This window comes from Balaenoptera acutorostrata, chromosome 14 (assembly GCF_949987535.1).
Source record: "Balaenoptera acutorostrata chromosome 14, mBalAcu1.1, whole genome shotgun sequence".
Taxonomy (NCBI): domain Eukaryota; kingdom Metazoa; phylum Chordata; class Mammalia; order Artiodactyla; family Balaenopteridae; genus Balaenoptera; species Balaenoptera acutorostrata.
This window is the reverse complement of record NC_080077.1, coordinates 48,127,408-48,415,765: the sequence shown is the minus strand read 5'-3', so window position 1 is coordinate 48,415,765 and position 288,358 is coordinate 48,127,408. Positions and strand designations below refer to the sequence as shown.

The window sequence follows — 288,358 nt, the reverse complement described above, 5'->3', positions numbered from 1 at the left end:
GATGCTAGCATGTCATTAAAACTAAAATGCTCACATTCTGAGATTCATGGCTCTACTTATAGCTAGATCATCTCTTACTGGATTATTCTGACTTTTCTTAAACCTATTACTTTACAAATGGCTCCCGTGCTTGTCCAATTTGCTAGGCTACTGCACATTGCCTTGACAACTCAAGGGAAGACTCTTTCATCACTATGGAAACAAGTCAATATAAACATCTTCACATTTTATTTATAGACTAGGTAATGTAATTGGCATCATGAACACTTGATATGATCTGAAATGAAATATGGTAGATGCTTCTTGTTTTTAATTAATAGGATTAATGGTTGACACTGACAGCACCTTCTTGCAACTAGTGGGGTAAAACTTCAATTGTCACTTTATTTTATGTGTTACTTTAATTTACAGGTTTTGTTTTTTCATTGTTCAAGGTTCACATCTAAACCTGTGATACAAAACGTAACAGATGGCACTAACACGAAAAGGGCACTTATGGACACTTCCACCAGAGAGAGAAGTACTCAAAATACCTGTAAACTGTCACAGCAATTTCTATCTTCTAAATTGGAAGAAGGAAGGAGTAATTCACCCCTTTATAGATTTTATTGTGTAGTAGGAAGAACACAGGATTTGAGCTGGATGCTAGCTAATCAGTGAAAAGATTTGGGGAAGTCACTTCATTTTGTTTTAGCTTTCCTGTCTATAAAATGGGTATAATAACATTTCTCTGCTGGATTGTAAGGAGTACAAGTAATCTGAAAAGAATGTGTGGCCCAGTGACCAAAAAATAGGTTTATTGTTATTATGTGTGACTTTTAAAATACTTAAATGATTATCAATCTTCCCTAAATATGCAGCTCTCATTGGCCATATTGATAGATTTTGCAGCCATCTTTCTAAATTCACTGATTTGGTGGAGATGGAACGTACAATGTTCTATTTCTCATTTAAAAAATCTCAAATAAAAATTCAAATGGTATCCTATAAATAGAAGGACAAATAATACATTTGAACAATTACTAGTTACTTATTTATGTGCTTGTTTTTAATTACAGAATCTATCGTATAATCTTGCCACTCCAAGTAAGGAGAGCTTAAGTGCTTAACTTCATTGATTTCTGGAAAATAATATTCATCATAATTGTTACTATTTAAGAATTTTGTTCTCTGTGAGTTTGGCAAAATCTGGAGGACCTAAATATCTTTCCAGTGTATGTGTGTATGTGTTCTTAAATATGACATCAATATTTCTTGCAGCTAAATTAATTTTGAATAAAAGGTCTCTTCTTTAACAAGTAAGAGATCAAAAACATAAGCTCTTTGATATCAGAAGATGTGTATACTAAGGTACACCACTTATTGTGGGAAGTTTGATGATAACCATTCCACAGAGCCAATTCCTGGTTTAATTTTCACCCTGCATGAAAAGTTTCCCTTGGTTTTAATTCAGTTTCAAAGGTTTGGTATTATATCCTGAAATCGTAAGTTTATGTATCTTTGGATAAATAAATATATTCTCCTTGTTCATCAGATGTTTTCCTGGAATAACTGTTTTCAAAGTACTCTGATGGTAAACGTGAAAATACCTGAGTTTATACAAATATACTTAAGTCTTTGTCCTTTGCTTTCAAAAAAGATCCTCATCTAACAGCTAGATTACATAAAGGCAAAAAAGCCTGCTAGCTACATAGACACGTATCTTTGCTTAAAATAAGCATTTCCTTTTATGTTTCTGTTTTATTTTATTTACTAAAATAAGAATTAAATATTGGCAGATTGGAGGATGTCTTAACTAACATGAAGGATGTAAACTCTATCTCAGGGAAAAAGAAATTAGCTGTGGGGAGGGGACCTTGATGTCATTTTGGTAAGCTCTTAAGGTTCTTTTGGGTTCTACTTCTATAAATTTACATGAAATTGTTCATTAATAAACAATTTCTCCCTAACTTTCCCTAGCATATAAAAAGAATTAAAAGCCAAAAAAATGCAAAGGGGCTTCACCTTGGTGCAAATCGCTAAAAGGTTGGTTTCCTAGAATTAAGCTTAGTTTTTAACAAAGGAATTTAATTAAAAATAAATGAGTGGGAGAGGAAGTGACATGTTATTAATAAAAAATAAAATCATAAAATAACCCAGTAATATTTACCTTTCTACATTTACCCTTTTATATTAAAGGAATGCATATTGAACTGAGAAACACTGATACAAGTGGTTAAATAACAGGTAATGAAGTAGACGGAGGAGGAACTCTAATAATACTAAAATATACACACACACATACACACACACACGCACACAAATAAGCAGCTGCATTACTGTTTCATTAATACGGCCTACAATTTCAGACTTGTATTCCTATTCAACAAATTCCTGTGGAAAGATCCATCGTGGAAAATGGAATGGTATGTCTTCCATTTAAGCTTATATGCAAATTATTTGAAAAAGCAAGGATTGTTTGACCATGTGCAAAGCAAAGCATTGAGAATTACGGCTTATTCTTTTTTTTTTTTTTTTAATTTTTATTTATTTATTTATTCTTGGTTGTGTTGGGTCTTCGTTTCTGTGGGAGGGCTTTCTCTAGTTGTGGCAAGCGGGGGCCGCTCTTCATCGTGGTGCGCTGGCCTCTCACTATCGCGGCCTCTCTTGTTGCGGAGCACAAGCTCCAGACGCGCAGGCTCAGTAGTTGTGGCTCACGGGCCTAGTTGCTCCGCGGCACGTGGGATCTTCCCAGACCAGGGCTCGAACCCGTGTCCCCTGCATTGGCAGGCAGATTCTCAACCACTGCGCCACCAGGGAAGCCCGTCGGCTTATTCTAATGTTACATTAACAGGTCACCCTCCTGTTGTAGAGAACTCAGCTAGCTTACATGCGTGGTGGTGGATTGTGCTACTTGTTCACAATTCCCCTTTCTTCTCTGCCCTTGGTAGGGTTTGCCGTGCACAGTGTACCTCCTCATCCCACTGGCTTTTGGCTTGATATTAGGACTTGCTCTGACAAATGGAGGGTGTAGAATTGATAATGTGCTTCCTAAACATGGACTCACGAGGCAGCGTGGGCTTCTGCTCCCCTTTCTTGTATTTCTGCTATGACGTCATCACATCACAGATAGGAGATACTCTTTCCCCTAGGACATGGAATGAAAGGACATGTGGAACACTCCTGTACCCAACCCACAGCCTGGGACAGACACACTGCCGCTGACCCCCAGACACCTGAATGAGAAGTAAATGATCCTTGTTTTAAGCCTGAAAGTTGGGGTTTTTTTGTTGTAAGCATAACAGGAAAAGCTGACTAATACAAGTGACCATGAATAAATTCAGAGTAAAAGTTCCATAGAGATGACATTGTAGAACGTGATTGAGTTTACCCAGAAGTGGGGCTAAGACCTTAGCATCAAGGTCTTAGCACTAAGAAGACCTGACAGCAGATGGTGGAGCTCCCACCATCGGGCAAGTACAGGGACTGGGTACTCATCCTTGGAAGGGCCAGAGCATGGCGTTTGGAGGCCTAGTTAGAAGAATTATGATCTTGAGCAGATTATCAGGACTAGAGTTTTAACAGAACAAAGAATATAAGGAAGCAGTGACTACAAATGAAGTGGAAGATCAGGAGAAAACCAGCAGCAAGACAAATGGTTTGCTGAGTCCCTGAGTGGTTGAGCCTCTTTCTTCCTTTTAAATTCTTCTTGTAGTGAGGCTTGATTATAGTAACAGGCCAAGTGGTCCCAGATATTGAAATAGGATGAGTCAGAGGAACAAGGCAGGGCCTGGTATCAGAGACCTGGATCACTTCAACATGAGTCATCCTCATGATAAGCTGACAGAATCTGAAAGGATCTTTTCAGGATGGGGCTTGAGGGAGTGAGAAACACACCCATGGGACCTGTAAGAAAAAACCAAATAGCTAATTTAAAGTGAAGTGAGTGTGCTGCCAGCTTTCCAAGACAGATAGTAGAATAGTAGGGTGGTCCCTTCCTTGTGTTAAGTAATCATTGTATTGGCACAACTTTAATAAGCAAGAATTTTTCTTAAAGAATTGTGAAAATGCATTTTCCTTTCATAAAGGCTACGTTTGGGTTTCAGGATTTTCAAAGACAGGACTGTGCTCTCTCCTGCAGTTGCTGCTTCAGGTCTGTTTCCCCATCTCTTTATAAGGGTTTCCCCATCTCTTTATAAGAGACATGCCACTCTCATGCTCCAGAATAGTTAGTTGTCTCCCCATCCCTCTAGTATAAACTTGAGATTTCTATAATCTGACCCAAACCTTATTACCTTTCCAAATCCATTTCACATTACTCCTCGCTTTGAAACCACTCTTTCAACAGAACTGGTCTTATTTAGTATAATGAACATTACGATTAGCGGCGCTGGGCTTAAAGCATCCTTCCTCACTTAATAGCTGTGTGGCCTGGGCCAATCTTTATTCTATCTGTGCACCAGTTTCTCTGTGAATGTAAGTATTGCTTGAAATGTTAAATGAGATGTTTAAAAGAAAGGGATACTCAGAAGAAAGACCAATGTTTTTTCGTTTTACTTATTCTTGATAAATAATGTGTGTATTTTTGCTTCTCTGCTATTCCTATTGCCTGAATCTTCTACTCTTTTGTTTTCTCTGTGTTAAGTCTTATGGTTCTTTAAAACTTACATCAAATTCTGCCTCTGCTGAGAATTTCTTTCAGACTTTCAGCTTACGATGATCTATTCCTTCTCTTGCAATATACCTGTCATTTAGCGTGGTTGCTCTGTATTACTGTTTATTTTTAAAATGTGTATTTTGTGTTTCAAACCAGATGCAAAGCTTTGCAGGGCACAGACAACAGATTATAAAATTTTATATATTCCTTACTTTGGGCAGAGCCTTATTTGTTGAAGGCATCCACAAATAGTAGAATCTTAGAGGGTTACAAGGGACTTTAAAAGTCATAGAGTCTAACTTCTTGTGTGATGGTATGGTGATGATGACAGTGATGATGAAAATGATAAATTATGATTGAACTAAAAACCAAATATGAAAAATATATATGTATTTACTTATATATTTACTTATGAACCTTAAGTTGGTCTTATTATTTTTAATATTTTTCATTTTCTGCAGGTGTATTACTTAATGCATGTAAGTATATAATAGGAAAATGCAGAAATATAAAAGATCATGCTCTTGATATAAAGATTCATACATACTTTTAATTTCACATTATTTTTATTTTATATTTTTTTCATAAGCAATATTGATCAGTATATTCTCTCATGATATATAATGAGAAGATAGTTTCTGTAGCATTATCAATATATAGCATTAAAGATGAAATAGCAAAAGAATTTAAAACTGAATCTAGACCAAGTTCAGGAAATGTTTTCTCTAAAGGGCCAGATAATAAATACCCTAATCTTTACAGTCTCTCTGGCAACCAGTCAATTCTGCATTGTTACACAAAAGTAGCCATAGACTAGGTAAATGAATGAGCATGGAATGTTCCAATAAAACTTTATTCACAAAAATAGGCATGGCTTGTGATCCATAGTGTGTCCAGCTCTGATAGATTATATCATCTAAATCAGTACATTAGTTTTCTATTTGTAGTGAGCCACCGATTTTCCAGTTTTTCAGTGGACATGTTTTATTCTATAAATCAACTCTCAAAATAAAATCCCTAGTGTGTATTTGAGAGATCTTCCCTAAGCCGTCTAATAAAAATTTGGTTCTTTTTTTTTTTTAATGATTAAAGTCTGTTATAGAGAGAATCCTGAGATATTTTGCCAGCTTTCCATTTATATTTTGCTTAAATTTGATAAAATTTTAAAAACTTGTGGACTTTATAAAGGTTATTTTTATGTATATAAAATAGTACATTTTCAGTTCAACCCCAAGCATCTGTTTGAGCCATTATATGACTAATTTTATGCCAATATCTCAATAAAGTATTTATTTCTTTCCTATTCCTTAAGATTAGATTTCTTTATAAATACTGTCAAAATACAGTCAAGCTGTGAAGTTCCAATTTTCTGTTTGTGTAATGTAACTTGAGGCAGTTTCCTAGGGAAGTGGCCTCTTTTCAAAAGTCATTTTTTTCTAATGCTTTCACAGTATTATATTTCATCTCTGAAATAAGGGTGTATTTTATAATCAATGTGATAAAAAAATCATCTTATTTTAATACAAAGTTTTATTTTTCTTAATGGTAGGAAAATAATGGGCTGCCTTACAAAAAAGCAGTGATTCAATGCAATACAGTAGTAGTGCATGAACTTTATACCTGGGAGCACAATGGAGCTACTCAGGTGGCAGATTGGGTAGCCGATGTTAAGGAACAAAGCCTGCAATGAGATCAGCGTGGCCCGTGGTCCAGCTGAGATGGCTAGACAGATTAACAGTCTTGATAGGACCACTAACATAGCAACTCTTTGTTCCCCTCTCTTAAAATCCCTTTTTTTCACACATTGGTTATTGGTATTGGTGTCCTCTTTGCCATCCTGTCCATCTAAGAGCGTCAGAGTCATCCTTTTCTACTTCCTCTTTCTTACTCACCATGTTGTGTCAGCCGTGAGACTCCATGATGATATTTATGAAATGTTTCTCATTATGGCCCTTCCCTCCTTTCCTGGTTAGATCTTCAGCATCCTAGGTTAGCTCTTTGTTATTGTTCAGCTGACTGATAATTGTCAACTTATTATCTTAATATCTCCAGTATCTCTTTCCTAAAATTCATATACTTAAAAAATACCAGGAATATCCTTTTAAAAAATAAATCTGTTCATCCCCCTTTTTCTAAATCTTTTGGGGGAGCCCTCACTATCTACAGGGTAAATCTTAATTTCTGAACTTGTTGGCTAAGGCCTTTTGCAATTGGACCCTAATATAATGAGCTTAGAATATGAGGGTCACGTGGCAATAGCTCAGTAAGTTTTAGTGATCATTATGATTAGTATCGCACTTAAATATTGTTTTCTAATTGTATGTTTATACAATGAATCAATCAAGATCCAGCTAGGAGACAGGAACTAAATTAGTTATTTGAAGAAAACACTGTAGTTTATAACTAGTCATACATTTGTAAACTGGGTAAATAAAAGGGTAAAAAGAAAACTCTGAGGAATCATAGAGATAGCACTGCAGGAAGCATCTGCTACTTAGGGCTAAGGGAAAGAATGGAACAAGTTGAAGTTATTAAAACTTAGACACTTGGAGGAGATCCTCTTTTGAGCTGAAACTTGGACATCTGGGAAGGGGGTGCTGCTTGACTGGTGTAAGGCTGGTTTCTGGGAGTGTTAAAACTGCACCCTGGATTAAAATGCTACTATGGGAATGACCTGCTGTTGCTGGGGTCAAGAGGGATTGCTGTGGTGACATGCACCTGAACCTGAGACTGAGAGCCCATTGTTTACAAATGGGAGAAGCAAGCTCCTTCTTCCTCTTCCAGCCTTGTTGTACCTCTGTAGCTCCCCCTGTTGGCAGAGCCTAACATTGGTGCCACCCGGCAAGGTAGAAAGGTGGTTTGCAGAGCTCCAGATCCAGTATGACAAAGGCAGTACAGAAAGGTGGGTGAAGCTAGGAGGTAAATACTCACCAATTGGCACAGTCTGCCTCTTCAACTACATGTCATCTATCCTCACCCTTCTCACAGACTGAACTTTCATACAACAACAAAAAACAACTCCGTGTTTCTACCTAATAATATGCAAATATCCTTTATGCAAGTGAAGATGTTTTCAGCCTTTTCCAAACCAAGTGAGCGGAGGCATGGTCCTCACATCTCTGGTTCATCTCTGTGCCATGTTAATTACTACTCAAATTCAGTCATAGGCCGGTCTGAATATTCTGTAATCTCAATACTAAATTGCAAAGTTAACCTCCAACAAAATTTGTATAAAATAATAAGAATTTGCATTAAAGAATTTTCCATTTATGCCAGTTCCTATTTAAAAATTTTTTTTTCGAAAACGGACACTGATTTTAAAACACTGATCAGACAACGACTCTTTCCCTTGAGCAAATAAGTGGTAAATATTAATAGATTTTGTAATATTGGACTATTTTTGGCCATTTCTGGTTAAGAATCCACTTAGTCATTGTGTAGTAGTCTTTCAATATCCTGCTAGGTTCTATTTGTTAACATTTCATTTAGGACTTTTGCATCTGTATTCAATAAGTAAGACTACTCTGTAGTTTTCTTTTTTATCTTTTTTGAGGGGGCTTTGATATAAGTATAAACTGGGCCCCTTAAAAATGTAGGTTACCTTTTTTTTCTGTGATATGTAACAGATTAAATAATACGGTGGTTGCTACTTCATAATTGGTCCATTTTAACCATGAAACTAGTCCTGGCGTCTGTTTAAATTTGGGAGTTTATATTAATAGGAACTCATCTGTTACATCCAGTTTTTCACATTTATTTAAGAGTTGAGAAAAGTAGTTTAATATATTCTTTTAATTTCTTTAGTGTTTGTAGCTATTTTCTCCTCTTTTCTTATTTTGTATATTTGAAATGCTTGCTTTAATTTTATTAGGCTGGCTAACATCTTATTTATTTTTTTCCCTCAAAGATTTAGTTCATTGATTATTTTTACATTTGTCTGTTTTCTAGTTGATTAATTTATATTTTAACTTATTTAGTTTCTTCTTATTCTTCTTCCAGATTGTTATTTTTATATTTCCACCTTCTTGAGTTAAATGATGAATTCATGATTTTCATTCTTTATTTTATTAATAATAAAAATCAATTAATTACTAAGAAAATAATTATTATAAGCTGGATTTTAATTTTTTTGACCACTACTTTGGCTATATGGTATAAATTCCTTTATATTAGATTTTCATGATCATATTTTTCCAGATATACTATAAATTTAGTTTTGATTTTCTTTTTGGATGCAAGAGTAGATTAATAGAACATATTAAAATTTGAAGATGACTGAGTTGTCTTCTTGTTTTTTAAAAATTTTAGTTTAATTAAATTTAGTCTGATTTATTTAAATTTAATTATACCTAGTGTTTTTATTTCTAGTTTAATCATTTTCCTGTATTAGATCTAGGTTTTCTTTGGCTATAAGTGTGTGTGTGTGTTTGTGTGTGTGTATGTATGTATATATATATAATGTGTGTGGATAGATAGGTAATATATAACACTTAAAAGAACATATAGGCTGTAATTAGGATATATAGATCTGATATACTAGCGACATTATTAATTATTTTATTAATATCTTTATTTTAGCTTTTAACCTTAACTTTGTAGTTAATTTTGATGTGTCTTGGGCTGAAAGACTTTAATTTTGTCTTTGATGAAAAATCAAATTTCAAAGGTTGTATCAGATTCATAAGGTGTTTGGTGATAGCTTTTTGCAGATGTGCAATATTAAGATCATCACCTACTTCACTGATAATTGTTAAATTAGGTAACACATCATCACATTCTGTATAAATTGTGCTCTTCCAAAGTTCTAAATTTTGCAGTTGACTTTTTATCTGCCACTGAAAAATATTTTGATTTCTTCTTGTATGGAAATATTAAGATCATTAAAATACCAGATAGACATGTAAGTCAGTCTGGCTGAGCACTTCACATATTTAAAACATTGAGAGTAAACTGTTTTTCATCCTATAGAAACCTTAAGAGTTTATTTTGTAATTTCCAAAATACCTTTTTCCCTTGATAATCATTATATATCAGGATATAATATAAGTTGTTTATGATTAGTAGACTGATAGTTTTATAGAGAGAAAAACCTTGAACTTAATACACTAACTCTTATCTACTTCATAAATTTTATTATACTACTGGGCACATTGTTGAGTTCTACTGACATCATTTTTATACAACAATTTCTCAAAATGAAGGAAGCAGTGTAGTAATTTATATTCAAACCTTAATCTTGTTGCTACTCCAGAATATTTTCCTGTCATTGCAACTGTGTCATCAGAATGTGCTACTACTCAAAATTAAGATAACATTTGTTGACAGTGCAATCTTTTATAGTTTATAAAGTTCAGATCTAGCTGTATTTATCAACAATGAACTGAAAAAAATAATTTTTCCTTCATAGCACCAACATGTTCAGGTTACCCATGTACTAAAAATAATTGCCATGTTAGCAATTATGTCAGTGTATTTGTCAAAGGGCTATGAAAAAAAAACTTTGATAGTTTATTAGTTTTATGACTTGGTTTGACACGTAATTCATTAGATCCTGGAGCTGTGTTGTCACTGGAAAGTGGTGCTTAATTCTTTGCCCAGATTTACCCAATATTTGGAACAAACAGTCTCTTACTAATGTAATCTTTAACCAATTGTGTCAGCCATTTCACATGGCTATTTAATCTTAGCAAATCTTAGTGCTACTTTAAAAGAAGCTTAGAAAGGACTAATATTTATATGTGGAATATTAAGCATCTGCTTTTGTAAAATTGTTAATCAGTATCCCTCCTTTTGAAGTATTCTTTGTTTTCAACTTACTTCCTTATGTTTTATATGTAAGTCTCCTTAAATTTTGAGGATTGCATTGTTTTATTAGCCAGTGCACTGCCATAAAGAACATACTGTTGTTTTAGTATTTCATCATCAAATAAAGCTACAAAGCTGAATGAAATATATGAGGAATCATATATCTGAGTAAAAATAACATTTAGTTTTTACTTGTTTGAAGTAATTTTCATCACTATCATTTGATTTATGACTCCTGCCAGATCCAGAAAATGTGCTTTTCTTAATAAAAAAGTAAGTGAAAATTTGTCACAGCCATGAGAGTTAAAACTTAAATTAGGGAAATTCTATTTATATTATTATCTGATAGTTTTGAATCATAAATTTAAAAATAGGTTTGATTTAAAATAAAATGATTGTAAAGGATATGTTTTAGTATATAAATGCTGACATTTTAAATATTTTTATTCATTTCTGGGTCATAGTTGGGAAACTAATCTTAAAATATCACTTGTCAAAAACATTAAAAATACAACTACTGTATGATCAAGCAATCCCAGTCCTGTGTATATATCGGAAGGAAATAAAATCACTATCTCAAAGAGATATCTGCACCCAGCATGTTCATTGCTGCATTATGTACAATAGCAAAGACATAGAAACAACCTAAGTGCCCATCAACAGATGATTGGATAAAGAAAATGTGATATATATAATATATATACTACTCATCCATATATATTATCCAGCCATAAAAAAGGAAGGAAATCCTGCCTTTTGAGACAACATGGATAGAACTTGAGGACATTTTGCTAAGTGACATAAGCCAGACAGAGAAAGGTAAATAATGTATGTTCTCACTTATATGTGGAATCTAAAAAAAAGTCAAATCAAATTCTAGAGGGTAGAATAGTGGTTGGCAGGGGGATAGGGGATGGAGGAAATGGAGAGATGTTGAACAAAGGGTACAAATTTCCAGCTATAAGAGGAATTAGTTCTGGAGAGCGAATGTATAGCTGGGTAACTACAATGAATAACACTGTGTTATATACTTGAAAGTTGTTAAGAGAGTAGAACTTAAAAGTTATCACCTCACACACACGCAAAAATGGTAATTATGTGAGGGGATATAGGTGTTAACTAACCTTATTTTGGTAATGATTTTGCAATACATACATGTATCAAATCATCACATTGTACACCTTAAACTTATATGTCAGTAATTATCTCAATAAAGTTGGAAAAAATAGCACTTATTGAAACATGATCTTATTTTTCATGATTAGTATGCAACTCAGGAGGCATGAGACTCATCACATGACCTTGAGCAGCTGAACCAGGCTCTACCCTTCCCAAATAGACGAGTCTACCAGTCACTCATTTGGATGTCATAGCAAGTTTGATTTGCTATAAAAATTTCAGAACACTTTAACTTTCAATTTTTTGTACCTTTCCACATCCCACACCATTCCCAGTGAATTCATTTCCTAGGGCTGCTGGATAACAACACATGTACTACAAACCAGGTGCCTTAAAACAACAGAAATTTGTTCTCTCACAGTTCTGCAAGCTAGAAGTCTGAAATCAAGGTGCAGGCAGGGGCACGCTCTCTCTGTGAATGCTCTAGAGGAAGCTCCATTCATGCCTCTACTGGCTTGCGGTGGTTGCTGGCAATCCCTGGCATTCCTCTCTTGTAGATGTCTCACTCCAATCTCTGCCTCTGTCTTCACTTGGCCATCTTCCTTCTCTGTGTGTCTGTTTCTGTGTCTCTTCTCTTTTTACAAGGACAACAGTCTTATTGGATTTAGGGCCCACCCTAATCCAGTATGACCTCATCTTAATTATAACTGCAAAGATCTAATTTCCAAATAAGGCCACATTCTGAGGTTCCAGGAGTGACATGAAGTTTGGGGGAGGGAGACACTATTCAACACAGTAGACCCACTATGTACAGCATCCAACTGTGTATCTCCTCCTTTGCTTACAAAGATGTTTTGCTCTTTTCATCAAGCATCCTAAGACCTATTGTATTTATATTTGTGCCCTTTTACTTTCAGTCCCATGGCACACTTGGATTTCCCTTCTGGATAGATGATGGAAGAGAAGAGCTCAAAGGTGCAGGAAGGGCTACAGGGAAGTAAGGTGTGCTCTAGAGGATTTAAGAAAAATTCCCTTTAAGTTAGCAAGTCATTTTCCTGTTGTTGTGTTTCATTTCTTTTTTTTTTTAAGAGAATCCTATTGTGATTTCTTTTTTTTTTTTTTTAATGAGGATCTTGAATCAGATGCGTATGATTGATTGATTGATTGATTGATTGATTCTGGCTGTGTTGGGTCTTCGTTTCTGTGCGAGGGCTTTCTCCAGTTGTGGCAAGCGGGGGCCACTCTTCATCGCGATGCGCGGGCCTCTCACCGCCGCGGCCTCTCTCGCCGCGGAGCACAGGCTCCAGACGCGCAGGCTCAGCAGTTGTGGCTCACGGGCCCAGCCGCTTCGCGGCATGTGGGATCCTCCCAGGCCAGGGCTCGAACCCGCGTCCCCTGCACTAGCAGGCAGACTCTCAACCACTGCGCCACCAGGGAAGCCCCCTGTGTTTCATTTCTTTTGGTCAGTGTATACCCTGCTCTGAAGCTAGGTCCAGAGAGGGAGAAGAGGTAAAGACCGATGATAGGTGCCTGGGAACCATCTGTCCTATGCTATGTACTGTACCACACTGAGATTCAAAAATACATCTTGACATTCATCTCCATCAATGAAGATGTTAGTGAAAAGTCATTCTATTCTTCAAAATGGTCACATTGATTCTTTTTATTTATTTATTTATTTATTTATTTATTTATGGCTGTGTTGGGTCTTCGTTTCTGTGCGAGGGCTTTCTCTAGTTGCAGCAAGTGGGGGCCACTCTTCATCACGGTGCGCAGGCCTCACTATCGCGGCCTCTCTTGTTGCAGAGCACAGGCTCAGTAGTTGTGGCTCACGGGCCTAGTTGCTCCGCGGCATGTGGGATCTTCCCAGACCAGGGCTCGAACCTGTGTCCCCTGCATTGGCAGGCAGATTCTCCACCACTGCGCCACCAGGGAAGCCCCTCACATTGATTCTTCTTTCATCTTTGCCTCTGTACTGTTGTCATGTAATTTTAGTGTCCTCAACCCCTTCAGCATCCAAGGCTCACGTTTGCCATTAATATTTTCCTAATATTTAGAAAACCCACCCTTGCTGACTGATGATTCTGTTCTCTAGGTTGATAATTATCAGCCCTTTCTATAAACTCCAGTTCTCAGCTCTTCTTGGTCTTTCTTCCTACTAGCTATTGTCCTATGTTCATGCAAGTTCACCCCAACCGTGGTTATAACTGGGGTATGATTAGAGCAGAGGCAAAAGCAAAGGCAGGACAGGGAAGAGCCAGGGAATTTAGGCAAAACCAAAATCTTAAAAATGTTCTAAAAAGTTGGGAATATTCTATTTTCAGTGAACTTGCCTACGTCTGTGTGTGGACAATATACTTAACCTTCCAGAGGCTTTGTTTCTTTATTGTAGGGTGAGAGGACTGAGTAATTTGAGTTCTAATGTTCTGTTAAATAATAACATTCTATCATCCTAGGAGAGTTAAACTGGTGAAAAATCAGATAAATTTTGTTAGTAATTTTCTGACATCAAGGATTAAAGGCTAGAATCGGTTACTTGAGGAGACTGAAGAGCCCACATTGAAAGTCTGAAAACATAACTATCTTGTATGATTTAAGAAAAGGTCTACTTGAAGATGTCAGATTTTAAAAATAAAATCTCTGTGTTAAATTTTGCTATTTCATTCATTGCTTTAACCTCCTGTTCACTTTCAGTGTGATTATAGCTGGTCATATCTAGTCATAGTATTTATTATTAATATTAACATTACTGGGATGACAGTATACTTACTTTAATTCTGGAAGAGCATCAGCATTTGTGATTGGCCTCTTCTGATTATGGTGGTGAGAAAACACTCTTTGGATAACTTCAAGGGTCTCCTCTCAGCCCTGGTCAATTAATGCCTAACTGGCGAATGTAACTGAGTGCCAAAGCTCCTGGTACTAACAGGCCTGCTCCGAGAACACTACACGGAGTGTGGTTAGCTCAGACAATTCAAAAGGCAAACGTTTTCTTCTGTTTTCTTTTCCCCACTTGTACTGTGTCCTCTGCCAGTCGACTCCCTGCTCACTTGCAAGCACATCAGATTTCATAAAAACGTCAGTCTTTATCTCCACTTTCTCCTTGTTTTCTTGTTATCCCAGAGAGGTAAAATCAAGCAAACGGATAATAAGCTTGAAAAAAATGATCAGAAAATGAACCTTCCAAATTAAGAGCTGCTCCATGAGATTGGGTTCACTGTGTGTTTAAAGAAAGTCATGATTCATTAACTATGGCCTGTAACAATCAAATAAACAAAACCATGCTGTACAAGGCATCCATCAGCATGTTGAAGTGCATAAATCACTAACCATGTGACTCAGGGCTTAACCATTTGCCAAAACAGCTGTTTTCTCAGCTCAAATAATGAAGAGAAAAAACAGCTGAAGCCAATTAGTGGATAAGCATTCATTCCCAAATATCTGCAACAGTTGAGTGGTTTATATTGCAGGACAGATATGTTGTTATTCAGATCCAAGGAAGAAAGCTCCTCTTACAAAAAAAAAAAATTGAAGGTTTTACATTAACCCTTGTTTGTACTGGGCTCTCCTCCAAAGAGCAAGCAGAGAAATAAACAAACAAGCAAACAAACAAACAGCTAATTAAAATCTGGTGTACTTGAAAGCAATGCAGTGAATTATTTATTTAGGATTGTTTGTTTCTTGGCTCATAGAATATTTTAAGCATTCATGAGGACTAGGAATATGAACGTAGGATTCTAATGCAAAGCAAAATATCTGATTTCAAACAAATTATGTTTACCAAAGAGAAATGATCTATCAAACAGATATAGACTCTAGAAAAGACTGAGCATATTTTCCACACTCAGATTCTAAAAGGTCTATTCTCAACCAAGGAAAAACTTTAAACACTTTGTATTTTAGCTTGGAATCAACAGTATTGTTAGCAAAATCATTGAGTTTTCAGCAGGAATCCTCCAATAGAGGGTCTAGAGCTTCTCCTGCTACAATAAAGGCATACTCTGGAACTTCCCTTTCTTTGACAGTCCTGTTAACTGCTAATACAAATTTACAAAACATGACACATTTCCCTCAAAGGAATCATCACCAGGCCAGGTACCAAGAAATAATCTTCCCTGCAAAGATGGCCTTGATGCAGGCTGAAAGGAGTAAGGGCTTTGCAATCAGGTGGGCTGGGTTCTGACCCGGCCACTTGCTAGATATGTAATGTGTGGTAACTTTTGAAATCCTCCTGAAACTTCACTTTCTTCATCTATATAGCATGGATAATTCCATCTTCCTCATAGACTCATGAGTTTGTGTTATGAAATTTAAGTAAGCCATTTATTTTTTTGGTGAAGTAGAAATATAACATAATGAGCTTATCCAAAACTCAGTTCTTGCCAAGTGAAATGTGAAAATATATTTAAAAATTGGTTAACACTCATTTATGAAATGAGCATTCAAGATAAACAGCTATATTTTTATTTTTTAATTTTATTTTTTATTTAAAAAATTTTTATTTTATATTGGAGTAGAGTTAATTTACAATGTTGTGTTAGTTTCAGGTATACAGCAAAGTGATTCAGTTATACATATGTCTATTCTCTTTCAGATTCTTTTCCCATATGGGTTATTACAGAGTATTGAGTAGAGTTCCCTGTGCTATATAGTAGGTCCTTGCTGATAATCTATTTTATATATAGTAGTGTGTATATGTTAATCCCAACTTGTTAATTTATCCCTCCCCCCAACTTTCCCCTTTGGTAACTATAAGTTTCTTTTCTAAGTCTGTGACTATGTTTCTGTTTTGTAAATAAGGTCATTTGTATAAGATAAATGGTAGCTATTTTCAATATTTATGGAATTATTACATCATGGGGCATCTAGGAGAGACTGGGCCTTTGTAATTGAAGAAGAATGGATTGATCATTTAAAAAGTTACAAGAAGTTTGATTTTGTAGGATAAAGACATGATTGCACCTTTTTGGAGGAAACTCTCTGGAAGGATCTCATTAATTATGCTGATTTAAGACAATTACCTATGTGCTGACCTTGGGAGGAACTAAGCATGGTGAATTAACCAAAATGCAGTTGCTTCAGAGAAGATGTGAAGTATTATATTGGGGTAGCTTGTCCTAGTGGAGGCTTGGGGAAAGTCAAACCACAAAATACTAGGGACATGGTGTTTCCACCAAGAGAATGGACAGTTTCATTGTCAGTGTTTCTAAGAGAGCAGAAAAAATAAGAACTTACAGGGGAAACAGGAGAGTTTATTCCTTTTGGAGTCACGAGGGGTTAGGGACTGGACTTCAAGTAGGAGAGAGATGTTCGTGGGCAAGCCTGCTGGGGGAAGATAGGCTGGCTGTCATGAGACAATGGCAAACCTGGGAGAAGAAGAAAAACTAACCTTACTCCAGGGAGGAAGAGGAAGTCAGGAGCCCAGAGGGGAACCTGGGGAACTTGTAGCCCTGTGGCAGCCCTCTTCATTCTCTTCAACAGTGTGTGTGAGTCCCGCTTTCATGAGTCCGTGGCAGTACTGATTATTCACAATGAAAAATAAAATCTTGGCTAATTTTATGTAAATAGAGGGTATAACCTGACAGTTACCACTTAGATATGAGTGGTGTGACCGACTTTATTTTGCTAACTGCTTACATTTCTTGATAAGTCTTTATTCCTTCTCAGGCATGGGAAAACCATACTTAATTTAATCTTGAGACTCAGCACAGTTGAGCAGTTTTTAATCCAGTTCAGTTATGAAACTTACACCCTCTATCTAATATGAAATTTCCGTCTCGGAGCTTACTTACTTTTTCTGCCAGATTTCTCTCTCCTTGTCCTCTAGTTGTTATTTGCATTTCACGGGGTTTATTGTATGTTGGTTTCCACATGTCAGGAGTGAAAGGTTACAATACCTAGTCTGTTTGTCTTGCCTCCTGGCTCTGACCACTGGTGTCCTCTGATGTCCTCTGGTCCCTGGAATTGTAGAGCTGAAGGCAGTAGGGAGAGGACAGAGGAATGTGCAAGTGGAAGGCTCAGCTGCTATGTCATATCCAGCTTGTAGGCAGGCAACAGATATCTAACTCTGCTCTCAATTGGCAATTTTTCATGAATCTTGATTTATTAGAAACACACATGTGTTTATGAATTTGTCCCAATGTAAAATATAGTTCTTACTATCAGTTACATTTTTAAAAGCTTGAAAATTTCTATTGTGAAACAGGGATCGGATGCTTTCTTCCTTTGGAAGCATTTACAAGGTTGTGTCCACAGAAGTTGACTCTGTACAGACTACAATATACCTATGCCTTCTAAGATTGAAAGAGTCATCGTTCTTTAGGACAATTTGCATTTTTGATTACTGTCACACATAAAGATAGCCCCACTTGCTGGCTTGCATTCATTTCTCTTTTTGAGATTTTTTTTCATTTGCCCTTTTATCTACTGTGGTTTTCAGTTTCAATTTGTGTCAGAATTTGGTATAGAAAGGATGTTAATACTTTATTAAGGAATTTCTTGTGAATGGCCTTCTACTTTTTTGTTTGCCTTTGAATTTTATGTTTTGACATGCAGAAGAATGTAATACACTCTTATCATTAAGTTTAAAAGGCATTCTTTATGAAATATCTTAACAGATTATTTAGAAAATCTAAAGTTTATGTACACCGAAGGAAATTAACAAAACTAAATTTACAATGCAACAAAACCTAAGAGAAAACAGATTAGGAAAAATACTCTCATTTAATATGGTAGTTAGTAGATAAATACCACAATATAATAGTAATTCATTTGGATTGTAAATAAAATTAAATATTCATTATAAAATAAACTGACAATATGAACAAGCAACTCATAAAAAGGAAATATATGTGATCCCATACATATAATACTCATAATTCCAATAATACCTTTATTTCATTCACTGTTATTTGTATAAATAAATAATTTTTAAAGTGTGTGAAAAAACGTTTAGTCTATGTAGAACATTTAAAAATTAATCTAAGCTAAAGAAAATAGAGTTTATATATTCAAGCAGTCAAATTTTTAGGAAAGTCATAATTATTAAAAAGATTCTTGTGAGGGTGCTACCCTTATTAATTTTTGGTAGAAGTGTAATTGGGAAAAACTTCTGGAAAAGCAAAGTAGGCATTTGTAAAAGGAACCATAAATAAATATCTTGATGTGGAAACTTGAGATTGAGGCATGCATACTAAGGAAATAATTCTGAAGAAGCAAAAAAGCTATGAGCTATACATATGATTGTATTATTCATGATATCTATAAAAGAAAAACTTATAGAAATGGTCTACTTGTCTTATATTTGGGATATTATTTAGTACACCATATTCCAACAACAAAATAGAGTATTATGTGCCTGTTAATAATTGTAAACATTGAGAGAAGTAGAAATTATGCTAGAAAGTTAAATGAAACTATCAAATACAAAATGCCATTTGCATTTTGTGTCAAACTGTGAAAATATGTGCACATGTAAAAGAACATCACTATCAAAACAGTTATATTTGAATCGTTGAAAAATTCATTTAATGTACTTGCTTTGATTTTTTTTCTTCAATGTTATTGTATCTTCCAAATAATATGTAAGATATAGGCATACTAGCAGCATAAGTAATAGTAGTAGCATGTGTATGTTTGTCTATGACCATGGCATTGCCTGACAGCTTGTCTTGGTATTTCCTTTGGTGATTAACATCTCTCACCAAACAATTCCCTTGTCTCCATCAGGAAGTCCCAGTAACCAAAATATTAGGATTTAGAATTCACTACACCATTTAGTTAACTTTTCTAAGAATTTCTGATTCATTCCCTTATCCTTCATTAGGGCAGACAGACCCATTATCCCATTATGTGCATTTGAATGTGCCTTTGAAGGATGGGGGAAAGTTGTCTGGGATTCTTGTTTTGTTGTTGGCATTAGAAATAAAAGCTTCAAAACAAAGCTCTTTATTTGAAAATTTTCTTTTGGATTCTTCTTAAAAGCGAGATAAATGATCAAAATAGCATCCCACAAGCATCCTTGGCAGGGTTGTGATGTGTTGAAGTTTTCTTCATTCTCGGAATTGGCATTCGTTGAAGAGTTTTTCAAAGATAGTAGATACACCTAAGGAGGTGCTTGCAGCTTCAGCTAGTACATGATTAAATTAACAAGCCTGATTTTCCTGACGTCTGGATTGCTATTGGGGTGACGTTAATTATATCTATAAAACCTCTTCACATCCTGTACCCTCTACACCAGCCAGAAAAAATCTTCCAGTGGAGTACCAGTGAGTTTTTTTTGTGGCTCTTTGTGGACTTGTACCTGTAGCATAGATAAAATTTCATAAGGCATTTAAAAATTATTGTTACTTTAAAACAAGATATTAGTCTTTTTTTTTTTTTTGTGAAAGGGAGGGATGAAGAAAAGAAAATGCGAACCATTTTGGCGGATCTTCTGTTGGCTTTCCTCACTGGCTTTGCTTTAAAGGCATTTCTCCAGCCTGAGCTGCTTTGATTTATGGTCACTTGAAGTGATCCCTACTGCCCTTCTTTTGTTCCTATTTCCTATTTAGTTGCCAACCTTTCCAACACAGTCTACTATTCTGGAATTGGTTTAGTTCCTTCCTTCTTGAAAGGAAGTTTGGTTTATTTGGTTTCAGAGCTCCTCGAATCTGCTTTTGTGTGTGTAATAAATGTAGGAAGGGCTGGAGTTCTCCATTTCACTGTAATAGTTTTCACAATCCTCTGGTTCCCTTACTTTCTGTGTGATATTATTTCTTTTTCTTAACCATACGGTACAGCAGCACCCTTAATGGAAAATTTTTAAGCCCTAGTAAATGTATTTAAAACTTTAATGACTTTTTAATGAGGTTTTAGAGCACTGTAATTGTTTTTTTTAATGTAGAAAAATAGTGGTTTTGTAGGAAATTAATCCAAATTAATTTTTCTATCAAAACCCATAGGTGCAGCTGCTTTATTTCTTTATATTTATTTTAATAGGTTGCCGTCCAACAATGTATTCTAGAGGAACAGAATTTTAATATGAGTTTTAAGAAGAAAAAAAGCCTCTTCTACTTCTTGTTAGAAGCACACATGACATTTAGTCCCAGACTAAAGTGTCAGGCTTTCATTCTTCATTGGCTCAAGGCCCCTTCTAGGATAAACAGGAGAAATCATTCATTAGAATTGCTTCCCACTTTGGGAGCATGCATACTTATATATCCTCAAGATATCATTTATCAAGAAGCAAAAATATATTAGTAACTAAAAATTCAGGAATCTAAGTCTCACCATGTCCTTATGGTGTTTACAGAAGATTCACCAATCACCCCACAGCATTTCCTTTCCTGCTGAAAAACCTATGCAAGACAGAGTTGCTCCCTTAATATCACTGCTCTGCTGATTTAGTGTTAAACTTGGGATCTTTGATGGGTCAATGCCTCATCTCTGTCTCTGCCTCCATGTCTGATCCCAGCCAGCCTGGTCTCTCCACCAATGCTTTGTAAACTTTACTGTGCATACAAATCACCCCTTACAATAAAAATCTTGTAAAAATGCAGATTTCAATTCAGGAGTTTGGGTGTGGGCCTGAGATTCGGTATTTCTACCAGCTCCCGGGTGTTGCTAATGCTTTTGGACCACATTTTGATTAAGAGCAAGTCTCTAGGCTATCAGGAATCGTTGACGGTGCTCCTTGGATGCTACATAGTGCTATAAGCGACCGTAAGTGGTTTGAGACCTTGAGAGCTCCCAGTCTTTCATTCTTCCAGTCTACCTCAGTAGAGCATCTGCTCTAATACTCAGTTTCCAGAACTCTTCTAGCTGGCTAATAATCCCTGGGTATCTTCCATAGCCAAAGTGTGCTGGGGACAGAATCTTTTGGTGGGAAAAGTAGCTCAGTAGCAGGATCAGTCAGGAAACAAGGTGGGAGGCTACTTTGAGGTTACAAGCAAGGACAATAGGCACAGGAGTGACAAGTGAGATGGTAGGTTGAAGGATATACCAATTAGTGCTAAAAATTACAAAACAAGAATGAATGAAATGAGTAATATATATGCATAGCCAAGGAACAGAAAAAAATACCATAGATCAAGCTTGGTTTGGTATTCCCAATAGACACATTAGGATAGACAACATGGTGTGATTGTAGCTGCCATTTGAAAGGTCTGACAGAGCTAGGCCTCTGTATATGTCTATAAACAGTGAACAACTCCAGGGGGCATCATTCACCTAGACAAGATGTGAATGGTGCTTCCTGAAATTGTACAATGTCCTGTTTGGTCTCATATATCTGACACTCAAAGCAGTATACTGTAAACACTTGGGTTGTTAAAACTGCAGACATGTTCTCCAAAAGAACCCCCCCCCCCATCTCCATCCATTTAGCCTTGAGTCAGTTGCTCCTAATCAAAGAGAAACGATCTATGTAACTTCTTGCCCTGCGTGAGATGGGGTTCAAGGCTAGGATGCCTAATAAAGAGACCCAACCAATATTGTGGTTTAAGAACCTAGAAATTTACTTCTCTCTCATGTAGTAGTTCTCAAGTGAACTTTTCAGGTGGGTGGGCACTCTGCTCCACATGGTAATTCAGAGATTCAGTCTGATGATGGATTTGCTACCTTCAACAGATGGCTTCCAGGATTGTTCTAGCCATTGCCTTTTCATCCACTGAAGAGGAAGCTCAATTTCAAGTCAATCAGAAATCACACACTTGTATCTGCTCACATTTTATTTATCAGAGCTAGTCACCTGTCCATGAAACAGCTGCAGAGAAGCTGGGGATCACTGCTCTAGATGGGGCTAAGGGGTTGGGCATGTCTCAGCAGCAATCACTATTATGGAAATAGGGAAGAAAGCATTTTTCTGGATGGCTAGCAGATATCTTCTAAACCCGAGACTCCTCTAGTGCCCTAAAATGAATTATTTTTACTTTAACTGAAAGTTATTGATTACCTGCTATGTGGGTAGGCATATCTCTTCTTTAAGCTACTGCAGTCTAATTGTCCAGAAAAGGACAAGCTGTCCTGATGATTCTCTGATTTATTCCAATCAATAGGGTCTGCACCATCCCAGGGTGCCTGAGTCAGCCTAAGCTTTAATAATTACACTCTTAGCCCAACTCTAACAGTATAATTATTATTGTGCCACATTTTACACCGGTTTGGACAATAAATTAAATCATTACCCTACCCATCAAGCATCATGCAAACTACTTAGAATTACCACAAGAGATTTTACTGAGAAAGCTTTGAGCCCAGTGTGGAGAGCTAGAATTCTAAACCCCATTCCAAATTTCCAAGATTTCTGTCAGACTAAAATGATGCTATATATGTGTATTTCTGTGGTATCCAATATAGACCAGGAAACGGCAGTTTTTAAACATTTCCTGTATATACACATTGCCCCTTTCCATATATACTAATGATTTTTCTTAAAATATTGATTTCAATATTGATTTGACTATTGATTTATTTGTATACTGATGTATTTATCATTCAATAAGTGATGTATAAGAGTACATGTTTCAGCATCCTTTCCCATTATTGCTTTCTCCTCATAGTTAAGTCTGGGGTCTCTCTGTGAAACGTAGCTAATAGGTAAAACTTAGTAAAAGCTTAGCTTCAGAAGATGGATACATGGAAAAGATCTCTGGATAATGATTGCACTTGCATCAGGCACTACTTAAAAATGGGGAAGGGAGAGGGTAGAAAAGTCTGAACTTTATCCGTAAAGTGCTTATCATTTGCATTATATATATTGATGACATTATTTATTACTATAAAAATCTTTGAGCAAGACCACCATTTTGCTTTTTAAGATACTTGGTATCTTAAACATTGAGTTAGTTTTTGCCTCTCATTGTTCAGTGAGTGGTTTTTATAAAAAGTGCTGAAATATTGGTTGATGAACATATGTCAATTTAGTATAAAAAAGAGCCACACTTTTCTAAGCATGTAACAAAAATATTTAGCTCATAATTCCAAGTATATAAAACTAAAGGAGATTTAAATTAAAAATAGATCTCTTTCTGCTAACAGTCTTAATAATCGAATTTAAATCAAAATTTGCCGTGTTTTTTTTAATGTGATAGGATTTATACAGGACAGAACTCTTTCCATGTAAGAACTCTGGAGAAAAACAATATCCTGTCACTGTTAGAAAAACTAATAGCCAAGGAAGCGTTAGCATAAAGCCAAAGTAAAAATGCTCATGTTTTCTCCCCAGTTCCAGTATGATTAACATTCACACTTCAGAAACATATGCCGAGAGAGAATTTATTTTCCATCAGAAGGTGCCTTCCTTTCAGGAAGATGCTTCTGTTGCAAAGTAAATTAGTCATCTTGAAGGATGTTAGTGTATTGAGGTTGGGATGATTTATTCAGCCTTTTGCAACTCAAACTTGGAGTAACATAAGTAAAATATCCATCACTAAGCTGTTTGTGCTCAGCACTGACAGCACAGAATTGCTTTGAATATTATTTCTGGTTTCCTGCCAGAGCTAGGTGTTGGTATGCACAAAAATGGGAGCAGGAGATTAAAGAACACGTGGACACAAATGAGTCCCAGGAATTTCAAAGCGCATTTGCCTATTAGGTTCCTGATAGCAAAATACAGCTGTATTCATCTGACAGGTAGGTAGGTATTTGCTGTTTGGTAAAGGCCCCAGGAAGGTACTAAGATCCACATTTTGTAGAATTTATGGGCAGGCTCTACTTTTCACTTAAATCTGAGTGTCTCATAGTGATTGCTCTGATTCGTCAAAAGAGTAATTTCCGTACGTGAATTCACATGTGAATGTTTGGTGCCCCTTGGCTACGTTATTCTACAGTATGCTTCCATGCCCTCTGCCTCCCCAGAGTTATCACATTCTCTCATGGTAAGAGGTCATGCTTGTCTGCCACTTTCTTACATAATCTGTTCATCTTAGAGAAGTGGGTAAGGACACCTAGATTCTACTTATTGAAGGACATTCTTTTCCGTAAATCGCACAACCAAGAGAAATAATGTCTTATAATTTAAAATGATTGTGGGATCTTTGAAAAAGTCCAGTAGCTCCAAAAGAAAGCTAAATACATTAAGTAAAGTTTAATGAGTAGAATTAAATTTTTACCACCTAAAATAGTATCACATTCAAAGCGTGGGACTTCAAACCATAGACTGATATTGAAATGGGGTGTGTGTGTGTGTGTGTGTGTGTGTGTGTGTGTTGAGAGGGGTATGGATATTAAGTGTTACTGACTCTGCTCTCATACCACTTATGAAGCTTGAAACTGGAAACAGTCCTCTTAAGAAGTCATAAAAATAAAATTTATTCCTGAGGCTTTCTTGAGTTTTCCATTCATTTAATAGATATTTACTATCACTATTATGTGGTAACTACCCTCTAGGCACAGTGGATACAATGGTGAACCAAACAGGCATGGTCCCTGCTTTCCTGGAGCTTCTAGTCAAGAGGAAGGAGACAGTCAAGATTATTTCAAAGTTATAAGTATAATGAAGGAAAAAAGGAACAGAGTGTGACTTGGGAAGGAGAAGAGTTAGAGTTAAGAACTTTGAAGAGCTGATGCCTGAAAAGCAAGAAATATCCAGCTGAATAAAGAGGCAGGAGAGTGCTCCAGCAGAGGACAATGAAAATGCAGAGGTCTTCAAGGAGTAGTGCAGTTAAGGGGTCAGAAGAAGTTACTGTGTCAGTAGCAAGTGAAGGGTAGTGAAGTGAGGTGAATTGGAAAGGTCGGCAGAGCTTAGATTATGCAGATCCCTGCAGGCAGTGGTCAGTGTCCCAGGTTGAATTCCCGGAAAGCAGTTTTGAAGATGGAAATTAGCATGGGGGACATTTATGAAGAGTGGTCTTAGGACCAACTTTGGAAGACAGGGATGACCGAGGGTGGGGCAAAGGGAGATAATGAGCTGCACTGTAGTTCTGACAAAGCTGTCAGCCAAGCCCATGGGGGCACTGGAGCTGGCATGGCCCTTCAGAGTTGTCCCAAGTCATATTGTGACATTGATTCAGACACTGAATATGGGCTGCTCCTGAAAGAAGGAAGAAGAAGCAGCAGTATTCTTCAGCCAAGGTAGTCCACAAGGAAGGCTGATACCTGAGGGTTGACTTGGCCTTATTCCCAGCAGCTAGTGAAATAAGTCCTTTGTTCCTGAAGGGAGATCCAGGCATATGGATTTTATTTCGAACACAATGGGGAGCCACTGAAGAGTTTTCAAAATGGGGTGTTGTAGTCTGATTTACATGTTCATATGATTACTATGGCTATTTTTTGAAGAATACAAAATGCAGAAGTAGAATCAGGGAAACAAAGTATAATATTTGTGTAAAAGCAAAGGGCTCGGTCTGATTTGCCCAGTCTTATTTCCTCTTGATGGCTGAAAGTCATAAGATTGGGACAAGTCAAGAGAAACATTTTAAATTCAGATTTAGTGTTATCAGGCCTAATAAGAGAGCTAATATGATTTAATTGCATGTTCTTTCACTCAGCCTCTTCTGAGAATTGTTGAAATGAGAAACTATTCATAACTGTGGTTTGAGTGAATGCATGAGTGTGTGTGTGTGAGTGTGAGAGTCAATTTATTTCTTCCTTATAATGTTAACCTGAATTTTTGGCTTTAAATTTCTTCCCCTTCAAGTTTTTGGATTTGTATTCCCACTTAGGAGGTCTGTGATGGATCATACATGATAGATCCTCACAATGGACCATTAGTTTCATCTCTTGGAAAGAAATCTCAACATTAATCGAACTGGCAAGTTTGCAGAGTTTGTGCTAGGCTCACCTCCATTCCTTGAGATATAAATGCTCGTTGGTTGATTAATCTACTGATGAAGGAGAGGATAGTGTGTCTATCAAGTGCAAGCATGAAGCAGATCTTCATGGTGATGGGATAGTTTTGTATCTTGATTCTGGAAGTGGTTACACTAATGTACACATGTGATAATTGACATAGAACTATATACATTCATTGTACCAATGTCAATTACCTGGTTTTGATATTTTACCATAGTTATTTAAAATATAACCATTGGGAGAAACTAGGTAATGGCTACATAGGACCTCTCTGTACTATCTTTTCTTTGAAATCTGTGATTATTTCAAAATAAAAAGTTTAAAACCTGCTCTCTGTGACAAATGCCGGGCATGCCACTGCACACTCCTTTTGCATCTTTGCACCTACTCTGATGATGTAAATGATAAATAACTGCAGCTACACTGAGGACCTGAGAACCTCTCTTTTGCTCAGATTTCCCCCCAGCTCCAGACCCCAGAGCCATCTGGCTGGCTCATGGCACCCAAATTCAACATGTCCAGTGTTCATTCTCTTCCCCAAGCCAACTACACTTTCAGTATTCCGTCTGTGTCCCAAATGCACTGAAATCCTTCAAGGTCTCCAAAAGTTTCTTCACTCTTAGCTTTCACTCTTAGCTCATATCGTTTCTGTACTTGAAGTGGGTTCTGACTTTTCTGTGTGGCGGATTCCTACTCATCTTTCCAGATCTTCTTAAATCCTCCTCTTTGATGAAGGCACATAATGGATCCTGTATCCATATTCTCATAGAAGTCTGAGGCTTAACATAGAATATTATTGACCATAACATAGTTACTTGTATGTATGCCTGTCTTCCTCACTAGATTGTAAGAACCTCTAGATTATTACTTTAAATTATGTATTGTACTTGAAACAGCAAGGGTAAATAAATTTTACCCTTTAAAATAAATAAATTTATTTTATTTTTATTTATTTAATAATAAATTTAATAATTTATTTTTATTTATTTATTTAAAAGGTAAATTTATTTACCTTTTAAATAAATAAATAAATGAACAAATGAATAAGTTAAATGATCAATCTACTCTATATAATTGCTGTTGGTGGCCACAAAATGGATTTTATATTAGAAATTTTTGTTACAGATATTTTACTTTCTCAAAACACTTTTAAATATTTACCTTGTTTGAGTCTCACAACATCCATCCTGATTAGCTGGCTGAGGTATATTATCCTAATTTAAATGCTAAAGAAGTGGAAGAGAGGTTTTATGTGACTTGTCTGAGGACCATGGTTAATACAGTAGAATAGTAAAGATTAGAACCCACATCTCCTGATTAACACTCTAGTGCTTTGTTCAACACACTATGATTGCTATTGGACCTTTGATCAATGTAACATATGTAGCTAATTTAGAAGAAGTGTGTTTAAAAGTAGTGTGTTTAAAGCACTCATTTAAGTCATTCCCAAAAGAAACCCACATGAAGTTGGTCCATATTCTTAGCATCTTATACAAATGAGGCACTGAAATGTAATGTTTCTGATCACTTATTCAGACTATATCATTGTCATTTGTCATTTTAGCTCTTCTTCTTTGTGCTTTAATGCTGGGTGATGGGGTACTTAATATGACAAGGTATGGCAGGCAGTTTTTTGCTTTCTTAGGGCTTTGTGACCAAGGGGAGAAATTAACATTCTTACAGAGGAAAAAGTGAAATGCAAAGTCTCTGACATCTGTTTCCCTCATTTAGTTGGATCTTTTGAGACCAGCTTATCTCTCTTGGCTCTTGGAGTCTGAAATGGAAAACATTGCTTTGATTTATATATGTTGCCATGATTTATGCACTGTTAAAATGAATATCAGATGGTTTTACATCTTTGCAAAGGCAATAGCCAAACAGGTAGATTTTATCTTATCATCTGAAAACCAAGATGCTGAGACATGGCTGTCAAATAACATTGCTTAATTGCTTTAACTACCTCAATATGTTAAAGACTTGGCCTTAATGAAAATTAATTTAAGTTGAGTTGTAAGACATACATCCAGCACACAGTTACTCAGTACCCTAACATAGACATGGGGAACTTGGAGAGCTCTTTCACCAAGGCAGTTAGGCAAAGATCCAGATAAAGTCCATTTTAAAGGGAAGCAGATGACTGGAGGAAAACGTACTACCAAAGGGTAGAATATACTTGGATCTTACAAACTATGAAATGACCCATGTGACAGCAAGAATCCCTTCAGAGAGAAACAATAATCAAGTGAATACTAAACGTTAAGTAAAGGCCTCCAGCAACTCTTGTAAGATACCCTCCCAGGAAATTCAAACCTGATGAATCACAATGAAACTTACAGAGGTTGCTGATAAATCTTGATTTCCAAGCTTGTTCCTGTTTCTTTTAGAGGAATGACTTGATGACATAAAGTCAGAAGACATCAGACACACACACACGTCCCTTAATCCACTGTTCCAATAGTAAATATGCTCCTCCTTCATTCGACTAGTGAATGATGAAGTAGCCAACTGATATTACTTTTATTTAATGGATATCTGAGGTCAGGATGGCATGTGTGTATGTGTGTGTTGGAGGGTAACCGTAAAATAATGTAAGTGTATGTTTTGTTGTTGCACCCCTAGGTGGCAAATACCCAAATTCTTATGAAATCATATTAGGATTTTATATTTGCTTGAATTCTGCTGCATGTAAACCCAGATTAGTAAACAGGAAATACTGCTGGAGGAGCTTTCCAAGCGAAACCCGTGGCCCCACTAACTCTTCAGCTCAAGAATGTGCACCTCCTGAACTAAACATTCCATACTTTTTATGAATGTTTCTAGAAGCCCACTAGAGATAGGAGGCTTGTTGACACGGCATGTATCTTTCCCACCCAGATTGTAGGGTCTTGAGACTACATCACAGCAAGACCTGATTTAATCTTTGTGGGACCCTAATAAGTAACCCTTCTCCTCCCTCAGAGCTAGTCCAGGAGAATTTTTATATTGTATCAGGAGCATGGGATTGGGGAGGGGCGGGGCAGGATAGGGGTGGGGTGATAAGGGTAGAAAAAGGCGAGAGGGAAGGATGCGGGGCCCAGAGAAGAAGGAGTCACATTCTCAGCCTTGCGCATCTACTCAGAAACTTATAAAAGTGAAAGACGGTGAGGGGATACTACTCTGTGAATGGGACTGAAAGGAAAGGAGGGCCCAAGTGGCTCTAGCAAGTCACCTGGTGCAGTGTCTGCCCCTCATGCCTCCCCTCTGTTACCTCCTCAGTCTGCGTGTGACCTGAGTGTAACTTGACTCAGCTGTAAATTGGGGGTACGGTTTGGAGAGAATTTCCTAAGAGACTAAAATGCTAACATTCCTCACCTCTAAGTAATGTTGGTCCTGAACACTAGACTTCATTTGGGAACTTCACTTAGAACTTCCTGATTTATGACAAATATATTTTTTCTTATGGTACAGAAAGTAAAAGAATAGAAAGATAAATCAGGGCCAAAAAGGAAAACAAAAAACTGCGAAGTAGCTAACATATTTGTAAGTATGTCTTCCATAATTACCTGTGGGCAGGTAATTATTTAGGGAAGTTCCCCGTGAATATCTATATTGATTTTGCAGTAAAAATGGAAACAAAACTATGATTCAGCTTCTAATTGAAACTAGTTAATATGCACATATGAGTTAACCTGATAATAAAATACTGATATGAACATTTCAGACTACAGAAGGATGACATTTTTTTGTTCTATTATCTGTATTTTATTTTTCATGTTTGGTTAATAATAATAAACTTAAAACAGTGACACAGTTTGTAGTAACATTACATTTATTTATTTATTAGCTTATTTTCTAGTGATGAGTTATTGATTAATGTATGTACACAGGAGAAAAACTGAAACAATCTTATAGGGTATTGACCTATAGCAGTATTAATTCAAAGCTATCACCACATGATATTAGTAGCCAGATGAAAACAAAAACTTAAAAAAAATCAAATTTGAACAGAACAAATAAGGCTATTTTGACTTTTTTGTTTCAATTTTCCTGCACATGTTTCTTATCATGTCTTTTAACCTAAAAGCAAAATTTAGTTGTATTCCTTTTTTCTGCTTCCAAAAGGGATGGTAATTTTGAATTCTCCACTTTCCAAATTAGTATGATTCTAAATTTGAGCTAGTATTTTTACCCCCAAAGTTTTTAACATTGTGCTGCCAAATATCTAAATATAATCTCAAAAATCTACTCAATTTAGAATGGTTAATCTGAATCATTCCAAATATTTGTATTGAAAAATGCATTAAACTGTGGACATTTTTGATACCCAAATATTTGCTTTGAATCTTTGCTTTATGTATTTCCAGTTATCTAATACTTCACTTGTATTGTCAATACTTTCTTACATTTACTTCATTTAGACCTCTTGGTGCAGTGTTTTTATTGCTTTTATTAAAATGTGTTTTTTGGTAGAATTATAATAAATTATTTTTTAAATGAGACGTCAAACTAATTTCTTAAAGAGATGGTTTCATACTATGAATTCTGCATGCTTTATTTCCCACCATCAGTATCAGCAAGTACTAATGGAAAGCATAGAAAATAAGTTGTCTGAATATTATTTCAGGTTATCTGAAATAAACCCTACTCTTATTTTTGACATATGGCAATATAACCAAAATATTATAATTTTTTACTTTAAAAAGTATTGCACAAAATACTAAGATACATTATATAATAGATCAGTCTTCATTTTAAGGAAATAATAGACTTTTCTGAAATTTGATTTCGATTTGATTTGGATTTGAGCAATGCACAATGAGGAAGTAATGAATACTTAAAGTGCAGCAGTGATTTAAAAAGTATGGGGGCAGGACATATATATGAACAGGTATATTATCTTATGATATCTGTTTTACTGTAACCCACTATCCATGGTATTAGGAAAAGTGTAACAGAAAAGGAAGAATAATTGGAAGGTCTGATCAAATCCTCCCTGAATTACTCCGTCAAACATGCAGAAAGCCTATTATTGTACAGATCTTAAGGCAGGCCTGAACTGAATTACTGCTTTAATACTCAATCTCTTTGAATATCATTATTTTCCAAAATAGGTAGAGGTGGATATAGATGAAAGTTAATTTACTCTGAGCATCCACACCATTTAATCATCTAGACTGCATCGTGATAAATAATGTCCTTGGGGGTTGGGAGATCAAAGAAATTGTTCAACTTCTTTTTCCACCCATGATTATTTAGAAACAACTATTAGGGAGAGATGTTTTACATGAGAATCTCAGATTCTGGGAGGATTAAGTGACAAGCTACAATTCAATAAATATTTCCTAGACAAATGTTAATCTGGAGTAGTCAAACCAGCCTAATACTAATTCAGCCCTTGTCCATACCTTAAACTGTGACCCAGATTGATAAATCTGAATCTCATTTTCTACAGAATGGCCACCTTTTAAAAAGTGTAATGCTCATGGCAGAAAGTGGATTAAGAGAGGCCCCACTGTTGTTGCCCTGCCTGCACCAGACAGGAGCGTCTGTGTCTTGTGTTACAAATATCTTGGAAATAATAAAGTGATGAAATGCACACGTATATTCATCAGTCTTGAGTCTGAAAATACTTCTATTTTTCTTTTTAAAAGGTAATAAAACCTAACTACATGAATATAATAATAACAGCATGTGTACCATAGATAGTGGTTTACTAACTACTATTCTGTACCTTATTTCATTCTTACAGTTGGAATTCATGCATACTTTTTCTTCCATCACTAATGTCAGGGGTTACTGATAAAATTAGTTCTCTAAATAGTATCTCTGAATGATGAAACAAACTTTACAGTAGAAGTGATTATTGCTAATTCATGGGTGAAGAAACTGGGACTGTAAAAATGAGGCAGCTTGCCAAGGCCATTTTTGTATCAAGTGCTGCAGTGACATTAGGCTGGGCCTTCTTAGGTCAAGGGTCATATTCTTGCCTCCAGTCAAGCTATAGTTTACAGAGACTTCCAGATGTTGATGGGTAACACATATTTTGCTTGTACGTAGATCCTAAAGACTTTCTACAAAACAATCTCAAAAGGGATTCTTATGAAAACACAATTTGTTTGGGGAAGTTAGCATGGGAACACAAATTAAAATAAATGACTAAAACTATGTTTATTTTATTTCATATATAAGCAAACATTTTGTTGTTAAACTTCAACATTAGAAGGATGTACAAATTTGTGGAAGTAAAGCATTCTAGTAGCATAAATTTTTCTTAATTTTCTGATAATGAAGACCTGCCTGTAATTGCCTGTATGAGGAATGCGAATATTCTGTGATGCATTTAACCAGTAAATCTACAGTTGAATAAAACAGTAACTAGTTTCTTTTCTTATTTTCTTTTTTTATTGAAGGATAGTTTATTTACAATGTTGTGTTAGCTTTAGGTGTACAGCAAAGTGATTCAGTTATATACATGTATATATATATTCTTTTTCAGATTCTTTTCCATTATAGGTTATTGCAAGACATTGAATATGCTATACAGTAGGTCCTTGTTTAACTATTTTGCACTTAGTAGTGTGTATATATTAATCCCAAACTCCTAATTTATCTCCCACTCCCCCACTATCCCCTCTGGTAACCATAAGTTTGTTTCTTATGTCTGTGAGTCTATTTCTGTTTTGTAAATAAGTTCATTTATATCAATTTTTTTTGATTCACATATAAGTGATATCGTATGATATTTGGCTTTCTCTGTCTGGCTTACGTCACTTAATATGATAATCTCTAGGTCCATCCATGTTGCTGCAAATGGCATTATTTCATTCTTTTTTAATGGCTGAGTAGTATTCCATTGTGTATATATACCACGTCTTCTTTATCCATTCATCTGTCAATGGAGACTTAGTTTGCTTCCAGTCTTGGCTATTATAAATAATGCTGCTATGAACACTGGGGTGCATGTAACTTTTCAAATTAGTTTTCTCCAGTTTCTTTTCAATTAAAGAGGTTAATTTCACTTTTATTTTTTAGTTAATCTGTCTATAATGCAGCAACCTAAGGTAAAATCATGTCCTCGCTGAAAATAAGATTTAATGACTAATTCACATAGGCAATTACATGTTTTTGTATCATGAGCTAAATCATCAGTTTTAACCAACTATGCAAGAATTTGCCATTGAAATAAAAGCCATGAAGGCTTGAGTGACCATCCCTAGTTAGCATTTACTATTGATTAACATAATCTAAGAGCCTCTGGAATGTATATTCACCTAATAACTAGTAAAATAATACAATCATTTTAAAAAGTCTTAGGTCAGTTATTTTTAAAACTTTTATCCAGTTTCCAATTATATTCTGATTCACTTTACCAAAATCCTAAAAAAGAGTCAATTTTTATTCTAGAAAGATGACTGAAAATCTAGTAGAGTACTCAACAAGGATTTGTTGGATATTTGGATGAATGCATGAATAAATGAATGAATTAAGGGATCCATGATCAATCCCCATAAAACTTTTAAATTATATCCTGCACGGAGGGACTGAGGTAAACATATGTTGCATGAAACATTTAGTATGATATCAACACAACTTTTCTTTCAACAGAAAGAACAGGTTTTAGTGTAGGAGAAAATAATTCCAGAAAAATGGGTAAACATAACAAAAGCTCATTTGCCTTTTATTTGATCCAAGTGCAACTGGGAATCTATAGCATGACCACTACACCTTGGTGTCTTGTAGATTTTGTTGATAGTATCACCGCCTCACCTCCCGAATGATGATACTCAGCACGCTGCAGTCACAGAGTCCGTGGACCTGAGCCTTTCACGCTGTGAAGTAGAGAAATGTATGCATATCATTTTTTTTCATTTATTTATTTTTATTTATTTATTTTTGGCTGTGTTGGGTCTTCGTTGCTGCACAGGCTTTCTCTAGTTGCAGCGAGCAGGGTCTACTCTTTGTTGCGGTGCGTGGGCTTCTCATTGAGGTGGCTTCTCTTGTTGCAGAGTGCAGGCTCTAGGCGCACGGTCTTCAGTAGCTGTGGCGCGTGGGCTCAGTAGTTGTGGTGCATGGGCTTAGTTGCTCCGCGGCATGTGGGATCTTCCAAGACCAGGGCTCGAACCCGTATCCCCTGCATTGGCAAGTGGATTCTTAACCACTGCACCACCAGGGAAGCCCTGCATACATATCATTTTAAAGCTACATCTCTTGCTTTGCTCTAGCTCCCTTTCTGCTAGCTTCTCCTGGACTCTTTCTTGGACTTCTTCACTCCGGTAGATAACTATGTTCTTGCAGCAGCCAGCGCACCATAACCTGGAGCATTCATAGTTGTACACAGACATTCAGGAGCAGCTATTGAATACATACTCTGTGGGTCCCAGGTTGCATGCTTATGAAGCCAGCTCTGTGGGAGACCATTATCCAAGAGACACGCCCCCCCCCCCTTTTAAGCTTGAGAGACCTGACTTGGGCATTTGTAACCACTAGAGCCCATTTCACACTGGGGAAACTGTGCTTGTGCCTAAGGAAGAGAGGAGAAAATTCACTCGACCCACAGAGTCACTATGTCTGCTTGACCCAGATCTATGCTTGTTTAGATTTCAAAAAGTTGCTACCATTTTTCAAATGCAAACAGCAGAATTGTATTTCCCTCCACTATCTAAAGAATTGTGCATGTATTCATCTTTAGATCTGATTTTATTGTCATTTTACGGTCCTGAAATTTTGAATGAAGAACAAAATCAACATAACAAAGTGATACTCATTTTAGCATATTTTATGTTGATCTCGGACCATATGCATATATATATATACATATATATATATATGTATATATATATATGTATCTTATATATGTAACATGTAATTTTCAGGTCTAAACAATGGGGAGAAAAAGCATATTGCATTTACTGAGATACCACACAAAAATCTAACAGTCCACTCACTTGGTTAACAAAAACCCAGTCTTTCCTTGGTTTTCCATTCTCCGGTTATTCCTTCTAGAAATTACTGTGATAGTGTGTCTCTGTGTGTGTGCCTGTGTGTGTGCATGTGGTGGAATTGGCAGGGGTGGGATTCAAATGTATACTTGGAGTTTCTGCCTGAAGCTCTGCCAACAGTGGTTATTGGTGACTGGTCTTTCCTACTGTTAATTATAGTAGCTCTGTTGCTTCATCACTGTATCTGCTGCCACCAGCCTCTAGACTGTGATGTCCAGTGCTCTTCTTACACTCTGGTCCCAAAACACTATTTCTGCACTTTAGAACCAGGGGTCTTAGTTTGGGCTTTCTAGAAGCAGGCCCTGAGGAAAAGATTTGAATGAAAAACATTTATTTGAAAGGTGAAGGAAACATTGTAAAGAGAAGACAAAATGAGACTAGAAAAGGCAGGCAGCCCATCGAGGGTGCTTTATCAAGTGACCTGCCACCATGGCAACTTGAAGTAGAAGCCACTGGGGAACATCCTAGCACGGCAATATCAACTTCAATTAAGGTCACTTAGGTCGCTGGGCTGGAATGGGGTTGAAATGGACTACTTAGACCAGCAGTTCTCACATCTGGCTGGTTACTGATATCAGCTGTAGAGCTCTGTAAAATTACCAGCTCCTTGATCCCATCACAAACTATTGAATCAGATTCGGCGATGCAATACTGGGGAAAAGCTAAGGTAGGAATTAGCATTACTAAAAGCATGTCCAGGTGATGGCCATGGACAGCCAGCTTTGGGAATCACTGGCATAGACACAAACTGGTCATTCACATACTAGACAGTTTTCCTTTGTATTTAAAAAATAAATAATACCAGAAGTGTTTTTTATTCTTCCCTTTCTTTCCAGTCCTACAGTCATCATGCCAGACCAGCTCTTCACCGGCACTTGCTTGGATTATTAAACAGCCTCTTAAGTGGTTTCCTTCGATCCTCATTCCACTTGGGCACTACCTGTCGTGGCCCCCAAGACTCAGTCCTGCTCTTCCCACTCTAAACCACCTCCCTCGGGCATCACATCCAATTACACAGAGATGATGCCTGCTTTTCTTTCTCCTGTGCAAATTTTTTCCTTGAGTTTCAAATCCAGTATTACAATTGCCATTTGCTATCTCCTTGTTAGATGTCTTGAAATTCAGTCTAACCAAAAGTGCTATCACCATCTTCTCCCCAACACCCTCCAAAATTTCTTAAAGTAAAATTCTGTCTTCTTGGCCTAGAATCTACATAACTCTACCATCTGACAGTAAGCAGCATTTCAAATTTTGTCTTTCCTTACAAGCTTGCAGCCTGCCACTGGGCACACCCAACTGAGTGTTCTTTCCTCCCATCCACTCAGTGTCTGCTCATCCTCTACCTTCACCGGTGCTCCTAGTATGAGAAGTCTTTCTTCCAAGCCTTTGCTGGCCTTAGAAAAGTCCCTTCTGAACTTTTCTGTGCTCAAATTTAAATATTTTACGTATTTGTGTTTATTCTGTATAAATACCTTTATATCTCATTTAATTTTCTGTTGTTGTCTAGATACTTTGTTAATTGCTAAAGCAATCTAGCATCATATTGGTTATAAACACCTGTACTATGAGGAATGTTTCAAAGATTTTTTCAAATAACTATTCCCAAAAAAGGGAAATATGTATGAAGGTGTTTACTCCTATGATTCAATATGTGAATAATCTTTGCCACCAATTGAAGGGATTGGGAAAAACTGTGCAAAGATTTTCAAGAACATCAGAAGAAAGGCCTCTTATAACTAAGCAGCTGATTCTAATAAGACATTCATTCATTCATCATTTATTCATTCATCCACTGAGAAAACTGTCCTAAGCTGTAGAAATACAGCAATGAACCAGATTCACGGGTTGTATGCTGTCAAAGAGCTCATATTCCAGTTAAGGAGATGCACAATTCAAAGACACAAAAGATGGGATGGAGTAATTTCACATCCTTTTACTGAGCTCCTAGTATACTAGGGACTAAGAAATAATTTGAATTAAAAAAAAAATGGGGGTATGAATCCAGGGCCATCACTTAGCAGTAAGGTCATCTTGGGCTCATGATGATCCCACTGATCTTAGTTTCTCCATCTGTAAAGTGGGTTTGTTAGGAGGAACAAAGCTTCTAATATTCTTAGCAAAGAGTGGACACGGGAAATCACACAAATTGTGGTAATAATAATAAGAGTAACAATAGTTGTTGTTCTGATAATCTTTTGGTTTGAAGAGGATGAGCAGTTTCATTGGTGAGTGGCTTTCATTCTCGTGCATCCAGAACTTTTAACTAAATTTCCTAATGAATTCTCTGGAAATGAAATAATGCATTGCTAATAATTCCTTACATGTACAGTGACAGATGTTGTTTTATTTGACGTTCATAGCCTCTTTCTGGTATATTTGTAAAGACCTTGTTAATAGATGATACAAGCACAGTTCAGAAAGATTTAATATCTTGCTCAAGGTCACATGACAAGTGCCTCAAGCTTTGTTCTGTATTATTCTTAGCATGTTAGATGGTTCTGACCTCAGTCTTTTTTCTAGAGGCAGGATAATCCTGAGTGGAAAAGAGGAGTAAGTCATTTTAAAAATGTGACTACAAATATCCTTATGAGGATGACTTGCTGGCTTTGCTACTTAACAGGTCTCTGTATTGTTAAACACATATACAACAGGCAAGCTGAGAGTGTGAAAAATGCAGCAGAAGTAGTTCCTTAATATAGCCCATATCAAGGATCTCTTGGATATTCCTTTATAAGAGCTTTTATTTTGCTTTTTAGGATAGCTTGTATGGCTCTTTTATTAATTCTTTCAGTGTCTGTGGATGCCTATTTTGTGAAAAAATTCAATTTATGACTCTGGGAATCAGAGAGTTTGTACAGGCATTACTTAAGAAGAACTAATTTAGGAAAGCTTTCTAGGTTATATTCCCAAAGTATCTCCCTGATTTTCTCTCTGAATCAGTGTCTGTCTGTTTAATTTGACCAGGCAAGATAGAGTTAGGAAGAGGCAGAGGAGCGACTGTGGAGCAGGAACTGTGGGTTTGCTCATTTCATACTTCTTCCACCCTCCTTTTCCTTTGCCTGCCTCTCACGTAAAAGCAATGCATCAAATTCCCAGTCTCTCTTATAGCTGCAAGTAGCCAGGTTCTGCCCACTGTCTGCTGTTGCCTTCTTTCCCTTCTTTTTTCTTTTTCCATAGTAAACAGATGATTTGTGGAAGCAGGCATTGCAAACATGGTACAGCAAGAAAGTAAGAAGCAGCCAAAGCACTGTCTACCCCTCGACCTCTTGTATGAAGTGAATACACTGCAAAGTGTTGGAGTTCTGATAAGCAGCTTTCTGTTATTTGCAGCTATCTGAAAGAGTCAGATAAGAGACTACCTGACTCTCAAAACTCTGATCTACAGATGCCATGTTTGATACTTTGGTTTAGTGGGTGAAGCACCTGATGGGTATTTTGGGGACGTATTTGAAGACAATGTATTAAAAACATGAAAAGAAGACTGATCTTTCATAATATGTGCTCAATAAGTAATGAAATTTCTCCTCTTCTGGAGGGGAGTGATAGTCAAGGGCAAAATGCTAGTTACTTCTTATTCAAGAATAGGATATCCCTTCAGTTCATTTAATAGAAGACAAATTTTAAAAAATAAAAAAAAAGATATGTGAAGCCAGATTTCATTGTCTTCAATGGCAGTTCCAGCAAAAGGAAGGGTGATTTTTGGGAAAAAGACTTTCCAGAGATGGCTGGGAACCTGGGAAACTGGGCTCTCTTTTGAGTTCCACCAATTGCTTTTCATTCATCTTTGGATAAATCAAGTAAGTTTTTATGCTTAAACTTCTTTATATTTTGAATATTATCAATAGTGCTTACTCTCTCTCATCTCTTGCTCTTTAGAGGATAAATGTGTGTTTTGCACTTTGAGTATCTTTGAAGGGGAGTGGTGTTCAAGTTTCATGGATGGGTGTATCATTAATATCATGTTCACACATATCTAAGAAAAAAATAACTCTGCCTGGTCACTGTCAAAACAGATCACAACATTGACCAATCATCACATTGATATTTAGTGAAAATGAAATATGTTCTTTTCCAATCTAAGTTGTGGCTGAAGATCCACATCTGCTTTGAGTGGTAAAAGCAAAGATCAGGGATTTTGCTGCAACTGTTGTCAATGCACCTGTCAAAATAGTCTTTGATATTTTGTCATTTAGCTAAATAAATTTTAGAGATGAAAAATCACTAAATGTTAGGAATAGAACTGTAATATCATTGTAGAATTTACTCAGGGTTTAAGATTTCCTACCTCCTCTCCCAAACTCAGTCTTATTCAGTACTCCTTTGTCCTAGTAAAAGGCCCAATCATCCATTAAATCTGCAAACCAGCAAAGGTAATAATGATAATAAAGCCATCACTAACATGTGTGAAGAAAATTTCAGTTTATAAATTCTTTTACAGATGTATCCGCCCATTTGATCATTGATCATCAGACAATCAATTAAACTTAGGGCTGAGAATATATGCCAAATGATAAAAACTCCCTGATTTTCTAATACATCAACCTAGCAGCCTAGTGAAAGTAAAGCTGTGTGGAAGGAGTCAGGTGGGGTGAGTCTGAAATAATGTCATGGAAAGTCAGGTGCATTGTTGAGGATCTACTTCATTGTTGTTCGTAAATTTTAAAGAAATCATTTCCCCTGCTTCCTGTGATTTTCTCCAGCAAAGAAACGAGGGTTGTTGGGTTGATATAGGACTATGGTGTTTAGAGCCAGATGACAAAAGCACAGATGGTCAAGGGAATTTAGGGTAAAAGTCAGAAGGTTTGTGAAACAATGTACCCTGTAATCTAAGTCTGATATACTATGGAAGTGAAGAGAGGAGAGGACTGATAGCTTGATAAGAAGTTTAGGCATCACTGTATAGGAGTTCCCCATGTGATCAGAAAACAGAGCAAGAACAATGAACAAAAAAGTTGGATGGAGGCTTCTGTCAAAGAAAATGTTTGAATCAATGCTTTTGGAGAATGAATCTGTATGTTAGTGACATGACCAAAGATACGGCAATGGGAGAAGAGTGTGGTAGGCTATGATTCTGGAGTGCTTGGTCATGTGACTGAAGTCAGCTGGCATGATGAGTGATGATGGTTCAGATGACAAGGTGTCCAGTGAATCAGGAAATTTGTTGAGTTTGTTGGTGAATAGCAATATGGAAGATAATGGTATAGCTAATTAATAATAATAATACCACCTAACACATTGGGTATAACTTAAAATATGTGAAACACTGTTTTAAGTGCTTTTCATACATTATTTCATTAATATTCTCAGTAATCCCATGAGTTAAGTAAAATTATTTTTCCATTATAAAATGAAGACATCGAGGCACAGAGAGGTTCAGTAACTTGACAAAGGTCTCAGGGCTAATGAGGGCAGAGAGTTTGGATCTGAATCCAGAGAATAAAATTTCGGAGTCCATGTGCTTATCCACTATGGTATAATACACAAAATCTTCAAGGAATTAGGAGTTAGGCTTTTTATTTAAAGAGCAGGAAAGAGCAATGATATGACCATGGTAATGGGAGTCCTGGCTCTCTAGTATGTGGATAAGAGAAAATAACTGGACCAACTTGAAAGGTCTACATGAAAATGGTGAACTACATTTTATTTTATTTATTTATTTTTTTAAAATTTATTTATTTATTTATTTATGTATGGCTGTGTTGGGTCTTCGTTTCTGTGCAAGGGCTTTCTCTAGTTGTGGCGAGCGGGGGCCACTCCTCATTGCAGTGCGTGGGCCTCTCACTATCGCGGCCTCTCTTGTTGCGGAGCACAGGCTCCAGACGCGCAGGCTCAGTAGTTGTGGCTCACGGGCCCAGTCGCTCCGTGGCATGTGGGATCCTCCCAGACCAGGGCTCAAACCCGTGTGCCCTGCATTGGCAGGCAGATTCTCAACCACTGCGCCACCAGGGAAGCCCTACATTTTAAATTAAAATCAAAGATGTAGAGGAAAATATCCCCCCAAATAGAGAGTATAAGGATGTTTGTCAGTTCTTGGGGACATGTGGGAAGGGTGTGGAATGTGGAGGAAGGGTAGGTCCTAGGTAAGGTTTGGAGAGGGCACTGCGCTGTGGTTGAGTGGTTGTGGATTGTGTACAGTGCACAGGCAAGGTAGTGAGGGGTGAAACCCACCCCCCCCATGGGACTGCATCCACCCACAGGGTCACCCTTTTCTCATTTATACAAAGGTGTTGTAGACTTGGGGGGGCTTGGGGGGACTTACACTCTGTGCATTTAATGATGAAAACAAGGCATGTGATTTAGTGGGTTTAATCTCAAGTGCCTCTTTGAGGAGGGCAGGCACTGGCTCAGTGGACAAAGGGACTTGTCACCTTGGAGTGAGGGGCTAATGGGCTCAGATATTGCACACTCCCTGTACTGTGCTATTAAGCAGATGGTAGACCAATTACTGAGAATTTGCCTGAGCTGCACAAGTCAGAAACCTAGAACTCATCCTTGACAGTTCCATCTCCCTCCCTGCTCTTTATCTCATCTACTATGAACTTACGATATTTCTCATTTGCGTTGCCTTATTTCTGTCTCCTCCTACTGCATGATTCCAGGCTTTCATATTAGTCCCTCTTCAATCTGTCTTCATATTGCAGCCAAAGTTAACAACCAAATTATAATACTTCCTCCTTCTTATAATACATATACTACAGATTCTGAACAATTTGACCCTTTGATTTCTGTTACCCTCATTTTCCACCAAGTAGTCCCTTCATTCTTCCTATTCTAGCCACGAAACCAGAGGTTGATGATGCTTGAAATTTCACCTTGATGCCAACCAATCCAAGAATGGTGCACGAGCTGATCACACACCCTGCAGGCCCCTCCCTCACACTGCCTTTGAAATCCCAATTGGGGAGTCTGGGTCTTTTGAGCATGAGCTGCCCATTCTCCTTGCTTGGTGCCCTGCAATAAAAGCTCTACCTTCCTGCACCACAACCTGGTGTCAGTAGCTTGGCTTTACTGTATGTGGGCAAGCAGACCCAAATTTGGTTCAGTAACATGTACAAGATGCTGTACATGAGAGAAAGCTGTCATGGCTTGACCTCTGAAACATAGGAAGCTGGTTGCATTTTACCTATTTTCCCATTTGTGTTTCTTGGTGGTATATTGGCCTTTTTTGGATACACATGCTCTTGTAAATACCAAGCATGCACTCAAGGTGTTATATCTAGACCTTGTTTATCTGCACAACCAGGGGGAGATGCACAATTTTAACAATGATGGATGTTGAGCTTCTGAAGGCCAGTATTTGACAGTTTCAGTATCCCACATATCCCACTGAGAATTAGATTCCAGTGGAATGAAGTAAGTTTTGAATATTTTCTCACAAGTATGTTCTATAAGCATGCCCACTGTTTGGCAGCCACTGTACTAGACACTGCTGACACAGTGGGCAACAATAAGACATGGTCTTGCCCTAGAAAATCTAGCAGTGTTAGTGGAGAAGACAAAAAGCAAATATCCACTGCAACAAATAATATGAGGGTGACATACAGAGAGGATATGAGAGCCTACAATAGGGTATTTGGTTGGATCAGAAAGGTCAAAAGAGGCCTCCAGGATGGATTGAAGCTTGAATTGATATCTGAAGAATAAGTAGGAATAACCTAGTTGAAAAGAGGAAGGAAGCACATTCTAATATACTAAACAGATATGCAAAGGAACAGTGGCAGGAGGAACACGGTAAGTACAAGGGATGGAAGAAGTTACCGGTTAACCGGTCTAGGGTCTATGTGCTTGTGGTCAGCAGTTTTCATCTGCTGGAGGTCTGTTTCCTGTAAAAACAACTTAGGAATGTGTGCCAGGCCTTTATCTGTATCTTTCAGGGAACTGGGAGTTCGGTGATTCTGTGATGGCGTGGATTTATAGTCTAAATTGTTACTAGTTTCCAGGCCCAACAGCTATTCTTTGTTTCTACATCTTCACATTTCCTAATCATTAACTCTTGAACCAGCCCTTTGAGACTCAGGGAAGCCTGCGAGACTAAAGCAAAGCCCTTTTACTTCAAAGGACAGGGACACAGCTTGTATACAATTTCACACACATAAACTCTAATCATACAAATGTATGGCAAATCACTGCTACCCTGTCCTTGACCTGATAAGCTCTGATTGAACATAGCATGCATTTGGATTTAGCTAAATATGTGAATGGAGGCTGGGTCACCCATGTGGAAAATAGTACTTGGTCTTGGAGTCAGGAAATCTGGGTTTGAGTCATGATCTGGTATTTATTATTTGTGCTACCTTGGGTAAGGAATAGGAAATTCATTTTCTTGGGCATCTATCATGGGATAGATACTTTCACAGGCCTATCATTAACTCACATGGTCTTCACTTGCTGTGTAAGTTAATACTGATTTACTGTATGTTAGAAATTATCATTACCTTATTTTGCTGATGAGGAAAGAAAAAGAAAAGTGAACTGTAAAAGTCACACAGTTCAGAAAATGTGACCCAAAATCCAGGCGCTATTTCTTACCTTCTTTCTCCTTGGATGCTTGAGATCTTAGAATCTACATGTCACTGTGTACAAAATGGTCATGATAATAATGGCTTTATGAGAGGATTGTTGTGATGTTAAATTCGAAAATGAGGTGAGGCAATTAGCAATGACCGAAGTTTATTGTTGTTCAGTAACTTTTAGGATTAAATTAGCAAGCACAGTGAAATAAGTATGTATGGAATTGGCAAAATTCAACTGCAAAGTACCATTTACCAAAAATTATTTAAAATTTGGTGCTATTTGTTTCATTACCAAAATACTATAAGTATTTCAATTATATATATAATGTATATATGTGTATATATATTTTAAACTATACAAATAAAACAACCACTACAAAAAATAGCTGACAGTTCTTGACAATTATAATTTTTAGAGTTTCTATTTAATGATGGTCATAAAATAAAAATCTTAACTTAAAAAATAAAAGAGAAAATTTAAGTTATTTTTAAGGTTTTGGAAATTTTTTCACATTTTTTCTCAACCTAATCCTAAATTGTGAGATAATTCATCTGTCAAGTGAAGAAATATTATTATCTTATTTGTTGAACAAATGGACAGTCTAGTATTTCTAAAATTGTTTGGAGTTAACAGGCAAAAAAGATCTTAGATGGGGAGAAAGTAATGGTTTCTTAACTATGGGAATACCAACGATCTGAGATATTAATAATTAATATAAATTACTATAATTTCTCATTCATATTAAAGATTATTTTCCTTTTACCTATATTGGAGGTGAATGCTTACATTCTGGAACCAGGTTAATTGTCCTTGTCTAATATTAGCAGTATGAAAATGTTGTTAATAACAATATAACTGATAATTGCAAAAATCACATATCTATATGTTATAACACTTTTAAGAGCTAGAATACTTCTGATAATTGCAAAATTGAATCCCATAATTAAGACCATTGGCAAAGAAACTGAAAGTGAAAGTCTGAGCTATTAAATGTTTCAAAAAAAATCTAATTAGAATATTTTCAAATTCGCATTTTGTAAATCAACCTGGGGCCCTGGGAAACAAAAGAGGGCTGATACCTTGGTTTTCCAATGGTCCTGGAGGGGTTTTTATATTGCTCAAGAATATAATACAGTCGTACGTCAAAATGAAATATGTGTAGCACAGGCCCCTCTAGGTATTGTTTGAGGACCAGCATTTGTACTCAGTAAAACCCAAGTACATTTTCGGAGTGGCTAATCTACATTCTGGTGGCCACATATTTCCTATACCAGCTGAGGTTTGGGGTTCCAGCCTTAATCCAAGCAAAGATGCAAAATTAAAACAAAATAAATAAATGAAATGACATGTCACGTTGTAAAGGAATACAAGATATGGGATAGAACTGTATCTTTTCATGGTTAAAATCCAAGTTAGTAATTTTTAAAACATGTTGACACAAAATTACTCATAACAAGCAAACTTACTTGTAAACCTTCTCAAACTTCTCTAAGTTTTTATGGCTCTTGGTTATAAATGTTAAGTTCATCAATTGATGGAATGTTATTTACCTTTTAATACAGCAACTATTCCTAGGAAATAGATGGTAGGTGATGAGATCTCTATCAATTTTTTCTATTTCTTTTTTTTTTTTTTTTCAGTTTTCCAATTGAAAATAGTCTTTTTTGGATATAATTTAATAAACTCTTATTGAGCTATACTTTTTCAAAATATACCTAGTAATATACAGATTATCTACAGATGTTTATGTTATATAAACATACTGAATTGGGTGTACTATGCTAGTAATTCAAGTTTCCAGAAATTCTTGCTCCTATTTAGACTGTCTTAACTGAAGGCATGTCTTCATCAATATCTCTTTTATAATACAATTCCAGCATGGGAAAATGTATTTTGAAAACAAGATTAATAGGTTATTACAAGAATAACAGCTCAATTCCCATTTTTTAAAATTAATTAATTAAATTTATTTTTGGCTGCGTTGGGTCTTCGTTGCTGTGCACGGGCTTTTCTCTAGTTGCAGTGAGCGAGGGCTACTCTTTGTTGCGGTGTGTGGGCTTCTCATTGCAGTGGCTTCTCTTGTTGCAGAGCATGGGCTCTAGTCGTGCAGGTGCCAGTAGTTGTGGTGCGTGGGCTCAGTAGTTATGGCTCACGGGCTCTAGAGTACAGGCTCAGTAGTTGTGGCGCAGGGGCTTAGTTGCTCTGTGGCATGTGGAATCTTCCCAGAACAGGGCTCAAACCCGTGTCCCCTGCATTGGCAGGCGGATGCTTAACCACTGCGCCACCAGGGAAGCCCTCAATTCCCATTTTCAAATTCCCTTCATGTGATACTTAAAGTTACAATCTCTTTTAATAGCTGCTACTACCTATATATTTATTTTGTTGACTTTGCCACATCCCATATTGTTGTTTTCTGATTCATTATCAGTGTTCCTGCTTTGTAATATAGTCACATCATATCACATGAAACATAAAAATGAGAAGTATGAGAAAAATATTGTCATCATCTAGATTATTGCAAAGCACTAGATTTTGTTCAGGCATTATCTTACTTATAAGCTATATATGGAGTCACATAATACTACCAGCTTGCTGACTGGCCAGACCCACAGGGCTCCCTTCATTTGTTACCACCCAGAACTAAAGTAAGGGTGTGGGCAGCAGTGAAGAGCACTGGGACAAGGTCCAAATTTGTCTGGTGCGTCCGTCTACACTGTTGCTTCCTGAACTATAGAAAACACAATGTGAAAGCTTGCCCTATAAGCATTTAACAGTGAAGAAAACTCCAGGGGAGAGTCAGTGGGGAAAAAGTGTATCACCAAGAAGACAAGCCCTGTCCTCCTCCCCAAATGCCTCTCTATTGCCCTCTACTGACAAATCTTAACATCATACCAGCCCGAAAAGCAAAGACTGTAAAGGGCCCAGATTCATTTTTCCAGGCTAGGCAACAAAGGATGATTTGTTGTGGAGAGGCATTAAATTGATAACTGCCACATACCCCAATTATTTTTAGTATACATAATGATCCATTTAAGTATTTTCTAGTCATAGAATATGTTTGTCCTGAAGATCACATCAGTTCTTCCCAGTAACCAGAGAAAGATGATAATTTATTGATAGCATGAGAGAGAGGCACTGGTCTTGAGGTTGGGCAAGAGGTTTACCCTTTCTCAACCTCAGTCTCCTCATCTATGACATAAGAAAGTTTAATAAGATTGGTTTTCTCAAATTTCAGTGCAAAAACTCCTAGGACTCCATAGAATCTCTTAAAGGTCAAAGATGGTTGAGAAGGCAAGATTGTTGGAGTTTTCAATTCCTCACCCATTCTTCAACCAGAGCTACTCCAATATTATTTGTCATAACAGGGTTCCTATGAGGAAGAGGGAGCTTAGTGGCCAGGTTGTGACTTTGGGTGGGGTCTGGATCTGTGGGGACAGACAATTAACAAGACACCATCTTTGTCTTCCTTTCACACTGCTTCAGGAGCTATGTTGCTGTTCCTAGTAAGGCTTTGTTTGAAGGAAGAGTTTTTCCACTTAGTGATAAATGACTAAAAAACTATGAATTAAAGGCTATCTAAGGTTCCTTGCAACTCTGAATTTCAATGGCTACTTGAAATTCTTACCATTTGTTTTTATTTTTAGTACCCTAGTTGTTGTGTTTGAGTGTTTGACTAGGCCTTAGCCCAGGTGTTGTGGTTTTCCGGACTCTTCTATAATACTTGCACCTCAGCTACCTGCATAGGTCATGGCTTTGCTCCCTGACCGTTGGATGTGACTCCCTGATCTGGGGCTCCATGGATATTTGGTTAGTTCTGGTCAGTGCCCTGCTGCACCAGCCCCAGACTCTATAAAATGATGGATTCCAGCTTTTGCTTTGCTTCTATACATTCCCAATTGATTCTTTATTATTCCTGAAGATTAGCAGAGCTATGAGGATAGAATAGAAAGGTTTGGGAATTAGATTAGATTAACACCCAGAAGATTGACAGAAGGAGATGATTGTGAATCATCAGATCAGACAGAAGGGAGATGGGTTTAGAAGCAAGTAAAACAATAGACACATATGATCTGTGAATACTCACTGATCACTGTGGATGCGCCGAGAGTCAATCTCGTCTAATCTTATCGCTTCTTACTTACCCTTCAGTGGTCATAAACATACCCTCAACCCTTCCTATAGAGAAAGAACTGCTCAAGGAGCTCATTTAAGTCAATGGCAGCCTGTTGAGTTCACCTGCATCCCTTCCTCACGTGCTGCCCCTAAGTCTCCTCCATGAGGACACTCCATACCTTGCACACGTGTTTTTGATGTCTACTGTGGGACTGCAGTGGTTAAGAATTTGACTACAAAAGGGGCTCGTTCCTTATCACAGCAAGGACGGTATTTACTAGTAGTTGGTGGTAGGGCCTACCCTTTATCTCTCACCTAGAATAGACATACTTGAGAAAAACATCTATGTAATACTCCATGCTAGATTATACAAATATACTAGGTTTGGGAGAACATTTGTTTTCTAGGCTGTATTTATTAGAGTATCTCCTAAACTGTTTTTCAAAAGAGACCCCCAAAATCTATCAATAAAATAGAACGTTTTTCTCGCTTAACTAACAGTTCAAAATGAGTAGACAGGCTTTTCTCCACAAGGTCATTCACGGACTCAGGTGGGTAGTGCATTTGTACCCCATCTACTATAAATGCTATGGGACTTCCATTTGTGGGTCTAAGGCAATTATTCCAGTTACCTTTGTCTTTAGGGTCAGGGGTATCTCACCAGCCTTTGGGAGGGGGAAGGAGAACATGAAGGTCAAGCACCTTCACTTAAAAATTCACTGACAAAAATAAAATATATGAGCACTATATGGCAAATTATATGTGAAATACCATTTGAAGTACATGTGAAAATAAAATTGTGAATTAAAAGTTGAACATTATCTATTGTTTTACAGTTGACCCTTGAACAACATGGGTTTGAACTGTGTGGGACCACTTATAAGTGGATTTTTTTCTATAGCAGATACTACAGTACTACACAAAATGGGGTTGGTTGAATCTTAATATGGAACTGGGGATCCTGAGGAACCCTGGATAAGGAGAGTCGACTAGTGGATTTTCCACTGTCTGGAGGTTGGGTGCCCCTAACCCCCAGCGTTGTTCAAGGGTCAGCTGTACTTGTAGTTTAAAAGACAGGCAAAAGACTAAGTGGTATTAGTGGCACATTTTGAAATCTGGAATGCACAGTCATGCAGTCAACATTAAGCCAAGAATCTGAATGAGTCAAAGTAGCCTTGGATAGTTGAGCTGGTTGTTTGCCTACTCATGTATGCTCCTTCTTTCACCATTCTTTTTTTCCACCTTATTTTACCTCAAAGGTATGTCTTTAAAAAGAAAATTAATGTCAAAGGCTTTCAGTAGATTGCAGCGAGGGAACTGCTCTGCTACAAAATCTGGACCCAGAAGTAGGTTGTCTGGGAACAGCTTAGCATCAGGTCCCCATGAATGTGCAGTTGTGTGACATGCGAGGGAGCGGCCCTCTTTCCAGCCACACCCCATTAAGCTTCTTTTGGTTATTAGTTTAATGAAACAGAGTTCCGTTTTTAATTTTCACTGTATGCATATACCTGAAATTAATAATGGGAATAGAAATGTCCCACTCAATAAAGATCTAGTTTCAGCTATTTATTTATTTAAATTGAAGTATAGTTGCTGTACAACATTATGTAAGTTACAGGTGTACAATATAGTGATTCACAATTTTTAAAGGTTATACTCCATTAATAGTTATTATAAAATATTGGCTGTTTTCCCCGTGTTGTACAATATGTGCTTGTAGCTTATTTTATAGCTAATAGTTTGGGCCTCTTACTCACCTACTCCTATATTACCCTCCCCCTTCCCTCTTCCCACTGGTAACCACTAGTTTGTTCTCTGTATTTGTGAGTATGCTTCCTTTTTGTTTTATTCACTAGTTTGTCATATTTTTCAGATTCCACATATAAGTGATATCCTACAGTATTTGTCTTTCTCTGTCTGACTTACTTGACTTAGCATAAAGCCCTCCAAGTCTATCCATGTTACTACAAATGGCAAAATTTCTTTTTTTTTTGTGGCCGAACAGTATTCCATTGTATATATATACTGTATCTTTATCTATTGATGGACACTTAGGTTGCTTCCATATCTTGGTAATTGTAAATAATGCTGCTATGAACATTGGAGTGCATGTATCTTTTTGAATTAGTGTTTTTGGTTCTTTTGGATATCTACCCTGGAGTGGCATTGCTGCGTCATATGGTAGTTCTATTTTTAGTTTTTTGAGAAACCTCCATCCTGTTTTCCACAGTGGCTGTACCAATTTACATCCCAGCAACAGTGTACAAGGTTCCCAGACCCCAAATACCCAAAATTTATTTTTAAAAATTAGCAGGTATAAATCTATTTTATGTTAGTTCATTGAGTAGCCTTTCCAAAAAACAACTGATTCATTGCACACATAAAACATGATAATTTTTGTACAGCACACGGGAGTAAGCTGGAGGTAATCTAGGGGTATTTATTTAGGGCTTGATGAGAAAAAAACATAGTTTTTTTTTTTAATATAAAATAAGTTCGATAAGCAAGTTAATATCCAAAGAATTAGAAAGATACTACATACTACATTCTTATACCGATTTCAAATAAAAGCTTTTCATGAGTTTTTATTCATAATCACAAACTTTTATAATACATGTTGTTTGAAATGACTACATACAATTTCTAATCAGTAATTCTCATTTGGATATCTTAAAATTCTAAGTAGCCACCCTTGATGGTTCAGGCCAGGAGGTGATTAAAAATGTGACATCATTTATTAAAAGCATAACAATTTACAACAACTGGAAATAATTTTAAAAATACAAAACTCTCTATTTTTTATTGATAAAGGTAATGTTGAAATTTGTCACTACACAAATGGATTTCAAATTCAATAATACTTTTTAAAACTTAAGTAAAATACTTTATATCCAGTTTTATTGACATACAACTAATATACAGTAAACTACACATATATGAAATGAACAGTTTGATGTGTTATATATATGTATATACCAATGAAGCCATCACCCCATCAAGAAAATGAACATATCAATCACATACAAACCCTGTTCATATGCCTTTATACTCCATCCCCGTCTTTCCTTCCACTATGTCCTCAGATTACCACTGATTTGTTTTCTGTCACTATAGATTAGTTTGCATTTTCTAGAATTTTCTATGTGAAATCATACTCTTTCACTGAGCATAATTATGGAGAAATGGCTAAATCATATGGTAGGTGTATGCTTAAACTGACAATTGGTTGTACCGTTTTACACTTCTACCAGCAGTGTATGAGAGTTCAAGTTCCTTCACACATCCTACCTAATATTTGGTATGGTAAGTCTTTTTAATTGTAATTATTCTAATAGGTATGTAATATTTTTTCTTTGTAGTTTTAATTTGCATTTCCTCAATGGTATTGAGAATATTTTCTTGTATTTATTTGGCATTCATATATCTTCTTTGCTGAAGTTTCAGTTCAAATGCTGTGCTCATTTTTATTGGACTCTTGGTTTGCTTATTATCGAGGTATACGAGATCTATATATATTCTGGATATAAGTCATTTGCTGGGTATGTGTTTTGACAATATTGTCTCCCAGTTTGTGACTTGCCTTTTCATTTTCTTTATAGTACTCATTGAATTTTTAGTTAAAAATCTTTTCATAAGGAAAGTGCCAGACCCAGACGTCTTCACTACAAAATAGAGTTAATAATGTATATAGAAGTAAAATATATGGAAACAAAGAAACAAAGACTGAGGGAGGGGAAGAGGAAGAATTCTGTTGTAAAGGCCTTATGATATACATGAAATAGAATGATATTACTTGAAGGTATCCTGTCATAACTGTTCTAACAACACCAATTAAAAGGCAAATATTGTCCTATTCGATTTTTTCAAAAGCTGACATTATGCTATATATAAAATATTCATTTTAAATAAAATATACAATTATGTTAAAAGTAAACGTTTGGAAAAAAATTCCAAGCTCACACAAATCAGTAGAAAGCTGGAATGGCTATATTCTTATGAAAAATATAGATTTCAGAGCAAAGAGTATTACATGGGATAAAGACAGTCATTTCTTGATAATAAAGGGGTTAATTCATAAAAAATTCATAACAAATCTAAGTATTTGTGCACATAATAACAGAGTTTTAAAATATATGAAGCGGGCTTCCCTGGTGGAGCAGCGGTTGAGAGTCTGCCTGCCAATGCAGGGGACACGGGTTCGAGCCCCGGTCTGGGAAGATCCCACATGCCGCAGAGCAACTAGGCCCGTGAGCCACAACTACTGAGCCTGCGCGTCTGGAGCCTGTGCTCCGCAACAAGAGAGGCCACGACAGTGAGAGGCCCGCGCACCGCGATGAAGAGTGGCCCCCACTTGCCACAACTAGAGAAAGCCCTCGCACAGAAACGAAGACCCAACACAGCCAAAAATAAAAAATAAATAAAAATTAAAATATATGAAGCAAAACCTGATATAACTGAAAAGTAAAATGGACAAATTCACAATTGCAATCAGATATTTCAACACTCGTCTTTCAGTAATTGATGGAACAAGTAGACAGAACATCACTAGGGATACAGAAGATATGAACAACAATGTAAACAACTTGACATAATTGACATTTATAGGACCCCCCACCCCCATAAAACAGCAAGAAATCTTTTCAAGTGAAAATGGAATATTTATGAAGATAGATAATTTTCTGGGCCATAATACAGGTCTCAATAAATTTTAAATAATTTAAATATGTTCTTTGAACAAAATGAAATTAAATTAGTAATCAACAACAGAGTGATATCTGGAAAATCCGTAAATATTCAAAAACTAAATAACTTACCTCTAAATAACACATGGGTCAATGACGAAATCACAAAAGAAATTAGAAAGTATGTCAAATTAGTTATACAGCAGAAACTAACACACCATTGTAAAGCAATTATACTCCAATAAAGATGTTAAAAAAAAAAAAGTATGTCAAATTGAATGAAAATGAAAGCACAGCATATCAAAATTTGTGGAGTAAAGCTTAAGCAGTGCTTAGAAAATTGTAAATATTTTATATTAATTATACACATATTAGAAAAGGTAAAAGGCTTCAAATCAGTGACCTTAACTTTCACTTAAAAAAAATCTAAAAAAATGGAGGACCCAGGACCCAGCCCTGCACATCAGTACACCAGTCCTATCCGTGGGACCCCCAGGACCCTACAGCCAGAGACTCTGGGACCTGGTTCCACCTACCAGTGGGCCGCACTAACCCTGGGACCAGCCTTACCCACTAGTGGGTAGGCACCAGCCCAGGATCCCCTGGCAGTCAAAGGTACAAACTTCCAGTTATAAGAAAAATAAGTACTAGGTATGTAATATAAAACATGATAAATATAATTAACACTGCTCTGTGTTATATATGGAAAGTGTTAAGAGAGTAAATCCTAAGAGTTCTCATCACTAGAAAAGATTTTTTTTTCTATTTCATTAATTTTATATCTATATGAGATGATGGATTATTGTGATAATCATTTTATGATGTATGTAAGTCAAATTATTATCTGTACACCTTAAAATTATACAGTGCTATATGTCAATTAAATATCAATAAAACTGAAAAAAACCCAAAAGAGCAAATTAGATGCAACAAAAATAGGAGAAATGACAAGTAGTAATGATAGAAATATAAATAATAATAAAGATAAGATATAAAATTAAACAATATAGATAATTTTAAAGATAAGAGCAGATATAAAGCAAAACAAAGTCAATAAAACCAAAATATCAATCCTTAAGACAGTCAATTGAATTGATAAACCTCTAGTCAAATTGATCAGGAAAATAAAAAGTAGACTCAAATCACCAATATCAGGAAAAAGAGGAGATTCTACAGACTTTGAGAGGAAAATAAGAAATATTTATGGACAACTTTATGCTAATAAATATTAAAACTTATATGAAATTGTCAAATTCCTTAAAGACACAAACTACCGACTACCAAAATTTACCCAAGAAAAAAAAATAACCTCAGTAGCCCTAATTGAACTGTAGTTTAAAATCTTCTCACAAAGAAAATGCCAGGCCCAGAGGTCTTCACTGCAGAATTCTACCAAACATTTAAAGAAGAAATAACATAAATTGTACTCTAATTCTTTTAGAAAATTGAAGAAGAGTGGATACTTTCAACTCATTTTTTTGGGACCACATTACCCTGATACCAAAAACAGATAAAGATATTTCAAGACATAAAAGCTGTACATCAATATCCCTCACGAATATAGAAGCAGAAATTCTAAACCAAATTTTAGCAGAGAGTCAAACAATGTATAAAAAGAATAATATACATCATGACCAAGTGGGGTTTATCCAGAAAATGCAAGTTCAACATTTGAAAATCAACAGCATGTTAATATTAATATATTAACAGAATAAGGAAAATTTTATGATTTTCTAAATAGATGCAGAAAAAGCATTTGACAAAGTTAAATGTTCATTTATGATGAAACCCCTTGAAATGCTAGGAAAAGAATAAAACTCCTTCTGTCTAATAACGGGCATTTATGAAAAACCTGGAGAATAAAATCTTCTAGCAGCAGCCTACAAACCTTTGCTGGCTTCAGAGCCAGATGTCTGGTTGGTAGAGAACTTCTTCAGTATTATACAGTAGGTGGCTGGACCATCGGAAGTGCCACCCAGCTTATGATGATCTCCAAGGAAATCAAAGTAAGACTGCTTACAGCTGGAGGTTATTGGCCATAGGTCTTGTCTTCTGCAGGGCTTACTTGGCTGCCCCAGTGCAGACAGACTCAGCATCTCCAAGCCCCTGTGTAACCCTGTCAAGTCACACCAGTGGGTGTGGTCCATTACTGGGAAGCTTGACTCCTAGAATGCAGGCTCCTTGTAACTGAGGACATGCCTAAACCCTTATCCTTGCTCTCTCATGATGTCAAGCATGGCACCTTGACATAGCCTTTAACCTGTATTTACTTATTACATAATTATATTTGGTGCATTAGAAGTGAGAAGTTACTGTTAAAATTGTTTTCTTTCCCACCAACACGACAGTCCCTCCTGACATCTCTTCTTCTGTTTACTAGGGCAATAGCCTTCTGGGAGGTTAGGGAGGAGTAAATAAGGAATATCTTGGAAAGAGGTTGAAATCACCAATTCCTCACTGAAAATAAATTATGCTGTTGAAAGAAAACCCATAGTTCCATCTCCCCTCTAATCATTGTTCTTTGGTTACTACTAAATTGTTTGTTTGATTCTTACAATAAAATGTGTGTATTTTTTCCTCTAAACCGTTTAGAAACCTAGATGATCATGAAAATTTTTGTATGCTTGAGAAGCGCCTCTTCCTATGATGTGTGTGTGTGAACTTTGGATAAACAACACTATGACTGTAAAACATTGTCAGATGGCTTTGCAGATTGACTTGATTTTCACTTTTCATCTGGCTGTTTTTAGTACCACGAAGACTCTGCTTTTATTTTAGAATGAATTCCACTTAGTGACCCTTCAGCAAGCATGCTCTGACCTTTCATAATCACAGCCAAATATGTTTTTAGCTCATTATCTGCTACATTTTATTGTGCCACAGGCTACGTGAAGAGCCCGTGCACTCTCAGTGACCTTCACATAGAACTGAGTTTAGAAAGGTGCACAGGTGGCATACAGTCAATGTAAAAAATATATATATATTTATACATTATATAAATGTTATATATAAATATAACATTTATATAACATAAATATGTATATATGTATTATATAACACAACATAAATATGTATGTAATATTTATATATTTACATATGTTAATATTTATATGTAAATATATATATAAAATAGGTATTCACATACACACAAATATATGTAAAATGTATTTTTAATATGTTGAACTAATTAAAAATGGAAACTGGATTTTGTTTAAGAAACTTTCAATAAATAAATAATCTTCCTTTTTCTACCCCCAAACCTATTCTCGGGAGATCCGATTGTATGATTTTAGGAGAAAAGTATCTCCTAGAAATTTGAGCTTACATTTCACACACCACACACACAGACACACACACATCCCTTTATGTGGGATTAAAAATACAACCTCAGAAGTTTCCTATTTAAAAAAAAAATAACGATTCCCTAACTGACTACTATTGTTCATCCCCTCCAAGACTGACCTCCCAGGTTGAGAAAACAAAGCCTGGAAAGAAGTCCAAATAATCTACATTAAATTAAATCCTTACATACTTGAGGAAGCAGCTTGAGATGAGGGAACAAATTAACATATAACTTCATCTCCAGATGTGCCCTCTCTTGCATTTTTAAATCTACACAGGACCAGTTACCTAATTTTAAAAAGGCTGTTTCTATTAAGAGCTACTAAATTATATTTCTTGCAGCTTTTCTTAAATTTAAAGTTTGCTTTTTAAAATAAGTAAGTTCAGTGATATTTAACACGGATCAGGCAATATTATAATTGGAGTCCTAATTAATGTTTTAAAAGTTGAGACCAAATATTCAACAGCAGCAGCAGTCACCAATAATTCTTGAGTCCGCAAATATGTCCCGAGCAATCTCCATGTTGCATTTCTCTTGGTCTGTGGAAACAAGTGGCAAAAGTAGTTGAAAGTAAATGAGCTGTTCTTTCAATTTAATTCAAGATGTTTTCAGTAGTCTAAATAAAGGACTTTAGAAACTGTTATTTTTTCTTCTGATCTTTATAATGCCCCTTGAATTGAAAGCTAAGCTGGCACTTTAATTGTGGGCAGGCCAAAGCTGTGTATTCATAGACTGGAATGAATGCTAATTTGTCAGCCAGGCGAAATTATGCATGTCCTTCTATCTTCCAATTTCCCATGACTGTTCACAGTTGGAGGTTGCTTTTCTATCCCTGGTTTCATTGCCTTCTCTAGAAATCTTTGCAACTGAATCACTGAGGTGCTTCCTGTTAGCAAGAACTCAACCTCTCTTCCCCCCCCCCCCACCCTGAAGCTTCTGCCTTCTATGGAAATATCTGTGAATACTGTACATGAAGGACACTGTGGATACTTCCAAAGTTAACTTTTGAAATTAAAATTTATTTCCAAAGGCAAATAAAAGAGGAAATAAACCATTTAGTAATCTACAATGAGCAATACTGCAGATCCTTATTTGTTCTGGGAAAGGGTGAAGGGATCTTATTTGAAATTTATCATAACTTTATAACAAACGTGTTGAATTTTATTCTGAAAGAGAAGATTTTTAATAGGTTGCCATTTCTGTATATGGTTGGAGAAAAACTTTACCTTTGCAAAGCAAGAGTAAATAGTAAGTAAAATAGTAAAGACCAGTAATTGTTGAATGATATTCCAAGGAGCCTCAAGAGCCAGTGAATTAGATGAGAGAACCCCAAGCAATGGACTCACCCACAGTCAATCAGAGGAGCCCCACCTTGGACTGATTTATATCTTGAGATTTTTCTGTTGGATTCTTAAAGTAATCTAACTGCTGCTCTAAAAACAAAGTTTTGAAAACCGCTGAATTCAACATAAAGATTATACAAAAAGAATGGTTGATGGAAATAAATTAATGTGCAGGCAGTTCTGAGCCTTCCAGAAGGATATCCAGTGTTTCTTGAAGATGAGGGTCCTGCTTTGTTTATTTTGTTGTTGCTGACTCTGCAGTGCAGTGACACCTCCAGAAATGCTTTTACCCTATGTATCAACTACGTGTATTGACCTTAGCCAATGTCTTTCTAGTAAAAAAGCTGTCAAGATTTCTAGCAAGGCCCCTTCACTGTTTGATCCTTCAGCAGCCCCCCATTACTGGATGGATTCAGAACATAGAAAGCAGCATGAAGCCCCAGGACTCAGGTCCCCAGGTTATGCCTGATTGGATAGGAATCACCTCTGGAAACAAAGACCTCCTTCTCTAGTACTGTGATTTCTAGAAGCAATAATTGTTTAGAGATAGAAAACAAGGAAATCCAGAGTGAATAAATTTATGGGGATTTGTAGGGATCCACTATCGTGAGGACTTGAAGATTCTTTTGACCGAGGATGTGGTTATATATCAAATCAAAATGTAACTGCAATGACCATCTCTCTCTCTCTCTCTCTCTCTCTCTCTCTCTCTCTCACTCACTCACTCACTCACTCACTCACTCCTCCTCCCCCTCCCTCTCTCCCTCCCTCACTTGCTCCCGCTCTCGCTCTGTCTCTCATGCACATTTTGCCAGAGCCTTGAAGATTTTACCTCTGTTACCCAGATTTTCAATTTTGGCTCTCAAGGAGTTAATTAGTTAGGTACTGCTCTTGCATTTTGGATTTAATATCATCGGGGATGAAAGATTTTGGATGTACAAAACACACAGACCTGACCAAAATAAGAAATATAACTTTATTTTCCTACTCACACATTTTTTAACTGTGTATTAAGTATCATGTACATTATTAATTTAAAAATAAAACATTCAGACTTTAGTAATATAAAAAGAAAATTTCATACAGCCCTTGATCTTGTATGTTCCTTGGATGGTACAGGGGTTGGCAAACTATGGGCCAGATTTGGTCCACAGCACATTATATAGCTTGTCAGCTAAGAATGGTTTCTGCATTTCTAAATGTTTGAAAAAAAATTAAAGAAAAATCGTATTTCATTACACATGAAAATTATATGAAATTCAAATTTAGCACTTATAAATAAAGTTTTATTGGAACATTTGGGTATTGCCTATATGTCTGCCCTCAAACTATAATGAAAGTTGGTTAGTTGCAACTGAGACCATATGGCTTGCAAAGCCTAAAATATTTACCACTAGTCCTTTACAGAAAACAGCTGCCAAACCCTGGGATAACGGACGCCTTTATTTATAGCTGACTCTCCATCTTAATTTGGCATCATTCACTCTTTTCTCTGTTGGCTCTTCCTCTAACTTCTTGATACGATTATCAATTATCTTTCTCCTTAGACGTGATTTCCCTGAGTTCGCTCATGTTAACTCTTTTGGTTCTGTCATTTAAAGACAAGTGTGAAGAAAAAGAGGGAAAGAATACCAGGTTCCCTGTACTTTTGGGGGACATAGAATCAGAGCTGAGATTTCAAGGTATACCCAGATTTAGACACTCTCCATCAGATTTGGGCTATCCTAACATTTTCTGTTTTTCCCTTCTTTGGAAAGAGTGAAACATTTTCTCTCCTGTTTTGTAACCCATGCCTAGTAGCTTGTCAGTTGGCCTATAGTTTTGTTTGTTTCAGAGAAGTCCAAAGTTACACCTTGCAGGATATTTAGAGAAGACAGTAACAATCTAGCAGTCATTTAGGAGGTCCCTTAGGGTGCGTAGTGATCCATTATTTTTGTTTCTTTGTGGTTTAAGATACAGTTTTGCCAACAACAAGAATTTACTGTATAGCACAGGGAACTATATTCAGTATCTTATAATAAACTATAATGGAAAAGAATTGGAAAAAGAAGAAATATATATACACACACACCTATATGTAAAATCGAATCACTTTGCTATACACCTGAAACGAACACAATATTGTAAATCAACTATACTTCAATTTTAAAAAAATTAAAAAGATACAGTGTTGCCATTTGATATAGGACTGCTTACTAACCTACCATTTTCTAGCAGGTATTTTAGTGTATGATAAAAGTAATGCTTGATTAAAATGAATCTTGTTTCCTAGAGAAATCAGCATGGCACAGTATTTTTGCTATTTGTAAGCTCCCTTTGAAACTATCTATAGCACAGTAAAACTAGGAATAAGAAGCACTATGGACACACTGTACAGCATCTTCCTGAGGTGTTTCATCCACAGGAACAGCTTTGGAGCTGTGAAAGCACTTCTTTAAGTGCTTTGAATTTAAATTTGTGCAATGTGTTAATTATTACTCTATTTATAGAATGTTTCTTGGCTCACATACATTTTGAAGAAAAAGATAAACTCATTGTATGGTATTTGTAAATGTATTGCATCCTGAATAAATGTTAGATAGTGGATCAATTTTTATAGCACAACCAGCTATTTTAAAGCACAACTAATAGCTATTGTTTTTCTTAAATGTGTTAATATTCCTAAACTTTATAAATGTATCTTTCACTACTATTTAAAGGATTGTAGTAAAAAAAAGAAACAAAAACCCAAAGTCCAATGCAAATAAGATATTTGTGATGGCGCAGGATTAATTACCAAAGTGCTTTATAGCAGCCTCCAGTACTGACATTACATTCCATGTTTATTTGTTTCTTGTCTGTCTTCCTCATTTAATATGTCTCATTAGTGGGAGCTTCAGCCTGTTCACCGTGTTCCCATCACCTAGAGTCATGCTTGATACATAGTAGGTGCCCAATAAATATTTATTGAATGAGGGAACTGTGAGGCATTAGTCTGCAAAATTAACATACAATGGATGATATGAATTCTCTGCAGAAATTACTTTAAATGTCTTCATAATTCCAAGTTGAAAAAAAGACAAGAAAATCAAAGCCCATTTGACAATAAGAGGAAGCTGTAGCTTTATTGGTGATAGTAACAATCGAACAAAGGACATGTTTACACAGAAGTCAGGAAAAGGGAGTATACAGGTAAGAATTTGTCAACGTTTTATTTGCCTTCAGGGAAGAGATGCTCTGAACACAGGACTTGAGTAAATAGACCACACCCCCCTTACCAGTAGACTTGGACTTGATTGACCAGTCTCCATGATGTCTCTACAAATACATAAATCATATTCTATTTAACTATATATGAGTTTGGTAAGAGTTTCCTGAAACTGACCACTTTTGAGCATGGTGCTTTGATTGTTGCCATTTTGCTAAACTGTGACATCTTGCCAGAGGCTAATCAGCTTTCTCAGGTTAGAGTTCTATTTTGCTACCGTCTAATCTTCCAGAGGACAGAGATCCGTACAGTATCAGAGTTTAGTATGTTATTGATATTATCTTAGTAAGATTAAGGTAGGTTATGCTGGGGTAACTAAAAAACAAAAACTACAAAACTATGCCAAACACTCTCCTTTCATTATTGCATTATCTCAGACTTGGGTTTTTCTCTGTAGGAAGGCTTTTAGATAAGAATTCAATTTTTTATACATATAGTGATCTATACTACTATTTCTTCTTCAGTGAACTTCTAATTTTTATCTTTTAAGGTCTGTCCACTTCTTATATTTTCAAATTTATAGGCGTAAAGATATTCATAATATTCCTTTACTAGTAGCCTTCAATGTAGGAAGTATAGCTAATACTCCCCATTCTTTCCATGTACTGCTAATTTGTCCTTTTTTTCTTAACCAGTGGCTAGATATTTATCAATTTTATTGATATTTTTAAAGAACCAACTTCTGTTTTCATAAATTTTTCTCTTTCTGCTTTATATTTTATTGACTTAACATTATCCTTATTACTTATTTTCTTCTACTTGGTTTGTGTTTAATTTTCTCTACATTTTTTAGTTTAAGTGGAAGCTAAGATCATTTATTTGACACATTTTTTCTTTTCTAGTATAAACACTTAATATTATGAATTTCCCTCGAAGTACTGTTCTTGATGTGAGCAAAAAATGTTGGTGTTTTCATTTTGATACCATTCAAAATATTTTCTAATTTTCATTGTGATACCCTTTTTGACTTGAGGATTATTTAGTAGTATATTTTAAAATTCCTAAATGTACTGCTATATTGTGTGTGTGTGTGTGTGTGTGTGTGTGTGTGTATATATATAAACATATAATAATGAAAATATATCCTTTTATTAATCTTAACATACTCATTAATTTCTAGTTTAACTTTATTGTGGCCAGATAGCATCATATGTATGATTTTGATCCCTTTAAATTTATTCGGATTTTCTTTATGGAGCAAAATATATTCTACCTTGGTCAGCATTCTCTGTGAACTTGAAAAACGTGACATGTAGGTTTTATTGTTCTTGTTAGAAAGTTCTATATGTCAATTAGACCAAGTTAGTTGAGAGTGTATTTAAGTCTTCTACATCCTTACTGAATTTTTTATCTATTTTCTATATCATTTTATCCATTACTGAAAGAAAAAAGTTGAAATCAGCATGCTCTCCAGCTCTAACTGTACTTTTGTCTATTTCTCTTTCGGTTTTTGTTTCATGCATTTTTAACATCTGTTATTAGGTGCAGACATATTTAGGGTTGTTACGTCTTCTCGATTTATTCCTCTATCATTATGAGATGACACCCTTTTCTTTGGTAATATTGCTTATCTCTGGTAATATTTCTTATTCCTAAGCTTTTTTGAATTAACTTTTGCATGGTGTGTATTTCTGCATCCTTTTACTTTTAACGTATTTGTATCTGTATACTTATATGGGTTTCATGCAGACTACATATAGTATCCAATCTGACAATATCTTTTTTTATTAATTTTTATTGAGTATAGTTGATTTGCAATGTTGGGTTAGTTTCTGCTGTATAGCAAAGTTAATCAGTTATACATATACATATAACCACTCTTTTTAGATTTTTTTCCCATATAGGTCATTACAGAGTATTAAGTTCCCTGTGCTATACGTACGTTCTGTTAGTTATCTATTTCATCTATAACAGTGTGTATATGTCAATCCAAATCTCCCAATTTATCCCTCCCCCTTTTTCCCCTTGATAACCATAAGTTTATTTTCTACACCTGTAACTCTATTTCTGTTTTGTAAATAAGTTCATTTGTACCCTTTTTTTAGATTCCACATATAAGCGATATCATATGATATTGTCTTTCTCTGACTTACTTCACTCAGTACGACAATCTCTAGGTCCATCCACGTTGCTGCGAATGGCATTATTTCATTCTTTTTTTATGGCTGAGTAATATTCGATTGTGTATATGTACCACATCTTCTTTATCCACTCATCCGTCAAGTTCTCTGAACTTTTGCAGTGGTTCATATGCTGTTAATCCTATTCAACTAAGTATTTTCATTTTATATATTATATTTTTCATTGCTAGTAGTTCTGTTGCTTCCATGTCCTGGCTATTGTAAACAGTGCTTCAGTGAACACTGGGGTGCATGTATCTTTTTGAATTATGGTTTTCTCCGGATATATGCCCAGGAGTGGGATTGCTGGGTCATATTGTACCTCTAATTTTAGTTTTTTAAGGAACCTCCATACTGTTCTCCATAGTGCTTGTATCAATTTACATTCCCACCAACAGTGCAAGAATATAGTTGACTTACAACTATAAATTTGCCCTTTTCTCCACTCCCTCTCCAGCATTTATCGTTTGTAGATTTTTTGATGATGGCCATGCTGGCCGGTGTAAGGTGGTACCTCATTGTAGTTTTGATTTGCATTTCTCTAACAATTAAGTGATGTTGAGCATCTTTTCATATGCTTTTGGCCATCTGTATGTCTTCTTTGGAGAAATGTCTATTTAGATCTTCTACCCATTTTTTGATTGGGTCATTTGTTTTTCTGATATTGAGCTGCACGAGCTGTTTGTATATTTTGGAGATTAATCGCTTGTCGGCTGCTTCATTTGCAAATATTTTCTCCCATTTTGTGGGTTGTCTTTTTGTTTTTTTATGGCTTCCTTTGCTGTGCAAAAGGGTTTAAGTGTAATTAGGTCCTATTTATTGATTTTTGTTTTTATTTTCATTACTCTAGGAGGTGGATCAAAAAAGATACTGCTGCAGTTTATGTCAGAGAGTGTTCTGCCTATATTTTCCTCTAAGAGTTTTATAGTATCTGGTCTTACATTTAGGTCTTTAATCCATTTTGAGTTTATTTTTGTGTATGGTATTAGAGAATGTTCTAATTTCATTCTTTTATGTGTGGCTGCCCAGTTTTCCCAGCACCACTTATTGAAGAGACCGTATTTTCTCCATTGTATATTCTTGCCTCCTTTGACAGTATCCATCTTTTAATTGAAGGATTTAGATCACTCAAATCTAATGTGATTATTCATATGTTTAATTTTAAATCTACCATATTACTAAATATTTCATTTGTTCTTTGGTTACTTTTTTCTCCACTTCTTTTGCATCAATCATTATTTTATGATTACATTTTCTTCCACTATTGGCTTATTAGCATATGTTGTTTTATGTTTTAGTTTTCTCTATTAGGTTTGCAATATACAAACTTATCACTGTCATTATCACTTTAACTTATCACTTCAACTAGCAAGCATTGTATCACTTCCATCTAGTATAAAAAACTTCTATTTCTATTCTCCCTGCCTTGATGCTAACATAGTCATACATTTTAGTTCTACATATGATAGAAACCCCACAACACACTATTATTATTTTTGCCTTAAACAGCTAGTCATCTGGCACTACTCACTCCTTTGAAAAGATTCAAGTTCCCACCTAGTATCTCCTTCCTTCTGCCTGTGGAGAGTCTGATGACAACAAAGTTACTCAGCAATTTTTTTTTTTCTTTCCTAAAAGTCTATTTTGCCTTCATTTGTGAATTAATATTTTCATTGGGTATACAATTGAGGGTTGACAGATTTTTTTTTTTTCTTTCAGTAATATGAAGATGCCATTTCTTGTATTCTGGTTTGCATAGTTTCTGAAAATAAGTCTCTTATCATCATCTCTTTGGTCTTCTGTATGTAATGCTTCTTTCTCTGGCTGTTTTTAAGATTTTCTTTTTGTCACCATTTTTAGAATGTCTTTATTGTTTTATATAGTACTTTATGTTTTCTTCTTGGAGTTTTTTGAACTTCTTGGATCTTAGGGTTTATACATTTCATCACTTTTGATTATTTTTTCAGTCCTTTTATTCTGTCTCCTCATAACTTTCCCCACCCTCTCTCTTTCTACATATTCTGGGGTTCCAATTATATATGTTAGATAGTTTGATATTGTTCAACCAGTTGCTGATAGTTTATGTTTTTCAGTATATCTCTCTCTCTGAACTTTATTTTGAATAGCTTCTGTTGCTATGTGTTCAAGTTCTCTGAACTTTTGCAGTGGTTCATATGCTGTTAATCCTATTCAACTAAGTATTTTCATTTTATATATTTTTCATTGCTAGTAGTTCTGTTGTTTTCTTTTTTACATCTTCTGTTTCTGTCATCATCATTTTTAAGCTTTCCTTTACACTCCTGAGCATATTTATAACATTTGTAATTTCTGTTTTATAGTCGCTGGCTTGCAAGTCCATAATCTGTCCTTTTTAGGTCTATTTCTATTAATTGATACTTATATCTCTTATGGGTCACATTTTCCTGCTTCTTTGTATGCCTTGGAATCTTGTTTGCATGTCCTACCTAACGAATTTTATGCTGTTGGTTAGTAGATTTTGTTGTATGCCTTTAAAGGGTGTTGAATTTTTTCTAGCATTCAGTTGAGCTGTTTGAGACCAAGTTTATCCTTTCAAAATTTTCTTCAAAACTTTGTTAGGACTGATCCAAAGAAGTTTTTGGTCTTAGGCTCTCTTAGTTCATTCCTAAAGTGATACCTTTTTCTGATTCTACTCAATATTCTATGAGTATATTATGAGATTTTTCTATTCTAACTGTGGGAATGTAAAATATTTTCAACCCTCAGTGAGCAAGAGGAATTATTCAGCCTTATTCCTGGTATTTTTTTCCCCAGTCTTGGCGAGTTTTAGCCTACATGTGTTCAGATACTCAGCCAAAGACTAGAGGGAACGGCTCTACATATATCCATCTCTCTGTCTCTCTCCAACCCCCTTCCCAGCTCCCCATCCTCTTGCAGTCTGTTCCACAATTTCTAGCCATCCCTGGTCTCCCAAATTCCAATTTCTGTGTTCTCAACTCTGTGTGGCTTAAGTTGCCCTCACCTGCTCTGAGTTCTGAGAACTACTTCCATGAAGTAATCTGGAGCAATCATAGGGGTCATATTATTTGTTTCCCTTTTCTGAAGAATCACAGCCCTCTACTGCCTGTTTGAAACATCTAATAATTATAGTTTTATATATTTTTTCCAGTTTTTTTGGTTTTTTTTTTAGTTTTTTAAATTTTTTTATGATGGGAGAACAAGTTCCTTAGCAAGTAAGTATTTATGGACAGAAATGAAAGTCCTGTAGTCTGGTTCTGATTTGCTAATAATAAACACAGTCCATTTGTTATTTAAGGCAATGTTTCTCAAAGTGTAAGCCATGGAGCAACTGAATCAGATTAGATTGGTTGATAATGTGTACATTTAACCTACTGAATCATAATATCTGGGAGGTTGTCCTAGGATATAATTTTTTAACAAAAATCCAAATAACTGTTTTTAATAAAATTAATACATTTGTCTAAGAACATTTAACGATCATTTTAGCAACTCTAGGGTTTGCACTGAACTGTGTGTTTATGTACTTGTGTATGTGTGTATGTATATGCTCATTTTCTAGAATTGGTTCAATTGAGTACCTTTTTTGAGTTAGCAACCTGGCTCTCTAAAAATAAGGTGACATTTGTAATAAAATTATTGCTTAGACTTCTTTCAATATACTGGTATTAAAGAGAGTCCCTTTTAAGTTAGTGATTCACCCAAAGGAAAAAGTTGTGCTTATATATTGAGTTTTTCATGATCAATCCACTAATACTCACTAAGATTTACTCACTAGATTTTAAATTCTGGGAGCTCAAGGACCCATTCCATCTTCTTCAGCCCTTTTATAGATTTTTATAGATTTTTGTGGATTGTGGCTGGAACATATGGGCCTTTAGTAAATATTTGTTGAACAAATGAATAATAAGAACATATATGTTAGTTCTTTAAAAAAAAAGTATGTGGAGATTTAGGCATACTACCTAAGAGCTAACAACTTCATAGAGTATAAATGATCTTAAGTTCATAAATCATTAGTTATTATATATTTTCAAATTTTACCTGAAAATTAGGATTTGTTTCCTAAAGAAGCTGATGTTACCAACATCTGATCATCTTTTTCTTTTTTTAAAATGAAATTATTTTATTATGATGTACTGAAGTACACATCTCTAAATTCTTATTTGTTTTATTTATGGTTTCTTTTGCTATGCAGAAGCTTTTAAGTTTAATTAGGTCCCATTTGTTTATTTTTGTTTTTATTTCCATTACTCTAGGAGACAGATTTTAAAAAGATATTGCTGTGATTTATGTCAGAGTGTTCTGCCTATGTTTTCCTCTAGGAGTTTTATAGTATCCGGTCTTACATTTAGGTCCTTAATCCATTTGGAGTTTATTTTTGTGTATGGTATTAAAGAATGTTCTAATTTCATTTTTCTACATAGAGATGTCCATTTTTCCCAAGACACTTATTGAGGACACTGTCTTTTCTCCATTGTATATCTTTGCTTCCTTTATCATAGATTAATTGACCATAGGTGTGTAGATTTATCTCTGGGCTTTCTGTCCTGTTCCATTGATCTATATGTCTGTTTTTGTGTCAGTACCATGCTGTTGTGATTACTGTAGCTTTGTAGTCAGGGAGCCTGATTCCTCCAGTTTGTTTTTCTTTCTCAAGATTGCTTTTGTTATTTGGAGTCTTTTGTGTTTCCATACAAATTTTAAATTTTTGGTTCTAGTTCTGTGAAAAATGCCATTGGTAATTTGATAGGTTTTTGTGTTGAATCTGTAGATTGTCTCGTGTAGTATAGTCATTTTGACAATATTGATTCTTTCAGTCCAAGAACACTGTATATCTTTCCATCTGTTTGTGTCATCTTTGATTTCTTTCATCAGTGTCTTACAGTTTTCAGAGTACAGGTCTTTTGCCTCCTTAGGTAGATTTATTCCTAGGCATTTTATTCTTTTTGATGTGATGGTAAATGGGATTGCTTCCTTAATTTTTCTTTCTGATCTTTTATTGTTAGTGTATAGAAATGCATATCAATATAAAATCCAAAGAAATGAAATTGTGCCTAATTTCTTACTAAATTTTATCAAGAATAATGTCTGGATGGAATTAAGTATGCTTTAACTAATATGACCTAGGCTCAATGATAAACAAGAATACAATAAATGAGGAGAAGGCTTGAATAGACATAATAACAGAGGGATAAAAAGTTTATGAATGATCAATAAGATGTAAATTAATAAGCAGGTAAATAATCATCATGGAAATGCAGATTATTTATTTGGACTTTTTTTTAAATAGTTTTTACCGAATGTACCTTTCCTGTCCCAGGATTTCATCTAGTATTTCACATTTTATTTAGTTATCATATCACCACAGCCTCCTCTAGGTTATGACAGCTTCTCAGACATTTCTGTTTTTGATGACCTTGAAAGTTTTGAGAACTACTGGTCAGGTATGTTGTAAAATGTCTCTTAATATTGAATTGTCTGAAGTTATTGTCATGATTAGACAGTGCTTATGGGTTTTGAGAGGAATATCAAAGAGATAAAGTGTCATTCTCATCACATCATATGGAGGGTACATACTATCAACACATAGAAAAATAAAAATGCTATTTGTTATTAAATTCCATTTACTTCCAGATCAGTTAACACTTGGGTTTTCTTGCACATAATACTTATTCACTCTCTACTTGATTTACCTGTATAACATGGGTTATTTAAAGACTAGTAAACAATTCCTTAGCAAGCATAAATTAACCTCTTATTTTCAGTTTTATTGTTGTTTCATGATTTGTTTAGTTTTTATTTTATTTTTATATTCTATAGAAATTCTCTAGGACAATGCTTAATAAAGCAGTGTCTTAGCGTGTGGCAGAAATATTGGTCTCAAATAAGCTTTTAGTTGCAAGGCTCAGAAACATCAACAGAAGCATCTGGTCAGAGGTTGGTTTTCTGGCATTGTGCTGAGACTGATAGATTGGCATTTTCTAACCTTCATTATACAAGTACCACTGGATCTTTGGTATGGGGTTTGACAATGTTAAATACTATTTTGGAAAAATAAATTTGCCTGGAGTTAAGTACATTGTATGCTAAAGAATGACACTAAGAAAATAAATTTAGTTGCTGAGGGACTTACCTTCTAAAAATTACATTTGTTCTTTTAACTCTTTGAGATTTTTAAGAGCGGGGAATTATAAAAATTCGTTTTAATCTGATCATCTCTTTTGAAGGATGCTACAAATATCTGATCACACATGCACACCATGCATGTATGTGCATACTTTCTCATCCCCATATGAAATATGAAATATTTGGCCATACAAAGCAAGATTAAAATAAAGGTGGAATTACTCTTTCATAGATCATACTTTGCAATCTTAATTGTGATTTTACGTTTTAAAATAAAGCACATTAACACATATGAGATAACATATCAAAATAGCTCAGTTGTGGAAAGGGCATTAACGTACTTTTCCGATCTATAACTTTAATGACCACAAGAGAATACACAGGGTAGAGTAAATGCAGAGATGGGTGTAGTGTGTGGTTGAATAGCAGGCTTTCCAACATCAATCTGCCACCTCCTTCAATAACGTTTCGCCTGACAAAGCTTTAGTTTAACTGGCCTTAAATCTCAGTTCTCTGCAGGAGGCAGGGATCATTGCCAGGAGCGTCTCCTCTTATTAATACAGTCAGCTGATACACTTTGACAGGCGCTTATGCATATTTCAAAATATTGAAAGGGGTCAATCTCGGCTAAACCAGAATTTGCCTAATTGCTCTTGCTAGCTTCCCATGGGATATTAGACAGCAACAATGTGGGACGGAGCAGTATCAAGCTTTCCTAACAAGTTCTGCAGCTTAGTGACCCTGCTGACAAATGACCTTTCAACGCTCTACTGTCAAATACCTAAATAGCAACTCTTCCCTCAGCATAAAAAGTTAGGATCATTAGGAGTGTGAAACTTTATGGAAATCTCTAATGGGGTTTTGAGTTTTCAGCAAGATGAATTATCACTTAGTTAAATATCACCTCCCCTCATACCCCATCTCCACTGCTTCAATTATAATTTTTCTAAAACCATAACACTCAAGGCAACACCTGCTTACCTAAAGCTTTTCCTCTAAAGATTCACTACATATGAAATTGCTTGTCACCTCAGAGCTATAAGGTGAAGGTAGCAGAAATAAGCACATGGATCCTTTTAAAAGCAAAGAGGTATATTTAAAGTTACTGAAAGTTGCTCCCTAAAAAACATAAACAGTCAACTTCATTGTTTTAACCATTAAAAGATTACTAATACACAAGTCCCTTTGTCAAACGTACAAACAGGACTCCGGTCACCATTATAATTTGTAGACGTGAAAGGGTCAAAATTTAGTCAAAATTAGTCAAAATTTCACTAATTCCTTCTAGCTGTGGTTTGAGTTCATGAAGTTAGGTTGAACTTATGAAGTTAGGATTACAGAATATTCTCATAATATAATTGGATTTATTAACTTAGTTCCATAACAAAAATGCAAATTAGCTTACCAGTGTTTTATAATAGACCTCTTTAGACTCAAAAGAATAGCTCTGTTGTTCTTGTTGTTTTCAAATGGTTGCTGCTAAGGCTATGTATCTTTTTATTTAGGTTAATGCTTTTCTTACACTATTATTAATACTATCAATTTGTTTAATGTATCTTCTTTTTAATAAACCTATTCTGATAGTGTGAAAGCCTTTTGCTTAAATGAGTTCTCTTAACTATTTCCACAGTAACACATGCTCTTTAAAAAAAATCCTTTCTGCTGCTTTTCATTAAAATGTGATTTATTTTCTCTAAGAAATGGGCATATTTGGTAAAAGAGAAAAATAATATACTGTAAAGTAGTTATGAAAAAGAAAGGAAGGAAAAAGAAGCATATCAACTTCGTATTTTGAAGTTTATCTTGTTGTTTCTATTGCATTTATCAACAGTAAATGTAGGTCCATATGCAAAATTTATGGCAAAATGCTGCCAATTCTTGCTCTGGGAGGTGATCTGGTGATATAAGTATCCATAGATATATATCCATCTACATATGTATACCTGCACATTTGTATGTATCCACATACATATACACACACTCACATACATTTAATATTGGGTTGGCCAAAAAGTTAGTTCGGGTTTTTCTGTAACATCTTACGGAAAAGCCTGAATGAACGTTTTGGCCAACGCAGTATATAAAACATATACGGTAGCCTACTATTGGTTTAGTTAATCTTTTAACATAATGAGCAAAAAGTGTATTTTAATGTGAAGTATTATAGATACTGGAGTTGTGGTTTAGGGTTAGTCTCTCTTTAATATTAGGTGACAATAGTGAAATGGTAAATAAATGCCCAATCTGATTTTCTAATCATTGACCTGTATTTAAAAAGTGCCCAACAACCCATCGATCCTTTCAATTCTCTATCACCTGCCATATTTTCTAAGCATCCTTCTGTTAATTTAGAATAAACAATGATTTCAATAAAACTGAGAAATTTTCTTGTGAGGAGTCATTTCTTGCTAATTTACTGCTTCATCTCTTGAGAGAGTTAGGCAATTCTCAAGCCACTGAGCTGCCTTTTGCATTCCAACCAACCCTATACTTACTGAATGAGGGAAGAAAGGATAATCAGATAAATATGATGTTTAACTATTTCAATGTATTTATAAGGATTTCTGTTGCATGGCAACTTTCATCTTCATTTTAAAAAGTTTTCTCCATTTGGATATTTTTCTCCTATTTGATGAAATGAGATTTCTAAGTTTAATTGTAGCAATGCAACACATAGCCAAAGACATATACAACTAGGGTTCAGATAAAAGAATAGAATGTCCCATTAAATTTACATTTCTGATAAACAAGGAATTTTTTTTAGTATAAGTATGTCAAGTATTGTATGGTACATACTTATAATAAAAAAATTATTACTTATTTATCAGAAATTCAAATTTAATTGGGCCTTCTCCCCTATCCTTTTTTAAAAAGTCACTGAATCTAGCATGGCCCCTCTATAAAAGTGATCTCTGACATCACTGACAGATCATGATTCTTCTTTGTAAATTTCAGCCCACAGAACAAAATACATGAGGAATGATATTACCCCTAAAATGTTAGGACACATTTCTCATTTTATTGTCTCAGAGGCTGGTTGATTTCATTGAAAATGACCAGAGTCTTCATTAACTGGATTATTAAATCCCAGTCAGGAGAAAGATGTATGGGTATGAGTGATTTTTTAGAATATAAAAATCTAAACTAAACATCAAGTAAAAAGGCTTCTTTTTTTTTTTCCCTTTTCTATTTCTTCTTTCCTTTTCCTTTTCTTCAGCTTTACATAAAGACCTTGCTGAAGGCTGGAGGCTGTCAGGTGGACATGAGAGGGGTCACCTTATCACAGTAACAGGTGCCGCAGGCAGCCATAGCAACTTGACTCCAGGCACAGGGCTCTGGGCTCAGACCTGAACGTGATGGGCAGAGGCCCTGGGGATGGACCCACCAGGCAGTTGTGGCCCCTTAGTCCTGAGATAGCTCTGGAGCAAGGAGGTGCAAATAAAGTTTTTATGGTACTATTTTCTGGGTCCAGGGAGGATGAAGTCAGATCAACAACTATTGATCTATTTTAGACTTTATAATGAATATTCATACAAAGGTGAAATATCTGCCAAGCAGCCTGCCTGGTGATTAGGAGTCTAACAGAAGGACATTTTCTGCAGCAGCTGTTAAAATTAAGCTTGGAAATGAAAAATCCCATTACAGATAGCATTACTTTTTCACGTAGGACAGTGCATAAAGCTCCTAAAATAAAACTCAAGGTTCAAATCCATCTGTCTTAGTGTTGGCTGAGAGTTGAAAATGCAATGGCTTAAGTCAGAGCCACCTTGACAGGTCTGTGCTTTATGAGCACAGTCACTGTCTCCATTTTCCAGTTATATTCCAAAAGGCAGAGAGAAGAAATAATCCCTCTTAAGACGGCAAATGACATTCCTCCCCTACTGTAAATTTTCTGATAAACTCTGTGAAGTATATTTGCATTGAGAAACAGAGCCCATTAATAATTACTATGATTCAGGAATTATTAATAATAATTATTAAAGTGGTACCTATGTAAAGCAAATTAGGATGATGTTTAAAACTCAAATGCCTTACTTGGCAATGTTATTTTTGTATAATATAGCCTGCTTATAGACAAACTTCTCATTTTCAAATGATATTCAAAGAGAAAACTTTTATTTTGCTTTGATGTTTGTAAACAGAAGTACTTTCTAGCTGCACACTAGTTCTCATTGTATCCTGTCAATGATTCAACAGGAGACATACACACACACACACACACACACACACACGCGTGTGCGCAGAGGGGAGGGAAGAGTATATAAATTTATAATTATTAGGAAGACGAAAATTGTGACTTTTAATATGTAAAAAGTATCTAATGAAGGTTTGCAAGTGAACATGCATGGTATCCCAGTCCTAAAACAGAAATCCAGGCAACCTCTTATGACCGTGTGCTTGTACATATTCACTTATTATGACTATTGAACATGATTGCACTTTTTGAATCACATTAAACACCTTTATCAAATATTTTTGTCATTGTTATTCCTCTTATGGGAATTATGTTTTGTTCTGTCCTACCATATAACTTTATAATAAACTCTAGATTGTAGGCTCTACTGGTAAAAATATAATCCCCATTCCATTGAGAGAACAGATCCAGCTCCATTTTACTTCATTGTTTATATGTCAGATACATTCATTATTATCATTCATATGTAGATCCAAGAAGAGTTCTTGTAGGACCTTTGATTTTAATAATAAATATCAGTGCTTTATAAGTGTGAAGTAAAAACTAATTAAGGCAGTCTAGCAGCTCTTAAGTGTGCTAGAGTGTATCCTTCTTTTGAAAAACAGTGCCTACCTTGTTTGTTTGTTTTAATTGTATTGATAGTTGGTTTACAATATATATTAGTTTCAGGAGTACAACATAGTGATTTGATATCTTTATAGGTTATATTCCATTTAAAGTTATTATGAAATATTGGCTATATTCCCTGTGCTGTACAATATGTCCTTTGTGCTTATTTATTTTATACAGAGTAGTTTGTACCTCTGAATCCCCTTCCCTTATCTTGCTCCTCCCCCTTCCCCACTGGTAACCACTAGTTTGTTCTCTGCATCTGAGTCTGTTTCTGTTTTGTAATATTCATTCTTCTGTTTGTTTAGATTCCACATGTAAGTGAAAGCATACAGTATTTGTATTTCTCTGTTTGACTTACTTCACTAAGCATAACACCTTCCAGATCCATCCATGTTTTTGCAAAGGGTAAGATTTCATTTTTTTTTTTACGGTTAATATTACATTGTATATATCTTGGCTATTATAAATAAGTGCCTGCCTTTTAATAAATGGAATGAGAATGAATATAGGGCTCCACCACTAAGTTGTGGGGTCTTTTGTTATGCAGCAACAGGTAATTGGAACAGACTTCTCCTCTACTAGAAACCAGACTTGGTTCTAGAGCAGGGCAGGTCTCTGTGTGAATGACACCTCAACTACACGGATTTTGACCTTCCATCCTCTGGGTGTGACTGGCCTTACTCCCAACAATTGGAAATATTCGTATCTAGGTATAAGGTAGGAGCTGGAACAGACAATTAATTCCCCTTCTGTAAAAAAAAAAAAAAAAAAGTTACTATTTGATTTTCTATTTGTTTTGAGTTCTGGCCCTCTCATACCCTTACTACTTCTCCTTAAACTAGAGCTGTGCCTTTGGCTCTCAGATCAGCATTTGGAACAGGTTAGCTACTGCCAGACACACTGATGATCTGGCTGAAACTCCACGTAATACCCATTCATAATTACCTTTCTCCTTGCTCAGCCTCTCTGATGTGTATGCACTGAAGCCAGAATACTGCTAAAATACATTAAGACAGAAAAGAAGGTAATTAACTTTGGATGCTGTCTTAGTTTGCTGGAGCTGCTATGACAAAATACCATAGACTGGGTCTCTTAAACGACAAACATTTATTTCTCACAGTTCTGGAGTCTGGAAGTCTGAGATCAGGGTGTGAGCATAGTTGGGTTCTGATGAGGGTTCTCTTCTGGTTGGCAGACAGCCACCTTCTGGCTGTGTGCTTAGAGGCCCTTTCCTAGGTGCACATGCAGAGAGAGAGAGAGCGCATCTTATAAATGGACTTACTCTCTCAAGAGGGTCAGACCCTCATGACCTAATCTAAATCTAATTACGTGCTGAAGCCCTTTCCTCCAAGTACTTATCACACTGGAGATTAACACTTCAAGATATGAATTTGGGGGGATATAAATATTTAGTCTGTAACAGATGGTATGCAAAAAAGGCGTTAACATAGCAGTCTTGAGACTGCTGTCCTTAGAAAGGCCTGCTTGCAAGGTTGGCCCTTGGGTGATGTTGAAGAACTTAGATTTTGGGATTGCTCCAACCAATCCCTTACTCATAAGAGGGGCTCCCTGTGCTTGAACTTTTTGAGCAAACAATGTGGTTGATGCTGAACAACTGCTTTCCTTCTGAAAGTGTGGAACTTTGGTATGTGCTCAGCCGAGGGTGCCCATGTGACCAGCCCCCAGTGGAAACCTTGGGTAATGAGTCTCTCATGAGCTTCCCGAGTAGACATTTCACACCTGTTGGCACAATTTGATGCTGGAGGAGTTAAGCATTTCCTGTGTGGTTCCACTGGAAGATGACTAATGGAAACATGCACCTGGTTTCCTCCAGACTTCACCCCATGTGCCTTTTCCCTTTGCTGATATTGCTGTGCATCTTTTCACTGTAATAAATCATTGATGTGACTGTGACTATATGCTGAGTCCTCCTGGTGAATCACCAGACCCGTAGTGGTTTTGGGGACATCTGATGGCAAGCAGAGAACCAAAGAGAATCCCTCCCCCTCACCAGCCCTTCAACAGACACACCAATATTCCAATTAAGACTCTGTTGCTAGAAAATTTTAAGATCTTTAATGAAAGGAGATTTGGATTTTTTAATTAATTAATACCAGTAACATGCAAGTTTTAATGATTTATAGGCTTGCTTAACTTAACTGTCTTCATTTCTTGTCTGCTTTTCCTAACCTTGAATCGCTCCTCAATCTACTTCAGTGAGGTTTTTTCTCAATCACTGCTGAAACAGCTCTGGTCCAGCTCACCCTCAGCCTCCATCCTGCCAGTTGTCACTCCTCATCCTTCATCTTGCTCCCTCAGCATCATTCCCCTCTCTCTCCTTGAAATACTTTCTTCCTTTGGGTATTGGAATACTTCCATTTCCTGATTTTCCTCTAACCCCGCGATCTACTCCTTTTCTGTCTCCCTCACTAATTTTGCCTCCTATTTCAAAGCTTCAAATGTTGGAAAGGCTTGGCTCTGAGCCGCCTTCTGTTCTTTATTTAGACACTCTTCCTAGTCTCATGGCTTCTAGTCTCATGGCTTTAAATATCACCCATAAACCGATACCACTAAAATTTACGTCTCCGCATTGAATTCTCCCTTGAGCTCCAGACTCTTATATGAAAGCACATAGTCTGGCTCTCTGCTTAGAAGCATAAAGGCTTTCAAACTTGGAATGCTCAAAGCAGGATTCCTGATTCTTCGTCCCAGTATTCCTATCTCTGTCCAAATCTCCTATCTTCCTTTCTTGATAAATGCCATTTATCAATGACATTTAGCATCTGCTCTGCTTCAGGAGCTGCCCATCATTTTTATTCTCAGTAATCAGGGTTCCACTCAAGAACACACCAGGTAGTTCTTTGGCTCCAGTGGGGTTCAGGTGTCAGTACTGTACCCCAGAAACTCATGATCGGGACTCTTTAAACCCATGCTCTTAAACTTTTGTGAGGATACAAGCCTCTTTGAGAATTTATAACTATAAACCCTCTTGGTAAAATAAATGTACCCACATAAACAAAGCTGTATATATATATATGTTTTATCTATTATCTATTTATATAATTATAATGTATATACATCTAATGGATATATAAAATTTCAAATGCATTAAAACATGATGTGGAAAAAGAATCAAAATCATAAGAAAGGATAGTTTAGGTATGCTAGAGTAACAAGTTAATTCCAAAAATCTGTGTGTTTTTTTTTTTTTTTTTCCTTTGCTTTGCTTTCACAGGATACATGTCCACTGCTGTGTTTGGCACTTGTCTCTTATACCACACCTTCAATATGTAGTTACAATCTGCTCTAAGCCTAGTCTTAGCCACTGTCATCTCTTGCCTGATTGGCAAGAGCCTTATACTGGTCTCCCTGCTTCCATCATTGTCCCTAACCATAATCATTTTTTGTTACTGTGGAGTATAGAGTAGGGGGTAGGGGAGTGAGTGCAGAAAGTAGACTGTATGAATGAGAATCTTGGACCTGACCTGACCTCTAACTAGTTCTGTCAATTACCTTATCCTTAAAATGATGACCATTATAGTATCTATTATAGAGTCATTGTGAAGATTACATAGATTGATATATGTAAACATAAAACATTTGGATAGCATCTAGTACAAGAAACACTTAATGTTAGTAATTATTATTACTGTATTATTCAGGGTTCTCCTGAAAAACAGAACCAACAGAATACATAGACACATATTTAGAAAGAGATATATTATAAGGAATTGACTCACATGATTATGGAGTCTGAAAAGTTCCTAAGATCTGCCGTCAGCAACCTGGAGACCCAGGGGAGCCAATGGGTAGCACCTAGTACAAGAAACAGTCAATGTTAGTAATTATTATGGTATCGTTCCAGTCCAAGTTCAAAGGCCCGAGGACTAGGTGAGCTAATATTAATAGTTTAAACTTCAGTCCAACTTCAAAGACCTGAGAACCAGGAGAGCCAATAGTGTAAGTTCCAGTCTGAAATCTGACAGGCTCAAGACCTAAGAGGAGCTGATTTTTCAGTTCCAGTCTTAAAGCAGGAAAAGACTGATGTCCCAGCTCAAACATTCAGGCAGGAGTTCTCTCTTACTCAGCCTTTTTAATTTTATTCAGGTGTTTAATTGATTAGATAATTGCCACCCATATCAGGGAAGGGAATCTTCTTTATTCAGTCTACCAATTCAAATGTTAATCTCATCCAAAAACACTCCACAGAACTCCCAACACTGAATTCTCCCTTGACTAGATCATTAGGTGCCCAGAATAATGTTTGACCAAATGTCTGGGCACCTAATGGTCTAGTTAAATTGACACATAAAATTAAGCATCACAACTACGATTATTATTAATCCACTCCTCAGCCTGAGTCAGCTTTTAAAAGTGTAAATCCAATCACATCACTTCACTTCCTAATCTAAGTCCTCCAACAATCTCCCATCACATTCCCTACACACAGACACAGACACATGCACACACCTCTGACTCTGTCAAAGAGTCCCATCTACACTGATGTCACAGGCTCCTTCAGCCAGGTTCTTTATGGCTAGATATCTCAGGTTTATCAGATGCTCCTCTACAAGGCCACCCCTTCAACGCCCATTGACCACCAACTTCGAGAAATCACACCAAGCTTTCCGAGTTGCCTCTTTAAATCATTTCTCACTACTCTTGAGGCAAAAAAAGACTCGCACCACCCCCATGGGACCACAGCACCTCCATGTTTCTCCAAATAAATCCTCTCTTAAGCCTTCAACTTCCATAATTAAATTATTGGTCTTTGTTTATATAGCCAGGAGGTGGAAGATGTGTTGAGTTCTTGTACACTTGGACACTTTCTTTGCAAGTTCTGCAGATGGTCTAGCACTTTACTATAGAATAAGGGGTCAGTTATCATCTGTTCTCTTGAGACCCCAACCAAAACTGATAAAGGGTCCCATTTTATATCTTATTATGTAAGCATTGCCACATTCTTTCCAAAGTGGATATTTTTCACTGTCACCAACAGTGTTTGAAGATGTCCATGCTCACCAATATTGGATGTTTTTATTTGTAAACTCTATACTTCATTAATAGCTAAAAAACTGCTAATAGAAATATCCCACTTCTTTTATTATTTATGTATGCATATGATCTCTTTGTCTAAAGTATGTACAGTGTTTACATATCTATATATAATTTAAAAGGATAGTACCAATGAGCTTAGACAATTTTTCATTTCTTTTATCACTAGATAACTTAAACATATGATTTTTAACCAAAGACAAAATAATTTAAGTCCTATATCCAGTTACTTATGCTAGTCTTGGTGTTTCTTTTGTATGCTTGTATGAAATACATACATTTCCTTTGTAAAACTTCCTGAAATTTATTTTCAATATTTTCTTTTTTTAACTTATTATTTTTTTCTTATATCACCATAGTTTATTTATAAAAACTGAGAAATTAACAGTAGTAAAAAACTACTAAAGGAAGTCTGGAGTTTCTTGATATTTTATCAGTAGGTTTGCCAACTAAGATCATTTTTCTTTTCCAATATTCCAGGACACAACATTACATTTATTTGCCATATGTATCACATAATTTTTTTTGCTAATAATAAATTACCACATAATTTAGCATCTTAAAATTACACACATATTGTCTCAAAGTTTGTGTGGGTGAAGAATCCAGATGTAGATAATGTCCAAGGATAAAGTTTCAACAGAAGGCTCAGCCAAGGAAGAATCCCCTTCCAAACTCACATGATTGTTAGAATTCAATTACCTGCAGTCTGTTGGACCAAGGGCCTCCGTTCCTTACTGGCCATTGTCTAGAGGTTGCATTCAGTTCCTTGCCATGTGGGCAAGTCACAGTTCCTGCCCACACACATGAGCAGGGATTAGAACACAAAGTGGTACACCAAGAGGTGGGACTCATCAGATACCATCTTAGGGTCTACCCGCCACATCAGGTATTCTCCCAATCTGCAACACTTTCTCAGTCTTCACTTATTTTTCATGAACTTTACCCTTTTGAAAAGTGCTGGTCAAATATTTTGTAGAATGTTCCAAAATGTGGATTTGTCCCATGTTTTCTCATGATTATGCTAGTGATATGGATTAATTTATACACTTATATGTATCTAAGTTTGAAGATGAGCAAAGCTGAACAGTATGTTATTTGGAAATAGAAATGTAGAGAGAAAAATAATAAGGAAAAATAAGGGAATGATGAATAGAGACTTTAAAATAATAATAAATAACACCTTCAGTGGGTAGGGAAGAGGATGAAGTTGGGGATATGCATGCAGGGAATATTACAATATTGCTAATGTTCTTTATATTAAGCTCAGAAATGACTTTTCAAAAATAAACTTTTAAAATTTAGAACAGTTTTAGATTTACAAAACAGTTGTGAAGACAGTACAGAGATATATTTCAGAAATATACATACATCCGACACACATTTTCACTTCACCTATTTAACCATCCTCTTTCTCAAGCCCCTGGTAAACACTAATCTGCTTACTATCTCTATAGTTTCCCCTTTTCCAAAGTGTCATATGAATGGAATCACACAATATATGGTCTTTTCAAACTTCTTCTTTCCTTTAGCTGAATGCCTTTAAGATTTGTGAAGTTTACCTCACTGTGCATAAGTTTGCATTTCCCTAATGGTCAAAGGTTTTGAGCATCTTTTTATGTGCTTACTATATGTATATATCTTCTTTAGAGAAATATCTATTCAAATTATTTAACTATTTTTAATTGAAATATTTGATTTTTTAATTTTTGAGTTGTAAGAGTCCTTTATTCTGGATAAGACACTCTTATCAGCTTTATAATTTACAAATATTTTATCCCATTCTTTGGGTTGTCTATTCACTTTCTTGATAGTATGCTTTGAATCACAAAAGTTTTAAATGCTGAAGAAGTTCAATTTATTTCTTCTGTCAATTGTCCTTTTGGTGTCATAAACTAGAAACCATTGTTTAACTGAAGGTCATGAAGATTTACTCCTATGTTTTATTCTAAAGTTTTAGCTTTTATATTTAAGTCTATGTTCCACTCTGAGTCAATTGGTATATGGTGTGAGGTTGGAGTCCAACTTGCGTGTGGATATCCACTTGTCCTAGCAACATTTGTGAGAAAAAAAATCCACATTGAATTGTCTTGGCAAACCTGTAAAATCAACTGGCCAAAATGTAAGGATTCATATTTGGTAACTAAATTCTATTCCATCGACCTATATGTTTAGCCTTATGCCAGTGCCACAATGCCTTGATTATCATAGCTGTATGTGAGTTTTGAACTGAAGAACGGTAAGTTGAGTACTCCAAATTTTGTTCTTTTCAAGGTTATTTTGATTATCCTGGATTCCTTGCATTTTCAATTAATTTTAGTATCAGCTTGTCAATTACTGAAAAAAAAGAGGCAACTGGAATTTCGACACAGATTCATTGAATCTGTTGCTCCATTTGGAAAGTATAGTTACCTTAACAGTATTAGACCTCTGATCAATGAACCTGGGATTTTTTTTTCCATTTATTATGTCTTCTTTATTTTCTTTCAACAATATTTTGTAGTTTTCCATGTACATGTCTCACACTTATTTTGTTAAGGTCATGCCTAAATATTTTATCCTTTATGATGTTATTTTATTTTATTTTTTAGTTTACTCAGATTTTATTCTGTTGTGAGGATGGAAGTGACAACTCCTGAGCTTTTTTTTTTTCCACAACTCACACACACACACTGTATTTTATTTTTACAAGAGATAAATAAACTGACACCAAGCATTGTAAATGGATGACCACAACAAAAGCAACAATGATTGCAATTACCAAACATGAAACACACTCATACTATGTCATAATATTGACATTCAGTCCAGTAATCCTCCACTGTAACAGCTCCTTTAATTTCCAGAGAAAATTGATTTGTATATTTTTTGCCTCTGAGTCCTTGTGGGATTTTTTTTTTTAATTCAAACAGAAAGTCACAAAAATTATAATCATCCTCATCAGTTCACTCAGTCCCATGTAATTAATTTTTTTTTCATCTTGATCTTTTGTTAGCATTTTTATGAATTCATCAGTTTTCCATTAGAGTTCTGAAAATGCTTATTCATTCAGTTCAGCAGTACAGTCAGTTACCAGAAACCTGTACTTGTCAGAGTCTTTTCCCTGAATTTCTTGAAGATGAAAGCCTTTTATAGGAACATATTTGCAAAAGCATCAGAGTACACCCAGAACTGTCTGTAAATGACAAAAGACTTTAAAATGACCATGGTTAAAGATTTTATGAAAGTTCATAATAATGCAATTGACAAGGAAATTTAGTTATTTCTGAGATATACATTTTAAAGTAATAACTAGAATTATGACTTGTAACATTATACCAGACCACATAAGATTTTTAGAAATGTCATGTAACGCCTGGAACATTTATATTAACATATTTCCATACAAATAACCCAAAGAAAGTTTAGTATTAGTTTTTTTTTTATACTGCAGGTTCTTATTAGTCATCAATTTTATACACATCAGTGTATACATGTCAATCCCAATCGCCCAATTCAGCATACCACCATCCCCACCCCACCGCGGTTTTCCCCCCTTGGTGTCCATACGTTTGTTCTGTACATCTGTGTCTCAACTTCTGCCCTGCAAACCAGTTCATCCGTACCACTTTTCTAGGTTCCACATACATGCATTAATATACGATATTTGTTTTTCTCTTTCTGACTTACTTCACTCTGTATGATAGTCTCTAGATCCATCCACGTCTCAACAAATGACTCAATTTCGTTCTTTTTTATGGCTGAGTAATATTCCTTTGTATATATGTACCACATCTTCTTCATCCATTCGTCTGTCGATGGGCATTTAGGTTGCTTCCATGACCTGGCTATTGTAAATAGTGCTGCAATGAACATTGGGGTGCATGTGTCGTTTTGAATTATGGTTTTCTCTGGGTATATTCCCAGTAGTGGGATTGCTGGATCATATGGTAATTCTATTTTTAGTTTTTTAAGGAACCTCCATACTGTGCTCCATAGTGGCTGTATCAATTTACGTTCCCACCAACAGTGCAAGAGGGTTCCCTTTTCTCCACACCCTCTCCAGCATTTTTTGTTTGTAGATTTCCTGATGATGCCCATTCTAACTGGTGTGAGGTGATACCTCATTGTATTTTTTTTTTTAAACTGGTTAGTAGGTCCTTGTTGTTTATTTATATATATACATATAATAGTGTATGTCTGTTCATCCCAAACTCCTAAATTATCCCCCTCCCTCCCTTTTCCTTTTTTTTTTTTTTTTAACATCTTTATCGGAGTATAATTGCTTTACAATGGTGTGTTAGTTTCGCTCTATAACAAAGTGAGTCAGTTATACATATACATATGTTCCCATCTCTCTTCCCTCTTGCATCTCCCTCCCTCCCTATCCCACCCCTCTAGGTGGTCACAAAGCACAGAGCTGATCTCCCTGTGCTATGCGGTTGCTTCCCACTGGCTATCTATTTTACGTTTGGTAGTGTATATATGTCCATGCCACTCTCTCACTTTGTCACATCTTACCCTTCCCCCTCCCCATATCCTCAAGTCCATTCTCTAGTAGGTCTGTGTCTTTATTCCCGTCTTGCCACTAGGTTCTTCATGACCTTTTTTATTTTTCCCTTAGATTCCATATATATGTGTTAGCATACTGTATTTGTTTTTCTTGTTCTGACTTACTTCACTCTGTATGACAGACTCTAACTCCATCCACCTCACTACAAATAACTCAATGAAATAAGAACACTCCCTAACACCATACACAAAAATAAACTCAAAATGGATTAAAGACCTAAGTGTAAGGCCAGACACTATCAAACTCTTAGAGGAAAACATAGGCAGAACACTCTATGACATAAATCACAGCAAGATCCTTTTTGACCCAGCTTCTAGAGAAATGGAAATAAAAACAAAAATAAACAAATTGAAGACCTAATGTTACAATGAAACCTAATGAAACTTAAAAGCTTTTGCACAGCAAAGGAAACCATAAACAAGACCAAAAGACAACCCTCAGAATGGGAGAAAATATTTGCAAATGAAGCAACTGACAAAGGATTAATCTACAAAATTTACAAGCAGCTCATGCAGCTCAATAACAAAAGTACAAACAACCCAATCCAAAAATGGGCAGAAGACCTAAATAGACATTTCTCCAAAGAAGATATACAGATTGCCAACAGACACATGAAAGAATGCTCAACATCATTAATCATTAGAGAAATGCAAATCAAAACTACAATGAGATATCATCTCACACCGGTCAGAATGGCCATCATCAAAAAATCTACAAACAATAAGTGCTGGAGAGGGTGTGGAGAAAAGGGAACCCTCTTGCACTGTTGGTGGGAATGTAAATTGATACAGCCACTATGGAGAACAGTATGGAGATTCCTTAAAAAACTGGAAATAGAACTACCATACGACCCAGCAATCCCACTACTGGGCATATACCCTGAGAAAACCATAATTCAAAAAGAGTCATGTACCAAAATGTTCATTGCAGCTCTATTTACGATAGCCAGGACATGGAAGCAACCTAAGTGTCCATCATCGGATGAATGGATAAAGAAGATGTGGCACATATATACAATGGAATATTACTCACTCATTGTAGTTTTCATTTGCATTTCTCTAATAATCAGTGATGTTGAGCAGCTTTTCATGTGGTTCTTGGCCATCTTTATGTCTTCTTTGGAGAAATGTCTATTTAGGTCTTCTGCCCATTTTTGGATTGGGTTGTTTCTTTAATATTGAGCTGCATGAGCCGTTTATATATTTTGGAGGTTAATCCTTTGTCCATTGATTCGTTTGCAAATATTTTCTCCCATTCTGAGGGTTGTCTTTTCGTCTTGTTTATGGTTTCCTTTACTGTGCAAAAGCTTTGAAGTTTCATTAGGTCCCATTTGTCTATTTTTGTTTTTATTTCCATTACTCTAGGAGGTGGATCAAAAAGATCTTGCTGTGATATATGTCAAAGAGTGTTCTTCCTATGTTTTCCTCTAAGAATTTTATAGTGTCCGGTCTTACATTTAGGTCTCGAATCCATTTTGAGTTTATTTTTGTGTGTGGTGTTTGGGAGTGTTCTAATTTCATTCTTTTACATGTAGCTGTCCAGTTTTCCCAGCACCACTTATTGAAGAGACTGTCTTTTCTCCATTGTATATCTTTGCCACCTTTGTCATAGATCAGTTGACCATAGGTGTGTGGGTTTATCTCTGGGCTTTCTGTCTTGTTCCATTGATCTATGTTTCTGTTTTTGTGCCAGTACCATATTGTCTTGATTACTGTAGCTTTATAGTATAGTCTGAAGTCAGGGAGTCTGATTCCTCCAGCTCCGTTTTTTTCCCTCAAGACAGCTTTGGCTATTCGGGGTCTTTTGTGTCTCCATACAAATTTTAAGATGATTAGTTCTAGATCTGTAAAAAATGCCATTGGTAATTTCATAGGGATTGCATTGAATCTGTAGATTGCTTTGGGTAGTGTAGTCATTTTCACAATATTGATTCTTCCAATCCAAGAACATGGTATATCTCTCCATCTGTTTGTGTCATCTTTAATTTCTTTCATCAGTGTCTTATAGTTTTCTGCATACAGGTCTTTTGTTTCCCTAGGTAGGTCTATTCCTAGGTATTTTATTCTTTTTGTTGCAATGGTAAATGGGAGTGTTTCCATAATTTCTCTTTCAGATTTTTCATCATTAGTGTATAGGAATGCAAGAGATTTCTGTGCATTAATTCTGCATCTTGCAACTTTACTAAATTCATTGATTAGCTCTAGTAGTTTTCTGGTGGCATTTTTAGAATTCTTTATGTATAGTATCATGTCATCTGCAAACAGTGACAGTTTTACTTCTTCTTTTCCAATTTGTATTCCTTTTATTTCTTTTTCTTCTCTGATTGCCGTGGCTAGGACTTCCAAAACTATGTTGAATAATAGTGGTGAGAGTGGACATCCTTGTCTTGTTCCTGATCTTAAGAGGAAATGCTTTCAGTTTTTCTCCTTTGAGAATGATGTTTGCTGTGGGTTTGTCATATATGGCCTTTATTATATTGAGGTAGGTTCCCTCTATGCCCACTTTCTGGAGAGTTTTTATCATAAATGGGTGTTGAATTTTGTCAAAAGCTTTTTCTGCATCTATTGAGATGATCATATGGTTCTTATTCTTCAATTTGTTAATATGGTGTATCACATTGATTGATTTGCATATATTGAAGAATCCTTGCATCCCTGGGATAAATCCCACTTGATCATGGTGTATGATTCTTTTAATGTTTTGTTGGATTCTGTTTGCTAGTATTTTGTTGAGGATTTTTGCATCTATATTCATCAGTGATATTGGTCTGTAATTTTCTTTTTTTGTAGTATCTTTGTCTGGTTTTGGTATCAGGGTGATGGCGGCCTCATAGAATGAGTTTGGGAGTGTTCCTTCCTCTGCAGTTTTTTGGAAGAGTTTGAGAAGGATGGGTGTTAGCTCTTCTCTAAATGTTTGATAGAATTCACCTGTGAAGCCATCTGGTCCTGGACTTTTGCTTGTTGGAAGATTTTTAATCACAGTTTCAATTTCATTACTTGTGATTGGTCTGTTCATATTTTCTGTTTCTTCCTGGTTCAGTCTTGGAAGGTTATACCTTTCTAAGAATTTGTCCATTTCTTCCAGGTTGTCCATTTTATTGGCATAGAGTTGCTTGTAGTAGTCTCTTAGGATGCTTTGTATTTCTGTGGTGTCTGTTGTAACTTCTCCTTTTTCATTTCTAATTTTATTGATTTGAGTCCTCTCCCTCTTTTTCTTGATGAGTATGGCTAATGGTTTATCAATTTTGTTTATCTTCTCAAAGAACCAGCTTTTAGTTTTATTGATCTTTGCTATTGTTTTCTTTGTTTCTATTTCATTTATTTCTGCTCTGATCTTTATGATTTCTTTCCTTCTGCAAATTTTGGGTTTTGTTTGTTCTTCTTTCTCTAGTTCCTTCAGGTGTAAGGTTAGATTGTTTACTTGAGATTTTTCTTGTTTCTTGAGGTAGGCTTGTATAGCTATAAAGTTCCCTCTTAGAACTGCTTTTGCTGCATCCCATAGGTTTTGGGTCATCTTGTTTTCATTGTCATTTGTCTCTAGGTATTTTTTTTATTTCCTCTTTGATTTCTTCAGTGATCTCTTGGTTATTTAGTAACATATTGTTTAGCCTCCATGTGTTTGTGTTTTTTACGTTTTTTTCCCTGTAATTCATTTCTAATCTCATAATGTGGTCAGAAGAGATGCTTGATATGATTTCAATTTTCTTAAATTTACTGAGGCTTGATTTGTGACCCTAGATGTGGTCTATCCTGGAGAATGTTCCGCACGCACTTGAGAAGAAAGTGTAATCTGCTGTTTTTGGATGGAATGTCCTATAAATATTAATTAAATCTATCTGGTCTATTGTGTCATTTAAAGCTTCTGTTTCCTTATTTATTTTCATTTTGGATGATCTGTCCATTGGTGTAAGTGAGGTGTTAAAGTCCCCCAATATTATTTTGTTACTGTCGATTTCCTCTTTTATAGCTGTTAGCAGTTGCCTTATGTATTGAGGTGCTCCTATGTTGGGTGCATATATATTTATAATTGTTATATCTTCTTCTTGGATTGACCCCTTGATCATTATGTAGTGTCCTTCCTTGTCTCTTGTAACATTCTTTATTTTAAAGTCTATTTTATCTGATATGAGTATAGCTACTCCAGCTTTCTTTTGATCTCCTTTGCATGGAATATCTTTTTCCATCCCCTCACTTTCAGTCTGTATGTGTCCCTAGGTCTGAAGTGGGTCTCTTGTAGACAGCATATAGATGGGTCTTGTTTTTGTGTCCATTCAGCAAGCCTGTTTCTTTTGGTTGGAGCATTTAATCCATTCACGTTTAAGGTAATTATTGATATGTATGTTCCTATGACCATTTTCTTAATTGTTTTGGGTTTGTTTTTGTAGATCCTTTTCTTCTCTTGTGTTTCCCACTTAGAGAAGTTCCTTTAGCATTTGTTGTAGAGCTCGTTTGTTGGTGCTGAATTCTCTTAGCTTTTGCTTGTCTGTAAAGCTTTTGATTTCTCCATCAAATCTGAATGATATCCTTGCTGGGTAGAGTAATCTTGGTTGTAGGTTCTTCCCTTTCATCACTTTAAGTATATCATGGCACTCCCTTCTGGCTTCTAGAGTTTCTGTTGAGAAATCAGCTGTTAACCTTATGGGATTTTCCTTGTATGTTATTTGTCGTTTTTCTCTTGCTGCTTTCAATAATTTTTCTTTGTCTTTAATTTCTGCCAATTCGATTATTATGTGTCTTGGCATGTTTCTCCTTGGGTTTATCCTGTATGGGACTCGCTGCGCTTCCTGGACTTGGGTGGCTGTTTTCTTTCCCATGTTAGGGAAGTTTTTGACTATAATCTCTTCAAATATTTTCTCGGGTCCTTTCTCTCTCTCTTCTCCTTCTGGGACCCCTATAATGCGAATGTTGTTGTGTTTAATGTTGTCCCAGAGGTCTCTTAGGCTGTCTTCATTTCTTTGCATTCTTTTTTCTTTATTCTGTTCCGCAGCGGTGAATTCCACCATTGTGTCTTCCAGGTCACTTATCCGTTCTTCTGCCTCAGTTATTCTGCTATTCATTCCTTCTAGTGTAGTTTTCATTTCAGTTATTGTATTGTTCATCTCTGTTTTTTCTTTAATTCTTCTAGGTCTTTGTTAAACATTTCTTGCATCTTTCTGATCTTTGCCTCCACTCTTATTCCTAGGTCCTGGTCTTCACTATCATTATTCTGAATTCTTTTTCTGGAAGGTTGCCTATCTCCACTTCATTTAATTGTTTTTCTGGGGTTTTATCTTGTTCCTTCATCTGGTATATAGCCCTCTGCCTTTTCATCTTGTCTGTCTTTCTGTGAATGTGGTTTTTGTTCCACAGGCTGCAGGATTATAGTTCTTCTTGCTTCTGCTGTCTGCCCTCTGGTGGATGAGGCTATCTAAGAGGCTTGATGAGAGGGACCCTTTGGTAGGTAGAGCTGACTGTTGCTGTGGTGGTCAGAGCTCAGTAAAACTTTAATCCACTTGACTGTTGATGGGTGGGGCTGGGTTCCCTCCCTGTTGGTTGTTTGGCCTGAGGTCACTGAACACTTGAGCCTACCTGGGCTCTTTGGTGGGGCTAATGACAGACTCTGGGAGGGCTCACACCAAGGAGTACTTCCCAGAACTTCTGCTGTCAGTGTCCTTGTCCCCACAGTGAGCCACAGCACCACCCCCCCCGCCTCTGCAGGAGACCCTCCAACACTAGCAGGTTGGTCTGGTTCAGTCTGCCCCGGGGTCACTGCTCCTTCTCCTGGGTCCCAATGCGCACACTACTTTGTGTGTGCCCTTCACGAGTGGAGTCTCTGTTTCTCCCAGTCCTGTCAAAGTCCTGTGATCAACTCCCACTAGGCTTCAAAGTCTGATTCTCTAGGAATTCCTCCTCTTGTTGCCGGACCCCCAGGTTGGGAAGCCTGACGTGGGGCTCAGAACCTTCACTCCAGTGGGTGGACTTCTGTGGTATGTGTTCTCTAGTGTGTGAGTCACCCACCCAGCAGTTATGGGATTTCATTTTACTGTGATTGCGCCCCTCCTACCATCTCATTGTGGCTTCTCCTTTGTCTTTGGATGTGGGGTATCTTTTTTGTTGAGTTCCAGTGTCTTCCTATCGATGATTGTCCAGCAGCTAGTTGTTATTCTGGTGTTCTGGCCAGAGGGAGTGAGAGCACATCCTTCTACTCCACCATCTTGGTTCCTCTCTTATTTTTTTATTTTTATTTTTTAATAAAGTCTATTCTTTTTTTTTTTAATTAATTAATTAATTAATTTATGGTTGTGTTGGGTCTTCGTTTCTGTGCGAGGGCTTCCTCTAGTTGTGGCAAGTGGGGTCCACTCTTCATCGCGGTGCGCGGGCCTCTCACTATCGCGGCCTCTCTTGTTGGGGAGCACAGGCTCCAGACGCGCAGGCTCAGCAATTGTGGCTCACGGGCCTAGTCGGTCCACGGCATGTGGGATCTTCCCAGACCAGGGCTCGAACCCGTGTCCCCTGCATTGGCAGGCAGATTCTCAACCACTGCGCCACCAGGGAAGCCCCCTCTCTTATTTTTTAATGATCAAAAATTATTGTGTGTGTGTAAAATTGTTTATCTTTTATTTGGATTTTATCCCATTATCTCTAATGTTAGATATTATGCCATTCCTAACATTTATTTTTAATTTCTATTTTCTTCTAATTTCTCTGTAATTTTTATATTTACCTTTTTTGATTAATCTATATTTATTTGAAAACACTGAGGTAAAGATCTTAAAAAGATAAGCAGTTTTTTCCAACATCATTTATTGAATAATCCTGTCCTTCCACACTTGTCAAGTCATTAATAATATGTGACTTTCCTATAAGTGAAGCTATTTTGAGACTATTATTTTATTTTATTTTATTTTAGAAAGTACCAAAATTTTATTTTGTTTTGTTTTATTTTTTAAAATTTTTATAGGGGTATAGTAGATTTACAATGTTGTGTTAGTTTCAGGTGTGCAGCAAAGTGAATTTGTTATACATATACATATATACACTCTTTTTTAGCTTCTTTCCCATATAGGCCATTATAGAGTATAGCATTCCCTGTGCCATACAGTATGTCCTTATTAGTTATCTATTTTATGTATAATAGTGTGTATGTTTCAATCCCAATCTTCCAATTTATCCCTCCTCGCCTTTTACCCCCCAGTAACCATAGGTTTATTTTCTACATCTGCAACTCTATTTGTGTTTTGTAGATAAGTTCATTTGTAGCCTTTTCTTAGATTCTACATATAAGTGTTATCATATGATATTTGTCTTTCTCTGACTTCACTCAGTCTGACAATCTCTAGGTCTATCCATATTGTTGCAAATGGCATTATTTTGTTCTTTTTTATGGCTGAGTAATATTCCCTTGTATATATGGACCACATCTTCTTTATCCATTCCTTTGTTGATGGACATTTAGGTTGCTTCCATGTCCTGGCTATTGTAAATAATGCTGCCATGAACATTAGGGTGCTTGTATCTTTTTGAATTATGGTTTTCTCTGGATACATGCCCAGGAGTGGGATTGCTGGATCATATGGTAGCACTATTTCTAGTTTTTTTTTTTTGTTTTTGTTTTTTTAATATTTATCCCAATTATTGAACAAGAATTTATCAGGCAATATCATTATTTTTTATTTATTTATTTATTTATTTATTTATTTATTTATTTATGACTGTATTGGGTCTTCGTTTCTGTGCGAGGGCTTTCTCTAGTTGTGGCAAGTGGGGACCACTCTTCATCGCGGTGCGCGGGCCTCTCACCATCGCGGCCTCTCTTGTTGCGGAGCACAGGCTCCAGACACGCAGGCTCAGTAATTGTGGCTCACGGGCCCAGTTGCTCCGTGGCATGTGGGATCTTCCCAGACCAGGGCTCGAACCCATGTGCCCTGCATTGGCAGGCAGATTCTCAACCACTGCGCCACCAGGGAAGCCCCTATTTCTAGTTTTTTAAGGGACCTCCATACTGTTCTCCATTGTGGCTGTACCAGTTGACATTCCCACCAACAATGTAGGCAGGTTCCCTTTTCTCCACACCCTCTCCAGCATTTATTGTTTGTAGATTTTTTGATGATGGCCATTCTGGTGTGAGGTGATACCTCGTTGTAGTTTTGATTTGCATTTCTCTAATAATTAGTGATGTTGAGCATCTTTTCATGTGTTTTTTAACCATCTGTATGTTTTCTTTGGAGAAATGTCTATTTAGATCTGCCCATTTCTGATTAGGTGGGTTGTTTTTTTGATATTGAGCTGCATAAGCTGTTTGTATATTTTGGAGATTAAACCCTTGTCAGTTGCTTCATTTGCAAATATTTTTGCCCATTCTGAGGATTGTCTTTTTGTTTCATTTATGATTTCCTTTGCTGTGCAAAAAGGTTTGAGTTTAATTAAGTCCCATTTGTTTATTTTTGTTTTTATTTTCATTACTCTAGGAGGTGGATCGAAAAACCATTATCAGTATTTTAAAACTATTATTGCCTTATAAAATTTGAAAACCTTTGCCATTGACTGTTGGTAGTACAGTTAACCCTTGAACAACACAGGTTTGAACCACGCAAGTCCACTTCCATGCAGATTCTTTTCAATAAACACATATATATACTGTAAATGTATTTTCTCTTCCTTATGATTTTCTTAATAACATTTTTTTCTAGCTTACTTTACTGTAAGAATAGAGTGTATAATACATATAACTTATAAAACATGTTAATCAAGTGTTTAGGTTATTGGCAAGGCTTCTGATCAACAGAAGTAGGCTATTAGTAGTTAAGTCCTTGGTGAGCCAAAAGCTATATGCGTATTTTCAACTGTGTGGGATGGTTGGCACCCCAAACCCCTGTGTTGTTAGAGGGTCAACTGTATAGAAAAATTAAGAACTAAAGGATTGTGTGTGGGTTTAGAAATGGGATCAGAATAATGGGCAATGCAAAGAAATCCAGTTGATAGAGTCAGAGTCAGTGTATGGACTTGCCATAATCCAGTGTTTTAAAAACTTATTAGAACTTTGGAGTTGGTTTATCTTCAACTGATTAGAACTCCCAACAGACAAATTTATTCTGTACGTTGTTGATTATCTGTGAACCTCTGAATGGAAATTCAGTAGATGAATGCACTCAGAGATAGTCTTTATTCAATTTGTGTTCTTCTCCCCACCTCCCACCCCAACTACAGTTAAAGAACTTAAAGAGTTAGCTCCATACCAGTAAGATCCTCTATGCTATGGATAAAAGCTAAAAATGAAAGCCATGCTCTCTGTCAATACCCCTGGAATAATTTATAGAATAATTTACTGAAGGCTTTCAAGGAGGACTTGGGAAGTAGATTTAGCATGCTGATTCTGACTTCGAAGTAAAAATGGCAGGCTTGCTTTCTCGTTCCTTTTATCTCCTGATAGGTAAGAGTTATGAGTATATTCAGACACCCAAATAAGAGTAATTAAAATGGAGACCAGAAAACAGGAGCAGAAATGAGCAAATTGTTTAATTTGGATTTGGGGTAGAATTCTTTTTGAAAAATAATCACTTCTCCTTTTAAATGAATACTTGCTAGATTTTAGTGTTGGTACAGGAAATATTGGCTTAGTCTCAATTTCTCTATTAAGAAAAATGTGTAAAATTCAAAGTTTTGGCAATTTAAACACATTTTCACTGAGTAATCACTTGGCATCTTAGGAAGACTGAACTATAAAACTGATGAAAAAATGAAAAGTATTAGTATTAACTGCCAGATATTTTGGGCCAATAGCTCTTGGGTCCCAGAAGTGATTTGATTCCAAGGCCTGAAACCTTTGGTAATTAGTGGGAAGAGGGGGATATGTGAGAGAATTTTCTTTCTCTTTCACCCTGTTTCTCATGGTCATTTCATTTAAAAGACCTGGAAGTGTTCAAGTGGCTTTTTAGGTCCTCTTCAAAATAAGGATAGCTTTTGATGTATTAATGCATCAGAGTAAGGCTTATAACACAGAAGAATAATGCATATTAGTGAAACCAAAGGCCAATCTTATATTTACTCCACTCTAAAGCATAAGATGTACCAGGGAAAGTGCATCATTGCTTAATATCATTGCTAGCATCTCAAAGACAATGATGCCCGGAGGAAGCCAATAATCCAGGCAGGTGTGTGCTTGTGGGTAATTGGACAGGAAGAGGAAGGAAGAAAAGGTGTCATAAAAGAAGGAGAAAAAGATAGGAAGAAGAGGGCATTTTGGATGCTTATGAGCAGGGACCTTGACATAACCAAAGGTCAGTCAAGTGGGAAAAATGAGAAATGTCTGTACAATATACTGGTTCTAACTGTATTCCTAATCATCTCTGCAGTAAGATGGAGTCCTTGCTGGTAAGGGACTAAGCCCTTGTACTTTACTTACCCTTATAGAGAAAGTCAAAATTACATTTAGTGCACGTACTACTTTCTTAGGGGGTAACCATGAACTTGCATATAGAGGCACTAGTGGATTTGGCTTTGAGATGCTTATAACACAGCACATGATGGTAACTGATAAATTGAGCTTAAAACAACTGTCCCGTCAATAAAAAAGTTAAGCTAAATAGGATGGATATTTTTCAATGAAAATAATGTTGGTTGACTAAAGTTTTCCCATTTTAAAGTTCTCCTCTGACAAGCTAGAGGCAGAGTCCCTAGTGCCAGAGAAAATCACACACATGAAGAAGTAGCTTCAAGCTTTTACCAAGAGAAGTGTCTTCCCAATTAAGGACGTAATACTAGCATGATGGCAGACATGACTCTAGGTTTTTAGAATCTATCTTAAAGAAGAGATCCAGAAAAATGATTGAAACATACTTACCTTTATTAAGATGCACTTTTTAGGCTAAAATGTTTTATGATACTAAAGCATTCCCATTTGTAGCATCAAAAATTTAACATTAGCATTTTCTTTTTCCTTTCAACAGTGTTCCAGAATTTGTTATAACTTCAATATATTCCAAGCCATGTATCAACTTGGCATCTTAGTCTCTGTGAATTTTGTTTAAATTATGTGAAAAATGTAGTTTGATCCCAAGCAAAGATTGAATACATACTTCTTTCATGTGGCTTTTCCTCTTGATTTATATTTCCTTTTTACAACAGATTTTGCTTTTTCAAATCACAGAATCTTTTGGACTGTTCATTTATTTCTCAGGATCTCTCAGGCTCATGTAAGAAATATTTATAGATATATACAACTTCAGACCAAATCTAAAGAAATTAATGCTATATTTTCTCACTTAATATGTATTAGGTAGATTATTTTAATTCTGAAATTGATCTAAAGTGGCAAAAGAGAAATTCCTGCTTGTATGTTACAAAAGTATATAGCAATGGCATTATATAAGTATGCTACATTAACTCTATATTGTAAGTCATATTTCACTATAACATAAACTAGATATTAAGGTTACTAAAGCAATTTTGTATAATAGGGAGATGGGTTCATTCAATGGTTTAGTTTTATTATTCACTATATTTGAATAAGAAAATAAACTCCCAAAATGTACATACAGATAGATCTCAAACTCACCAACAAAGGGAGATCATAATTCTACTTCCAACCTGCTTGTCTGGGCAATTTAAAATTCCCTAAACTGGGCAACATAATCTGTTCTATATACACTATTTCAGCATGACAGAACAGAGAAAGGACAAATTTTCTCCCACCAATTTTAAGACAAGTGTCATCCCATTAAAACTATTTGGCTCTTTTATTTAATTGTTTTCATGACACTACCCCCAACAGCTTTTATTCTATAACAGCCAGTGTGCTGGTTTTAGGTTATAAATAGCTATAAATCTCTTTGGGACCAACTGAGATTTATTTTACCTATATTCTTAGAAAGCTCCATATGGCTAACTTTTGATGTGCTATTTTAATCCTTACAGAGGGAATTGATACTATTGGAAAAAATATTTAAGCTATATAACTATACTTCATGGTTAGCATAGTTGGTTATTTATCCCTACCACCTTCATTCCTTGTGTCCTTCCGTGGTTAGAGAGAAATGCAGAGAGAGAATTGAGGGAATTCTGTTATCCCACATTTCCTTGAAGTTGGATGGAAGGTCATTATTTTGAACTAATAATTGCCCCTTGGTTTCTCCAACTCCATTAAGCTCAATGGTCTGGTTTAATTTTCTTGGCTGGTCTTCACTCTAAAAATACCTTCTTCTCCTTTTACTTTTCCTTCACTGATTGATAGGAACAGACAAGGCCTGATTTTAATCCACAGTACATAAAGTTACCAAAAGGAACCAGTGAACATTCTATTGGTGAAAAAGAAGAGTGTGATTGCATGGCACATGCAGTGTGGCCAGGCAGATTTTGATGATGTAATTACCAAATTTTACCTCTTTAGTTGGTGTAAAAACTAGGTCTTCAGGAATTAAGTATCCTTTTCACAGGAGATAAGAGGTAGATTTTAGAATGCCAATTTCTTTCTTACTAAACAACTACCTGTGTGTTGGTCTAAATCTGCCCTTAATGCTCTTAAAGGTTCTCACAGATGCTATCTTATGCTGATGCGTCTATATACCAGTTTTCTGTAGTAAAGTCCACATGCATAAAGCAGAGGAGCACAGGGGACAAGAACATGAACTTGATATCTTTTGTCAGTCATTATCAAAAATAGGCAGTGTGAGTTTAAAGCCAGAATATACTGGCTTTTGCCAAAAAGAGAAAGGTACTCAATTGAATAAACCCATGTTTTGAAGAGAATGGAAAAGGAAAACATAAACATATTCCAATTTTCTCTTTATATTGGCAGTCGTTTATGGATTTCTTTAATTTGTAAAAAATTCCAGGTCAATTTTATCTATAAAATTTTGTATTGATTTTTCAAAATTCCGTATCATTAAATATTCATCACTCATTTCTTTTCAGCACATTAAAAAATAAATGTATAGTTTTATTTTAAACTTGAAGTTATTTTTTTAAAAATCCAAATTTTTGAAAGTAATATTTCCCTTTGGTGTTGGAAATCAAGAAATTACTTGCTTTCAAAAGTCTTCAGTAAAGTTCATACTTGAAAGACATATGGTATAACGTAAGTGTTTCCCTTGGGTTTTTGTTTGTTGTCTGCCTTTGTTTTCCAGACTTGTTCATTTCTCCTTTGTACTATACAAATATCAATCAATGCTTGCTGGGAGCAGAGCTGGTCAAATAGTGGTATGCATAAGGACTCCTGTAGGTGGCGCTACAATCCTGTGAGACTAATGAGAGAGCCACCAACAGGCCTACATTATGGTTTACCTAGATATTGATTTGGGAGTCCTTCAGAAAAATGGAAACACTAATAAAAACGTAGTTAAGTCTAAGCAAGAGTGATTTGTCCAATTTAAGGAAAAAATGAGAAATTATGTTGAACAAATCTGGAAATAAATATAAGCATATACATTACATTTTAAACATCAACACCAAGTCTTTCTCAACCCCTAACACTCCCAATTTATCCTTCCTAGAACTCTTGGCAACCACAATTCTCACACATTGAAAAATGACAAAGGAATAAAAAAGCTGCACTGGCTTCCTCAACTGAGTTTTCAAAAGCATGGAAAGACATTATTTGTAATATATATATTTTAAAAATTAAGTCTTTCTGGAAATACAAGACACTAAACAGGTCCTGTAATGAAATTACTGTATTTGCCAAGTAACTGAAATAGTTCCCATGTTAGCACTTCTAAAAGACTGATAGAATGTGGCAGAGAAATAAAAAAAAAGAAAGATTATAACAGTTGAATAAAAGCCTTAAGTTCCTGATTTGTAATGAGAGGAAGTGGAGAAAAGTATCCTTTAGCATTTTCATAGACCTGGTACAGAAGGGAATGGGAACATGCAGTTTACAGCAGGGTTTCTCAGTCTTGGTGTTACTGACATTTGGGGACGATTATTTTTTGTTGACAGGGGCTGTCCTCTTCACTGTAGAATGTTTAAAAGCATCCCTGACCTCTACCCACTAGGTGCCAGGAGCACTTCCCCCACCCTACCCCCAGTTGTGATGACCAAAATGTTTCCAGACATTGCCGCATGTTCCTTGGCAGACAAAATCACTCCTGGTTGAGAACCACTGGTGTAAAGTCATGTGTTTTTTTATACACAAAGGAGAAAATAATTTTAAGGAGTATCCTGGTGATAATCTATTCATGAAAATAGTGTGCTAGAGTTCATTTTCTAAAGGAGGACCTAGAAATTCTGTGCTTTTATCATAGACATGGTAGTTCATATCTACTACCTGTATACACCCAAATACACAAACATTCCCGAATGATGTTTTTGTGTTTGAAATGAGAACATATTACCCTTTAAAAACTTATCAGGCAATAAAATGGTTAATGAAGTTCCTGCTATATTAAAACATCTACAGCAGAGATTGGAGACAAGATGGTGGAGTAGCAGGACTTGAGATCACCTTCTCTCCTCTCATGAAAGCACCAAAATCACAACTAACTAACTGCTGAACAACTATGGACAAAAAAACCCTGGAACCTACCATAAAAGATATTCTACACCCAAAGATGAAGAAGCTGCCACAATGAGATGGTAGGAGGGGCACTTTCACGATATAATCAAATCCCATACCTGCTGGGTGGGTGACCCACAAGCTGAAAATAACTCTGTCCCAGAGGTTATCCCACTGGAGTGAGAGTTCTGAGCCCCACATCAGGCTCCCCAGTTGTGGGTCTGGGAGGAGGAGCCCCAGAGCATTTGGCTTTGAAGGCCAGCAGGGCTTGAGTGCAGGAGCTCCACAGGACTGGGGGAAACAGACTCCACTTTTGGAGGGTGCACACAAGGTTTCATATGCACTGGGACCCAGGGCAAAGCAGTGACTCCATAGGAGCCTTGGCCAGACCTACCTGTGGGTCTTGGAGGGTCTCCTAGGGAGGTGGGGCTTGGCTGTGACCCACCGTGGGGGCAAGGATACTGGTGGCGAAGGCTCCCAGGGAATACTGATTGGCATGAGCTCTCCTGGAGGTCGCCATTTTGGCACAGAGACCTGGCCCCACCCAACAGCCTGCAGGCTCCAGTGCTCAGTGCCTCAGGCCAAACAACCAACAGGGTGAGAACACACCCCAGCCATCAACAGACAGTCTGCCTAAAGTGGTTCTGGGCCCACAGATACCTCTAGACACTCCTCTTGACACAGCCATGCCCACCAGAGGGACGAGATCCAGTCCCTCCCACCAGGAAACCTTCACAAGCCCCTGGACCAACCTCACCCACCATGGGGCAGACACCAGAAGCAAGAAGATCTACAATCCTGTAACCTGCAGAATGGAGCCCACAAACAGAAAGAGACAAAATGAGATGGCAGAAAAATATATTCCAGATGAAGGAACAAGATAAAACCCCAGAAGAACAACTAAGTGAAGTGGAGATAGATAGACTATCTGCCTGAAAAAGAATTCAGTATAATGATAGTAAAGATGATCCAAGATCTCAGAAAAAGAATGGAGGCACAGACCAAGAAAATACATGAAATGTTTAAGAGCTAGATGATTTAAAGAACAAACAAAGATGAACAATACAATAACTGAAATGAAAAATATACTAGAGGAATTAATAGCCCAATAAATGAGGCAGAAGAACGAATAAGTGAGCTGGAAGACAGACGGGTGGAAATCACTACTGTGGAACAGAATTAAAAAAAAAAAAGAATGAAATGAAGGCCGTCTAAGAGACCTCTGGGACAACATAAAATGCACCAACATTTGCATTCTAGGGGTCCCAGAAGGAGAAGACAGAGGGAAAGGGCCTGAGAAAATATTTGAAGAGAGAATAACCGAAAACTTCCCTAACATAGGAAAAGTAACACTCAAGTTCAGGAAGCGCAGAGTCAGATACAGGATAAACCCAAGGAGGAACATGCTGAGACACATATTAATCAAACTGACAAAAATTGAAGACAAAGAGAAAATATTAAAAGCAACAAGAGAAAAGGAACAAATAACATACAAGGCAATCCCCATAAAGTTATCAGCGAATTTTTCAGCAGAAATTCTGAAGGCCAGAAAGGAGTGGCACAATATATGATGAAAGGGAAAAACCTACAACTCAGAATACTCTACCCAGCAAGGCTCTCATTCAGATTCCATGGAGAAAACAAAAGCTTTACAGACAAGCAAGAGCTAAGAGAATTCAACACCACCAGACCAGCTTTGCCTCAAATCCTAAGGAACTTCTCTAGGCAGAAAAGAAAAGGTCACAACTAGAAACGAGAAAATTACTAGAAACAAGAAAATTATAAATGGAAAAGCTCACTGGTAAAGGCAAACATAAACTAAAGGTGGGAAATTGTCCACACACAAATATGATATCAAAACCAGTGATTGTGAGAAGAGGAGAGTATAAATGCAGGATATTGGAAATGCATTGGAAATTAAGAGACCAGAAACTTAAAACAATCTTGTATATATACAGACTGCTATACCAAAACCTCATGGTAACCACAGACCAAAAATCTACACTAGATAGACACACAAAAAAGAAAAAGCAATCCAAACACAACACTAAAGATAGGCATCAAATCACAAGAGAAGAGAACAAAAGAGGAAGGGAAGAAAAAAGACCTACAAAAACAAATACAAAACAATTAACAAAATGGCAATAAGAACATACATATCAATAATTACTGTAAATGTAAACAGATTAAATCCTCCAACCAAAAGACACAGACTGGCTGAATGGATACAACAACAACAAGACAGGTATAGATGCTGTCTACGAGACCCACTTCAGATCTAGGGACACATTCAGACTGAAAGTGAGGGGATGGGAAAAGGTATTCCATGCAAATGGAAATCAAAAGAAAGTTGGAGTAGCAATACTCATAGCAGACAAAATAGAATTTAAAATAAAGACTGTTACAAGAGACAAAGAAGGGCACTACATAATGATCAAGAAATGAATCCAAGGAGAAGATATAACAAATGTAAATATACATGTACCCAACATAGGAGCACCTCAATATATAAGGCAAATGCAAACAGCCATAAAAGGAGAAATAGACAGTAACACAATAATAGTGGGGGACTTTAACACCCTGCTTTCATCAATGGACAGATCATCCAGACAGAAGATCAGTAAGGAAACAGAGGCTTTAAAGGACACATTAGACCAAACCCATAATTCAAAAAGATACATGCACCCCAGTGTGCACTGCATCACTATTTACAATAGCCAGCACATGGAAGCAACCTAAATGTCTATCAATGGATGAATGGATAAAGAAGATGTGGTACATATGTACAATGGCATATTACTCCGCCATAAAAAAGAATGAAATAATGCCATTTTCAGCAACATGGATGGACCTAGAGTTTATCATTCTGAGTGAAGTAAGTCAGAGAAACACAAATATCATATGATAACACTTATGTAGAATCTAAAAAAATATGATACAAATGAACTTATTTACAAAACAGAAACAGACTTGCAGACTTCAAAAACAAACTTATGGTTACCAAAGGTGAAAGGTGGGGGTGAGGGATGAATTAGGAGTTTGGGATTAACAGATACACACTACTATATATAAAACAGATAATCAACAAGGACAGGAAAACTCTATTCAATATTCTTTTATAACGTATATGGAGAAAGAATCTGAAAATGAATGGATATATTTATACATATAACTGAATCACTCTGCTGTACACCTGAAACTAACACAACATTGTAAGTCAACTATACTCTAATATAAAAAAATTAAACTAAAAAATAAAACATCTACAATTAAACATATTTTGTGCTCTCTTAGAAGATTACTGTAACATAGTCCTCAAATAAAAGGGACTAAATGAGTTTGCTGGGACTCCTTTTAGGCATTGTATTTAGAATAACATTGGAATCATTCTGCCTATTCTTCAATTTGAAGATGAAGAATACTCTGTTGGAATATGACAAAAAATACACTATTTGTGGAGTTTAGATATTTCAAAGAACTGAAAATATAACAAACACATGAATTTACAACAGATGCCTAGGGCATCTTTTTACATAGAATGTTAGAATTGGAAGACATCAGAAATAATCTTATGTCTCACTGCTTTAATAGTATAGAAACTGAGGTTTAAGGATGGTTCAGTTTTGTGCTCATAATATTACAAGGAGGTGAAGTGCCAAGACTGTACCTCTGGTCTTCTGAATTCCCTTCCAGTGGCATCCTTACGACATGATGCTAATGGTAGAGGATGGCATCTCAGATCCAGTTCTACATTTAATCTATTTCTATATTTTGAATTTAACAATATAAATTCAGAGAATGCTGACTTGCCTATGTATATTGTCAAAATACTGTTTAAAACATTAAGAGCCTGTTTGCTAGTTAAGGACAATCAGATTTCCTACTTAAATAAAACTGACAGTAATTCTTGACTGTTTAATGAGATATCACTTGATAATTCTGTAAAGTGGCCCTGTTCACTTGCATGCTATAGTATTACTGAAATTTGCATTAAATGAATGTCTGGTTCTGATTTTCCTATGAAAAAAATTTTACTGCATATTTATTTCTACACATATTAATAAGCTGTTGCTAACTGCCAGTATAAACATAGGAACAGTGCAATCGTTTGCCTCAAACATGTTGACAACAATGCCTGCTGCCACACATGTTTTGTCATCATTGCTGTTGTTCAAGTTTATCATATACTATATGATAACTCAAATTGCACAAATACTTTTACCTTTTCCTAAATCTGAGTTTTGGAAAACATTTATTCACTCAGCTTTGGACTCCATAATAAGACATCTAAGTGCTGAAACCTTGCAGTATTTGATTACAGGTAGGACCATCAGGTAATCCAGAATATGAGTGAATTATTTTTAGATGATCATCAAAATATATTCTTATAGAGTTCTGAAGTCCTTGGAAGATATTCTGAAACTTTAGTTTGAGATGCATTATTCTAGTAGCAATCCCTCTGCCATGTATAATGAATGATATAACTAACTGAGTCTGAACATCCTTTAAAATCTTGCACCTATTAAAACAATCCATTTTTCCACTCTATTCAAAATACTCCAATTGAAAGTGTTTTGACTGTCCTTATATGAAGTTCACACAAATTCAACCTCAAATGTTATATATTTATACCTGGTGGGCCTAATTAGACTACAGTAAAAGGGAGTATTAGAAACATAGTATATTTTATTTTGTGATGCGAGGAGAAATTGTACAAAAGTTTTCAAAAGCACAATGACTGAAGAGAAAACTCCTAAATACTATTTCTAATTCTAATACCATAATTCCACTTTCAATTTGAAAACTGTAAGGTCAATCAAAATATCTTTTTTTCAAGTGAGACCTAAATAAATTATGTTCTTTATGTATCATGATGCTTGATGAAATGGTGCTGGAAAACGGACCCAAGATTATCACAGCTTCAAAGAGTGGGAGCTGGAAAAGCTGCTGCTTAACATTCGTCTTTCTAGAAGTGGAACTTAGTCACCTTCTGTCAATTTGGGGAAAAATCCTAAAATGTCTCTTTACTTGAACGAATGAAAAGCAAATGCCCAACAATATTCTTGGAGAAAACACTGAAATTATCTGAGAAGAAAATGAGCTGTTTGTAAATTGTTACCTATGGCTGGAATCAGAGCTGTGACTTTGCAGATATTTTCTTCCTATTTGTTTCAGTGGGGGATTGTTTTTTGACTCTGTGATCTCATTTTATTCTCTCTCTAGTCATAACCCTGTTTAACCCCATTTCAAAAAGAAAGCAATTTCAGAAATACACCCCTAGAATGGATATGAAAAAGAGGATTGTGTAAATGCAATTTTATAAAGATATCACAATAGAGAATGGGCATCTGTGTCTCTCTCCACCCTGCTGTCAGAGGGTGAAGCTGAATGTTGGCTTTTTAGACATAAAGGGTTGTGGAGACCTCTTCCAAATGTGAACTAAGACGCTGAACTGCACTCTATGAGCCCAGTGAAGGTGACCTACATTTCTAGTATGACAGGGTGAAAAGACTGGAACCAACAAGGAATCTCTGATCATTGTCCCTGCATTTATTAGCTGAGTCACTGAGCGAGTCATTTAAACTCACTGAACTTCAATTTCCAAATATGTAGAAAGATTTGTGGGTAAACAAACAAAAAAGCTAAAAAAAAATAGGAAACGCTAGAGGACTTAAGTGCATGCTAAATACAGCCACCTCATGTCCTACACATGTGTAGGAGCTATCCATTTCCTTTCCTCCTCCTCCTCTTCTCTCTCTGCTCCCTCCCATCTTTCTCTCCCTCCCTCCCTTCATCAATTTATTGACAGAATCACACAAATAGAAATTTGGGTCCCATTTTTCAGCTTTACCACATCTTAAGTAACTTCCCACCCACTGACAGGACACTTGACTACTGTTTTCCTTCCCAAGGGGCTTGGAAATAGTGGATCCTTCTCTTGTGACAGACAGACACCAAAGAGCCCATTTGGTAGAGAACATTCAGGTGACTGTCAAGAGGAAGCCTAACACAGAAGGTGGTGGCATAGACCAAGTATGCAGGTAACTAGCTCTTTTCACTCTCTACATTTGGCCTGTGGACACATTTGTTAACAGATACTTCCTTTGAAATCTGACAGACACTTAACATCTACTGTTTGATTGTCCTGGCCATGTGGATCATGTTCATTCATTCATTACCTCAAAACAGGGAGATGAATTTTTACCTTCCCTTTCCTAATTTTGAAATTGTTCATTTTAATTGCTTTCTTCATACACAGAGAAAGAAAAGACTTCTTTGAACTCTTTAATAAGAACAGAATTTCCCTCCTGTTTTTGACCTAATATTCTGATAAGAACTCTTATCAGCAGTAGCTGACATTTATAAAATGTTTACCATGTACCAGTTCTAGAACCAGTTAGTTCACATGTAGTATCTTAGTTAATATACAATGTAAGTCTATGAACTAGATACTAGTATTTTCTCCATTTTAGACATAGAAAACTTTTGTATAGGGGTTAAATCCATCTGTATGCAATTAAAATTTTTTTCACACATTTTTAGTTGATGGTATTTTGTTTTTTTACTTGATAGTATATAGCAATAATTTTCCTCTGTCATTAAAAATTTTCAGAATTATAAATTGAAAACAGTCCTTCAAGACCACAGTAGATAACTGTTTCTCCTAAATTCATGGAGTCAGAGAAATATAGGTAAAATGAAGAAGCAGAGGAACCACTCCCAATTCAAAGAACAAGAAAATTCTCCTGAAAGAACAAACAATGAAACAGACCTCTCCAGTATACCAGATCCTGAGTTCAAAAATGAGGTAATAAAAATACTGAAGGAATTAAGAAAGGCTTTCTATAGAAATGCAGCTCACTGTAACAAGGAAATAAAAACTATAAAGAGGAAATAATTAAAATTAGAAAACCCATTTCCAGAGACAAAAGCTGAGCTAAAGGCAATAAATAGCAAACTAAATAATGCAGAAGAATGAATAAGTGATCTGGAAGATAGAGTCACAAAATCAGAACAGCAGACAGAAAGCCAAATGAAAAAAATTAAAGCAACATGAGACCTATGGGACAATATAAAACATGCCAATCTACACATAATAGGGATCCCAGAAGGAGAAGAAAGAGAAAAGTGGATTGAAAATGTATTTGAAGAAATTATGGCTGAAAACTTCCCAAACCTATAGAAGGAAAAAGATACACAGGTACAGGAAGCACAAAGGGTCCCAAACAAGATGAACCCATACAAACTCACATCAAGATACTTTATAATTAAAATGGCAAATGTTAAAGGTAAAGAGATGATTCTAAAAACTGTAAGAGGAAAACAAAGAGTTAGTTAAAAGCAAACCCCATATGGCTATCAGCTTATTTCTCTACAGAAACACTGCAGGCCACAAGGGAGTAGCAAGATAGATATATTCAAAGTCCTGAAAGGGAAAAACCTGCAACCTAGGATACTCTACCCAGTAAGATTATCATTTAGAATAGAAGGAGAGATAAAGAATTTATCAGACAAGCAAAAGAATGCAGCAATACTAAACCTATCCTAAAAGGAATATTGAAAGGTCTTCTCTAAATAGAAAAGAATCAAGAAACTATATAAAAGAGAAAATCAAAATAGGAAAGTAAATCACTTAAATAAGCCAATACATAGAGTTTTTAAGAAATCAAAAAAAATTTGCGTAAGTGGTTATAACTACAATGAACAGCAAAAGGGTAAACATGAAGATGTAACAGAGGACATCAAAATCATAAAGTATGTGTGGGGGAGTAAGAAAATGTAGATTTTTTTTTTTTAAGAATATGTCTGAGCCTATATGACTACCAGTCTAAAGCAAGTAAGTATAGTAATGGGTTAACATACTTGAAAACAAGGGTAACCACAAATGAAAAACATACAATGGATTCACAAAAACCAAAAAGAAGAGAACCCAAGCATAATGCAAAAGAAAACCATCAAACCACAAAAGGAGAGACAAAAAGAAAGGAAGAAGAAATACAAAATCAACTGGAAAACAATGTTTAAAATGGCCATAAATACATATCTATCAATAATTACCTTAAATGTCAATGGACTAAATTCTCCAATCAAAAGATGTAGAGTGGCAGATTGGATAATAAAACAAGAGCCTACAATATGCTTCCTACAAGAGACCCACTTTAAGGTGAAGGACACACATAGATTCAAAGTGAGGGGATGGAGAAAGATTTCATGCAAACAGAAATGAGAATAAAATGGGGGTAGAAATACTCATATCAGACAAAATAGACTTTAAAACAAAGGCCATAAAGAAAGATTAAAAAGGACACTATATAATGGTAAAAAGATATTATACTCATTAACATATATGCACCCAATATAGGCACACCTAAATACATAAAACAACACAGACATAAAGGGAGAAACTGATGGGAATTCAATAATAGTAGGAGGATTTAATACCCCACTGGCGTCAGTGGACAGATCTTCCAGACAGAAAATCAGTAAGGCAACAGAGATCATAAATGATACAATAGAACACTTAGATTTAATTGATATTTTCAGGACATTACATCCAAAAAAAAAAAAAAAAAAACCAAAATTCAGAATGCATATTCTTTTCAAGTGCACATGGAACATTTTCTACCATAGGCCATATACTAGGACACAAAATAACCCGCAACAAATTTAAGAGGATATAAATTATTTCAAGCATCTTTTCTGACCACAATGACATGAAACTAGAAATCAACCACAGGAACAGAAATGAGAAAAAAATGATTACATGGAGACTACACAGCACACTACTAAAAAACTAATGGGTCAACAATGAAATCAAAGAGGAAATTTAAAAAATACCTTGAGACAAATGACAATAAAAACACAACCCACAAAATCTGTGGGATACAGCAAAAGCAGTCCTAAGAGGGACATTCATAGTGATACAGGCCTTGCTCAATAAAACAAGAAAAATCTCAAACAACCTAACCTACCACCTAAAAGAATTAGAAAAAGAAGAACAAACAAAACCTAAAGTCAGCAGAAGGAAGGAAATAATAAAGATCAGAAAGGAAATAAATAAAACAGAGATTAAAAAAATAATAGATAAAATCAATAAAACCAAGAGCTGGTTCTTTGAAAGGGTAAACAAATTGACAAATCTCTGGACAGGCTCACCAAAAAGAAAAGAGAGAAAACCCAAATAAATGAAATAAGAAATTAAAGAGGAGAAATCACAACTGATAACACAGAAATACAAAAAGCCATAAGAGCATACTATGAACAATTACATGCCAACAAATTGGACAACCTAGAAGAAATGGACAAGTTTCTAGAAACAAACAGCCCACCAAAACTGAATCAAGAAGAAATAGATAATTTGAACAGACTGATCACCAGAAGTGATATAGAATCTGTAACAAAACAAACAAAAAACTGCCTGCAAACAAAATTCCAGGACTGGATGTCTTCCCTGGGAATTATACCGAACATACAAAGAAGAACTTATACTGATTCTTCTCAAACTCTTCCAAAAGACTGAAGAGAAGGGAACACTCTCAAAGTCATTATATGAAGCCACGATCACCCTGCTACCAAAACCAAAGACACTAACAAAAAAGAAAATACAGGCCGATATCTTTGATAAATATAGATACAAAACTTCTCAACAAAATATTAGCAAACTAAATCCAACAGCACAAAGATCATACACCAGGGACTTCCCTGGTGGCGCAGTGGTTAAGAATCCACCTGCCAATGCAGCAGACACGGGTTCAAGCCCTGGTCCAGGAAGATCCCACATGCAGCAGAGCAACTAAGCCCGTGCACCACAACTACTGAACCTGCACTCTAGAGCCCACGAGCCACAACTACTGAGCCCGTGTGCCACAACTACTGAAGCCCCCACACCTAGAGCCCATGCTCCACAACAAGAGAAGCCACCACAATGAGAAGCCTGCGCACCGCAATGAAGGGTAGCCCCCACTCGCTGCAACTAGAGAAAGCCTGTGCACAGCAATGAAGACTCGATGCAGCCAAAAATAAATAAATTAAATAAATTTTTTAAAAAAAGATCATACACCATGATCAAGTTGGTTTCATCCCAGGGTCACAAGGATGGTTCAACATATGCAAATCAATGTGATACACCACATCAACAAAAGATAAGACAAATACCACATGATCATCTCAATAGATGCCAAAAAAGCATTTGATAAAATTCAACATCCATTCATGATAAAAACTCTTACCAAAGTGGGTAGAGAGAGAACATATCTCAACATAATAAAAGATATTATTTATTACAAACCCACAGCCAACAGAATACTCAGTGGTGAAAAGCTGAAAGCCTTTATGCTAAAATCTAGAACAAGACAAGGATGCCCACTCTAACCACGTCTGTTCAACATAGTATTGGAAGTCCTAGCCAAAGCAATCAGACAAGAAAAAGAAATAAAAGGTATCCAAATTGGAAGGGAAGAGGTAAAACAGTCATTATATGCAGATGATATGATACTGTATATAGAAAACCCTGAAGACTCCACACAAAAACGACTAGGACTGATAAATGAACACAGCTAGGTAGCAGGATACAAGATTAACATAAAAAAATCAGTTGAATTTCTTTACACTAACAAAATATCAGAAATGGAAAGTAAAAAAAAGAAAGCCAATCCCTATAAAAATCTCATAAAAATATAAAATACTTAGGAATAAACCTGACCAAGGAGGTGAAAGACTTATATGCTGAGAAGAATTAAACAGTGATAAAGGAATTGAATTGAAAATGATTCAAAGAAATGGAAGATATCCCATGCTCTTGAATTGAAGAGTTAATATTGTTAAAATGGCCATACTACTCAAAGCAATCTATAGATTTAATGCGATCCCTATCAAATTACCTATGACATTTTTCACAGTACTAGAACATATAATCCTAAAATTTATATGGAACCATAAAAGACCCAGAATTGTCAAAGCAATCCTGAGGAAAAAGAACAAAGGTGGAGGCATAACCCTTTCAGACTTCAGATAATACTACAAAGCTACAGTAATCAAAACAGTGTGGTATTGGCATAAAAATAGACATATGTGTCAATGGAGCAGAATAGAGAGCCCAGAAATAAACCCACACACCTAGGGTCAATTAATCTTGGACAAAGGAGGCAAGAATATACAATGGGAAAAAGTCTCTTCAGCAAGTAGTATTGGGAAAGTTGGACAGTCACATTCAAATCAATGAAGTTAGAACACACCCTCACACTATACACAAAAATAAACTCAAAATGGCTTAAAGACTTATATATAAGACATGACACCATAAAACTCCTAGAAGAGAACATAGGCAAAACACTCTCTGACATAAATTATACCCATGTTTTCTTAGGTCAGTCTCCCAAGACAATAGAAATAAAAGCAAACATAAACAAAGGGGTCCTAATCAAATGTATGAGTTCTTGCACAGCAAAGGAAACCATAAGCCAAATGAAAAAACCTACAGACTGTGAGAAAATATTTGCAAACAATGCAACTGACAAGGTCTTAATTTCCAAAATATACAAACAAATCAACAAATGAGTAGGAAAAAAAAAAAAAAAAAGGGTAGAAGACCTAAATAGACATTTCTCTGAAGAACATATACAGGTGGCCAGCAGGCACATGAAAAGATGCTTAATGTTGCTAATTATTAGAGAAATGTAAATCAAAACTACAATGAGGTATCACCTCACACTGGTCAGAATGGCCAACATCAAAAAATCTACAAATAATAAATGCTGGAGAGGGTGTGTGGAAAGGGGAAACTTTTCCTCTTTTACACTTTTGGTGAGACTGTAAATTGGTGCAGCTGCTATTGAGAACAGTATGGAGGGTCCTTAAAAAAGTAAAAATAGAGTTACCATATGATCCAGCAATCCTACTCCTGGGCATATATCCAGAAAAGATGAAAACACTGATTTGAAAAGATACATGCACCCCTAATGTTCATAGCAGCACTATTTACAATAGCCAAGACATGGAAGCAACCTAAATGTCCATTGCCAGATGAATGTATAAAGAAGATGTGGTATGTGTGTGTGTGTGTGTGTGTGTGTGTGTGTGTGTGTATATATATATATATATATATATATATATATATTTCCCCCCCCCGGGAATATTACTCAGCTATAAAAAAGAATGAAATAATGTAATTTGCAGCAACATGGATGGACCTAGAGTTTATCTTACTAAGTGAAGTAAGTCAGAGAAAGACAAGTATCACTTAGTATCACTTATATGTGGAATCTAAAAAAATGATACAAATGAACTTATTTACAAAACAAATAGGCTTACAGATATAGAAAAGATACTTATGCTTGCCAAAGGTGAAAGGATGGGGGGAGGGATAAATTGGGAATTGGGGATTAAGAGATACATACTACTATACATAAAATAGATTTTAAAAAGACCTACTGTTTAGCACAGGGGACTACATTCAATATCTTATAATAACCTATAACAGAAAAGAATCTGAGGAAGAAAAAAAAATTATGTATATATCTGAATCACTTTGCTGTATATATGAAACACTGTAAATCAGCTATACTTCAATTAAGAGTAAAAAAATGTGTGAACATTTTTGAGACTCTTGATTGTTTTCCAAAAATTGTATCACAAGTCATAATCCCTCCAGGACTGTTGAAGTGTCTTATCACCCTATAATAAACATGAATATTTATTTAATCATTAAAAATAAAACAAGAAAAACAGAAACAACTGATAGACACATCATCCTTATAATAATGTTGTTTTAATCACAATTAGGTGATTAATTTTCAATTTTTGTATTGTTCATTTCAATAAAAAAAAATATATCTCGACTCTTTTTCTATTTTTTAAAAATTAATCCTATGTGTTCAACATGAATAAGACATATAACAGTGACTTCTGTTTTATATGGTCATTTTCCAAATTTTATTTGCTATTTGTGTTAGAAATATTTATATTCATAATGTAATGTATTTTAAAAAATTAAAACATCAATTATATAATTACATGAAAATATTTTCTACATTATGCAAATGTGGTTGTAATTTTCACAATCCCTCCTGGGTTCACATTATTTCAAGAGCATATTTAGTAATCTCAAATTCAATAATACTCATATAAGCCTTTAATATTTTTATATATAAACCATGATGTCTTTATAGATATTAACTTATACACAGATACTCACACACACAATAAGAGGGTATATTTCTAGGTTCCCAAACTTTTCTACCTAAAGTTCTTTTTTCAACCCGAGCTTAAAATCTCACATAAAGTTGTTTATGAGAATTAAATTGTGATAAATTATTTAACTTCTTTATAGTCTCTTTCATTTTTAGCCAGTATTTTATGTTTGTTATATGGTGCTTATTACTTTGCATTACAACTAAGAGGACTTAAAAAGATAAAATGATATCGATATACATATATTAATATACATACTAATATGGCATAGTTGGAAAACTTTGGAAAGAAAAGGTCTTCCATTCTGAGGGCTGTACATGTCAAATATTTTGTGAAGACTGGATTTTATATTGTGAGATTATCACTTACAGCATGTAGTCAATTATTTGCTTTTAAAGAAAACTATGAGCACAACATGATGAAAATCATTTGTCATTAAATCAAAGAGAAACAAACTTAAAGAAAGCAACTGCCTGAGACCCGCTCAATGAAGGAAGGAAAGAAGGAAATCATGTTTTGATGAAACTATCAGAATTTAAAAATATGTATTAAGATCCCATATTTTAGTTTAAAGAAAGGCTTTTTAGCTGGACATATCTGACAAGATTTGAGGAGAAAAACCAAAAACTCTCTGGATCTTGTCTCCTTTTTATAAAGTGTGGGTTTGTCATGTCACTCAGGAATGTTTTATTCCAACTTAACACAGAACAGAAAATTGATTAATACTGACATTGCTTTCCTAGGTCTTTGTACTATATTTACCTGAAATACAAACCACAACTTCAGTGAATGCATTTGTCAGATAAGAACAAAAACATTAACTCTGTCTGAAAACTGACTAAAATATAGTCTGGTTATACTCCTTTCTTACAGGAAAAAAAAAATGGATATAAGAGAATATCATATTAAAAAAATAATAAGAAATGACCAATAGCTTATAAAATAAAGAGCAAAATTAGATACTCTTTAAAGCCACAAAATTATTTTCTCCCATTACTTAACTCCAACTAATGTTTAATTTAGAGAAGTTTTTCCTTCTCCCCACTGGTAGTTTTTTTTTTTTTAAATTTATTTCTTATTATTTTTTTTATTTTTGGCTGTGTTGCTGTGTGCGGGCTTTCTCTAGTTGCGGGAAGCGGGGGCTACTCTTCGTTGCGGTGTGCGGGCTTCTCATTGTGGTGGCTTCTCTTGTTGCAGAGCACGGGCTCTAGGCATGCGGGATTCGGTAGTTGTGTCACACAGGCTCAGTAGTTGTGGCTCACAGGCTCTAGAGCGCAGGCTCAGTAGTTGTGGCGCATTGGCTTAGTTGCTCCACAGCATGTGGGATCTTCCCGGGCCAGGGATGGAACCCGTGTCCCCTGCATTGGCAGGTGGATTTTTAACCACTGGTAGCTTTTATTCTATTTTTTTCCCTGATTCAAAAGTATTGGATACTTAGAATAGATGCAACTCTATGATCCCTCCCCCCTCCTTTCTCTACTCTCCTGTTAAATGCTGTGATCCAAATTGTCTTCTTGTAGTCTGGTGAAGCCATTTATATCCATGAACTCTGACTTGAACTGTGTACACTGCTACCTGCCATACTTTCCCTGGAGCCCATGTTCTAGATAAAGCTTCCTTATAACTAGGTTGTATTGGAACTAAAACTTCCCTGGATGTGTTCTGGTGCATTTTTTCCTTATGCCACTAAAATTAATCCAAGGTTTCAGTTAAAAATCCATGGTTTCTTATGAAAAAAGCCAAAAAAAATCTACTTATGCTTTGAGTTTCAACTCAAGATGGTCCTAATGGAATACCTCTGACAGACATTTACATATAATCATGTCCAAGAGTGATCAGAAATCCAGTAGGACAAGTTTATAAACCTGAAGAATCAAAATGTACATGCTAACCACCAACTGCATTGATGTTCTGTGACAAGAAGTTGACTTTGTCAATAATCCTCTAAATTATGGTCTCTGTATGGTTATGGATTCAGAGCATGGGTGATGATGGCTGGGAGGTCATATTTATAGCCTGAATTTACCACAGACAGACAAAGCTTTTGATTTTTGTAATTTTTACAATAAAGAAGTACAAATTTAATTTTTAGTAAGCTTTTTCACTGATGTGCACATCCCTGAATTAATTAAATTGTTCTGAGGAAACATCTGTGTGTACATTCATGCTAAAGCCAATAGCTTTTGACAATCTGAGTCTTATTTTTAAACCCTCTCATAAGTCAGTAATGAGACAAGTTGTGATTTTATTGGTCCTTTGCAATTAGATAATGATATGCAAAACACAGGCCCTGTGATTGTATTTGAAAAATAATGACATCTTACAAGGTTCTTGGAATGGTAGTAAAGCCAGGAGTATAACTTATCAACAGTGTTATTCACCTGGAAATTTTCAATTACTTTCTACCTGTATTTCCTTCTTTATTTTCTCTGTCTCTCTCTGCCTTTATCTCTGTTTATCTCTCTGATGTCTCTCAAGTAAATTCCCCTTCCTTTCCTTCCTGTTTCATTTAACAAATTGATTTAACCTTTTCCCTAAATTTCATTATGAACCAGGAGCTGAATCTCATGCTGGGTACAGAGTGGTACTTGAAACAATCTTCATTTTAAATGAACTGTTAGTAAGTTAAGAGATACCGTATTTAAAACAAACAAACAAACAAAAAACACCTGATGGTTTCTTCTGCTTCTAGACAACACGGTGAACTACCACAAGCTCCTATATTCCTCCATAGAATCAGCCATAGGAGAGTTAGGACGGTTAATGAATTCTAAGTCCATCATTGCACGATCGTGAAAGTCACTATTCACACTGTATTCTCAGTGAATGGCACCTCATTGGAGTTTAAAATACAATATGAGTGGTGCTCCCTAGACAATGTAGAACAACAGCCAGGAAAACCCCCATTCAACCACTCATAGAAAACTAGAAAATCTTTGAAAAGATGAAAGATGGTTGGATCTTGATGGAACCAGGGTAGTGGGAGATAGGGAAGTTTGCAAATTAGAGAAGGGCAGGATCCTCAAATGAGGCACAGACTGGGTTAGATTTCCTATTTGTGCCCCTTTCTCTCCCTCAGCCTTCACTTCCATGGGGCAGGAATACAGCAGCACCAGCCCCATTGTCAGCAACATGCAGTGGAGTAACAAGGAGTAACAAGTCTGGCTGTGGTAGAGATGCCCTATTAGTGAGTGTACACAGCCTGGGGAGGTTCTGATCATTCCTGCACCTCCACCCTTATCCCCACTGCAAGAGCTAATCAGAACAGAAATAAGGGTCCAGGCCAAAAGCATTGACAGGAGCAGAGTCACTAGAAGTTTCCTAGAAATAGGACAGGGATGGAAGGGGCAGAATGTCATACTGAAATCTCCACTCCTAAACAAAGGGGAGCACAAGTTAGAGCCCAGGTTTCTAAACCTCCTCTTCAGTAACAAATATTAGTCAAAGCAATAGACAGATCCAATAAAATGTGATTTTCCAGTTACTGAGGAGCTCAAACACTATGCAGTAAAAATCACTAATGGAAAAACTGTTACCTGAAAAAGCAGAACTAATGCAACAGAAAGAACAAACATTTAAAGTGCACATTATAAATATATTCTACATATAAGGAAAATATTAAACATGAAACAAAACAGATATTTTAAAGAAACTGTGCAGGTATGGGGAGAAAAATCTGAAATGAGGAAATAAGAAAGGAAAAGGAGTGGGTTGAATGACAAAATATATACTGTAGGAAACTGAATTAGTAAGGTGAAGACTGGGTAGGAGACTCTTCAAGAAGGCACTGGAAGAGATTAATTTGGGATGACATGGGAGAAGGATAGAAGAAAAATAAATGAGTAAAAATGGATATAGGCAGAATTGTCAACAACTGGATAATAGGAGTCACCAAAATAAAGAAAATAATATTTTTGTCATCTGAGGGTTAAAAAGGAGATTTTAAACAAGACTCCAAAAAGCACAAACACCAAAGAAAAAAACTGAACCATATGATTTTATCAAAATGGAAGATTTTTGTTCCATGAGAGATACCAAAGAAAAAAACTAAAGAATGTAGAAGTGGGAGAAATTATTTACATTATTCAAATATCTAATTTACATGGAATTTTAACATGGGTATATAAAGACACTTCTGCACTGTTGCTGGGAATGTAAATTGGAGGATTCCTTCTAAAAAGGAATCAGGAAATACTCTATAAAATAGGGTATGCATATTCCCTAAGACGTAACCAATTCTACTCAAGGTATTTCAGAGTAAACCTCACACTGGTAAAGAGGTATGAAGACATTCCTGGTACTACTGTTTGGAGGAGAGTAAATGGACGCAACCTAGTTGACCATTGCTGGGAAGATACAGCAGTTAAAATGCAGGATACGCATATAATAGAATACCATACCGTAGTCAAAATATGTTATATGCATATAAGGAATGCCATTCAGTATTCCAAAACGAGAACTAGATTTAAATATAGCAACATGGATAGAGCTCAAAAATAAGTTTCATGAAAATATTAAGAAACAATGATATTTAAAATAGTATCCTATATATAGAAAGGGGGCCCAAACATTTACATGTCTCTGCAACAATATAACTTTTCAAATGAGACAATTAGATATGATATACATATTTGAAAAAGCGATAAAAAAGGTAACTGATGAGAAGGGAGCTGAAGTGAGATGAAGATGACAGAAAAAAAAAATTTTTTTTTTTTTTGTTGGCCGCACTGCACGGCATGAGGGACCCTAGTTCCCCGACCAGGGATTGAACCTGTGCCCTCTGCAGTGGAAGCTCAGAGTCTTAACCACTGGACCGCCAGGGAAGTCCCAGGAAAAAAATAACTTTAAAAGAAACAAAAAATGGATTTTGTTTGGATGATTATAGAATGTCATGAGAGGTATACTACCAATTCCATTTATAGAATTGGAAAAACAATTATTTCAACACGAGTTATAAAGGCAAGTAACAGATAATCACCACATGTTCTTCTTGGTGGGGGCTGAGTGAGAGAGAAAATGATTTTGAGACCTTCAATCTAAATGATGATTTGGGGGAGAAAAATCAGGAGGATGTAAAGCTTGAAGTGAATCTTGAAAGACAAATGGGAGTTAATATATTTGACAAAAATTATTAGGAAAAGGGATTTCAAGAATGTAGGTACTATATTTCCTGTTAACAAATACAGAGGGCTGAACGAACAAAGCACATCCAAGGAACTCTTTGTAATTCATAATACTGAGAAAAGGAGGATGAGGTTTAAATGTAGGCAAGTGACAGATCATGAAAAGCCTAGTATATCATGGAGTTTATCCTGAAGGAGAGCCTCTGAACAGTTTAAGTAGAAAAGTAATATGGTTAGATTGTCTTTTAGGAATACCACTCTAAAAAATATGGAGAATGAACTGGGTGGAACTGGGTATATAGTTTGGGGAGTAGGGTAGCCAAACCTGATGCAGAGAGGCCATTCCAAAGATATTGCCATAATCCTGCAAAGAAATCACTGAAGTCTAATATCAGACAAAGGCAATGAGGAGTGAGATTAAGAGGCAGAAGTGAGAGATGCAGGAAGTAGAATTCATACAAGTAAGTGTAGTTGGAGAAGATGGAATAGAAATCTCAGACAATGTTCAGATTTTTTTTTTTTTTAATTTCAGTGATCAAGGTAGAAAAAGCAAGAGGAGTTGCAGATGAAAGAAGGGGCACATGTTGACTTGGAGCTCCCCACTATATAGAGGTCAATAATGCAAACCTGTAAGAATTTGAAGATGTAGGTATGGAACTCAGAAGCAAGATCAGTGCTGAAGCCAGAGATTTGGTAGTCAACTATGCATAACATGGGTGTGGATGAGCCTTCTTTAGGGTGTTATTTGGAATATAAAACATAGATGGCAGAGGATAAAATTCAAGGGAACTTTTAAGAGTTAGGCAAAAAAAAAAAAAAAAAAAAGAAAAAAGAAGCAGCAGCCAGTAAGATGTGAAGAGAGTATGCCTTAGCTGGCCTCCTTTCCTCATGAAGTTAAGTAGGTTTTTATTTGGGAAGTCTTGTGTTGTTGTTTTTTCTTACCTTTTTAGTATCAGCTGCTGTTGAAATCTAAGTTAGAAAGTATTCCTTTAAGTGATTGAGGGGAAGATGTTTTATCTTCATAGATGTGATTTTGCATATTTCTCCAAGTAACTTCAGTTTGGGCTTCTATTTCAGCTGGTGGTGGAAAGCCTAATATTGCCAGTCAATAAACCCAGTCCCTTTTATTAAGAATCCAAACTAATTTATTCTCCTTCTCTCTCTTCATTTTCTCCCCTTCTCCCTGAAAGTAATCTACTTGCAATACGGAGGGAGGGGAGTCGTAGAATATATCTTTCTAATATCAGAGGAGTGTTGTCTGCACTGAGTGTCATCCTGCATTTTCAGCAGCGTCCTCAGGGTTATCACCTACCTTGCCTTGCATCGGCCTCTGTTCTCACTGGCCCAGCCTCAGCCTCTAGTGGACAAGTTCACACCTGCTATGAGATCCTTGTCCTGGCCCTCAGCCCCTTCAGATTTGTCAGCCCATTCATTACTTTGGAGAATACTTTGGAACCCTTTACCAGCACTGAGTCTGGTGGATGCACCTGAGCACCTCCATCAGCTGTAGTTCTTCCACTATTTCAACCTCTAAATGCACAAGGGGCTTCTCTATGTGGCTTGAAGTTCACCCAGGAATGTGGGTCTCTCCACTTCTCCTAGACCAAGGGGATATCTCATTACAACCCCTCCATCCTCCTCCTTCCTTCAGTAATCATGCTTTTTCTCCTTTCAGGCAAGTAAACTATTGCATATTAATATGCATTTTCCACTAATCTGTGATACATTGTATGTAGTCTATATCCTGAACCTCACAACTTTGCTCTTGATATGCAGACTAGTTTTTTATAACTCCAAGAGAAGGATTTCTTTCTCAATAAAGCCTGCACATTGCACATCAAAAGCACATTAGCTTTCAAATTGGTGTCTTTGTTTAGTAAGATTTACAAAATCTACTTAGTGGCTCAAAACATAGATTTTTGCTCAAGCCCACCACACACAGAAAGCGAGATATGCTACCTGAATTATTAGGGAAAGGAAGGAATAGATAAAAAGCTGGAAAACAGCAAGTTCTTAATATATCACAATATTATCCTATTATTCTTTGGTACCAATTTCTGCATTAACCAAAATAGGTTATCAACTGGAACCAAGAGCTCCAAAAATCTAATGCAATAAAGATTTGTTTCTTGCTCACTTTCCAGGGTAATGCGAGAAAGTGGGGGAAGAGGAAGTAGGTGGTGTTGATGCTCATTCCAGGATCTATGCCCCTTCCACCTGGTGGCCCCTCATCTTTCATGGCCTCAGAGTCCTCAACTGGCTCTCTGCATCTGGCAGCAAACAGGAGAGTAGAAGGTCTCACTGGATATTTTGTGTGTTAGCCAGAGTGGTAGGCAGAATTCTAAGATGGTCCTGAGGATTCTCTGCTCCCTAGTATCCACATCCTGTGAAGATGAGGGATTTTGCTCCTTTGACTAGGTTATCCTATAGGACAGAGTTGATTTTTAAAAAGGAAAATCACCGGGATGGGATGGATCTAATTACAGGAAACCTGGGTCTAGTGATCAGAGACAGTGGTAACCAGAGACTCAAAATGAGGGGGAGTTGATGCAGAACAAATTTTCCATTGCGGGCTTTAAGGATGGAGGGGCCAATGACAAGGACCTGAGGGCAGTTCCCAGTGGACAGACAGCTAGTAGGAAAACGGGGATATCAGTCCTACAGCTGCAAGGAAATGAAGTCTGCCAACAACCATTAACTTGGAAGAGCTCCTCCAGCCCCAGATGAGTGCTGCTGTCACTCCCACACCCAATCAGATAATGAGCAGGGAATCGAGTCATGCCATGCCCCAACAGCAACAGTAAAATAATGAATCTGTTTTACTTAAAGCTGCCTAGTTTGTGACAATTTCCTATGCAGCAACAGGAAACTAATCCTGGTTGAAGGGAGGTGCATCACTTTCATCCACACTGCATTAGCCAAAGTTCAAGCATCTAACTGCAGAAGCTGGGAATTGTACGTCAGCTTGTTTTGCTTTGTTTTGTTTTGTCTTTTGGCGAGGGTTGGGTGGGAAGCAAGGGAATGAGTTGGTGACCACATAGCAATGACTTTGCCACTATTATCTATTTTAGCCAAAGGTAACCAAGACACATTCTCAAGGGCCTTTAAAATATACCTCCTGATATTCACTTAGTATTTATTCTGATTTACTCATTTCATTTTCTCACACGAATGATAAATGGAATAACTCTAATACGGGATCACTAGAGAACAATGTCAATCACATTTCTTTTTTAGGCCTGGCTTTCATCTGAATATATTAGGTGAGTTTCAACAAGTTATTTCCTCATTCTGCTTCATTTCTGTTTCCACAAACAGGACAAAAACAGCAGGTAGATAATGCAGATCATACATAAAAAGACAAAAACTGAGTCCTTCATTGAACACCTGGGAGGACGAGCTTAGGTACAGCCTTAACAGGGGTGGAAATTAAAACTCTTCCCTCTGGGGTTGATCCAGTGACTCTATCTATGCACTCTGAAAGCCTCGATAGGAAACTCAGTCTTACTCATGCTTGGATCATTATTCTCTCTCTGCCCTTCTCTCAAGAAATGTTATAAAAATCAATTTAATATATGAGAATATAATTTGATAGTGGCCGTCTGTTCCTTCACACAGAACATGCTCCCTGAGATTTTACCCACCAAAAAAATTTTTTTTATCTATCATCTATGTTCTCTCTCTGGCCAACGTTTGTGTCTTGAGATCCGGACTCATATTTCCAGCTATCTAATCAACATTTTAACCTAGTTATATCAAAACTGTTTGAGATCCAACAACATGTCAAAACCGTACTCACTCACCACATTTCAACCCAAATGCACATTTCACTTCCAAACCCTGTATTTACTATCTTATCATACCACATTCATCCAGTTCCCTAAAATAGAAACTTGGGCTCACCCTAAACTCTTCTTTTTCCCTTATGTCATTCAGTTTATCACCAAGTACTGTCTTCTCTATTTTCTAAATATGTTTCAAATCTATCTTCTGTTCCACATTGCAACTGGATTTCATTAGCTGAGCCTGCCTTATTTCTTACCTAGGATACTAGGATTTGGAACAAGACAAGGATACCCCCTCTCACCACTTCTATTCAAGATAGTGTTGGAAGTCCTAGCCACAGAAGTCAGACAAGAAAAAGAAAGAAAAGGTATCCAAATTGGAAGGGAAGTGGTAAAATCGTCATTATATGCAGATGACATGATATTATATATAGAAAACCCTAAAGACTCCATACAAAAACTACTAGAACTGATAAATGAATTCAGCAGAGTAGCAGGATACAAGATTAACATACAAAAATCGGTTGCACTTCTTCACACTAACAAATGAAATGTCAGAAAGGGACTGTAAAAGAAAAAATCCCTTTTACAATCACATCCAAAAAAATAACATACTTAGGAATAAACCTGACCAAGGAGGTGAAAGACTTATATGCTGAGAACTATAAAACATTAATAAAGGAAACTGAAGATGATTCAAAGAAATGGAAAGATAGCCCATGCTCTTGGATTGGACAAATTAATATCGCTAGAATAGCCTTTTAATTGATTTCTCTGACTCCGATCTATCTGATAATCCACCACACAGCTGTAAAATGTAAACCTTAAAATCGTTCAGTGGCTCCCTTTTGCATTCAGGCAAAAGCCCGAACTTTTTAGATATGCTTATAAGAACCCTTAGGATCAGTCCTCTTTATACATTTTCATTTTAATCTCTTGCTACAGTTTCTTAACCAGCTTTACAGAAATTCTTGCAGTTTCCTGAGTGAGGTGTGCTCCCTTGTACCTTTGAGTCATTTCAGCTAGTATTTCCTTTACCTGGAACATCTTTACATGCCTTGTCAACCTTCTTAAATAATACTTATTAAAGAGATCAAATTTTACCTTTTCTTCAAAGACTTTTCTAACTTTCTTGGATCAAGACAGGTGCCTTCAGAAATTTTGTGACTGTGAGCCTCTACCATGGACACTTTCTCAATTATGTTGTTATTGCCAGTTCTTGAATGTCTCCTACAGATGCTGGAAGTTCTTTGGGAGTGAGGTCTATCACTTGTTTTAATCTCTGTGGTCCTAGAGAATAGGCTAGCACTTGAAACACGGGGGACGCTGAAAAAGTATTCTATGAATGGACAAGTGCAAGAAATGTAGGAGAAAGTTAATTTGAGAGGAAATTGTGGGGTAGAATTCAAAAGTCATAGTAAGTGGATGTTTAAGGAAAAGAATTGTGGAGGTTTATTCTACTTTTCTAGAATAAATGTTTCCTTCTTTATAGCTCCCCAAAGAATAAATGTTTCGTTCTTCATAGATCTGCAGAATAATTAAGTAATTCTATATTGAGTAATGCTCAACATGTAAAATTATTATATTGTTTTTATTAAAAAATAGAAATCATAAAGGTAATAGACTAAGATTTGAATGAATCTTTTGATATGTCATGTAATTTCTATTTGAACTAATTCATAAAGTGGGGAGTAAGAAAGACATATAGGTAATTTCTTATCATTAAATAGAACAAAATATTTCAAGCAGACTTTTAGGATAAATTATCAATATCTTCTAAAATTCCTTTAAAAAGTGAAATAAGCAATCTAATTCTTCAAGAAGGGATTTTTCTCTCTTGTACATTTAATTACATCCATGAAGATATGGTAAATTATTGTCAGGTCCAGTTTAATTTTGTAAAGGGCCTTTTGTAGGAAGATAGAAAGAGTAAGCTTGTATTTCAGTTCTGGTAATTGATACACCAAAGGTAGTTTATAGTAGTAAAGCTTTATCTGCAGTTCATATTTCTACCAAACTCAACCCTCTATAACCTAGTCCCCAAAACAGACAATAGAGAAAAATATGTGAGCAACTGAAATAGATGTTCTGAGGTTGAGGCAGTAATGCTTTGTACTTGAATCTGTTTGCCTGAAAGCTATAGTTCAAATAGTCCTAAGATTCATCATATAGCTAATTAGAAAAAGAGGAAGAGAGAGACACACAGACAGACAGACAGACAGACAGAGACAGAGGAAGAGAGGGAGAGACTCTCTGTGTGTACTTGTATATATTTGTTTATGCATAAATGCCTTATTTTTACATATGAATAATCTATAAAGTTACTTATCACTTCAGTGAGTTCTTTAAATGTGCATCCTGTCTGTTGAATTAAAATTTAGCTTTTCCCCTTTTCTTTCCTTTTCCCTTCTATATTTAGAATTTGAGCTGCATAAAAGTGAAATTTGACTCAAGGATTAACTAATTAAATATTCATATTCTTCATTTGAACTGATTCAGTATATCAGAATTGGGAGAAGCTTGAGAAATCCTTGGTGGCTTTTATTACTGTTTTAGGCCTTTTGATTTTATAAGCTCTGGATTGTTATCTGCAGTTTGAATACAAAAAGCAACTTAGCCTCATGATCTACCATGTGAAATGCCATATGTGTTTTCCTTAACTGCACTTCATTTTTCTGCATTCCTAGTATATGATGAATCTTGTTCTCAGTTTACAGGTATGTGGACTATTTCGGGTCATGTCCAAGCATTTAACATTCTAGAAAAGACAGCAGTGTCTTAAAGGGCCTCTTCATCATCAGAAAATCTTTGACATTTCAGAGCCATACAAAAATGAGTTATTCTCACTGAAATAAATTGCTTCATATTGTACTCCTTATTTATTCGAAGTTGACATTCATCCCTAATAACATTATTCGTTGACTCTGTACTTTCCTTAAATTGAGAAAAATATGCCTGATGGTTCCCCAGCCAAAAGAACATGTTTAAATAATATCTATATTATATATGTGAGCATGTGTGAACAAGGGTTTAATATTCATTAAAAGTATTATTTCTGTTCAGCTAATCCAACATTATATGACTTTTAAAAATTATTAGTCATAAATTGCTCTTCAATATGTATTGTTTTTTTCCAACTATAAAGTGGTAGTTTTTGTTCTTTTCAATGATGCTAAGAAGTGTAATGTTTTTGGTGCCTGTTTTATATAAAGTTTCTTTATTTACAAATTCTGTGTAAATTGGCACTTGGCTGGAGAAGTGTGTTACGGGAATAGGAAGAAAAAATACATCTAGATCAATAATTCTACGATCTTCACGAAGTCTGTCTGGTAAGCTAATGGATGTTAAAAATATTACCATTAGTCTTGCATAACCTCCAAGCAGAAAAAGGATCTAACCACTGAAGGGCAGAGAAATTAATGAAGTAAACATACTTCAAAGTTACTAAATTTTTCATGTTAAAAGACTGAGCAGTTGGTCATACCTATTACATATCTCTTGTAACATTCTTAAAAAATAAACTTATGAGACATTGGGTATTCAGTGAATACCTATGTACTCTGCATTGTCCTAGATGCTATGGAGTTCACTACATAGCTAACAGTCTGCCCACACTGAAGTTAAAATCTGTTGGGCAATGCAAGACTTACACACATGGAAGTACCATTATAAATGGCAGTTTATTTGATACCCAAATGTAAAGGAGTGACACATTTATTTGGTACAGAAAAATAGAGAATAGAGCTGCATGTAATGAAATGATATATGTAGTACAGTTACAAAGTGCAAAAGAAGGATGTTTTCATCATCATCAACAGGAGTAAGCTGTTACGGAGTGACAATAAATTTTGGATTTTCAAACAGCTCTGCCTGAGAAATGTATATCCATTTTGGTGCTAAATCATAGGATATTTTAACACTAAAGTGAGAAGCATTGTACCTTAATTGTAATTTACCAAGCATTGCTATTTCTCAGTTTCTTTATTACCTTTAAAAGGGAGATAATAACACCTACATCACTGAATTTTCAGAAATAATAAGGTAATATGTTGAAAATTTCTAGTAAAACATATGGTAATGGCTACCACTCAATAAATGATGACATTTATTATTATTTTGTGTATAATTTTGAATCCGGAGAAAACTCTAACTCGAAAAGAGACATGCATCACGATGTTAATAGCAGCACTCTTTACAATAGCCAAGACATGGAAGCAACCTAAATGTCCATCAACAGAGGAATGGATAAAGAAGATGTGGTATATATATATACAATGGAATATTACTCAACCATAAAAAAGAATGAAATAATGCCATTTGCAGCAACATGGATGGACCTAGAGATTATCATACTAAATGAACTGTCAGAGAAAGACAAATATCATATGATAACACTTATATGTGGAATCTAAAAAAATGATACAAATGAACTTATTTAGAAAACAGAAATAGACTCAAAGACATAGAAAACAAACTTACGGTTACCAAAGGTTATTTATAAATAAATGAATAAATAAATAAATGAAGAAAGAAATAAAAAATTTTTGGCCACGTGGCACAGCTTCTGGGATCTTAATTCCCAGACCAGCGATTGAACCCAGGCTCTCAGCAGTGAAAGCAGAGTTCTAACCACTGGACTGCCAGGGAATTTCCCAGGAACCATTGATTCTATGGGCTCCCTCCTGGTGACCCAAGTTCTGACTTTGGGAATATTTGTGAGACCTCCAGATATGGTGGAGAGGCTTTTGGAATTGAAATTGATCTCAAATTCTAGGAAATGTGGGTGAAGGGGTAGATCAGAATAAATTTAGTTTAGAGACATATTGAAATCTGAGTTTTAAACATAAAATGATAGTGTTGGTTAGCCAGTTGAAATTATGCAATTCTTCTTTGTTATCTTTTCTGAAAATTCTGTAAATATTTCCAAAATGGAAAAGTATTTTAAAGACAATGCTAGTAGTAACATTAGTCAAAATTGTTTGAATAATTCATGTATGTTAACAAATTTGATGCTACATGTGGAGCTATATATACATATACAACTATGTATATATTATATATTTCACAAATCTGTTAGTGTTCAAGATATATAACTATATAAGGCAAAAGAGTTGCTAAAATCATTTCATAAAAGAGAAACTTAGAAGTTGTGATTTATCGAGACTGCCACATAAAAGTAGCAATTAGGTGAGAATTAGAATCATATATATATTTACTTAGCCTCCGAGGACTGGATCTTTCAAATTAAGTATAAAAAGAAAATAAAATTCTCAACAGGGAGAGGCTAGTATGGTTTTTATTTTTGGGTTTTTTTTCTGTGACAATGAGAGGCTGAAGCCAATTGTTGAGCTGGTTGGGAACAGAACGTAAATGCTAGAAAAATAGCAGCTAAAATAACAGAGTATATAGGAACCTTTACTTCCCCTCCCCTAAAGAAATTATTCAAGTGTATTTTATAATTATCTTGATTTTCACTTTCTCTAAAATTACTACTTAGTGACAAACACTACCAGCATCATTTTATGTAGCATTAAATGTTAGAAAAGAGAAATTTGACTGTAGCCTAGATGCCTCAAGGAGATGAAGCAGATAATGTCCATAGAGGTGTCAGACTAGCTTAGCAAATGTTTTCCCAGTTAAAATGGAATTAAAGCGCTTATTTACCTCAGTGAAGTTAAGCCATAAATCTGGTAATAGCAATTTTCTGAATTGTTAAAACTGTGTCCAATTTTGAAAAAAGTGCTTTGGCAAATCCTCCTGCTTCCATTCTTATTACAGAAGACATGTGTGTACTTTCATACATGCCAACAGAAAAATGTCCATTGGAAAAGCAAAAAAAAAATGCATGGAATTTAAATTCAGTATCAAAAATTTGTTCTGGCCCTGGGATTGGAGAACTATTAGTGATGGATAAATGTATTGACAAGGGTGGAAGTAGAATCTGAAAATGGTTATAAATCTCTTTTCTTCATGGGTGTGTTTGTGTATGCACAGTTATCTGCAATAGTTATCTATTTTATAAACTCTCAGAGGAAATGTAAAACAAATGATACACAAATAAAGCTGGCTCCAACAATTTCAGTCTGGAATATGCAGTAATTATAATTTCTGTGGATGGATGATATGTCTCCCAAAGAATAGTCTCCAAACCCATGTGGCCAACTGTTGGAAAATCACTGTTATGCTCCGTAAGACATCAACCATTAGTTCCTGCTCATGGGTCATTTTGCCATTCCTTTGGGGTATGCAGGGCAGTAATGCTGAGTATACTCACTGCTTCTAGCTTTTTAAATCCTATTTGTTGCAAGCTCATCACTCTTCTGGCTGAGTCTGAAAAATGGCAGCTATGCTTGGGTTTGCTGATGTGAGGGAAGGGTGCTTAAGCACTTCTAAACTGCAAAGAGTGTACTAAATCATGCTCCAGTGTGGCACAAAATCTGCGTGTAACTGGAGTATTAACAAGAAAAGCAGCAAACAAATAAGCTGTTATGAACCACCAAATAATAATTCAGTTTTTCTGTTTACAAATGCAATCAATAAGACAAGAGATATAAAGTATTGATATGTAGTATGCTTTCCATCCTGTGTAACTTGGTAATGAAGAATGCTATGCCATGTGTAATAGAGCTTGAACACACAAGTTCAAGTATCAGACCTCTTGGATTGCTTGCCCCCAAATATAATTGAGTGCTACACAAGAGAATATATATTTTTAATACTGTAATGGTTGGCAGCCATTGGAAAATCAAGAATTGCTTTGGCATATTAAAATAATTTTAACAGCATATTAATTACGTTAGGTCTTCTATACTCAACAGCATCATGTAGCACTTACACATATATTTCTTATCAACCTTATTTTGTGGTATTATTATTTTTGTTTTGAGATAACAAAATCAATTAACAGAGAGGCTAAATGACTTGCCCAAGACTGTGTAGCCAGTGTGCAGGAGGCAAGGCTTAGGGCTCAGAGCTTCTCATTCAAGAGTATGACCCTAAACTTAGTCTCTGGTCTTTGGAGCCAAAGGACAGAGGGGCTCAGTTTTTAGACCTTTTGGCTGTAGGGATGCTTTGAATCCATTTTATCTCAGGTAGGTTGACTTAACCAATTCCAGTGTTGCCATAGCCCTCTGGCTGTTTGTACACTGTGTCAAACATTATATCTATCGTGGTTGTTGAGAAGGGAATGACATTTTGGAATAGCAGAATACAGTAAAATATGTGAACTTTTAATTTAAATAATGTTTTTCAATTCTTCATTTCATATATTCAATTACCTCGAAACTTGAGGCAAATCTTTTTTTTTTTTCCCATGAGATTCACGGATGGATGATTGCTCAGTTTTTCAAAGCACACACCTAGCGGCATCTCTTTCACAGAGAATTGAGGCATGCATTTTCTTCTTTAAAGGTGTTAATCTAGGGGGCTTCCGTGGTGGCGCAGTCGTTGAGAATCTGCCTGCTAATGCAGGGGACACGGGTTCGAGCCCTGGTCTGGGAAGACCACATGCCGCGGAGCAACTGGGCCCGTGAGCCACAATTACTAAGCCTGCGCGTCTGGAGCCTGTGCTCCACAACAAGAGAGGCCGCGATAGTGAAGAGGCCCGCGCACCGCGATGAAGAGTGGCCCCCGCTTGCCGCAACTAGAGGAAGCCCTCGCACAGAAACAAAGACCCAACACAGCCAAAAATAAATGTAAAAATAAATAAATAAATAAAATATTAAAAAAAAAAAAAGGTGTTAATCTAGCGCCACTTCCTCCGGAACATTTACTCCACTTTCTAGACAAAGCAGCCTTATGCCATCCATCCAGCTTACCATATTCTTCATTTTTACCATAGGTAAATAATTAGTTCTGGAAGGCAGGTATGTTTCCTAGATCTCGGATGCTTTGCTTTTGAGGTATAAAAGAGCTGAGGTTATTTTTTGTGCATTCCCAAGTCTTCCCATAATTATGGCTATGCTGAATTACTTAGAAAGTGGTCTTTCATTTCCAGACCCCAAAGAATTTTAGCAGCTAACTTTTACTCTCTCTACCTAGATATTTATCTAAAATTTTTAAATCTAAACTCTATTTATATATGTCTGCAGGCTTTTGAGATTCTTAAACCCTAATGCTTCTCTGTGTTTTGTTCTTGCTCACTCAGAAATGTGAATCTTTTAAGAAAGCAGGAGGCATAACCCTCCCAGAATTCAGACAATACTACAAAGCTACAGTAATCAAAACGGTGTGGTATTGGCACAAAAACAGGCATATGGATCAATGGAACAGAATAGAGAGCCCAGAAGTAAACCCACACACCTATGGTCAATTAATCTTCAACAAAGGAGGTAAGGATATCCAATGGGGAAAAGACAGTCTCTTCAGCAAGTGGTGTTGGGAAAGTTTGACAGCCACATGTAAATCACTGAAGCTAGAAAACACTCTCACACTATACACACAAACAAAACTTAAAATGGCTTAAAGACTTAAAATATAAGACATGACGCCATAAAACTCCTAGAAGAGAACACAGGCAAAACATTCTCTGACATAAAGCATACCAATGTTTTCTTAGGTCAGTCTCCCAAGGCAAATGAAATAAAGGCAAAAATAAACAAATGGGACTTAAACTTATAAGCTTTTGCACAGCAAAGGAAACTGTAAACATAATGCAAAGACAACCTACGGATTGGGAGAAAATACTTGCAAACAATGCAACCAACAAGGACTTAATTTCCAAAATATACAAACAGCTCATATAACTCCATAACAAAAAAACAACCCAATCAGAAAATGGGCAGAAGACCTAAATAAACATTTCTCCAAAAAAGACATACAGATGGCCAATAGGCACATGCAAAGATGCTCAACATCACTTATTTTTAGAGAAATGCAAATCAAAAATACAACGAGGTATCACCTCACACTGCTCATAATGGTCATCATCAAAAAGTCTACAAACAATAAGTGTTGGAGAGGGTGTGGAGAAGGGAACCCTTCTACACTGTTGGTGGGAATGTAAGTTGGTAGAGCCACTATGGAAAACAGTTTGGGAGGTTCCTCAAAAAACTAAAAATAGAGTTACCATATGATCTAGCAATCTCACTGCTGGGCATATATCCAGAGCAAACTATGTTCATAGCAGCACTATTCACAATAGCCAAGACATGGAAACAACCAATGTCCATCGACAGATGAATGGATAAAGAATATGTGTATATATATACAATGGAATTTTACTCAGCCATAAAAAAGAATGAAATAATGCCATTTGCAGCAACATGGATGGACCTAGAGATGATCATATTAAGCAAAGTAAATCAGAAAGAGAAAGACAAATACTATATGATATTACTTATATATAGAATCTAAAATATGACACAAATGAACATATCTGTGAAACAGAAACAGACTCACAGATATGGAGAACAGACTTGTTGCCAAGGGGAAGGGGGGCTGGGGGAGGGAAGGACTGGGAGTTTGGGATTAGCATATGCAAACGATTATATATAGGATGGATAAACAACAAGGTCCTACTGTATAGCACAGGGAACTATATTCAATATCTTGTGATAAACCATAATGGAAAAGAATAAGAAAAATATATATATATGTATAGCTGGATCACTTTGTTATACAGTAGAAATTAACACAACATTGTAAATCAACTATACTTCAATGAAATAATAAAGAAAAGGAATATGAATCTTTTGAGTTCCAGCTCAAATGCTATCTCTGTTCTTGAAAAAATATCTAGTTTGAAGTAAATTTCCCAAGCTCTCAGGTACCAATATATTAGAAAAATTAAACAACTAAATAAACATTTTTTCTGTACTCTCCATAGTAATGTAAAGTAAATTTTTGCTTACATATTTTGACTTTTCTTGATTTTTAGGGAATTTAACCATCTAAAATTCTCCATGGAAAGAGGTAGATATCAGATACAAATGCATATAAATTAAGTCTAAACAATTGGAGTTCTCAAATCTTAGTGCAAATAAATATTACCAGAGGCATTGTTAGGAAAGCAAATACCAATTCCTGGCCCAAGAGGGTTTGATTCAGTAGGTCTGGGTTGAACCTAAGGATCTGCTTTTGCAAACCTGTACCCCTGGCTATCAATCTTCAATAAATACCTGGAAGAAAAGGTGTATGCCTGGCTTTTTGTATATTCATAGAAGGTGAATTCTAGAGCTGATGCTGTAGAATCCTATGAGCATGTTAGGAGGCAGATGGTCAATGTGGAGGTCCAGGATGGTGTGGAAACCCTCAATCCATGACAGCTCAAGCCCTGGAGACTAGTCATGGAGAAGATGGAGATGCTGGTGCTCCAGCCGCCTGTAGAGCTGGAGGTAAGCTCAGCTGACATTGCTCAGTCTCTGGCCCACCTGGTCTGTCAGCACCCTGGTCAGAGACTGTGTGCAGAGAACGTCCTTGGTGCCGGCATCATGTAGCCCTCTCTCATCATCATGGCTGCCATCCCTGAGGAAGATAACACCTATCCCACCCAACCCACCATACCCCACTTGTCCCGCTCTGCAATAAGATGCGTAGCTTTGGGGGAAAAAAAAACTCACAAAATAAAATAAATTCCTGGGCCCTTCTGCCTCTGGGTTGCTCTCCCACCTGACTACCAGAAGTCATGAATCTGGACACATTGGATGAATGAGAAATTGATGAAAAGAAAGTAGGTGGAAATACAGACAGAAAACAGCATTAAGATGGAAAGAAGTGGTATACAATATATTATGTGAGCAGTGGTTGTTTACCATAGCACTAGTGGAAAGTACATTTTGGCCAGGTTTACTCAGCTTCAAGTAGGTTCATAATTCAGTTGAACTATATGAGGGCAGAAAGCAGCCAAGGAGAATCTAAGTGGTAAGAAATAGCTAACATATTAAAAGTTGACTGAATAATTCATACGTTTTAGAATCATCTGTGTGATTTAATGAGATGTTAATGGCATAAACAATTAAAGTAAATTATTGAAGTGATATTCAGACTTATTTTCCATTTCCATGGATTCCTATTTCAATTATTTTTGTTTAAAGAAGATAAAATACAAACCAGCATGGTTGATATTGGGTATAAATTTCCTCCAATATATTTGAATTTTACACCCTCGTCTTTGTAATAACAGCAATTCAGATTCAATCAACATTTCTGTGTGCAGCACTGCATTAAATGCATTCAGTTTTACCCAAAGTTTGAAAAACATTTTTTTATAATATGCTATGTAAGTGACTGAGTTAGAAAATGCACTCATTTGTAATCAGACTTGTGGATATTCACTGCTGTCTTTATATGTGCACATATACAAATAAACACAAGAAGAAGTGATAGGAGGAATTGCAGTTTTAGCAGCTTTTATATTTAGATGTATTATAGATCTACTATATTATATGCTTGCAGAATAGCTAAGGCCAAATATATGGCCCATTATGATCCAACTCTTGCCCATGCCTTCAACTCCCCTCATACTCTGCTCATATGCTCTTCCCTTTATTGCCAACTTCAGCATCACTGGCTGGCCTCCTGTCCTTTCTGAGAAGACAGCACACCTGTCTGTCCTCAGCACCATGTACTTTCTGTTCTTGTTTTCAGGAGAGGTTCCCCTGTTCTTCTGGTAGCTGGTTCTTTCCTTGATTATTGTTTCTAAAGCAGGTCCCACTAGCTTTTCTTTAGACAGCATCATTTTTATTTCCTTCTTGGCACTTACTACAGGTTGTATTGATTTCTATTATTTGTTTAACTATATATTGTCTGTTTCCCCATTTATTACGTAAGTTCTTTAAGCACAGTCACCTGGTGTATCTTGTTCATTGCATATTTAATACAGTGCCAAGTGTTCAGAAAGTTTTTAAAATTAAGGAATGAAAGGGCACACATTTCACAATTACTGTTTTCTCTTGCTTTGTATTCTTGGAAACATTAATACAAATTTCCCAAATACTTCAGTTTCTAAGCTTGAATTATATACATTTCATAAGACTATAAACAGAGCCATGTTAGTTCCTTTTCTCTTAGAGCCCGTATTTGCATTTACTGTATAATATTTCTAGAGTATTTCAGGTTTTACTAACCAATATTTTAAAACCATTAGAAACATTGTTGCTAATATCTATACTTATGATTAATAAGGTTATGTTGAATTGACTGCTTTAAAAATTGTGGAGATCTATAGGGTACACCATAAAACTAAAAAGCGTACCATAAAAACATCTATGGTATGTGTAACTATACAAAATACCTACATATAGGCATAGGAAAAGAATTTAGAAGGAAATGTGCAAAATATTAAAGGTATTTACCCAAGGGTAATGAGATAATAGGCAATTTTCATTTTCTTCATGTTTTTCAACATTTCCAATCTATATAAAATGAAACGAATGAATTGTTTTTTACATTAAAAAACAAATATCCATACAACCACTGAACAATTGGGAAAATAAATTGCCTTTAAGAGCAAGACAAAGCTGCAGAGAGTGGAATGATTAATTTCTTTCATAACTACTTATTTAGAGTTTTATATGTTTCTGGGACTGTTGCAGCATGTGTTAGGTTTTCAAAAAAAAATCCGGTTTCTACACTTAACTGTATAAGTAGGTCATGTTTACAAATAACTGTAATTAAAGATGGAATGTTGTAAATTATCATGAAGAATATGAGATACAGAGATGGGAAAGTTCTTTTCCTGGGATGCGATTAGAGAGTGTTTCTCAGGAAAGGCCATCAGGACCAGCAAGAATGTTAATTATGAGAGGAAGACTGTCCGCATCAAGGGACTAACATCCAGAAAGGTGCCCAGGCAGGCAGAGACAGAGTGTTTTGGTAAGGGGAAGGAGGCAGATTCATGTGAAAAAGGATGTATCCAAAAAAAAAAGTTCAACCAATGAAAAACATGGAAAGATCCATGGGCCCAGCTTATGGAGTCACTAGAAGAATGGTCAGGGGAGTAAACCTGTGGTCACTCTGAATTTTGATATGGCAGAAGAGGACCAGCTTGGCAGGGCATTAGATGAGTTGACTTTGGGATGTCTTTGTGTCTCGTTTGAGAGGTGTGCATTAAACTGTGAAATGTACGAGCATAAAGCTCAGGAAAGAGATCTGGGCTGGACGTAAAAATGTTCGAGTTACCTTTGTAAAGTGGTGATTGAAATCACTGGACTGTCTGACATCCTCTAGAGAGTCAATTTAGAGTAAGGACTAAGGCTTTAGTAATCTGGGTATTTTAATAGCCAAATAAAGAGAATGGAGAAAAGGAAACCAGGTAGGAGGCTCCTATGAAAGTTAATGCTAATGAGGGTCAGATGTGGCATCACGGCAGTAGAATTGGGAGAGAACAGAAAGATATTAGGGACACCTCTATTTACCTTTCTGTTTTGAAACCGAGTAAGATTAGTAGTATAAGTAGTTATTTTATATAGGCCCGGGATTTCCAAACCTTGATACATGTCAGAATCATTTACACAGCTGTCTAATAATTTAATATACATGATATATATTGAGTAAATGAATAAATTAATGCTTAACATATATCTTGAATCATTATTACCATTTTCATTTACATTAACTTGTGGTATTAGAGGACAAAAAATTTCAGTAGGCCTAATAAAATCCAGTATACCTTTTGGCCAGTAATTAATGTATTTGGTGTGTGTGATTTTAACATTCACAAAGAAAGAACACCATTTTAACTCATCAGTAGTTAGAGAGATTGAAAATTTATACAATTACTAAATTTATACAATTTAAGGTTCTTCATGGCATTTATCTGGCACTTTCCTTTCCTGTGCTGGCAAAGTGACTTTTTATTAGCAATTATGGGAAGAGCCATTATATACCCAGGATGTCATAGTCAATTCATTGTTGAATCAAATTTACCTGTCTTCATATTTCCCCAGTTTTACACCTGGCCTTGGGTATTTTCATTGTACAAAATACAAAAGCATAATGACTCCCTGTCTTCCTAAATATACTAGCAACAAAATGAGCTGTTTTTTAAAAATTCTTTTCAACACTAGTCATTGAGTTCCCTTTTTACACCTTCCTGCTGAATTTTAAAATGAATGCTTACTTGAAGGAGAAAAAAGCAATGACCTCCCCAAAGCATGTTGCCACAACTCAATTGTTAATAATTATTTTTTTCAAAATAAATCAGGAAAAGTGTTTCTTTGAAATTAAATAGAAAGCCTGTGCCAACAGTTAATAAAAATTCATCAAATTCAACATCTGTACATGTTTCCATAAGCATAATCATTCTTAAAATAAATCAGTGTAGAGAAACTATCAGATGGGTAATTCTAAAGTCAGAAATATTAAATTTGCATGTGTTTATTTTTCACTACAACATAAACACACTTTGATATGTAACTAGTAATGGCTAGAATCAGATTGCTTCACCTTTGCTACCCCAGTATCTGATTTCAAATTTTTTCCTTCCATAATCACTCATATTCAAATATACTACTGTTCTCTCATGACATGCTTATTATTACTATTTCATTCTGCTCTCAAAAGTTATGTGTTATACGTTTTAATATCATGGAATTGCTATTGAATTCTTAGGAGAAAAGCTTTGAAATTGGCAAAGGGAGTCTTAAAGAGAAGAATTTTAAAGTTGAACCACCTTGAATTACCACTGAGAAATATACATAGGAGACAAGGTTTCGGCATCCTGAATTCCCTGCCCTTTCTCCTTCACTCTGCTACCTAAAGAAGGTCAGCTAGCTGAGGTCAGCAGCTATGTAGTTGTCTTTGGAGTTTCATTTTACTTAGGTTCCCTGTAGCACATTACACTTCTGACCTCATATCTCTATCTCTCTCTCCCCGCTCTTTCTCACATCCATTCATCTAATTTAACCTACAAGTTGTACATTAGAGATTAAAAGACTGACAAAGTTTCTTAACCAGTTTTACATTGTAAATGAGGGAACTATGTAGGTTGCTTCCATCCATACCATGGTGGGCTTAAGATTTGAATTTAGGGCTATGAGATTCCAAACCAATTATTTCAATATATGATGCTTCCATTTTCTTCACCTTCACCAATTAAAATTCAAATTGATTCAAATACTACCTCTTCCAAAAAGTCTTCTTTGATCATTCCAATTGGAAATTCTCTCTCCATTATGATACTTTGGTTGTAATTGTCTTATAGCCCTAAAACTTCCCTTATTACTATGTATATAGGTTTATATGGCCAGCCAGCTAGATTAGAAGTTCCTCATGATCAAGAACCATGTCTTATTCACTTCTGTATTCCCCACTCCAAGAGTCTAAGATATACTAGTTGTTTAATAAGTACAGGTGTACTGAATCTAAAGTACAATTGCAATACAATTTTCCTGAGAAGCTTTTTCTACCTGAACTTACTGGGATAAGACACAAACTTGTTTCCCTTAGGCAGCATTTGACAGATTTTTTTAAAAAATTTAATATTTGTTAATTATCCCATTTTTTCTTCTTCTATAGTTAGCTACTGATGGTTCAAGCAAAACAACATGGTTAAGAAACTCTAATATTAAAGTAAGAGATTAAAACGTCATATCAAACAACAATGATTTACTGGGATCAGTATTCAGCACAGGGATCAGCACAGGGAACTATATTCAATATCTTGTAATAATGTATAATGGAAATGAATCTGAAAACAGACAATGTGTATGTATAACTGAATCACTTTGCTGTATACCTGAAACTAACAAGATATTGTAAATCAAATATACTTCAATAAAACAAAGCAAAACAAAAAGTTCATATCAATGTCTCATTTTTAAAATAATTTCTGACAATGTATTTGAACAGCATAGTTGTAATATATTCATATGGCCACTGCAGTGGTGAATTAGCATATTTCAACCCAACCCTTAAAGAAATCATCAGAGCTGAAGCTCCAGCTTCAGAGGTCAGACCCCAGGGAGAGGACTGGGGTTGGCTGCATGAACACAGCCTGAAGGGGGCTGGTGCACCACAGCTAGCCGGGAGGGAGTCCGGGAAAAAGTCTGGAGCTGCCGAAGAGGTAAGAGACCATTGTTTCGGGGTGTGCAAGGAGAGGGGATTCAGAGCACCACCTAAACAAGCTCCAGAGACGGGCGCGAGCCGCGGCTATCAGCACAGACCCCAGAGACGGGCATGAGACGCTAAGCCTGCTGCTGCCACCACCAAGAAGCCTGTGTGCAAGCACAGGTCACTATCCACACCTCCACTCCCAGGAGCCTGTGCAGCCCGCCACTGCCAGGGTCCCATGATCCAGGGACAACTTCCCCGGGAGAACGCACGGCGCGCCTCAGGCTGCTGCATCGTCACATTGGACTCTGCCGCCACAGGCTCACCCCGCACTCTGTACCCCTCCCTTCCCCCGGCCTGAGTGAGCCAGAGCCCCCTAATCAGCTGCTCCGTTAACCCCATCCTGTCTGGGCGGGAACAGATGCCCTCAGGCAACCTACATGCAGAGGCAGGGCCAAATCCAAAGCTGAACCCCGGGAGCTGTGCGAACGAAGAAGAGAAAGGGAAATCTCTCCCAGCAGCCTCAGGAGCAGCGGATTAAATCTCCACAATCAACTTGACGTACCCTGCATCTCTGGAATACCTGAATACACAACAAATCATCCCAAAATTGAGGTGGTAGACTCTGGGAGTAGGATATATATATATTTTTCCTATTTCTCTTTTTGTGAGTGTGTATGTGTATGCGTCTGTGTGTGATTTTGTCTGTATAGCTTTGCTTTTACCATTTGTTCTAGGGTTCTGTCTGTCCTTTTTCTTTGAATGTTTTAGTATAGTTTTTAGCGCTTGTTATCATTGGTGGACTTGTTTTTTGGTTTGGTTGCTCTCTTCTTTTTTTTTCTCCTTATTTTTAATTTTTTTAATTTAATAATTATTTTTTATTTTAATAACTTAATTTAATTTAATTTATTTATTTATTTCTCCCTTTTCTTCTGATCCATACAGCTGACAGGGTCTTGGTGCTCTGGCCGGTTGTCAGGCCCATGCCTCTGAGGTGGGAGAGCCAAGTTAAGGACACTGGTCCATCAGACACCTCCCGGCTCCATGTAATATCAAACAGAGAAAGCTCTCCCAGAGATCTCCATCTCAATGCTAAGACCCAGCTCCACTCAACGACCAGCAACCTCCAGTGCTGGACACCCCATGCCAAACAACTAGCAAGACAGGAACACAACCCCACCCATTAGCAGAGAGGCTGCCTAAAATTATAATAAGGTCACAGACACTGGAAAACACACCACCAGACGTGGACTTGCCCACCAGAAAGACAAGATCCAGCCTCATCCACCAGAACACAGGCACTAGTCCCCTCCACCAGGAAGCCTACACAACCCACTGAACCAACCTTAGCCACTGGAGACAGACACCAAAAACAACACGAACTACGAACCTGCAGCCTGTGAAAAGGAGACCCGAAACACAGTAAGTGAAGCAAAATGAGAAGACAGAGAAACACATAGCAGACGAAGGAGCAAGGTAAAAACCCACCAGACCAAACAAATGAAGAGGAAATAGGCAGTCTACCTGAAAAAGAATTCAGAGTAATGATAGTAAAGATGATCCAAAATCTTGGAAATAGAATGGAGAAAATACAAGAAACATTTAACAAGGACCTAGAAGAACTAAAGAGAAAACAAACAATGATGAACAACACAATAAATGAAATTTAAAATTCTCTAGAAGGAATCAATAGCAGAATAACTGAGGCAGAAGAACAGATAACTGACCTGGAAGATAAAATAGTGGAAATAACTACTGCAGAGCAGAATAAAGAAAAAAGAATGAAAAGAATTGAGGACCGTCTCAGAGACCTCTGGGACAATATTAAACACACCAACATTCGAATTATAGGGGTCCCAGAAGAAGAAGAGAAAAAGAAAGGGACTGAGAAAATATTAGAAGAGATTATAGTTGAGAATTTCCCTAATATGGGAAAGGAAATAGTTAATCAAGTCCAGGAAGCACAGAAAGTCCCATACAGGATAAATCCAAGGAGAAACACACCAAGACACATATTAATCAAACTATCAAAAATGAAATACAAAGAAAAAATATTAAAAGCAACAAGGGAAAAACAACAAATAACATATAAGGGAATCCCCATAAGGTTAACAGCTGATCTTTCAGCAGAAATTCTGCAAGCCAGAAGGGAGTGGCAGGACATATTTAAAGTGATGAAAGGGAAAAACCTACAACCAAGATTACACTACCTAGAAAGGATCTCATTCAGATTTGACAGAGAAATTAAAACCTTCACAAACAAGCAAAAACAAAGAGAATTCAGCACCACCAAACCAGCTTTACAACAAATGCTAAAGGAACTTCTCTAGGCAGGAAACACAAGAGAAGGAAAAGACCTACAAAAACAAACCCAAAACAATTAAGAAAATGTTAATAGGAACATACATATTGATAATTACCTTAAATGTAAATGGATTAAATGCCCCCACCAAAAGACACAGACTGGCTGAATGGATACAAAAACAAGACCCATATATATGCTGTCTACAAGAGACCCACTTCAGACTTAATGGACACATACAGACTGAAAGTGTGAGGATGGAAAAAGATATTCCATGCAAATGGAAATGAAAAGAAAGCTGGAAATGAAAATGAAAAGTAGCAATTCACATATCAGACAAAATAGACTTTAAAATAAAGACTATTACAAGAGACAAAGAAGGACACTATATAATGATTAAGGGATAAATCCAAGAAGAAGATATAACTACTGTAAATATTTATGCACCCAAAATAGGAGCACCTCAATATATAAGGCAAATGCTGACTGCCATAAGAGGTGAAATCAACAGTAACACAATCATAGTAGGGGACTTTAACACCCCACTTTCACCAATGGACAGATCATCCAAAATGAAAATAAATAAGGAAACACAACCTTTAAATGATACATTAAACAAGATGGACTTAACTGATATTTATAGGACATTCCATCCAAAAACAACAGAATACACTTTCTTCTCAAGTGCTCTTGGAACATTCTCCAGGATAGATCACATCTTGGGTCACAAATCAAGCCTTGGTAAATTTAAGAAAACTGAAATTGTATCAAGTATCTTTTCCGACCACAATGCTATGAGACTAGATATCAATTACAGGAAAAAATCTGTAAGAAATACAAACACATGGAGGCTAAACAATACACTACTTAATAACCAAGAGATCACTGATGAAATCAAAGAGGAAATCCAAAAATAACTAGAAACAAATTACAATGAAAACGATGACCCAAAACCTATGGGATGCAGCAAAATCAGTTCTAAGAGGGAAATTTATAGCAATACAATCCTAACTCAAGAAACAAGAAAAATCTCAAATAAACAACCTAACCTTACACCTAAAGCAATCAGAGAAAGAACAAAAAATACCCCAAAGTTACCAGAAGGAAAGAAATCATAAAGATCAGATCAGAAACAAATGAAAAAGAAATGAAGGAAACAGTTGCAAAGATCAATAAAACTAAAAGCTGGTTCTTTGAGAAGATAAACAAAATTGACAAACCATTAGCTAGACTCATTAAGAAAAAAAGGGAGAGGACTCAAATCAATAGATTTAGAAATGAAAAAGGAGAAGTAACAACTGACACTGCAGAAATGCATAGGATCATGAGAGATTACTACAAGCAGCTATATGCCAATAAAATAGACAACCTGTAAGAAATGGACAATTTCTTAGAAAAGCACAACCTTTGGAGACTGACCCAGGAAGAAATAGAAAATATAAACAGCTCAATCACAAGCACTGAAATTGAGACTGTGATTAAAAATCTTCCGACAAACAAAAGCCCAGGACCAGATGGCTTCACAGGCGAATTCTAGCAAACATTTAGAGAAGAGCTAACACCTGTCCTTCTCAAACTCTTCCAAAATATAGCAGAGGGAGGAACACTCCCAAACTCATCCTTGAGGCCACCATCACCCTGATACCAAAACCAGACAAAGATGTCACAAAGAAAGAAAACTACAGGCCAATAGCACTGATGAACATAGATGCAAAAATCCTCAACAAAATACTAGCAAACAGAATCCAACAGCACATTAAAAGGATCATACACCATGATCAAGTGGGGTTTATCCCAGGAATGCAAGGATTCTTCAATATACGCAAATCAATCAATGTGATACACCATATTAACAAATTGAAGAATAAAAACCATATGATCATCTCAATAGATGCAGAGAAAGCTTTTGACAAAATTCAACACCCATTTATGATAAAAGCCCTGCAGAAAGTAGGCATAGAGTGAACCTACCTCAACATAATAAAGACCATATATGACAAACCCACAGTCAACATCTTTCTCAATGGTGAAAAACTGAAACCCTTTCCACTAAGATCAGGAACAAGACAAGGTGGCCCACTCTCACCACTATTATTCAACATAGTTTTGGAAGTTTAGCCATAGCAATCAGTGAAGAAAAAGAAATAAAAGGAATCTAAATCGGAAAAGAAGAAGTAAAGCTATCACTGTTTGCAGATGACATGATACTATATAGAGAATCTGAAAGATGTTACCAGAAAACTACTAGAGCTAATCAATGAATTCGGCAAAGAAGCAGGATACAAAATTAATGCACAGAAATCTCTTGCATTCCTATACACTAATGATGAAAAATCTTGAAAGAGAAATTAAGGAAACACTCCCATTTACCATGGCAACAAAAAGAATAAAATCCCTGGAATAAACGTACCTAAGGAGACAAAAGACCTGTATGCAGAAAACTATAAGACACTGATGAAAGAAGTTAAAGATGACATAAACAGATGGAGAGATATACCATGTTCTTGGATTGGAAGAATCAACATTGTGAAAATGACTATACTACCCAAAGCAATCTACAGATTCAATGCAATCCCTATCAAACTACTAATGCCATTTTTCACAGAACTGGAACAAAACATTTCATAATTTGTATGAAAACACAAAAGATCCCGAATAGCCAAAGCAATCTTGAGAAAGAAAAATGGAGCTGGAGGAATCAGGCTCCCTGACTTCAGACTATACTACAAAGCTACAGTAATCAAGAGAGTATGGTACTGGCACAAAAACAGAAATATAGATCAATGGAACAGGATAGAAAGCCCAGAGATAAACCCATGCACATATGGTCACCTTATTTTTGATAAAGGAGGCACAAATATACAATGGAGTAAAGACAGCCTCTTCAATAAGTGGTGCTGGGAAAACTGGACAGCTACATGTAAAAGAATGAAATTAGTACACTCCCTAACACTACGCACAAAAATAAACTCAAAATGGAATACAATTATTTTTGTATACCGATTGTCATCTTACTGAAAATATCAATTCTGTAAGTTATTTTAAGTGATTCCTAACCAGGAAGCAGAATATTGGATATTCTTGTGTTTTATCTTCACATTGGCTAGCACAGAATCAACACAGTCTTGGTGTCTTCTTGGATTACATTTGCCAGATTTAACAAATATGGAACATTCAGTTAATTTTAAAGTCCAGATAAACCTACACATTGTTTTAGTCTAAGTATATTCCAAATATTTCATAGGGCAGACCTATACTAAAAAATATCCATTTTTTATCTGAAATTCAAATTTAACTTGGTGTCCTGTATTTTATCTGGCAACTCTATTTTGGGCAAGCTAATTAATTTGAATTTCATATGGCCCTGGCTATGGAATAGTGTGGGATTTTTTGCTAATTGGTCAAAAGCACAATTACATTTTTTTTCTGTGAATATAGAAAAAAAACATGGGAAAAGGGGTACATATTTAGGAATTTCAACTTAAAAAAATTTAATATTCAGGTGCCCTCAGTCTCATGACTTGACATTGAGCACTCCAAGGTACTTGTATCTTTTCTTAAGTCACATACTCTGAGTTTAGAAGCCTAGGTTCTGTGTTTTGAAGACAGACACTCAAATATATATTCCATTAGGTCAGTTTTGAGTATTTTAATATTATTAATAATAGATTGCATTTACTGAGTATTACATATGAAACTAAATACTGTAAAAGTACATTAACTAATTTAAGCCTCACAAAAATCTTATGTGTTAAGTACTATCATTTTACCCCTCATTTTTGGGCAAGAAAAGTGAGGGACAGAGGAATTGATTAACTTGTCAATAATCACACAGCTAGTAAGAGGCAGAGCTGGAATTTGAACTCAGACTGTCTAATTTTTCTCTTGACCACTACTCGACTCCACTTCTGAGGCTTGTGATTAAAATCTCGTAGACATTTCATGAGATTTGTCTATGAAAAATAGACATGAAAGCTACCCCTGGCTTTCACATTTTACAATTAATTATAGGGATTTGCTTATCAAGACAGGAAAAGGAGCTTCCCTGGTGGTGCAGTGGTTGAGAATCTGCCTGCCAATGCAGGGGACGCGGGTTCGAGCCCTGGTCTGGGAAGATCCCACATGCCGCGGAGCAACTCGGCCCGTGAGCCACAATTACTGAGCCTGCGCGTCTGGAGCCTGTGCTCGGCAATGAGAGGCCGCGATAGTGAGAGGCCCGCGCACCACGATGAAGAGTGGCCCCCGCTTGCCACAACTAGAGAAAGCCCTCGCACAGAAACAAAGACCCAACACAGCCATACATACATACATACATACATAAGAAGAATGTAAGCAGACAAGAATAGCATTAAAAAAAAAAAAAAAAGACAGGAAAAGGAGTAGAAAGGATGTAACCATAGAGCCAGGCCAACAGACTGCTGAAGCTATTATTTCCCCTTGTTCTCTTTCACCCTTCATGTTTCCTGACCTGTGAAAGCAAGTAAGGAACTCCAAAGATTACACAAGGGTCTCTGCTTCATCTCATGCTGTGGGTTTGAAATGAGACCTGTGAAGCTGTGGTCAAAAGCACAAAGTGTTAAATAAGGTCATCTCACTTTAACTGACATTCGTTGGTTGATCCAAGAGTCAGCACACTGCTTGTCTCCTTTCAGTTCCTTCTTGACTTAGACTGTGACTTCCTGCCCCAGGCCAGCTCAGTCAGCTCCTGGGAGAGTGCTATTTCTCAGGCTGTTTCCCTGTAAAGCCAAATTATAGATCCACCAGAGGAAATGGCAAAATAACCTTCCTACGTAGGAAGACAGCAGGACGTGTATGGATTATTTCATGTAGCTTGGCTACTTTATGAAAAATTTAAATATTTCTCTTGACGGATCTTGGTCAGAAGTAACATGGACCAGTAAAACAAAGCCTATGTTTAAGACAAGAATATGTATTTTCAGATAAACTATTTCAAGTTTGTGATTTTGCCCTTTCTTAGAGTTGGGAAGAAAATGTTCAACAGCTTACTGGAAAACATGAACATGCAGAATTGTCTACTTGGTGGCATTCAGAATAAGAACTAAACTTTCCTATTTGCATTAAAGTCATAATCAAAAGAATTTAAACCCTATGTTTAAGAAGTTTTACTAAAATATTGCTTTATTTTAGTATGCCCTAGTGATATCTTACCTACACATACAGTTTATAAATTTCAAGTTACAGAATTAAAATAATGACTCCTTCAATTCCTTTTCCTAAAACAGTGATTTATTTCTACAGTACACCTATAATTACTCCTGCCTGTATGAATTGCTGAGTATACAGAATGATTATTTATAATACAAAAGTGTGAGAACAATTATGGATGATAACTTAGAACTTTTTAATTCAGTATTTCCCACAGGTTCATGAAGAATATAGAAGAAAAGTAAAAGCATGAGAAATAGTTGAAAATGCCATTTTGATTAATTTTCACAGAAGCCTTCTTTTAAAAAGATGGAAGTTCAGTATCTTTAGAAGACTTTAGAGAAGTAGTTTCTACTTTGCTCACACACCACCACCCAATATGGTTATTGAGGACATGTTTCAAAAACCATTTGTAAATAGAATATTCTACCATAAGAATCATGATATCCAAATACTCAGTGGCTTAAAATGGAGCTTAAAAATTACAACTAATTGAAACAAGTGGCTTCAGATAATGTATTTATTTGTTTGTGTACCTCATATATCAGATGCTGCCTAGATGCTATATATGCGTCATATCTAATCTTCAAAACATCTTTTCCAGATGAATACTTTTCCAGATTATGTCCATTTTATATGTGGGAAAACTTAGGTTCATTAAGCTGAGAGCTTGCTCAAGGCCATTCGATACAAGTGGCTTAAATGGGATTTAAAACTCACACCTATCTCATTTCAAGCACCATCTAGAAAGGATTATTATTTTTAAAAATATGAGTTGAACACACAATTTTAAAAATTGATTTACATTCAGGAAAGTTGAGAAAAGTACAAGTTTGTAAATGGTCTCTCCAAAATTCAATGGTATATTTTTTAAAAATCTTTAAAATTTCTAAAGAAAATATCCTCATTATTAAGACAAGGGAACAGTGTAGGCTCATACAGCAAACTTGGAAGATAATGCTACAGATTCCATGCAATCTGGATAAACTAGGAAGAGACCCCCAGAGTTGATGCATAATCTTTTGCCTTGATGGGATAATTAAAAGAAAAAAAATTGAGAATTTTTACTAATATATATGATGTATATATAGTATCTAATATATAATGATACATAATGTGAGCATCAGAGGATGGGTACAACGTGGGAAAATATATACACACATTTAGTTATATGTGGAGAGGGATTTAGAGGGAGAGAATAAATATATGGTTTGAAAAAGAAGGATAAAAATCACCCTCAGGCTTCTTCTCAAAGTATTATTTGCAACAACACAATTTCCACAGATTTTTGAGGAAAAGAGGCCTCATGTTTCATCCAAACAGTTGAGATTCTATGGCGCATTCTTAGTGTGTGGGTTTGCCTATTGGATGAATTACTTCAATTGACTGGGGTACAAAATGCAGAGCCACTCTTTGTTATCTCTAAAACACCCCCGAACCAGAGAGGCTTAGCTGAACTTTTAAAAATGTTGGATTCACTAAAACCTATGCAGAAATATCAATGAGCCTACATGTATTATTTTTAATAAAGCCCAAATACTCTCTACAAATGATGCCACTGCCCTGAAAACTATTTTTTCATTCCTGGGTGGAAATGTTGACTCTCTATTGATTTATGCATATTTATGAGAGAAATGAAACTTCGGGAATCTTCATTCAGTACCAGCCAAATCTAGGGCAAATTTAGAAAGCTTACCTTAGTCTCTTGTATAACAACCATTAAAGAAAGAAAAGGAAGGAAAGAAGGAAGGGAGGGAGGGAGGGAGGGAGGGAGGGAGGAAGACGTTGGCATCCACATAATGCCGGGTACAGAGCCCAGAAATGCAAGGAAGCAAATTAGAACTGTCATAGAAAGTGGAACTCCCTAGTAAGCCCCGAATTTGCAATGTGTTGAGAGCTACTCTTCACGATGCTTTCAAGAGACTTGGACCTGTACCTATGCAGAAGTGCTGGCAGAGAATGACCCCAGGAAATTAATGTGATCCATAGGTTAATTTGTGAAGAATGATCCTCTATTCTTCAAAATGGTGGACAAGTGCTAAGACAGGCAAAGAGTAACTTCCCAAGTGGAAGCTGAAGAATGCTGTTTTTGGGTCAAAGTTGGGAAGTTGGGGAGCCATAGGAGCATGGAGTGGGAGGCTGCTGCTGTCCAGATATCTCAGGCCTTAATCATGTGCAATATCCCATCTCCAAAGGGGACTAGGAGAGGGGCAGAGGAGGGAATCAGAAGGACAAATAACTAGAGGACTGCCCTCCTAGAATAGGTATGATATCCCAGAAGAAGGAAATGGGAACATTTCCCAATATTCAGACTCATTCATGATCGTGCCCAGGGAGAATGCCATGTGTACAATTGGGCTGAGTCTTATGTGCCTGAATTATTTGCGGGGAGGGGCTGTCCTTGAAACATATCCTGTAGCATTACAAATATGGGTATTTGTCTTTGGTAAATGAAAGTTTGCCCCCTTTCCATAATGCTTGAAGAAAGATATTAGGGGGAGCTAAGTATTTTTTGCAGGGAAATATTTTTATTAGGGAACAGGATTCCTTTCTAGGAGGGATTAGCACCAAAGATAAAATTTATGTTTTTTTCTCTTTTTTAGTGAAACAAATGCCAGCTACTTTAATATGCAGCTGGGATATAAAATCTATAAAGTGCTGGTTACATCTGCACATTTGCTAATGGAACAAATAGGAATTTTCAAGATGCAAACTCAGGTGTGCAAATATATAACTACCTTCTTTTTTTCAACTTAACTAAATATTTACTTTGAGCTATTATTATTTTTGATGGCAGAAAACTTAATTTTTTCAAGTCTAGGTAGACTCAGCCATCCCAGAATATCATCAATCACTTCAAGCTTAAATTCACTCAATTCCAGATTCCACTTTCACTGCATCTTCTCTGTAGGGGAACATTCCAGGCACTTAACATACCATCATGACATGCAGCAGGCGTCAGCTTTGTGCCAGCCATCCTCTGTCACGGTGGTATATCCACTGAACTATAACTTATCCTCTCTAGCCCTATGGATGGTCTTCATGCTCACTTCTTCCAAGAGGGATGTGTTCCTATGGCTGTGGGGTGGGCCTCTGCATCTGCGTCTTGCCCAGCCTGACCACAGAGCCCCACCATGTTTGCTTTCTCATGGAACTCCAGGGTCATGGAGACTTGATGGGGCTTCTTCAGGCCCTCCCTGCCAAGACTTGCCTCTATGATCCATCTCTTCTTTCTAACCCTACCAAGGCAGTAGACGCTTTCTTGAGAATGTTATTTCCAAAATCCAGTTGGGAAGAGGATAGTTTCTATTTTCAGAATCACCAACATTTAACTGGAGTTTCTTTTACATGCCCTCCCTTCAAACTCACTTCAGGAATAGGAGAAAGGTTATAGAATCCCTTTCTCAGAAATGCACCCCAACTCGAATTCTCTTCCAGTTGTCACTCAATCCTCTATTGGCTCAGAGCCAATAAGCTTCAAATGGCTCAATTGCATAGTTTTGTTTTCATGGAGAAAAGACCAGGAGACTAAAAAATGGAATTGATATAATTTAGAACCAAAAATATGTTAGTTATATCAAAATGTTATTCCATGTCCTACAACTTTACATGTGTTTTTTCTCAACTCAGTGTCTGTTCTGCAGTTTTAGTGAGATGGGTTCCATAGACTTCTCTGATTCCTTTGCTTTGCTTTACTTTTCTTTTCTTCCCTCTCTCTCTGTCTCTGTCTCTTTCCCTTTCTTTCTTTCTTCATGAAGATAATTACTTAAGTTTGAATTGTACATTACAACTTTGTGTGAAAGATATTATCTCTATACAACTTTTGCTTTACATAATGAAACATCTCTGTTAGGGAGTTCTTATCTGTTTTATGCTGGTTTTCAGTGGTAAATTGTAGTTTGGTATATGAATGATATATTGATTGATTCATTCATTGATTGATTCATTAATCCATTTATCCATCTACTCTCTAAATAAATGTTAAATGCTGGGTATTATGATTGGCATTAAGGATTTGGTGCGAACTTGATAGGAACCCTGCCCTTGGTGTTAATGGCCTTTGTTGGTGGTAGGGTGGAGGAGGAGGGAATGAGACAGATGTAATAAATTAATTACATAATTAATTCTATGTATGATAAAAATAAGTTCTATGAAATAATAAAACAGGATGTTATGAGGACTTATGCCAAGAGAAAACTTTCCTTGACCAAGTGACTTTTTAACTCATATCCGAAGGGTAGACTTTGTTACATGTGTATTCTCAAAATTCAAGAGTAACTTTTTAAAGACTGGAAATAGAATGTGAAACATCTAAATTTGTAATGAATACATAAGTTTTTATTAAAAATAGAAGATGGAAAAACAGAAAAATAAAACAACGGTGGGGCACTAGTGAAGAGATTTACACAGGTCAGTGACTGATTTACATTTTTTGAAGATCAATCAGGTTGCAATGCAGAGCACAGAGGGTAGGTGTACAGGAACTCACATTGTGAGGAGAGCTGGGAGGATTCTGAGATGAGAGTGGCTGTGAACTGTGCTGATGTCAGAGAAGACAGAATCAGCAGTGGAGAGATGGACTTAGTAGGGCAGCATGTGAAGGATGAGGGCGAGGGAGGTGTCAAGATGGACTACCTAAAATTGTCTTGCAGGCAACCTACTGAATAGGAGGAAATCTTTGCAAATGATATGATCAATAAGGGATTAATACCCAATGCATATAAACAGCTCACACAACTCAACATCAAAAAGTAAACAATCCAATTAAAAAATGGGCAGAAGAACTGAATGGACATTTTTCCAAAGAGGAAATGCAGATGGCCAACAGGCACATGAAAAGATGCCCAACATCGCTAATCATCAGGGAAATGTAAATCAAAACCACAGTGAGATATCACCTCACACCTGTCAGAATGGCTATCATCAAAAAGAACACAAATAACAAGTGTTGGTGAAGATGTGGAGAAAAGGGGACCCTTGTACACTGTTGGTGGGAATGTAAACTGGGGCAGCCACTGTGGAAAACAGCATGGAGATTTCTCAAAAAACTAAAAATAGAACTATCATATGATCCAGCAGTTCTACTACTGGGTATATATCCAAAAAAAAAACCCCAAAAGTCTAATTCAAAAAGATACATGCACCCCAATGTTCATAGCAGCATTATTTACAATTGCCAAGATATGGAAGCAACCTAAGTGTCCCTTAACAGATGAATGGATAAAGAAGATGTGATATACATACACAATGGAATAATACTCAGCCATGAAAAAGAATGAAATTTTGCCATTTGCAGTAACATGGATGGACTTGGAGGGCATTATGCTAAGTGAAATAAGTCAGACAGAGAAATACAAATACTTATGATATCACTTTTATGTGGAATCTAAAAAATACAACAAACTAGTGAATATAACAAAAAAGAAGCAGATTCACAGATATAGAGAACAAACTAGTGGTTACCAGTGGGGAGAGGGAAGGTGGGAGGGACTATATAGGGGTAGGGGAGTAAGAGGTACAAACTATTAGCTATAAAATAAGCTACAAGGATATATTGTACAACATGGGGAATATAGCCAATATTTTATAATAACTATAAATGGAGTACAACCTTTAAAAATTGTGAATCACTACATTGTACACCTGTAACTTATATAATATTGTACAGCCACTATACTTCAATAAAAATAAATACATACACAAATAAGTACATAAAAGTAAATTTAAAAAATAAAATAGATTTTTACGTTATCTACAAAAATAAAAGAATTGTCTTGCCGAAAGATTTCCACAAATCTATGCTACTTCAAAGAGCAAACTAGGAAATGAATAAAATAATGTAGCACCTTACACCACAGTATCTATATTGTATAGCTCCTATCAGCAGAGTTCCACTTAGCACAAAACACTAAGATACTTGTATTCCATGATGTGTCCACCGTAAAGCAAAGAAAGGACTTAGAATCTTTTTGCACCATTTGAATAACTTCATGCTATCTTCCTTAAAAGAAAATATAACTTGAAACCATAACTGAGTCAGTTCAACTGTTTCTTGGAGGAAGGCCTGGCACAGTGTTTGAATTCTCCAGCATAAAGATACCTTCCAGAATGCCAAGTTGGTGTTGACTGCCAAGGTTTTGCAGTATGCCTCAGTGAACATAAATCACCGTTTCTCTCCAGTGAAGACTCAGATCCTGGTGCTGAAAACATGTTTCATCACAAGATGCCAGGTGGGCCAGCAGCAGCAGTTACTGCCTATTCATGAACCACTTTATCACAGAATAGAACACTGTACATATTGACGAAGACGTCTTTGCTGTTATTATTGGAGCCATAACGTTCTACAACTTCTTTCAATCTGATGCTTTATAAGTTGTGTGAGTCCTAAGCTTTTTCTAAGGAACGGTTTATACCATTAATTATAGAGTCATTTTTATGGAATTTTTGGCTAGATGCTTACAGCTACATGATAGCTGCCAATCTTGAAAAATCCCTGATACTGCAGATTCCAAGATGATGTTGCTTTCTCAATGAGACCTACCCCATCTAACCTTTTAAAAATTGCAGCCCTCCCTTGCATGCTCTGCTTTTTCTTATTTTTTCCACAGTACTTATCACTTTCTAATACACCATATACCTTGCTTATTATACTTGTTGTTTATTGTCTGTTTTCCTCCACTAAGAGGTAAGAGCAGAGATCTTATTTTTGTTTACTAATATATCCCAAATGTCTGGCACATAGTTGGTGCTCATTAATTATCTGTTGAATGAGTGCGTTTTCTGGTAGATACCCTCCTAGATAAAATTGCAGGATTAACTCTGTGGAGTATGATTATATCATTTCCTCAGTGGAAAATACTTTGATGACATTACATCACCTATGGGATTTGGTCCAACACTTCAGATTCACTATTGGGCTTCAAATTGTGTCTTCCAGTTCCCTTCTTTCCCTTATAGTCACCCAATGTCTAGTCATAGCAAAGTAATAACCATGTTCTTTCATATAGCATTTCCCCTACCAGGCAAGACTTTCCCTCTGTATTACTTAGTTATGTAGCAATAATAAGGCATAACAAACTACCTCAACACCCAGTACAGTGGTTTACAGCATCACACAGTTTTGTTTTCCTCTTATGCATTGTGCGGGCAGCTCTGTTTTAGGTAAGGCTCAGCTGGGATCTACCAGGCTTGGCTCCAAGCTATAGATTAGAAATTAGGTCAGCTCCATGTGTTTCCTCATTCTCCTTGAACGAGCAGCTATCCAGAGTATGTTCTCCTTCTGGAAGATTACTGAATATAAGTTGTTACCCTAGATTACAGTAGCACATTTAAGGACTCTGATTGCATCATGGCCACTGAGTTCATATGGATAAAACAATGCACATGGTCAAACCCAATATCAATGTGGGAGAGAAATATGCTCCACCCAAAGGGGGAGAGGTAGAGAAGTGAATATTTTATGATTAATACTCAGATCTTACACATTCTCACTTGTTGATCTATCCATCAAGACCCAGCACAAGTGCTGACTACTTTATGAACTTTCACCACTTCAGTAGGCAGTCAGCTTTTCCCATTTTTGTGATCCCAGTGTACTCTGCTATACCTATGTCATTACACTGCTTACGTATATGACTCCCTTCCTGGACTTTATGCTTCTAAAGAGCAGAAACAGTCTATTAAGATTTATATCCCTAATATCTACCATGAAACCTATCAAATTATAAGCTTAAAATATGTTAGTTGCATATAAATGGAGTGGATCGTCCCGTTAAAAAGAAATCAACCTATATAGATTCCATCAACATTAATTTCCTGTTCAAATGGGATGGTTTGATACTACTCCTGTTGCACTACATGCAGCATATCTAGGAAGTGTTCCCATTTAAAACTGGCTAGAAACAGATGATCTGAAATTAAATCTCATTGTGAAAACACCGTATTATATGCTAAGGTGTTCAATGTAATTCCCCAAGGGCTTTTCTACAGGAAGTGATGAAAATATTCCTGGCCAAAGATTTATACTGAATATTAGGACTTCAACAGAAAGGAATTCTTGACAGTCAGGATAGGGTATTCTTAGTTTTCTCTCAAACTTGTACTACAAAAAAATCTCAGTGTTTTTTAAGGCATATATAATGTCAATTGACAAATGCCTGCATTTGTTCTAGATGATTCTCCATCTATTCATCCATCCATCTTTTTATTCATATGATTCTATTTTTTTCAACCAACTAAGCCTTGTCTCATATAACTTCACTCACAATCCAGTTTAGAATTCACAATTTATCATTCCCATTATACCCTTGCCAATATCCCCAAATGCTATTTTCCTTGACTTTTTATTGAATTCGTCTGATTGGAGACTGAATGAACTCGAGTAGTCATTTCCATTCTACCTCCTTGAAGCAGCTAAACATCATTTTGTTGAACTAAAAGAGTCAACTACCATTCCACCTGTCTCCATAGCCAATACGCTATTGGCTTTTAAGATTTATGTCCAGTATCCAATTAGTTTTAAAACCACCTTGTATAGTAGTTGTAGGCTAACTTTTATCTATGGAGAAAATGATGTGACCTTGGGATTATAATCCATAACATCAGTAGCATGCTGCTTAACTTTATCAACTGAATACGTGACGATTATAAACATGAATACTAACTGATAAGATTTTAATGTAATTTCTTCTGAGTAATCAGGTTTTCAGATTTTATGGTAAAATTTAAGTTTCTTTCCCTCCATAGGAGTCAGACATGTAAATAGGAGTTATCAAATTATAAACTGATAAATAAGAAATTAATCACTTTTTTGATGCAGAGTGCCAAAGAAATTTCTAGTATAGGGATTATAAATGTAAATGTCTTTAGAGCCAGGAAGAAGCCATGCAGGCAAGATGTAAAAAATAGTAATGGTAGGAACTGTGAACAACTGAAGTGTTCCCAACTCACCTAAAAGCATTCCAGTTCAATAGATTATATCAGCCAAACCATTCTGGTCCAGAGAATTGGACTCTGTGAAGTAAAGGAGCCCTGAACAATAGGAAATCTCTTAGAAGACGTCAATAAGCATAAGATATGTGGTACGAGGCGAGTCTTCCTGCACCAAGGTATACCTTTAGTACTGGCTTATGAATGCTAAGATTTCCCACATTGGAGACTCATTTGCTTAAGGTTTTATGTCTTATACAAATATATATGATACTGGAAGAGAGAATTAGTCATGATTCCTTGCATTGCAAGAGACCCAATTAAAATTCCCATAAACAAACAAAAAAATTTTTTTGTCTTGTAGATGCTTTAGAAATTCACAGAACAAGAGAGATAAAAGAAAAGAAAAAGACTCAGGGACTGAAATTGGGGATTCAACGCTGTCAGGAGATACTCTCTTTCACTCTCTTTCTCCTTATTTTTCCATGTCTTCTCTTTATCCATTTATCTTTCATTTTCTTTACATGTTGACCCTATTCTCTTATGCAGACAGGTCTTACCAATGTCCAGCAACCTCACCTTATCAGTACTCATGAAAGAGAAAGAGTGATTTTTTTCCCCTCCTACTATCCATATATTAATCCCAGAGAGGTAATCTAATTTACTTGATTTGAGTTGTATACACTCTCCATAAGCCAATAACTGTTACCTGAATTATGGTCTACCATGACTCACCAAGATGGTCAGGAATGGGTCTTATGTTTAATCCATGTGACCCAAGGACAGGGTCTGTAACTAGGGAAAATGAATTAAGAAAACTTGCTAGGCCAGAAAAAACAATGCCCACAGTCTACCACATATAGATGCTTATCAAGTAGGTGCATCTCAGTGTGAATAAATAAATTAATTAAAGGCTTTCTTAAGAAAGGAGAAAACACAGTGCCTAAAGGCAGGAGAATCAGAACCATTATACTAGTCAAGACTGTTGACACTGAAGCCAGATTTCGTAAGCTGGAATCCTAGGGCTACATGTGCTAGATTTTGTGACCTTGGGTAACGTCCCTAAACTTCCTAAAGTTCAATTTTCCCTTCTTTAAAATGCGAATAACTCTTGCAATGTGTATCTTCTTCCTGTAAAATGGAAATAATGTCAGGATTCTTGGCACTTAACAGAGAGCAGGCACTCAATAAACATTGGATAAGCGATTGAAACAATGAATGGATAAGCAAAGAGTGCTTAGTATCATAAGATTATTTTAAAGTTTTTGATTAGCACAGAGGGCATGTGTTAGACCTTCAATAAATAGTATTCGTAAAGCTATAATGCTTCAACCAAGTGGAGGGAGAATGAAAGAAGATACCACTAGGAGGCTAGGGCAAAAGAAATGGGAAACTAAGGCTTGACAGTAAAGGGATGGGTTTTGTAGTATTTGTTCCTTCTAGGTTAATTGCAACGGTAGTGAGGCATACTCTTCTATTCATCTAATTTTTAAAATCATCTGTATAACTATAGTATAGCCGATATGCCAAAACAGACAGTTACCAAAAAGATAGTTGTATTTGTTCTTAGCTACATATTGCCATTCAAGCTGCAATTCCCATATGTTAGCTGTGTTGATGTCACTCCAAACAGTGAGGAAAGTTAAAAAATATTCAGAGGAACTTCTGGATATTCCCAAACATCTGGTTATTTGTCATCATGGGGGCAAAACAGCCATATATTTTCATCAAAAAGCTTTGAGATTAAGCAGCAGTATATAATGAATATCTAAAAGGAATTTTCTTTTTACTTCCTCTCTAGTGATTATAATGGTATCAGTTCAGCAGAATTCAAAAAGTTTGTTTTATTTTCGGATATAAAGACGTCATGTATTGTAAATATATGCCCTAAAGGTTTCCATAAAGTTGGGATTAATTTATGTTGCTCTATCTGAGTGCCTTCTGTGACATTCATTTCACTCAAGATGGCATCTGTGGAGGAACAGCGAGGCTACCAACTCATTGTGGCGACTGCGAATCGCTACTGGGGCAGGAGCTCTATAAATATCAGGTTTTTAATGCCTGACTTAACATTAGTTGAGATAACTATATAATCCTAAGGACCTATATAAAGCTGAATGCATTCATAAATGCAACAATTTTGTTTGCCTTGGATATCCCTCCTTGGTGAAAAACTAAATGCTACACTTTCCTACTAAGATTTCAGTTTATAGTTCTCAATTAACATAAAAAGTTCTTAGAAAATGCAATTCTTTTTTCATAAAAACCTGCCACTTCAACATGGATATATAATAAATTTTGACTCAATACATTTGATTGTTGGATCCATATGAAAACTTTTTCGTGCCGTTCCTGGGCTTGCTCAGCTCTGCCTTTCTCTGCTAAGATCTGTGTTACAGAGACTGAATCTTACAAACTGTATTTCCCAGCCTCCTGACTGAGCTGACTTTTCTTGCATTTACCCAACAGAAGGTATACTGGCAATAGACTGGAGGATGACAGAAAAGGAGAAGCTAGGGTATTTCTTCTTCAGCATTCCTGCCTCAGGCAGCATCTCTGGCAGCTATATTTTTTCTGTGGCTCCAGCTCCTATTTGGAAGCAAGTGAAAAAGCACAGCCCATACCTGAGGAATGAGGAATTATGTTCCACTTCTTTGAGGGAGCAGTACCTGTATACATTATTTGGAATTCTTCTGTATGGAAGATTTACCTCTTCTCTCTCATTCAATTTTTAATCAGATCAGTCTGGATTCATGGATATTTATTTTATACTTTGTTTTACTCCCTTATTCATTATTTATCTCACTGCTCAAATTGTTTCAGCTTCAACCATTAGCAGCTCTCTCAGTTGGCAGTATGTCCCTTCTGACACCACAAGATGCTCTAGCTCATCTTGTATATTTCCTACCTTTCTTTGGTCCTAGATTCAGCCATTTCTCAAAAAAACCTTGCTTAAGTTTACTGAAGACTGGGGTTGTAAACTAATAAACTAATATCTGGACAGTGGGTGTGATCATTACTTTTTAGGTCCTCTCAGCAGATAGAGTGAGGAAATATATTTATGTACACTAATGCATGTACACATACATATCTCCGTGTGTTCACATTATCCATCAATATTTATATTAACTAAACCAGGGTCCAAGTACCTTTGGTTCATTCTAGCTTTCACCTCTTGCTTATCTGTAACTTCCCACTCTAACGGTGAATAAGCCTGATTTTCACCATCTGCCATCTATTTACTTATTGTTTAATTCAGTATAGATGTACAGTGGCTTCAGAATTGTTCACCTGCACTTCCATGAGAACCAATTTTACCAACTAGAGTGCAATGCTTTCATATGGTTCCTTTGTCTTCAGTCTTACATTTTCCAGTCATTTCCAAAGTTATGTAGGACAACACCTCTTTTTCTTCATTCTCTTCAGTGAGATTACATCATACATTTGTAATATAGTTAGACTCTTTTGTCACAAACTGCATTCCATCCTGAGATCTTGAGCTTTCCTGGTTGTTGTTTGTTTTTTTTAAATTTACATATATTAAAGTTTATTCTTTTTTTTTTTACATCTTTATTGGAGTATAATTGCTGTACAGTGGTGTTAGTTTCTGCTTTATAACAAAGTGAATCAGTTATACATAAACATATGTCCCCGCATCTCTTCCCTCTTGCATCTCCCTCCCTCCCACCCTCCCTATCCCACCCCTCTAGGTGGTCACAAAGCACAGAGCTGATCTCCCTGTGCTATGCGGTTGCTTCCCACTAGCTATCTATTTTACGTTTGGTAGTGTATATATGTCCATGCCACTCTCTCACTTTGTCACATCTTACCCTTCCCCCTCCCCATATCCTCAAGTCCATTCTCTAGTAGGTCTGTGTCTTTATTCCCGTCTTGCCACTAGGTTCTTCATGACCTTTTTTTTTTTTCTTAGATTCCATATATATGTGTTAGCATACTGTATTTGTTTTTCTCTTTCTGACTTACTTCACTCTGTATGACAGACTCTAACTCCATCCACCTCACTACAAATAACTCAATTTTGTTTCTTTTTATGGCTGAGTAATATTCCATTGTATATATGTGCCACAACTTCTTTATCCATTCATCCGATGATGGACACTTAGGTTGCTTCCATGTCCTGGCTATTGTAAATAGAGCTGCAATGAACATTTTGGTACATGACTCTTTTTGAATTATGGTTTTCTCAGGTATATAATTTACATATATTAAAGTTTATTCTTTATGTTGTGAAGTTCCATGGGTTTTGACAGAAGTTTTGTCAAATGGTGTCCTATAGAATAGTTTCTCAGCTCTAATAAACCTTGTGTCCTTCACCTAGTCCTAGTCAACCCCTCCCCTCTCCGTGTCCTGGCATCCCTGATCTGTCTCCCACCTCTTTAGTCTTCCCTTCTCCAGAACATCATATAAGTGCAATCATACAGCATGCAGTCTTATAAGACTGGTTTCTGTCACTTAGAAATATGCATTTAACTTTCACCCATCTTGTTGTATGAATTGACAGCTTGTTTCTTTTGATCACGGAATGATATTCTATAGTATAAACTTAGAACAATTTGTTTATCCATTATCCTACTGAAAGGCATCTTGTTTGCTTCCAGTTTTGGGCATCCATCACTTTTTTCAACCTAGCCTGGGAAGTTACACAACGTCACTTATATATATATTCTGCTCAACAAAAGCAAGTCACTAACATCAGCTCGTATTCAAGTGGAGAGGAATTAAACTCCATGTTTTATAGGAGTACCAAAGTTTGTGGATATCTTTTAAAACCACCTCTAAAAAATAAAGGAAAAAATCCTGTCTTCAGAGATTTTTTGACTCTCCAAACACAGCGGTAAATGCTGTATTTGTTTTCTATTATTGTGTAACAAATTCCCACAAATTTAGTTGCTTAAAACAATACCAACTTATTAGCTCACCATTTACTATCTTACAGTCTGTAGGTCAGAAGACTAGCACAGTGTAACTAGGTTTTCTCCTCAGCGTCTCACACAAGCCTGAAATCAATGTATCAGGTGTTAGCAGGACTAAGTTCTTATCTGATAGCCATGGGGAAGAATCCCCTTCTAAGCTCATTCAAGATTTTGGCTGGATTTGTTTCCTTGTGCCTGTAGGATTGAGGTCCCTGTTTTCTTGCTAGCTGTCAGCAAGGGACTGTTCTCAGCTCCTGGAGGATAATCCCCCTCATTGGTATTTCACAACATAGCTCTTTACATTTTTCCAAGTCAACAGGAAAAATGACTCTCTGACTTCTTTCTCTGACTCCTCTGTATCTGAAATTAACACCCACATTTAAAGGGCTCATGCAGACAATCATCCTTCCTTAAAGTCAACTGTGCCATATAACATACTCGAATCATAGGACTAAAATCCATCATATTCACATTGTGAGGAGTATGCAAAGTCTGTACACTAGGAAGTGGGGATTTGGGGGTCATCTTATAATTCTGCCTACCACAACCATGGACCAAATTTAAAGTAAGTGACATATTTGACCAGCTGTTGGAGTGCCATGAAGGAGAATTCATTTGAGCATGCTTTCTTGAGTGGCAGAGTAGAAATCTAATTGAAGTAAACTACTGCAGTATGCATGGGGCACAGTGCACATAATTAAAATAATATGAAAACTTTACTTTCAACTTTAGGCTCAACTTTCAGATAAAGCATGGAAGCTTTGTCATAATTGCAGAATAGAATCTAAATGTCATCACTATTGACAATGTAAAAGTCAAAGTATAGCTCATACAATTAGTGGACAGGAGGGTGAGAGGTGAAGGAATGATTATGGGTATTGATATACTTATCTAGCAATAAAGAGTTTCAGTACACACTATGTTTGAAAACAACAAAAAACCCAGAAATTTGTTATTATATATAGACTACCCTAAAGATGCTACCAGAATACTACTAGAGCTCATCAATAAATTCAGGATACAAAATTAATATAGAGAAATACGTTGCATTTCTATACATTAACAATGAACTATCAGAAAGAGAAATTAAGGAAACAATCCCATTTACCATCACATCAAAAAGAATAAAATACCTAGGAATAAACCTATCTAAGGAGGTAAAAGACCTGTACTCAGAAAATTATAAGACACCAATGAAAGAAACTGAAGAAGACACAGATAGAAAAATATACCCTGTTCTTGGTTTGAAAGAATCAAAATGTTAAAATGACCATATTAACCAAGGAAATCTACAGATTCATTGCACTCCCTATCAAAATACCAATGGCATTTTTCACAGAACTAGAACAAATAGTTTTTAAATTTGTATGGAAACACAAAAGACTCCAAATAGCCAAAACAATCTTCAGAAAGAACAGAGCTGCAGGAATCAGGCTCCCTGACTTCAGATTATACTTCAAAGCTACACTAATCAAAACAGTATGGTATTGGCACAAAAACAGACACATAGGTCAATGGAACAGGACAGAGAGCCCAGAAATAAACCCATGCAGTTATGGTCGATTAATCTAGGACAAAGGAGATAAGAGAAGAATATATAATGGAGAAAAGACAGTCTCTATAATAAGTGGTGCTGGGAAAACTGGACAGCTCCATGTGAAAGAATAAAATTAGAACATTCTTTAACATCATATACAAAAATAAACTCAAAATGGATTAAAGACCTAAGGCTAAGACTGGATGCTATAAAACTCCTAGAGGAGAACATAGGTGGAACACTCTTTGACATAAATCACAGCAATATTTTTTTGGATCCATCTTCTAACACAAAGGAAACTAAAGCAAAAATAAACAAATGGGACCTAATTAAACTTAAAAGTTTTTACACAGCAAAAGAAACCATAGACAAAGTGAAAAGACAACTTACTGAATGGGTGAAAATATTTGCAAATGGTATGACTGATGAGGGATTAATAGTTAACATATGTAAACAGCTCATACAACTCAACATCAGAAAAAAACAAACAACCTGATTTAAAAATGGGCAGAATAACTGAATAGACATTTTTTCAAAGAGGAAATGCAGATGGCCAACAGGCACATGAAAAGATGCTCCACATTGCTCATCATCAGGGAAATGCAAATCAAAACCACAGTGAGATATAACCTCACACCTGTCAGAATGGATATCATCAAAAAGAACACAAATCACAAATGTTGGTGAGGATGTGGAGAAAACGGAACCCTCATACATTGTTGCTGGGCATGTAAACTGGGGCAGCCACTGTGGAGAACTGTATGGAGGTTTCTCAGAAAACTAAAACTAGAACCACCATATGACCCAGCAATTCCACTCCTGGGTATCCTGAGTATATATATGAAAACAAAAACAAAAACACTAATTTGAAAAGATACATACACTCCAATGTTCATAGCAGCATTTTTTACAATTGCCAAGATCTGGAAGCAAACTAAGTGTCCATCAACAGACGAATGGATAAAGAAAATGTGGTATACACAATGGAATACTACTCAGCCGTAAAAAGGAACAAAATTTTGCCATTTGTAGCAACATGGATGGACTTGGAGGGCGTTATGTGAAGTGAAATATGTCAGACAGAGAAAGACAAACACTGTATGATGTCACTTATATGTGGAATCTAAAAGATACAACAAACTACTGTATATAACAAAAAGAAGCAGACTCACAGATATAGAGAACAAACTAGTGGTTACCAGCTGGGAGAGGGAAGTGGGGAGGGGCAATGTAGGGGGTGGGGAGTAAGAGGTACAAACTATTAGCTATAAAATAAGCTGCAAGGAGATACTGTACAACACAGGGAAAATAGTCAATATTTCATAGTAACTATAAATGGAAAATAACCTTTAAAAATTGTGAATCACTGTATTGTACACATGTAACTTACATAATATTTTACAGCAATTATGCTTCAACTAAAAAAATAGAATAAATTTAAAAATAAATAAATTAAATATTCTACTCATTACCAAAAAAAAGGAAAAGTAGTACTATAATTTTATTGAGAGGAGGTGGGAATGAAGCAGATTTTAAGTAAGCTAACTCTTTAAAGTCATGGTATAACAAGCAATAAATCATACCCACTGTTGATAAATTGAGAAATATTAAAATGAGTATATCATTTAGAGAAAATGGAGGTAACTAACTTTAAGCATGGAAATCACAAATGATTGCTTCCGGCGTTTGTGATTGGGGTGGGGAAAGGTAAGGTAGGGACTACTGCTTTTAAAAATAAACTACTTTGTAATATGGCATTTTAAAATATTTGCATATTATTTTGATAGAAAATTTTTAAAATAAACTACTGAATGAAATAGATTTGTAGACAGAGGCCCTCCATTTTGCTAAGTTAAGACTCATTAATTATCATTTTTTATTAGTAGTACTATTTAAATCTATATGAATATTACAAACTGCATTATTACTAAGACTATTTCACATTGTTTAGAAAGCTATAGCAGAAGTTTTACAATTCCATGCTAAAATTTAGAGATAATATAGGAACAATGTTGGTAGAATTTCCTTGAATAACCAGCTTCTGTCTTATTTAAAAAAATGACCACAAGACTAGTGAAAATGACTTGTCCTTAGTGAATCTATGCAATCTATGCAGGTTTCTCTTTCAAGAAGTTTGAGTACAAGTTTGCAGGAAAAAATTAGTGTTTAGTTCAATTTCTTGGTGAAAAGTTGCCATTATATTTGCTCATCTTCAAGATTTATGGTGATTTTCTTGTCCTATAGTTTCCTTAGAGATTCTTAGCAGTGGTTCAGCTATCTCATCTGTGAATTTCCCAGAGACTTCAGTAATTTACCAGGACACCATTTGCTCTATCAGAGATTACATTTAGTCCAACAGCCTGTGCTCTTTAATATACTTATCTTTAAGTACTTCCATTCCTTCTTAATGTTTTCTTTTTTTGAATTTTATTTAATTTATTTTTTATACAGCAGGTTCTTATTAGTTATCTATTTTATACATATTAGTGTATATATGTCAATCCCAATCTACTTCCATTCCTTCTTATGAATGCTATTTTCCACTTTTTAATATGAAGATGATTCTTATTCATATGGGAAATGGAGTAAAAGTATGAGATAAGTAGTTTCACTTTTTCTTTGACACTTATTAATATGATTGGTTATAGGCAATGAATCAATACTTTGCACATCCGGACCTATGAAATGTAAATTCTACAAAACTATTTTGTTGCGTTAGACAGTACCACGTGATTTGAAATCATTATTTTTATAAAATTATGGGCTGTAACTATCCATTAGAGAGTATTGGATTAAAAACCATTAATAATAAAATCAATGCATCATCAAATTAACAATTTTTATGAATATCATTAATTTGGTTAGCACTCAAATTGTTTTTTCTATGACCATATGATTATGGGAAATAAAAACATAATAATAGTTCTCATGGGAATTAGAAAACTGGTTCAAATTAACCTATTACAGTTTTGTTTTTACAAGTGTTTTTGCTATTTGGAGAAGTATAGTATGTCACTCATTTCAAGCAAACCCAAACTGATGTTAATCTCCAAATGGAAATGAAAAGTGTTCTCTCTTAAGGATGCCAGTTTAAACTATACCTCAGCAATGTAAAATGAAGTTTTTCTGATTATTTGACTTGAACTGCCTAGTAATATTTGCAACAGTAATGGTAACAAAACTATCCTCTATGACGTGCGTGTCATTCACCAGGCACTATGCTAAGTGCTTTTCATACGTTGTGTTTACTTTACTTTAGTACACTACAGGTAGGTGTTATCCTTTTTAAGTGTATCAGAAAACTTGGGTCTGAGACATTAAATATTGTGCCATAGGATAAGTTAGGCTTTAACTTTTATGCACTTATACGTTTAGGCCACCAAGAGTCTAGGCCACCAAGAGTTCCATTACCTTTAGTGTTGGGTACACGTTTATAGCATTAACTTTTTTTTTCTTAAGCACCCTGTTAATAATTATAACAACTGTCTCCACTTAGTACACCAACTAGTAGTATGACCTAAATTTAGTGACCAAAGGGCAAATTAATTCATATTACATTTGGTTAAGGAATAGGAGGTAAGCAATCCATGAATAAAGTTGAGCTTTTCCACTTGATTGTATCTGATAAAAAAAATTACAATTTCATTTTGTCTTAGATGAAATGATTCAAAATAATTATTTTTCTGACATTCAATACATAGGTCCAAAATAATTACATTAATGCTTATTGAGTTATAATTTTTTGTATTTGAAATATCTGTAAATAATTTTAGAGGCATTTCTAAGTCAATGAAGGTTATGTACAGAAGGACTGAAAACTGATTATATCTACAGCATCTTCCTAATAGAATGCAAATTCAGTTAATAATTAAGATTTTAGTTTTGAGATTTAAACTCCCTCAGACAAATATTCTGTCAAAGCTTTGAAATTCTTAGATCATGAGTAATGTGTAGGCTAAGTTTTAAATTGTTTACCCATTTTCTTAAAGGTAGGTCCCTTCTTTTTCTATAAATCTCTTCAAAACTTGACTTTGGAAACTCCACTTATCATTCAGTTCACAGATGATTCTTGTGATGGATAGCTCAGTGACACAAATATCCTTAGAGGCATTGCTCGCATGGATGCACATTGTAAATCCTAACCTCATGTTCTTTCAAGCACTGTGTTTTCTTTTAGAAAACTAGGAACAGAAAAACTCTATACAAGCATTTCAATAACGTAATATATCTTTAAGAAAAAACTCATCTTCTACTTTTCGGGATTTCTTTTTCTCTCCTCTCCCACAGAATCCTCCCAACATAATATCCATCCTTCCCCCACTTCCCATCCAAATCAGCTCAATCACCCATATTTAAAAAACAAAAAATCTATGGCTAGATTTTTTCCAGGCAGAAGAAGAAAAGCCCCTGCTTTCCTCCAAAGGGCAGATGCTAACTTCTCCCATCTTCACTCCTAGGCCACCAAGAGTTCCATTACCTTTAGTGTTGGGTACACAGAGTCATGGGACAGGAGAGCATCTAACATATAGAAGCTTTAACATAATGTGTAAAAAAAAAAAAATCAAACCATTCTGCCTCATAGCCTCTTCTCATTTGCTTCATGTGTTTGGTATTACATTTCTACAGTTTTCCATGATGTTAACATCTATACTACAGATCGCATAATAAGCACCCAGAATATGGATGGCATGTATTTTTCTTTTAAAAAATGGAGTATTTAATAAGTGTGCATTCAGCAATTATTGAATTGAGCAGTTGTTAAATTGAGTAAATTTCTTTCACGATCATTTCAATTTCCATAAACTCTTGGTTGCAATTTTTTTCTATTGCAAAAAATTTACTCTACATAGAATACAACTGCTTCAGGATATTCACATGATAATCTTACCTAACAGCTCAATTTATACTGATTCATTTAAAAGTACTGAAAGAGATTTGCCAAAAGCTGATATATCTGCACACTTCCTTCCATATTAAAGCACTGTTGTAGTCAGCACAAGGAGATGACATTCTTTTCAGCCCCCAAGACTTTTACTTTAGAAATGTACCTGTGCTATGAAGAAATCATTCTTTCAGCACTGCCTCTAGCTTCCATTCCTCACAGCAGCAAGTACAGATTCTGTTTGTATTTCCTATAGCTTTTTATGTGATTGACAGGAGCAAGATAAAAATTTGTCTTGCAAAGCAAGTTTTAGTTCAAGTACTGTGTGAAAAGTAAATGCAATCATTTTCACTACAGATATTTTCAAATAAATTTGGAATATAAAACGTTCTAACGTTCCCCAAAATATGCACACACAAAAAAAGTATCCGATACTTAGTGCCCTAGCTGGAGGTCATATTCCTTATCTGTCAAATAGATCAAAGACTGTAGACTCTGTTTTATGGGTTTTTATAGAAGTTAACAAATGGACTCCAAAACAGCACTGGACGTAGACATCTAGTTGGCAGATGTAAGAATAAAGAGAATAAATGACAACTGGAAGATTTCCAGACTGTAAGTTTCTGGTGTAGAGAGAAGAACTTATTAATTTCATGGAGTTCATTAAGCAGACATTTTAAAGTCCCTGTTAATCTTGCATTTCTGTACCTTCTTCACTCTGGACAGGGTGTCCTGAGATGTAGTTCCTCATATGTGTGCTATAAGGATGATTCTTCAAGAATAACCAATTAAATGCACTTAATACCAAGCAGTACCCACATCAGGAATTCCTCTTCTTGAATTTAATTTCTTTTTCCCCCTCTGTTGCCTCCTCTCTTTTCCCCTTACTTGATCTTTGTGATTATACTCTCTAATTAACTATTAACATATAAAATTTTGCTTCAGTCTCAGTTTTTGTTGTTGTTGTTTTAGGAACACTTAATTATTACACAGGTAGAATGTGTTAATGAGTACAAGAGAGTTGTGAATGATGTGACAGGAGGGTTTAAAAGAAGAAGAGTTTTTTCCTAAGTGCAGTATCTAGGTTTGTCAGGAAAGTGATGAGGAGGCAGGGTTTTAGGTTTTATTTTGAAAGATGAACATAATTCTGATAGATGAAGATGAGTAACATTGCCATTCTAGGTTGAATGATAGTTCAGACAACAGTGTGTCCAAGAGAAGTAATCCAAGAGAGGTTCTTTAGGAGAAAGCTGGAAGTAAGGATAGTGAATCAGATCACTGAAAATCTTGAGTACTACAGGCACCCAGTGCTAGAGATCATACACTCTTCTTCCATGTTACCACACTCAATGCCATGTCAACAGGAAGCCAGAGCCTCCTGGAAGGGGCAGATTATGAGAGTGAGCCGTGGTTAAGAAGCCTGGTTTTCAAATTTTATTCTGCATAAAAATTTTCTGGAGAGAATTCTGGGATCTATCCTCAGGCATTCTGATTCAGTTAAGCCTGGGGAGGTGCCTCAAGTCTTCATTTCTACTAAGTTCCCAGATGCTGTTTATACATCTGTTCAGGGACCACACTTTGAGTAGCACTGGTTTAGAAAAGGTCTGCTCTTTCTATATCCCAGTCCTAAATAGAGGCAACTCAGACCTGTGTGTTTCTAAATATGGAATATAACATCTTTAGCCATCCTTTAAGTGCTTTCTGGGTATATGTGCATTTCGGATGGGTTGATGTTTATTTTAAGCAATTTATAAAGCATTGGACTTGTGCACAACTCTAGCGGTTGATGCTGATAGAAAAAAATATCACCAGGTAAATCTGAAATTAAACTTTTCTAATTAACTCAATACTAATCTACTCTCAACAGAGATGATCAGGTTCCTGCTGGGATACGGCACAGAAAAGGAAGTTTTGTTGACAGGGAGCATCCAGATGCACATGAGAGATCATGCTGTGAGAAAGTAATGAGGACCCCAAATAAGGAAGATTAAGAAAGGTAAAGGCATCACAGAGAGTCTCACCTCCCTGTTGTAATTTTCCTGACTCTCTGTCAATGGATATTACTTAGCCAAGAGAGTGATCTGCCTTTGAGTAGCTTACAAATACAAAGAAAAGGCAGAGTATAGGATATATAATCTAGAGTTCATCCACTGATCTCACACATTCCCAGGTCCTGTTCTGAGTGCTGCATCTCCAGAGAGAACAGAGCCATGTGGTGTAAGGTATCACTTAGGAAAGTTGGGATGCTCAGTTTGAAAAAAAATTAAAGAAGATCCATTGTGTGAATGGGTGTTAGGTACGGCAAGTGCCATTTTCTAAAAGGCTGTCATATAAGACACTAGGAGAAAAATAAAACGAAAGAAGGATAATGAATGAGACAATGAGACAATCTGGATCCAACATTATGATAGCCGTCCACATGGAACGTGCTGCTTGAAGAGGAAGAAAGTTCTGCATTACTGAAGCTGTTCAAAATAAGTCAGGGTAGCAGGCAATTAGTTAGAAATGCATTTTGTAAAGGTTTGGGAAATCCTTTGCTACTAATTCAAAGATGACAGGGAAAAGGGCTTTTTTTCCTAACTGGATATTTGCACGAATGTCAGGAGGTCTGAATTTATAGGTGAATATTCTGTTTTGTTCAAAGTACGAGGGAGACTCCACAGGTCGGTGATCTGAAAGTTAATATGGGAACAAAAAGAGCATCCTCCTGACAGGGCACTGAATCTATATTCAACACAGCAGGGTCCCCGTGAACACTTAAAGTCCTCAGCGGGAAGTAGCCATCTTACTGAAATCTAGGTTTGCTTGCAATTATCAGGTCTTTTCCATGCTGTGTCCTGGAGTGTAAAGAGAAATTAATTGATGGTCTAATAAGTGAGAGCAGAAAAGGAAAGTCTTTTCTGTTGTGCTGAGTTAAGAATAAATAGGTTTCCATTTTCTTGCAGTGTCTGTTAACTTATGTTCATAAGGAGCACTGTTAAGTTTTCTCAACCAGAATGTGAACTAGAGAGGCTATACTAGGTGGCTTCATTAGAGTAAAATCATTTAACTTGTTGCTGTTGAGAATTCCTCATTTGATGCTCTCAGTAATATAACTTTTGGTAGGGAATTCTGGAAACTAGTATAGAAGTCAGAAACTTTGAAACAGACATGAAGGATGTCTTTAATGGGCTCATCAGTAGACTGAACATGGGCTGCTGAAAGAATTAATGAGCTTGAAGATGTGTCAACAGTAACTTCTCAAGCTGAAAAGCAAATGAAAAAAAAAATGAAGCAAAATATCCAAGAACTATGGGACGATTACAAAAGGGAACATAGGCATATCTCATTTTATTGTGCTTCACTTTATTGCACTTTGCAGATATTATGTTTTTTACAAATTGAAGGTTTGAGGCAACCCTGCAGGGAGCAAGTCCATTGGCGCTATTTTTCCAACAGTATTTGCTCACTTCATGTCTCTACATCACATTTTGGTAATTCTCAGAGTACTGCAGATTTTTTCATTATTATTATATTCATCATGGTGATCTGTGATCAGTGATCTTTGATGTTACTATTGTAATTGTTTAGGGGCACCACAGACCACGTCCATGTAAGACTTGAACTTAATCAATAAATGTTACGTGTGTTCTGACAGCTTCACCAACTGGACATTCCCCCATTTACCTCCTTCAGCTTGGGCCTCCCTATTCCCTGAGACACAACAATATTGAAATTAAGCCAATTACTAACCCTACAATGGCCTGTAAGTGTTCAAGGGAAAGGAAGAATCCAACGTCTCTTGCCTTAAATCAAAAGATAGAAATGATTAAGCTTAGTGAGGAATACGTGTCAAAAACCCAGATAGGCCAAAAGCTAGGCCTCTTGCCCCAAACAGTTAGCCAACTTGTGAAGGCAAAGGAAATGTTCTTGAAGGAAATGAAAAGTGCTACTTAAGTGAACACATGAATGATCAGAAAGTTTTCTTTATATGTTTTAGATTTAGGTATTTTATATATTCTTTCTAGTCTGCAAACCCTTAATCTAGTCCTTATTTACTTCTTACTATACAATTCCCTTATGTTCTGATTAAATCACTACAGAAGAAAAGAAAGGCACTAAGTCTCTTTAACAGATTTTCTTACTATGAGTTTATAGGCAAATTGAATACTACAAAATAAACTAATACAGTGGCCGCAATGTACCTGGAAGTCTACTTTTTATCTAATTATCTGTGCTCTTTCAATAATCACCAAAAAGATATTAATTCATAATTAATGAACAGTTTTCCACCCAAATGAAATGGAAGATTGAATTTTGGGGAATTACATAAATTTTTGCTTTGTTAAAGTGATGTAGATTTGTTGAATGGATATGATTTTGTAAATCTACTTTTATGTGAAAATTCTTTTGTCTTCTAGCAGATTCATTTATCTATATTGCTAAAAATAACTTTTAAAATAAATTTTTAACTTAAGTATAAAATAAAATTGCTCAGGTAGATTCTCTTTTTCGATTAGGAAACATATATAATGTGAAAGACGTTTACTCCTATGGTGCAATAAGACTAACAAATACAATTAAAATCAAAGTTTTTTTACGAGGCTATCAAAGAGCAGTGATGAACTAAATTCTAGAGAGGAAGTACCCCTGTTAAATGAACAAAGAGAAGCAACAGCTTTCATAACTAGGCTCGAGCACCTGATCTCAGTGCAGGTGGTCAGAGGAGCAGATTTGTTATCAGTGGAAAGACTTTGAGAGACAAGGAGAAACCAAACGAGAATGTGGTGAGCTACCAGAATGGACTGGAATTTTGAGGAGCCACAAATGTGAGAGGACACTTTCAGCCCCCAAATTCTCTCTTCACCAAACCCCCATGTATTTTTCTGAGAAAGCACCAGTGGAGGGAGTCCTGAAAGCTGAGAGAATCTATGGAGTCTCCCACATTTGCATGATGCTTCTAATCCTGCTAGGGCTGAAAACCAACTAGCTGAAACTTTGGCCTGATACTCTCCCAGCTCAAATACCAACAATAAAAAAGTACTCCTCCTCACCCTCAGTGCTGTGGGAAATGAGGGCAGGGCTAAGCAGAGACAAACTCAACTTAATCTCAGTTCTAGCTCATCCTCACCTCAACTTGATTTTTGGAAGAATCTGATAACCAGTCACCATCCTAACAACCAGACAGAGAAAAGGGTTTGCTTGCAGTATCTTGGAAATACAAAACAAATCTTAATAGAAATATATTAGTGTTCAATCTCCTCTTTTCTGCCTAAAACTGTCTAGAATATAATTTTTTAAAATGAGAATTTTTTAAAAAGCATGAAAATGTGACCCATAATCAAGAGGAAAAGTAGCCAACAGAAGCAGACCTACAGATAACCCAGACACTCCAATAATTTAAAAGTGACCATTTTATATGTTAAATAATTTACAGGAGAAGATAGATAGATATAATAACTGAAAAAATGAACAATTTCAGGAGAGAGGAGAAAACTTTTAAACAGAAGCTGTTTCATTAAGTTCTATTCTTTACTGGTTTTTTTATATTCTCTTCAGGTTTAATTATTTTACTAACTTCCTATGATGTTTAAATCATTGAATAATAATTTTGTCCTAATATATACATATAAGGCTAGTAATTTCCTTTGTCTAATGTCCTTTGGTAACCAATCAAAAATATTCCATGTGTGCTCAAAAGATATGTTACATGTGAGTTTCTGACATTTTTTAATGCTATGATTTGTATATGTCAGCTATTTTGATCTTGTTAATTTTTCCTTCAAATATTTTATAATCTTATTTGATTTTTCTATCACTGTAATAGAATCTCCCACTATGATTATGGATTTATCTATTTCTTCTTTTATTCTATCTTGTAAAATCTAATGTAATAAAATTACAAAATTAAATGTAAATAATGTAAATTTAAATATAAATAATGATATACCTGGTTTAAATTAACATTTCAATCACTTGCTATATAGCTTTACTCTGTTTATTTATCTTTCCATTTTTACCTTCCTTTGGATTGATTTTATTAATCCACAACTTTCCCACTTTTAGCTTTGTAGCTATTCACTCTTGCACTGTTATTCAGTATTATACTAGAAATTACAATATACATCACTAATAAAAGTCTAAAATAAAGCAGTGCTTTCTTTTAGGACAATTTTTTAGAGCAGTTTTTGTTTCACAGCAAAATTGAGGGAAAGGTACAGAGATTTTCCATATACCCCTTGCCCTCTTTGTCAGCATTATCAACAACTCCCCACCAGAGTGGTATATTTGCTACAATTGATGAACCTACATTGACACATCATAATCACCTAAAGTCCATAGCTTACCTTATGGTTCACTCTTGGTGTTGTACATTCTATAGGTTTGGACAAATGTATAATGATGTATATCCATTATTATAGTATCATTCAGAGTATTTCCACTGCCCTAAAAAATCCTCTGTGCTCTGTGTATTCCTCCCTCCCCCAACCCCCATTCCCTGTCAACCACTGATCTTTTTACTGTCTCCATAGTTTTACCTTTTCCAGAATGTCATATAGTCAAAATCACGCAGTATATAATTAAAACAATGCTTCTAATTCTTTCAAGAAAATGCAAAGAACTTTGCATTCTTTAACTCAATTTATATCTCCGCTGACTTATCTGCCAGCTTTTGGTGGTATATTTTAACTCTGTATCATGGCAGACACTGTAGTGGGCCATCCAGATCCCCCTTCACTGAAGGACTTTCTGCCCCAACTGCATGGCAGCCTCACGATGTCAGCCTCTTCTAGGATTGCCTCAACTGCATAGAGCCACCTCACCCCAGGTCACACTCCTTCCTGGGTCAGCCCTCATCCAATAACTGATGTAGGAGAGTAAAGATCTAGCCAACTTGAGGCATCTCTGAAGGTTGATTTCTATTCCAAAGCTTTTTGTGGAGCAAAACTATTCAAATAGTAAACGCACTTGAAGCCTCCATTCCAGATGTGTGTTATCTGTGCTAGAACATGGCCTCAGGAACATAATATGAAACTATTAATTTGGCTAATATGTTTTCTTTCATCTCTATTATAAGAGAGGATAAGAAACATTTCATACTCACATGGAACATATTTAGGTTTTGCCCTAGAGTATGTTAATAATCTTCTCATATTAGTTATAATAAAACCCAAGAAGCTCTGGAGTGAATGAACACTGTGTACAATATTACACCAATCTGCTACATTGATAATATCATGATAATTGGACCAGATGAGCCAGAATGGGCTAGCATGTTGGAGACCTTCGTAAGAAACATTCTCCTAAGGTCTCCTACAATTCTGCATGTCTTACCACCAAGGCACTGACTACCCATTGTTCTGGACCATCTTTTCAAGAATGTTTCATAGCAAATAACCTTGGAAAATAAAGATAGTATCTCCCTCAAGAGCAAAGAGTTGTCATAAAATATGTGGCTTCCCTCAACTTGTTGTTTCTTTCCTGTAACAGAACTCACTGTGTGTGTAGGCATCTGGTATGTGGCCATATTCATGTTACCCTGTGGAAACTGGAGTTTAGGAAGCCAGTACAAAAATGGTGATGATCTGGTTACTGCTATTGCTATGAGTAATAAATTATAAGTCATACAAGTAATAAAAGGATTATCATATATTCTACCAGCATCCATCAGATTGTGGCAGGCTAACTACTTAACCTGTAAGTAGAGTAAAATCCAAGACCTTACACAGTTCTTGAAAGGATGGGAAATAAATGCTTCCAAGATTTGGGAGCCTACCATATCGGTAAAAATTTTAGAGAACCAGTAATTAGATACATCAGGACATGTCATCCCAAGTAAAGGATGGTTACATTCATATGAAGAAGGAAGCCCATGTCAAGTAGCCCTCTCTGGGTTCTGGTGGCAGCATATTTCCCACATTGGAATATAGCTCTGACGTGTACACTTGATGACACACCATGCTTTTAGCTTTGTGTATGTCCCACAGCAGAATAGGATCCCAAACAGATCCAGACTGTTGCACAAGCAACCCTGCCACTTGGGCCATAAGACCAAGCAGATACTATTATTTTAGAGGTAACAACAGTGGAAGGAAATGCTGTATGGAGTTTATGTGATAATCACAACACAGACCCACAGGTTTCAGAGGTTTCAGGTTTTGGAGCAAGGCCATGCCATCTGCCTAATAAAATTCTTTGCCTTTCGGAAAATAAGTCCTTATGTACTACTTGGCCACTGTAGATGTGTAGAGTGTCTGATATGGAACACTGGCCACCATGTGATCATAACTTCCTACTATGAGCCAAATTCTGTCAGACCCACCAAGTCATATGACCTAGCAATAAACAGATCTAGCAATGATCCATTATAAGGTAGAAATGGTACATCTGTGAATAAGAATAAGCAGGACTAGATTACACAATCAAGTTGTACAGTAGGTAGTCAGACCTACATGCCATGCACTACTGATGCATTCGTACCTTTCTCTCAGCTCACACCTGTGTTGTGTGAGGGATCTCTACAAGCAGCTGGCAGAGAAAGAAAAAGCTTGAGCTTGGTTATGGATGAGTTGTCTCAGTATGTGGGTGGGAGCTGAAAATAGATGGCAGCCATACTATAAACCCACTCAAGATTGGGTCTGAAAGACAGTGGTGTGGGAACATCCTACCAAAGATCAGAGCTTGGGTTGTTTCATCTGGTCATCAGTTTTGTAGGAACAGAGAAATAATCTGAAGTCAGAATATATTCAGATTCTGGGCTTGGATTAGAGTAAAGGGAGAGGTACCTCACATATAAAATTTAAGGAGTCACTCACTTCTCAGCGTTGTGCAAATGCTTAGTCCTTGATTTAGCACCATCTCTTCAGAAGACCAATAGCCACTAGTTGGAAAGTTGACTACACTGAACCAATTAAAGTTGTAGCTAATGTGCCAGTTTGAAGGTAATATTTTATGAGAATGTGACCCAACCTTCAGGTACATTATGCAATTGGATTTGGTACTCTATATGCAATTTCACCATGATAATTGTTCCCAATAAGAAGAATTCTTAGGAATAGGGATCAAGGATTAGAAGCAAGAGTGACCAACTCGAGGGAATTTGCACATAGACCTCTGGGATCTACTAGTTTAGAAATCTCACTTCCCAAAGAGGGAAACAAAACTGTCAGTGGTAAGGGTCTGGTTCATGTGCCTAAATAAATCACTGAGTTTAGCAGACGTCCTAGCTGCAAATGAGGGATCTAGACTGGATAGTGAAGGAGAGATATAATGAATATCAGTCCTGACCTGAGATGCTGTCATAGTAAGAACTATTTTTCCACCATTCTTCTTTTATGTTTTACCCCAGGAAGAGACATCCATCAGAATCTAATGGAACTGTTCCAGAACATATGTGAATACGTGGATCAGAGTGACATAATGGGTGGACTGTGAAGAATGCTACAATGTGCCGTCCAGATTCTTTTACAATGAGTATTTGCCAGCGTCTGGGAGTGCTGCTGGCAAATAGCCTTTAGATGTCAACCATTTCAAGAAATGACTCAGCTGGAGAGAGCTCCCTCAACCAAGATTCCATTCCTTCCTAGGGGTGAACACATCAAATGACTGATCAATGTAAGAGTACAAAATCCTGGCTTGGTTCAACTTGAACTATTCTAGACCCAAAGCTCCCCAAAGGATCTTCCAAGATGGTAATTGAGACTGGATGCTTGCTTAACTTCTCCTTCTTTCCGGTCCCTATTTCTTTCCTTCCCTTCCCATGGACATTAATCTCAAGGGCTCTCTTTAATAAACATCCTATTTGCTAAATTCTGTCTCTGAGTCAGCTTATTTTAGAAGTTATATCTCTAAAAAACATTGTAGTTAATATTTTTTATACTTCTATATCCAATTTTTATTTATGTCTACTCATATTTACCTTTTTACTTGCTCTTTATTATTTCCTGTATCTCCACATTTCCTTCTGACATTAAATTTTTTTTTTTTTGGCCTGAAGAACACCTTTAAGTATATCTTTTAATGAAAGTATGCCAGTGATAATTTTTTTCAGAATTTTTTGTTTGTGTGTCTAAATGCCTCTAGTCCAGCTTAATTTTGGAAGGGTATTCTCACAAGACACAGAGTTCTTGAGAAGTGATTTTATTCTTTCAGAATGTTCAGGATACCAGTCTATGGTCTTTTTGACTTACACCTTTATATTAAGAAAGCAGCTGTCAGAATAATTATTGATCATTTAAATAAAACCTGTCCTTTGCCTTACATTTTAAGCAATTTTACTATGAAAAAAACATTATATTTTTGAATCTATAGCTTAATATTTTAGTAGTTTTAGAAATTCTCTGTTATTACTTCATTGAATATTGCTTCTCCCCAATTCTCTCTCTGTCCTGTCAAGGTCTCCCAACACACATATTTAAGACTTTCTGTCTATTCCTTTTATCTTCTATCCTTTCTTCACTTGTCTGTCTCTCTCTGCTTCATTCTGGGTATTTCCTTTTGAGTCTTGTTATTAACTAATTCCTTCTTCCACTGAGTCTAATCAGCTATCAAACTCATCCATTTAATTACTAATTATTGTTGTTATACATTTTTCAGTTCTAGAATTCTGTTAGTTCTTTGATATAATTTCCATTTCCCTTTTAGAATTCCCTTTTTGTCTTTTCCTTTTTTGAACATATCAAGCATGATTATTTTAACACTTGTATCTAATAATTTCATTATCTATATAACCTATGGGTCTGTTTCTATTGTCTTTTTTCTCAGTAAATTTGCAATCATATTGTGTTATCTCCTTCCTTGTCAAGTAACTTCTGAACAATTACCAGAAATTGCATATACAAATTTGTAAATTTTACTTAAGAACTGTCATAATGTCTTTTTTTTCAGGAAGGAAAATGTTTACTTTGTACAGACAGAGGCATTAGCAGTCTTTAATTCAATTCCAGGGATTGAGTTTATTACCTGGGTATCATTCTCTCTGAGTGCCTATTTACTTTTGTTCATCATTAATTCTAGAGCTTACTCCTTTAGAATCCAACCCCAAACCTAGGGAAGTTACTAGGGTTCTCAATTCTTGGTGATTCTGGAATCTTATTTCTGTTGCCTTAACTCCAGAAGATTGTTAAAGTTCTGGCCTAATCCAGAATGGGCAGATGTTCCTAGAGAAAAAGCATTCCCCAATGCTGGGCTCAACCCTCTGGGTTTGATTCTTCTTATAGATCTTGGCCCCTAAATCTTTATTACAGTGTTAGCATTTTGCTAATCTCAAGCAGGTTTTAGAAAAATATTTTATCCAGTTTTTCCAGTTGCTCTCAGAGATTTGGTCTGATTACCTAGGCTGCCATTACCAGATGCAAAAGTCCAGTAATAATAATTTCTTAAACAGACTTTCAAACATTTTTCAAGATGCTCTGTACCTGAAAATTCTGTTATGTTCATTCATTTTTACATTAATTTCCATTTATTTTTATCTATATGACTCTCTTCTCCAGTTTAAGTTGCCTAGTCACAACTAATGACATAGTTAGGAGAACATAGATCATTTCCTGACACATTAGCTGCTACAATTTAATTAGAAGACAAACATTCCTAACCTAAAGCCTTTCCCCCCTTTTATAAATATGGGTGAAAACTTGAAAGGACATAAAGGACATTTCTGATCCAGTGGAAATCTTAAAGGAACTATAATTAGTCAAATGATCACTACCCACCCTTCATATTCTGACCTTAAAAGTACTAAGGTCTCAAACCTAGGTAAGAAGGAGACGTTGATTGAGATGCTATTCGAATCTTACATGCAGCCTATTTATATAGCCCAGTGTCTTAGGTTGAGATTCCCCAAATTAGACCCTGAGATGAGGAATAAAGTGAAGGTAAAGTTAAGAACTGTTCTAAGGAAAAACCAGTAAAGAATTGGGGACCTGGGGCATAAAGGAAAAGAACTACTCTGAAGTATAAAATCCAACAAAGTCCCATGAAGGAGATGAGGGTAATTCTGGCTTGCTCTTCCAGGGAATTCTGGAGGAAATGGAAGTCACATTTGAATTATACCTATATCAAAGGGGAATTTTCAAGTGCCGAAGGAGACATAGGGTAGCTGAATGCAGAGAGGAGAACCCAATGGGAGGGGGAAGAAATACAGGAAGGGCGATCAGAACAATAAACACACTCCAGGTAAACATCCCCTACTATATTTTGTTACTAAAAAGCCTTGATAATAACTCTTAAGTGCTATTGAAAACAAGTTTATAATAACTTTTGTTAAGGTATCAGAAATATGCTAGACTGATTCCCAAATATTAGCTTGGAGCCTTTTCTATTGCCTCATCCTTTTGGGCATTTCTCCCTCATTTGTTTCTTTAAACACTCACTAATTTGTTGCTCTTCAAATAATGTACACTGCTTTTCTGGGTCATTTTCTTAATAAACGTTGACAACTAAAAATTGTGCTATCTGCTGAGCAGCAAAGTTATGTAGTACTGCGGTAGCAATGATAGTATATTTGTGCAATTTTCAAGATACGGGCAGAGTACAGTGGCAGGAACACTAACACAAAAGTCTATAAATTCAAAAGCTACTGAAGTAATCTTCATTAAGTTTTTCCCATCCAATAAAAACAATTAAACACTGATTTCTGATTGCAACATCAATTAATTCATTAACGAGAACTTAACCACGTTCATGTAACTTGCTAGGAGTTGCAGGTTAAATAAAGAATTTTAAGATTTTGTTGATGGATGTTTAGTTGCATGAATGTTGAGGAACAATAAAGATTACATAGCTTTACCCTCTAGAATTCCAACCAAAATTTTAAAACATTAGATGCTCTGAAAATCAGATTTATCAGCTTTATTTCTGATAAGGCTGGCCTGAACAATCTGGTTTAGGTGTGGGGAAACAATCTGCCTTTTGATGCCTCTGTACCCACCCCCACCCCATAGAGAACTTGAGATGACCCACAGGAGGGAGAATTTGTGTCTGCAGAGCAGATATTCTGATCCAGTATCCCTGCCTCACATGCAAGGGACCTAGGCAGTTGGACAGAATGAGATGGCCTATAGAACTAGCTCTGGAAGGCATGCCTGGACACAGAAACACCTTGCTGGAAGGAAAAAATCTGGGGTTGAGCAGAACAGGCTTATTTCTTTCTCTTAATAGCATGAATCAAGTCAGCTACTTCTCTTCTTTTGTAGGGGAAGGGAGTTAAGCAATATCACAGATACTTACTTTCCATTTCTAAATGATGCACTGCCTTGCTTTACGGGCCAAGATAGGAGAGTGGAAAATAGTACTCCCTTCACTAAGTGTTGTCACTGCACCAGTTGCCTCCTAAGAGCTTGTGATATCCTGAGAGAAAGGACTGTATTGCAGTCTCCAGGAAGAGCATTTCTGAGACTAGCCTGACAGGAATCTCCTTGGGGACAGAGGTCCTGTCTTATGTAGCTGAGTCACACATGGTGCTTTGGGCAAAGCAGAGTCTCAGTAATAAACAATCATGAATTTTGTTTTGTTCAATCTTGCTTAGGGCCCTGGGATTTAAATGTAAATCTCTGAACATTTAACTGCGGTGAAAAGAAGGGAATAAGGAAACCACTCTAGTTTCCAATCTCAAACAGGAAAGGTACCATGAGAAACCCACTGGTGGCACTGTGGAGTTTGCCAAGTTCGTTCAGGAGTTGCCTATTAATCAATCAATTGATATCCACCCGCAAACTCAAGGCAGCAATTTCCTTTGGTGGGATAATATGCAGATAAAATGCTAAATGAAAGCTCTACTTGAGTTATTGGTAATCAAAACACCTGCATAATTGGTTTCAAAGTACCATATATTATTTTGGAGGTTAAATTAAATGCCTCAGACACATGCATGTGCACACACACACATAAACACACTCTCAGAGCAAATGCCAATGTACAGATTCCTATATTCTGTGAATACTCATCACCCTCACCAAGGTCACACTAACTCACAGAAAAAAAATAGCTAATTTTATAATTTCGTGTGAAATTATATGATTAGAAAGAGATGCAAGGCTGTAATTTTATCTAAGCGTGCTTCATTGCAAACACTAGTGCTAAGACAAAAATACCCATCTAAGTACAAATGAATGACATTTACTTTGTTTTGGGAAATACACAAACACAAAGCAAACTGCAATGCTTGTTTTTCTTCCAAGAGCGATCAGCTGGTTAGTTTTGGGTCTTACTTTTCTGCTCTTTAAGCTTATCTTTACAACTTCACAGAATCCTTATTTTCCAGTCATTCTTTGCTGTTAGTAAAAGCACAATGGGTAGACTTATGTGTTGAGGTACAGTAGTTTCATGAGTGAATCACTGTGCTTTAGCATTTAATTTTGTTTTGTCTTTTTAACTCTAGCATTCTTAGCAAGCAAAATAGTCAGTGTGAAAAAGCCAAAGAGCAACAATATCAGTAAGGAGCACATACACTTTTAGTCACTGAGAACATGAGAACACCATTCAAAAAAATGTTCAGTGCAGGGCAAATAAACCATCCTCTAGAAATGTCTTCCACACTCTCCAATTACATTTGACTAGTGACAACTGTAATTAGTGAAACAGGGACTCTTGGTGTTTTTTTTTTTTTTTTTTTTTTTTGGCTAAGCTCTGGACAACATCCACCATCAAAGACACTTCCGTGTTTTTAATTTATGCCCAGAAAAGAAAAACACACGGTGCTCAGATTGGACATGTTTTTAATTTATGAATATCTGTACTATGGACGTGAGTGAGATATTACGGGAATATAGTTTTGCTTTGTTTTTTAATGCCCACACCAACAGAAAACCACCTTAGATGAAATGAATAATTAACCTGTCACTGATTTTTAAAAATTAACCTCCCTGCCATTATGCTGAAGGGTTACAATCATCAATCTGCTAAAAGTTTGCACTGCCAAGTGTGTCACATAAAGCTGTGGGCATGCGGCCCTGAAGCCTGCCATTCTGCCACCTTCCAACAAGCTTCAGATGAACTGGATGTCCCAGCTGGCAGTGCTTTCTTTGTCATTTCTGGCTATATTCTTCGTCTCTCTTCCTCTTGCTCCCACTTTGATTGGACACTACTTTTCCCTTCCTCTCCCTTTAAGGCTTTCTTATGAAATTCGATTTCATTTTATATTGCAAACAAATATTTTGTATAAAAAGTCCAAATAAACAACAAAAATCTTTGAAGGTAGTCTACAGAATAAAAAGGCAGGTGGGGGCTTCCCTGGTGGCACAGTGGTTGAGGGTCTGCCTGCCGGTGCAGGGCACACGGGTTCGAGCCCTGGTCCGGGAAGATCCCACATGCCGCGGAGCAGCTAAGCCCATGCGCCACAACCACTGAGCCTGCGCTCTAGAGCCTGTGAGCCACAACTACTGAAGCCCACGCACCTAGAGCCCGTGCTCCACAACGGGAGAGGCCACCACGGTGAGAGGCCTGTGCACTGCAGGGAAGAGTAGCTCCCACTCAGCGCAGCTGGGGAGAGCCCACGTGCAGCAACGAAGACCCAGCGCAGCCAAAAAAAAAAAAAAAGGCAGTTAGTTTGAGAATATCAGATGCCTAATACAATAGGTAACATCATAAGACTTAAAGTTTAGAACTTACTTTTACTACGTTATTAAAGAAGTGTTCATCAAGGACCAAAATTAACTAATAACATAGACATAAAACATGTCTCATTTCTTAGATGATTGATCATAAACAAAGCACAGGGGACATTATTATTAAAAACAATGTGTGCTGTATTTTAAACAATACAGCAGCAACAGCAATAATTTACCATGATAAAAAAAAATGAGGAAATTATCATCAAAAGTAGTAAGTAGAAGAATGCTGTTGGAAAGTGTTACTGGTTGAATTGTGTCTCCCACCTCCTTCAAAATTCAGATGTTGAACCCCTAACCCCCAGTATTTAGAATGTGACTTTATTTAGATATAGGCCCTTTAGAAAGATAATTAAATTCAAATGGGATCATTAGGGTGGGCCCTATTCCAACAGGACTAATCTCCTTATAAGAAAAGGAGGTTCGAACACAGGGACACAGACAACATAGAGGGACAACCACATGAGGACACAGCCAGAAGGCGGCCATCTGCAAGGCAAGGAGAGGTCTCAGAAGAAACCAAACCTGCCAACACCTTAATCTCAGACTACCAACCTCCAGAATTATGAAAAAGTAAATCTGTTGTTTAAGCAGCCCAATGTGTGGTGTTCTGTTGCAGCAGCGCCTGAAAACTCATATAGAGGGTAATGGTGTGAGCCTATCTTTCAGGGGAAGGTGAAAGTTGGAAAGGACAGAGTGGGTTTCATTTTCTTTCCATTAGGCATCAGATGCTTGATAAGGTAAACTCTGCTCTTTAAAATATCAAGATGTTTTTCAAAGTTCTCATGGAAAAGATTAATATTATTTCTTTCTGCCCATAATTTTTACTCACTTTAGAAAATAGGTTTTTTAGCAGTCTAGCATTTGCCTTTGGCTATCCAAATAGGATTTAATGAGTGTTAACAAAAAGATAGAACAAGATTACTCATTACAGAGTGAGCCAAAAAAAATAAATAAATAAAGTAGGGCGAGCAGGATGGGGGACAAAAAAGTGTGCAGCGAGCAGATTGAGTCAGCTCCTGTTTCTGTTGCAAGGGTTCAGGTTCATGGGGAAGGGTAGCCAGAGCCTCTGGTGATTCCCAGAGGTCCTGTGCTTAGGGGGTGGCCAAGGTCCAGGGTGTGACTCACAGGCTATGTCTTGCTGATTAGCACTTTTTCACTTGGATTTGTAATCCAAAAAGTACTTGCCAATTGACATTTTTGAGCTAAGGAAATACCAGAGGTTGCTCTCTGAACTGTTTTTTTTTTTTTTTTTTAAATCATTCCCTAAATTTGAGTTTGCTTTGCTTCTTGTTTTTCTATGTAAGCTATAAGCTCCATCTTAAAAAAATAAATAAATAAACAACAGTAATCTCTACCATTAGAATTCTACCCAAAATTCTACTACACAATGTCCCTGTGGATAGCACAGAAATGGGATTAGGGGTTCTTTCAATAATAAGATAATACATATATAATATACTCTAAGAGTGATGTAAGGGTGCCCAGTTTAAATTGTATTCTAACTGACCTGACACTAAATAATACCTTTTTTGATCACATAAAGCAGGGAGTTAATTCTGCATTTTATATGTATACTTAAGTCCTTCTACCCAAAATATCTTTTGGTAAATCCAAATATAATTGTCTCTCTAAATGTTATTTATTATTATTATTTAGCTCTTAATATTTACAGGATTAAGCCACTCAGTAAAATGTTATTACTTTTGTCTCAAAGGAGAACAATACGTTTTTATTTTATCCACCAAATGGAATTTGATCTCTTGAGACTATGTCCTATGTTGGAAGTTGCATTCAAATTAAATTCCCCTGAACTTAGGCACTGAGTCATTCTTGGCCGAGTATCACCGATCTTTACTGAGCAAGAACACAACACATAGCATTACAGACCACACAGAGGGAGGAACTCATTACCTCTAATTGGAGGTTTCCACAATTGATGTTACCTAAATTCTCCCTAAATTTTGAAATTACTTCTCTACTCAAACCTTCTGTCATTTTATCCACGGTGTTCCTGTATCCTTGCTGGAATAGATTCACCGTATCAGCAGAAACATTGCCCTTTTGATGATGTTAGTCTAAGCACATCCGGCATCTGCACATATATTAAAGCATATTCACAAGTGCAAATTAGAGCACGTTTCTACCTTCAGAGTGGTCAATACTGGCACACTGACAGTGTCCAATCCCAGATTAACACTTGCAGACCTTTAATTTCCTGCCTAAACAACCGTACATTTATTGAATGTTTCTGTGATCTTTTTAAAGCTACTGAGTCATTTAAGAAATGTTTTCCATGTTGTATTCTCTGTTTTCTCTTGTCCACTAGACTTCTAAAAATGTCTGAATTCTTGCTCTTAATATTTCCTGCAATAAGATCCACAGAGGTATTCAACATAAGTCTACCATCCACTGTACTACTCTGTGTTTATTAAAATATATTCTCTCCTCTTACAACAAAAAAATCTTCCCAAGAAACTAACAGCTAAAAAAAGCGAGGCTAAAACATTAGTCACCTCAGGAGAAGTCAGAATGCTATGACATTCTAAATCATTGTTGTTGTTGGCCTTTCTGCTTTGCCACCTGATGGCAAAAATTGACAACCGGTTTCCACATATGACTGACAAGTCCCTAGTGGGTAAATCTCCAAGAGGTATTGGGCACTTCTCTTAGGAAGCAGATATTTGATTACTCTTTGAGGAAACTCAGACATCCTCATAGAGAAATACCGCTGTGGCTGAAGTATGGGGTAAACTTTCTCTGAAATTGTCTGTCCTGAAAAATTAACTGTTGCAAAGAGAACATGTGGGTTTTTTTAAGCCCTTTTTTTGCGTTTCTTAAACTAGAAATAATTTTTTTCAGGTTTCCTCCTAAAATTCTTTGGCTGTTCAGGAAGGCCTTGACATTGTAGAACTCGCCACAAACTGCAGATGACAGCATCCTCCTGGCTTCTCTCTTGCCTGACACACTTATGTTAAATGCCCATATGCATACATCCGAAGATATGCCCTTACCAGATTAGAGAGGTACTTTGGAAAGCATAGAAGATCTCAATTTTACCAGCTGAAAACTCTGACTTGTTTTTAACTATAGAGCAGAAATACCATCTGAATCCATGCAAATGCAGTGACTTTTGTATTTCTGACAGGACTTAAGCCTCCTTGCTATGGTATTAACTGGGATACTGTGGCAACCATAAACTATTAACTATAACTCTCTCTGAAAACAGCTGCCATGGAGCTGTAGAATATTTTCCTTAGACTTCAAAGCATTAACATTTCAAGGAAAACTCAGCATCCTGTCACAGTAGAGGTTATTCAACTAAGATGTCTTACATAAACTATTTGCATGCATGAGAACTTCTATAAATGTGAATAAATGTATTATTGTAAATGACTCATACCTTGAAAAATGACATAATTTTTATTGAGATATGGTTGATGTAAAAAATGATATAATTTTATATGACATATTACATACCAAAAACTATGGTAACTATAAAGGGCCAGTCCCTTATATGAAATATTTAAAAATTTATGATATAAAACTAATTGGCCTTGATCATATCTGCTGGATCACTCAGTCAGAAGTAGAAAGGAAAGAATACCAGCCTTCAAATCAGAATCCCTGGAATATGGTGCTGGCTCTGATTTACCAACAGTGTCATTTTAAGCAGATACAATTGGTAAACTGCTCTTTAGGATGGGTGGGTTTCCATTGTGGATGCTAGTGCTCCAAATCAAAAACTCTCCTCATTCAGCTTCTTGGGAAGAAGGGCAACTTGCTGATCTATGCTGCTGGAGCTACAGACAAAGCTCTGAGTGACATTCAGTGGATGTCTCTTAAAGGGACAATTCAGAAAAAATATAAATGTCTAATTAATATTCACACAGATATGTGAAATGATATTGCATGCATGCAACAAAAACTGAAGTTCAGTAAAAATCCATGAGGTCAGGAGTTCTTAGAACTAAAAAGTGTGACAGTTGACATAAAACTTTCAAAGGGCTAGAAAACTAAGAAGATAACTCAGACATGTAGTTAAGTAGAGGGGAACATGGTTAAAAATTTAGGAGACATCGAGCATCAACATAGGAGGTGCAGTATTCAACAAATGGGGAATTCAGGGAAAAAAGAGATAATTGAATAGGAATCAAAAAGGAATAGGTGAATAATTAGCAGAACTGAAGGAATAGGTGAATAATTAGCAGAACTGAAGAAAGGGTCTTCAGACTCATGTTACTAAGTATCAGTAGGATGAAGGAAGACATGCATTCTCATAAAATTCCACCTAGATGCATTCTCATAAAATTCCACTAAGTATAAGAAGAAGATTTTAAAGTTTCTGGTTGGAAAAAAAACCCCCAGATCATCTGCAAAGAAGTGTCAGAAGAGCATGAGACTTCTCATTAGCAATGCCTTGATGAAAGAAGAAAATGAAAATGAAAAGCAATGTCTTAAACTTCAAAGGGAAAGATATTTTGAACCTTAAATTATATACCCAGTTAAACTACACAATCAAGCATAACAGCCAGATAAAAATATTTTCAGACACATAAATACTCAGAGAATTTATGTGATATGCACTGTTCCTGGAACTGTTGCAGAGGTCATATCCAGGCAAAATACAGGTTTAAGAAAGAGTAGAGCAAACTCAAAAGTTCAGTGAAAGGAACTCTTAGGATGACAGTTGGTCACTAGGTCTAGAACAGCTTGTCCACACTGAGATAAAATCTGTTAACATTTTTATGCAGATCGATTTATCTTTTAACCTGTGTTCAATTTAGGCATCAGGTCTATATTTAATATCCAAAACTATAAACAGAAATAAATCTACTTCAGGTCCATATTCAGAACTGTGTATAGTAAGAACACCAACACACATTTTACTTTAAACATATAGCCCAGATGAAATTTTTAGGAGGAACTCTTACAGGCATGTTTATAGAGTTACCCCCAGATGTTCTGAATGTTTTATTATCTCCTCATTAAGTAATTTACTCAACTGTCATCTGCACATTGAAAGTTAGAACAAATTGATAATTGGGTGTTTATTTGTTGTAATTGCTGTAGTTAAAAAGTATGGAAAAAGTTAGTTAAGGGGATTGGAGAAGATGGCGGAAGAGTAAGACGCGGAGATCACCTTCCTTCCCACAGATACACTAGAAATACATCTACACGTGGAACTGCTCCTACAGAACATCCACTGAACGCTGGCAGAAAACGTCCGACCTCCAAAAAGGCAAGAAACTCCCCCCGTACTTGGGTAGGGCAAAAGAAAAAAGAAATAACAGAGACAAAAGAATAGGGACGGCACCTGCACCAGTGGGAGGGAGCTGTGAAGGAGGAAAGGTTTCCACGCACTAGGAAGCCCCTTCGCGGGCGGAGACTGCGGGTGGCGGAGGGGGGAAGCTTTGGAGCCACGGAGGAGAGCGCAGCCACAGGGGTGCGGAGGGCAAAGCGGAGAGGTTCCCGCACGGAGGAGCAGTGCCGACCAGCACTCACCAGCCCGAGAGGCTTGTCTGCTCCCCCGCCGGGGCGGGCGGGGCTGGGAGCTGAGGCTCCGCTTCGGTCGGATCGCAGGGAGAGGACTGGGGCTGGCAGCGTGAACACAGCCTGAAGGGGTTGGCGCACCACAGCTAGCCGGGAGGGAGTCCGGGAAAAAGTCTGCAGCTGCCGAAGAGGCAAGAGACTTTTTTCTTCCCTCTGTGTTTCCTGGTGCGCAAGGAGAGGGGATTCAGAGAGCCGCCTAAACGAACTCCAGAGAAGGGCGCGAGCCGTGGCTATCAGCGCGGATCCCACAGCAGCAGGGGCGCAGAGGGAAAAACGGAGAGACTCCCGCACAGAGGCTCGGCGCCGAGCAGCGCTCACCAGCCCAAGAGGCTTGTCTGCTCACCCGCCGGGGCGGGCGGGGCTGGGGGCTGAGGCTCGGCTTCGGTCGGATCGCAGGGAGAGGACTGGGGCTGGCAGCGTGAACACAGCCTGAAGGGGTTGGCGCACCACAGCTAGCCGGGAGGGAGACCGGGAAAAGGTCTGCAGCTGCCGAAGAGGCAAGAGACTTTTTCTTGCCTCTTTGTTTCGCTGCGCGCAAGGAGAGGGGATTCAGAGCGCCGCCTAAACGAACTCCAGAGAAGGGCACGAGCCGCGGCGATCAGCACGGACCCCAGAGATGGGCGTGAGACGCTGGGGCTGCTGCTGCTGCCTCCAAAAAGCCTGTGTGTGAGCACAGGTCACTCTCCACACCGCCCCTCCCAGTAGCCTGTGCAGCCCACCACGGCCAGGGTCCCGGGATCCCGGGACAACATCCCCAGGAGCACGCACTGCGCGCCTCGGGCTGGTGCAACGTCACGCCGGCCTCTGACGCCGCAGGCTCGCCCGCATCCGTACCCCTCCCTCCCCGCAGCCTGGGTGAGCCAGAGCCCCCGAAGCAGCTGCTCCTTTAACCCCGTCCTGTCTGGGCAGGGAACAGACGCACTCAGGCGACCTACACGCAGAGGCGGGTCCAAATCCAAAGCTGAACCCCGGGAGCTGTGCGAACAGGGAAGAGAAGGGGAAATCTCTCCCAGCAGCCTCGGGAGCAGCGGATTAAAGCTCCACAAACAACGTGATGTGCCTGCATCTGTTGAACACCTGAATAGACAGCGAATCAGCCCAAATTCAGGAGGGGGACTCTGGGAGCAGGAGAGATTAATTTTTCCCCTTTTCCTTTTTTTTGTGAGTGTATATGTATATGCTTCTGGGTGAGATTCTGTCTGTATAGCTTTGCTTTACAATAGCTTTATTTTACTTCACTATATTATAGCCTCTTTCTTTCTTTCTTTCTATTTTTTCTCCCTTTTACTCTGAGCCGTGTGGACGAAAGGCTCTTGGTGCTCCAGCCAGGCATCAGGGCCGTGCCTCTGAGGTGGGAGAGCCAACTTCAGAACACTGGTCCACAAGAGACCTCCCAGCTCCACGTAATACCAAACGGCAAAAATCTCCCAGAGATCTCCATCTCAACATCAAGACCCAGCTTCACCCAACGACCAGCAAGCTACAGTGCTGGACACCCTATGCCAAACAACTAGCTAGACAGGAACACAACCCCATCCATTAGCAGAGAGGCTGCCTAAAATCATAATAAGGCCACAGACACCCCAAAATACACCACCAGACGTGGACGTGCCCACCAGAAAGACAAGATCTAGCCTCATCCACCAGAACTCAGGCACTAGTTCCCTCCACCAGGAAGCCTACGCAACCCACTGAACCAACCTTAGTCACTGGGGACAGATACCAAAAACAACAGGAACTACGAACCTGCAGCCTGTGAAAAGGAGACCCCAAACACAGTAAGATAGGCAAAATGAGACGACAGAAAAACACACAGCAGATGAAGGAGCAGGCTCAAAACACACTGGACTTAACAAATGAAGAGGAAATAGGTAGTCTACCTGAAAAAGAATTCAGAATAATGATAGGAAGGATGATCCAAAATCTTGGAAATAGAATAGACAAAATGCAAGAAACATTTAACAAGGATGTAGAAGAACTAAAGAGGAACCAAGCAATGATGAAAAACACAATAAATGAAATTAAAAATACTCTAGATGGGATCAATAGTAGAATAACTGAGGCAGAAGAAAGGATAAGTGACCTGGAAGATAAAATGGTGGAAATAACTACTACAGAGCAGGATAAAGAAAAAAGAATGAAAAGAACTGAGGACAGTCTCAGGGACCTCTGGGACAACATTAAACATGCCAACATTCGAATTATAGGGGTACCAGAAGAAGAAGAGAAAAAGAAAGGGACTGAGAAATTTTTTGAAGAGATTATAGTTGAAAACTTCCCTAATATGGGAAAGGAAATAGTTAATCAAGTCCTGGAAGCACAGAGAGTCCCATACAGGATAAACCCAAGGAGGAACACGCCAAGACACATATTAATCAAACTGTCAAAAATTAAATATAAGGAAAACATATTAAAGGCAGCAAGGGAAAAAAAACAAATAACACACAAGGGAATCCCCATAAGGTTAACATCTGATCTATCAGCAGAAACTCTGCAAGCCAGAAGGGACTGGCAGGATATACTTAAAGTGATGAAGGAGAAAAACCTACAACCAAGATTACTCTACCCAGCAAGGATCTCATTCAGATTCGATGGAGAAATTAAAACCTTTACAGACAAGCAAAAGCTGAGAGAGTTCAGCACCACCAAACCAGCTTTACAACAAATGCTAAAGGAAATTCTCTAGGCAAGAAACACAAGAGAAGGAAAACACCTACAATAACAAACCCAATACATTTAAGAAAATGGGAATAGGAACATACATATCGATAATTACCTTGAATGTAAATGGATTAAATGCTCCCACCAAAAGACACAGGCTGGCTGAATGGATACAAAAACAAGACCCATATATATGCTGTCTACAAGAGACCCACTTCAGACCTAGAGACACATGCAGACTGAAAGTGAGGGGATGGAAAAAGATATTCCATGCAAATGGAAATCAAAAGAAAGCTGGAGTAGCAATTCTCATATCAGACAAAATAGACTTTAAAATAAAGACTATTACAAGAGACAAAGAAGGACGCTATATAATGATCAAGGGATCGATCCAAGAGGAAGGTATAACAATTGTAAATATTTATGCACCCAACATAGGAGCACCTCAATACATAAGGCAAATACTAACAGCCATAAAAGGGGAAATTGACAGCAACACAATCATAGTAGGGGACTTTAACACCCCACTTTCACCAATGGACAGATCATCCAAAATGAAAATAAATAAGGAAACACAAGCTTTAAATGATACATTAAACAATACGGACTTAATTGATATTTATAGGACATTCCACCCAAAAACAACAGAATACACATTTTTCTCAAGTGCTCATGGAACATTCTCCAGGATAGATCATATCTTGGGTCACAAATCAAGCCTTGGTAAATTTAAGAAAATTGAAATCGTATCAAGTATCTTTTCCGACCACAACGCTATGAGACTAGATATCAATTACAGGAAAAGATCTGTAAAAAATACAAACACATGGAGGCTACACAATACATTACTTAATAACGAAGTGATTACTGAAGAAATCAAAGGGGAAATCAAAAAATACCTAGAAACAAATGACAATGGAGACACGACGACCCAAAACCTATGGGACGCAGCAAAAGCAGTGCTAAGAGGGAAGTTTATAGCAATACAAGCCTACCTCAAGAAACAGGAAACATCTCGAATAAACAACCTAACCTTGCACCTAAAGCAATTAGAGAAAGAAGAACAAAAAAACCCCAAAGCCAGCAGAAGGAAAGAAATTATAAAGATCAGGTCAGAAATAAATGAAAAAGAAATGAAGGAAACAATAGCAAAAATCAATGAAACTAAAAGCTGGTTCTTTGAGAAGATAAACAAAATTGATAAACCATTAGCCAGACTCATCAAGAGAAAAAGGGAGAAGACTCAGATCAATAGAATTAGAAATGAAAAAGGAGAAGTAACCACTGACACTGCAGAAATACAAAAGATCATGAGAGATTACTACAAGCAACTATATGCCAATAAAATGCACAACCTGGAAGAAATGGACAGATTCTTAGAAATGCACAAACTGCCGAGACTGAACCAGGAAGAAATAGAAAATATGAACAGACCAATCACAAGCACTGAAATTGAAACTGTGATTAAAAACCTTCCAACAAACAAAAGCCCAGGACCAGATGGCTTCACAGGTGAATTCTATCAAACATTTAGAGAAGAGCTAACACCTATCCTTCTCAAACTCTTCCAAAATATTGCAGAGGGAGGAACACTCCCAAACTCATTCTACGAGGCCACCATCACCCTGATACCAAAACCAGACAAAGATGTCACAAAGAAAGAAAACTACAGGCCAATATCACTGATGAACATAGATGCAAAAATCCTCAACAAACTACTAGCAAACAGAATCCAACAGCACATTAAAAGGATCATACACCATGATCAAGTGGGGTTTATCCCAGGAATGCAAGGATTCTTCAATATACGCAAATCAATCAATGTGATACACCATATTAACAAGTTGAAGGAGAAAAACCATATGATCATCTCAATAGATGCAGAGAAAGCTTTCGACAAAATTCAACACCCATTTATGATAAAAGCCCTGCAGAAAGTAGGCATAGAGGGAACTTTCCTCAACATAGTAAAGGCCATATATGACAAACCCACAGCCAACATTGTCCTCAATGGTGAAAAACTGAAACCATTTCCACTAAGATCAGGAACAAGACAAGGTTGCCCACTCTCACCACTATTATTCAACATAGTTTTGGAAGTGTTAGCCACAGCAATCAGAGAAGACAAAGAAATAAAAGGAATCCAAATCGGAAAAGAAGAAGTAAAGCTGTCACTATTTGCAGATGACATGATACTATACATAGAGAATCCTAAAGATGCTACCAGAAAACTCCTAGAGCTAATCAATGAATTTGGTAAAGTAGCAGGATACAAAATTAATGCACAGAAATCTCTTGCATTTCTATACACTAATGACGAAAAATCTGAAAGTGAAATTAAGAAAACACTCCCATTTACCATTGCAACAAAAAGAATAAAATATCTAGGAAGAAACCTACCTAAGGAGACAAAAGACCTGTATGCAGAAAATTATAAGACACTGATGAAAGAAATTAAAGATGATACAAATAGATGGAGAGATATACCATGTTCCTGGATTGGAAGAATCAACATTGTGAAAATGACTCTACTACCCAAAGCAATCTACAGATTCAATGCAATCCCTATCAAACTACCACTGGCATTTTTCACAGAACTAGAACAAAAAATTTCACAATTTGTATGGAAACACAAAAGACCCCGAATAGCCAAAGCAATCTTGAGAACGAAAAATGGAGCTGGGGGAATCAGGCTCCCTGACTTCAGACTATATTACAAAGCTTCAGTAATCAAGACAGTTTGGTACTGGCACAAAAACAGAAATATAGATCAATGGAACAGGATAGAAAGCCCAGAGATAAACCCACGCACATATGGTCAACTTATCTTTGATAAAGGAGGCAAGCATATACAGTGGAGAAAAGACAGCCTCTTCAATAAGTGGTGCTGGGAAAATTGGACAGGAACATGTAAAAGTATGAAATTAGAACACTCCCTGACACCATGCACAAAAATAAACTCAAAATGGATTAAAGACCTAAGTGTAAGGCCAGACACTATCAAACTCTTAGAGGAAAACATAGGCAGAACACTCTATGACATACATCACAGCAAGATTCTTTTTGACCCAGCTCCCAGAGAAATGGAAATAAGAACACAAATAAACAAATGGGACCTAATGAAACTTAAAAGCTTTTGCACAGCAAAGGAAACCATAAACAAGACCAAAAGACAACCCTCAGAATGGGAGAAAATATTTGCAAATGAAGCAACTGACAAAGGATTAATCTCCAAGATTTGCAAGCAGCTCATGCAGCTCAATAACAAAAAAACGAACAACCCAATCCAAAAATGGGCAGAAGATCTAAATAGACATTTCTCCAAAGAAGATATACAGATGGCCTACAGACACATGAAAGAATGCTCAACATCATTAATCATTAGAGAAATGCAAATCAAAACTACAATGAGATATCATCTCACACCAGTCAGAATGGCCATCATCAAAAAATCTAGAAACAATAAATGCTGGAGAGGGTGTGGAGGAAAGGGAACACTCTTGCACTGTTGGTGGGAATGTAAATTGATACAGCCACTATGGAGAACAGTATGGAGGTTCCTTAAAAAACTACAAATAGAACTACCATACGACCCAGCAATCCCACTACTGGGCATATACCCTGAGAAAACCATAGGTCAAAAAGAGTCATGTACCAAAATGTTCATTGCAGCTCTATTTACAATAGCCAGGACATGGAAGCAACCTAAATGTCCATCAACAGATGAATGGATAAAGAAGATGTGGCACATATATACAATGGAATATTACTCAGCCATAAAAAGAAATGAAATGGAGGTATTTGTAATGAGGTGGATGGAGTTAGAGTCTGTCATACAGAGTGAAGTAAGTCAGAAAGAGAAAAACAAATACAGTATGCTAACACATATATACGGAATCTAAGGGAAAAAAAAAAAAAAAGGTCATGAAGAACCTAGTGGCAAGACGGGAATAAAGACACAGACCTACTAGAGAATGGACTTGAGGATATGGGGAGGGGGTGGGGTGAGATGTGACAGGGTAAGAGAGTGTCATGGACATATATACACTACCAAATGTAAAATAGATAACGAGTGGGAAGCAGCCACATAGCACAGGGAGATCAGCTCGGTGCTTTGTGACCACCTAGAGGGGTGGGATGGGGAGGGTGGGAGGGAGGGAGATGCAAGAGGGAAGAGAAATGGGAACATATTGTATATGTATAACTGATTCACTTTGTTATAAAGCAGAAGCTAACACACTATTGTAAGGCAATTATACTTCAATAAAGATGTTTAAAAAAAAAAAAAAAAGTATGCACACTGGTGGACTATGCATTCCACCTCTAATGACTTATAAGGAAGTAGGTGAACAAAAGTACAAAAATTAATTTAAATAATTTTTATTATAATAGTCAATGTATTCATTCAACAAATACTTGAGGCACTGGGCATCTATCACTTACAAACAGTAAAAGAAAGAAAGGAAAAAGCCTAAATTTGTAAAAGATAAGAATTATATTCATACATTGAGGTACAATTTAGTAATTAAGACTGATGATAATATAGAAATATATTTATTAAAAATGAGAAGTCCCCTAATACATGTTTAAAGGACAAAATCAAGTTACAAGATGTTATATGGTATTTTTATTTAGATAGATAATAGATTGGTTGATATTAGATAACATAAAAGACCCCAAATAGCCAAAACAACCTTGAGAAAGAACAAAGCTGGAGGAATCATGCTCCTCGACTTCAGACTATACTACAAAGCTACAGTAATCAAAACAGTATGGTACCGGCACAAAAACAGACACATAGATCAATGGAATAGGATAGAAAGCCCAGAAATAAACCCACACATTAACAGCAACTAATCTACGACAAAGGAGGCAAGAATATCCAATGGAGAAAAGACAGTCTCTTCAATAGGTGGTGCTGGGAAGACTGGACAGCTACATGTAAAAGAATGAAATTAGAACATTCTCTAACACCATACATAAAAATAAACTCACAATGGATTAAGACCTAAATGTAAGACCAGATATTATAAAACTCCTTGAGAAAATCATAGGCAGAACACTCTTTGACATAAATCGCAGCAATATTTTTTTGGATTCCTCTCCTAGAGGAAGGGAAATTAAAGCAAAAATAAACAAATGGAACCTAATTAAACTTAAAAGCTTTTACACAGCAAAGGAAACCATCAACAAAATGAAAAGACAGCCTATGGAATGGGATAAAATATTTGCAAATGATGGGACTGACAAGGGCTTAATTTCTAGAACATACAGCTTATACAGCTTAACATAAAAAAAAAATCAAAAAATGAGCAGAAAACCTAAATGGACATTTCTCCAAAGAAGACATACAGATGGCCAACAGTCACATGAAAAGATACTCATCATTGCTAATTATTAGAGAAATGCAACTCAAAACTACAATGAGTTTATCATCTCACACCAGTCAGAATGGCCATCATCAAAAAGTCTACAAATAATAAATGCTGGAGAGGGTGTGGAGAAAAGGGAACCCTCCTACACTGTTGGTGGGAATATAAATTGGTGCAGCCACTGTGGAAAACAGTATGGAGGTTCATTAAAAAACTAAAAATAGAGTTACCATATGATCCAGCAGTCCCACTCCTGGGCACATATCTGGAAAAGATGAAAACTAATTTGAAAAGATACATGCACTCCAATGTTCATAGCAGCACTATTTACAATAGCTAAGACATGGAAGCAACCTAAGTGTCCATCAAGCGAGGAATGGATAAAGATGTGATATGTATATACATGGAATATTACTCAGCCATAAAATAGAATGAAATAACGTCATCTGCAGCAAGGCAAATGGACCTAGAGGTTATAATACTAAGTGAAGTCAGATGGAGAAAGACAAATATCATATGATATTACTTGTATGTGGAATCTAAAAAATGATACAAATGAACTTATTTACAAAACAGAAATAGACTCACAGACATAGAAAATAAACTACAGTTACCAAAGGGGAAAGGCAGGGGGAGAAAAGGATAAATTAGGAGTTTAGGATTAACATATACACAATACTATGTGTAAAATAGATAACCAACAAGGACCTACTGTATAGCACAGGGAACAATATTCAGTATCTTGTAATAACCTATAATGGAAAAGAATCTAAAAATGAATTCAAATATATATATATATATATATATATATATATATATATATATATATATATATATATATATATATATATATATATATTTGAATCACTTTGCTGTATACTTGAACCTAACACGACATTGTAAATCAAATATACTTCAATTAAAAAAAAGAAAAAAAAGAAAAAAAAACAAAACTATCTCCTTCCTGGTTATCCATGAGTTCTCTAGCCTTCTGGAGTTGTACTTCTCTTGGGACTATCTTCCCCTGCAACAGCAGGATCTAGTTCCTTGTCACTTTAACTCCTCCCCAAGGGTGGCCTTCCTCTAGCACATTTTGGATAAAGACATTTACCACATGATTGTGCCAAATACTCTTCACTGTTCCCTCTCCTACAATGCTTCTGCTGGGTCCCTTCTTTTCATTTGTTGCCAGTCATTTTAATATTACCATCCCTTCCTTCTCTCCTCTAAAGAGCATTAACATCAAGCTTTTACATGTAATTGGTTTTTAATGAAAGATCTGGGAGTGATGGAGGGTAATTACAGCTCAGGATAGAAGCCATATCAAATATAACAGCTCCATGATTCCTAGAAATTTACTGTCTATTCCCTTCCATAGGGAGCTTCTTTCCTGTTATGTTCTTCTGTGGGCTCCATTCTGTAGTGTTGTTAGTTAGGGCCATCTCTCCTCAAAACAGGGTGTCTAAAAATGTTTTTAAATGTGCCTTTAACAGTCTGGTGAAGTTTGTGGACCCTTTATCAGAATAAGTTTTTTTAATGCATAGTAAAAAATACATAGGATTGCAAAGGAAACCAATTATATTGAAATACAGTCCTAACCACATACCCATTAATTCCAAAGTTAATTAGACTATTCTATTTCCTCTTCCTAGCCCATTCAGATTCTTTGATAGAAACGATGCCAAAAGTTCTGTTTCTTCTTTATATATAGCCATTTCACTAATTATATTTACTAAATGCTACCCATCTAGACTGAAATCAGAAGCCCCTCATCTTTCACAGACAAATAGCAAGTTAAGGGGTTTTCCCAATCAAAGGACAATGCTTTCCCTAAAGGGAATATATTCCCAGGCCAACTGGTCCAAAGTTCTCCTATTTCTTCTTTATGTATATATTATAATTTGCTCTGTCTCTCTCTTGAGACAAAGGCAGATAAACATATAAATGATAAAATATATAAATTTATTTTCTATCTGTATTTTATAAAAGAAGACATCTTTATACTGAATAAATATTGCCTAAAAAGAAAAAAAGAAAAAGAAGAATTAAAGAAGTTTCACAATTACATCTATGAGTAGGCTTTTATCACTTGTGATCGTTAGCTTTGTTTGGGAACATTTTGCATAGTGCCACCAACCACTGTCCAAAACTATGGAGGAGGAATACTGTTGGATTCTGAATGCCCAGGGTGCCTGCCATTGCAGGCCCTGAATTACTGTATATTGTATGTTGCTGTATCCCATATTCAATAAATACACTCTGATATCACTGGGTTAAAAGGTTAAATGAATGGTGAGACCAATTGCAAAAAAGCCCAGTCATTTAATACTAAAAATGGAGGAAACATCCAGGAGACATTTATGGAAGATTTGCAATTCATTCGCATGAGTTAACCCTGTGTATAAAAGAATATTTTTTGCTATTTAATGGGATAGATATTACAGTGTCTTGGCCATGATGCAGGCAGCACATCTGGGAACTGTTCACTGGAACCATTAAGTAACAGCTGTGTCCAGAATGGGTTCTGATACTGACAAGAATTAAAAACAGAGTATTTTGAGTCTTTTTACTTTGCATGACTGACTAAAAGCATCTGACTTGGCCATTGACGGGCCTGAGAACATTTGGTCAAAAATCCATATTGAATATTTACATCCATTTTGGGAAAAAAAAATTTTTTTAATTTAATTTAATTTTTTTAACATTTTTATTGGAGTATAACTGCTTTACAATGGTGTGTCAGTTTCTGCTGTATAACAAAGTGAATCAGCTATACATATACATACATCCCCATATCTCCTCCCTCTGTGTCTCCCTCCCACCCTCCCTATTCCCCCCCCCCACACACACTAAGGTGGACACAAAGCACCGAGCTGATCTCCCTGTGCTATGCGGCTGCTTGGGAAAAATTTCCTGAGTTAGTCTTCTAGAATGATTTGTATAATTTTATTGCTATTTCAAGCCTTGTTCACCATGTGAAAAGAGCCACGTTATCATTTCTTACTCTGTTTCCATTAAAATTTTTTAAAAATTGGAGGACAAGAAACTTACTTGTTCTGCTACCATTAAGACTCAGTACCATTAGAGAATACGCACTACTGAGGAAGCTATGGAATCAATTCTGAAGATTAATCACAAAAATTTGGCAGGTATCCATTAGATAGGTGACCTCAAAATATCTTCCCTGGAGACAGAGTATTGCATGAGGACACCTTAGTGTGACTACAAATGTGATAAAAAGTAGAGGGGGCTCTTTCTCTGCCACTAACCACTCTTTTTTTATTCTTTTTATGTCTGGAAGAACTGTATTTATTTTCCTTTAAATAAACAAGGCTATTGAAATCCTTATCTATGCATCTTCACCACCCACTTTCTTCTTAACCCCCTCTACTCAGACCATCACTGCACCACTGGACTCACTCATGGAGTATCATTAACAACTCCATCGTGGCAAATCCAATATTCAATTTTCTGTCCTCATTGTAACTGCCCCTCTTAGATCATTTGACAGACAAATACTCCCTCCTTCTTGAAGTTTGACTTGAAACTTGGCTTCTTCACTTGTTTTCCAGGATCCCCCATGCTGACTTCTCGGTCTAATCTGTTGGCTCCTTCTCTTCCAGAGACCTAGACATGCTCCTACCCCAATCTCACTCTTAGGCTTTATTCTGTGTCTATACCTTCTCCCTGGGGAATCTGTCATCAAATTCAATATATATTGATTAACTCCCAAATTTGTATTTCTGACTGAACCCTTTGTTCTGAACTCCAATCTCAGTCCAATTGCTCAATCAACATATCCTCTTGGGTGATAAATTAGCATCTCAAACTTAATGTCTATTAAATTAGAATTATGTCTAAAATCCTATTCTTTGCTACTTGTCTACACCAATCCGTTCTTCCCCAACCTGCTTATTTCCAAATACTCCCCCTTTCAGTTAATGTCACCCTTTTCATCCTGTTTCTCAGGCCAAAATCTTAGGAGTCGTGGTTGATTTCGATTTTTCCTTATCTTCAAACGGTATAGAGAAAAGTGAGAAATCATCACATTTAACATCTATTCTGAATCTGACTGAAAATATCTAATCATTTCTATGTCTTCATCCCAGACCAAACAACCATGAACTGTTGCCTAGACTCCTGAAGCCACTTAAATGATCTCCTTGTTCTTCTCTTGCTTGTAAGATAATATGCCACAGAGCTACCAGAATATTCTTCTTAAAATATAAATTAGGGACTCCCCTGGTGGTCCAATGGTTAAGAATCCGCCTTCCAATGCAGGGGACATGGGTTCAATCCCTGGTCGGGGAACTAAGATCCCACATGCCACAGAGCAACTAAGCCATCTGTGTGCCACAACTACTGAGCTCACGTGCCACAACTAGAGAGCCTGCATGCTGCAACTGCAAAACCCACACACAAAAAAAGAGAAGAAAAAAATATAAATGATATCAACCTCTACTGGCAATTCCAGGGATTTTCTCTTAGTCTTAGCAAGTAAAATCTAAAGTTTTATTGTGTCTGACTAGATCCTAAAAACTACAAGATTTGATTCTGACCTACCTCTTAGACCTCATCTAATATTTTCATTCTCTGGATTCCAGAATTACTGAATTCTTTCTGCTTCAACATGCTGATCTCATTTTATCCACACTCTGCTTCCTTTGCTGGAAAGCCTATTCCCCTATATTTTTGAATTATTAGCTTTATTTTTCAATTAGGGTCTTGCACAACTTCCCCGGTTATCCAGGATGAGGTCTCCACCCTTCATCTCTCTCTAGCACACTATATTTTTCTCACAACACTATTCTATTTGCAGTTATCTATTTCCTTTATTTGTCAGTGCATTTACTTTTACATTGGGCAGGCTCTCTCTCCTTTTCTCCCTTGCTATTTTCTCATTTGACATTTCTCTGTCTCTTCTTTTCAGAAGCAGAAAGCTATATTTCTCTTATTTACTAAGGCAGAGCAATTCTGTCCTCTGTAGCCTCTCTTGGGTCTCCTAAAATCTTATAATTACCTCTTATAAGGAGCCTGTCCTTTCTTCCTGCACTGTGCCAAGTGTTTTACTTGTTTTCGCCTTTGATTCTCAGAACTATTACAATATTAGTACGATTATAATCACCATATTACAGATGGGAAACTGAAGCTTAGAGACAGTAACTTGTCTGGCCACACAACTGGTAGGTGAGACAGCAAGCATTTAACCCCTTCTGCCCCACTATATCCTGTACTGCCTGCACTCCTTCCTCATCACCCGTCCTGCTCCTCAATCGGTTAATATCTTTAGGCCTCTGATTTACCTGGAAGAAAGGTATCTTGTTATCTAATTAAAAGAGGTCATTGTTAAAGGTGAATATCTAGGCTTAGCCCTTCTAAAGAATATTTTAATTTTAAGTAGTAGGCCCTTTAGCAAGGAGATTCTCCTTTGCCCACTCTCAGAGTCTCGTGCAGTATATTTTCATCCTGACCTACTCCCACTACAAAAAGAATTAGAGTGAACAAACTGACACCCAATTCTGAAAAGCTCAAATCTTAAACTGTGTGTTATCTGTTCCATTATAAAGCCAGTTCCTATTCTACAGTCTTTGAAGAAAGTTAAAAAAATTATGAATAATAAATGTCACTTATTTTGCATAGAAGAACCCCATATTGTGTTTCATTTTCTAATTTTTGAAGAATAATTCTTGACTCAATTATAAATTCATAATGTTTCTGGGCTATTTTTACCTTTTTCAGAATCCTATCTTATACTGTATTTAATTTTTTTAAAGTTAATTACTATACCCACTTGAGATCAGAGCACTTGGTAGAGTATTTCTCAGAACTATTTTGATGTTCTGTTAATTAAGCCTCAATTACATATAGAAACAAAATGGTTTTCTAACATATGTATTCCTTCCATTTAATATTTATTAAATATTATTTTAAATTATTTAAATATTATTTTAAATTATTTAAATATTTATTAAAAGGGTTTAATAGCCCTTATTAGTAATATTTTAGTTGCAAAAATTAAGAAAGATACAGCTCATGTTTCACCAAATTCAGTTTTTAAAATAGCTTCACTAATGGGTCCTGAATGTTTGCTGAATATATACACAAGTGGTAATAGTTGACTCTGAGCTCCTGCTTTCCCTGATTTAATTCAGTGTAGGTAGAAATCCTCTCCTTACTCAGCACTAGTAATTCTCACACCACATCTTGTTTAAATCAGGGACATCATATGTATCATGTCTGTGCTAATATGACCATTTTTAAATACATCAAATTTTATACTGTCAAATTTTATAACAGTTGCTCCACTGATGCTTTCAACAAAAATGAAAAAAATCCTTTATTGTTTCTGATAAGCAATAAGACATATATGACAAAAATTTATTCCCTTACTCCCTATGCTATTCCTACAGAAATGGTAGCTGTTTTTCTTCCTATCCTCCACCCTATATTGATGGATCTCTCCTGTCACCCAACTGCTTTTACTTTGATCTCAGCTTGGAGCTAAGTAGATATCCCTCAAGGTCAGCAGAAGTTGTTGCATTGATGCTGATGGTGGTAGTAGAAATGTCAGGGCTCTGGATTAGACCCCAAGAAAGACTCTGAAAAAAGACCAGCCTGGATCTCCTTTTGTCAATATGATCCAGGCTTGTTTCCAAAAATTTGCAATAACTCTAAGTGCACTGGATCACTGTATTCAAGTATGACAGATTACGGGGATGAAAGAAGGTACTAGATTGTCTACCTCTGAAAAGGATCACCAACAATGGATTCTGAATCAAAATAGCCTGGAAAGACCTGGCTGTGAAAATTATCCTGTACTCAAAGCACTTTCCGATATATTTAGCACATTACCTGGAATACGGTAGGCATTCAGAAAGTGTTTCTAGACTGATTTAAAAACTGATTTGGGTGACTCCTTTTGATTGTCAAAGCAGTAAACAGTATTTTTTAACAATGAAGAGAGAAAGGAATGGGAACAAGAAGACAGAAAGAGCAGTCGGCTTAGAAAAGATGTTGGCTTTCACCATACTTAACCAAACTCTTCAGTTATCAGATGGTCTAGTGACTCTTAGGAATGAAGGATACAAGTTTGGACAGGTGTCTAAAATCAAAAGCGTGGTGTTCAGGGCCCCTGCTTGCCCAGGCAATTACACTAACAATGAAAGATCAGAAAGAGAAATTAAAAAAAAAAAAAAACCCATTTACCGTCACATCAAAAAGAATAAAATACCTAGGAATAAACCTACCTAAGAAGGCAAAAGAGCTGTACTCAGAAACTGTAAGATACTGATGAAAGAAACCAAAGATGACACAAACAGATGGAGAGATATACCATGTTCTTGGATTGGAAGAATCAATATTGTCAAAATGACTATACTACTCAAAGTAATCTACAGATTCAATGCAATCCCTATCAAATTACCAGTAGCATTTTTTCATAGAATTAGAACAAAAAATTTTACAATTTTTATGGAAACACAAAAGATCCCAAATAGCCAAAACAATCTTAAGAAAGAAAAATTAACCTGGAGGAATCAGGCTCCCTGGCTTCAGACTACACTACAAAGCTACAGTAATCGAAAGAGTATGGTGCTGGCACAAAAACAGATGTACAGATCAGTGAAACAGGATAGAAAGCCCAGAGACAAGCCCATGTACTTATGGTCACCTAACTATGATGAAGGAGGCAAGAATATACAATGGAGAAAAGACAGTCTCTTCAATAAGCGGTGCTGGGAAAACTGGACAACTACATGTAAAAGAATGAAATTAGAACATTCTCTAACACCATACACAAAAATAAACTCGAAATGAATTAAAGACCTAAATCTAAGACTGGATACTATAAAATTCCTAGAGGAAAACATAGGTGGAATACTCTTTGACATAAATCACAGCAATATATTTTTGGATCCATCCCCCAACACAAAGGAAACAAAAGCAAAAATAAAAAAATGGGACCTAATTATACCTAAAAGCTTTTGCATAGCAAAGGAAACCATAAACAAAATGAAAAGACAATGCACAGAATGGGAGAAAATATTTTCAAATGAAGTGACTGACAAGAGACTAATCTCCAAAATCTACAAACAGCTCATGCAGCTCAATGTCAAAAAAACAAACAACCCAATCAAAAAATGGGTGGACGATCTAAATAGACATTTCTCCAAGGAAGACATACAGATGTCCAAGAGGCACATGAAAAGATGCTCAACATCACTAATTATTAGATAAATGCAAATCAAAATTACAATGAAGTATTACCCAACACCAGTCAGAAAGGCCATCATCAAAAAATCTGCAAACAGTAAATGTTGGAGAGGGTGTGGAGAAAAGGGAACCCTCCTATACTGTTGGTGGGAATGTAAATTGGTACAGCCACTATGGAGAACAGTATGGAGGTTCCAAGAAAACCTAAAAATAGAGCTACCAAATGATCTAGCATTCCCACTTCTAGGCATATATCTGGAGAAAACCATAATTCAAAAAAATACATGTACCCCAATGTTCACTGCAGCACTATTTACAATGGCCAGGACATGGAAGCAACCTAAATGCCCACTGACAGAGGAATGGATAAAGAAGATGTGGTATATATATGGACAATGGAATATTACTCAGCCATAAAAAAGAATGAAATAATGCCATTTGCAGCAACATAGATGGACCTAGAGATTGTCATACTGAGTGAAGTAAGTCAGAGAGACAAAGACAAATGTCATATGATATTGCTTATATGGGGAATCTAAAAAATGGTACAAATGAAACCTGTTTATGAAACATAGAGTCACAGATGTAGAAAATAAACTTACGGTTACCAAAGGGGAAGTGGGGGAGGGATAAATTGGGAGTTTGGTATTGACATATACACACTACTATATATAAAATAGATAACAAATAAGAACCTACTGTGTAGCACAGGGAACTCTACTTAGTACTCTGTAATGGCCTATATGGGAATAGAATCTAAAACAGAGTGAATATATGTATACGTATAACTGATTCACTTTGCTGTACAGCAGAAACTAACACAACCTTGTAAATCAACTATACTCCAGCAAAAATTAATTAAAAAAAAAAAAACGGAGAGAGGAAGGAATGGGAACAAGTAGATGGAAAGAAAGATCAGCTTAGAAAAGATGTTTGCTTTCACGATACTTAACTGAACTCTTCAGTTATCAGATGGTCTAGTGACTCTTAGGAATGAAGGACACAAATTTGGACAGGTCTCCAAAATCAACAGGGTTGTGTTCAGTGCCCCATCTTGCCCAGGCAATTTGGCAGTTGGCCTGGAATCTGAGCACCTTCAAAGGAAGCTGCACTGAAAAGTGTCACTGATCTCATACACAGAGTCAACTGGTTAGCATTAGACCTAGGTTGCATTCACAACCCAAAGGTAAGTTTCATAGAAATCCCCATTGAAATTGCCCAGAAGCATTTTTTAAAATTAATTTATTTTATTTATTTAGTTTTGCTGCGTTGGGTCTTCGTTGCTGCATGAGGGCTTTCTCTAGTTGCAGTGAGCGTGGGCTACTCTTCATTGGGGTGCACAGGCTTCTCTTGGCAGTGGCTTCTCTTGTTGCAGAGCATGGACTCTAGGCATGCGGGCTTCCGCAGTTGTGGCTCGCAGCTCAGTAGTTGTGGTGCAGGGGCTTAGTTGCTCCGTGGCATGTGGGATCTTCCTGGACCAGGGCTTGAACCCGTTTCCCCTGCATTGGCAGGCGGATTCTTTACCACTGCGCCACCAGGGAAGTCCTCAGAAGCATTTTTAAAGCAAAGAAGAACTTAGTATTTTAATGAAAGCATCTACTAAATGGAGTAGGCTTTAAAAAAGGAAAGGTTGAATTATAGATCATAAGTGAATTTTACTACTGGCTCTGCTCTCAGCCCCCTTTAATACTTTGATCGAGACCATTAACTTGGGTTGCCTCAGTTTCCTTATCACTACAGTGAGGTGGTTGGTTAGATTAAGTTATCTTCCAGGGTTTTTTCCACTTCCAATATGTGATAAATCCTAAAAATTCTAAAAATGTTTCTAATAGACTGACTTTGCCTGGGGAGTAAAAATAGTCGCTGGTGGCCCTACAGATGTGCAGTACAGAATTACTGAGTCTTTTTATGTGAAATGATCTAGCCTGACCCCATCAGAAAATACTTTTAAAATAGACCTCTCTAATGTTGAGAAAGACTTGAAGACATTTCTGTTTTTCTTTATTAATTTTAATGCACTTTTTCTCAAAGACTCAATTCATCACACTGATTATATTATAATTACTAATCTAAAAGATAGCATGCGGTTCTAATACTTGTCTCAATTTCTCTTTCTTTCCATATCACTCATTGAGTTTTCTGGCCAGGCTGTTTAGTAGGTTGGTAACAATGTAATTAAATTGAAAATGATTTTCCTGCCTTTTCAAAAATAAATATTTAAAGCAGTTAAAAGGAAGTAGCAATTAATTAAGCAGTAAGAGAGAAGAAAAAGATGAATAAAACCCCAATAATATGTACGCCAATTTTGCTCAGAAAATGGAAATGAAGAAAGCATAATTTTTGGTCTAAATGTTGTCACTTAAATTTATTATTCATTAATTGGCATTTTTGAAAAGTCATCTGTAATTCTACCATTGTAGAAAATAGTTGCAGCTATTTGATGGGCACCTTATAGTTATCTCTGACTTATATGATAAGCAATGAAGAAATACAACGAACTTCTAGTCATGTAAATCCTATTGTAAAAGAAATTCCCAAGAAATAATTTTAGAATGAAAATTGCCACAGAAAGACTCGGGAATAACTAACAACTGAGTAATTAACAACTAACAATATAAAATGAGGCAGGATATGATAATTATGATCCACCTCTCTTTTTAATCCTTTATATATATTTAAACATAGTTTAAAGAATTTTATTAAAATAAAATCCATGTGCTTATCACGTACATCAAGGAAATGTTAATATTTTGCATATTTGCTTCAGCTTACTTCCTCCCTCTGCCTCACAAGTACACTTGAAGGTTTCTATATTCATCACCCCAATTTCATTTTTCCCTCCCCAGAGATAAGATCTCTGAAGTGGCTGTTTACTCTTTCTATCAAAGTCTTTATTCTTTAACTACATGGTATGCATATATAAAACATGAAGCAGATTTTTGTGTATTTAATACTTTATAAATCATTCCATACATGTATCATTTTGCAAGTTATTTCCCTCAAAATGATGTATGCACATAAATGCATTTAGCATTAATCCATTCATTATGATTGCTATATAGTAATAACTTAAGTATACTACAATATACCATTAACTTATCCTATGTATTAGTTATAACAAAGTATCACAACTGGGTGGCTTAAACCAGTGATCCCCAACCTTTTTGGCACCAGGGACCAGTTTCATGGAAGACAATTTTTCCATGGAGCGGTGGTAGGGAGGATGGTTCAGGTGGTAATGCAAGCGATGGGGAGTGGCAGATGAAGCTTCACTCACTTGCCCACCACTCACATGCTGCTGTGCAGCCTGGTTCCCTGGCTTAAACAACAGACATTTATTTTCTCACAGTTCTGGAGGCTAGACATCTGAGATCAAGGTGTCAGCAAAGTTGGTTTCTTTGGAAGTCTCTTTCATTGACTTATTTACAGCTATCTTTTCCCTGTGTCTTCCCTCTGTAACTCTCTGTGTTCAAATTTCCTTTTCTCATAAGGACCAGTCATTTTGGATTAGAGCCCCCTCAAATGACCTCATTTTAACTTAATTATTTCTTTAAAGACACTATTTCTAAATACAGTCATATTCTGAGGTCCTGGGAGTTAGGACTTTGACATATAATTTTGAGGAGATACAATTTAGTCCATAACACCATATTAATAAATATTTATATTCTTTCTAAAGTTTTGTTGCAATAAAATCCTTGTAAAGGTGTCCTTATGGTTGAGGATTTCTTTAGAGTATATATCTAGAAGTGGGATTACTGTTCATAGTTTAGGCTTATCTCTTTACTAATTTTTACCAAATATCTCCAGTGTAGTCATACCAAATTTTTTTCCCACCATTAATGCATAAAAATTCCTGTTACTCCACATTTTCACCAAACTCCAGTATTGTCAGGCTTTTTATGTCTTGCTCAGTTGATACATGGGAAGTGACAACTTATTTTAATTTTCATTTATTTGCTTACTAGAGAATTTAAGAATTTTTATGCATATACTTATTGTCCTTTGGGTTTCCATATCTCTGATTTTCCTCTTGATATCCTTTTTTCCTGTTGATTTATTTGTTTTTTTTTTCTTATTAACTTGGAAGTCTTGATGAACTATTTTTATATTGTTATTTTTGTTTGCAAATATTTTCTTCCAGTTGGTAGCTAATATTCTTATATAGAAATTTTATTTAGAAATAATATAGAGATAAAGATGATTTTATATAGTACTTTTCAAAATTTTATCTTTGGGACCCTTCTGATTCACAAACACTCCAATATAATTGATGTAGTTCTGCTTCTGCATGATGAAGTAAGGTTCTATTGGACCCAACCATACTGTAGATAACAACTATGAACACAGTAGTAACTCTAAAAAACTATAGAAGCAGTGGACAGTGAGAAAAATAAGAGAGAGATTTTTGGAGTGGAGTGAATACTTGAAAGAAGTTATGGCATAGGTAAATTATCCATTTATATGACTTCTGGGAAGAACAAAGGTAGCTCTACAAGGGGCAGTTAAAACTCAAAAGAGACACCAGCAGTTTCTCTGGCCTGAAAAACCAGAGGACAGAATTCAGGGCTACTACAGCTTACACAAAGTAAGGAAGGAATTTTGGAGAGAAGAAACAGAGAGAGGGGAAGATCCAATTTCTGTGTAAGAATCTGTCAAATATTTGTCTTACCTCTGAAACACACATGCCAAAAAGACACAAACAAGGCAGATAAGGGAATAAAAGAACTAAATTGAGATTTAAACTGCTGCCAGGAAACAGAAGTTGAAGTTTGAGTCTAATCAAATTAATTGCCTGCTTTTACAACAACAAAAACAGAAGCACTCTTCAGAGGAATAAAACAAAATCCAGAGGCTCTGCAACACAGTATTCATGATTTCTCAACAAATGAAGTACCAGGAAAATGTGACAAATTCTCATGGAAAAGAAAAGATAAATAGAAAAGAACAATAGAAAAAGATAAATAGAAAAGAATTTTGAGACAACACAGTGAAATTAGCAAAGATTTAAAAACAGCTATTAAAAAAAATAAAAACAGCTATTTTAACTATAGTCAGGGACACAAAGGCAAATATGTTTATAATGAATAAAGATGGAGGAAACCTCAAAATATAAATGGAAATTTTTTAAATGAAAAATTTACAACTGAAAATACAATATATAAAATAAAATATCAACCGGGTGGGCTTCATAGCATAAGAAAGATTACAAAAGAAAAATTAATTCCCTTGAAGATAGATCATAAAAATTATCCACCTGAGTGAGAAAAAGTGATTGAAAAAATGCAAAGTTTCAGGGATGTATGGGATAATTATAAATGGTTTAGCATATGTTTAATGGGAATCTCAGCAAGAAAGAAGGAGAAAGGGGTAAAGACGATTTTTGAAAATGGCCAAAAATTTCCAAAACTGCAAACTAATAAGTCTAGAAATTCAAGAAGTTCAAAAAATTCCAAATGGGATAAATAAAAATAAAAACACACCTGAGCATGTCACCATAAAACCGCTAAAAATCAATGGTAAAGATTAAATTTTAAAAGGCAGCCACAAAAAAATGACACATTATATACAGTGGAAAGTGATAGCTAGTGTCTTATCAAACACTATGAACTCAGAAGAACATAGAACATCTATAAAGTGCTGAAGGGGAAAAAAAAAATCTACTAACTCAGAATATTTTGCTATTCCACCAAAGCTATCCCTCAAGAATGAAGGCTACATAAATGCATTTTTATGTAAAAGAAAACTAAGAGGGAACTCATGCTTCCAGGAAAATAAAGTACATATGCTTTCCCCTGTTCCTCCTACTACGTACAACTGGAAACTCTGGACACAATATAATTAATTAATTAGTTGGACCCAGAAAGCTGGAGAGAAGAAGGCAGACTTGCTGGGAACCTTGCCTCATATATCCTAGACATGCAGCTGGAAACATCAAGGGAAGTAGACCCAAAAAAGCCCCAATAAAAGTCTGCTCCCTTTATCTAAAGGACAAGAAAGGAGGCAACCTAACAAGACGGAATTTTTAGACAACAACCTCTCTACTCGGCCAAACAGCACAGAAAAAACTGGGGCCTCAGGACCAACCACATCAGAAAAGGTCAAGAAGAGAAGGTAGACTTTCACTTTCTCCAGGCTGTAAAGAGTTGCTCTGCCTTCCCCATCTCCTTGTACTGTCTCAGAGAATGCCAAAAACTCTGCTTATCTCAGTAGTCGCTTTCCACTTGGATCTTCCCTTCTCAATCCTTGGAAGCTTTGGTTTTGGCAAGTATTTTGAAGGGGAAAAGACATACCATTTATGAGACTCACATCTCTGTGGTTTCCTTGACTCTGGGATTTGCCTTTTTGGTAGCTCTTGAACGCAGTATTTGTTTCTACAACTGCTAAAAGCTCCAGGTTGTTACCTTCCTAGAGAGAAAGAAGTGGTGAGTGCTCCTGTGCATTTTCCTTCTCTTAGGGATGTTGACCCCTCACATCATGGCTGTTTTGTTTGCTAATGTCTGCAACCACATGGGATACTTGTGTCCTTGTTTTTTATCCAGGTTTTATAGGTTTTCTGGGCTAGTGGGTTGGTTTGATAGAAGCCACTCTGTTATTGTTAAAAACAGAAGTCCACGAGCCAATATAATAAAGAGCCAATACAATAAAGAGTCCTAGAGCAACACAATAAAGAAAGAACTATAGGAAGCTGATTTACAAAAATTTATATGAAAGAGATCAAGGGGTTTTACTTGACCAAAAACAATATAGCCAAAATGTTTACATGGTATCAATATAAGTATGTGTCCAAGTTCAGAAAGGTAAAATACCTGCTAGGCTCAAAGGCTGAAAAACTAAGAGTTTTCAAACCTCTCACTAAGATGGGAAGAGACTAATGAAATCATATAATAGAAGAAATATCTGAGTGCATGCAGTGTGTTTGGCCGGGGTGGGAGTAATTACAGATAGGGGTTAGGAGTGGGATTAAAGAAAGCTTTAAGGGTTTGAAGGTTGTAACAGGGAAGGTGTAGAAATGATTGGAGTTGATCTAGGCATCTAGAAAATTCAGGAAGTCATATTTTGCCTAAATTGAAAACTGAAACTTCTATCCCTTAGGGATATACAGCAAAGCCCTGGGATCTTCCAGAAAGCATCCTCACTTAAATATTCAAGCTTATATTATTTGACCACAGGCACAACATTACAGAGGATATCTGTTCTTTAGGAGGTGAGTTGCATTAATATAGAAAAAGAACAAAGATAATGAATTTTTAAAATTGAGAATGGGTTATATGGCTGGTGCTTTGTAAGCACTTTAAATAGAATATGTATTTAATTCTTATCGTAACAGAGAGGAACAAACCTGACTCTATATTGTGCTAAACTTTGTGCTCTCTTGCCTGTCCTTTGTCATGCTGGCTCTGCACCTTTGTAAAAGAATGTTGCCTGTAGCTTGAAATATACATGATAGCCCATTCTCGAGGTTCTACCTCCCAGGCATGACCATTAAAGGTATAAAAAAAAAAAAGTTGCAGAAAATAACAGTTGTCTTGTTGGAGTTTTATAGGAGCACTGTGACCAGACCTGCATGGACAGTTATAAGACCAAAGGATTCCTGCACCAAGAAGTTTGCAATAACAAGCCATAACCCCTTCCCTTTTAGTACAAAATAGGTCTGAACTCTAATTCAGGTAAGATGGTTCTTTGGGACACTAGTCCACCATCTTCTTGGTCTGCTGGCTTTCCAAACAAGGTTGCTATTCCTTGCTCTAGCACCTCATCTCTTAATTTATTGGCCTGTCATGTGGTGAGCAGTACAAGTTTGGACTCAGTAACATTATGAGTATATGGGCTAAATGCCGATATTATTCTCACTTTACAAATGAGAAAACTGAGGTATAGAAGATAAATAATTGGCCTAAGGCCAAACAGCTAGCAAGGGACTGAATGGGACTTAAACCCAGCCAACTTGTCTCCAAAGACCACACTCTTAGGCATCACCCTATACTGTCAAAGTTAAGATTTTTTTTCTTACAAGGTTTTAAGTTGTCCTAAAATAGGTGGGGATATATATATCTACAAACACACAAACAATGTACATTTTATTCATTTACCCTTAGAATAATGTTGCAAATAACATAGGTAACATAGCCTTAGATTCCAGATTACTTGTTATGAGCTTTATATAATGAATCAGTATAAGAATCAAGGACTATGCTCTGGTAGAGTTTATTTTCTAAATTATACATACGGGAACATATACAATACTATAGTGATATATAAAATTTATGTGTGTGTGTAAAATAAATGCATGTAGCCATTTTGTGTCTTAGTGTAACCTTACATAAATATCACAGTAGTGGACTTGATAGAACTTAGAAATGTCATTTAATATCACTTTAATACCTACTTTGACTATACTGGCAAATTCAGTCAAATAATTTTTAAAAGTATACTTTCAGAACTTGCCTGGCAAAAGATTCTAAGGTCACTTTTGGTATCCAAGTTATCATTTTTATAACCTTTTTCAGGGTGTGCTCTCTTACTTACAACTGGAATCCTTGAGTAGAAACCAAAGCCGGGTTCCTCTACTGCTATCCCAAACGCAGGCAGATTTCACCCATTTTATGCTGGCCAGTTAACAAAAATGGATCATTTCCTAATGTCATTTTGTTATAAACTTCTATGTTCAATACTTCAGATGTTGAAGAATCAATCCTTAGTTTTGCCTCTTATGATTAATGTGAGGATCCACATAAAAACTATTTTAACCAAAAGTAAGCATTAGACTTACTATTTTCTAAAGGTTATCAAAATAACTTTAAGAAGTGCTATCCTACCTCATGCAATTATGACAGCTGACCCCCCTAATTAACTCTGTAACTACACTTCAAATTTTCTCATAGCACCTTTTGACACCAGCATTTCAGCATTTGCTTTAAAGCCTATTTTTCTTTTTTATTTTTAAAGTCTTCAAAGGAGTCTGGTGTTTCAGAAAACTGTCAAAAATGTGTTGAAACGTATTTAAAAGAATGCATTTTTTTTCATAGATTGGCATAGTTTGCACACATTATTATGTTTTTCAGGTTTTCAGCTATATATAAAGAAGGAAAAGGGTTATGTGTGGGGGAAATACCATGGTTGTCACAGGGCAAAGGGGACTCTCCAGTATCTTTGACTTTTCTCCAGGAGAAATTAAGAGAAGAATTTATCAAATGTTAATGTTAAGAACTCAGAAACTGGAATGTTTGTCCAGAGCCCCAGGCCTCACAGCAAATGCTCTTATGCTGTTGGGCTCATGGGGAAGACTTCAGCCAAAGTCAACAAGAGCAGAAACTCCATCTGACTGATGCCGTGGAAACAGCTGTAACCACTTAGCTGGAAAACCACCTCAGATTCCTCTCCCAGAAAACACTGATGACATGGGAGATGGGGAGCAGGAAAGCTCTGTCAGGGTCTCTCTTCAGCTGTGGTCAGAAAAAATATTTTCTTTCCCTGAAAACTGTAAATAGGTGGGTTCAGTCCCGGTCATAATAAACCACTAAAAAGAAAAAAAAGAAATCTTTTCCTAAATTAGCCCATGTCTCCTCCTTTCTTTGTATATTTATCAGTATTTGTTTTAAGTCATGTTTTATGTGGATTTTTTTAAAAAGAACCATTTGATCTTAGGTTCATTTTCTAAATGAAATTGGATAGTATTCAGATTACCATTCGAGGCCAGTTTGGCTGGTGAATGTTTAATTCTAATAAGTTTTCAATTTGTGAAAATAGCCATAATTTTTTTGGTTGAGATTTTACTTTCCTCTCATTGTTCTGCCTGACAGCTTTCCTTAAATGTTTCTTAGGAGAAAAGAGAAAATGTTACATGAAGCAACAAATAGATTTTGACCCAATTTGGGAAATGCAAATTTTGCCCTTATGATCACAGCTTTAAAAACTATCATAGTATTCCAACAGAGAGGTAAGGGTAGAATGGAGAAAAAGCCTTAGAAATAGGGACAGTTAAGCCAAAACAGCATTATTCCACTTCTGAACATTCTCTATCTTGTAAAATGGCACAGAGCCCAGGTATGGAATGTTGATAGTGAGATATTGGACCAGACAAAGACAAGTGCTATGTATAAACATACATCGTCAAAAAATTGATTTGTCTACTTTTGTTTAGATAACTATTTGATTACTTAAACTTCATAACTTTATGATAAATTCATTTCTGGGCTCAACTGTCAATATATCACATGAATTACTAAAATATTCTAGAAACACTTTAAGTGTTATTATTAAAGTGACTTGCATTATTGGGCACCCTACTTCCAAAGTAATGAGCACCATCCTAAAATGATGATCCCTCAAAATGAGGTGAATTCCATTCATGTATACAACAAATATTTGCTGTGTGGTGGTGCTCTGCTAGGCTGAGAGTATATCAGTAAACACAGCAGACTCCATGCCCTCGTGAAGATTACATTCTAGTAGGAATACAATATGCAATTAAAGAAATAAATGTGTCACAGGTCAGGTTTTGATCAACTGCTATGGTGGAAACTAAAACAGGGAAAGGAAGAATAGGGCACACTGAGGTTGGGAGTTGCTATTTTATATAAGGGGACCAGGAATGGACTCTGAAAAAGTGACTTCTAAGGGAAGATGTGAAATAAGATGGAGAATCAAGCCGTGTGTCTATTGGCCAGAAAAATGTCCCAGACCGAGAGGAAAACAAGTGCAAAGCCTATGAAGTATAAAGATGTTTGGCTTATTTGAGAAAGTGCAGGTGGCCAGTTTAATTAGACAAAGGGATATTGGTAGGACAGTGTGGGAGTAGGGATAAGAGCATGGAGGGCCGTGCAGGCATCTGGCTTTTGCTCTGAGACAGGAAGTCATTCATTACTGAACTTTGAGCAAAAGAGTGACCCAATTTGACAGAAGTTTCTATAGGATCCCTCTAGCCTCTGTGTAAATAATACAATACGGAGGCAAGGATAGAAGGAGAAGGATGATAGGGGCTTGGAGCAGGGTCGTAGCAATGAAAAAATGTAAGAAGTGGTTTTATCGTAAACTACTGTGTCTTGAAGATATTTTGAAAGTAGAACCTGTAGGGTGTGCCAATGGTTTGGGTGCAGGATAAGAGAGAAAAAGAGGATTCAGGGTTGACTCCAAAAATTCTGACCTGAACAACTGGAAAACAATATGGAAGATTTTTGAGGAATTGAATTGTTTTGAAAATTACAGGGGATCCCTCAAATATCTCAAATGGATAAGAAACTGACGATAAGAGAACTATATGCAGGTTGATTTTGGGGGGGGTGGCATAAAGCTTACAGGTCTAAGGGAGAGAAGTAACGTAGAAATAGGTAATGATTGGCACTGCATTAATTCAAGGTACTGAGCCAAGAAATGAGGAGAAATTGCTAGAAAAGGAACAGTGTGTCAGGAGCTTTCCCAGGAGTAGAACAGTAGATTTTCCAAGGCTAGGCTCTTCTAAAAGCCAGAAGTATTTACTCCAAGATGTGAAGACAACTGATAGAATTTGAAAGGTTTAAGCATAAGACATCTGATTACTAATCTCCCAATCAACAGTGGAATGTAGCTACACAGAGGCACGCAGGATAACACTGTGCTAGTGGTCAAGGGCTCTGGCAACAAGCAGATGAAAATCCTGGCTCTGCCACTTATTATTTGCATGATCCTGGGCAAGATATGTGACCTTTCTAAGCCTGAGTTCCTTCATCTTTAAAATGGCAGTTGGAGAAATAAATGAGGTAATGACTGTAAAATGCATAGCACAGTGTTGTCACAGAATAAATTCCAATAAACATTATCTGTATCATCACCAACTCTCAAGGATGCATCAGAGCAGGAGGGCGGTTTCAGTGATCAGGGCCCCAGTAGGCCAGACGGAGCAGAGAACACAAAAATCTCCTTTCACCAATATGAAAAAGAACAGCTGCTTCCCATATGGAAATAAGATGTTTGGAATTTTTTGTGTTATTGCTTTTTAAAATAAGTCTACTGAGTTGTCACCCAAAAAGGCTAAAACACTTCTGATGTAAATGTCATGGTTTTTCACTTCTTGGATGAATTTGAGAGGAATGTGTGTTAAAAGAATTGCCTGAAAGCAATAGAAGTAGTTATAATTTTCTTATCAAAGTAGTTATGCAAGTATGAATTTTATGATTACAATTAGGTAGAAATATGAATACAGATCAGAAGGTAAAATGAAAAATGGCAAGAGTTGTAGAATTATAATTGTTTTCATTTGAGAAAGCTTTATTATGCCATATTTTGTATTATATATTTAATTACCTATTAGTTTTAAGGATTTATAATTTATATATTATAATGCATATATACTTATATATGCAACCATATGTGCACAATAAAATGCCTGAGTGACTATATACCAAAATATTAAAAGCAGTTAGGCCTTGGTGGTTATGAATATTTTTCATTTAATTATATTTTCAATTTTTCTATGTTTTTTTGTAATACAATTTTACCAAACAGCTGTGTTCAGAACTAGTCAGAATAAGATATATTCTTATGGATAATCTTATTCATAAATGTCAAAATATTGAGCTCCCAATCAAACATCCACAGATGAAGTTTTATTTCTCAGAGTAAGAACATTTAGATTTCTGCTCTGAGATAGGGAATTTGCAAGGTGCTTGCTGGAAAAATACTGGTAAAGGCTACTAATTAATTAATCGGCTTTGTTAAATACCCATTCATTCATTTATTCACTTTAAATAGGAGTCAAAAGTGGCCCTGAATGCATAAGTATATTAAGTAAGTTTCAATTAACTAATTAAATGTTGACTTGTTTGGTATGGTTTAAGTTATTCTTTTTGTTACTTCCTCTCAAATCCAGCAATCCTGCTCCTGGGCATATATCTGGAGAAAACCATGGTTCAAAAGGATACATGCACCCCATTGTTCATTGCAGCACTGTTTACAATAGCCAAGACATGGAAGCAACCTAAATATCCATCAACAGAGGAATGGATAAAGAAGATGTGGTACATATATACAAGGAAATATTACTCAGCCATAGACAAAAACGAAATAATGCATTTTGCAGCAACGTGGATGGACCTAGAGATTGTCATATGGAGTGAAGTGAGTCAGAGAGAGAAAGACAAATATCATATGATATTGCTTATATGTGGACTCTAAAAAACATGATACGAGTGAACTTATTTACAAAACAGAAAGAGACTCACAGACTTAGAAAACAAACTTATGGTTACCAAAGGGGAAAGGTGGGGCTGAGGGATGAATTGGGAGTTTGGGACTGACATATACACACTATCATATTTAAAACAGATAACTAACAGGGACCTACTGTATAGCACGGGAAACTCTGCTCAGTATTCTGTAATAACCGAAATGGGAGAAGAATTTGAAAAAGAATAGATATATGTATATTATAACTGAATCACTTTGCTGTACACCTGAAACAAACACATTGTTAATCAGCTATACTCCAATATAAAATAAAAATTAAAAAAATAAGAAATTCACATTTTGAATGAAAAATAAATAAAAAGAAAATCTCAACTTAGAAAATCTTCCTTAGAAAATTAATTTAATACTAATGACTAAACATTAAATTATCCGATCAAGTCAATGATATTACTAATATTTCTGAATAATGTGAATAACTTCCACTTGTTCCTATAAAACTTGCTCTTACTTCCATCCGTATACTAGCAAGTGATCTATCCAATCTCTTAGCACCATCCGGCAATTTTTAGGTAGGGACGATTAGCAGAAAGTATACAACGATTGTAGCATATGGATCCCCTAAGCATTTCTTGAAGTCATCTGCAAAGATGTTCTTTCCATGTAAACCGCACAGGGCTTAGGTCCATATCAAATTTCAGATATTAGTGACTGACCCTATTTAGTATTTCTGCTAAATAAAACTACTTAGCCTTTAGCAACTGGCGTCTGCTATAGATGTCTGTTAAAAAATGCATAAAAATTTTCTAGGGCTGGATTTTACTCAGATTGATTCCGCACATTACCTCTAGCTAGCATGAACACTTCTCATTTAATAATCTATAAGTTTCATGGAAGTTTGTTGTTCCATTTATCTGAGAAATCATCATATAACCCTGAAAATCCTTAGGAATAAGATGCTATCGAGTTTCTACACACAGGCCTTGAACATATTCAAGTGCTTTGTGGAAGCCAGTGAGCATGATGTGAGATAACAAAAAGGCAGGGGACCATTATGTCTAAGGAAAGTTTATCCTCATAAATTGTAGTGAGAGTCGTGGATGCTAATTAAGTCCAACTCTCAAGGCCAAGTATAGTTGGCCTTCATCAACCCACCTGATTCAGTACAGCTGTTTCCTAAGGAAAACTGGAGGCATGTAATTTGTTCTCACAGGATTTGAATTCTGACTTATTTATTTATGATAGATCTTTGGGTTTAGAGGTTACATAACCACATGTTTATAATACCATTAACTGACCACATAATTTATCTATTACTGACCATACAAATAATTTTTAGGGACTATTTCAATAACAAAAATTGAAAAGACCTTTTAATGATATAAAATGTAAGTCCTCCAAATGACTTAAATTGGATCATGAAGGAAATGACAAAAATCACATTATTTTGCATTTCTGGCTTTGGAGACAAGCCGCTCTTTGAGAACACTCTGGAAGAATTAGCGATGCTGACCCTGCCATGAACACAATCCAAAGAGCTCTTTCCTGAGACCTTTTAAAGCTTTTTTTGCAAAGAGAAGGGGAGGACGGCGAAGAATACAGTTCAGGAGGGGACTTAGCTGAGACAGATGAGAAATCTACTCAAAAGAAAAGTGGGTCCTCCCGCTTTTTGAACCTAGAGTGGAAGTGATGGATAATGCAGGCTTATGGAGGGCCTTATCTGACAAAAAAGATGTTTTGGTTCCTGGATGATGTAAAGTGTCAACAGTAAAAGTAAGATTCCATTATTATTTAAAACTTACTCTCTTTCCACGGTTGTAGTTGGATTAAAACCCTAAATGGAGGACTAGTATGCTAAATAGGGCATTTGGCTGCTTAAAAAAATCAGTAAAGAGGGACACAAGCATAGGTTTAAATGGATTTCCACATTCCAGCAAACTCCTTTTCTTTGCCATCCGGCTGTCCTCTGTGAAGAAACAAAAATTTAGGATTGTTGACTCAGTGTTTGTAAAAAAAAAAAGTAAAATAATAAAATTTAAAAGCATTTTTCCTCAAAGTTTAACAAAAAAATACTGTCTTTATAGCTGTCATCTGTGGAGGTTACACATAAATTCCAATGCATACAATTCAATATTCAAGAGAGCTCAAAATATTCTAGGAGACTTCTTTTCAGAATTGCATTCTGGATCCATTATAACCACAGAGAGAAACTTTCTGTTTTTCTTTCTTCCTTTCTTCCTCCTTCCCTCCCTCCTCTCTCTCTCTCCTCCCCCACCCCCACTCTTTCTCCTTCTCCTCCCTCTCTCTCTCCATTCCTTCCTTCCTTCCCTTTTCCTTTCTTCCTCCCTCCCTCCCTTCCTTCCTTCCTCCCTCCCTCCCTTCCTTCCTCCCCTCCTCTGCCATAACTCTACAATAATTTTTTTAACATCTTTATTGGAGTATAATTACTTTACAACAGTTTCTGCTGTATAACAAAGTGAATCAGCTATACATATACGTATATCCCCATATCCCCTGCCTCTTGAGCCTCCCTCCCACCCTCCATATCCCACCCCTCTAGGTGGACACAAAGCACCGAGCTGATCTTCCTGTGCTATGCGGCTGCTTCCCACTAGCTATCTATTTTACATTTGGTAGTGTATATATGTCCATGCCACTCTCTCACTTCGTCCCAGCTTCCCCTTCCCCTTCCCTGTGTCCTCAAGTCCATTCTCTATGTCTGTGTCTTTATTCCTGTCCTGCCCCTAGGTTCTTCAGAACCATTTTTTTTTTTAGATTCCATATATATGTGTTAGCATACGGTATTTGTTTTTCTCTTTCTGATTACTTCACTCTGTATGACAGTCTCTAGGTCCTTCCACCTCACTACAAATAACTCAATTTCATTTCTTTTTATGGCTGAGTAATATTCCATTGTATATATGTGCCACAACTTCTTTATCCATTCATCTGTTGATGGACACTTAGGTTGCTTCCCTGTCCTGGCTACTGTAAATAGAGCTGCAATGAACATTGTGGTACATGTCTCTTTTTGAATTTTGGTTTTATCAGGGTATATGCCCAGTAGTGGGATTGCTGGGTCATATGGTAATTCTATTTTTAGTTTTTTAAGGAACCTCCATACTGTTCTCCATAGTGGCTGTATCAATTTACATTCCCACCAACAATGCAAGAGGGTTCCCTATTCTCCACATCCTCGCCAGCATTCACTGTTTGTAGATTTTTTGACTATGGCCATTCTGACAGGTGTGAAGTGATACCTCATTGTACTTTTGATTTGCATTTCTCTAAGGATTAGTGATGTTGAGCATCCTTTCATTTGTTTGTTGGTAATCTGTATATCTTCTTTGGAAAAATGTCTATTTAGGTCTTCTGTCCATTTTTGGATTGGGTTGTTTGTTTTTTTCATATTGAGCTGCATGAGCTGCTTGTATAGTTTGGAGATTAATCCTTTGTCTGTTGCTCATTTGCAACTATTTTCTCCCATTCTGACAGTTGTCTTTTCATCTTGTTTATGGTTTCCTTTGCTGTGCAAAAGCTTTTAAGTTTCATTAGGTTCCATTTATTTATTTTTGTTTTTATTTCCATTTCTCTAGGAGGTGGGTCAAAAAGGATCTTGCTGTGATTTATGTCAGAGTGTTCTGCCTATGTTTTCCTCTAAGAGTTTTATAGTGTCTGGCCTTACATTTAGGTCTTTAATCCATTTTGAGTTTATTTTTGTGTATGCTGTTAGGGAGTATTCTAATTTCATTCTTTTATATGTAGCTGTCCAGTTTTCCCAGCATCACTTACTGAAGAGGCTGTCTTTTGTCCATTGTATATTCTTGCCTCCTTTATCAAAAATAAGGTGACCCTATGTGCATGAGTTTATCTCTGGGCTTTCTATCCTGTTCTATTGATCTATATTTCTCTTTTTGTGCCAGTACCATAGCATCTTGATTACTGTAACTTTGTAGTATAGACTGAAGTCAGGGAGCCTGATTCCTGCAGCTCTGTTTTTCTTTCTCAAGATTGCTTTGGCTATTTGGGGTCTTTTGTGTTTCCATACAAATTGTGAATTTTTTTGTTCTAGTTCTGTGAAAAATGGCATTGGTAGTTTGATAGGGATTGCATTGAATCTGTAGATTGCTTTGGGTAGTATAGTCATTTTCACAATGATGATTCTTCCAATTGAAGAGCATGGTATATCTCTCCATCTGTTTGTATCATCTTTAATTTCTTTCATCAGTGTCTTATAGTTTTCTGCATACAGGTCTTTTGTCTCCTTAGGTAGGTTTATTCCTAGGTATTTTATTCTTTTTGTTGCAATGGTAAACGGGAGTGTTTCCTTAATTTCTCTTTCAGATTTTTCATCATTAGTCTACAGGAATGCAAGAGATTTCTGTGCATTAATTTTATATCCTGCTACTTTATCAAATTCATTGATTAGCTATAGTAGTTTTCTGGTAGCATCTTTGGGATTCTCTATGTAGAGTATCAGGTCATCTGCAAACAGTGACAGTTTTACTTCTTCTTTTCCAATTTGGATTCCTTTTATTTCTTTTTCTTCTCTAATTGCTGTGGCTAAAACTTCCAAAACTATGTTGAATAATAGTGGTGAGAGTGGGCAACCTTGTCTTGTTCCTGATCTTAGTGGAAATGGTTTCAGTTTTTCACCATTGAGAATGATGCTAGCTGTGGGTTTTTCATATATTGCCTTTATTATGTTGAGGTAGGTTCCCTCTATGCCTACTTTCTAGAGAGTTTTTATGATAAATGGGTGTTGAATTTTGTCAAAAGCATTTTCTGCATCTACTGAAATGATCATATGGTTTTTCTCCTTCAATTTGTTAATATGGTTTATCACATTGATTGATTTGTGTATATTGAAGAATCCTTTCATTCCTGGGATAAATCCCACTTGATCATGGTGTATGATCCTTTTAATGTGCTGTTGGGTTCTGTTTGCTAGTATTTTGTTGAGGATTTTTGCAACTATGTTCATCAGTGATATTGGTCTGTAGTTTTCTTTTTCTGGGTCATCTTTCTCTGGTTTTGGTATCAGGGTGATGGTGGCCTCATAGAATGAGTATGGGAGTGTTCCTCCCTCTGCTATATTTTGGAAGAGTTTGAGAAGGATAGATGTTAGCTCTTCTCTAAATGTTTGATAGAATTCACTTGTGAATCTAACTGGTCCTGGGATTTTGTTTGCTGGAAGAGTTTTAATCCCAGTTTCAATTTTAGCACTTCTGATTGGTCTATTTATATTTCTTATTTCTTCCTGGGTTAGTCTCAGAAGGTTGTGCTTTTCTAAGAATTTGTCCATTTCTTCCAGGTTGTCCATTTTATCGGCATATAGTTGCTTGTAGTAACCTCTCATGATCCTTTGTATTTCTGCAGTGTCAGCTGTTATTTTTCATTTCTAATTCTGTTGATTTGAGTCTTCTCCCTTTTTTTCTTGATGAGGGTGGCTAGTGGTTTATCAATATTGTTTATCTTCTCAAAGAACCAGCTTTTAGTTTTATTGATCTTTGCTATTGTTTCCTTCATTTCTTTTTCATTTATTTCTGATCTGATCTTTATGACTTCTTTCCTTCTGCTAGCTTTGGGGGTTTTTTGTTCTTCTTTTTCATTTATTTCTGATCTGATCTTTATGATTTCTTTTCTTCTGCTGACTTTGGGGGTTTTTTGTTCTTCTTTCCCTAATTGTTTTAGGTGTAAGTTTAGGTTGTTTATTTGAGATGTTTCTTGTTTCTTGAGGTAGGATTGTATTACTATAAAGTTCCATCTTAGAACTGCTTTTGCTGCATCCCGTAGGTTTTGGGTCATTGTATTTTCATTCTCATTTGTTTCTAGGTATTTTTTTGATTTCCTCTTTGATTTCTTCAGTGATCTCTTGGATATTTGGTAGTGTATTGTTTAGCCTCCATGTGTTTGTATTTTTTATAGATATTTTCCTGTAATTGATATCTAGTCTCATAGCATTGTGGTCAGAAAAGATACTTGATATGATTTCAATTTTCTTAAATTTACCAAGGCTTGATTTGTGACCCAAGATATGATCTATCATGGAGAATGTTCCATGAGCACTTGAGAAGAAAGTGTATTCTGTTGTTTTTGGATGGAATGTCCTATAAATATCAATTAAGTCCATCTTGTTTAATGTATCATTTAAAGCTTGTGTTTCCTTATTTATTTTCATTTTGGATGATCTGTCCATTGGTGAAAGTGGGGTGTTAAAGTCCCCTACTATGATTGTGTTACTGTCAATTTCCTCTTTTATGGCTGTTAGCATTTGCCTTATGTATTGAGGTGCTCCTATGTTGGGTGCGTAAATATTTAAAATTGTTATATCTTCTTCTTGGATTGATCTCTTGATCATTATGCAGTGTCTTTCTTTGTCTCTTGTAATAGTCTTTATTTTAAAAACTATTTTGTGTTATATGAGAGTTGCTACTCCAGTTTTCTTTTGATTTCCATTTGCATGGAATATCTTTTTCCATCCCCTCACTTTCAGTCTGGATGTGTCCCTAGGTCTGAAGTGGGTGTCTTGTAGACAGCATACGTATGGGTTTTGTTTTTGTATCCATTCAGCCAGTCTATGTCTTTTGGTTGGAGCATTTAATACATTTACATTTAAGGTAGTAATCAATATGTGTGTTCCTATTACCATTTTCTTAATTGTTTTGGGTTTGTTATTGTAGGTGTTTTCCTTCTCTTGTGTTTCCTGCCTGGAGAAGTTCCTTTAGCATTTGTTTTAAAGCTGGTTTGGTGGTGCTGAATTCTCTTAGTTTTTGCTTCTTTGTAAAGTTTTAAATTTCTCCGTTGAATCTGAATGAGATCCTTGCTGGGTAGAGTAATCTTGGTTGTAGGTTTTTCTCTTTCATCACTTTAAATATATCCTGCCACTCCCTTCTACAATATTATTTCATGCTTTTAATTAAATAAATTTTGGCTCCTTTCAAAAATTACCCCCTTTCGTTCAATGCATGACTATTCACCACCAAGAAAAATTAAAAAGACGCCAAAAAATGTGTTTCAGATATAAAAGGAAATTCCCTAAGAGTAATGGAGACATCAGTGGGGGTAATCACATCCTCACCAAGCTGTGACACCACTGAATGGAACAGAATTCATTTAGAGGTTTGTTTAAAAGTTGGTTCAATTACTTCATAGTACAGTCTCATAAATCTAGATATTAGGGACCTATTCTTTCTTTTGACTGATCATCTGATCAGTTTTGCTTACTATCCTTGTGGGCAAAAAGGAAATCAGACCAAATAACCCTCATGCTTTGTATTTATGACAGTTGTCACAGCATATTTAGAAAGAGATTAAGAGAGAAAATGGAATTCTGTATAAAATAACCAGGAAGATTATTGTTAGATATCTAGTCAAGTCACATAGATGATTATGACTGGTAGGGACACAGTACTATAACCAAACTCTGCACTTTGGAGGCAGTGAGGCACAGTGGTGAGGAGCATACTCTGTAGTCCCATGCAGTTTGCTTATTAGCTATATGATCTGAAACAAGTCCCTTACATTCTCTGTGCCTTAGTGTTCCCATCTATAAAGTGGGAATACTAAGACCTCATAGAGTTGTGAAGGCCTCATGAGATGATACATAGGAAGCACCCACAGCTGTGCTGGGCATTCATGTGTCCTCTACACACATTACCTATTGTATGATTGGTATTATATATGAATAGCTGGTTATGTTTCTTTAGTTCAAGGGCAGAGAGATGTAAGAAATACTAGAAATAGAAAGAAGTAGAAAAGTCATGTGGTAGAGAGAATCTTTCTCTGGTGATTTCAAGTAAAATATGTCATAAAGAACCAGTCTCAACCCTGGGTCTCATTTTGTTTCTTTTGTTTCTTAACTAGCACCTTGTAGATGAGAACAGATTTTTTTTAAAGAACTGAAACAAAAATGTAGAAACTGTATATTCATTCTGAATAAAATACAGAGTAGAGTAGTAGCATTTCTGTACCTTTCATTTAAGTATAAGAACACATTTTATGATTAAATCTTTTCTTTGGCAAATTCTAGTTAGTTCATAAAGATTCTAACTTAGCTTTTTGACATTCAGATATTTTAGTATTTGCGGATCCAAATGATTTGATGAAGCTGGTACCTAAAAAGTCTAAAAAGCTTCAAATGATGTCCTAAAGTAGAACTGTAATCCACATATTCAACAACAATGATGATAGTTACCATTAACTGAGAGCCTATAGCATACAAGACACTGTTCTTTGCTCTTTACACAAAATATTTTATTTAGCCTTCTCAACAAACTTATGACCTGGGTACTATTTTTATCTTATAAGGTAAGGAAGTTTTGGCACAGAGAAACTAAGGAATTGACCAAGATTACATGGATGTAAGTGACAGAGCAGGGATTTGAAACAGAGTGACATTCCCGAAGCATGCATTTCCCAGTCCTCCCCAAATAGTGTTCTACATACTATGCATACTTGTTCCCTGAGTGCCATGCTTGTTTAAGTTGATTGAGGGAAATCAAACAATCTGTTATAAGACAGTAGGCTGCCAGCCTTTGCTACTGATGGATTCCCTTCATTTATTGCAGCTCTAGCCAAGAAAGCTGCAGCAGAGGCATCAGTCATTATTATTGTAAAGATATTGATGCCTGGGGCAGAAGTAATTTCTTTTTGAAGTAAGAATCTTCCTTGCATATTCATTACACACATTTACACATTAGTCTCAGCATAACTCAAATAGGGACATTCCCCTGCTTGGTGGCCTTTCTTGTAGCTTCCCAGGGTTCTTTCCTAAATTGAAGGAAGGCCTCCAAGCATCAGCTTTGGAATTGCCATGGCTAATTGTCTAGGAGATTTTTGTATTCAAGCAAACACCAGGACTAACATCCTAAAACAGAACATCAAAACCTTTGTTGGCTGGTTCCCCTGGAGATGATTAATGGAGACATGACTAAATACACTCACTGACTATAAAAGCAAATTAGGGGAAAAAAATGGCCATTGGGCAGGGATACCAGTGAACCTCCAGGGCAACCTGGTTTATGACTTGCTAGGAAAGGGCATTGATGCCACTGCTCAAACATTCAAGGATGATTTAGAGAATCACCTCATGGTAGTTTTATCATGTTGTAAATGTAGTTTTATAAAGTACCCACAGAAGAATCTCTCTTTCAGTCTTCTCAATGTGCTTTTAATATATGATTTGGTGCCTCCATTAACCCTTTTTGAGATGAGGACAGACAAATGACAGGCACATATATATACCTATTGTATCTATTGAGATATATAATTATATTTCTGGCGACCCATAAGAGATACAAGCGTACTGAGGAATGTTGCTAGACCCATAGGAGATACAAGCATACTGAGGAATGTTGCTAGAATGTTGCTAGATTATGTTGTTGCTACTACTTCTTCTAGCTGGAGCAATTTTCAAAATATAAAACAGATACAGAAACCATATGGATATATTTATATTGAATGCAGCCATTGGGTTTTGGTGTAGAAGATTGGCATGTTTACTTTTTAAAGTTGAGAAATTAATGAAATAAAATGAAACCCTCCCCTTACAGTCAAAAGAAACACACTTCAAAAAGGAAACACATTGCTGCACATTACTTTTTATGACATTTTACAAATTTGGGTGTAGAAAATTTAATTTAGGACATGTTACTGTGGGTGATACAAGATTTAAGCTTAGTTCTCTCATCTGTAAAGTTGAAATGATAATTGTGAAGAATAAATGAGAGGATATAAGTTAATATGTGGTAGAGTGTAAACAACTTAATAGATGCTGAATTAATGTTATCATGTTTCTGGATTAATATGACTCTTTCTAGAAAGGTGCTGTCATTAATAAATTTTACTGAAATAAATGAACATCAGTGGGAGAAGATTTAATTGAGTCACTCCCTAAATTATTAAGGACAAACATCTCAAATAGAAAAATGATTTGGAGACAACCTGGAAACAATTGGAATAATGTGGTCATCTGTATTGGGAAGGGTAAATAAATGGTCTAAAGGAGAAAGGAAAATATAATAAATGACAATAAGACTGGATTTCAATATATATAGCTTTTGTTATATTATGTTGGATTAGCTGATATAAGATAGGCTCACTCAATTTGTACAGCATAAATGCAACAGAATAGCACACATATTAAATGATGAAATTAGGGCAAAAATATATCTTGACAGCCACTGTGGTGTGCCCAGTCCAACAAGATAGAATTTAAGTGAATGGACTATAGACAGTGATTTTAAGCAAACTTGTTTTGAATGAACTCACTTTAAGTGAAATGTCCAGCTGGAATAAATATACCACCTTACATTTGAACTCACTATTTGATATCATTAATAATAGTAGGACAGATCAATCTGGTATATCAGCTACAATGGGTTGGACAACAAATACCAAAATAGCTTAAAAGGGAAAAACTGTCTTGCCTATCAATACATCCCAGAGTAGGATGGCTTTCAATCTGATTAATTCTGTGGTTGACTACCATGAAGAATCAATGTTCCTGCTGCATACGCACAAAATGAAATTCTACTCAGTTGTAAAAAGCAACAAGCTACTGTTTTATGAGATAACATAGATGAACCTCAAATACATTTTGTGAAGTGAAAAAAGAGTCAGAAGCTATATACTGTATGATTCTGTTTATATGACACTCTGAAAAGAAAAACTATGACAGGAAAAAAAAAAAATTAGTGGTTACCAAGGGCCAGGAGTGTAGGGAGGTGACTGACTATAAAGTGTCTTGAGAGAACACTTTGGGATGATGAGACTATATCTTGACTGTGGTGTTGTTATATGAATATACACATTTGTTAAAATTCGTAAGTTTTTGTGCCTGTACTTTTACTGTATTTAAATTGTACCCCAATAAATTTTAAAACCAGCAAAAAGAATTACTTTGTCATCTTGTGTGTGTCTGCCTGTCCTCTGGCTAATTTATCTCATGCTTGCAAGAAGGCTGCCATATTCTCAGGCATCACAGACAGGTAAGACAATATTCAGTGGAAGAGAAACTACTATTTTATATGGTCTCTTTTTACTTGTAGGAAAAAGTATTTCAGAAAAACAGTATTTCAGAAGCCTCTCTTCCTACCCTACAGACTTTCCAACACATCTCATGGACTAGACCTGGGTCACACATCCATTACTTAATTCTGGTAAGGAAAACTAATTATCATAATTGACATGGGTTCAGGATTTACCCATGAGTTTGGAATAGAGGCAACTTCCCTAAAGCTAGACACCTGAACACATTAGAAATTCACTTAATGTAAAATTTAAAGATAAACCATGGTTGTGGTGAACATATAGTAGTGTACAATTAACAGTGTCTGATCAATTGGCTAGCAACCTTGTGATTTTATGCAATGATAAACTTTGAAACAGGTCAACAGGAATGAGATAAGACCAAAAACAAACAAACAAACAAAGAAACTAACCAACCAAAAAAGTCAAAAGCTAATACTTGGCTTTACTTGCATACTTACTTACATACTCTAATACTTACATCTATGAGTAGATATATCTTTCTGTAACTATAAGGAATATAGCACCTCTCTATGTAATATTCTTGAGGAAAGTTTCTTGATGAAGGATAGATTTGGAAACTCTGCCACATGAGGAACTACTACAGGAAATAGCATGTACAAGACACATTAGATTCAATTTTTATGTTGTCAAAGACTAGAGAAAAAAACCATAAGCAGAAAGTACAGTACAATGTTAGGGAGAAATTTCAAATATTAGTGTTATCCAAAGATTTCTAATGGTGGTGAGTTATTCATCACTGAAAATATTCAAGGCTGACCTAGATGATGCCTGTAGGTAGTAGGAGAATATTCTAGTATCAGATGGATAGTTGGATTGGACATTTAAGATTCTTTGCAATACTGAGATGATGCTAAAATTTTTTCTTAAATATACAAGGAAATATATATATGTGTGTAACTGTGTACGTAAGATACTTATATATATTGCATACGACTGAAAAAGGATTTGCTGACTTAAAAAGCAAGAAGGGCATACATACTAAAATAAAAATGTATTATATGAGGTAGTAAGATTATGAATCATTTAAGGAAAGCTGGATAAGTGAAAAATTTCAGCTCAGGCTAATACTGGGGAGTCCCTGATCTGAGTGGGCTCCATTCACAACGAAACTCCAACCAAACCAAACATCCTTAGAATGTACCTTTATGCTGACACCAGATCTCTGGGGCTATCCTGATCCTGATCCATACCTCAGAATTTTGAAGTCCTCTCTATTTACATATCTTTAGAAAATACAAAGTTCAGGGCACTCACTGAGATTGAGATTTTTGTGAATGTTTATAGATTGTAGAAAAGCTTATCCATAAAAGGGAGAAAATAAAATGCTTGAGAACAATTTCCTCTGTGATTATGTATAGTGTTGATGCCTCATTGAAGTATTACTATTGCTATTATTACTATTATTATTTCACCTAATGCAGTCTCTTATTTCTTTACCAGTTAGTGGAAGCTGGAAGGTCAAGATTAGAAATAATGATCTACCATTGACAGAGCCCAATGAAGAGCTTTCCATTTCATAAGTTATTATTATTTTGCTAATCATGGAAAAATGATGCGAACTTGAAATAATTCAAATGTACCAGATAAATTAAAGCAATTGCCTAGCTATCAACACCTAAGTAAAAACACAGTCTAACCTAAAGTCTACAGTATAAAGAATCACTTAATAACACAGGTGTGCCTGGGCTATTTTTAGCTGCCTACAAAACTCAAAGTTAAATAGCAAAGAACTTGTGTGTAAAGTTCTTTTTTCACAGTCTAGTTTCATCTATTAACCTTTACCTCACATTAAATGAATTTTGTTCTCAAGTTATTTAAGAGCTCCCCTTATCTTACATACAACTTTAGAAATGCATCCTGACTTGAGAGGGTTGCCGGGTGGATGCGTTGCGCCGCGAAAACAGAAAACAATAACAGCAAAACCTTAATTAGGGGAGACTGCTATAAGAACTCAAATGCAAGGAAAGGAACAATAATTGGAAAACAAAAAAGAAGGAGCATAATCTGGTTACATTTTCAGACATACACTCAATACCCAGATTCTATAAAGCTCTATGTTAGCTACTTTATGGTCACAGGATGATGTATAAAACCATTTCATTTTCTGCCCCAGTGAGTTCAATATTGTTATAAAGAGAAAAAGTAACGCTTATGGTATGGATTTTCTCTAACGTTAATGCTAAGTTAAATTATTTTCCACTGGTTGTGGAATTCTTACACTGTTTTTATAACATTTTCAGAAAGAGGTTACACTTCTTCTGGGGGTCTAAACAAGAATGAGCAGACAGACTCCAGTCACCCGCATTTCCTACCAGATGAAGGCTTACTTTACTTCATTGGCCAGGTTAAAAGCTTGAGTTAGTTTGTTTCTAAAAGGAGAAAATCGGCTATTTATTCAGTCACTAAAACGGAGACTGAAGGCTTTTGTAACGCTTCCAATGCAGGTGTATAGAACAGTTTTATGAAACTTAAATGATAAATGCTAGTCAATTTCAATAGCTTTATACACTTAGCCAATCTAATTTCTCACCCCCCTCCCCCAACATCAAATAGCCTTTGTGTCTTCTTCACTCATGACATGCTTTTCACTTCTGTGCTTTTTGTCTATTCTGCTTCTCCAACCTGAAATTTTCTTTCCCTTCTCCTCAACATGTATTCAGACCCAGCTTAATCTTCACAGACAAATAAAATCCCTGCCTCGTACATGGAGACATACTGCAGCAAACTGCATGCGTGTTTCTCTCTCTGTTCCTCCTGCTTATCTGAGAGGAGTAGTGTTCAGTGCTACTGTTATGTTTCCTCCAGCTCAATGGTTATCAACCCTGTCTTCACGTTAGATTTGTTAGAGGTGCTTAAAAAAAAAGTGATACTCGGGACCCACCCCCAGGAAAACAGAATCAGAATCTCTGAGGATAAAACTTGGGCATTGCTATTTTTAAAAATCTTTCCAGGTGATTTTGATGTGTACTGAAAATTGAGAAACCAGTTGTTTTAGAATAGGTTTAACCTAAAGCAGTTTGTTGCCCATAAAGGGCTGTAATTTAAGACACTGTTTTTCTGTTTATTTTTATGCCAAACGTGTGACACAGATCATGTACAGCAAATTCTGGATTCATAAATTCAGATGTCAAAGCTCAATCAGGCCCTGAGTGGTGAATTGGTTTCACTTCACACACTAGCTCCAATCAACTGATAGTTACTTCTTGCAAATCATGTTGCGAAGGCTTCTAAGGACTCTCTGGGTTCAGCAGGAAAAGGTGTGACCATCCTAGCTTACTGGCCACATGGGTGGAGAAACAGGGAAGACTCAGCATCATGCAAATATTTTGTATCCCTGACTAGAACATATCCCTCATTACATGGAAGAATAAACTGAGGTCCACGTGGATTAAACTTGCCCAAAGGAGCCTCTCATGTTAGGAAAAATTGAAGTCGAACTTAAGTCCAATCTCCAGCCTCCCCAACGAATGAAGTTTTAGAGTTCACCTGGCTTGATTATAAACTCCTTTGTGTTCTAGCCCATCCCTAGTTGCCCTATGCACTCTGGTGTTCTTGGCACCTGAGTTCTCAGTACTTCTGGCCTCACAGTCTTTTTGTTTCCTCCACAGTGCATAGAACATCCACAAACAAAACTCATTTGGCCTGACTGATAAACAGTTCTTCTCTATTGTGTTTATAGCTTTCAAAAGTGCTACTGGCACAGAAAAAGCCCAAAATTAAAAGATATCAGAGTGAAATGAAGGCTGTGCTTGGAATAATCTAAATCCAAGAAGGCTCCCCCATAAAAGTTCATCTTGGTGTTTGGAAGTGTTGCGAAGGGTGCTAAATATCCTACAAGAACACTGGCTCCATCTACCAGCTCACAAGCTTTTCTCTCTCTGTCTCCCTCTTCACCCATGTGACACACTCAGGCATGCAAACACATGCCACAAACCTTTGGAATTTCTATTTTCATTCTGCAGAGTCACAGTAACCAGGAGAAGTCACAGAAACTAACTCTTTACAAATCCAACCTATAATAGAAAAAAAGCCTATATGAACTATCCAATTTATATGGATAGTAAAGCAAGTTTTTTTTATCACTGTCTGGTTAAATATGAATTAGATTATATTAGTGGCTGCCCTCCACCCAACCCAACTCCTTCATTTTCAGTGTCCTTAATTTCAACTGTCTTTGATGGTACTGAACGGAAAAGTCCCCCTGTCGCCAGTGGTTAAGAGCTATTATTAACAAGATTACCAAGGAAAAACTTACATGTCTGGGCTTCTGCTCCTAAGAAATGCCCTTTGAGGGTGGTAAGATTGTTCAATTTAGTTTTCCAGTTCTGTTGTCTTCAGAAAAGTTCCCTGAAAAAAATAAGCCAACTGCTGTTTTCACTTTCTATAAATTATTGACAACAGAAATGCCAAATCATAGATGAGCTATTTTATAAGAACATACTTATATTTTTAAAGATAAAATAAAAATTCAAAACTCAAAGAACATTACTTCTCTAATTTTCTGTCCTGTCAGATATTGTATGTTATCTTTGATATGACTTTGGCAGATAACAACTTCCCCTATGTGAAAACAACTGTCCTGTGAATTGTAAATGACGTCTAAGGATTCTTTTCAAAACAAAAGTGTCTGGATTAATAGTGTCTGGAATTTCTCCAAGTTTTAAATATCTCTGATAGTTTTTTGCCAGCCCAATTTAATAGAAAATACCTCAAATTTTTTAAAAATGAAAGAAATTTTAAAAAATCGGTAAGTCTGAATAATGCTTGAATGAGTGAAAGTAAATTGTATCATGACAATTCTGCATTTTTACGGAAGGGGGGGAATTTTCTGTTCCCATAACCACAAAATCTCTAATTCCACTAGCCAATTATAGAGTGTGAGGTAGTAATGCTCTAAAGGGGAAATGCCATTCCTCTGACCTCAGAACTAGAGGGAGTAGGTAATGGGCTGTATAAACAGCATAAAATAATAAGCATGCACAGTAAGGTAAGGTGAAATGGAAATAAAATGTAATCATAACAACTTTGATCTTCATGCTTTGAATTTACTGAGCTGTTTTCCTATGTGGTTGTCTGTGTACAGAGAATGGCTTAAACTTCTCACTGTAGACACTTACTCAAATAAATGTTGCTTTCATCAAGCCAACTTCTCAAAGTAATGACCTATTTTGATGGGCTTTGGGAAAGTTTTCAAGTGGGTTTCTTCCATACCTAGGATAGTCAGTTTATCCTTTGAAGGATAAACACACACACACACACCGTACATTGATTAATTAGTTAATTATTATTTTACCAAATAGCTGTTGCTCTTCCTAAGGGCAGAGGTAAAGCTTACTCAGTTTGGTGTCCCCTTTTGTGAGAGTCAATCCAATACTTGTATTTAAGAAAACAAAAACTGGAGCCAGACTGGTTTTGCAACTTACTGACTATATAACAATATCTTTGAGTCTTAGTTTTCTCACCTATAATATGAAGAGAGCACAACCTACCTCACAGATTAAATAATATAATTAAATAATATAATGTCTATTATTATGTAATATATGCATAGTGCTTGATTATTAGTAATTACAAAGTTGATCATTATCATTAACCATAATATATAATAGAGATAAATGAGATAAGATATTTTAAATTGGCTGATGTATCATTTAGGGTCCTAACGGGAAATCAATAGTACACTCAAATTGGAATAATTCGAGAAGGGTTTATTTATCAAAACACTAAGAACAAAGGTATGGGAGAGCAAAGGAGAACTACAAGAATAAAACAGAGACCTGGAGTGATCAAAAGAACAATAGGTTACTGAAGCCAGGGCAGGGCTGAGACCTGCGCTGTATCTCCCCATTTCCCCTCATTTGTCTCCATTTCTCCATATAATGCACTGTATTTCATTTAGCATTTTTGAGCCACATAATTCCCCGTCCGTTCTTTCCACGCCCTCCAATTAGCTCTTCTGGTAGACAACCTTCATTTTGATTACTGCTGCTTCAATTCTTCCCATATCTCAGACCAGAAACATTCTTTGTCTCTTCCTTTGTTCAACATGGAACAAGTGACCATGATTCCTTGACTAGGACTTTTCCTGCAGAACTCAGCCACCACCGCTTATCACTCCTTGTTATCAACAGAAATTGCACCCTTTCTGAAATCACAGTTTCTAATATTCCACTCTGACCATAAACTCCTGTGCATCCAGCTCTCTTGCTCAAGTGGTTAATTCCCTAGTTATTAAATTATTGTTATCAGCCCTGTCCCCTGAATGTACATGAACAATCAATGAGGAGAAATTTATAAATGCACTTTAAAGTCAGCAAAAAAAAGTCTTTTTCTTGGAAATCTAGGAAATATAAGTGAGCAAAGATAAACCACTATGAATGGTGGTTTCACTGAGTCATCTCGTGGACCTCTCCTAGACTTCCCACGAGTTTCTGTTCTGCATTTTCCAGGGCTTTGTTACAGTTTTTTATTTTTTTTAATGTGTAAGGGAGTCAGGGTTACTTTCTTGGTTTCCAACCAAAAAAACTAACAGATTTACATCACCACTTTAACTCTTATTTCACAAATTTCAAATGTATTGACTCCATCATTTTTCTCTTATCCATTAATCTCCTCCTCTCTTACACTCTCTTCTTTTCCAACTTGGATTCCATAGTACATGTATAACTATCATCCAGTAAATATCCTCACTGCCTCCCCAATTTCCACTTCCTTTGATTATTTCCCTCATGCCTTGCATGCGCCTGGAGCTACTGTCCCCTAAACGCTCTGATGCAAGTATAGATAAGCCAGTTCTCTATAGCACAGCTAACTTAGGCCGAGAAATACAAAATAGATGGCTAAGTACTAAGGAGAAAAAATGGCCAAAGGAATAAATACAAAGAATATTAAAAGTGCAAGGAGTCCAACTTATAAAATACAGGTGTCGAAGCCTGCTCTCTCTAGTTCCTTGTGGAGTGCACAACTTTTAGGTTACCCCACTTCTTGCCAGAGCTGTTTCTACTTGAACTCCAAAGGGCCGACACAGCTCACCATCTTAGTCTGGAACTCTCATTTCCCAGATCTATATTCCCAGGTACTAGTGCCCCTATCCTGGGCCTTCATATTTTAGAGGAGCCTTCTCTGATCCTCCTCCAGTTGCCTCTTTGTGTGGTGTTAGGCATCTGATGGCCCAAGGACACCTGCTCAACCAGCGGCTACAACCTCCTGCCACCATTTCTAAACCATACTCCAGGAACCAGGAACTCTGACATGAGTGCCCCGTGCCCACATCCAGAGGCCCTGCAGGCCCTTTCCCTAGCTCCACCCTCTGAGGGCCGATCATACTCCAGTGAGTACGTGCCTCTAGGCCCGAAGGGTGGCTACAGGGTAGCTGTTTACAGGGGTGTGGACAAAGCCTGGACATGCAGGCAGGGGTGTCCCATGCCTGTGCAGAAGGATCTCTTGTCGTATAGACAGACTGGGATGAATGAGCTGTAGGAAAACATTTAATAAGAGCAGTTGAATTCTCTTTATCATTATCAGGTGTAAAATAAATATTTTACATTAAAAATAAACAGTCATCAAATGTTAGAAATTATGGGAAAATAGAAAAGTTTAAACTTGAGTATAAAAAATTTGGATATGACCTTTATTTATTAAGTCATATACCCACACTCTAAATTAAATGAGGTTTTGCCCCACTTTGTAGAGTCTGTATACAGAGTTTCATGTATGTAAGGAAGTGACCTACATTCTACTTGGATGGTTAGGAGAGTAGAAATCCACATACAGATGTTTGGATGTTTTCCAAGAAAAATAAGTCATTTGATTTTCTTCTCAGTACTGAAGAAGGATGAGCACAAATATTAAAAGGCAAAGATAAACAGGCCTTGTTGAATTGTCCAAGACTGATTCCATTTAGGTCAAGGTCATATGATATATCAGTGTGGTTTTAATTATATTGCTTTCTGCTTAGCATTATGGGTGTGTCCCATTCCAATTTCAATTATTTCATATAATTTTCAACTGCCTTTACTACAGCAAGCCAGACTCTTCAGTATTAAATCAATCAGAACTCCACCTAATTTCACTGGGAATATTTTATAAGGATAAACTGGATTTATACCTAATATCTTGGAATGCAACAACAATCTGTGGATTGAAACATAGCTTTTGTATATAGAAGAAATGTCCTTTGTTTTGCCACATAATTGCTAAAAGAACTACTGCTAGGTAAGTGGTATATAGGAATTTACCTATTTAAATCACCAGAAGGTATTTTCATTACTTCATACAACTACAACAGCAAATAAAAATCCCCTGGTGAAAATAAACACTGCATGAAATAATCCTGCAAAATAATGTAGTTGACTCAAAAAACCCTTAACTATTCTGAAGATTCCGTATCATTATATATTTCCGAGAGTGTTACTTTTGTGCAAAATCTCATTAGACTTCTTCATAAAAGAGAACCTAAAATAACTAGAGTAAGGTAGAGAGAGAGCTAGTTTTAGAAAATTTGCAGCTTATCTTCAAGCTCTTGATTAAACTACAGATTTTTAAATAATCCTTATTTTAAAAATTTATTTAATTTGAAGTGATAATGCCATGTTAGTATATAAGTAAGGCACACTGCTTGGGGGGACTCCACTGTCTCTACTCTCTAAGCTATCTGGAGACAGCATAACAAAACATTAAATATGGCAGCCACACTTCAGTGGTTACTTATTGCCTCTCTACTGTTTTCTGTATTTGGGTATGTGTTTCTTATTCTTTTGACAAAACCAAATCTCCAGAAGAGTAGTCTAATCTGTTATGGTAATGGAACTAAAATCTTCAGAATTTTGTACTCTCATTTTCATATTAGGTATGGGTATGCATATAAGTGGTAAGTCTGATAATTAAACATGATAAATTTTCCATCATTATAAAAATTACCTGGGGAATGTATCAATTTTCCATTAGAAGAAAAGGCAACAAAGGATACCATTTGCCAAGTTAACCTTTTTAAGTCTTTCTTCTCTAATACAAAACAATATGGAGAAGAAATTAGATTTTCACTGAACTTCAACGCACGCATCAAACCTTTAGTTTTTGGTGAACCATCATGTTATATAAAATCTCTAAGATTTAGGCTGATGGAAACAAATGGATCTTTATCAGAAATTTACAATCATATTGTTTAGACTCCATTCAGTGTATTTTTTGATGACTGAAAGAACTCTGACAGAAAGCATTGAATACATTTCCCCAGTGTTTATGTACTGTAACTAAAATAATGAGAGTGACTTTTTTGTTCTTGGATAGGATCCTGATTTTGAAAGAGATTAAATTGACCCAACTGTGGCTAATATTGTAGAGTATAAGAATTTTCAGAAATAAGCAACTTCAATACTCTTAAAAAAAAAAAAGAACAAATGAAAAACAAAATGTGTTCCATCAAATAATATATTAAAAAGTTAATTATCTGAATTTTATTATAAATGTATATGAATTATAAAATACATTGTTTATAATGCTAATGTTAATATTAGTAAAAAATTTATTTGGGGGAATAAAAATAAATTGGGATTAAACCACAGGAAAGCAAAAATATTGAAGGATTCCTTGTAATGAAAAAAATCTAGGGGCTTCCCTGGTGGCGCAGTGGTTGAGAGTCTGCCTGCCAATGCAGGGGACATGGGTTCGAGCCCTGGTCTGGGAAGATCCCACATGCCGCGGAGCAACTGGGCCCGTGAGCCACAATTACTGAGCCTGCACGTCTGGAGCCTGTGCTCCGCAACAAGGGAGGCCGCGATAGAGAGAGGCCCACGCACCGCGATGAAGAGTGGCCCCCGCTTGCCGCAACTAGAGAAAGCCCTCGCACAGAAACGAAGACCCAACACAGCCATAAATAAATTAATTAATTAATTAAAAAATGGTCCACATCAAAAAAATCTTTTAAAAAAAAAATCTAATGTATTCATTGTCATTTGCTCTTCAAAATACTTAGAGAAATAGAGAGAATATCAAATACTGGTTCTAATTCAGACATATTATTGGCATAGGACAGAATGTACTATATATTTTTAATTATGGGGATGTATGTATATGTATAGCTGATTCACTTTGTTATACAGTAGAAACTAACACACCATTGTAAAGCAATTATACTCCAATAAAGATGTTAAAAACAAAACAAAAACACATTTACTTAGGTTATTTTACCTTGGCATTTGTTAGGACCAATGTACTTGGACTTCCAAATATCCAGTTGTTTGGAGCCATAAATAATCTACCTTACTTATCCATTCAGATACCCAGATATCATCTGGATATTTCATTGTAAAAATGGTCATTATCATGAAAATATCAGGTTGAATTGTCCTTCCATTCAACATGTTTGCCCCAAGAAAGAGCAAAGATCCATCTCCATTGTCTACTAATTTGTTTCTTTACAATTGCGTTGGTTTTTACGTTTTCACTTCATTTAAACTTAGAATATGGATCAGATCTGTGCACATGGTTGTTAGTGACACTTTGCTAACAGCGGCAAGATAAAGTTGCCAGTGCCTTAACAAGAATATTTTATTAATTGTCTAGGCTGGGCACCAGCCCGAGGTAAAACCAACAGGATAAATGGCCCATTGCCATTGTTTTCAAAAGAAGATTACAGTACTATTCTTCCCTTCTAACACTGGCTCAATTCCCACTCTTTAATTGATCTGCAAGAGGCTGACACTATTATTTTTCTTAATTTTCTTGTTTTGAGGTTGCCTAATGGATTTCTTCCCTTATCCCTCTACTCACATCCCATTATTCCCACTATGTTATTGTATGTAATGTATACAAATTTTTAGTTTCTTTGCCTTATTTTCAGCTCCTTAATACCAAATTTTATGCTTAACTCATTTCTAGCTTCTTTTGTATTATTCTATTCTCTCTATATCAAGAGTTCCACACACATCTACACACAGGCAAAGAGACAGAGAATTGGGGAGGGAAAGGGACATAAGTCAGACATTTATATGTTTTTTAGTCAAGGACTTAGTTTTTTGCCAGGAAGTGTTCAGAGATTACTAGGTAAAAATATTTACTGAGAACATATTGAATTTTAAAGTTATCTTGATAACTTTATCAGCCAAAAGCAATGGAGTACAACACTATAATGATGGTACACTGAAGTAAGAAATTCTTCAAGAATGTATTTTCTTGAGACCTTTTGCATTACAACATGAATTCCACTGTATTTTTTCCAGAAAATTTCAAGGGAAGCTTTTAGAAACTGTTGTCTTTTTGATCAAGCAACTTAAAGTGAATAGCTAATTTATGCTTTGGATAGAAGCTGTGTTAGGCAAAAATCAGTTCTTATTAACTATATAACAACTTATTCTGAACAATTTTGTATCAAGGCATGTCAACAAGGCCATAAAAAATAGCATGCAATCAAATCTACATCAAGTATAAATTGGAATATAAACAAAATATTTTACCTAAATAAAAAATTCTACATAAAAATAACATTGTCAATGATTGCCTGCATAGTTTAGTAATAGAGCTGTGCTTATGATATAGAACTCTGTTAAGCACCCAAACTAAATATATGGCATGATTTAAATGTCTGCATGGTGCCCATTTATTTTGAGACCATAACTGTAAACTCTTATTAATGTGACTGTTTTCTAATGGAGGGGAAAAAACTGATTTGTCTGCTCAAATATAAACCACAAAGAAGCCTTTTCAGTGTCCTGGTAAGACATAATAATACACAGACCTATAACAAGATCTAAGTAATACATTATTGTCAGTTTTTCAAAAGTAGGATAACAATCTTGCTAAAGAATAATCTGTGTCTGATGTACTTATCATGGAATATTTTTAAAAGAGGAACTAACTCTGCCAACACATGATCTTTAATCACTCAGGAAATAAATTCATTTTTGTGTAAAAAAGAACTCATGGTAGATAATCTCCAATTTTTCTCATAACCAAGCATTTTAGGGAATGACCAGAATAGCATTTTATATTCTTTTAACATCCAATGAAGAGTCCATAATCCTAAGGGAGCAGAAATGTTAGTAATCAATTTAGTCACACTTTTGATACTAATGTGTCAGCTGCCAATGTGTATGCCAGATATGTTTTATTAATAATGAAAGCAAAGGATTTTTTAAAAATTTGCATGCATGCAATAAAAATGTGATCCTTGGGAAAATGTGATAATTTGGAACTTCACGAATAATATGTTTACTTGAAAATAATCAACTCTAAATTTATAAACCTAAATAATTGAGAATATTCATGAGAGCACCACTTAACATTGGTACACGTGGCTGAACACATCTTCATAAGTTAATAAGATTTAGTCCATTAGTCATTATTCTAAAATATTCCTCATTATTCATTAGTCAGAATTCACATATGTAACTGACATAGTTACCTAAAATAATCTACATTCTGAGCATATAAAATAATTTTAGAAATTTCCTAAACCCTACTCAAATGACAATATTTTCTAAAGTAGTTCATTTCAAAATAATTTTTTATAAAAATTATTTCTACTGTTGGTCTTCAGGCGTTTGTGGGATCTTAATATGGATTATTATGGTGTTGAACGATGTAATAAATATCCTTTGAAGGATTCTTCTAAAGTGTGTCTATCAGAGTGTAGTTCTACTGAGAGTGTGACCTTCCCCAGAGATCACACTCTGGTATTTTAGGCCCAAAACTGTCCATAGTTTATGGCAGAACACACCAGAACACTAATTTAATATCTGAAGAAGAGCTTGAGTGAATTTAAACATAATTTTCATTAAAAAAAAATGGCCTTCTCTGAAGGCACCCTTTTGAACCACTTCTTTAATAAAGTAGGATGGAAACTTAAAGAAAAAGATGGAGCTTTGACTGTGACATCTTTATGACAGATTATCAGCAGTCCTTCTCACACATCTAGGACCCTAAAGTGAACAAAATCTCACTTGAGAATCTAATGTTTAAAAGAAACAGGTTTACAATTTTCTGAACCTAGGGACAGTTTTAAAAAACTCTTCCAGAAGCAACACAGCTTTTTTCTTTTTTTTTCCTATTTTTTAAGTTTAGCTGCTGCATCTTCACTTTGGTGATACTTACTAAAAAAAAAAAAAAAAAAAAAAGAAAGAAAAGAAAAAAACTTTGAGGAAGCACTGAACGAGTCCAACTATAGTTTTGCAAGAAACATAAAAAGATACTTTAACAAACATCTCCATATTTAAACCAAGAATTCTTTCTATAGATGCAAAAACTAGAGTGGGAAAACTTGTATGGTGTCTCCTCAAAGTTTTTTTTCCCCCAGTGAGGATCTCCTTGAAAAAATATCTCATCTTCTAGCATTCAATGCCAGGGCAGGGGTGGGGTTGTTGGGGGATAATTCCTACTCAGATGAAAGGGCACAATTTCTTTATTAGAAATGAGAACTATATAATAATATCAGTTGGGACTTTCTGTTTGCAAGTGATTGATGTTAAATTTGTGCTAAAGCACTAAGAGGAGTTTATTGGTTGCAGTAAGCTGAGGCAGCTCATAGGATTGGACTGATTGACTAGCAGCAAGAACACGTCTCCAAAGAAGTGAAATGTGGTACTTTCATCTAGTAGTCTTTTCTTCTCTTCATCTTTGTTTCTTTCTAATCCTTCTCTTTCTCTCTTTCACGGTTTTAAACCTTGGCCTGTCTTTGCCTGCTTATGTAACACCCTCTTAAAGGAAACAATTTCCCCAGGTGTCTGTGGATTATGCTTCTGGAAGCCCCTATTTAACAATTCAAAGGAAAAAAAGACCTGCCATTTCCCAGCGTCAATGTAACAATTCCAAGGATGAATTCTGATTTGTTTTCCTTGGGTCACAGGCTCATTTCTTGACCCAGTCATTGTTGTTAGAGAGATAGTATGCTGTGATGAACAAAGGCTAGGTCATTTGTGGCTAAAGAACAGGGTCTTCCAAGAGAAGAAAATCTGACCCAAAGCAGTAGCTAACACATAGCATTACTACAAATTAACAGGTAGTCTTTTGCCAAGAAGCTCAAAACTAAACAAATAGCTCCTCTACGGAAATGGTATTATCCCATGTCTGCTTATATCTAAGTCCCTTTTTGTTTTTATTTCTTTGTTAAAATTAATAATGATTTCTCAACCTGGTGCAGAGGAGGAAGATGAGCAGCAGGCCTCCGGGCCCTGGCACTGCCACCCACAGAAACTACGAACCAGCAGCCTGCATAAAGGAGACCCCAAACAGAGTAAGTTAAGCAAAATGAGAAGACAGAGAAACACACAGCACATAAAGGAGCAAGGTAAAAACCCACCAGAGCAAACAAATGAAGGGGAAATAGGCAGTCTACTTGAAAAAGAATTCAGAGTAATGTTAGTAAAGATGATCCAAAATCTTGGAAAGAGAATGGAGAAAATACAAGAAATGTTTAACAAGAAACTAGAAGAACTAAAGAGCAAACAAACAGTGATGAACAACACAATAAATGAAATTAAAAATTCTCTAGAAAGAATCAATAGCAGAATAACTGAGTGAGAAGAATGGATAAGTGACCTGGATGATAAAATAGTGGAAATAACTACTGCAGAGCAGAATAAAGAAAAAAGATTGAAAAGAATTGAGGACAGTCTCAGAGACCTCTGGAACAATATTAAACATACCAACATTTGAATTATAGGGGTCTCAGAAAAAGAAGAGAGAAAGAAAGGGACTGAGAAAATATTTGAAGGGATTATAGTTGAAAACTTCCCTAATATGGGAAAGGAAATAGTCAATCAATTCCAGGAAATTCAGAGAGTCCCATACAGGATAAATCCAAGAAAAAATACTCCAAGACACATATTAATCAAACCATCAAAAATTAAATACAAAGAAAAAATATTAAAAGCAGCAAGGGAAAAACAACAAATAACATATAAGGGAATCCCCATAAGGTTAACAGCTGATGTTTCAGCAGAAACTCTGCAAGCCAGAAGGGAGTCACAGGACATTTAAAGTGATGAAAGAGAAAAAGCTACAACCAAGATTACTCTACCCAGCAAGGATCTCATTCAGATTTGATGGAGAAATTAAAACCTTTACAGACAACAAAAGCTAAGAGAATTCAGCACCACCAAACCAGCTTTACAACAAAGGCTAGAGGAACTTCTCTAGGCAGGAAACACAAGAGAAGGAAAAGACCTACAATAACAAATCGAAAACATTTAAGAAAATGGTAATAGGAACACACATATCGAAAATTACCATAAATGTAAATGGATTAAATGCTTCCACCAAAAGACACAGACTGGCTGAATGGATACAAAAACAAAATCTGTATATATATGCTGTCTACAAGAGACCCACTTCAGACCTAGGGACTCATATGGACTGAAAGTGAGGGGAAGGAAAAAGATATTCCATGAAAACGGAAATCAAAAGAAAGCTGGGGCTTCCCTGGTGGCGCAGTGGTTGAGAGTCTGCCTGCCGATGCAGGGGACACGGGTTCGAGCCCTGGTCTGGGAAGATCCCATGTGCCGCGGAGCAACTGGGCCCGTGAGCCACAATTACTGAGCCTGCGCATCTGGAGCCTGTGCTCCAAAAAAAGAAAGGCCGCGATAGTGAGAGACCTGCGCACTGCGATGAAGAGTGGCCCCCACCTGCCACAACTAGAGAAAGACCTCGCACAGAAACGAAGACCCAACACAGCCATAAATAAATAAATTAAAAAAAAAAACCAAAAAACAACCACCATTTCATTTAAAAAAAAAAAAAAAAAAAAAAGAAAGCTGGAGTAGGAATTTTCATATCAGAAAAAATAGACTTTAAAACAAAGACTATTACAAGAGACAAAGAAGGACACTACATAATGATCAAGGGATCAATCCAAGAAGAAGATATAACATTTGTAAATATTTATGCACCCAACATAGGAGCACCTCAATACATAAGGCAACTGCTAACAGCTATAAAAGAGGAAATCGACAGTAACACAGTTATAGTGGGGGACTTTAACACCTCACTTACACCAATGGACAGATCATCCAAAATGAAAATACATAAGGAAACAGAAGCTTTAAATGACACACTAGACCAGATAGATTTAATTGATATTTACAGGACATTCCATCCCAAAACAGCAGATTACACTTTCTTCTCAAGTGCGCATGGAACATTCTCCAGGACAGATCACATCTTGTGTCACAAATCAAGCCTCAGTAAATTTAAGAAAATTGAAATCATATCAAGCATCTTTTCTGACCACAACGCTATGAGATTAGAAATGAATTACAGGGAAAAAAACGTAAAAAAGACAAACACATGGAGGCTAAACAATACGTTACTAAATAACCAAGAGATCACTGAAGAAATCAAAGAGGAAATCAAAAAATACCTAGAGACAAATGACAATGAAAACACACTATCCAAAACCAATGGGATGCAGCAAAAGCAGTTCTAAGAGGGAAGTTTATAGCTATACAAGCCTACCTAAAGAAACAAGAAAAATCTCAAGTAAACAATCTAACCTTACACCTAAAGGAACTAGAGAAACAAGAACAAACAAAACCCAAAGTTAGCAGAAGGAAAGAAATCATAAAGATCAGAGCAGAAAGAAATGATATAGAAACAAAGAAAACAATAGCAAAGATCAATAAAACTAAAAGCTGGTTCTTTGAGAAGATAAACAAAATTGATAAGCCATTAGCCAGACTCATCAAGAAAAAGAGGGAGAGGACTCAAATCAATAAAATTAGAAATGAAAAAGGAGAAGTTACAACAGACACCGCAGAAATACAAAGCATCCTAAGAGACTACTACAAGCAACTCTATGCCAATAAAATGGACAACCTGGAAGAAATGGACAAATTCTTAGAAAGGTATAACCTTCCAAGACTGAACCAGGAAGAAACAGAAAATATGAACAGACCAATCACAAGTAATGAAATTGAAACTGTGATTAAAAATTTTCCAACAAACAGAAGTCCAGGACAGATGGCTTCACAGGTGAATTCTATCAAACATTTAGAGAAGAGCTAACACCCATCCTTCTCAAACTCTTCCAAAAAATTGCAGAGGAAGGAACACTCCCAAACTCATTCTACGAGGCCACCATCACCCTGATACCAAAACCAGACAAAGATACTACAAAAAAAGAAAATTGCAGACCAATATCACTGATGAATATAGATGCAAAAATCCTCAACAAAATACTAGCAAACAGAATCCAACAACACATTAAAAGGATCATACACCACGATCAAGTGGGATTTAACCCAGGGATGCAAGGATTCTTCAATATACACAAATCAATCAATGTGATACACCATATTAACAAATTGAAGAATAAAAACCATATGATCATCTCAATAAATGCAGAAAAAGCTTTTGACAAAATTCAACACTCATTTATGATAAAAACTCTCCAGAAAGTGGGCATAGAGGGATCCTACCTCAACATAATAAAGGCCATATACGACAAACCCACAGCAAACATCATTCTCAACGGTGAAAAAATGAAAACATTTCCTCTAAGATCAGGAACGAGACAAGGATGTCCACTCTCACCACTATTATTCAACATAGTTTTGGAAGTCCTAGCCACGGCAATCAGAGAAGAAAAAGAAATAAAAGGAATCCAAATTGGAAAAGAAGAAGTAAAACTGTCACTGTTTGCAGATGACATGATACTATACATAAAGAATCCTAAAAATGCCTCCAGAAAACTACTAGAGCTAATCAATGAATTTGGTAAACTTGCAGGATATAAAATTAATGCACAGAAATCTCTTGCATTCCTATACACTAATGATGAAAAATCTGAAAGAGAAATTATGCAAACACTCCCATTTACCATTGCAAGAAAAAGAATAAAATACCTAGGAATAAACTTACCTAGGGAGACAAAAGACCTGTATGCAGAAAACTATAAGACACTGATGAAAGAAATTAAAGATGATACCAACAGATGGAGAGATATACTATGTTCTTGGATTGGAAGAATCAATATTGTGAAAATGACTATACTACCCAGAGCAATCTACAGATTCAATGCAATCCCTATCAAATTACCAACGGCATTTTTTACGGAACTAGAACAAATCATCTTAAAATTTGTATGGAGACACAAAAGACCCCGAATAGCCAAAGCAGTCTTGAGGGAAAAAAACGGAGCTGGAGGAATCAGACTCCCTGACTTCAGACTATACTACAAAGCTACAGTAATCAAGACAATATGGTACTGGCACAAAAACAGAAACATAGATCAATGGAACAAGATAGAAAGCCCAGAGATAAACCCATGCACCTGTGGTCAACTAATCTATGACAAAGGAGGCAAAGATATACAATGGAGAAAAGACAGTCTCTTCAATAAGTGGTGCTGGGAAAACTGGACAGTTACATGTAAAAGAATGAAATTAGAAACTCCCTATCACCATACACAAAAATAAACTTAAAATGATTAGAGACCTAAATGTAAGACTGGACACTATAAAACTCTTAGAGGAAAACATAGGAAGAACACTCTCTGACATAAATCACAGCAAGATCTTTTTTGATCCACCTACTAGAGTAATGGAAATAAAAACAAAAAGAAACAAATGGAACCTAATGAAACTTCAAAGCTTTTGCACAGCAAAAGAAACCATAAACAAGACGAAAAGACAACCCTCAGAATGGGAGAAAATATTTGCAAACGAATCAACAGACAAAGGATTAATCTCCAAAATATATAAACAGCTCATTCAGCTCAATATTAAAGAAACAAACAACCCAATCGAAAAATGGGCAGAAGACCTAAATAGACATTTCTCCAAAGAAGACATGCAGATGGCCAAGAAGCACATGAAAAGATGCTCAACATCACTAATTATTAGAGAAATGCAAATCAAAACTACAATGAGGTATCACCTCACACCAGTTAGAATGGGCATCATCAGAAAATCTACAAACAACAAATGCTGGAGAGGGTGTGGAGAAAAGGGAACCCTCTGGCACTGTTGGTGGGAATGTAAATTGATACAGCCACTATGGAGAACAATATGGAGGTTCCTTAAAAAACTAAAAATAGAATTACCATATGACCCAGCAATCCCACTACTGGGCATATACCCAGAGAAAACCGTAATTCAAAAAGACACATGCACCCCAATGTTCATTGCAGCACTATTTACAATAGCCAGGTCATGGAAGCAACCTAAATGCCCATCGACAGACGAATGGATAAAGAAGTGGTGGTACATATATACAATGGAATATTACTCAAACATAAAAGGGAACGAAACTGAGTCATTTGTTGAGACGTGGATGGATCTAGAGACTGTCATACAGAGTGAAGTAAGTCAGAAAGAGAAAAACAAATATCATATATTAATGCATGTATGTGGAACCTAGAAAAATGGTACAGATGAACCGGGTTGCAGGGCAGAAGTTGAGACACAGTTGTAGAGAACAAACCTATGGACACCAAGGGGGGAAAACTGCGGTGGGGTGGGGAAGGTGGTTTGCTGAATTGGGCGATTGGGATTGACATGTGTACAGTGATGTGTATAAAACTGATGATTGATTAAAAAGAACAGGCTGACATGCAGCAGCTACAACAACAGCTGAGATCACTTAATAAATGGTGCTAAACTTAAAAAAAAAAAAGAAGTGCATACAGACCAAAAAGAATGCATACAGTGTGATAACATTTATGAAAAGTTCAAAATAGGTAAAATTATACCTGTTTAGTGATTAAAAATTAAACCACAAGTTTAGGGGTGCATGCTTAAGTGGTAAAACTTTGGGTGGGAAGAAAAAAGTAGGGCTACAGGGGAAGCTTCTGGAAGCCATGTCCTATTACTTAGCCATGCAGTGATGACACAGGCATTCACTTTGTGATAAATCATCAAGGTATTTCTTTTGTTTGGGGCACTTATCTATATGTGCTTTATATTTCACAATTAAAAATGATTAAAATACAAATTATCTTCGCAACTTTTCTGTGAATCTAAAATTATAAAAAAAAAAGATTTAACAAGTGTAAATTTTTATGCACCCAACATAAGAGCACCTCAATACATAAGGCAAATGCTAACAGCCATAAAAGAGAAATTGACAGTAACACAATCAGAGTAGGGGACTTAAACACCCCACTTTCACCAATGGACAGATCATCCAAAATGAAAATAAATAAGGAAACACAAGCTTTAAATGATACATTAAAAAAGATGGACTTACTGATATTTATAGGACAATTCAACCAAAAACAACAGAATACACTTTCTTATCAAGTACTCGTGGAACATTCTAGGTCACATCTTGGGTCACAAATCAAGCCTTGGGAAATTCAAGAAAATCGAAATTGTAGCAAGTATCTTTTCCAACCACAACGTTATGAGACTAGATACCAATTACAGGAAAAAATCTGTAAAAATACAAACACATGGAGGCTTAACAATACAGTACTTAATAACCAAGAGATCACTGAAGAAATCAAAGAGGAAATCAAAAAATACCTAGAAACAAATGACAATCAACACACGATGACCCAAAACCTATGGGATGCAGCAAAAGCAGTTCTAAGAGGGAAGTTTATAGCAATACAATCCTACCTCAAATCTCAAATAAACAACCTAAATTACACCTAAAGCAATTAGAGAAAGAAGAACCAAAAAAACCCCAAATTTAGCAGGAGGAAAGAAATCATAAAGATAATGAAAAAGAAATGAAGGAAATGATAGCAAAGATCAATAAAACTAAAAGTTGATTCTTTGAGAAGATAAACAATATTGATAAACCACTAGCCACACTCATCAAGAAAAAAAGGGAGAAGACTCAAATCAATAGAAATAGAAATGAAAAAGGAGAAGTAATAACTGACACTGCAGAAATACAAAGGATCATGAGGGATTACTACAAGCAACTATACGCCAATAAAATGGACAACCTGGAAAAAATGGACAAATTCTTAGAAAAGCACAACCTTCTGAGACTAACCCAGGAAGAAATAGAAAATATAAACACACCAATCACAAGCAATGAAATTGAGACTGTAATAAAAAATCTTCCAACAAACAAAAGCCCAGGACCAGATGGCTTCACAGGCGAATTCTATCAAACTTTTAGAGAAGAGCTAACACCTATCCTTCTCAAAATCTTCCAAAATATAGAAGAGGGAGGAACACTCCCAAACTCATTCTATGAGGCCACCATCACCCTGATACCAAAACCAGACAAAGATGTCACAAAGAAAGACAACTACAGGCCAATATCACTGATGAACATAGATACAAAAATCCTCAACTAAATACTAGCAAACAGAATCCAACAGCACATTAAAAGGATCATACACCATGATCAAGTAGGGTTTATACCAGGAATGCAAGGATTCTTCAATATATGCAAATCAATCAATGTGATAAACCATATTAACAAATTGAAGGAAAAACCCATATGATCATCTCAGTAGATGCAAAAAAAGCTTCTGACAAAATTCAACACCCATTTATGATAAAAACCCTCCAGAAAGTAGGCACAGAGGGAACGTACCTCAACATAATAAAGGCCATATATGACAAACCCACAGCCAACATCGTTCACAATGGTGAAAAACTGAAACCACTTCCTCTAAGATCAGGAACAAGACAAGGTTACCCATTCTCATCACTATTATTCAACATAGTTTTGGAAGTTTTAGCCACAGCAAGCAGAGAAGAAAAAGAAGGAAAAGAAATCCAAATCGGAAAAGAAGAAGTAAAGCTGTCACTGTTTGCAGATGACATGATACTATACATAGAGAATCCTAAAGACGCTACCAGAAAACTACTAGAGCTAATCAATGAATCTGGTAAAGTAGCAGGATACAAAATTAATGCACAGAAATCTCTTGCATTCCTATACACTAATGATGAAAAATCTGAAAGAGAAATTATGGAAACACTCCCATTTACCACTGCAAGAAAAAGAATAAAATACCTAGGAATAAACCTACCTAAGGAGACAAAAGGCCTGTATGCAGAAAACTATAAGATACTGATGAAAGAAATTAAAGATGATACATACAGTTGGAGAGATATGCCATGTTTTTAGACTGGAAGAATCAACACTGTGAAAATGACTATACCACCCAAAGCAATCTACAGATTCAATGCAATCCCTATCAAATTACCAATGCCATTTTCCACAGAACTAGAACAAAAAAATTCACAATTTGTTTGGAAAACACAAAAGACCCCGAATAGCCAAAGCAATCTTGAGAAAGAAAAACGGAGCTGGAGGAATCAGGCTCCTGGACTTCAGACTATACTGCAAAGCTACAGTAATCAAGACAGTATGGTACTGGCACAAAAACAGAAATACAGATCAATGGAAAAGGATAGAAATCCCAGAGATAAGCCCGCACACATATGGTCAGCTTATTTTTCATAAAGGAGGCAAGAATATACAATGGAGAAAAGACAGCCTCTTCAGTAATTGGTGTTGGGAAAACTGGACAGCTACATGTAAAAGAATGAAATTAGAACACTCCCTAACACCATACACAAAAAGAAACTCAAAATGTATTAAAGGCCTCTATGTAAGGCCAGACACTATCAAACTCTTAGAGGAAAACATAGGCAGAACATTCTGTGACATAAATCACAGCAAGATCCTTTTTGATCCACCTCCTACAGAAATGGAAATAAAGACAAAAATATACAAATGGGACCTAATGAAACTTATAAGCTTTTGCACAGCAAAGGAAACCAAAAACAAGATGAAAAGACAACCATCAGAATGGGAGAAAATATTTGCAAAGGAAGCAACTGACAAAGGATTATTCTCCAAAATTTACAAGCAGCTCATGCAGCTCAATATCAAAAAAACAACCCAATCCAAAAATGGGCAGAAGACCTAAATAGACATTTTTCCAAAGAAGATATACAGATTGCCAACAAACACATGAAAGGATGCTCAACATCACTAATCATTAGAGAAATGCAAATCAAAACTACAATCAGGTATCACCTCACACCAGTCAGAATGGCCATCATCAAAAAATCTACACACAATAAATGCTGGAGAGGGTGTGGAGAAAAGGGAACCCCGCTGCACTGTTGGTGGGAATGTAAATTGATACAGCCACTATGGAGAACAGAATGGAGGTTCCTTAAATAACAAAACAGAACTACCATATGACCCAGCAATCCCACTACTGCTCATATACCCTGAGAAAACCATAATTCAAAAAGAGACATGTACCACAATGTTCATTGCAGCTCTATTTACAGTAGCCAGGACATGGAAGCAACCTAAATGTCCATCGACAGATGAATGGATAAAGAAGATGTGGCACATATATACAATGGAATATTAGTCAGCCATAAAAAGAAATGAAATTGAGTTATTTGTAGTGAGGTGGATGAACCGAGAGACTGTCATACAGGGTGAAGTAAGTCAGAACGAGAAAAACAAATACTGTATGTTAACACATATATATGGAATCTAAAAAAAAAAAAGTTTATGAAGAACCTAGGGGCAAGATAGGAATAAAGACGCAGACGTATAGAATGGACTTGAGGACATGGGGAAGGGGAAGGGTAAACTCTGACGAAGTGAGAGAGTGGCATGGACTTATACATACTACCAAATGTAAATTAGCTAGCTAGTGGGAGGCAGCCACATAGCACAGGGAGATCAGCTCCATGCTGTGTGTCCACCTAGAGGGGTCGGATAGGGAGGGTGGGAGGGAGACGCAAGATGGAGGAGATATGGGGATATGTATAGATGATTCACTTTGTTATAAAGCAGAAACTAACACACCATTGAAAAGCAATTATACTCCAATAGAGATGTTAAAAAAATTAATAATAATTTTTTCTTAAACATGTGTTAATACTATAAATCATCGAACCTTTTTGAAGATAGGTAGTTTAAGAATTATTTAAAAATAGATTAAATGCAACAGGGTTTCCAGCAGATCAAAGCATTATCTATTTTAGAAAAGTTAAATGAAGCATTATAGCTTTATCTTAACAAATGTGGATGGCTATTCAAGCAAAGAATGTGGCCTAAAAATATTAGGATCTCTAGAGTCTATTGCCACTACCCACTAGGTGAATTAAACAGTAGTTAAATTAGATTCAGCTGTGTCTTTAATTGTTAATGCCATATTGAAATAACTCCTTGATGTGATTTAATCTTCTTGCTTCTGAAAATGCTTGAGATACTTTAAAGTCTATATGTGACTGAGCATAGCCAGTGACCTAATATTATGAGATGCTGCTAAACCATAATTAGTTTCAGAGAAGGCAAGAGAAACAATGCATAACATTTCTCAGTCACTACATTTTAAAAATTACTATTGAGTTTAGAATGTCATACACTTGGTTGAGTTTGTCAGTGGATAATAAAGATGTTAATTGTAAACCGTGAATAATGGTTGCATATAAGGTTATTTTAGAGCCCTATGAGGATGTGCTTAAAGGTATCAAATGAACTCTTTGGTTTCTATAAAAATGTTTCTCGACTTAGCTTACTGCTGTTATAGAACCTAGTGAATTAAAAGATACAAACTGAGGTTTAGGATGTTTGCCAAACCACTCACTTAGGAATTAGAGAGAGGGTCTAACAAATACATCATTGCCTCTTACAGTGAAAAAAATAAATTCATTTGATATCCCAGCTCTATCAAAAACAAGCTGTGTTCCACTTGTCAGAGCCACTCATGAAATCCTAGGACATTCTCGGGAATACATGTCTCTCTAAGACTGTTGCCAGGCTTCTCAATTCTACATTGCTTCAAAATCTCTCCTGATTCCCCAATTTTTGCAACTACTATCAGGTGACACCAAAGTGAAAGGTCTGTCCCGACTCTTCTAAAGAGGATCTTTCCTTTTCACTGAGAGATCCTGAAACTCTACGAAATCCTTCATTATCTCTCAAAAACGAACCAAAGGACAATTTCAAGCTGGAAAGGAGGGTTGCCTCAGGTGGTGTAGTGAATTGATATTAGGATATAAAGTCCTAACCCCTGGAACTTGTAAATGTACCTTATTTAGGAAAAGGGTCTTCATGGATATAATTAAATTAAGAATCTTAAGATGAGAAGATTAACCTGGATATTCTGGGTATGCCCTAAATCCAATGACAAGTAACATTATAAGAGACAAACAGAGGAGAGACACAAACAGAAAAGCAGGAGGTAATGTAACCACAGAGGCAGAGGCTGGAGTGAAGTGACTACAAGCCAAGGAAGGCCTGGCACCACCAGAAACTGGAAAAGACATAAATGGATTCTCCCCTGTAGCCTCTGGAAGGTAGGTGGGCCCTGCTGACACTTTGATTTTGGATATCTAGCCTCTGGAACTGTGAAAGAATAAATTTCTGCTGTTTTAAGCTACCTAGTTTGTGGTAATTTATTATGGCCATCCTAGGAAACTAATATTGGTGGAAACATGTGCCACTAAACCACAGTGGCCAGAGGGAATTTTATTTGCAAGTCCCACTGTGTATAGGTATCTGGGGAGATGGGTCTTTACCTGGGATTTAGGAAACTGTCTGGGATTTTGAGAAAGTGAGTAATGAGAACCTTTGCAATTGAATGGAATCTAATTATAGGTTATAAGAACCTTTCCAGTAAACAGAAATGCATGGAAAAGCTCCTACCCTAGAGCGATCTGTAAATTATTAGAATTCTTTGGAAGATGATTGTTTTTTCTTTGGTAAGACAAAGGACTTTATTCTCTGTTCTAGCTAGAGCTTCCGGATGTGGAGGACTTCTCTCTTGTAGGCTACTGCCGCATGCTTTTGTCCACCATCTTTGCACATATTACACTGTAGTGCAACATCCTCACACAAATAAGTCTACCTTATCACACCACCAACACTGAGGTCTACAACTTATTCATTTTTGCATCCTAGCACAGTGCCTGACAACTAGTAGGTGTTCAATAAGTGTGTGACGACTAAATACAAGCATACCTTGGGGATATCACAGGTTCAGTTCCAGATGACTGCAATAGAGTCACATGAAGTTTTTGGCTTCCTAGTGCACATAAAAGTTATGTTTACACTATACTGTAGTCTATTGAGTGTACAATAGGATTATGTCTAAAAAAACAATGTGCATAACTTAATTAAAAATACTTCATTGTGAAAAAATGTTAACCATCATCTGAGCCTTCAGCAAGTGATAATCTTTTTGCTGGTGGAGGGTCTTGTCTCGATGTTGAGGGCTGCTGACTGATCAGGGTGGTGGTTGCTGAAGGTTGGGATGGCTGTGGCAGTTTCTTAAAATAAGACACCAGGGAAGTTTGCTGCATTGATTGATTCTTCCTTTCGTGAACAATTTCTCTGTAGAGTGAAATGCTGTTTGGTAGCATTTTACCTACAGTAGGATTTCTTTCATAATTGGAGTCAATCCTCTCAAACTCTGCTGTTGCTTTATCAGCTAAGTTCATGGGATATTCTAAATTATTTGTTGTCATTTCAACAGTCTTCACAGAGTCTTCACCATGAGTAGATTCCATCTCAAAAAACCAATTTCTTTGCTCATGCATGAGAAGCAACTCCTCATTCATTCAAATTTTATCATAAGACTGCAGTAATACAGTCACATATTCAGGCTCCACTTCTAATTTTGGTTCTCTTGCTTTTTCTACATCTGCAATTACTTCCTCCACTGAAGTCTTGAACCCCTCAAAGTCATCCATGAGGACTGGAAATGACTTCTTCCAACTCCTGTTGATGTTGATATTTTCATCTCTTTCAGTGACTCACAAATGTTCTTAATGGCATATAGAATGGTGAACACTTTCCAAAAGGTTTTAAAATTTACTTTGCCCAGATTCATCAGAAGAATCACTATCTATGGCCACTATAGCCTTGCAAAATGTATTTCTTAAATAATAGGACTTGAAAGACAAAATTACTTGTTGACGCATGGGTGTAGTATTAGTAGGCATGAAAACAACGTGAATTTCATTGTACATCTCCATCAGAGCTCTTGAGTGATGGGTTGCATTGTCAATAAGCAGTAATATTTGAAAAGGAATTTTTTTTTTTTCCTGAGCAGTAGCTCTCAACAGTGGTCTTATATTCAGTAAACCATGTTGTAAACACATGTGCTGTCATCTAGGCTTTGTTGTTCCATTACAGAGCATAGGCAGAGTAGACTTAGCATAATTTTTAAGGGCCCTAGGACATTTGGAATGGTAAATGAGCACTTAAAGTCACCAGCTGCATAAGGCCCTAACAAGAGAGGCAGCCTGTTCTTTGAAGCTTTGAAGCCAGGCATTGACTTCTCCTCTCTAGCTGTGAAAGTCCTGAATGGCATCTTCTTCAAATAGAAGACTATTTAGTCTACATTGAAAAGCTGTTGTTCAGTGTCGCCACCTTCATTAATTATCTTAGCTAGATCTTCTGGATAACTTGCTGCAGCTTCTACATCAGCACTTGCTGCTTCACCTTGCACTTTTATGTGATGCAAATGGCTTCTTTCTTTAAACCTCATGAACCAACCTCTGCTGGCTTCCAACTTTTCTTCTGCAGCTTCCTCGCCTCTCTCAGCCTTCATAGAAATGAAGAGAATTCGGGCCTTGCTCTGGATTCGGCTTTGGCTTAAGGGAATGTTGTGGCTGGTTTGATTTTCTATTCATACGACTAAAACTTTCTCCATATCACCAAGTAGGCTGTTTTGTTTTCTTATCATTCACGTGTTCACTGGAGTAGCACTTTTAGTTTCTTTTGAGAACTTCTCCTCTGTATTCACAACTTGGCTAACCAATTAGGCAAAACAGGCCGACTTTGGGCCTATTTCAGCTCTCCACATGCCTTCCTCACTAAGCTTAATCATTTCTAGCTTTTGATTTCATAGGACTACGGTGGAGATTTTTTAAAAGCTAACATAAACATATTGAGTGTTGATTACCATATGACACTCAAAAAATGCTATCTAGGAGAAAGAGTGGGGAGGCTTAATTTATGTGACTATGGTCTCAACACCAAAGGGTGAACTGAGATCTGTGCAAAAGTATCTGTATGTGATGAAATTAAACACAGTAATTGGATTATGGGTAGCTAAAAACTGACCTAAAGTATGAAAATGTGATCACATTTATGCCAAATTATGGATTACTGATTTGTTTTTCCCTTCCATAAGAGCAGAAACTGTCTTTTTGTCTACCATTATATCCCCAGCACCTAACAGACTACTTGGTTAATCATAATAATCACAATAATAATATAAAGGTAATAGAATAGCAAAACTTTATAGAATAGAAACTTAAGAAGCTCTTGGAAGTTCAGTGAAGAGTCTTTGCAACATGAGCAGTAGCAGGTCAAGGAAGTTAAGACCTTTGGCCTCTGGCTCATCAGGTTACACAGTGACAGCTGGGAGCCCCATCTAACACTCAGTATAGAAACTTAGAGATGGTCTCTCTACTTGTGCTGCCCATACCCTTTCATTTCTCTAGGGGTTTCTATCCAAGAAGGTCCCCATCTTACCTATTGTGTTGTGAAACGCTATTGAACTTTGAAGGCTCACTAGAATAATGACAGGAAAAGCCAGAGAAAGTCTGAATTCCTTAGAAAAGAAAGAATAATCTATTTGATAACAGTGACCAGACAAGAAACTGTGCTACTATAAACCGTAACTTCATCATTGCTAAAAATGAACAAACAATATAATGGGCTTAACGCCACGACAAGTCCCTATGAAATACAACTGTAGGAACACCAAAGAAACATAAATAAAATAAAAAATGGAGCCATAGAATCCCTGGATATACACATAGACATTCCAAACTGAACTTAGGGGCCCTAAAATTTTCTAAAACTATTAGGTCATAGCTTTATTCTTCATGATATTTTATTGCTGTAACAAACAAATGGATATTTCTGAGTGGAAAATAACATTTCCAATTTTGAAACGAAATATTAAAGTCAAAGAGGACTCTTCTTTAAAGATTCTTTGTCAATTTCATAAATAGTTTGGTTTAACTGTTGCGTAGAAAATAACTTATTCATAGTCTTTCAACTGGTATATCTTTGTGAATACAAGAAATGTAGTATTACATTTTTTCCTGATTCTAATTTAATCTCAGATAATCAATGTATTATTCAGGCATAAGTATGTACTCTAATACTTCTGAGCCTTTTGGTAAAATTACATTTTTCCACTTTTCTCTTCTACCCTCAACTTCTGATTTGTATCCCAGTCTTCTTTCACTTATTTCTTTACTTTTGCTTAAAGTCTTTTTGCTGTATTATCCAGGGAAGCTGAGTGAGTGTTATGTATTATTTTTAAGACTGAATTTTCTTATGCCTTGAAGATTACATGGTTCTGTCAAAAATGCAAATGTGTAGCAATTTGCCATTTTAAAAGCTTTATTTCATTAATTTATGTTTATATTTGTTGAATTAATAATTTAAACAGATTGAATAAAATTTTAACTAGAAATGTGCGTATATAGAAAAACAGCACACAAATCATTGAGAGTAACACAATCAACATGTATATTGGATTAAATCATGTAAAATTGCCAATATTGTTACAAAATGGCAATTGGATATAGTTCACCATAATGTGTACATGTCCTATGAAAAATAATTTTTCTATAATGACTAGTAATTCAAACCTTTGTGCAAAATACAATTGAGGCAAACTTGTAAATAAGTTGTTTACTTAATGTTACTTATGTGAAAATTATCTTCCATAGAGTCCCAAATAATATTTTTAAAACCTCACCTTTCCAAATGTTGAAATATAAATGATGAATAATGCAGATAATGATATGAGCTATCTGGATTGAACAGAACATTTTATTTTATTATATTTTTAAACATCTTTATTAGAGTATGATTGCTTTACAATGTTGTGTTAGTTTCTGCTCTATAACAAAGTGAATCAGCTATATGTATACATATATCCCCATATCCCCTCCCTCTTGCATCTCCCTCCCACCCTCCCTATCCCACCCCTCTAGATGGTCACAAAGCACAGAGCTGATCTCCCTGTGCTATGTGGCTGCTTCTCACTAGCTATCTATTTTACATTTGGTAGTGTATATATGTCCATGCCACTCTCTCACTTTGTCCGAACTTACCCTTCCCCCTCTCCGTGTCCTCAAGACCATTCTCTACATCTGCGTCTTTATTCCTGTCCTTCCCCAGAACATTTTATTTTAATAAACCAACGTTTAATATACCATAGGCTATATCAGTGACAGTTTAAAGAACTTTTCCTTAATAATAGTTAATGATGTTACAAGAATTAATTTACGTGAACCAAACATTTCATTTTAATAAACCAATGTTTAATACTGGGGGTATAATTGTGCTTACACTATGAGAGTAAATTTTTATAATATCATTAAAATGTTATCAAGGAAGAGCATTCTTTAAGCTACCATTGATATCCCCAATGTTTGGTCTATACACATCAAACAAAAGTGGAGGGGGGGGCGTGGGTGGAATAGTGGTTGGCCAAATGCCTAGATAAAGAAGGAAGAGTGGAACTACCAGGTAAATATGAATTCGCTTAATGCAAGGTTTGAATAATTGAACAAAACAAACACAAAAGCACTGCCCTGGTAGTTACGGAATCTGGGTTTTCAGCCCCCTTCTACTACCAGCTAACTAAGTGGCTTTGGGTAAGTTCTTTAACTTCACTGGATATCAACTTCTTCATCCATAAAGTGAAAGGATTAGGTAAAAAATGTTAGATTATATATTGTCTATGTAAGGGTGTATAAAGACTAGCTTAACACAATTCGTTTCACCAAAAAGCTATTATATATTAAACCCAAACAAAGTCTCAGGTCTTGTGCAATGAGTCACTCACTTTTCCTGCAGTTAGGTTTACTTCCTGTTCTCAATTACCTTAAAGACAATTCTGCCATTATTTACATATATTTAAATAATTTTTATTGGGTCAGGATGGACTAAGCACTTATATATTATCATGTAACATTTCAGCTTTTCTTAAGGAGTTGTTTTTTACTCAAGTGGCATTGGATCAATGCATAATCTAATTATTAAGGAGAAATACATCTCATTTTTACCCAATTCTGTGTTGAAGTGAAATGGTATCAGTAAGAAAAACAATTGTCTATAAAGACTATTCGGACAATCTGCTAATTACTAACAGGTAAATTAATAAAAACACTAGCTGATGTTAACCTCACGGAGGCAAACTGCTCCCCGTCTCACCCTGCACTTCAAAGTCTAAGTTGATTTTAAACCTGATCCCAAAACTTCAGGTTTATGTTGCTTCATTTCATGACAGGTTTTACACCAAATCACAAACCAGACACACACACACACACACACACACACACAGAAACTATTTGAATAGGATATAGTTGACATTCTACATTCAGGGTAAGTTGATTCATCAAATTTATTTATTTTGAAGTTTATTTAATTGATTAAATGACATGATAGATATGCTTGTTACCTCATTCACATACTTTTGAGAACTTTCTCTCATTACTAGTCCCATAATATGAACTATAAATTGTTTGCAAAGATCCATAAGAATTCTTCCTACCCCTGAATTCACACTCTTTGCTATGTAACTTGGCTGTTCTTCCTTTCAAAAGGTAGAGTCTACTTTCCCTTTGCTTTAAGTCTGGGTTGACCTTGTGACTTGCTTTGACCAACAGAATGTGACAGAGATTACTTTGTCAACTTCCAAGTCTAGGACCTAAGAGACTTTGCAGCATCTACTCTTTGCCTTTGGGAATGCTGATGTTACCATGTGAAGGAGTTCAGGCTCATTTGTTAGATTTACTGTAGCCTGGCTGACAGGCATCACCAACTGCCAGACATGTGAGTGAGACCGTCTTACACCATTCAGTCCCAGTTCAGCCACCAGATGACTGTGGCTACAGAAGGGAATCCAAATGAAAAGAACCGATCGGCTTAGCCCAAATTGCTGGCCAGAAAATCATGAGCAAATGAAACTGTTGTTGTTTTAAGCTACTACATTTTGAGGTCATTTACTATCAAGGAAGAGAAAACTTACACATTAGAATATTTATAAATTATTTCAAGTGAACAGTCAAGTGATTTTATAGGTGAAAAAATATTATTTGTTTATTCTATTCTGATACTGTCCACATCTTGCAGGTTCAAGTGCTTAGTAGGGGGAAAAAGGCAAAGATATGTCCCCTTGATGTGAAAAACTAAAGTTTTATTTAAAGCATAAAGATATTCTAAAGAGAAATATCTTTTTTGATGCCTGAAATAGTCCAGTAAAGACTCCACTTTTTAAAAGTTGTTTTAGAACCCCTGCCCCCAGTTTTTTGCTTTTTGACACACACACACACACACACACACACACACACACACAAATCACTTTCTCTAAACTTACTAAGCAAAATTCCCTATTTGGCAACTTTCCCAGAACAATAACTATAAATATGCACTGCAGTTTGTTTTATTCTAGATAATTTGTCATGCCTTCCTCCACCATAGCCATTTCTTGCCAAACATTAGTCAGATGTGTGTAAATAAATGACTAAATACAACTTTTTAATAGACTGTATAAAAAGGAAGGTGAGGAGTTACAATTTTAATTTCTTCTTTACATATATATGTGTTTATGTATATATATACACACACACATCTATGTCTTAAATTAAGAAAGATATGTAATATACCCTCATCTTTATTTCTATTTATCATCGTTTGGTCTGAGGGCCAAAATCTAGTTTTGAAAATAATTTTTTTTTTGCATTCTCGTCATAGTTTCAAGTATTCTTTATTTGGGAAAGTCACTTGTTAAATGTGTTCATTAAGTGATAAAATTCTTTTCCTGAAGTCCTATGTATATGTAAGGATTTGGGTAGAACTTTAAAGGTATTGTTGTAGGCTTTGTTGTTACTGAATATTGGATCAACATAAAACTAATAGTCATAGCATTTAAAACTAGCAATAATATACTAAAATAAGATGTTTAATAGACAGCTGATATAGAATGGTCTTAATTAGAGATAATAGATAATTTTATATGATAGTTTTGTTCTCGAGCTTTAAATGTATAGACCACTATCTGTCTACTACATTTAGAATTAAAAGATTCTCTGTAATATGAAACTAGAAAAACTTTTATACCAGGATATCATACAATAATAACAATACAGAGCTATTTCACTTATGGACATATATGTGAAACCCCAAATAGTTATTAATAAATATTGCTTTGTTAAATATTATATTCATCATATCTTTAATTGGATAACTTTAACTTAAATGAATGGTTTATTTAAAAATTATCATCTCCAAGTAGGTTTATATAAGTATGCAAATATGATTTAATATCATAAACTATAATATTATATCAGTTGGCCAAGAAAACCACATGCCATATCCATAGATGATAGAAAACCAGTGGATAAAATTTAAACCCTAAGTCCAATCTTAAAAAATAATCAAATTAGGAACAATAATATAATACTTTCATATGATATAAAAACATCTCTCAAGTTATATAGAAACATCAAATTTTTCCTTAACCTCTGGGACAACATAGAAAAAGTCACATCAGCATCATTTAAACATATTTTTTCTGAAACTTTTGGCCACTAAAGTGTGAAACAAAAATTTGAATAATAGAAGTTGTAAAGTAAAAAAGAGAATTATTAAACCATCATTGATATTTCTGATATAAAACAAAATAGTTTAAAAACCCTTGTGCCAAAATTAATAATTAAAAGTTACATTTGAAACAAGGACTCCAAAAATTCACAGCGGCAACAAAAATATAAATCACCTAAGAATAAACTTAATAAGATATATGGAGAACCTATAACAAAGCCTCAGATACTTTCTGAGAAAGATAAAGAGGCTTCAAATAAACAGAGAGATATGCTATGCTTTTAGATTATAAAATTGATATCAGAAAGGCATCAACTACTCAGTCTAATCCTTAAGTTTATGAAAAGTCCAAATCAAAATACCAATGGATTGTTTTCTATTAATAAATAATTTTATATTTTAAATTGAATGATAAACAGTTTAGAATAGTCAAAAAGTTTATAGGGACTTCCCTGGTGGTGCAGTGGTTAAGAATCTGCCTGACAATGCAGGGGACACGGGTTTGATCTCCGGTCCGGAAGATCCCAAATGCCACGGAGCAACTAAGCCTGTGTGCCACAACTACTGAGCCTGTGCTCTACGGCCCGTGAGCCACAACTACTGAGCCCGCGAGCCTAGAGCCTGTGCTTCACAACAAGAGAAGCCACCGCAATGAGAAGCCTGCTCACCGCAACGAAGAGTAGCCCCGCTAGCTGCAACTAGAGAAAGCTCACGTGCAGCAACAAAGACCCAACACAGCCAAAAATAAATAAGATAAATTTATGAAAAAGTTTATAAAAGGAAGACAAACCAAGGAGAACCAAATATTAAAAAATAATATAAAACTAAAGTCAATAAACAGTGTGATATTGCTCACAGAAGCAGATGTGTTCAAAAGAACAAAGAAGAACAAAACCCTCCTCAGCTGAATCCTGTGGAGGGAGAGACAGAATCTTGTATTTATAAAATAGATAGAGCTATGTGTGTGATTATATATATGTATATATATATGAAATTTATATATGCAAGGGAAGCACATAAGTCAACGTGTGAACTGATAAATGGCATCAGGAAAATTGGCAAGACTTTTGGAGAAAAAAACATCATCACCTATCTCCTTTCTGTACTTAATGTTAAAATAAATTCCGGATGGAATGAATTGCCCAATGTAAAAAAGGAAACATCAAAACATTAAAAGTAACGTAATACATTTGGAAGAACACTTCTTAAATAAAGAAAATCACAAAGAGAAATTCAAAAGATTTAACAATTCATAAGCAGAATTAAATGGCAAATAAAGTTAGTGAAGAGCAGGGCAATCTTTGCTGTTTCCTCTGTCTACTGTTGTATTCCTGGTTCCTAGAACAGTGACTGGACCCTAGTCGATGCTCAGTGGGTAGGTGTGCAATGAATTTCTGAAAGAACAACCACTAAGAAGAAATGATCAATTAAGGATCAGGACAAAAACCTAGGAATAAACCATATAAGAAATGGCAAGATCTGCATGAAAAAAAAACAGAAAACAAAACTTGTGGTTTATCATTAGAAGCCCTATTGGCTGGTTACTGAAGAACACAAAGGAAGATTTGAATAGGTAGTTTTTGAGAAGCAGAATCACCATTATAAATATCTCCATTCTCTCGAGATAAAGTAATATACTTCATGCAATCCCCAGTAAAATACTAATAGGTTCATATTTCTAAAACAGTATGATTCTAAAGTTTATATAGAAAAATGAGACCATATTCAAAAATAATATGAAGAAGAAAAATAATAAATGACTGATAAATTCTATCAGATATTAAAATATAATCCATCAGTTATTCAAAGAGTGAGGCTCTGCACAAACTTTATTTGCCATTTAATTCTGCTTATGAATTGTTAAATCTTTTGAATTTCTCTTTGTGATTTTCTTTATTTAGGAAGTCTTCTTCCAAATTTATTACCTTATTTTTAATGTTTTGAGTAAAAATAAACTCAAAAAAAACTTCAAGCAGACCTAAAATAAGTAAGACATAGAGGACAAGTGCAAAGCTTGGACTTACAAATACACAAGAAATCCCAACTAAAACCATACATTTGATCATGAAGATAAACCATTAACATACAAACAGGAAAAATCTCACAACACACATTCACTGACTAGAATTCACTAGTATTATATTAGAATTAACAACAAAGGGACTGCCAAACAACAAAATCTTCCCGCTCAGGTATTTAATGCAAGTAACAGGCAAAAGCCAAACATGTATTTAATATAAAAATGAAATCAAAATAGACTTTACATTTTTTGAAATAAAAAAACTTTATTGCAGAACTTGTGTGGAAATTTACAAACTTAAATATCTTTATTGTAAAATAAGAAAAAATTTAAATAACTCAACAAAGACATTAACTCAAGGAGTTAGAAAAATATGACAAGATAAACCTTAAATTTAAAGAAATATGAACCTATATTGACATGAAGGAAAATCACAGGGTATAACTCAGCAACAAAACCAAAATATTTTATCAGAAAACCTATATAACTTAAGCAGCTGCACAGACATTTATGAGCTAAGGGTGAAAAAATAAATATTTCAAAAAGGAAAGCAGATAAATGTAAGACAAATGAAACAACATTTATAAAAAAGATAGAACCAAAGTAAATGCTGTCTACAAGAAACCCTTATATACAGAGTGGTTAAAAGTAAAAGGATGTAAAATGATATACCAGGGCATTCCAAACAAGGAAAGAATAAGACATAAACCCTGAGGCAGAAAATGCCTGATGTGCTCAGGAATAGGCAGGGAGGCATCAGGGGAATTAGAGAGGTAGGCAGAAGGGGATGGGGCGGTGGGGAGAGGGAGGTGGCAGTTCACCCAGGGCCTTATACAAATTGTTAATGTTTTTTAATTGGATTTGCATATATGTGTATATTTTCTTGAGTTTGAATTGAATGATTATCTTTATGGCGTAATACATCGGCAATTTTTGTGACTGTTTTAAAAGCAATCTATGTTTTCCATTTTTACTGTAGAGAGTTTTCTATTTCTCAGTAGAGTTTGTGAGATGTATTGATAGGCAGATAAATAGGCAGATAGACTAAGATAGACAGATAGATAGCTAGATAGCTAGATAGATAGACAGACAGACAGACAGAAAGACAGGCAGACGGGTGGTAGACAGAAAATTACTCCATTAAATACATTGAATGTCTGTAACATCTTTATTTGTGGTCTACTCAAACTCTGATGGACTGAGAGTAGTGAGTTAACGTTTTCTTCTGCTAGTTTGTTTCTTTGTTTCTATTTCTCTCGCATCTCCTGTAATGTCTGTCTTACTATGCTACTATGGTATTTCATACATTAATACACATAACTGTATATCTTCAATGTGAATTGTTCCCTTAATCGTTATGGCATACCCTTTGGCTTGATATTAAGATTGCAACTCCTACATTTTTCTGTTTGTATATTTGCAGTTGGTGATATACATTTACACATCCTTTTAAAAATATATATTTTAACATTCCTCAATTTCTCCCTCTCTTTTTTTTAGTGGTTCTTCATTATAGAGAAAACTGTTAGGTCTTTCTTTGAGATCAAATCTGAGAGTAATTCATCTGCCATAATGTTTCCAGTAACCCTTTGGTTGGCTGAAGTTCATCCTTTAAAATTATCTTCCATAGGTTCATGGGAATAATATTTCCTCAGATAATGCATGTTCAAAACTGTCTGCAGTCTTCACACCAGAATGAGAGTTTGATTGGATATAAATCTCATACCTCCTTCACATGAACATCTTGTAAGTTTTGCTCTCCTGTCTTCCTGCAACGAATGTCACTGTGGCGAAGTCTGTGAACAGCCTCATTTTTCTCAACACATAAATGCTTGATCCTTTTGCTTGCCTGTCTGAAAGATCCATTCTCTACTTTTAACGTCCAGTATATTTACAAGTTTGTGTCTCAGTATTGACTTTTGGGTGTAAAATTTGCAGGATGTGGTACATGGTGCATTCTTATATTTAGACTCAAGTTTTCTTGAATTCTACTTTAAAATATTTCTTTCACTCTTTTTCTCTTTTCTTTTTTCCCCCCCTTTGGAGACTCTTTTTTCTTCTTTAAGGAGGAGTACATGTTTCTCCTTTGCTTGTCTTCTACAGCTACCATTTTTATACCAGTTTTTTCCATTTCACCCTGCACATTCTCAGCCAGAAATCAGCCCCGGTAGGCCTACATCTTAACTAACATTCTTGAAGAAACGGGATGTAACTTTTGCAGTTCAGTGTGAGCCCCTCAACTTCCAACGTATTTTTGCTTGTGTTTTCTTAGATCTAATTCTTGACAGTTCTCAAGCTGCCAATCTCATAGTTTTGCTAAAAAAGGGAGTTTGTGGTATCATTTTTGTTTGCTGTTTCTTTACTCTGAGTTCCAGAAGGAGAAGGCAGAAGATATTGAGCTTATACCTTCATATTCATAATGGAAATCCTCATGACTGGTTTTTATAGGGAGAAAAGGATATTTAAGGAGTTTGATTTTTTATAATTTCATTGAAGTATATGTACAGAATGTGCAAAAATAATGTTTGTAACTCGATTAATATTAAATACAAAGTGAGACAACCTGGATAACCAACACTTACAAAGAAGAAAATAACCTGAACCCTAGAAGCCTTCATGTACAGCCTTTGAGTCAATAGCCCACCCCCACTACTTAATTTTAATGCTTTTTAAATTATTTAGCGTTTGATGATTTTCATTTTTATGCATTTCTAAGTTCTTTATTGACTTTTACTTTTCTAATCAGAAAAAATTAAAATAAGTTATATGCAAAACTAAAAACGAATTTTTTTCCCCTTTTAACAAAATCCTTTCAATTAAGAATAGTTATTTCTTTTTTTTTTTTTTTTTTTGTAAGTCACCTACTTTATTTATTTATTTATTCATCTTTGGCTGTGTTGGGTCCTCGTTTCTGTGCGAGGGCCTTCTCCAGTTGTGGCAAGCGGGGGCCACTCTTCATCACGGTGCACGGGCCTCTCACTATCGCGGCCTCTCACTATCGCGGCCTCTCTTGTTGCGGAGCATAGGCTCCAGACGCGCAGGCTCAGTAGCTGTGGCTCACGGGCCTAGTTGCTCCGCGGCATGTGGGATCTTCCCAGACCAGGGCTCGAACCCGTGTCCCCTGCATTGGCAGGCAGACTCTCAACCACTGCGCCACCAGGGAAGCCCCAAGAATAGTTATTTCTTGATAAACTGTGAAACTCTGCTTTAGCTACTATGATTGGTTGGATTGTAGGAACAGAATACAAGGTTATCAACTGTGAACAAACAAAACACCTTAATGACTCTAGGGCTGATGTGATACTATCAATCTCATCTGCAGCACTAGTGATGCCTACACCTACTGAGATTTATCTCTGCCATGTAATTGGGCCTTCCTCCTGACAGACAATATCAAACTCAAGCCTCTAAAGAAAATCACATGAATCTATATGCATAGAATAGAGGAAGATTCTCATGGGTGCTACACAAGTATCTGTCCTGCATTTAGTTGTTACATTTTGATGAGATTTATCCTCTTATAGCTGAATCTGTGTTATAATCAGTTGGGCTAACCAGAGGCCCTAGATTTTGATGCTGGGACAGCAGTGCTATGGACTCAAGCTAATATTTTACTCAATGGAAATCATAACATGCTATTTCTCAAAACTGCTGCCTTCTAGCTTTTTAAAATACAGATCTTCCTGCTCCCAACAGGTCAGAAAAGTAGATTTTAATAACAAAATTATGAGTTTAGAAAGGAGCTCTATTTGAAAATATCAATGAGGCCCCTTTGGTCTACAAGGAATAACTGTAGCAGAGCACACTCACATATTATGGCCTTAACTTATTCCTGTTCTATCTGTTCTGCTTTGCCCTCTCCCTCACTTAAGAACTGAACTTCAGGAGTTGAGGTCCAGGCAACATAGCCTAGTTCACAATCACATATAACTCCATAGCTCACAGGTCACTTTCTTGTTTCTTGGAAAGAGAAGGCAGGCTTGTCCAATTGTCTGTCAAGCTGGTGAACTCCCACAGTTCCCCAGAGTGTAAGCTGAAAGAAAATCTCTTCGCTATAGCCCTTTCCTTGCCAACACTAACATAATGGAGAGCATGTAAACAGTTGGCTGGACGGATTTTTACAGGGGTGAAGCAAAGCAAGAGCAGATTTCACTCAGACAACGGAATCCGCACTCTATATGCAAATGTCCTGGCTTCCATTTCTGAGGCTTTTCATATTTCAGGGTGTGCAGTCTCATAACGCACTCACACTGCCCACAAGGCCAGAGCATGGGGCTCTGAGGTCTTACCAGAGGATTTCAATTTCACTGATTTTAGGTGACCTCTGCTTCAAAGCAAAAGCTAAACTCCAGAGCTGAATTTTTGGGGGGAATTCTTTGTTTGCCTTTCACCCTTCCCTTTCTAGACTCTCCAAAATGGGTTTAATTCTAGCTCTACCAAGGCTTTTGGTAAACCAAACTGGACATTATGGGTCTAAAAAATATGTAGTTAATTATATATTACTGCAAGCACTGTGCTGAGGAATGATCATACTGGCTTACAAATATGCACTGTGTGAACAGAAACAACAACCAAAAAAAACACAGAGAGGCAAGAGAATGATGCCAGGTTGGGCCTTTGTGTTGTCAATCTTTTTTGTAAGTAAAAATGTGACATGAGATTGTGACTGGAACTTCTAAATTTCATGTTTTTCTTTCCTCCAGTACTAAATTGTCAATGTGGAGAAAATGTCCAATTTATAAAAAAAATTCACTGTAACAAAATGTACCATCAGAGTAAGATTTTGTCATTTGCTTTAAAGGCAGAGATCTAAATTCAAAAGAAAACATTTATTTTCTACCCTCTGGTTGTATTTGCAAATAGTAAGAGCTGAATGCTACCCTTATTACAGTGAATGACTATATGTGTATTTTCTTTGGTTCTTTGGACATGAAAATATCTGTTGTTTAATTCCAGGGATTTTTCAAATGTTTATATTAAAAAATTATATTTTGTTTTGTATTTAGTTATAGAAATCCTGAGGTGGTATTTATATAATAGAAAATACTCTATTGTAAAGGAAACACTTCATTAATCAAATGTTTCCAAGGATATAGTTGCTAGATATCATGCGGAAAAATTCCAGATGCTTGAGAACACATTTTAATTATAATGTGTAGTGTTTATTATGAAGAGGAAAAAATTTTGAATATGAAATTTGTACTACCTAAATGTATTGAATGTAAAACTAATAGTTTTATTTTATCAGTGATTAAATAACTACTTAATGTTCCCACCATGTGCCAGATATACCACAGTAGCAAAGAACTCATGACCTGAGCCACAATATGGACTGAGCACTTACTAACGTATAAGAATTCTTATAAGAGTGTGCAGTACTGTAGTTGGTGTGGGAAATAGAAAAATGAAAACTTGCTCTCCTACCTCAAAGAATATTATTTAATAGGAGAGATGAAACATATATGCATGTAAAATATAAAACCAAGTATGGTAATGCAAAAAGAGAGGTTGAAGTGCTCAAAGAAAGTAGAGAAGTCAGAAAAAATTTCTGGCTTTAGGGACAGTATTGATTACATCAAATAAGTGACAGCTGTACCAGATATCTGGACCAGTAAAAGATCCCAGTAGGAGGAGATGAGATAATGGATAGAGTATTCTTGGCGGGTAGAACAGCATGAGAATTACTCTTACTTGGCCAAATCACGTATGGAGTATTACAGTCAATTGCAGGCATTGATCTTTATGGAAAATAATGACAAATGGAAACATTGTATAAGACGAGGGTAGCCAGGATGGCAAGGTGATTTAAAAATCATGTGATATGGTGAATAGATGAAAGTTTAGAGAATATTTGTACTAGAATGAAAGACAATTAATTAAAGGAGATGTGGTAACTATCTTCACATACTTGAAAGTCGTAATGTGAAAGAGGGATTAGCCATAGTCTGCACGGTTCCAGAAACAGAGCTAGTATAAATAGTAGGAACTAGAGGGGAGATAGACTTCAACATAAGAAATACGTTTCTAACAGTAAAAACTATCTGAAAACGGAAAGAACAACCTCAAAGGAAGACTTTCAAGCAAGGCAGCAGGGATAGTGGGTGGAGCCAAACCAACAAGGTCCAACTCTTACAAGTTGTATAATCATTGCTGCTTAACCTAAGCCTCTGTTTCCTCATCTCTAAAATGGGGAAATTAATTTTCAAAGGGCCATTGTGAGTATTTGGTGAGTGCTTAAACTATACAGTGCCTGACATCAATGCTCTATAAAGTTAGCAAGCCAAAGACTGGGTGGTCTCTTAACAAAAGTCATTATAGATTGAGATTGCAGCATAAAGTGATAGTTTAAACCTGATCAAACGTGTGATCCTTCTACTTATTTGATTCTAAAGCAAATAAATGAAGAAAGTAGAGCTATTTAGAGATAGTGAAGTTATGCAAATTTGAAAAAAATTGGACATAAAGCTGATGGTTGCAGAAACAGAGGAGTTTTAACAGTTGTAGCGTGAATCAAGGTAGCCTAAGTGCCAACAAAGCCAAGAAAGTTCTTTACACTACAAGAAACAGTATTAAGTGGTGGACAGGCGTCAAGAAGTAGTACAATGGACTTTGTGAAAAGGTGTCTTGTTGGTAATTTTCCCAAAGAGTTCATTTCAGAAGTCAGATTGCAACAGATTAAGAGATGACTAGAGTTGAGGATATGGAAGTAACTAGTGAACTGTACATTTCCTGAGAAGTGTATTTAGCATGTATCAGACAGTCTTTTAAACAACTTATGTAGTGGTTAAAGGAAGGACACCAAGCAGAGGTTTCAGCTGGGAGCAAGGTTAAAGGAAGTTGGAAAACACTGTTCTATAGACAGAGAAAAGGATTAACTAGGTAGCAAGAGATGAAGCTTCAGGAGAGGAAATACTCAGTGCGTAATTGATAAATAGAATCAGTTCTGGAATTAGACATTTCTCCAAGAAGTTCTGGTTCATTTTAATAGAAACAATATACAGACACCACAGCCTGGGCACTAGGAGTAATCTTTATTACTGGGGTATCCTTATTTCTGGGCTTATTCAGTGAAAATATAAATATAGATATAGATTAATATATAGACATAGATGCAGATAGTACCCAGCATATCATAAATACAAATTTCAATGTATATCTCTACCAACCTACTTTATCTATCTATCTATCTACCTACCCACCCACCTAAATCCCCGAGTTCAGATCCATTTCCTAAAGTTATGGAAATAAAAACAAAAATAAATAAATGGGACCTAATTAAACTTAAAAGCTTTGCATAGCAAAGGAAATGATAAACAAAATGGAAAGACAACCTATGAAATGGGAGAAAATGTGTAAATGATACAACTAACAAGGGATTAATTTCCAAAATACACAAACAGCTCATACAACTCAATATCAAAAAAATCAAACAACCCAATCAAACAATGGGTAGAAGAACTAAATAGACATTTATTCAAAGAAGACATACAGATAACTAACAGGCACATGAACAAATGCTCAACATTGCTAATTATTAGAGAAATGCAAATCAAAACTAAAATGAGGTATCACGTCATACAAGTCAGAATGGTCATCATTAAAAAGACTACAAATAATAAATGCTGAAGAGGGTGTGGAGAAAAGGGAGCCCTCCTACAGTGTTGGTGGGAATATAAATTGGTGCAGCCACTATGGAAAACAGCATGGAGCTTCCCCAAAAAACTAAAAATAGAGTTACCATATGACATTTTGTTTCTGAAACATATCCTTCAGTAGCTACTTTAGTAAAAATTTGCCAATCCTCACTCAAGTTTTTCTTTAATTTGACATGACTTTACTCTGTCCTTGATCTTGAATGATCATTTTCTTGAGTATGAATTCTAGTTGAAAGTTATTATCTTCAACTTCTTTTAAGATATTTTTTCATCATTTTCTGCCTTCTACTGTTGCTGATAAAATATTAGCTGCCAGTCTGATTAATGCTTCTTTGTAGGCAATTCTTTTTTTCCTCCCTGGCTGATTTTAAGAATCTAACTTGAAGTTTCACTATGTCTGTGGTGGATTTCTTTTTATCTTTCTTGTTTAAGTTAAGCTCCCCTCCTCTGCCTGTGGATTACCAAATTTCATCCATTCTAGATGAAATATTATCTTTAAATATTGCCCACCTAGTACTCCTCATTCTCTAAAAGAATTCTGAATAGATATATGTTAGACCTTCTTGTAATGTATAATATTACCTATTGTCATCTCTTAATCTCTTTTATTATTTCCATTGCCTTGTTTCTCTACATTACACATAAGATAATTTCTTCAGATATATCTTCCAGTGCATTAATTTTGTTCGAAATTTTCATTGAATTTTTAATTATAATGATTATATCTTTCATTTTAAAAAATGCTATTTTGTTCTCATAAGAAAATGAAATTTTTTCATTTGCAGTAACATGGATGGACTTGGAGACCACTATGCTAAGTGAAATAAGTCAGACAGAGTAAGACAAATATAAGAGCAATATAGGGGTAGGGTATTAAGAAATACCAACTATTCGGTATAAATTAAGCTACAAGGATATATTGGAATATAGCCAAAATTTTATAATAGCTATAAATGGAGTATAACCTTAAAATTTTTGAATCACAATATCACTAATATATAATATTGTACAACAACTATACTTCAATTAAAAAAAGAATAAAAAAAATTTTTCTAAAACACTTTTCAACAATTGCGTTTACTTTTTCTGTTTTCAACAGAATATTAATATTTATATTTTTTCTGTTTATTAATGCATTTATATTTTATTTGATGAAACTGTCATAGTTTTTAACAAAGCAAACACACGTATTTTAGATCATATGAATTTTGAATTTTGATGTTGTAATCAGTTTTAAGTTTCAAATGTTTTAGCAAAGTGGAAAAAAATAGCAGATACATTTTCAAATATATTCTCTTGAGTTTCAACATTTATAAACACTATTTTTTTATTACAAGGATGACAAAGCATATAGGGACAGACTGTCCTCTTAATGGTAATGGAAAAGTGGTGAATTGATTTCAGAAAAGTGGTGGATTTCGGACTCTGCATAAACCTTCATTCCCGCAAAGGACTCAGGAAGACCTTTATTCCTGATAGGTGGTAGTGTTCAATGCCTGCTTCCCAGTTTCCTTCTTCCTCACCCCTCCTTCCTTTTTTTCTTCATTTTCTTTCCCATATAATGTTCCTGAGAGTTTCACACTGTCAAGAAGCTTTCTATTTGCCATTCCCCACCCCGCCAGCCTCACAGCTCAAGTCATCACAAAAAGAAGAGAGGAAGATTTCTACCACCAAAGTTGCTTCCTTGAAATGTAAGATGATGCATATTATACTTTGCATGTAAGCAAATCACAGTATTCAATATGGACAGTTTTTAATGCTAAAATTGTATATATATATTTATAGGTAAGTATATATAAGTTATATATATAATTATATCTATATACATACACACACTATTTGGTAAAAAGGAGTATACGGCAGTAGGTTGTTAATCAAAACTGGAATTGAATCTAATAGACAGTTTTATAGGTTTTAAATTTCTCAGAATAGTAAAAAGATGAATTATATTCAGTTAAGCCACTAAAAGGTAACTCAAAGTCAATTCTCACATTTGATCTAGGCTAGACCATGAGAAAACTAGTAAAGCAGATGACTCTCAAAGAGGTAAAATAAAATCAACAACTACAAACTTCTATAATTCTCAGTTGATTTAATACTAGATTTTACTTTGTATGCTATCTCCCAATTTATAGTAATTGTAAGTATCAAAACTCATTAAAAGAAACTCACAGTGTCTGTAGATGTGAACCTAAAAAAAATGGCACAGTGTTGGATAATTTTATGTTATTATTGAAAAATGCAGAGGGAAATGAATAGAATTATAATATTTTCTCTATAGATTAACAAACCAAGTTTATCATTAGATTTCACAGTCACATAGTTAGGATGACTTTCTAAGAATACAAAGTCCATGGAGGATGGAGGAAGTGTTTTGGCTGTTCAGCATCAGCACTGCCTTCATAAATAGTAATCGTAACTAAATCTATGATTCCTTGTCAAAGATGTATATATTTTAACTCTTCAGTTCCCACCCCACCCCCCAAATCTTAATACATTTCTTAAGGAATAGGTTTCATCTTTGCTCAGTCGGTTTTCTTTGCAATTACTGAATTCTCACAGTGTATTTTTAAACTTTTCTTAGAAGTGGATATTTTGGTGCAATGCATACAGACTACTCAGGGTTTTCTCTTAGTAACTACAGTTCTTTTAAAAAATATTTCACAATATGTAGAAAGCAAGCTATACCATTACAAAAAATTCATAAAAATTAAGGGAACCTCTCAAGATATAGATTTAGCATGTCACATGTAATTTGTATCAATTCCATAATAGTTTCATAGTTACTTTTTTTTATATTTACAGTCATCAGTTTAGTTCAGAAATATTGCTACTGGTGCAGTGATGAGTTCTTTTGTTCACCTTTGGAATAAGAGTTTAATTTAAAAATCAATCATATGTATATATGTACATAATTGAAATAATTCTGAAGATCTAATATTGTGGCATTGATAAAGGTTGTTCTGAATGGTTAGAACTCAGTTGTTCATTTTTTGCCTTTTCAATTTATGCGTGTCTAAATTGTTTGAAATTTTAACAAAGGGTATGCACTGTATTCGTAAATAAGAACAAAAATTAAAACCATTTCTTATCCAAAGCAAATTCTAAAACAAGTGTCATAAAGTCTGCCCATAGCATTTATCTTATATTTAAAGGCTTCTTTGGAAGATATACCTTGAAAGTTTATGAAATCATTACCAGTTTATATTTCAAGACTGTTTTAAAAATATGACTAAATTTGTAGAAAATCTGAAAATGGTAGATAGAGCTACCATGCTTGGTAAGAGAAATACTGTGGGAGCCATAAACATCATTTAAACTTTCTAGTAGCCACATTAAAAGTACAAATAAACATGTGAACTTAATTTTAAAAATGCATTCTATTTAGCCCCTTATGTCTAAAATATTATCATTTTGATGTACAAGTAAAATACAAATCATTCATAAGAGAAATTAAACTCTTTCCTTTGTGCTAAGTACTTGAAATCTAGTACATATTTCACACTTGAGGAACATCTTAAATCAGACCATCCACATCTCAAGTGCTAATAGCACATGGGGCCAGTGTCTCTCCTGGATAACAGAGAACTAAAAGGTAGAGAATTAAGCTTTAATGACAATTATTGGTACTTGCAGACTCCCAATAGAAATTTTCAGGTAACGTGCTGTTTATCTGAAGATTTAAGAGTATTTCTTCTCAATTTCAAAATTTTCAGGTGGCATTTTTGTTAAAAATTATAATATTTTTAACATTAAAAAAATTTAGCCATTATACACTGTTTTAATTGGCATTTAAATTTGATATAAACTAAAATTCTTATTTAAAAAGAAATTACTCAGAAAGAGTTGCTTCTAAAAATACAGGAGTAGATAATTTGAGGAACTTTCCTCTAACAATATGAGTATATATTAGATAAATTACAAGAAATATATTTTGTAATGGAATGCTAAAAATCATGAAGAAAAATCTTCAAGGCAAGCAAAAAGTAACATAGTAAGCACAAGACAAATTACTACCTTGCAAAGAGTACATTCTAGTAATCCTTATCATTTACATAGTTTAAATAAGGCTATCTTCCAATTTTTTTTCAATTGTGCAACTCAGACAATAAGCACATAAAGAGATAACTTATAATTAAATACCAAAAAATGATCTGATGGAGAATAATACAGGGTAGTGTAACAGAAGTAGGCCAGTGTGGCTAGATTGGAGTGAGGGTGGCTGTCAGTGGTTGGAGATGACAAGGAAGAGATGGGCTAAAGTCAGGTTCTGTGATGATCTAGGGCATTGAAAGGAATTTGAATTGTGTCCTATTAGAATGGGAAGCCAGTGGAGGACTCTGATGATTGGAATATAAATACTTTTGTGTTTGTTTAGAATCTAGATTCTAAAAGCCAATTTGTAAAAAACGAACTCTAACTGTATAGTAACCCACAAATCATGTCTCTCTGGATCATGAAAAGAATGACATGGTCTGAGTTACATTTTATAAAAATCCCTCTGGTTCATCTTGACTAGGAGGGTGAGGGTAAAGAGAGAAAAAAAGACCAGTCAGTCCAGACTTGAATTAAGGCGGATTGTAAAAGGAATAAAAAGTGGATGTAGAATATATTTTGAAGGGAGAACCAGCTGGATTAGGTTACATGTGAATTACACATATCCACATTACATGTGGATTATATACATGTGAGATGTAAAGGAAAAAAGATCAGTTAAACATACCTGTAAGGTTTCTGGCCTGGAGTGGTTGAGTACATGGTGGTGCCATTTATTGAGAAGGGAATGACTGGAGGAAGAGAAAGTTTGGGATTATCAATACTATTGTCAGATGACAGCTGTATACATAGATCCACTGAGTAAAGTTGTATTAGCTGTAATGTTTGGGACTAGGGTGAGGTGAGTGTGTGACACTTGCCTTGGGTGCAAAATTTAAGGGGTCACCAAAAAACTCAGTAATCAAGATAATAAATACTATTTTAGTGCAATATTTTACAAATATTTTTAAGAATCAAAAATTACTGCAAAAATTTATCATGAACAAAATATAAAAAGTGTAAATAAAGACAGGACCAGAAACAGTGCCATGCACTTATAGCAGAGTCTGAGGCAAAAGCAAAAATGTGCCTACCTGACATTTAAAACTATTACACTGAAATATTAATATTTTAATTTATTAAATATTAAATAATAGTTAATATTTAATTGCATCATTCACATCACCTTAATCTTGGACCTGCTGATTGTGCATGGCACAGACACAAAGGTCACCATCTCATTGCAGTCTATGTGAATGGTGCTCCAGGACCTGGATTGTGTACAATCTCCATGGCAATTCATGGGGCCCTGTGTGTATAGTAAAACCTCCCTGACAAAAAGCAACATTAATATATTTTACCTTTTGTGCTCAACATCGATAATTATTAGAGAAATGCAAATCAAAACTACAATGAAGTATCACCTCACGTTTGTCAGAATGGCCATCATGAAAAAGTCTACAAATAATAAATGCTGGAGAGGGTGTGGAGAAAAGGAAACCCTCCTACACTGTTGGTGGGAGTGCAAATTGGTGCAGCCACTTTGGAAAATAGTACTGACATTCCTTAAAAAAACTAAAAATAGAATTACCATAAGATCCAACAATACCACTACTGGGCATATATCTGGAAAAGATGAAAATTCTAATTTGAAAAGATACATGCAATATGACCCAGGAATTCCACTCCTGGGCATATACCTGGAGAAAATCATAATTCAAAAAGATACATGCACTCCACTGTTCATTGTAGCACTATTTACAATAGCCAGGTCATGGAAGCAACCTAAAGGTCCATCAACAGAGGAATGGATAAAGAAGATGTAGTACATATATATACAATGGAATATCACTTGGCCACAAAAAAGAATTAAATAATGTCATTTGTAGCAACATGGATGGACCTAGAGATTACCATACCAAGTGAAGTTAGTCAGACAAAGACAAATATTATATGATATCACTTATATGTTGAATCTAAAAAAAAAAGACACAAACTTATTTACAAAACAGAAAGAGACTTACAGACATAGAAAGCAAACTTATGGTTACCAAAGGGGAAAGGGGGTGAGGGATAAATTAGGAGGTTGGGATTAACATACATACACTACTATATATAAAATAGATAACTAATAAGGACCTACGGTATAGCACAGAGAACTACACTTGATATTTTGTAACAACGTTTTGTAATAACAATATTTTATAAAGGAAAAGAATCTGAAAAAGAATATATATATATCACCATGCTGTACGCCTGAACCTAACACGACATTGTAAATCAACTATACTTTAATAAAACATATATAGAGGCAGATTCAAGATGGCGATGTGGGAAGACATGGAGTTAATGTCTCCCCACAACTAGGGTGCCTGCCAACTGCTGGGGGTGACTCTGATGCCCAAGGAGATGGGAGGAACCCCAAAGTGAACCAGTAGGATGTAGGGAGACTGTGGGGAGAGGAGAAGTGGAGGCCAGACAGGATTGGCATCCTGAGGCCAGGGAGATCAGGAGAGGCAGGTGGGAGGCACTCTCTGGGAAGAGCAGGAGAGGAGCAGAGGATGATTGCCTGGCCCATTCGGGCCAGGGAGACTGCTGAGCTCCCAGGCTGATCCCCTGCCCTCCAAACCCCCCTCCAGACTGCATGGGTCCTTGGGGGCATAGGAGGGAGGCCAGGGAGATCAGGAGAGGAAGGTGGGAGGGGCCCAGGGGCCTTCCCAGACTGGAGGAGCAGGAGAGGACAGGAGGGTGTTTGCCCTGCCCATTCGAGACCAGGAAGCCTGCTGGGCACCCAAGTGAGGTCCCCTGCCCTCTGAGACCAGGGGTGGGGTCACGCCTGGACCCCTTCTGTTCCTTGAGCCTAAGGCCCACCCCCTACAGCCCCCAGGGCCTTTTCCAGCCTTGTGGGTCCTGAGCATTCGTGTCACCCACCACCCAAACCTCGCCCTTCCTTAGGCCCCACCCTCCACAGCCAAGGCCTCCCTCCCCCCTTTTTTTTTCTTTTCCCTCCTATTTTTTACTATTGTGGTACTGATGTAACTTCCGGTTGTTGATTCATCTATATTTTTATATTTATAGTCTTCCTAACATATCTGTTAGTTTCCTAGTCTAATTTTATTTTTTACTTTGCTATTGTTGTGGTTTTTTTGTTTGTTAGTTTGTTTTTTTGCTGCCCAAGGTGGCTTGTGGGATCTTAGTTTACGAGCCCGGAGTTGGGCCGAAGCTCCTGCAGTGGGAGCTCTGAGTCCGAACAACTGGACTAACAGAGAACCTCAGACCCCAGGGAATATTCATTGGAGTGAGCTCTCACAGAGTTCCTCATCTCAGCACCAAGACCCAGCTCTACCCAACAGCCTACAATCCCCAGTGTTGGAAGCATCAGGCCAAACAACCAGTAAGACAGGAACACAATCCCACTGATTAAAAAAAAAAAAAATGAGACGGCAAAAAAATATGTCACAGATGAAGGAACAAGGTAAAAACGTACAAGACCAAATAAATGAAGAGGAAATAGGCAATCTGCCTGAAAAGGAATTCAGAGTAATGATAGTAAAGATGATCCAGAATCTCGGAAATAGAATGGAGGCATGGATTGAGAAAGTACAAGAAATGTTTAACAAAGATCCAGAAGAACTAAAGAACAAAGAGACATGAACAACACAATAATTGAAATGAAAAATACACTAGAAGGAATCAGTAACAGAATAACTGAGGCAGAAGAACGAATAAATGAGCTGGAAGACAAAATGGTGGAAATAACTGCCAAGGAGCAGAACAGAGAAAAAAGAATGAAAAGAATTGAAAACAATCTCAGAGACCTCTGGGACAACACTAAATGCACCAACATTCGAATTATAGGGGTCCCAGAAGAAGAAGAGAAAAAGAAACGGACTGAGAAAATATCTGAAGAGATTATAGTTGAAAAATTCCCTAACATGGGAAAGGAAATAGTCACCCAAGTCCAGGAAGCACAGAGAGTCCCATACAGGATAAACCCTAGGAAAAACACACCAAGACATATATTAATCAAACTAACAAAAATTAAATTCAAAGAAAAAACATTAAAAGCAGCAAGGGAAAAACAAAAAATAACATGCAAAGGAATCCCCATAAGGTTATCAACTGATTTTTCAGCAGAAACTCTGCAGGCCAGAAGAGAGTTATAGGATATACTTAAAGTGATGAAAGAGAAAAACCCACAACCAAGATTACTCTACCCAGCAATGATCTCATTCAGATTTCATGGAGAAGTCAAAAGCTTTTTAGACAAGCAAAAGCTAACAGAATTCAGCACCACCAAACCAGCTTTACAACAAATGTTAAAGAAACTTCTCTAAGCAAGAAATGCAAGAGAAGAAAAAGACCCACAAAAACAAACCCAAAACAATTGAGAAAATGGTAATAGGAACATACATATCGATGATAACCTTGAATGTAAATGGATTAAATGCCCCAACCAAAAGACACAGACTGGCCGAATAGATTAAAAAACAAGAACCACATATATGCTGTCTACAGGAGACCCACTTCAGACCTAGGGACACATACAGACTGAAAGTGAAGGGATGGAAAAAAATATTCCTTGCAAATGGAAATCAAAACAATGCTGGAGTAGCAATACTCATATCAGATAAAATAGACCTTAAAATAAAGACTGTTACAAGAGATAAGGAGGGACACTACATAATGATCAAAGGATCAATCCAAGAAGAAGATATAAAAATTATAAATGTTTATGCACCCAACATAGGAGCACCTCAACACATAAGGCAAATGCTAACAACCATGAAAGGAGAAATCGACAGTAACACAATAATAGTAGGGGATTTTAAGACCTCATTTACACCAATGGACAGGTCATCCAAACAGATAATAAATAAGTAAACACAAGCTTTAAATAACACAATAGACCAGATAGATCTAATTGATATTTATAGAACATTCCACCCAAATGTGGCAGAATACACTTTCTTCTCAAGTGCACATGGAGCATTCTCCATGATAGATCACATCTGAGTCACAAATCAAGCCTTGGAAAATTTAAGAATACTGAAATCATATCAAGCATCTTTTCTGACAACAACGTTATTGGATTGGAAATCAATTACAGGAAAAAAATGGTAAAAAACACAAATGCATGGAGGCTAAACAGTGTGCTACAAAATAACTGAGAGATCACTGAAGAAATCAAAGAAGAAATTAAAAAATACATAGAAACAAATGACAATGAAAACACGACGACCCAAAACCTATGGGACGCAGCAAAAGCAGTTCTAAGAGGGAAGTTTACAGCAATACAGTCTCAACTCAAGAAACAAGAAAACTCTCAAATAAACAATCTAACCCTATACTTAAAACAACTAGAGAAAGAAGAACAAAGAAAACCCAAAGTCAGTAGAAGGAAAGAAATCATAAATATCAGAGCAGAAATAAATGAAATAGAAACGAAGAAAACAATAGCAAAGATCAATACAACTAAAAGTTGGTTCTTTGAGAGGATAAACAAAATTGATAAACCCTTAGCCAGACTCATCAAGAAAAAAAAGGAGAGGATGCAAATCAATAAAATTGGAAATGAAAAAGCAGAAATCACAACTGACACTGCAGAAATGCAAAGGATTATAAGAGACTACTACAAACAACTATATACCAATAAAATGTACAACCACGAAGAAATGGACAAATTTTTGGAAAGACACAATTTTCTAAGACTGCACCAGGAAAAATTAGAAAATATAAACAGACATCACAAGTAATGAAGTTGAAACTGTAATTAAAAATCTTCCAACAAACAAAAGTCCAGGACCAGATGGCTTCACAGGCAAATTCTAGCAAACATTAGGAGAAGAGCTAACACCTATCCTTCTCAAACTCTTCCAAAAAATTGCAGAGGGAGAAACACTCCCAAATTCATTCTACGAAGCCACCATCACCATGATACCAAAACCAGAAAAAGATACCACAAAGAAAGAAAACTACAGGCCAATATCACTGATGAACATAGATACCAAATTCCTGAACAAAATACTAGCAAACAGAATCCAACAGCACATTAAAAGGATCATACACCATGACCAAGTGGGATTTATCCCAGGGATGCAAGGATTCTCCAATATATGCAAACCAATCAATATGATACACCATATTAACAAATTAAGGAATAAAAACCATTTGATCATCTCAATAGATGCAGAAAAAGCTTTTGAAAAAAATTCAACACCCATTTACAATAAAAGCTCTCCAGGAAATGGGGATAGAGGGAACCTGCCTCAACATAATAAACGCCACATATGACAAACCCACAGCAAGCATCATACTCAGTGGTGAAAAACTGAAAGCATTTCCACTAGTATCAGGAACAAGACAAGGATGTCCACTCTCTCCACTCTTATTCAACATACTTTTGGAAGTCCTAGCCACAGCAATCAGAGAAGAAAAAGAAATAAAAGGAATACAAATTGGAAAAGAAGTAAAACTGTCACTGTTGCCGATGACATGATACTATACCTAGAAAATCCTAAAAATGCCACCAGAAAACTACTAGAACTAATCAGTGAATTTGGTAAAGTTGCAGGATACAAAATTAATGCACAGAAATCTCTGGCATTCCTATACACCAATGAAAAATCAGAAAGAGAAATTAAGGAAACACTCCCATTTACCACTGCAACAAAAAGAATAAAATACCTAGGAATAAGGAGGCAAAACACTTGTACTCAGAAAACTATAAAACACTGGTGAAAGAAATCAAAGATGACATAAACAGATGGAGAAATATACCATGTTGTTGGATTGGAAGAATCAATATTGTGAAAATGACTATACTACCCAAAGCAACCTACAGATTCAAGGCAATCACTATCAAATTACCAATGGCATTCTTCACAGAATTAGAACAAAAAATTTTACAATTCATATGGAAACACAAAAGACCCCGAATAGCCAAAGCAATCTTGAGAAAGAAAAACAGAGCTGGAGGAATCAGGCTCCCCAACCTCAAACTATACCAAAAAGCTACAGTAATCAAGACAGTATGGTACTGGCACAAAAACAGAAATACAGATCAATGGTACAAGATAGATTGCCCAGAGATAAACCCACACACATGTGGGCACCTAGTTTACAACAAAGGAAGCAAGAACATACAATAGAGAAAAGACAGCCTCTTCAATAAGTGGTGCTGGGAAAACTGGACAGCTACATTTAAAAGAATGAAATTAGACCTAACGCCATACACAAAAATAAACTCCAAATGGATTAAAGACTTACGTGTAAGACCAGACACTATAAAACTCTTAGAGGAAAACATAGGAAAAACACTCTTTGACATAAACCACAGCAAGATCTTTTTTGACCCACCTCCTAGAGTAACGGAAATAAAAACAAAAATAAACAAATGGGATTTAATTAAACTTAAAAGCTTTTGCACAGCAAAGGAAACCATAAACAAGACAAAAAGACAACCCTCAGAATGGAAGAAAACATTTGCAAATGAATCAATGGGCAAAGGATTAATCTCTAAAATATACAAACGGCTCATGGAGCTCAATATGAAAAAAACCAAACAATCCAGTTAAAAAATGGGCGGAAGACCTAAATAGACATTTCACCAAGGAAGACATACAGATAGCCAAGAGGCACATGAAAAGATGCTCAACATCACTAATTATTAGAGAAATGCAAATCAAAACTATGATGAGGTATCACCTCACGCTGGTCAGAATGGCCATTATCAAAAAATGTAGAAACAGTAAATCCTGGAAAGGGTGTGGTGAAAAGGGAACCCTTCTGCACTGTTGGTGGGAATGTAAATTGATACAGCCACTATGGAGAACAGTATGGAGGTTCCTTAAAAAACTAAACATAGAACTACCATATGATCCAGCAATCCCACTACTGGGCATATACCCTGAGAAAACCATAATTCAAAAAGAGACATGTATGATAAAGTTCATTGCAGCATTATTTACAATAGCCAGGACATGGAACCAACCTAAGTGTCCACTGACAGATGAATGGGTAAAGAAGATGTGGCACATATATACAATGGAATATTACTCAGCCATAGAAAGAAATGAAATTGAGTTATTTGTAGTGAGGTGGATGGACCTAGAGTCTGTCATACAGAGTGAAGTAAGTCAGAAAGAGAAAAACAAATACCGTATGATAACTCATATATACGGAATCTAAAAAAAAAAAAATGGTACTGATGAACCTAGTTGCAGGGCACGAATAAAGAGGTAGACATAGAAAAGGGACTTGAGGACACAGGGTGGGAGGGCAAAGCTGGGGCAAAGTGAGAGTAGCATCGACATATATACACTACCGAATATAAAACAGTTGGCTGGTGGGAAGCAGCAGCATAGCACAGGGAGGTCGGCTCGGTGCTTTGCATGACCTACAGAGGTGGGATAGGGAGGATGGGAGGGAGCCTCAAGAGGGAGGGGATATGGGGACATGTGTATGCATATGGCTGATTCGCTTTTTTGTGCAGCAGAAACTAACACAGTATTATGAAGCAATTATACTCCAATAAAGATCTATTAAAAAACTAACTAAATAAAAAATATATATATTTTATATTTTAGATATAATTATTACAGCCCTTACATGACTTCAGCTAAAACGAGAGTCGAGCTCATCACATCATCAAAATAAATCTTCTCATATAATATATACTTTTCTTATATACTTTTTTAATATTATATATATATATACATATATATATATATACACACACACACACGCATACACCAATACACACACAAACACACACACAGATTTATTGCTCTCCAACTCTATCAGGCTGTCTACCAAATATTTTATATTTAATCTATATTAAATTTAATTATTTAATCTATATAACAGCATTGTAAGATGGATGCTTTCATGTTCATAGATGCGGAGGCTGAGACCTGGTGGAAGTTAAATCTCTTGACCAAGGTCTCATAATTGATGAGATACCCAGTGAGATACCCAGTCAAATGTGCCTGAATCCAAACCTGTGCTCCAAACTCCCAAAGAACTTTGATGTTTTTTCAATGTCTTCTCTAAGATACCAAAGAGAAATTCAACCTAAATAACAACCAAAGTCTTTTATGTCAACTTGGCATCTATAGATGTGAATTAAAAAGCATTTAAATAATCAAAGGATTTTATCATTTCAAATATAAATGAAAACTAGCCATCATGCACATGATGTTTCAATGATTATTTAATAATATAACTAGAAAACCGAATCTTCTAAAATTGTGTATCTAACCCATATGCAAACCTTGGTGCTCAATAATCATGAGCATTAAAAACAAAACCTAGTATATATAGTGCATAATGAATAGTGTAAGTTTTTATAAAATAAATATACAGAAATTAGTGTCCTTCATTTATGTAAAAAGTAAAAAGTGAAATTAATAAGAGCATATTTTCAGGAAGTGACTCAAAATCTAGTTAATAAGAAATGTGCAAGATCACCATGGGTGAATCCATGAATTCTACTGAGCAACATAAAAGAACATTTGAATTGGAGATACTCATTAAGTCATATATATGACAATATTTAGTACCACAGGGTCAAATTCCTGATTTTAATATAGTAATTCAACTATATCACAATTCAATAATTGGAAAATAAGGTAAAAAATATTTGATAATTTAATCAGAATTTTTAAAATTGTGAGTTCAGGCAGAAAAATGGTAGAAAAACATGATAAGGGTCATGTACTAACAGATATTAAATTGCATTATCTCTAAAATGTTTTCATTTCAAAATGTTACATAAATGGAATCATACTGTATGTAATCTTTGGGGACTGGCTTTTTTTTACTCAGCATATTTTCCCAAAGATTCATTCAGGTGTGTATCAATAATTCCTTCTTATTACTGAGTACTTTTATGAATAAAGCTGCTATGAACATGTGTGTATAAATTTTTATATGAATATAAGTTTTCATTTATCTGAGATAAATGCCCAAGTGTGAAATTGCTAGGTCATATGGTAATTACATGTTTTACAGAGTGGCTGTACCATTTTACATCCCCATCAGCAATGAATGAGTGATCCAGTTTCTCTGCATCCTCACCAGAATGTTGGAAATAGAGAACAGAATAGTGATTGACAGGGGTTAGGAATGGGAGTGGGGTAGGAAGATAGGAAGGTATAAATGGGTATAAAAGGGAAACCTGAGGAATCTTTGTGGTGATAGAACTGCTCAATATCTTGACTGTGGTGATATATACATGTGATAACATTGCATAGAACTAAACACACACAGTCAAGATACACTGAAGAATACACTAAAGAATACAAATAAAATTGAGGAAATCTGAGTAAGATTCATGGATGGTAAACATTTTAATATACTAGTTGTGATAATGGACTATAATTTTGCAAGGTGTTATGATTAGGGAAAACTAAGTAAAGGGTATGGGATCTTTCTGTATTATTTCTTACAACTACATGTGAATCTGCAATTATATCCAAGAGTTTTCAATTAGATGTGTATTATAAAGCTACATTTATTAAAGAAGTGTGGTATTACTGTAGGAGTAGATCTAGAACAATAGGGTAGACTACTAAGCCTGAATTTAGTATATAGTGAAAGTTATATTTCAAATAATTGAGCAAAGGATGGAATACTCAGTAAAACAAGCTACCCACTTGAGAATAGCCAATACTCAGAACAGTTAAAGTCACTCCTCTATGTTCATAGTAGCACTATTTACAATAGCTAAGACATGGAAACAACCTAAATGCCCATCAATAGATGAATGGATAAAGAGGATGTGGTATATATACAATGGAATATTACCCAGCCATAAAAAGAATGAAATAATGCCATTTTCAGCTACATGGATGGACCTAGAGATTATCATACTAAGCAAAATAAGTCAGAAAGAGAAAGACAAATACCATATGATATCATTTATATGTGGAATCTAAAATACAACACAAATGAGCATATCTATGAAACAGAAACAAACTCACAGACATAGAGAACAGATTTGTGGTTGCCAAGGGGGAGGGAGTCTGGAAGGGAAGGATTAGCAGAGGCAAACTATTCTATAGAGGATGGATAAACAACAAGGTCCTACTCTATAGCACGGGGAACTATATTCAATATCCTGGGATAAACCGGAATGGAAAAGAATACAAAAAAGAATATATATGTATAACTGAATCATTTTGCTGTATAGCAGTAATTAACACAACATTGTAAATCAACTATTCTTCAGTAAAATTTTAAAAATTTTAAAAAAACAGTTAAAATCATATCTTAACAATATACATTACAAATTCATTACACAGAATAAATTCCTTATGGGCTTATTATTTATGTATTAAAAATATAAAATATATTTGAAGTATATATTGAATACTGAAATATACAAAGAAAATTCAGGTGATGAGTTTTTATAATTGTGGGGTATGGAATGACTTCCTTAGCATGATACTGAAGCAAGAAATAAGAAAGCATAAATCACATTTATGTTTTTAACTATCAAGATTTACCTTTCATAAATTAAAAAATTACCAATCAATAAGGAAATAAATACTTTAATAAAAACAGCACAAGTATTGACTGAGTACTTTATAATTAGAAAAATATCCATTTTCACTTGTGATCAGAAAAACACAAATTAAAACAATTAATGAGATTCCATTTTTACTCATATATAACAGATACAGAAGATTTTATCATCCCCAGTATTGATGAGACTAGAGAAGTCAATTGGTTTCACATATTACTCTGAGTTTATAGATGAGTATTATTTTCATAAAGTGCCATCTGGAGGTATATCTCTTAAGACACAAGTACATGTATTGACCTGAAACTTATGTTTTATTTATTTAGTATGAGCTCCTGAAGATGTAATACTCTTCAACAACTAAGTTGATTATAATGATGAACATTCAGGCATCCTAAAAGATAACTTCAGTTCCTATAAAGATGTGAGAAGTCCATATGAATAGGCCCCTATTTGACTTAAATGGGAATCTTAAAAAATCATTGCTTGTCCTCCAGTCAAAACAATCAGATCTTTATTTGACAAATGGCTTCTACAAAGCACAAGAGTATTGATGTGGGGATGGAGAAAATTTTAATAGAAACCATTTTGAATAGCTTAAAACAGAATCAAGAAAATAAGATATAGCTGTAGCAAATAACTGGAAAATGTCTAACATCCCAATAGTGAATGTGAAATAATGTGGAGGTGTCCTTAGGGAACAATTTACCTGGGAAAATATTCATAATATTTTGTTAATTTGGGGAGGCAGGGGTGACAAACAGATTTTTCCAAAAGTTTAAAGGCACCAGACTAACAGGTCAACAACAGTTAGCCCTGAATGGTGATTGCTGGTAACTTTATTTTCTTGTTTTCACTAACCTATATTTTCTAATTTTTATAATTAAGATGCTATATTAATAAATATCCAAATTTTAAAATTAAAGCCCAAACTACAAAACAGATGTTTTTGTTTATTAATTAAAAATTATAATGTTTATTAATTAATGTTGATTAGTGCAATGATCACAGATTCTAAACTTTACAAAAGATATAGTCTTTCTTTTTGCTGGTGGTGGTGTTTTGTTTTTAATCAGTTATACAAACTTCTAGGAAAGCGGCAAAGGGGATTATACATTCCTCTTCCAGACTGATTGAAATGATCAAGGAGAAATGAAAAATGTGGCAGCCACTTCATTGGTTTCAAAATTAGGGAATAGTGCCAAATATATACATAAAGGAATTTCTGCCAGATATAGCAGAATTTGTATGAAAGGTGATTATATTTTTAATGTATAGATTATATGATTTCTAATTTATAGATATTTCTAATCATATAATTCTACTTCCTGAGAGAGACCCGACATGTTAAGGGAAATTATATAAAGGTAATATTGGTAAACAGCTTCAAAATTCCCTAATTTCAACTGGCACAGGATGAAAGCACTTGGAAGCCACTTGAGGTACTGGGACTGCTATACTTACACTCCCTTTTCCTAATCAAAAGATTTATAGCATTTAAGAGCGATAGTGTCTTCATTTCTACCTCTCTCTCTCTCTCTCTCTCATCTATGTTTCCTTTAATTTCCTTCAAAGTTCAAAGAAGTTTTTATCCAAATTTTTTTCTCTGTATTGGGGTATGCAATCAAAATATCAAAATATCTTGTCTCCTCTTTTGCATGCTTTATGTGTGTGGTTTTTTTTTTTGACAAAAATTTGCACAAGTCCCACATTTAATCTCATTATTTTTTTGCTTATTTATCTCTGAATGGATTCAAATCTATCCAAGCATGCTGAGTGCCAAGTTTAATAATACTAGAGGAGTCTTCTTGGGAGACAAGTGGGTCTCTATGTGCAGTGTTACATTACTTACAGAAGAACAGAGATGGGAATTATAGCAGCTCTCTTGTCAGAAACTATACAAGCCAGAAGTCTGGAGTGACACTTTTAAAGTATTGAAAGAAAAAAACTAAACTAAACTAAACTAAACCCAGAATTCTATAATCAGAGAAAATGTCAAAATAAAGGGGAAGTAAAGCCTCTTCCAGACAAACAAAAGCATAGAATTATTATCATCAGAACTACTCTATGAGAAATTTTAGAGTAAGTTCTATAGGCAGAAGCAACGTAATACCAGACAGAAACCTAAGTATATACAAAAAATGAAGATCTCTGGAAATGGCTAAAATGCAGGTAAATATAAGAGACATTTTTATTATCTTTTAATTATTTTAAAATTGTATATCTAAAGCAAAAATAGTAGCAATGTATTTTGAGTTTATAGTATACGTAAAAGTAAATTGTATGAGAACAGTATAGCAAAAGAAGGGAGGGAGGAATGACGATTGTACTGTTGGAAGGTTCTTACTCTTTATTATTTTAAGTGCTATGATATGTGAAGCTAGTTTCAGAGCTGGACGATTTGGTTTCATCTGGAATTTTAAGAGTGTATGCAACTGAGGTGTTTAGCATTAAAAATGCTACACCAGCAATTATACCCTACTAGAAGTATTTCTGTCTCACTACTAAACTATGATCATTCATTTTGAAAAAAACAAAAGCTATACATTGTCCATTGTGATAAAGAATACTGAATTTCAGAAATGATAAGAAATCATCTCCAGAGGAAATTCAAATTTAGGTTTATAATCAAGGCTTTAAAATTTTGACCTATCACTTCCCTTGTCTTACTAGTGGATTTTAAAAAATCTGGAGAGGAAGTAAGTCAGCAAAGTTCTACCAGTGAACCATCAAAAATCTGTTACAACATATAATGAAAGTAGTCCTCCAAAAGGTCAGGCATCATTTGCATAAGAAATAAAACCACAAGAGGAAAAAAGTAAAAAGAGGAACTGCAAAATTGAGAAAGACAAAAGAGTAAGTACGGTAAAGTCTACATGTCATTAAAGTGATTTGTCAATTTCGTCAGTTCAAGGCAAAATAAATTGGGGACCAAAATGATAAACTTTCTCAATAACCGTATCACTGCAGATCTAGCCACTGAGTATGTCTTTAACCAAACAAATGAATCTTGACTGAATAACCAATTCAATATTGGCCATTGACATTGAAGTTTCAGAGACAATGCCAGTGCTGTGCTGAGCCACAGTTTGAGGCAAAAGGAAAAATCATCAACACTAATCTGTCTTTATTTCAATTGTGATATTTTGTTCATTATGTATTTTCTAGGTTAGTTTTTATTTTTATAAATCTTGCACTATATATTATTATTTATCTTGATTATTGAATTTTTCAGCACCTCTCTACACTTTATGTCCAAGACAAGTTCCTCAGTCATCTCATTCTAGTCCTGGCTGTAAAGGATAATCCCAGAATATTTCCACTGCTGAAATCTTTGTTCTATGTGGTGTTCTAATTGTAGTATAGAACAAAACACAAAGTCACTTGATGTGATAAATGAAATTCCAAATCATATCTACTTTATATTCAGTTAATCATAGGATCCTTCACATACTGGAACTATAATGGTTAGAAAGCATTTAAAATATGAGCTTTTGTTTTATTATGAAAAAGCAGAACATTTCTTCCCATGAATAACATAAGGGAATAAGGCCAATTAGCAGCTCAGGGTTATGCATTTCCCTGTTTCCAGAGAATAGAGGTCATTGGTTAAAAATGAAGCAGAGTAAAATTCTAAATTCTCCCTCCGCCTATCCCCCCCACCCAATGCCCCTGGGAGAAAGAAACTGGAAGACTGCCAATCCAGTCAATTTTTCATTGTCTAAGGGCCGTTGTGAAGAGAATCTTTCAACAATACAGGAGACACAGGACTCCACCAAATGAGGATACACAGTGTGAGAAAAATTCATGCACAGGGAGCAAAGTTTCTTTCACAGCCCTTGCACTGGGTCTACTTTATAAAATGTATCATTGTTTACTTTGCAATAGAGTTGTGAGAATACATATTTGTCTCTCTTGATAAAGTATCTGATCTTTGTATCTATCATACACAGTTGCTATAATTGAAAGGTAGGGTTTCAATAAATATTGGTTAATTGAGAGTGATAATATTCCCTAATAAAAGAATTTATCCTAATCTATCCTAAACTCACAAAACATTTTTAGGAAAACATTTTCAAAGAAAAGTATGATATGATACATTCTAACTGGTCCCAAGTTAGTATACAATGGACTTAGTTCATTAGGATGAGAAATTAATTCATTATTAGCTCAAGATGAGTCTTAAATATATCTAAATCAGAACTGACATCTGGGACATTATACAGCATGAAAGAAGTCATTTAATTATACTCAAATGTGTTACGTGATCAAGTAAGCCAAGGTAGGCTTGCTTCTCCATCTTGATTTCAAGGAACAGAGAAAGAAAAACAGGATGGTGCACATATTCTAGCAGAGAATAAATAAAGAGAAAGTGAATGCTGGAGAAAGCAAAGAGAAATAGAGAGAAGAAAGAATTAGTTGACTTGACAAATTTCAGGATAAAGTTACTTGAAAGTGTGAAAAGTATTTTACTTAATTGCATCTATTT

General features: G+C 36.0%; 1 long non-coding RNA gene across 1 annotated transcript; it reads right to left on the bottom strand.

Moving 5' to 3' along the window:
- Positions 1-77,345: 77,345 nt before the first annotated feature.
- On the bottom strand, positions 77,346-273,097 carry LOC130704767 (uncharacterized). The gene is made up of 3 exons (XR_009005248.1): positions 273,031-273,097; positions 229,366-229,457; positions 77,346-77,421 (listed from the first exon to the last, which is right to left on the bottom strand). It is a non-coding gene; the product is annotated as an uncharacterized LOC130704767 (long non-coding RNA).
- Positions 273,098-288,358: the final 15,261 nt, after the last annotated feature.